The 282,993-nt window shown below is 43.1% G+C and overlaps 4 protein-coding genes across 11 annotated transcripts in view; 3 read left to right on the forward strand and 1 right to left on the reverse strand.

Moving 5' to 3' along the window:
* LOC117875371 (24-hydroxycholesterol 7-alpha-hydroxylase-like) overlaps positions 1-50,697 on the forward strand; it is a 54,816-nt gene extending 4,119 nt beyond the window's left edge. The window contains exons 2-12 of one of the 2 annotated variants that reach the window (XM_034766644.1): positions 22,307-22,442; positions 24,937-25,111; positions 28,158-28,307; positions 29,157-29,250; positions 30,669-30,767; positions 36,576-36,666; positions 38,999-39,132; positions 39,963-40,058; positions 42,399-42,487; positions 49,004-49,091; positions 50,426-50,697. In XM_034766644.1, coding sequence (XP_034622535.1) covers positions 22,307-22,442; positions 24,937-25,111; positions 28,158-28,307; positions 29,157-29,250; positions 30,669-30,767; positions 36,576-36,666; positions 38,999-39,132; positions 39,963-40,058; positions 42,399-42,487; positions 49,004-49,091; positions 50,426-50,497 — 1,224 coding nt within the window. In that variant the 3' untranslated portion in view covers positions 50,498-50,697. The remainder of the gene's footprint in view (positions 1-22,306; positions 22,443-24,936; positions 25,112-28,157; positions 28,308-29,156; positions 29,251-30,668; positions 30,768-36,575; positions 36,667-38,998; positions 39,133-39,962; positions 40,059-42,398; positions 42,488-49,003; positions 49,092-50,425) is intronic. The other variant, XM_034766645.1, reaches the window with a different exon arrangement.
* A 26,158-nt stretch (positions 50,698-76,855) lies between these two features.
* On the forward strand, positions 76,856-238,398 carry RCAN2 (regulator of calcineurin 2). 4 transcript variants are annotated; one of them, XM_034766648.1, is made up of 6 exons: positions 76,865-76,949; positions 86,576-86,861; positions 90,618-90,844; positions 214,094-214,267; positions 215,621-215,792; positions 236,848-238,398. In XM_034766648.1, exons 3-6 carry the CDS (start codon positions 90,620-90,622, stop codon positions 237,006-237,008), a joined length of 732 nt encoding a protein of 243 aa, XP_034622539.1. In that variant the 5' UTR covers positions 76,865-76,949; positions 86,576-86,861; positions 90,618-90,619; the 3' UTR covers positions 237,009-238,398. The 4 variants fall into 4 exon arrangements, with proteins under 4 accessions (XP_034622538.1, XP_034622540.1, XP_034622539.1 ...); XM_034766647.1 differs by lacking the exon at positions 86,576-86,861 and having other exon boundaries at positions 76,856-76,949; XM_034766649.1 differs by lacking the exons at positions 86,576-86,861; positions 236,848-238,398 and adding an exon at positions 234,381-236,406 and having other exon boundaries at positions 76,856-76,949.
* Positions 238,399-249,412: 11,014 nt separating this feature from the next.
* Positions 249,413-268,833, forward strand: ENPP5 (ectonucleotide pyrophosphatase/phosphodiesterase family member 5). Of its 3 annotated transcripts, none has more exons than XM_034766652.1 (4): positions 249,413-249,438; positions 253,510-254,378; positions 261,376-261,552; positions 266,281-268,833. In XM_034766652.1, the coding sequence occupies exons 2-4, from the start codon at positions 253,550-253,552 to the stop codon at positions 266,664-266,666; spliced, it is 1,392 nt and encodes a 463-aa protein (XP_034622543.1). In that variant the 5' UTR covers positions 249,413-249,438; positions 253,510-253,549; the 3' UTR covers positions 266,667-268,833. The 3 variants fall into 3 exon arrangements, with proteins under 3 accessions (XP_034622543.1, XP_034622542.1, XP_034622544.1); XM_034766651.1 differs by lacking the exon at positions 249,413-249,438 and adding an exon at positions 249,444-249,524; XM_034766653.1 differs by lacking the exon at positions 249,413-249,438 and adding an exon at positions 250,250-250,341.
* Positions 268,834-271,089: 2,256 nt separating this feature from the next.
* ENPP4 (ectonucleotide pyrophosphatase/phosphodiesterase 4) lies at positions 271,090-282,621 on the reverse strand. Of its 2 annotated transcripts, XM_034766654.1 has the most exons (5): positions 282,475-282,620; positions 280,778-280,956; positions 277,014-277,875; positions 275,679-275,849; positions 271,090-273,005 (listed from the first exon to the last, which is right to left on the reverse strand). In XM_034766654.1, exons 2-5 carry the CDS (start codon positions 280,835-280,837, stop codon positions 272,644-272,646), a joined length of 1,455 nt encoding a protein of 484 aa, XP_034622545.1. In that variant the 5' UTR covers positions 280,838-280,956; positions 282,475-282,620; the 3' UTR covers positions 271,090-272,643. The 2 variants fall into 2 exon arrangements, with proteins under 2 accessions (XP_034622545.1, XP_034622546.1); XM_034766655.1 differs by lacking the exon at positions 280,778-280,956 and having other exon boundaries at positions 282,475-282,621.
* Between the last annotated feature and the right edge of the window lie 372 nt (positions 282,622-282,993).

Consider the following 282,993-nt stretch of genomic DNA (forward strand, 5'->3'; position numbering starts at 1 on the left):
ACGGCTGCTACTCTGAAATCTGCCTGGATACCTGAACAGAGAGAGGAACAGAAACAGGCCCCACAGTCTCAGAGAACTCCTTTGGCTAACATCCTCTCCCTGCCAGGGGAAGGTACTAATAGCATCACAGCTAAACACAAGATCAAACAGATAGTTTAGCACAAGTAGTTAGCACATGTTCTAATCTAAGGGACCATTCAAGGTGGAGTGGCCCATTAACACCCTGTAGTCATAGGACAAAAAGGAAGGTCAATTGGCTACTGATTGTGGTAATAAGCCATAAATCCAGTGCCTTTATGAAGACCATGATTTTTAGGGCTAATCTACACTGGCAGCGCTAAAGCGCTGCTGCGGCTTGTGTGATCGCAGTGCAACCACCTCCACGAGGGGAGTAGCTCCCAGCACTGCAGCACTGTTTACACTGGTGCTTTATAGCACTGAAACTTACAGCGCTCAGGGAGGTGTTTTTTCACACCCCTGAGCGAGAAAGTTGCAGCGCTGTAAAGTGCCAGTGTAGACAAGCCCTTAGTGTCTCACAAAGTTATGAATTTAAGCCACAGACGCATCTTTTGAAAGTGTTTTGTACCTTCTGGCTCACCTCCCTCTCTGGGTTTGCCAGCTGCACAACTCCTTCCTCCCAGAGAGTAAACTGTAGGCTACCTGCCTCTATAATACCAAACAGACCTCCCTTCTTACTGAGAATGACTACAGTCTACTTCCCTACAGTTGCTTTCTGCTCTCAGCTCCTGGGCTTTATACAGGCCCTCTCTGTTCCTGTCTACCTGAGTCACATATGATTAATCCCTGCTCCCTGGCTTCTCTTCCAGGTGCAGCCTGGGCAATTAATTGGCCTACCTAGCCACCTTAACCCCTTCAGATCTTGTGTGGGGTGGACACCCCATCACACCATTAAAAGATATTACCTCACACAGACCTTGTCTCGCTGATATCCTGGGACCAACATGGCTACAACAACACTGCATACAGTTCTGCAGCTAAGCCAGGAGAGCTTGTATCCTGTGCAAGGTGAAACCAGTGGCTGGAGAGGAAGCTGCACATGTTCTACTTTTCAGAGTAGCAGCCGTGTTAGTCTGTATCCGCAAAAAGAACAGGAGTACTTGTGGCACCTTAGAGACTAACAAATTTATTAGAGCATAAGCTTTCGTGGACTACAGCCCACTTCTTCGGATGCATACAGAGTGGAATAAATATTGAGGAGATATTAATCTCTAAGGTGCCACAAGTACTCCTGTTCTTTTTGCATGTTCTACTTGGGGTCATCCTAGCAATCATGGTGTTAACTTTTGTGTGCTTGATCTTACAACCTTAATGTTGTCTAAATGCTCATCTTTCTGCACTGATTTGTAGCACAAGTCAAATTAACAAGCACTTCCTATCTTCAAAGTGTCTGAGCAAGCTCTGTAATTAAGCCTTTCTAAGGCCTGGTCTACACTACGAGTTTAGGTTGACTTTAGCAGCGTTAAATCGAATTAAGCCTGGACACGTTCACACGACGAAGCCCTTTCTTTCGACTTAAGGGGCCCTTTAAACCGGTTTCTTTACTCCACCTCCGACGAGGGGATTAGCGATAAAATCAGCCTTAGCGGGTCGGAATTGGGGTAGTGTGGACGGAATTCGACGTTATTGGCCTCCGGGAGCTATCCCACAGTGCTTCATTGTGACCGCTCTGGACAGCACTCTCAACTCAGATGCACTGACCAGGTAGACAGGAAAAGCCCCGCAAACGTTTGAATTTCATTTCCTGTTTGCCCAGCGTGGAGAGCACAGGTGACCACGCAGAGCTCATCAGCACAGGTAACCGCGATGGAGTCCCAGGATCGCAAAAGAGCTCCAGCATGGACCGAACGGGAGGTACGGGATCTGCTCGCCATATGGGGAGATGAATCAGTGCTAGCTGAACTCCATAGCAGTAAAAGAAATGGCAAAATATTAGAAAAGATCTCCAAGGCCATGAAGGACAGAGGCCATAACAGGGACGCACAGCAGTGCCGCATGAAAATTAAGGAGCTAAGGCAAGCCTACCACAAAGCCAGAGAGGCAAACGGAAGGTCCGGGGCACAGCCGCAAACATGCCGCTTCTACGCGGAGCTGCATGCGATGCTAGGGGGTGCAGCCACCACTACCCCAACTGTGTACTATGACTCCTTCACTGGAGAAACACACAGGGAAGAGGGTTCGGGGTACGAGGAAGAGGAGGATGAAGATAATGTGGATAGCTCACAGCAGCAAGGAAGCGGAGAAACCGGTTTCCCCAACAGCCAGGATATGTTTATCACCCTGGACCTGGAGCCAGTAACCCCCGAACTCACCCAAGGCGTGCTCCCAGACCCTGAGGGCACACTGGAGACCTCTGGTGAGTGTACCTTTGTAAATATTACACATGGTTTAAAAGCAAGCATGTTTAATGATTAATGATTAATTTGCCCTGGCAATTGCAGCCAGTACAGCTACTGGAAAAGTCTGTTAACATGTATGGGGATGGAGCAGAAATCCTCCAGGGACATCTCCAGAAAGCTCTCCTTCATGTACTCCCAGAGCCTTTGCAAAAGGTTTCTGGGGAGGGCTGCCTTTTCCCGTCTGCCATGGTAGGACACTTTACCACGCCAGGCCAGTAGCACGTAGTCTGGAATCATTGCATAACAAAGCATGGCAGCGTATGGTCCTGGTGTTTGCTGGCATGCAGACAACATCCATTCCTTATCGCTCTTTGTTATCCTCAGGAGAGTGATATCATTCACAGTCACCTGGTTGAAATGGGGTGATTTTATTAAGGGGACATTCAGAGATGCCCGTTCCTGCTCGGCTGACCAGAAATGTTCCCCGCTGTTAGCCACACGGTGGGGGGGATGGGTGAAGTGATCATCCCAGAGAATTGGGTGTGTGGGGGGGAGGGGGGTTAGTTGGGTTTGTGCTGCATGTTAACCCGGGAACCGCAGCCCCTCCTTTTACATTGCAAACCCATTTTAAATGGCCAACCCAACGGGTGCTTGGTATGGGAAATGAGGGCGCTACTGTTTGAAACTATTCCCACATGTTAAGAAGGTGAAAAAAGCCAAAAGACTGTGGCTTACCATGGCTGCTTGCAAGCCAAAATCTGTTGCCTGGCATTGCGTGAGTGATCTCTCATACCAAACCGGCAGGCCCTCAATATAAGAGGAAAAATGCGACCTTGTAACGAAAGCACATGTGCTGTGTAATGTGAATAGCAAAAATTAACGTGAAAGAGTGTACCCATTGTTCTCTAAAATGTGTCTTTTTTAACCACCTCTCCCTTCTCCTCCACCAGCTGCAAATGTTTCTCCTTCACAGAGGCTAGTGAAGATTAGAAGGAGAAAACGGCGGACTCGGGATGACATGTTCACGGAGCTCCAGATGTCCTCCCACGCTTAAAGAGCACAGCAGAATGTGTGGAGGCAGTCAATGTCAGACTACAGAAAAGCACAGTATGAACGAGAGGAGAGGTGGCGGGCTGAATCGCGGGATGAACAGAGCAAGTGGCGGGCTGAAGATGATAGGTGGTGTCAGCTTGCAGACAGAAGGCAAGAGTCGATGCTCCGGCTGCTGGAGCATCAAACTGATATGCTCCAGCGTATGGTTGAGCTGCAGGAAAGGCAGCAGGAGCAGAGACCGCCGCTACAGCCCCTGTGTAACCAACAGCCCTCCTCCCCAAGTTCCATAGCCTCCTCACCCAGACGCCCAAGAACACAGTGGGGGGGCCTCCGGCCACCCAGTCACTCCACCCCAGATGATTTCCCAAGCATCAGAAGGCTGGCCTTCAATAAGAGTTAAAGTTTTAAACTGCAGTGTGTCCTTTTCCTTCCCTCCTCCCCCACCCATCCCGGGCTACCTTGGCAACTATCCCTCTAGTTGTGTGATGAATTAATAAAGAATGCATGAATGTGAAGTAACAATGACTTTATTGCCTCTGCAAGTGGTGCTCGAAGGGGGAGGGGAGGGTGGGTTGGTTGGTTTACAGGGAAGTAGAGTGAACCGGGTGGGGGGGTGGGGCGGAGGGTTCATCAAGGAGAAACAAACAGAAGTTTCACACCGTAGCCTGGCCAGTCACAAAACTTGTTTTCAAAGCTTCTCTGATGTGCACTGCGCCTGCTGTGCTCTTCTAACTGCCCTGGTGTCTGGCTGCGCGTAATCAGCGGCCAGGCGATGTGCCTCAACCTCCCACCCTGCCATAAATGTCTCCCCCTCACTCTCACAGATATTGTGGAGCGCACAGCAAGTAGCAATAACAATGGGGATATTCTTTTCGCTGAAGTCTGAGCGAGTCAATAAGCTGGGCCAGCGCGCTTTTATCTCCAAATGCACATTCCACCACCATTCGGCACTTGCTCAGCCTGTAGTTGAACAGGTCCTGACTACTGTCCAGGCTGCCTGTGTACGGCTTCATGAGCCATGGCATTAAGGGGTAGGCTGGGTCCCCAAGGATGTTGTAGGCATTTCAACATCCCCAACGGTTATTTTCTGGTCCGGAAAGAAAGTCTCTTCCTCCAGCTTTCGAAACAGACCAGAGTGCCTGAAGACACGAGCATCATGTACCTTTCCTGGCCATCCCATGTTGATGTGGGTGAAACGTCCCTTGTGATCCACCAGGACTTGCAGCAGCATTGAAAAGTACCCCTTGCGGTTTATGTACTCGGTGGCTTGGTGCTCCGGTGCCAACATAGGGATATGGGTTCCGTCTATCGCCCCACCACAGTTTGGGAATCCCATTGCAGCAAAGCCATCCACTATGGCCTGCACATTTCCCAGAGTCACTACCCTTGATATCACCAGGTCTTTCATTGTCCTGGCAACTTGGATCACAGCAGCACCCACAGTAGATTTGCCCATTCCAAATTGATTCCCGACTGACCGGTAGCTGTCTGGCGTTGCAAGCTTCCACAGGGCTATCGCCACTCGCTTCTCAACTGTGAGGGCTGCTCTCATCCTGGTATTCTGGCGCTTCAGGGCAGGGAAAAGCAAGTCACAAAGTTCCATTAAAGTGCCCTTACGCATGCGAAAGTTTCGCAGCCACTGGGAATCGTCCCACACCTACAGCACGATGAGGTCCCACCAGTCTGTGCTTGTTTCCCGGGCCCAGAATCGGCGTTCCACGGCATGAACCTGCCCCAGTAACACCATGATTTGCACATTGCTGGAGCCTGTACTTTGTGAGAGGTCTATGTCCATATCAATTTCCTCATCACCCTCATCACCGCGCTGCAATCAATTCCTCGGCTGGTCCTGGTTTTGCTTTGGCATGTCCTGGCTCTGCATATACTCCAGGACAATGCGCGTGGTGTTCATAATGCTCATAATTGCCGCGGTGATCTGAGCGGGCTCCATGATCCCAGTGCTATGGCGTCTGTTCTGAAAAAAGGTGCAAAACTAGTATCTGACGGATGGAGGGAGGAAGGGAGGGGCGAGTGACGACATGGCGTACAGGTACAGGGAATTAAAATCAACAAAAGTGGCTGTGCATCAGGGAGAAATACAAACAACTGTCACACAGAATGCCCCCCCCCCCCCAAGATTGAACTCAAAACCCTGGGTTTAGCAGGCCGTTGATTTCACGGAGGGAGGGGGAAGCAAATGAATACAGAGCAAATCTATTTTTTACATCTTAAGCTGGCAGACGATAGTGCAGCATGACTGATAGCCCTCGGCATCTTCTGGGTGCTTGGCAGAAAGTACTGGGCACTTGGCAGAAAATAGCATACTACGACTGATAGCCATCATCGTTGAGACTACCCAGGTGCCCATGATTGACAGCCACTGCAGTACGATGATGACGGATACCAGTCGTAATATACCATCTTCTACCAAAAGGCAAGGGGCTGCTGTTGTGTGCAATGCAGCCCCACGTTTGCCAGCCCCACGTCTGCCAGCACCCAGATCGCCGATGAAGGCTACCAGTCAAACTGCACCGTCTACTGCCAAAAGGCAATTAGCTGCTGCTGTGTAGCAATGCAGTACCACGTCTGCCGGCACCAAGAGGACATATGGTGACGGTGAGCTGAGCGGGCTCCATGCTTGGCGTGGTATGTTGTCTGCACAGGTAACCCAGGTAAAAAGGCGCGAATCGATTGTCTGCCGTTGCTCTGACGGAGGGGAGGTGCCTGACGACATGTACCCAGAACCCCCCACAACACTGTTTTGCATCATTCAGGCATTGGGATCTCAACCCAGAATTCCAATGGGCGGCGGAGACTGCGGGAACTGTGGGATAGCTACCCATAGTGCATCGCTCCGGAAGTCAACACTAGCCTCGGTACTGTGGACGCGGTCCGCCGACTTCATGCACTTAGAGCATTTTATGTGGGGACACACACAATCGGCTGTATACAACCGATTTCTATAAAACCGGCTTCTATAAATTTGACCTAATTTCGTAGTGTAGACATACCCTAATATAGTGAAGGAAGGTCACACCTTTGAGGATGTTTAAGGGGTTGTTGAAATAAGCTGTCACATCTCAATGCTATTATTAACAAGTATTTAAATACAATATCCGCAGTGACTGACACAAGAGCTCGGACTCAGCCATGTAACAATAAGACACATATAATCAGTTCATAGAAAAATGGTATGTTATTGTGAGGGATAGCATGGGATTAGGTAATTAAAGACTGTGTTGCAGTTAGGACTTGTGGGAATTTTTTTTTTCCTTGCAGGAAATTTTGATTTTTTGTCAAACAGTAGGAAACCCCAGACTGAAAACTGTTCTGTTTTCAGCTACCAACAATTGAAGATTTTCACCCCAAACCAAAATATTTTCATCTAAAAACTGAAAATGTTTCAGCTGAAAATTTTTGGCTTCTGGGTTTCTGGGGTTGTTGCTGGTGGAGGTCTTTGGTTTTTTTAAATAGGAAAACAGACATGTCTGAAAAACTTTGTTTAGTCAAAATCCAATTTTCCATGAAAAAAAAGTTGTTGATGGAATTTTTTTGTACTAGTTCTAATTGCAGAGCAGATGTCCAGGATAACACAGCTATGGTTGCACATGCAATCTTAACTTTAGCACTACATGACTCAAGTGCTTAACCATAGAAACGTAACATCTTCTAAATATATGGGGTGGGGAGAGGCAGTTAAAGGGAATTTTGTAGTTTTTAAAGAGAAAAGAAATTACATATGCAAAATGGTTTGGCTAGGCTGCACTGGAATACCTACCCTCATTCATGGTGCATCACCCAGACCAGCACAAGCAGGGCTGGCTCCAGGCACCAGCTTCTCAAGCAGGTGCTTGGGGCGGCCGCTCCGGAGAGGGGCAGCACGTCCAGGTATTCGGCGGCAATTCGTCGGACGGTCCCTCACTCCGCCTGGGAGTGAAGGACCTCCCGCCGAATTGCCGCCGCAGATCATGATCGCGATCGCGGCTTTTACTCATAGACTCATAGACTTTAAGGTCAGAAGGGACCATTATGATCATCTGGTCTGACCCCCTGCATGCTGCAGGCCACAAAACCGTCCCTATCCTTTCCTTGACTCTGCTGATGAAGTCCTCAAATCCTGTGTCTTAGTGACTTCAATTGGCAGAGAACCCTCCTGCTAGAGATCCCTGCCCCATGCTGCGGAGGAAGGCGAAAAACCTCCAGGCCTCAGCCAATCTACCCTGGAGGAAAATTCCTTCCCGACCCCAAATATGGCGATCAGTAAGACCCCGAGCATGTAGGCAAGAGTCTCCAGCCTGACCCTTGTTAGCCATTATACTGTTTGCCTAGCATTGCTTGGTATTCCTCAGCTAATATGTTTTACCATTAAACCATTCCCTCCATAAACTTGTCTAACTTTTGTTTGTTTGTTTGTTTGTTTGTTTTTTGTTTTGGCTGCTTGGGGAGGCCAAAACCCTGGAGCCGGCTAGGGTGACCAGGTAGCAAGTGTGAAAAATCGGGACAGGGGGTGGGGGGTAATAGATGCCTATATAAGAAAAAGCACCAACAATCGGGACTGTCCCTATAAAATCAGGACATATGGTCACCCTAGAGCTGGCCCTGAGAGCTCATAAATTGCACTTAAGCCCACAGAGGCCCTGTCTCATTCCAGGCAGCTCAGGTAATCAGTCTGTTCATTACCCAGCTGAGTCAGCCAATCATCTTTGCATAACACAAGCCTTCTTTTGGCAGCTCAGACGCAGGTACCACCAGCGCTCCAGTTTGTTTAGGATTGTCCCTAGCAACGTCTGGTGGCTATGGATCTCATTTGTAAAGGACATAGCTATGGGAAATGGGAGAGCAAATCACAGCTTTTATCTAGTGGTTTCTTATTCACTGGTCATTCTCTTACAACCGTACCCATGGAAATCTGTGTCAGAGGAAGGGCAAGGGAGCCAAAGTTAACCCCTTGTCCACTAGGGCCCCTGAACTCTATCACAGAGGGATTCTGGGTAACCCCTGGCTTCATTGAAGTCAATGGGAGTTTTACCATTGACCTAAATGGGACCCGGGGAAGTCACCCTTTGTGCCTTTTCTGAAATTTTAAAAGAACGATTGGCTACCTCAGCCTCCCTCCCCCTATGGTTCACATTTACCAAAAGGTCTAGAGCAGAGGTATTATGATCAGGAAGGAGGGTGATCCAATGTAACTATTCCTGCTCATGCCCAGCACGTGTTGCAATTGTAATACATAAAATTGCAATCTTGGCAAGTCACGGCTGATTATAACAAGTGTCAGCAACATGCTCTGGATGCCATAAAAGGCATGCAGATTAAACACTGCCCCTCTCTTTAATAATTTACAATCTAAGGGCCTGATCCAAAACCCATGGAAGTCAATGGGCCGGGGAAGTCAACAGGAGTCTTTCCCATTGACTCTAATGGATGGATCAAGACCCAAAAATGCAGAGACAAATGAGAAAATCCAGGCTGGGAGACCCAGAGGCAGGCGTTTTACCATTGACCTCAATGGGACCAGGATGTCACCCTTAGATTAGATAAGCAGCATAAGGGTAAAGGGTAAAAGCACCAGTATGGTATTTGATGAAACAAAGTTTGTTTGGCAGCATGCTAACGATATAGTCCAACTAATTCAACTATCAAGGTCAACACCATCATTTTAATCATAAAAATGATCTTTTCCCCACCCTAATCAGCGAGGTATTCTGAAATGGAAAATTCTGTAAAATCTAGTTACAGACTGTACATCCGCCAAACCCTTTTATACAATAATCCTGAAACTTTAAAACTGGACATGCTGCCAAGAGATCATGGTGTATGTACAGATGTAACTGTTATGCCTTTGCTTTCTAAGACTTTTGCTTGTGTTCAGTGACAGGAACCATTTTGTCCTCAGAGTTTCTGAATTTCTGAACCAGGTTATAAAGGAGACATACACACTGTGCTCTTGTAACTTATTGTTCAGTGTGAAGTACATGCTCCATCCTTCACCCAATCAATAGAGGATGTGAGTCTATTATGGGCCCAACCTACAAGGCATGTTTTGTTTGCTCAAACTGTAGTAGGTCCAAGTTTTAGCTGTGGAGGTCCCTCCGTTCAATTGCCAGCCACAACCCAGACTCATGGAGACTTTATTTTTGTTCCTTCTTGGTTTCTTGTTTTCCTTACATTAAAATAAAAGACGTTCAGATGGAAAGCATATGGTTTACTGAAAAAGAACCAGTGGCAGCTCTTGTGGAGACGGGGTTGGGGCACTGCCCCACCAAAGTAGCAAGCCCACATATTTTTATATATTTGTGTGTGTGTCACTCACGAGTATGATGTGAACAGAGACAATCTATAGCAGCCATGGCGCATTCTTCTTCACTGCCCCCGTGGCACATGCATAGTGATGATTTACAACATCTGAGTCTGGAGTGTGTTGCGGTGATTTCAATGGGGTTTGGGGAGCACTGGTTCATCACCAGAAGTGGTCAAGCTCCCATTTCAATGTTAGGACTCTCCTGCAGCACCCAGTGGGCTCCCCCATTTTGCTGCTGCTACTGTCATTGCTTGAAACAGGCTCTTGTTTCAGGCAGCAGCTGCAGGAAAAGGGGGGAGACCACTGGACACCACAGGAGAGAAAGAATCGGTGCAAAAATGTTTTCATCATCAATATGGTGTCATGATTTTTTTCTGCTACACTCCTCCTGCCCAAAGTTCACCTTGAGGGAGTAGCCCTGATCTGCTCTGTCCCCTGCCAAGACGCCCCCCACACCGCTTGTCTCACGTTGTGCCCACTGCCGTTAGGTGACGTTTGCAGCATGCACAGAATCCTTGAATTTTTTTTTCTGCAGAAAATGGCCTGCAGTTCTGCCTTTTGCCTACCAGAGGCCGCTGTGGCACCAGAACAGCCTGACCTGGCTGAGGCTGACTGGTCTGGTGGGTGGCGGCGAACAGCCAGCAGGCAGGTGGTGGGTGGATTTTTCCTCAAGTGAAAAGTCACAGCAGCCTTCTTGGAGGCCAAGTGGGCCACACAGGGCTGCTGGAGTCACAGGGTCACATGGGAACGTGGGGGCTCCAGGCATGGCCACCTGGAGAGGCAAGGGGGGGACTGAAGATGCTGTGACCTAGGGGCGCGTAAGATGTAAATCCGTCCCTGCCAGTACATGGCTGTTTGGTTGCTTATCTGAAGTGGGTTGGTGACCCTATCTCATCCATAGGGTGGCCTGGAGGTAGCTTGTCCTGCTGCTAATTTCTTATAGATATTAGAGCTGGTCAGAAAATGGGGAGTAACTTTGCTCTTTCTCCCTTTTGTGGGAGACAAGGTATAATTTTTAATTGTGGTGGGCACCAAGTAATTTTATCCCCCAAATTACCAAAAATATTTAGTCTAGAGAAACAAGAAATGGTTGGCCAGTCTTACTAATTCTCTCTCTCACTGACAATTCAGGGATGTGACTCCACTCTTAGTTACAGGGGTTCTTTTACATACTTTAGGGGACAATAAAAACCAAGCAAAATAGCCATCGTTCATAAGTGTGATTATTTTATTATTAAAGAAAGGAAAAGAAAACATTAAACGAAACACAAATGACAGAACACAAATGATAAACTGGCTACTTCCGTTGCAATCTCTTCTTTAGGCCTCTGTGGAGAGTTTTTAACAGAGATTACACTTTTCAGGGTGAGCCCACCTCTGGTGGGTTTTTTGCTCTTGGTAAATTGAGGCCCAGGTTGTCTTATTGTGAGTCTGGTCTTAGTATCTCATAGGAAACTACAAGCTGTTTATGGATGGACAAAATTTTAAGGCAGATGGATCCTGTCAGGTTGTCGAAGACATAGGCACTGACTTCTGCTGGCCGCTTGATCACCCCTCTGCACCCAGCCCTGCCCTGACTCCACCCTGCCCCGCCCCTATTCCAACCCCTTCCCCAAATCCGAGCCCCGCCTCTTCCCTGTCCCCTCCCCTGAGCGTGCCGCATTCACACTCCTCCCCCCTCCCTCCCAGAGCTTGTTATGCCGCGAAACAGCTGTTTTGTGGCTACACGCACTGGGAGGTAGGCGGAGAAGCAGGGATGCGGTGCACTCAGGGGAGGAGGTGAGGTGAGCTGGGGCGGGGGGCAAGGAGGGGAACTTAGCTGCCAATGGGTGCAGAGCACCCACCAATTTTTCCCTGTGGGTGCTCCAGCCCTGGAGTGCTCCAGCCCTGGGTGCTCCAGCCCTGGAGCACCCATGGAGTCGGCGCCTATGATGAAAGATAACCTAAACTAGTTTATAAAAAGGCAGAGTAAGCACTCTTAACTAACTCCTATCAAAGTTGTTTAAATCAGTTGCTAAGAAGAAGACATTTAAGGAGTTCTCTTAAGACAGGCCATTTAGCAAATATCTTAAATCCAATTAAACCCACTGTTTCTCTGTTTACAGGTGTTTAGCCTCTGTCTCCTCTCCAGGAATACATGGTCTAACCATTTGGTGATTAACAGGAGAAGCTGTCAATATTTTAGATTACAATATCATTTCAATATCCAAATAAAATCATTACAAGAGTTTTCTAATCCCTTGGCAGTGTTTTTGGCTGCTTTCACCTCATCTGTGATGATTGTCTTTGAGTTGGAAGGTAGCCTTTCTTTGCTATATACTGTGTGATATAGTTTTCTGCTTTTTCTTAGTTGTCTGTGGCCTCTTGCTTGTGGAGGGACTGGATGAGTTGAGAAATGCTTCAGCATAGTAGCAGAGAGTGAGTGAACAGTGCTGACTTCAGAATTTTATACTCTTCTCCTTCTTTCAGACTTGTTTAGATTTAAATTTGGCTGCTGTCATCCTTTCCTTGACTCCACGCTTTTTTGGTGGTATCTTCAGCTCCTGAAATTGCGTCTGATTAATGAACGTGCAACACACTTCTAAATGTTTTTGTTCTGTGGCAGGAAAGTATCAGAAAACTTTTAAAGTTTTTGAATTCTTTTTATTCCTTCTATTTTCTGAGGTATTTTTTCAGTTTTATTAGAGTTAAACAGGAAATGAAATTCTGTTTTCAAAAAGTCCAAACACCCCTGCGCTTTACATAAATGCTTTAATTCTCAAAGCAATCTTTTTAGAAGGCAATAATTTTTAAAGAGAGTTTTTTTGTTTAAAATTTTATTAAATAATTGTTTGATTCTTCATAACAATTTTGTAGAGATTATTCTTGTCTTCCTGAGTTGGGTGAGTAGCTGCATAAGTTTGCTAAATAGCTAAATAATTAATTCCCCAATAATATAAGTACACTCTATTTAAATGGCCTCTTACATTAGTAATTAATTTATCAAGGACATTAGATTCCATGATGGTCCATCAAGCATTTTACCATTTACAATGGTAGCAATTATATTAGGAAATTACATTAGAAGATTGCATTTAGTAAGTGTTTCACAAGGGCATTCCATCTCCACATTTAAGAAATAAACAAAGGTTTTCTATAATATATTTCTCAACTATAAATGTTTTTCTTAAGGTTTCCAGGAGGAAGATTTTATAGTGATTTCAAAAGAATCTATTTTACTGCCTATTTTATGGTTCTGTTAACACACCCTTATGTATCACTCCTTTTTGCTCTTAACATCCTCTTGAAGTCTGGACCTAACTTCTGTGCAGGATCTGTTATTTGAGATAAATCTATCTCTTTGCCAACTGATGTTTTAGGTAGGAGATGTGTCCTTGTGAGGGAGTGCCCATCCCACGCAAAACTTGAATGAGTTATTGTGGGCCAGGAGGGCCAATTAACCTTAGATGCCGAACCTAGAGGGGAACCAGGGATTGATAGAGCCTAATGGCAGATGAAGCCCTGGTGGCTGAACATTGAAACTGACGGCAGGGTTGGAGGGTGGGAGTTGCCTTGAGCAATAAAGGAGAAGCGGCAGGGAATGAGGAATGGTTTCAGATCAGGAACAAGAAAAAAGACTAGATATATCAGGATCTGAAGATGAAGGAATCCATAGAAATGAAAAACAAAAACAGGAAAAAAGTCAACATTTCTTAATTGTCCAATGAGTGTAGGTCTGCTGACGGGGGTGGGGGTGGGGCAGAAGAGGGCAATTGCCCAGGGGCCTGGCGATTTAAAAGGGCCTGGGGGCCCCCAGCTGCCACCGCTGCTGTGGCCCAGAACTGCTGTCTGCAGGCCTGAATGAGTGTCAGGAGATGTGAACACAGGAGACGTTGACACTCTGAAAATGGCGGCAAGGATAAAGCAAATGTTCGTGACGTACAAAGAGCTAAAAGCATGCAGGTTGGAGATCTATTGAAAAGAATGCAGACATATGGAGCAAGATGAAAAACTTTAAACAGTAACCTTAAAGAAACTGAAAGTTATTTGTCAACTGCCTAGATTCATGACAGAAGCATCAGGGGTTATGTATGAAGTGCTGCTAGAATTGTCTGAGGCTGATATCAAAAAGAGTATAAGTGAAGATAAAGTATTGTTTTTAAAATGGCTACTTTAGTACAAGAGAGGGAGAAAACTGGCCATTTATGGCTGGACGTATAACACTTATAGGTGAGACACTTCTGAATAGGATCCAAATTGGGTGTCAGTCTTGTTGGGTTAAATCATAGGTGTCCCCCTCTCCCCCTATCCCATGATGTGCTATAGGCTACATCTACACTACGGGGGGGGGTCGATTTAAGATACGCAAATTCAGCTACGTGAATAGCGTAGCTGAATTCGACGTATCGCAGCCGACTTACCCCGCTGTAGGGACGGTGGCAAAATCGACCTCTGCGGCTTCCCGTCGACGGCGCTTACTCCCACCTCCGCTGGTGGAGTTAGAGCGTCGATTCGGGGATCGATTGTCGCGTCCCAACGGGATGCGATAAATCGATCCCCGAGAGGTCGATTTCTACCCGCCGATTCAGGCGGGTAGTGTAGACCCAGCCTTAATTGTCCAAGGTTTGGATGTGTGGTAGCGAATTGTAAGGGAACAATGAGGTGCAGTAAATGTGGAGGAAATCACTCCTATGACGACTGTGTAGAGAGCACAGAACCTAAACTCAGCAAAAGGTACCCACTGCAGCAAATGGAAAAAGAAAAATATTCAAGTAAGAGAAGAGATGTACAGGGGCAGCAGAACATGAGTGGAATGGGAGATCATGTATTGCTTATAGGTATAGAGAAGTTTATAGCATTCATTACAGAAGTATTTAACTGCACCTTGCAGATCGGGGTAGGGGGGGAACTGAAAAAATTAAAATCATAGCAAAAGCAGCAGAAAAATGTCTGAAGATAGAGAACCTCTCAATAGACCACATTCATGTGATTTTAAATGAAGGCAATAATACAGCTTAAATAACATGGTCTTAAGAATCCTTAGCTGAGGTGCAAATACACTTCTACCCTGATATAATGCGACCCGATATAACACAAATTCGGATATAACACGGTAAAGCAGTGCTCTGGGGGGGCGGGGCTGCGCACTCCGCGGATCGAAGCAAGTTCAATAAAAAGTTTCACCTATAACATGGTAAGATTTTTTGGCTCCTGAGGACAGCGTTATATTGGGGTAGAGGTGTAGTTTAATAATGCATGGACAGGAATTTAAGAAAGCTATCTTTGAAATGGGAAAAAAGCCTGATATAATATATGTGCAAGAACCATGGCTAACAAGTAAACTTGTTTTCAGTCTATGGGGATATGATATACTCCAGAGGGATCAAGAGGCTGCCAGAGTAGGAGTGGTCTGTATATTTATAAAAGAGGGTCTTAGATATGTCAATATGGATGTGCAGAAACTAAGTTTTGAATATAATGCTATTGAGATTCCCATACAGAACAAAAAGTCTGATATATGTATTTATAATGTTTATAATCCATATAAAATTAGTTTATTTTAGAGTTAGAAAAGCTAGCTAATGTAAAAAAATTCATAATTTGCAGAGACTTTAATATTCATAATGATCTATGGGAAAGAAAACTGACCTAAGTTGTAAATGCTAGAACAATTTGTTGATATGCATAACCTGGTAATATAGAATGCAGGAGCATCTACTAGATTTAATTCAGTGGATGGATCCTTTTCTGTTTTGGATTTGGGAAATTCAAAAAGAAGATGGAATGGGAAGTAAAAGTAAAAGTACCAAGGCCAAGGAAATGTCAAAAACACAAAATAGATTTCCGACCTGGAATTTTTGAAAAGTTAATCGGGGCCTTTTCAAGATTAATCTGATGAATACTTATGTAAAAAGCAACAAACACTTATGTAGTGACTGTACAAGTGACAACAAATGGCTAGCATTGCTAGGTGTCTGATTTTAGACTGGAATGCCCGGTCGAAAAAGGACCCTGGCAGCTCCAGTCAGCTCCACCAACTGGGCCGTTAAAAGTCCGGTCAGTGGTGCAGCGAGTCCCTACCTGTCCCGGCACCGTGCTGCACCCCGGAAGCAGCCAGCAGGTCTGGCTCCTAGGCAGGGGATGCGGGGGACACCATGGGGCTCCGCGCACTGCCCCAAGCACTGGCTCCGCACTACCATTGGCCAAGAACTGTGGCCAATGGGAGCTGGGGAGCCGGACCTTGTGCTGCTGGCCACTTCTGGGGCACACTGTGGAGCCAGGACAGGCAGGGAGCCTGCCTTAGCCCCGCTGCAACACTGACTGGGAGTCGCCTGAGGTAAGCCTGCGTCCCAACCCCCTGCCCCAGCCCTGAGCCCCCCCCAAACCCAGAGCCCCCTCCTGCACCCCAAACCCCTCATTCCTGGCCCCAGCCCAGAACCAATACCCCCTCCGATATCCCAACTCCCTGCCTCAATCCACAGCCCCCTCCCACATTCTGAATCCCTTAGCCCTTCCCCCCAGACTGGAGCCCCATACTGCATCCCAAACCCCTCATCCCTGGCCCCACCCCAGATCCTGCACCCCCAGCCATAGCCCTCACCCTCATCCCCTCCCCCACCCCAACTCCCTGCCCCAGCCCAGAGCCTCCTCCCGCACCCTGAACCCCTCATTTCTGGCCCCACCCAGAGCCCACACCCCCAGTTAGAGCCCTCACCCCCTCCCACACCCCAACCCCCTGCCCCAGCCCAATGAAAGTGAGTGAGGGTGGGAGAGAGCGAGCCACCAAGGGAGGGGAAATGTAGTGAGCAGGGGGCGGGGCCTTGGGGAAGGGGCGGGGCTAGGGTGTTCGATTTTGTGCAGTTAGAAAGCTGGCAACCCTACAAATGGCGTGCAGATAGGAAGGTATTGATGATGATGTATAGAGCATTGATAAGACCAGTTTTAAATATGGATGCCAAGCTTTTGGTTCAGACTCAGAAACAACTCTTATGATATGCTGGCCCATGTCAGCTAGCTCAGACTACAGGACTTTTATTGCCATGTAGACATTTGGGCTTGGGTTGGGGACTGGGCTCTGAGACCCACCCCCGGATAGGGACGAGAGCTCAGGCACCAGCCTGAGGCTGAACATCTACATGGCCACTGTACAGTCCTGTAGCCTGAGACCCACGACACTGAGTCAGCTGACACAGGCCAGCAGCGGGTGTTTCATTTGCAGTGTAGATCTAAGTTCCCTCTAAGCTGTGTGGCTGCACAGCAGCCTAGGAAGCGCTTCTCAGGCACTCACGGCTGCAGCAGGGAGAGAAGTCTCTCCCCCATCCCCGGACCTGCCGCAGCGCCCCTTCCCCGGCCCCAACTCAGCCCAGCCCGGACAGTACTGGGTTTATAATGGCAGCAGGCCGCGCTCAGCAGGGTCCCCGCTGGCCCAGCCTGGCGCGCCACTTCACTAGCGTTGGCTCCTCTCCTCTCTGGCCCCTCCCCTGCACTCTTCTAGGCCTGCCGGCCCAGGACCCCCCCTCCACCCACTCGCTCCTCTCAGTCGGCCGTCTGAGGGCTCCTCTCTCCACCCCCGCCCTCAATCACTGGCAGGCAGTAGCCAATGGTTGCCTGCCAGTGACTGGGGTGTGTACAGAAAGGAGTCCACAGCTGTGTTCCTCTGGGCCGGCAGTGACGGACACTATGCTGCTTCGGGCTCCCCTGGGAGTCCGAAGCTGCAGACCATCACCAGTGGCTCAGACCACGGATGGACCTGCCATGGATGGGGGAAAAGCGCCCCTCCCAGGCCCCAGCCTGGCCCGGATCTGCCATGGCGGGGAGAGGTGCCTCTCCCCTCCCCCCCAGCCCAGGTGCTGCTGCGGGGAGAGAGAGCTGGGGGAGTCCTCTCTCCCCACTGTAGCCCTATGGCAGCCTGCACCCAAAACGCCTCCTCCCCAGCCCACATTCAAAGCCAGCACCCCCAACTGGAGCCCTCACCTCCTTCTGCACCCCAAACCTCTGCCCCAGCTCTGAGCACCTCATCCTCGGCCCCACCCCAGAGCCGGCACCCCCAGCCAGAGCCCTCACCCCCCTGCACTCCAACCCTCTGCCCCAGCCCTGAGCCCACTCCTACACTCCAAACCCCTCGGCCCCACCACACCAATTTTGTTACGTGCACCAATATGGAGGTGATGTGTCACACAGAAGAGTCTGTAAGAAGAGAAGAATGAGGGGGGATTTGATAGCTGCTTTCAACTACCTGAAGGAGAGTTCCAAAGAGGATGGATCTAGACTGTTCTCAGTGGTACCAGATGAGAAAACAAGGAGCAATGGTCTCAAGTTGCAGTGGGGGAGGTTTAGGTTGGATATTAGGAAAAACTTTTTCACTAGAAGGGTGGTGAAGCACTGGAATGGGTTACCTAGGAAGGTGGTGGAATCTCCTTCCTTAGAGGTTTTTAAGGTCAGGCTTGACAAAGCCCTGGCTGGGATGATTTAGTTGGGGATTGGTCCTGCTTTGAGCAGGGGGTTGGACTAGATGACCCCCCTGAGGTCCCTTCCAGCCCAGATATTCTACATCACTTCTGTATTGGTGCACATAACAAAATTCATTCCGCACATGCATGGGAAAAATTAGAGGGAACACTGGTAGAACACTGGGAACATGTAGACTTGGGAATTGCTACAAGCCCAAGCTCTGTGATTGGCATGTGGCACAATGCTACCAGTATTAGTGTGTGTGCTGCAAATAGTCACTGGAGAAGCACTATATAAATCTAAGGATGAAACTATTAGATCTAACCTTTTGGGCAATAGTAAAAGGGAATCTTGGAAATAGAAGTACACAGAAGATTTATGAGGATTGCTGGGAGCTTGGTAGACAAAATTATATGGATTGAAACAGACTTCCTTATACTACTGGGGTAAAAAAAATAGGTAAATGAGATATGTAAAAAATAAAAATTGAGAAAACTAAAAAAATTTGTAGTCATGGGAATTCAAATTACATCTGGACAGTTATTCCCCGATTTGTGGATTTGAATTGTATGAAGAAACTGAGGGAAGCCAAATACCACATATTCTGACCAATGACATTTCTGAATATATCAACAGCTTTGCCAAGTCTTTATGGAAGGATCTAAAGGTAACAGCGTCAGTTGAGTGGGAACAGGCTTTTGTGTACCTAGTCTTGGAATCCAGAAATCTAAAAGGCTGTTGAATTATGCGACTGTTCTGACAGCTTAACTAATGAGGATGTTGTTGGCACTAACCTTCATAATTTTATCTGATTCCCCATTAGGCATTATGACAATCAGAACAGGGGTTTGGGAAGCAGAAATGACATAGTAAGTGAAATAATGTTTCTAACCATGGAAATAATGTACGTAGGTATCTGTGTAAAAATAGCATGGATTACATTGCATTTCGGAATGTCTGGAAATGAAACGGCTGATGAAGCATCAAAGCAAACTCTAAAAAACAAGGAGATGGATATTAAGATTTCCTTAAGCAGATAAGAATTTAAAAGCATGGTCACGAAGGAGCTTGCAAAGGAATGGCAAGAACTATGGATTAAGGAAACATAAGGACAAAGGATTTATGGTGTATGCTCAAAAATCAGATAATACTATACTCCACAGTCATGATAGAGAAAGTGAAGTAGTCGTTTTTAGAGTGTTAATAGGTCATTGTGTCTTAAATGATAAGTTAAACTTATTTAAAAGACATAAAGATGGGCCGTGTAATGTGTGCAAAACCAAAGAACCCGTTGGTCATTGTGGGCAATATTCTTTGGAAAGAAAGTTTCTTTTTGAAAAACTGACTTGGCTTGGAATCAAAGATTGCTCCCTAACAGGACTAGTGAGAATGGAATAATGCAAAAAAGCCTTGGTGCATTTCCTTAAGGATACTGGGCTGAGCGAAAGGACATAAAGAGAAAAGGCTAAACATGAATGAAGAAAGTGTCGGTCATTGCCTTGTATGATGAGGCTGCTGTGCCAAAAAAGAAACAAAGACAACAACTAAGGAATGGGCTTCAGCGAAGGGGCCTGAAGTCCCCTCCAGGGAAAGGGGATTGGCCAAGGAGGAAATCCAAGGGGAAGGTAATCCCTGGGTCCTGCCCTTGACTAGGGAATTCAACAAGGGGGGTGAAGTAGCCACAGGGGAACGGAGGATGCTTCAATGGAACCCAGAGATAGGAAAGGAGATAGAGAAGTGAGGTAGGAAAGAGCTCAGGGAAACAGCAACGGGGTCTGGGATTGAGCAGGTTGCTAGTCCTAGAGTCCCTGGGCTGGAACCCACAGTAGTGAGTGGGTCCAGTGAGTGTGAGTGAGTGTGCCAAAGTGGCACAAGACCTGGAGATGAAACAGAAAAGTGCTGGAAATGGTATATAGACAGCTTGTCCAATGGGACTTTGTTACTCTGGAAGAGGGCGCTTATGTAGTCACCTGGCCAGAGGGCTGAGTCTCAAAGAGAGAGACTCTCGAGTCACTGAGGTGGGGCTATAGCATGAGCAACTGACAGAAAGGGGTGCCAGGTGGGACAAAAAGCTAATTCGCAGCTCCATCCCCAAGGAAGTGCACTTGCCATGAGTGGACCTCTTCGCAGTCCTGTTCTGTGATAAGATGCTCTGGTTGGTTGGTTAGTCTTTTGACCCAGCACTTCTTACAGTGTTCACAATTTGCAATGAAATATTTTATACAAAACACAAATTGCAGTAAACATTGACTATAATATTGTAAAACAGAGCATCAAAGCAAATAATACAGCATTAAAGTAAAATAGGAATGATAAAAGCTGCAATTTAGGGTTTGTATAAATATAGTGTTATCTTCCTTGACTCATATTGACAGACAACAAAATTCCTAGGAATTTCCTTAGCTTGGATGTTTCATATAATTAAATAAACAAAAATATATGCAGGTGAGGTACTTTTCTCCAAGCACCATATGTATGAAAGTAATTATATGTATCTCCTAAGACTCAGTAAAGGTGCAGACATGTTTGTAATGACCTAACATTATAAAAATAAGTTATAATAATTTTACTAATATCATTTTTGCATCAATATTGAGGTCTCTTCCCTACACTTTCCACCAACTCTTTGTCAAAAAAATGTTATGACCAACTCCAATGGATAGTGAAGACTTCTTTAATCTCTGTCTGGTATCTCACAAGCACTGAATTCATGTTGCTACTGCTCTCTTGTGAAATCTATTTTAGGTGCTTCTATAGTCCCCATTACCATAGTAATCTGGGCACCACACATCCTTTAATGCAGTGATTCTCAAACGTTTGTACTGGTGACCCCTTTCACATAGCAAGCCTCTGAGTGCAACCCCCTTATAAATTAAACACACTTTTAAATATATTTAACTCCATTATAAATGCTGGAGGCAAAGCGGGGTTTGGCGTAGAGGCTGACAGCTTGTGACCTTCCATGTAATAACCTCACAATCCCCTGAGGGGTCCCAACCCCCAGTTTGAGAACCCCTGCTTTAATGTGTTTATCCTCACAACATCCCAGCAGAGGAGAACTATTATTCCCATTTTACAGATTGGGAACTGAGGCACAGAGACTGTGTTTTAACAAGGTTCACACAGGACATCTGTGATACAATGAGGGATTGAACTCAGTCCTCCCAAGTTTAGACTAGGGCCCTAACCACAGGACAATCTTTTCTCTCTAGAATTCAGTGTGTTGTTATAAGTCTACTTGAAAATATTTTACCTGTCTCCCTAACATAAACTTAGGCTCCCAAAGACAGCTCTGCTGAACAGACCACACAATAATTACAGCCCAAATGAAGTTCAAAGACAAAAAAACTGGTGAAAAGTAATGCTCTAGCTTCCAAACAGTTGGGAGAGTTTGGATTGTGAGTGTAGTGGGTTCTCTCATTGCTGGATGTTTTGGGAAAGAATTGCGTTGGATAGATATGAGATGTTAGAGAAGCTAAGTTCAGAGAAAAGCTACAGCAATGATTTGTGGGATGGAAAACACATATTACAATGAAAGGCTTAAGGACCTCAATCTATTTAACTTAACCTTGTTTTGATAAGACGTAGTCTTTAAATACTTACACAAGAAAAACATATTTGATATTAGGGGGCTCTTTAATCTAGCACAAATGCATAACAAGATCCAATGTCTGGAAGTTTGTTATAAAAATTCAAATTGGAAATAAGATGCAACTCTTTAACCGTGAGGGTAATAACTATTGGATCAGATTACCAAGGGATGCAGTCGTTTTTCTGTCATTTGGAATCTTTAAATCGAGACGGGATGTCTTTCTAGAAGTTACGTGATAGCTGAACCATAATTGTGCTCTGTGTAGGAATCACTGTGTGAAATTCTGTGGCTTGTGCCATGGAGCTGGTCAGAGGAGATGATCACAAGAGTCCCTTCTCACCTTAAAATCTATGAATTCAAATCTAATTTATTTACGTCTGTTTGCTCTTGAACAAGGATTTTAGATAGTGAAGCTGCACCCCTCTACCCCTGCTTTGGTTTTATTTTCTTTCTCTCTTACCATCTCAACATTTCTAGTGTACTGGTGCAATTCCTGTTGCAGGATCAGAGCTGTGGTCTCCCATAAAATGTCTTTGCAAAAGTCATTAATTTTTTAACTCCTTGTTTTTGCAGTATGGGCCAGTATTCACAGTGTTTGCTCTGGGAAACCGATTCACCTTTGTGACTGAGGAAGAGGGGATTGAAGCATTTTTTACATCTAAGGACATAGATTTTGAGCAGGCGGTGCAGCAAACGGTCCAGCGCACAAGTAAGGGATATCTCACTTTCAAAGGAAAGCTAATCTAGCCACCCATCAAGGTTAAAGACGTGATCCATAGCCCATGGGTCTTTGGATCAGATCTTAAATGCATATCTTAATCCACAATCAAATCACAAAGTTAAGGGGCAAATGCAATACACAATGTCGTTGCCTGGGCCAGTCCTGCTCTCTGGATAGACACCAGTCTATCGTGAGAGTATCCAACTGCAGGGGCCACTAAACTCCCTGGATCTGGGTAGTGACAGATCATTGTTCCCAGTTCTGGGACACTCAGGGGCACTCTCAAGGTGCAGACCCCATGTCTGACATCCCTCATGGCAGTGGGACACTGCACTCCAGCCACCTAGACCCTGGAACCTGTGCCCCAGTCCTCCTGAGCCCCCCAGCAGCAGTAGATAAGAGTCACTAGCAAGCTCATATTCCCTTGGAGCTGGCTGGATGACGCTTCTTGTGTTAGCTCTCCCCAGCTTGAGAAATGTCACTACCAGTCCTGTCACTACCCAACCCCGTCCTCTCTGGCTTTGTTATACATCTGGAGCAAGCTACACATATGCCAGTTCAAAATGATGCTCAGCGCCAGACACAAAAATGGGTCATATAGAAAATGGAGATTCTAACCCACAATACAGGTTACAATCATAAATGATCCTCACAAAACTAAATGAAATTTATAAATTGACACCAACATATTCCCCAGACTGTCACACACAGATGTAACTATTTGTTGTCCAAGGCCCTGAACATGTCTAATGACCCCAGAACATGTCATCAGTAGATTTTTGAACCAACAACCCGTATTGTTGTTTGTATTGTAGTAAAACTTAACAGCCCCAACCAGGTATCAGGGCCTCTTTGTGGTAAGCACATGTAAGAGCTTCAGAGCCATAGGACAGACTTCTACCACTTGAACAAAAGGAGAAACTGTTAGCTGGTAGCAATAGTAAGCTGTTCTCCTCTAGCAGAAGAGGCAGTAGAAGAGAACGCAGGACACACTTTGCTGGTGTGTTATGCCAAACTTGAATCCCATTCACACATCCTTTAAGCAATGGTAAGTGGAATGAGTTGATAGAAGATTAGATGTTTTGCATGTTTGCAGTGATGAGAACCAAAATAGGGCAGTTCTGATCACCCTAAAAATGGGCTTGGATGGTGCAGCCAGCAGCTGTCTACTGCAGGCTGCATTTTCCACCTCCAAATACATATGGTGCAATCTGACTTTGCTAGCCATAAAACAACAATGTGCCAATGGACGGCAAGAGTTTCCCCTGCACCGGTGTTTAATCACCTATCCCAGTATTGCTGATCTCAAGATTTCAAAATCATGAGTCAGGTCCCTCAAAATCATGAGATTATTTTCAAAATAATACATTTCAGGGTTGCTGCCTTTTGGGCCACTCAGGTCACATTTTCAAACTTTTATTCACAGCCAGGAGGGCCAGAAACTTATTTTGTTCTCAAATGAAAGCTGAAATTCTTATGCAGTCATTTGACTCCAACACCTGGGGCATCAAGATATTGTGAGAGTTGGCAGCACTGTTAGACACCATGAAATGTATTCCCACATATTGGCCCTGCGTCTTCCCTCACGAACACCACACAGGGGAGAGGAGTGAAAACTGTTGGAGAATGGAATCACGCCCATTTACTATTTCAAATATTTAAAAGCACGTACATTGCTTAAACTCCCCACAGAAATGGTGCTCCTCATAGGGTCCTGGGACCTGCTGTGATGACACCTACTATTTAATACAAGGCTTGAATAAAGTGACCAGATTATCAAAATGAAGAAATGACACCTGTTAATGTCCTCAGCTGGGCCCCGGTGATGGTGGTGTCACCCCCGTACCTCCACCAGGCTTCATCTCAATGCACTGCTGTCCGACTGTCCCCAAGGGCTGAGACCGAGGGGAATGGCTTCCCAGAGTGCACAGCGGCACCCGCTGCAGAGGAGAAAGTGCGGGGAACTGTTGAGCAATAAACACTTAGATCCCAAACCATTTACAGCTTTTTAGATTAACAGTAACTCCTTGAACTCCCCCCGTACAGCCCCATCCCCCCAAGCCTAGCAGGTGCTCAGTGCAGGTAATGGAGCAGCGATTCTGTATGCTTTCGACATGAAGCTCCAAAACATGCTTTTGGAACTGCCTGGCACGTAAATCAGGGGAAGTGTCTGGCATATTTATTTACAAGACTGAAGCTTTATAAGGCAGAAGGAGGAAGTTCCCTACTGAGCAGGAGAAGTAAAACTTAGTGGGGTCTGGGTGTTAACCACTGCTGATCCCTTTACAAGGTCAGAAATGCAGGCTGTGGGAATGTGGGAATAAAATCTTCATGGGTCTGAATTTCACCCATAGAGAGTAAGATTACAGTAAACTGAAACCAGTATCACAAGTAATATACAAAATAGACACTTTTGACATTTAAAATTTACCTGGGCTAGTTTCCAAAACCTTTACACTTCCTCCCTTTTTTGTATTTAAAGCTTCAGTTCCTGCAGAAATCTTTTATCGGAACCATAGTAGACTCTCTAGCATGATGAAAGGAAAAATGGGTACCTCTAGCCTGTACCTTTTTGCTGGGACTCTGTGTCAAGAATTACACGAGCACATGGACTGCTTGGGCACAGCAGGAACTGAGAATCTCAGTGATCTAATAAGGTATGTGACTTTTATAATCATGCTCTATTGAACAGATGTCCATGTTCTTTGCTAAATAAATAGTAGCGGCAGCAGTGACCGTATTATAAAGTCTGCAGGTGGAGATTGGGCTGTGGGATCCCAGAAGAAACTCCTCCAGGAATGCAGAGCAAGCCATTCATTGCCTCGCTGTGCCTGATGGCTTAGAGCTGGCTGGTGCAGCTCATAAAGTGATTGGGTCTGGAGAGGGTGGAGGCTGGGACTGGCTGCCACGGAGAAAAATCTGTTAAAAGTTTTGAAAAAAAGTAAGCACGGCCTCCTCTACTTAGCAAGGTATTTGCAAAGGGGACCTCTGGTCAAGGCTTCACATGTCTAGGAAGCTTCTCAAGTTATATTGACAAGCCCTGGCTCAGGTACCCCTTGGCAGAACTAAACAATTCCCATAAAGATCCGGGGTGAAACCCTGTCCCCAGTGAAGTCAATGAGAGTTCTGCCATTGATTTAAGTGGAGCCAGGATTTCGTGCCAGTTGCGCAAGAAGTACCTGATAGTCTAATATTCTGTACAGATTTTTATATCACACTCATGACCACAGTATCTAAGCACCTTCTTATAGTTGCATTAAGCAATGTGACTAACATCTGTCGTGTGCATTTGTTCTCTCATCCTCTCCCTAAGGGAGAAGCGTGTGCAGTGGAGTGTCTTTTTGGTAGGGAGTGGGCTTTTTTTTTAAATATATATATATATATATATATATATGGCGATATACCTCTCTCAGAGAGCTGGAAGGGACCTTGAAAGGTCATCAAGTCCAGCCCCCTGTCTTCACTAGCAGGCCAAAGTACTGATTTTTGTTTCAGATTCCTAAGTGGCTCCCTCAAGGATTGAACTCATAATCCTGTGTTTAGTAGGCCAATGCTCAAACTACTGAGCTATCCCTCCCCGTATAAATATACCTGTTGCTATATTAGAGAAGGCAAGTTCAAAGAACTACACCTTGCACTCGGAGTGGAAAGTGATGAGGTTTATGATGGATCTCAATTCTTGGGGAAGTTTATTCCATATTTGCCTGGGCAGAGCCGTACACGTCTCACCTGTTGATAACGCAGTGCTTTTTCTCCAGTTGTGCGGCTCATATACACTTTGGCAGGCCTGAGATTATGTGGAAATGAAGCTGATCCATATTTGTAAAGTGAGGCATTCAGATGTTGTAGACCCAATGCCATTTGTCACAAGGTACGTCTGCTCTGCACAAAACTTAAAGTGGCGAGTAGACAGGGGCGGCTCTATGTATTTTGCCGCCCCAAGCACGGCAGTCAAGCGGCCTTCGGCGGCACGCCTGCAGGAGGTCCGCCGGTCCTGCGGCTTTGGCGTAGCCGCCGCCGAATTGCCACCAAAGCCACGGGACCCGGCGGACCTCCTGCAGGCATGCCGCCGAAGGCAGCCTGACTGCCGCCCTCACAGCGACCGGCAGGCCGCCCCCCACGGCTTGCCGCCCCAGGCACGCGCTTGGTGCGCTGGTGCCTGGAGCCGCCCCTGCGTGTAGAGTACAGCTGCTCTTCCCCCAACCCCAGCCTGGGTGTAAATAGCAGTGTGGATGGTGAAGCACTGCTTAGATGCGTAAAGACATGCCTGAGCCCTGTGGATTTGTACCCTATTTTTAGCAGTGTACTGTCCCACTGCTGGAGCCTTTCTCCAGCACCAGGGAAAGGCTCCAGCAGTGGGGAAAGACTCTGGCATGGGGGGAGGCAGCCAGGAAAGACTGGCAGTGGGGAAAAGCTCTGGCATCTCCCCACCTTTGCCTCCTTTTCCCCACCACAGGCAGCTACCAGGGCCTTTCCCTGTTTCAGGGAAAGACTCTGGCAGAAAGAAGGCAGTGTGGAAAGGCATTTCCCACTGCCTCCCCTCTGCCAGAGCCTTTCACTGATGTGTGTAGCTTACTCACTGCAGTATGGAAATGGCTTGTTTTTCACTAAGGCTCATAACTACACATATTCTAGCCACCTCTGCCAGTGGTGTGCAGTGCAGACATATCCTAAAACTTAACAAGCCAATTAGGTCATAACTAAGATAATCAACTGCAGAAACACATAAGGGGAATATAATAAATCTTGTGCTGTACACCTTTATTACGCGCCTTTTGTTTGTTTGCTTGGTTATAAAATGGGGGCTGAAAGAATTGAAATACACATCGGTTGAAAAATCTTTATATAGCTGACCTGGAGCTGAAATGCATTCAGCCAGCAGATGGCTCTAGAGAGACAGCAGGAGAAATGCAACAGAGAGTCCTGTGGCACCTTTGAGACTAACAGAAGTATTGGGAGCATAAGCTTTAGTGGGTAAGAACCTCACTTCTTCAGATGCAAGCAGCAGAAATGTTGCTTATGATATTTAGAAAGGCAAACAAAGTGAAACCATCTCTGTCTCTAATAGTCATTAAACAGTAGCTGGAGTTCAGGGGAAGATGTGTGAGGAATTCATAGATCTAATGACCCCCAATGAAATCCGCTGGGGGTGTGTGCAGAGGGAAGGAACAGACATAAGCAGGCTGGAAGGGAGGTGGAGAGGGGGGCAAAAGCATCCCCTAACCCAGCAGGACTCAGGATGGGAATGTAATGCAGCCAGGTGTGGGGTTACCTTTCTAAGCCCCTGCTGTGGGCATCACCCAGGAGAAGAGGTTCTGCTGCAGCTACTGACTGGGGAAGTCCTAGCAAGGACGTTCATTTGGAATCCGACTGATGGATAATGGGGATGGGGAGAGGGTACTCCAATGCACAGGGCCATCCTGCGGCTACTCAGGAGAGTAAGTGCTCACTAACTGGTAAAATTTGACCACAAGCTGAGGGCTAGTGCAGGGGTTATTGATCACATAGGTCCCATTTAAACTCTGTGTTGAGGGCTTAAGTCCTGCTGGCCCCTCTACACAGGGGAGAATTTCATCCCAGCATGAGGTAAGGTTCCACAGTTAGGCCCAAAGAGTTTCTTTTCTGTTGGTAATCAAACATACCTGACAAGATGCTAGAACAGCTTCCCATTGGCCTAATGCTGCAGTGCTTCTGTTGTTACAGATCTGTCATGTATCCGGCAACCGTAAATATCTTATTTGGAAAAGGTGTCTGTCCAACAAACAAGAGTGACATCAAGGAGTTTGAAGAGCATTTTCAGAAGTATGATGAGGATTTTGAATATGGGTCCCAGATGCCTGAGTATTTTATGAGGTAACGGAGCAGGTGGGGGAATGGGGCAAGTCTTGCAAACCTATTAGAAGTGTCTTATCCTGGTAACCTAGCAGCATTTCTCCGGAAAACAATGTTCTGCCTTTGACTCCATTTCAGTCAAATGCAGTGTTAGTTGGGCTTTAAATTTTGTCCATTAAAAATTAGACTTCTGAATCTCCTCTAACGTATACTGGTGTAAAACAGGGATAACTCCACTGAAGTCATTGGAATTACACCGCTGCATGAGGGTGCTGGTTTTGTAAAAGACGTCCCATCCTGTCATTTTATTCTCTTGGGCCAGCACTTCAGTATTCAGTGCCCAACCGGAGACATCTTGGGCCTTATTTTTAGTTGTAAGCACCCACAGACCTCATTGCCTTCAGATGGGAGCTGTGGGTACTCAGCAGCTCCAAAAATCAGACCTTGTTTTCTCAGATTGGACAGCCAAAGACTGAGGCACCCAAAGTTAATGGTCAGTTTTGGAAAAAATTTGGCCTAAGTAACTTGTCCAAGGTCACCCAGGAAACCGGTAGTAGAGCTGGCAGGAAAATCCAGGAATGCTGAGTGTCAGGTCCCGGTTCTGGCCATCGGACCATGTGTTTAGCTATTATGGGTTTCAGAGTTGCTGAGCATCCGCTGCTGGTGTTGACTCCAGTTGACTCAACAGTACTGAAAATCAGCTTGGTACATCTCTCCATCCCTGGAATAGCACCGAGGTGCTCTGAGAAGGCTTGGAGAGAAAGTGAGGAGTCCTCCTCCGTGAAAGTGAGGTTGTGCTGTGCTGCCTGAATTGTTTTCCCAAATGCATTTCAAATAATTCCTCTTTTATTGTTGTTTTTTTCTTCACAGAAACTGGTCTAAATCCAAAAAATGGCTTCTAAAAGTGTTTGAAAAAGTGGTATCAGACGCTGAGAGAGCCAACCCGCCAGAAAGCAATTCCAAGGTAAAGCTATCAGAGGATTTTAAATAAAGTGCCAGATCAGCATTGCTGTAGTTATATTTTGTATGCAGGGAGAAAGGACATAAGGCATTTCAGAGCAGGAAGAGACCATTAGATCTACCAAGCCCATCTCGCATAGATACACTTTAAAAATGTGATAGTGACTTCAAAGGCAGCAGGTTCAGGCCCATCATTTTTAACCTCACCAATCAGCTTAGTTTATTTTACTAGACTCTTGACTTGTCTATATGGCGATTTAACATGTTGGAAGCTGGGGTGTAAATATCCACCACACCAACCTGCTGTGCACAAACTGGCCATGTGGCCCCTGCTACTGCACACTAAAAGTTTTGTAGTGCACTTGCAGTCGATCAAAACACACTATGGAACTTTTAGTGCAAAGTAGCAGGGTCCACACAGTCAGTTAGTGCATGGCAAATGCAGCTCCGTAGAGTCACATCCCAGTTTAGTGCACACTAAATTGCTGTTTAGACAAGTCCTTAGCTGTCACATGCTGCTCTTGAGAGCTCTGAGCTGAGTTTGGCCATCAAATTTGCCTCCCCACTTTCAGAGGTCACCAGCGGAAGGAGTCAAGAGAAGGGCTTCTTCAGTGTTTCCTGCTGGGGGCTCTGGTTTGTGAGCCATGTAAAATCTTTTACAAGGTATTTTGTAAGTGCTGGTGTAGAGTGGGTAGATCCTCAAACAGGTATTTAGGTTAATAGATAGAAGAAGGCGCTGGTGACTAAGTAGATCTGAAGCCAGGTACACTAAGTTACAGCTACAATAGAGGGTTTGTTCCTCTACTTATTCTGCTTAGGTAATGGTGAAAATTCTGGTCAATGAATATTGTTACATACAAGGGCTGCCTGGGTCAGAGTACTTGAGATGATGGAACCTGCGTGGTAATTGGCCTTTTGTTTTTGAGGAAACAGTAACAATTTCAAGATGTGGATCTCCATTAACAGTAACAAATACTCATGTGCCAGTGGACATCTGGGCATCCCAGGTTATCATTGATATATACCAGTGGTTGCTAGCTTTCATGTCTCATAATATATCAGACCAAGAATTGTGAATTTAAACTTGACTCCCTTGCATGTCCACTATCTGCTGTGCTTGTAGGATCTTGGCCTCTGAGCCAGGCTGATGACTTGTGGATATATACATTCTCTCAGCACGAAATTCACCCCATACACATACCAGCACAAGGCCTCTACACCACATAAGTCACCTAGAGTCCTCACAAGACCCTTGAGTCCTCACAAGACCTCATGTTGGCCCTCTGCACAGGAGTGAATTTCACTTCTTTGGGAAGCTCTTGTCTATCTAATTTGGTATTGAAGATTGTTAACTAGCTTTATTTTTAATTGATAAACTGGTGGAAGGATGTACCCAATTATTTATGCTTTTACTTATAACAGACACTGCTGCAGCATCTCCTGGATAACTTGCATGGAAAACATTTAGCTCCCAATTATGCTCTCTTATTGCTCTGGGCTTCCCAAGCGAATGCTATGCCTGTAAGTATGATGGCTGCAGGAACACTTTCTTTCTCTTTGATTGGACCAGATCACTCCATATCTGATTTTATTTTTCAATACTCGTCCTCAAAGAAAACCTGCCCAACACCTTGTTGGTGGGGGGGGCTCCTGGCAGCACTGTCTGGTGGCAGAACTCTGGGTTAAGTTGCTCAGTGGCGAGCATCAATAGCCGGGGGTAGGGGAACCCAGGCCACCCCTGGTCCACCAGGTTCCAATCCAGGGCCCAATGAAACAATAATTCAAAATGTGCGGCCTAGGCGGTAGAGTGCCCCTACGCCTGCTCCCTGGGCCACTTGATACCCTGGCTTCTGTTTCTCTGTTGGTGTCACTGGGAGCCTCTGGAGCCCTCTCTGTCCGTGGTTCAGTGGGTCTTCCTCTCGCAATTGCATCTCTTCATCATCAACCTCTTCAATTGAAAGCTCTGGGGTGGCCTGTTGATGAGGCCTGGCCCCACTGCGTGAGGCCTCGGCAGGTTTTCAGTAGGAGCCTGAAACACACAACTGCTCCATCCACCCTGACTGAGCTAAGCTGCTCCCTTTTGAGCTCATTCTTTCCTGTGAGGCTTTCTGGGCCCAGAGCTGCTCCTTAACCCTTTTGTCACCAGTGTGGGGTTTGTACACCCCACCACACACCTTCAAAAGGTGAGCCTGGGAACTTAAATTCATAACTCTGCAAGACACCAAAAACTATGGACTCAAAAGGGGTGCTGCTTTTATGGCTCATTAAAACAATTTGTAACACACATACCACCTGCTACCCTTAATTGCCCAATTCAAACCCCTTATGCATAACATCTATCCCTCAATTTCCCACTTCATTTCAAGTGATCACCTCCAACATGCATTACCCTTTATGCTTAACAATCTGTCCCACCTTATATTTAGCTCAGACACTGTGATTTCCTTCCCCATACCTGAAGAAGAGCTCTGTGTCGCTTGAAAGTTTGTATCTTCCACCAACAGAAGTTGGTCCAATAAAAAATATTACCTCACCCAACTTGTCTCTCTAATATCCTGGGACCAACATCCTATAAACTTATTAAAAACTGCTTTATTGCGAGTAACCTCTTCAGGTGGGATTTTCAGGCTTTGTCCCCACTAGAGAGTTTTACCGCTTTAACTGGACTGGTATAGTTATACTGGTACTCCCCACCCTGGCATAGATGCAATTATATCCATATAAAAGTGCTTTATACTAATATAGCTTTTCCTGTAAGGGAAGAGGAATAAACTATACTATTATAAGGCACTTTTTTTACCAGTATAACTGCCTCCACACTAGGGGGCTATTCTAGTTTAACTATATCAATAAATAAATCTCACCCCCAGCTGAGACAGATACCTGTACAAAATCTGTATGTAGACCAGACTTTCTGCTTAATCAGCAAGGGAAGAGATGCTTCTAGGTTTGAAGGAGCGCTGCTTTTGATTTCATACTAAAGGGGATTTTCTCCTCATAAAGTATAAACTACTTTATTTTTAACTCCATGCATAATCAGTTAAAACTTCATATCCACAAATTCACTTTGTTTTGCAGGTAATTAAAACTTTTCTTTGATGACACTGCCATACAGATATGACTTACTAGAATAATGCTCTGCAGATTATTATATCCAGGGTTATTTTAGCCATGTCGGTCCCAGGATATTAGAGCAGAGGTCCCCGAAGTGTGGGACGCTCCCCCCAAGGGGGGCATGGAGGAATGTCTGGGGGGGCGCACGATGGGGCCCAGGCCTGCCCCCATGGGGCGCGGGCAGGAAGTGCCACCCAGCCCCTCCCCGCCTCCAGCTCTGCTCCGGTCCCGCCCCCAGCCACGTCCCCGGCTGCCGGCCCAGCGCCTGGCCCGGGTCCCAGCCTCAGCACGGCTCCACTCCCAGCCCTGCACCAGCCCCCAGCCTGTCCGCATCCCCCTGCCCCTCCCCGCCCAGAGCCACGGCCCTGCTCCCATATTAGAGAGACAAGGTGGGTGAGGTAGTATCTTTTATGGGAACAACTTCTGTTGGTGAGAAAGACAAGCTTTTGTGCTATACAGAGCTTTTCCTTATTAGGTTATTACGCTTACCTATCTTATAGGCATTAGTAGGAGTTTGGTACCTAATTGCATGCAAAGCATATGGCATACTAATTCATTTTAATGCCTGGGTATCTGAAATTAAAGAGTGAATGTAGGCACTGTGTATTTCACAGACTCTTTTATAGTTTAAAGTAGAAACAGGAAAAGGCTCATTTAAGAGGAATGTGTAAGTATTCAGCAGAGGAGGAGACAGAATTTTACCAGGACTGTGAGCTCTCTTATTCCCACTTTTAGGGTTACTCACCCAACCAAGTAGACCCATGGAAATCATTGGAATTACTCCGGTTAGTAACTGGTCAACAATAGCAACAAGAGTTCACAGTCTGGCCCTTAATCTTTTGTCAGCTTCTCATCTGAACTTTTATTAGAGGCAGATTTTCACAGCTGGGTACAAGCATTGTTCCCACAAAATGCATTTACACCCTGTGATGGGGTAGTCTGCCCCTTAAAGGCAGTGGTGCCTAGTGGTCAATCCAGTCCACCCTGTGGCATTGCCTTTTAAGGGTTTGAAAAGTTCTACCTCTTCTATCTTCTTCTAGCGTTGGTTCCATCTCTATGGGGTCGGCTCTTTGAGTCCTTCTCTATTCCAGTCTGTACTGAAGCAGTTCCTTGGAAATGCCACAGCTAATATATATAAAATATGGACCTAGGGGGGACACGGAGAGACCTAAGGGGGACAGTCTGTTGTGATAATTGGACCTACAAATTTACCAGAAGTATAGGCTCAATTGTAAATGTGTATGAAAGTTCATAAGCTGTTACAATAACCTATAATAAATGTTGGTGGAAAGTAGCTCTAGTTCTTTCAATAAGAAATATTATAAACAGGTGCAAAGGAACCAGACAGACTAAATTAGTCCAGATGAAAAAAGGCCACGCTGATATGATTCAAGGATTATGTTGAAGTCCACCTTGGTGAAAACAGAAGGTGTGGAACTGGAAATTAATGAACCAAAACTTGTATGTTGGATATTGGGCCTAACTGGCAGACAAAATAATGAGGGGATGGGTTATTCCAGCCACTGCCTTTTGGTCCTTAAAGAAAGGCTTTGGCGGGAGAAAGAAGATGTAAGAACAGATGCAGACTATTGGAGTTAGCTTCATCCCCACTGTTTCCTGGGACCCCAGGCCCTTCTGATCCTGAGAGGTGTCCTGACCCGACCAGGGCAGAGAGAGGGATCCAGATGACATTGCCAGCCCTGCCAGCTCCGACTGAATCCTAAACACCAGCTGAGATGAAACGGGATCGGACTCAACAGCAGCTCCAGCCCATCCCAACTAACTTCTTTGCTTTTACCCAAAAGGACAATTATTATCATCTAAGAGATTGACAAACAAGTGCACTTTTCCTCCTAAAACTCTCTCCAGCTAAAGGGAACGAGAAATGTTGTTAAAATGACAGTCTTACTGCATATTTTACATTTCAAGTGCTTGAACTGTTTTTGCTTTTCTCCGTATCTCTAATCAAACATTAAAAAGATTTTTAATGGCATGTTTGCCATGGTGTTAAGCAGGCTTAGGTCTCTATATACCAAACCCTGGACCTTATTTAGCACTGTTTAATGTTGTACAGTGACTGAGTTATGTTTATACCTTTGGCCAATATATTCCATCTAAATTAATAGAACAGCTCCCAGGAAGGATTGGTGCCTGGGAGGAAATTCCATCACTGTACCTTTAAGTACCCTGGGCCAGGAGTTTTGCAGAGAGGGTGAGCCAAGATTCCTCTCTCAGCCAACCCAATGGGGAATGAGCTGGGAGAGGGGGAGTAGCGTATATACTGCCTATTCCCTCCAGGGCAAAGGCCGGGGATATCAGCAGAGAAACGCTGGCCTGCTGAGTGTCCTGAAGGCTAATTAAGGAGAAGGGGGCAGCTGAGGGAACAGCTGGCAAAGGCCTTACAACAGACTAGCCCACAACTCAGTTGCAGGGAGGAGAGCTGTGTACAAGACAATTTAATTAACAGGACCCAACTCCAGAGAAGAAACCTGTTTAAGGGGACAGAGTGAGAGGCTAAATTAATGCAGCCACACTCCAAGGAGGAGAGCTTAGGGAAAGACTGAAAAGGAATAATCTAGGCCTAGTCTACTCTACAGAGTTAGATTGATATAAAACATCTTATATGTTGACCTAACTCTGTAAGCATCTACACTACAATGCAGCATCCACCGATGCAACTCACCCACTCTACCGACTTAATACCTCCACCTCCCCGAGAGGCATAGCACGCAGGTCAATATGGTTAGGTCAACACAGTGTCAGCGTAGACACTGCGTTGCTTACATCAACTGTTGCTGCCTTTCAGAAGCCAGCCCACAATGCCCCACACTGACAGTTAAGCCGGTGCAAGCGCTCTTGGTGAGGACACACATCGGCGACCCAAATAGCATAGTGTGGACATGCAAAAGGGATTTAATTACTGCAGTGGCTGTACGTTAACATAAATTAGGTCGACTTAATTTTGCCCCTAGAGAAGGAACTGGGAAGGGTTCCACAAACAGGCTGGTTACAGATGCAGGAAAGAAGAGTCTCATGAAGGAAGGAAACAGAGATCACTAGTTGGACTAAGCCTGAGATGATGAACGTCCCCAGGTGTATTTGTGGCTATGGCTACACTAGAGAGCTTACAGTGGAGCAGCTACACCGATGCAGCTGCACCTCTGTAAGCTCCCTAGTGTAGCTGCTCTAAGCTGTTGGGATAGAGCTCTCCCGTCGGCTTAATTAATCCATCCCCAGCGATCGTAGCTATGTCAGTGGAAGACGCTCTCCTGCCGACATAGCGCTGTCCACACTGGCGCTTAGGTCGGAGTAACTTACGTCACTCAGAGGGGTGGCTTATTCACACCCCTGATCGACGTAAGTTATACCAACATAAGTGGTAGTGCAATCATAGCCTGAGTGAGCTCCTACTTAGGGTGATGGCTCTTGTTAATATAATAAATGTAACCCTTGAAAAGGGTGTGCTCTTTGATAAAAAGATTTGTATGGGCTTGTTTATAAGCTAGGTGAAGGGAAGTGTGGTGCCACTCCTAACTGAAAGGGGGTACACCGCAGTAACCCCAGGTCATCACACACCCACAAAAGGAATTAGGTAACTGTGCACAAACATTCATTTTGTAAAAGGAAAGCTTTTTAATATGAGACAGGTGCTCCTGTGCTTTCAATGCCCAACAGTTTTGCCGTTCCCTGCATTTAAAACTTGAATTGCAACTCATTGGTTTGCAAATGCATTTCAGCATTATATTCTTGCTAATCACCTGACTCTCTCTTGCACTGGCTTTCCACTGACTTTAATAGCCACTTCCATCTGACAACGGTGTAAGTGGGATGAGACTCAGGCTCATTATCCCAGGGCCTTTGGCAATCTCTCAGACCACTTAGCAGTTTTTGAAACTCCTTCGCATACTCTCCATGTCCATCGTGAATCAGTAGAAGTCACACATTGTTTTACAGTGTCATCCTCATCTGCTTTCCATGAGGAAGGGGCCCACTCCAAATACCCCTTAAAACTTAGGGTGGTTTGGATCTGGACTTGAGCTTCGGGACAGATGTGGGACTGGATGAGACCTTGAGAGGTCGGGTCCCAGCCCCCTAAGTATATTTAGATCACCCCAGACAGGTGTGTCTCTAGCCTGTTCTTATAACCTGAAACTTTTACAAGTTTTAATACAGCTCTATATTTCTGAGGTAACTTCTTTCAGTCTCTTTCTTTAGGTGGCATTTTGGACCCTGGCATTTATACTATCCCACACTTCTATTTACAAGAAGATCATGGAGGACATCGTTTCTGTTTTTGGCAAAGCAGGTAATAAACTAGAAATAAATGACTGTAGTATTCTAGAACATACATTTAAAAAATAACAATTTGTTCTGAATTTGTACAGTGCCAAGCCCATTGGGGTCCGGCTCCATGACTGGGGTTACTAGGCATAACTGCAATACAAATAATAACTGACCAAACCCTGAGATCTTTACTCAGGATTTGCTCATTCCTTACTCAAGCAAAACTACCTGTTGATGTCAATGCAATAAATAAATAAAAATTATGGAAGAACTCAGCAAGGATCTACGGACTTGCTCTTCAGGCTCAGGCCTAGCATTTGGGTCAAATCTCTCATATCTTCTAAGGGTTTTCTTGTCAAAGGAACAAGGCTTGATTCTGACTTCAAAGCTGTTTCAAACTGTTATACTCCATTCACTTCAGTGGAGTTACTTCTGGAAATAATGTTTAAAACATTATTAAGGCCAGTGCCAGAGAAAGGGAGAGAATTCAGGACTTCCTGGCTCCAAGCTCCATGTTTAATATATGATCATATGTCTTTTAGGAAGCACTACTCACTCCTTCTTCTCAAGTCAATGGAAGGGTGGACAGATCTGCCTGTAATGGCTGTGCTCATTCTTGAAGGCAAATTCCTTGTGTCCCTATTGTATTTGGGCTGAGACTGCTTTGATCTTGCTTCCATTGACTCACTTAGGACTGGAAAGCAGGACTTTCTTAGTGAAGGAAATTTTCTTGGGGACTCCCTTGTATTGGAGGTCTACCCGTGTTCTTTGTTGGCTGCAATCAGGGCATGCTGCAAGTCCTACTTGTTTTGGTCTGTTTACTGTGAACCATTTATGCCCCCTATCATGTTTGATTTATTTAGCATTTGCCAAAGTCTCTCCCCATTTTTTGTGTGTGCCCAATGGGAACCTTTGTGGATGGCTGGTTTTCCTGAAGGTTATTGTATGCCATTGGGACACGGAGTATTTCAGTGATGTTGCCTTGCTCTGCATTTGGTCTGGCTGCCGGCTGCCTTTCCTTTTTAGATGTTTTATCATCTCATGTTGTCATTCCTGCAGAGTGCTTCATAGCCTTCAATAGACACCTTATAAACTGCTTACATTTTTAAAACTGTCCTGAGAATCAGTGAGCCTAACATAGTACCTAAAAGTAAGATGTATAAACTTACTCAAGTATCTATTGTCTTACAATGGACTCTGTGAACATACAACAAACCTAATGAAATCAAATAAAGAACAGGGTGAGGACTGAAGTGCCAGTGGAGGAGGTTTAGGTTGGATATTAGGAAAAACTTTTTCACTAGGAGGGTGGTGAAGCACTGGAATAGGTTACCTAGGGAGGTGGTGGAATCTCCTTCCTTAGAGGTTTTCAAGGTCAGGCTTGACAAAGCCCTGGCTGGGATGATTTAGCTGGGGATTGGTCCTGCTTTGAGCAGGGAGTTGAAATAGATGACCTCCTGAGGTCCCTTCCAACCCTGATATTCTATGATTCTATGATTCTAATTATTATTACTATTTTAGTGCCCAAAATTGTGCTTGGATGCCCCAAAGAACAAGTCAAAGCTGCTGCCCCAAAGAGCATGCCATCTAAATTCAGTGTGACACAGCAAGTCACGGTCATAACACAGATACAATAAAAGAGTAGGGGAGCAGAATCACACAGATAACAGGGTCATGTGATTAGGCAGTAAGGAATGTAACAAATTAAAAGTTCTGTGAATGTAATGGGTTTTAAAAATAGGTTCAGTGAGATTCTGCACAGCAATAATACCTTCTATAACACTTTTTATCAGCAGATCTCAAAGCACTTTACAAAGGAGGTCAGTGTCATTCTCCCTATTTTGCAGATAGGGAAACTGAGGCAGATGTGGTGATGTGACTTGCCAAATATCACCCAGCGGGGCAATTGCAGAGCCAGGAATAGAACCAAGGTCTCCTGAGGCCCAGTTCAGTGCTTTATCCACTAGGTCACAGTAGCCATCTACACACACTGTTTAACATGGTTTAAAACTAGAACTGGTCAAAATTCTACATACACTTCAAAAATTACCATTTTTTCATCAACATTTTATCAAGTTTTTGTTGCACTATCACAAGTCTGAAACTTATTGACCAGATATATTTAAAACCCTTACATGCTAAAACAATATCAAAGTGGCTTAGCCAACCAGAATATAAAATCATGTTAAACTGTTTGAGGAATGCATTCTAGACAACACTGGAAATTCTAGAGGCACTCTACCAGAAGTGCTCTAGCAAAACGTTTCAGTGCATGATGAAATCTCATAACCCATGTGAAATCTTGTACTTCTTACTGTCTTATCCATACGATATTATTTCTTATAATGCAACAGGTAAAGAGAATATTGAAATATCTGAAGATGACCTTAAGAAGCTTCTCTTAATTAAATGGTGCACTTTGGAAGCCATCCGACTAAGGTCTCCAGGTGCAATCACTAAGAAAGTGGTGAATCCAATAAAAATTCAGGTGAGGTTTGTTTTTACGTGGCTGTCATAGTACATTGTAATCCTTCTAGAAGTCACCATCCCAAATGTATCTGGACATAATAAATTAGGCATATGGAACCCCAAACCTTATTTAAATCGGCTGTTTAAGACTGATTTTGCTCCCCACCCCCATTTTCACTTTCTGATTGAAGGAGCTGGGGAATGCTGTGCTGATGGTATACAGGACAGGCACCACCAGGGCAGGGTCCAGCAAACAGATCGGCAAAGTCCCATCAGCTGTTGGAGGACTGAACCATGCTTTACTTCCTCTAGCTCTTCTTTCTCAGTGCATTTTTGAGGGAAGGAGTGAGGATACTCAGGAATCTCCTAAATAAACATTTGGGAGAAAAGCTATCTTGGTTAAAGAACTGGCATTACCATCCAATTAGGATATAATCCAAAGGTATTTGACTTCAACAGGAGTGTTTCTATGGATTTCACTAGGTTTCGGATCAAGCTCTTAATGAGAGGATTCCCTAGAGTTTACAATCCACTTCTGAATACAGTCCTTCAACAAGAGCCAGGGAAGACCAGATTTAACATTTCTGTTACCTCTAACGTTAAAAAACCACTTCAGGCCTTTCTTATATGTAACAAAGAAGCAGCAAAAACAATAAAAGGTGCAGACCCATTTTTCCCTTGCATCACCCCCTTAATACACGAGTGCTTTACCAGCTGCACTTCCTCTCTAGCAAGGTCTTTCATTCTGTTCTTGGTGAACCAGTAGCATTCATAATAGTATGTTTTGGGAGCAGACCAAACTTGTAATTTTCTATTTCTTTGCTTCAGAATTGTTTTTCTTGCTTTTAGACTTTCACCATCCCTGCAGGTGACATGCTGATGTTGTCTCCATATTGGGTGCATAGGAATCCAAAATACTTTCCTGATCCTGAAACATTCAAACCTGTAAGTTGCCTCTTTTGATGTATTTATTTTGCTCTCTTTTCTCCTTTTTGCATGTAATTAAATCCAAAACGTATTGTTGAGTGCATCTTCCTTTAAGATTTTTTTCAGGAAGATAGTTATCCTATCCCTAGAATACTCACGATAAGGATTAATGCCCTAGTATTTATAGGGGAAGAAAGCATGCACAAAGAAGAGGGACCTGCTGAAATGAGCAAGGTCCTCCAGTTCAAGAACATATTTATGTTTAAAATATTTTTGTGTAATCACCGCCACTCTGAAGTAGCAAATTGTATCTTGCTGGTAAATTGCAAATACATATAGGACTTGATCCAAAGCCCATTGAAGTCAGTCAATTAAAAGACTCCCATTGGCTTCACTGGACTTTAGACCAGGCTCAGTGCATTCCTCCACCTGACGTCTGTTTTATATCTCATCTCTATGTATTTTACCCATCTGCATTGGCTTCAAGTCCCTCCTCAATACTCTCCTTTGCCATGATACCTACAAAGTACTTGCATCAATTAGGCTGCTGGTGTGCTATGACCACTGCTCATCACCAATATGAGAGAGACAAGGTGGGTGAGGTAGTATTTTTCATTGGACCAACTTCTGTTAGTGAGAGAGACAAGCTTTTGAACTTACAGAGAGCTCTGTTCCATGACTCTTAGAAGAGTCATCTTCTGTGGCAGAACAATTTCACCTCTTTTTGAAGACATGTGAAAGATTTACTTAACCACAAGCTTCCCCTCTAGCAAAACTTTTCTACGTGAAGGCCCTCTTAACAAGCCACGAGTCAGGTTTGAACCATTACCCTCTCTGATTACATGGAAACTATCAAATCCAAGCACTTTCCTTTCCTCACAGAAGGCATTCCTATGTGCCTTGAATCCAAAAGTCTTCACACATCAGTTGGTTGTGACTACTGGCCTCCTCTCTTCTCCTGTGTTTGTCACTAGAAGGATCCCCAGGAAGATCACCAGCCTTCATTTCTCTGCCAGGCGCTGTTCTTGATTCCACTGAGTCTGCTTTCACTGGTGTAACTTCCCACATGGAATATTAGTGGGAACTCTCCGGCTTTCTTCTCAGCAGCCCTCACCATTATTAGCATAACGCTTGTACTAGCATTCCTGGAGGCAGCCTCGCACCCTGTTCCCCTCACCTGCATCACAGATATCTTAGGCCAAGTTCTTCAATGTATAGTCACCAGCCAGGCCGATCTATTTCAGTGTCTCCCTTACAGTGATTACACCTGGAGGTATGGTCCACCTCAGTCTATTTTGCCCTTAACAAAGACAGACTTCTTGTTGAGGCTGACTAGATTGAGTGGATCTATAGATTTTTACCCTATTGTTCCATAACCATCCTATCTGTGGTCTCAGACCTCAGCGTCTATGGGAGTGCCTCTTAAGGTGCTATCCAGTTTAGCTTTCCTTATTTTGCCTGGTGACCTCAACTATTGTGTTAAGCCTCTCCACCTACTCCAGAAAAAGTCCAGTTTGTTGTTCATACATATGGAACCTAGCTGTCTTCACCAGAGACTCTTGACAGTACACAGCTTCCACATTGGATTGCCTTGGTCTGTTACTTCAGAGACATCTCATCACTTGTTAGGATTTCTTGATGCTACCAAGTTTCACCTTAAGAACACCCCCACCCTTGAATGCTAAGCTATATGGCTGTTTGGGTTTTTTTTCAACTCCTGTCTCTGTCAGTCAGTACCTTGATTTACCTAGTGAGCACCTAACTCTCACTCACTGAAACACTACTTTTATTTGGACTCATTATCCTTGCCCTCCTCTCAGCTGGCCTCTGTTAAGTGTGTTGTTCAGTAAGTGTGTTATTTTTCTCTGCAAAACTTTTTGGGACACAGCTTGTACGAAAGATGCTATGCATAATTAAATTTGCATTGCCTGGTAGTACCTTGCAATTCAGGGAGAACTAAGGACAGAGTGTGAGCCTTCACTCTGAATCAGCTTGCTTCTGTAGGGTAAGGGCCAGACTTTTAAAGGCAGTTAGGTGCCTAAACATGCAGGTAAGGTGCCTAGTTGGATTGTCAAAAGCACCTAGGTGTCTAAATCCTACTAGGCACCTACCTGCTCCTTTAGGGGCCTAAATATCTTTGGAAATCTGGGCCTAAATTCCTGTCTTTAAATGGGCTTGACTAAATTACCTTGTCTACAAATCCATATGCTAGCAACACAGTGGCCAAGTAATCTTAACAGGTTGAAGGGAGCTTTATATGCCAGGATTAGCTGTCCCAGGTCATTTTTAGCCTGGAAAAATAATGTTAAGCTTATTTATACAAGGCTGATTTGGGAAAAAAATGTTTTCTTCCCACAGGATCGTTGGAAAGAGGCAAATTTAGAGAAGAATGCTTTCTTGGACGGCTTCGTGGCATTTGGAGGAGGGAAGCATCAATGTCCAGGAAGGTCAGTGAAACAGCTGGGGTTTATTTATTCCTAAACCCTGCAGAGAACTGCTTCCTCACTGTGGGGCTCTTCTTACTTTGTTTCCAGATATATTGACATTGGTCAGTGATCAGTAGTTCAATACTCTTTGGGCCTTGCCAGAGTTGGTCTGATAAGAAGTTGCACACATAGGAAAGGTAGAGTTAGCTGTGAGATAAAAGTCGAATCTGAGACCAACATTTTCAGGGCTCTGCATCTTGGGAGACAGAAGTCAGCCCAGTTCTACTGCTCTCCCAGCATCTTTTCATCAATGGAAGGTTATTTCAATTACAGGGCGTGTTAGTCTATGTACGTGAGATTTTGGTGGTCATAAATTCTGTCAGTGATCTAAGGAATGTTTCTCCAGGCTAAACCTCTTCTCTCATTCCTCATGATAAACTAGGCTCCTTGCCCATCAGTCCAATCATATCACAACCCTCTTTGAATCTTGTGACTGGCTTCCCTAAGTTTAAATTTCTTGTACTTGCCTTCAAGGCCCTGTAAAACTATGCCTTGTTCCATGGCACAGATGTCATTTTCATCACATCCCCTTTCACGCCTTCAGCAAGCCTTGATGCCTCCTTCATACCCACTTCTTGGTTCCATGCTGTCCCCCGCCCTCCATTCATGGAACAACCTCCCCGTCCCAGTGAGCCAGGTGCCCACCATTTGATGATGATGTTCTTCAAATAGGTAAAAGGTTGTTATAAAGAGGATGATGATCAAATGTTCTTCAGGGTAGGACAAGAAGTGATCGGCTTAATTTGCAAGAAGGGCGATTTAGGTTAGTATGTTTGGATGTGTACCCCACACTGGTATAGACAGGGATAATTGGAGCCAGAGCAAATCAGTGCACCTGGAGGATGGGCCAGCTCCAATTACTGATGAAACCCAGCTGGGGTTTACTATAAAGGGAAGAAGCCAGATGAGAGGGCAGTAGATGGGAGATAATTCTGAATTCCCTCCCTGGGCAATAGAGAGGCCTGCAGGAAGCCTCCTGCTAGGCCAGCGAAGGACTTCATGGCAAGAGTGGGAGAAAGAAGCAGAAGCCCAGGGGCAGAGCTGGTCTTGGTACCCTCTTCTGAGTAGAAACCTGTAGCAAGAGGCTGGGAGAGACACAGAGAAGTTCCTGGGGTAGAGCAAACTCTGGTGGTTAGTCTTGATAGAAGGGCAGGATCTGGACCTCCAGTCAGAGAGCCCCTGGAAAGGGTTCAACTGAGGAAGAGAGCATAGCGGAGACTTGAGCGAGTTGAAAATTGAAGCCCAAGGAGGACAGAAGTGGTTTAAGTTTATATTTTTATTTGAGACTTATGGGGAACTGCATGGGGGAGCCATGCAAGCCCCCGCCCTCTAAGGAGAGTGAGCCTTAGAGATCATGGAACCTGGGAAGAGTACAGAAACACAGTGAGACCAAAAGAAGGCTATGGAGAAGGCCTACAACCAGGCTGAGATACGAAGAAGCCCAGGAAGGCAGAAGAGAGTCCAAGGGAATAGACCTTGCCTGCTTGCTTCAGTGTCGCTGGGCTGGAACCAAAAGGAAAGAGGGGAACTCAGGGTCCACCCCCTGTCCACTGCAAAAGAGAACATTACAGGTGACATAGATCTTTAAGGAAAAGGGAGGAGTTGGAGAAAGAAGATGAGATAATGCAGGGCGAAGGTGAATGTGTGTGTCACATTTTGCGGTGCAATCCAGACCAGTGAGGGGTTGTCACCACCTGCCCTGCAAGTTTGGCCTCCCAATGCTTTGCTGTAGTAGCTCCCAACTGGGGCCACTCACAAACAGCCAGACTGCATGCAGATCACACCCTGAATGGCTGTGTATAGCTGCAGCCCTAGTCCAACAGCTCTGACCCCAGCAGCCAGTCAGCAACACTCCAACCACACCCTGACTTTCACCAGCCTTGGTTACTACTTGAAGGGTGACCTCAACACACTCGAAATCCTGATTTTTTCCCCAAAATGTGTGTTCTGCATTGTCCAGCCCTCTCCTGGGCAGTTCAGATATTACAGGTCTGTTGCCCCTGTAAAGGGCCAATATGCAACAGTTTGCTACTTCACCTGGAGTTACCCAAATAGCTCAGTTTAAACTCAATGTTGGATTAGTTTTTGATTAAAAAATAAAACAAGTTTAACTACAAAGAGAGAGATTTGAAGTGAGTACACATATCAAATATTAAAGCCAGAAATGGTTAGAAGAGAAATAAAGATAAGACTCTTTCTAGTAGCTAATCTTATCTAGAACCAAATCCAGTTTGTTTAAAATCCTTATCACAGGAGCCCAGCAACATGGTTGACCAAATTCTCAGGTCAGGACCGCCCCCAAAGTCAAAGGGCTGGTTCCTTGTTGTCTGAGGTGAAAGAGAGAGAGAGAGAAATCCTGGGGTGTTTTTACCCCTGAGTTTTATAGTCCAGTCCCCCTTTGAAATGCATTTTCCTCTGGGTTACCACTAGATAAAGTTCCTTCCTGCTGTATGGACGGAGACATGGAGTCTCATGGTGAAAGAGGTTCCATGCTAAAATTGCTTGCTAAAATGCAGATTGATCTGTTCCTGCCCCCACCTTTACTGTCAATAAAAGGCCAATGGACAGTGATTGCCTATTAACCTTGATGACACCTGGCCAAAGGCATCAGCTTGTCCTTTATCTTCGAGAAACCGGTTTAGCCCCCTACAGTCTCGAGGACCTTGTTTACTACTTGTATGTAAATTGAGCTAAACAAACATTTATTTGTTTAGGACAGATCTGTTTAACAACTTCTGCCTAGTCAGGGCTGTGTGGGTTTGAACACATGCTACCAACCTCATACAGAGGGAATGCATAACCTTACATACAATGTTACTACAGTAGAACCTCAGAGTTACAAACACCTACGGAATGGAGTCAAGTATCAGAGGGGTAGCCGTGTTAGTCTGAATCTGTAAAAAGCATTGCTTTTTAGGGAATGGAGGTTGTTCGTAACTCTGAAATGTTCATAACTCTGAACAAAACGTTAAATGATTCTTTCAAAAGTTTACAACTGAACATTGACTTAATACAGCTTTGAAACTTTACTATGCAGAAGAAAAATGCTGATTTCCCTTTATTTTTTTTGTAATTTACATTTAGCACTGTACTGTACTTGCTTTTTTTTTTAGTCTCTGCTGCTGCTTGATTGTGTACTTCCAGTTCCAAATGAGGTGTGTGGTTGACTGGTCGGTTTTTAGCTCTGGTATTTGTAACCCTGAGGTTCTACTGTACATACATTTCATCATGATATTATTGACCAGTGAGTTATTAGTTTTCAAATAATACCTGACAAGGCTTATTTTTTACAGAGATTATTACAGTAATGTGTAGGGTGTGAATACAGGGTGCATTTGGTCACAATGTAATAATGGCTGTGCTTGCTGTGAAATAACAGGTAATATTTACATTTTTATCCTCATATCTGAAAGCACATTCCAAGGTGTGTAACATTATCCCCATTTTGCAGATGGGCAAAAGGGTCCTGAAAGGCTGTCCCATGTCACAGTCAGTAGGTGGTAGAGGCAGGAAAATAACTCAAGCTAAAGTGAATCTTCATTTAATTTGACACTGGCATTTTATAGTTTAATGATGTGTTTATAATTTTTCTGTCTTCCCACATTATAGAAGACCAACCTCAAATGAAATTCCAGTATCAACATAAATGAAAATAGCCCACTTGTTACAGTATCAAACGAGCACCATTGTGCTTTCTCCCAGGCTGTTCACATGTGAGAAGAGCTCTTCATAAACATCCACACAGCCACCTCACTGTTCTCCTAACTCCTTTGCTGTGATGTCTATTAAAAAAACACAACAACAACTGAGTCAGTGTGTCTCAGCACACTAGCTGCCTACCAGTAATGGTCAGCATTTCTCATTGTTTCTTTGTACTCTCTATATTTATCTGTTGTGTCTTGTCTTCTACTTAAATTGCAAGCTCTTTGGGGGAGGCACCACTGTTTTGCTCTGGGTTTGTACAGCGCCTAGCGCAATGGGGTCCTGGCCCATGACTGGGGCTCTGAGGCATTACCAGGTTACAAATAGTTAATAATAGCCCAAGTGTTACCCAGGGTTTTGAGAACCCACAGCACTTGTAACTTAACTGTTTCACTCCAGGCGGTGCCAGGAATAAATCAATGGGAACATAGTGCTCCGGCTGATGAAAGATTAACACAATTAAGCGTGCTCTTATCTAAAACTACAATTTATTATATTTAAGTGCCACAGACACAAGCAATAGGTTTAGAACATCCCAAATATTTACCTAAAATATGGGACAGTATTGAGTAATTACAGCAGTTCCGTGATGGCCAGTTGTTTCCCCGCTAGGGAGTAAGGTGTCAGGAAGAATGTCACTCAGAATGGCTTCAGAGGACTGCTCCAAAATACACTCTATTATCTAGTCCTTTTTATAACTAACTTTTACAAAACACACAGATCATCGTGACCCCTACTAAGTCATCACTTCTCCTAATATCAATAAATTACTTATCAACAAACATTCCTTACAGTCTTAGTTATAATAAGCTTCTATGTCAGAGGCACCCAAACTCCAAGGTTCTTGTCCACTTACTCCCTTTCAATCTCAAATTGTTGATTCTTTCTCTCCCCTCCTCCCATTCTGATTAGCGGAGTCTGCAAGCTTGCAGCTTGTTCTGACCTTGCCTTCAGAAGCCCTGCTTTATTCAAATTAACCCTTAACTATGCGGTGTTCTATCTTATTAGTTCATTAGTGGCTGAATGCACATAATATGGTTGCAATTGGCTTAATCGCATTCTGAGGTACATGCACCCTTTAAATTCAGGGTAACACAAGAGAAACAGAACATCTGATCGTCTTTACTAAGCACATATTGTCACTATGAAAAACAGGAAGGAGTGAACTCTGTGCAGAATTCTGAGAGGAAAATAGCTCTGAGGCCCTATCTTGTGAGGTGCTGAGTACAACCTGGAAGAAGTCAGTGGGAGCTGAGGGGGTGCTCAACCCTTTGCAGGATCTGGCCCATGCAGTTACAGAACTACTTTGGTTTCTCTTCTCAGCAGTGTGGCCTACTGGAGAAGGCACTGGACTGGGACTCAAGGGATTTGGATACTATTCCTGTCTCTGACACTGGCCTGCTAGGTGACATTAGGCAAGTCACTTCACCACTCTGTGCCTCAGTTGCCCCATCTGTAAGATGGGGATAATGATACTGACCTTCTCTGTAAAATGCTTTGAGATCTATTGATAAGTGTGCTATAAGAGCAAAATATTATTACATGAGACCCTGATTCAGCAAGGTACTTACGCATGTGCCTAACATGTGAATTGTCCCATTGACTTGGCTTAAATGTGAACTGGGCCTGAGCAGTAGAGAAAATTCTTGTACAGATCCATGGAGGGGAAAACACAACAGCCAAGACTGAGACTGTTTGAAGTCCTCTCCAGACTGACTAATGGAATGCTCAGTGATTGTTAGGGCACATGGGAACGGATCTAAGTGTTCATACCTCTCACCAGGTTTTGATGTTGACATGCTAACTAATAAGCCGCATTCTCGTGGTTACTCTGTTGTCAGGCTCCCAGCTGTACTGTACAACCTTCTATGTCACAGTACCCATGTAGTATTTTTCTAGGTCATTCCCCTCTCACTATCGTGTGGTTCCTCCTAGCTCACAACAATGTGAGAGGAAAATAAAGGCAAATGCTGCCAAATGAGTAGGGCCCTAACAAATTCACAGCCATGAAAAAAGCATCACGGACCGTGAAATCAGACCTCCCCCAGGAAATCTAGCTATTGGAGGGGAGAGGGAGAGGGAGAGAGAGAGAGAGGGGCAGAGGCAGGCTGGGGGCTCCTACTGCACTGGGCTCCAGCTGCTAGTCCCAGCCGGGCTGGGAAGGGACGGGACTTCCTCTTCCCCTGCACGGGGAGAGATCAGACCCACCTCCGGGTACCTCCCCTGGCTGCAGAAAGCTCCGTGGCTGTGCTGCCTTCAGAGTCCAGCTCTTAAGGCAGTGCAGAAGTGAAGGTGCCAATCCTGTGCCCCCCCCTTCAATAGCTTTGCAACACCCCCTCCACTCCATGATCCCCTTTTGGATCAGGACCCCCCACGGTTACATCATTGTGAAATTTCAGATGTAAACATCTGAAAACATGACATGGACTCATTTAAAAACCCTATGACCGTGAAATGGACTAAAATGGACTGTGAATTTGGTAGGGCCCTACAAATGAGCATACAGACCCTATTTTAAAACAAACTCTCATAGCAGAGAAGTTGAGGACCACCATGAGCAGTTGTTTTAGAGTTTCACAGACAGGAAGGGGAAGCTACAACAGCCATACCCTTTACCTGCTAAAAGATCATCAGCATCTTTTTCTGCTGGAGGTAAACTTGTGTGCAGAGACAGGCGATGGACTCTAAAGTGTACAAAAGGGATTCTGTGTTTTTTCTGCTAATATGGGGTGGTCAAGCCAGAAAAACCACTGTTTTCTCCTTTGCCTTTTTTAGGTGGCTTGCTATAATGGAGGTTCACATGCTAGTCGTTTTGTTCCTTTACAAATACGAATTTATTCTTTTGGACCCAGTACCAAAGGAGGTAAATACTTGTATGTTTAATCCAAATCTTTAAACACTGTTTCTTTCCTCTCAATTGTAATGTTGTTTGTAAAATATGTAAGGGGCAAATTCTTCCCTCACTTCTAGCTGTGTAAATCCAGAGTAACGCCATTGAAGCCAATGGAGCTACGCTGGATTTACAGCAGTGCAGCTGAGAGGAGCACATTTTGGCCCCTAGATAGATGGCTAAACCTCATCATAGGTTCTTATTTAATGACTTTGTGCTGTTTGCCTATGTCCTGGTACTTAGCACAAGGTAGAGGATGTAGAAATGTCTTCTGACTGTCCTCATACATAATCTTATCCATGCCTGATGGGCTGGACCCTTGCTACGTTACGTGCTCAAAGATTATTTCCAGGTAGGGTACTGCAAACTACAAGGGACTGTTTCTCCATTGCCTTTGCACTCATGTGGCAGAGGGATAAGGACCAGATGCACGTGCCGGGGGCATCTGATGGCACAGCAGGACCACTAATTATTGAGCCTGAAATATCCCTTGCTAGTGAGTGACTGGCTAAGAGCAGCACTGGCTGCAGCTGTTCCTTGTCTGTGTCTGCATTCCTCCCCACCTGGCTTGCTGGCTAGCATTCTCCTTCGCAAACACGGTTCTCTGCATAACAAACACATATGCCTGCTACGACCCAAATGTGCCATTTGCCTTTATATCTAAGCCGCCGTAAGGGAGGTATCGAACACCAGGAGAAGAGATGGAAGCTTGCAATGACCCAGGATTTATAGGAGTTGCCCGTTAGGCTGGCATATCAGAGGAACGGCGCTCCTTGATTCTGGTGAAAGAACCTGGGCTGTTGCTCCCCAGTGGTGGACAGTCCACCCAGGATGGGGGTTGCGGTGGAGCCCTCAAAATGGGTAGGGCAGCCAGGGAAAGGGGCATGGCCCCAGTATCTCAGCCAGCAGCTCCCTCTTCATGACTGGAGCAGCGCTGGTGTCTGTACTCCCACTGGAGAGAATTGCACCCTCTGTTGGCCACCACAGGCCATCATGCCACTGAAAGTAAATTGAGTCCCTTAGAGTTCATGCTTCATACTGTATTAGAGCCAATACTGACCTAAAATGAAACATGGGAGCCAAAATCTGGTCCCGCTGAAGACAACGACAACTCCAATTGGCTTCAGTGGGAGTAAGAATTGGCCTTAATATTGGTTCTCAAGTCCGGGTAACAAGGCAAAGCAAATCTCTATAAACGATGCTTATAACCTTAATGCCAAAGCAAACTGAGACCAGGGCTGTGTTCACTAAACCAACCCAGGTGCATATTTACCATGTCTTCCTACTGCTTTTCTATCTTTTTGCAGAGCCTTCTCCATTTAGTGGGGACACAGCAGCCCGTGGGAGCATGCCGGGTTCAGTATAAACTCCGGCAATGAAAGCTGACTTGACTAACTCTGGTTCCTTTGCCAGCCGCTGTCTGTGACGGACCATTGCTCTGTTTCACTTTGGCATGTCCTATGTGCCCAATGTAGTCAGTGCCATAAGCAGATTTTTAAATAGTTTCAAATGCTGTATGTACTCTGCGTAGTTTTTATATCATGCCCATCACTGTGGTATCTAAGCACCTGGGCCTGATTATCTAGGACACTATTTAAAACGCAGCCTTCCTTTCTGTATCTCCAATTTGTGGGTGCAATCACTGGCAGTGTGTAGCTATCTAACTTGCTGACTGCACCCACAAGTCAGGCATTTAGGGGCCAGATTCATTATGCTCACTATTACTTTGGGGCACCAAGTGGGAGGCTGTGCTGGGAGCTCTTTGCAAATCGGGTCCTGTTGGCTCAATTCACAGTTGTGCTGCATGTTCACTTAGACCAGTGCAAAGTGGCTGGTAAGCGTTAGCGGGTCAGAACAGTAATACTTTGCACTGGTGTAAATGAATGCACAAAGTGCAGGACAGTAGTGAATTGGGCCCTCTGGATCAAATCCTCAGCTGGTTTAAAACAGCATAACTCCTCTGTCTTTGCTGGAACATTCCTGATTTACACCAGAGGAGGAGCTGACTTGTGTCTAAACTAAGGCTAAATGATTGTAAATGAAATATATGAAAAGTGAAAGTGATCCTGCACTCTTGGTGCAGCCAAAACTCCCACTGACTTTTGTTGGGCTTTGGTTGCTCCAGGGATGCAGAATTGCCCCCTATCTTATAGTCCAATGAAAGCCTTGCCATGATGTTTGTTTTCCATTTTATACTTTGCAAGAATTTGCAAGAAAACTTTGTCTAAGGTCTAGAAGACTTCTGCTTTCTTTTAAGATTTACAGCATGTGAGATGCCAACCTTTTTTGGCTGTGGCACAAATCTAAAAATATCTAACCCTAAAAAGAAAATCTGGAATAAAGCACTGTTAGAGGAAGCAGTTCAACAAATTAAAAATGTCTTTTAGAATATACAAAATTTTAACTGCTGTCAGATTTGATACACTATAATAGCCTTGTTTGTATATCTTTAGTTTTAAGTAAAGACTACTGATCACTTTTACAAATATTTGCCCCCAAAAAGGGCATTTTAAAACACTAAGAACTACAGAATAAAGTTCCATAGGGAAAAAAGTATATAACAGTTAAATTGATGCACTAAATTGATGACCGGATCCTATCTCGCTTGGTTTATGGATCTGACAGTATTGCAAGCTAGCCACATGGTTGGCTAGTGATTTTGGTAGTGGTACATTATAGTGGTCTCTAGTTGTGCTCATTATAGTTACATCTGCAAGAGAGTTTCCACTCTCACCTCCTGTTTTTAGTTGCTTAAGTGGTTCTGAAACACTTACCTTTAGAGCTGATATTTTCATGCGTGATCACTGCCTAATAGTATGTGTCTTTATATATTTTTAATTTTTGAAAGTTTGAGCAAAATCTGTTTTGGTATTTTGCAATCACGAGCATGGAAAATGTCTTTCCCGTTGCTTTAAAATAAACACTCTCCTGTTATTTTTCCCCAAAAGGGCAACATCACACTTGATACACCAGTAATCCCTCATGAGCAGTAATGACACTATGTGCTATGAACATTTTTTTTTTTTTGCACCAGCAGAGTTATGTGTTACCAGATTTGCCTGTTACTTTGGGGTATACTCATTTATTAGGGTTACTTTTCTGCGGGGAAGGGGGTTTCTGTAATTCTATCAATGTACTGCTTGTGTCACTTGTGTTCTCATACGGATCTCTACTTCTCCCTGCTGCAAGTCCCCGCCCAATGGAGCTATCCTGCAGGGCCTAGGTTACCCAGGGCTGGGTTCCTCCAGCCCCAGAATCGGATGAACACACACACACAGATTAACAGAGTGCATCTGAGTGGACCAGGTCAATCAGCACTCCCAAGCTGACCCTTTATATGCCCCTGGACCTGGAAGGCTGGATCGAGCAGCACTTTCAAGCTGCCACCCTCCTATGCCACAGGTTCAGCATGTCCCTATCCCCACATTGATGTTACCATTGTTCTGGTAGTAACCCACTTGATGAGAAAACCCCACAGGATTTTTGGGCGCTACCGGGATGTTTAGCTTAGGTAAGAGGAGCATTGCTGCAGAGCAAACAGGGAAGCCAAAAACACAAAACAGAGAGAGAGGGAGGGAGGAAAGCAACCAGCTTAACCATAAAAGTTATTGATTGCCAGGTAATAACCATACAAGGGGAGCCAAACAAACAAAACAGTTACAGTATTAAATCTAGCTTAAATCTGATTACAAATGTCAGGTTTAGAAAACTAGATCTGATCACACAAGTCAGGGTTAGAAAGCTATACCTAGAGTAGAAAAAAATACAAAAGAGAGAGAGAGAGAGTTGGGTTCTCACCACTCCGTGAAGCTTGAACCGGTCGGGGTTCCCAGGTGGTGGTGGTAGCTGAAGGTCCAGAGTGCTGGAGACAGGCAAAGCCCCCAGCACGATCACTCATGAGAAGATGAGGTCCCAATGGAACTGATGCAGATTTTGGATCCAGGCATCAGAACACTTACTTGAGCGTGGGTAGGGGTTTTTGTAGGGAAAGAACAATGGTTCAAGGGAGAACACTAGATTTGTTTATGGGTAAACTGATGACTCAAGGAAGTGAACTAAAGCGGTTTTGTTCAGGCTAGACAATAGGAACGGATCATTCCTGGCTATGGGAGGTGTTCCTTCGAGGGAGCTCACAAGGTAATTAGGCAGCTTCAGTATTTTGGATACCAATAAAGGATTCATTACTAGAATTGGTCTGATAACTGCTGAGCTGGGCGTGTGCAGCTGTGGGTTCATTAACATCTGGCGCAGAGATCCCCCAGGATGCAGTGCTTCCCTGCTTTTCTGGTCCCAGAGTTCAGTGGGGTTCTTGCCTTGGAATCTCTGTTCTCCATCCTGTATGCTAACGGAGAAGCCTCCCTGTCCCATCTTCAATGCAAATGAGGTTAGGGGAATTGCCTTAATCCTGTCACCTTTGTCCAGAGGGGTTTAGATGTGTCTCTCCCTGCCTTTTCATTGCTTTTTGTGAGTCTTCTGATCGGTTTTGGTTCAAGCAGAGGCTGGGAAGGGGGGTCTTTCCTGAGTCAGACAGGCTGGATACTGTGCCCTGGTTCCCTAAGAACGCAGAGCTGACAGATAACATATGAACATTTGAAAATATATGCACATGAGTTCCGATCTGCCTCGAGAGCTGGGATAGCTTCGGGTGTCAACTTCAAACCTGCATAACACTCGCCCGGATCGTTTAGTTTTTAAACTTCACTTGATGTCTAGGCCTCTGAGAACTACAAATGCTTTTCTTCAAACCCTCTAAAAACAACCTCTGCACTAAGATCAGATAGGAGAGGGTTTGTCCTATGAGAGTTTCTATTTGTTCTAGAAAGTTTGAGTGATTGCAAATAGGGGTTAAGGATAAAAGTACTAGCTCAGCCTTAATTGTACTATCAGTATTGTAACTAACCTGAGAATCGCTAAATATTCTGATTTATAAAGCAGTGTGCAATAACTGTATCACATTAGTGGGATTTTGTCAGGCACATTGTGCTAATTTAATCTGTCTTCGTTGTATAATTTAGGCCCTTAAATTGCCAAGGGAACTGTATGGGCACATTCCTACATTTATATGGAGTCCAACTGTCTGCAATGGGGCATAAGGTTAGATTGTAAGCCCTCTGGGCAGGGACCATATCTGTGTTCAGTACAAAACGAGACACACTGTTTGCACTTAACAAGCAATATAAATGGTTTTTAACTCTTTCCCTTTTAGTCATTCTAACAATAAATGTTCTCTCCCTGTTGATTTTTGGCCTCCCTTTTGCCTAATATTTTCTGTTGCTGTTTTTCCCAATGGCACTGGCACCAAAGCTGTAGCACTTTTACTTTATTGCCTGTACCAGTCATGTGGTACTTGAGAAGGAACATACAGAGAGCTGGGACACTAGTTGCATCTATGCACTTGTGCTCATTGTTTCTTTTTTAGCATGAAAGTAACTTGCTAGGTCCTGATCTTAGAAGGCATTGGGCCCTACAACTTCTAATGACTTCAACGGCAGTTGCAAGTGCTCATCATCCCTTGGAATTAGGCCCTTACTGAGGATACAAAGCCTGTATGGGGCCTTGAAAAGACTCTTATTGACTTCAGTGGGCTTTGAGTCTGCCTCTTAGTTTCTTGCTGTAGCGGTAAATATTGTGTGGGGTGTTCAGGTAGCCAGAATGCACACTGAGCCAAATTCTACTCTGCTACTGTGACTAATGGACCTGTGCACCTGTAATGGACAGCAGAAGGTGGGACTGTATTTTGTTTAACACCCTCAGACTGGTGTGCTTGGAGATTTTTAAAATTCAGTGATAAGTAAGAATAAGGTCATATCTTTTGCATGTATGTAAAAGAGAACTATTAAGTAATATCCTGTGGGCCATGTCCCACCAGACACCTTAGAACTCTAGGTTCTGATCCCTTCTATTGTGACACAAGCTGGATCTATCTCCTTACAAAGTGACCAAAGCCCTCACTCTGGCTTGGCAAGAACTCTAGGAGCTTGGTGCTCATTTGTTTAGGTGTAAGTATCCTTCCTTGCTGACAGCAGGAAACCAGTGGTACAGGTTGTCTTCCTGGCAAGGAATAAAATACAGGAAACCAAACCTGATTTGTCACAGGGTGACTGGACCCTGCTCTCTCTGATTTTAGATGGGTGATGGGAGACTCACTGTGAATGAGACAATACTCAATTTACTAAATCGTACAGATGACCATTTCCTAACTCAAAAAACATTACAGCCAACACTGGGGAATTCTATAGTAGACCTCATCTTGACAGAGGAAGAGGAACTGATCACAGAACTAAAAATTAACGGTAATATAGTGTGATGGTTCTTGGAGTATGCAGGACTGTGAGTCACTTTGTTACCTCTCCCTCGCCTCCAGTGTGAGGGAGACTTGCTTGTCCTTAAGTTGGGGGTCAGCTCCCTGCCACCAGCAGCCTGTTAGCCACACAAGCACTCTACTCTGGGTCGTGCTAGCCCTTCCTTTACTTTGCAGGCTAACAATTGGTGCATCCCGGTCCTAGGGGCCCTTTGGAGCATTCCCCTGGAGTGTCCAGCCCCGAACACGTACAGAAATACCAGGTCTGCTGTTCCCAAGGGACGAGAGGACACAACAGCTTGTATGATTTAACTCAGGATCAGCACCTTGCTTAATAGCACAACACTTATATGTGTTACAGTGAAAACAAGAATAAGTTTATTATCAAAGATCCAAGATTAAAATAATAGTGAGAGAGGATAATGGAAACAACAGATTACAAAATCATATCCCACTTTCATGAATGTAAATGCACCTCCTGTTTACTTCCTGGTTGTTGTCTTTGTTCTCCAAATATAGTCCAGCAAACCTTAGAAGTGTAGCTCAGGAAAAAGTTCTTTTCTGCCACAGTGTTTCTCTACCTGCTAGTTCTTTTCTGAAATTCTTAGTCTGTTGTCTGCATTCAGTTTAGATGGGTGGTGGGAGACCCATTGTGAATGAGACAATACTCAATTTACATTTCAATAGTAAGACAGCTGTCTTGTCTGACAGAAAAACCTGTTTGTCAATGCTGCTTTGATACAGACTTTAAAACATATTGTGTGTGTGTGTGTCCTTACATAGTAGCCGTACATACATTTCATACTGATATTAATGACCAGTGTGACCCTACATTTCATTAAAGACCTCACATGACATTTTTTGGTGAACCAGAATGTACATACCATAATTAGCACATTCCTGCCAGTTGGCAGGAAGGGGTTCTTGGGTCATGCTTGGGACTTAACTATGCACTTCAGTTTAAGTATGTGCTTAAGTACTTTGAATCAGGGCCAATTGCCTTAGACAGCTAATGAGCTGATCACATATATAATGTGCAAACAGAATAAAGTCGAGAACAATAATACACTTGGTGCCTTCATGATGCTGAAAACAATTATGAGCAAAATCAATTGAGAGGAAGAATTTAATCAGAAATATGTGAATGAGACATGGGAATTGTTTAAGCACACTTTACTAGATGACTAAAACGCCATCTAGGAAAAAGGTTTATTGGTTTAAAAAATGACTTGGTTTAGAAGGGAAATGAACAAATGGAAGGAAAGGAAAGTTGACAGTAATGACTATAAATCAGAAGCTAGGAATTGTAGAAAATTGATAAGGGAAGCAAAGGCACACAAGGCGAAATCTATGGCCCGCAGAGTTAAGGACAATAAGAAGGAGTTTTTAAAGTATATTAGGAACAAAAATAATTCTAACTATGGTATTGGTCCATTACTAGATGGAAATGGTAGAATTATCCATAATAAAACAAAGGCAAAAGTGTTCCATAAATATTTCTGTTTTTTATTTGGGAAAAAAATCAGATGATGTAGTCATGTCATGTGACAACACTCTTCCCACTCCACTAGTCCCTTAGGAAGATGTTAAACAGAAGCTACTAAAGTTAGACATTTTAAAATCAGCAGGTGCAGAAAATTTGCATCCAAGAGCTGGCTGAGGAGCTCACTGGACTGTTAATGTTGATTTTCAAAAAGTCTTGGAACACTGGGCAAGTTCTAGAAGACAGGAAGAAAGCTGATGTTTTGTCAATATTTTTAAAAAGGTAAGTAGGACAACCTTGTTAATTATGTCTGTCTTTCTGACATCTATCTTCGGTAAGATAATGGAGTGGTTGATACAGGACTCAATTAACAAAGAATTAAAGGAGATTAATATAATTCATGCCAATCAATATGGGTTTATGGAAAATTGATCCTGTCAAACTAACTTGATATCTTTTTAAATGAAATTACAAGTTTTATTTATAACAGTAATAGTGTTGATGTAATATACTTAAACTTCTGTAAGACATTTGATTTGGTACCATAGGACGTTTTGATTAAAAAACTAGAAAGATATAAAATTACCCTGGCACACATTAAATGGATTAAAAGCTGGCTAACTGATAGGTTTCAAAATGTAATTGTAAGTGGGGAATCATCATCAATTGAGTGGTGTATTTCTAGTGGGATCCTGCAGAGATCAGTTGTTAGCCCTATGCCAGTGTTTCCCAAACTTGGGACGCCGCTTGTGTAGGGAAAGCCCCTAGCGGGCCGGGCCGGTTTGTTTACCTGCCACGTCCGCAGGTCAGGCCGATCGCGGCTCCCACTGGCCATGGTTCACCGCTCCAGGCCAATGGGAACTGCTGGAAGCGGCGCGGGCCGAGGAACGTACTGGCCGCTGCTTCCAGCAGCTCCCATTGGCCTGGAGCAGCGAACCACGGCCAGTGGGAGCCGCGATCGGCTGGACCTGCGGACGTGGCAGGTAAACAAACCGGCCCGGCCCGCCAGGGGCTTTTCCTACATAAGCGGCGTCCCAAGTTTGGGAAACACTGCCCTATGCTATTTAACGTTTTTATCAATGACCTGGAAGAAAACAAAGTCATCACTGATCAAATTTGCACATGACCCAGCAATTGGGGGAGTGGTAAATAAGGAAGAGGAGAGGTCACTGATACACAGTGATCTGGATCATCTGCTAAACTGGGAGCAAGTAAACAATATGCATTTTAATACTGCTATATGTAAATGCATACATCTTGGAACAAAGAACATAGGCCATACTTACATGATGGAGGACTCTCTCCTGGGAAGTAGAGACTCTGAAAACGATTTGGTGGTCATGGTAGATAATCAGCTGACTGTGAATTCCCAGTGTGACACTGTGGCTAAAAGGGTTAATTTGATCCTTGGATGCATAAACATGAATCTCTCGTAAGAGTAGAGAGGTGATTTTACCTCTACATTTGGCACTCGTACAACCACTGCTGGAATACTATGTCTAGGTCTGGTGTCCACAATTCAAGAAGGATGTTGATAAATTGGAGAGGGTTCAGCATAGAGCCACAAGAATGTTTAAAGGATTAGAAAACCTGCCTTATCATGAGAGACTCTAGGAGGTCAATCTATTTCACTTAAGAAAGAGAAGTATAGGGGGTGACTTGATTACAGTCTGTAAGCACCTACATGGGTAACAAATATTTAACAATGGGCTCTTCAATACAGCAGAGAAAGGTATAACACCCCCCCAATGGCTGGAAGTTGAAGCTAGACAAATTCAGACTGGAACTACAGCATAAATTTTTAACTGTGAGAGTAATTAAACATAGAATCATAGGACTGGAAGGGACCTCGAGAGGTCATCTAGTCCAGTCCCCCGCACTTATGGCAGAACTAAGTATTATTTAGACCTAACAGGTGTTTGTCTAACTTACTCGTAAAAATCTACAATGATGGAGATTACCCAACCGCCCTAGGCAATTTATTCCAGTACTTAATGACCCTCACAGTTAGGATGTTTTTCCTAATGTCCAACCTAAACTTCCCTTGCTGCAATTTAAGCCCATTGCTTCTTATCCTATCCTCAGAGGTTAAGAAGAACAATTCTTGTGCCTTCTCCTTGTAACAACCACCTTTTATGTACTTGAAAACTGTTATCATGTTCCCTCTCAGTCTTTTCTTCTCCAGACTAAACAAACCCAGTTTTTTCAATCTTCCCTCACAGGTCAAGTTTTTTAGACCTTTAATCATTTTTGTTGATCTTCTATGGACTTTCTCCAATTTGTCCATATCATTCCTGAAATGTGGCGCCCAGAACTGGACACAATACTCCAGTTGAGGCCTAATCAGCGCAGAGTAGAGTGGAAGAATTACTTCTCGTGTCTTGCTTACAACACTCCTGCTAATACTGCCCAGAATGATGTTCACCTTTTTTTGCAACAGTGTTATACTATTGACTCATATTTAGTTTGTGGGCCACTATGACCCCCAGATCCCTTTCTGCAGTACTCCTTCCTAGGAAGTCATTTCCTATTTTGTATGTGTGCGACTGATTGTTCCTTCCTAAGTGGAGCACTTTGCATTTGTCCTTATTAAATTTCATCCTATTTACTTCAGACCATTTCTCCAGTTTGTCTGGATCATTTTGAATTATAATCCTATCCTCCAAAGCACTCAATAGTCCCTTCTGGCCTTGGAATTCATGAAAACTAAGGGGCCAATACACATGGACTGATTATCTATTGCCCAATAAGCCTTAAGGAAAGGCACCTGGGCTTATAAGAGGGGAAAGAAGGGGGCTCCTAAAGGGACCTGAGTTAGGAGTGGGAAGCAGAAGAAAGTTAGAATGCTGAAGAGAAAACTGCTTCTTAGGGAGGCGGGACTGGGCCCAGCTGAAACTGGGATGAAGACTTTGTAAGTCTGCATTTTCTTTTGAAAGACTTTGTGAAAAACTTAAGAAATTGGACCCCAGAAGATGGAATGTTTTTAATATCTAGGCTGTGTGGACTTTGTAAGGAAACTGAGGCAGGCCTCTTCAGACCCACACTTGGCCAGAAAGGGGGGTGCTTTGGGGCAGGCCTCTGCCAGGTTGCTAATTACTATGAAACCTGGCTTCCCCATAGTCATTGTCCCATTTCTCAAAGTTTGAGGCTTTTTTTTTTCCCCAGGGCAATGCCTTCCTGTGTGTCCCATTTCCCCACAACTTACCAGAAGCCTTGCTTTTCCTTCATCCACCCCAGAGACAGAAAGGGAAAGAGGTATGGGGTCTGCCCAACTGTATGCCTGGATTGTGGGAAACAGGGAGACATAAGATTACTATTCCATGCTTGTCAGGTCTGCTACATTGCACAGGGCCCTTGGCTAAACTGAGGAAAGCCCAGGCTCTTAAAGATGCTGTGTTATAGAGGGATACTACCCCGGACTACTAGGGGATTGAAACAAAGGAGTGTGGGAATCCACTTTGGATGAAGGCAAAGTGAGTCCCCAGAGGTAATATGATTTGCGGGACACACAAAGGAATTGCCCTGAAAAAAATCTCAAACTTTAGGAAGTAGGATTATCCGTGTGGGGAAGCCAGGCTTCATAGGATCTAGCAACCTTATCTATGCCTTATGGCAAAGAGCATACCTGCCCTATAGTGCCCCCTTCTGCCCAAGTGCCCCCCCTCTGCTGAGGCCTGCCTTAGTTTCCTCTTAAATCAGGCTCCCTTAAAAAGTCCACAAGCCAGATATTCATAACCTTTCCCTTTGCTGGACTCCAATTTATTAAATCCTGAACCAAATCCTTCAAAAGAAAACTCAAACTTACAAAGTCTTCACCCCACTTGCAGCTTGGCCCAGTCCCTTTTGCAGGGAATTTGGCCATCTCTACAGGCCTTCCCCGTGCTGACTTAGGAGCCTTCATACCCCCTGCAGGCATCTGCCAACAACCTGCAACTGTCTTTCCTCTTTTAAGGCCCAGCTGCTTTCCCTCACAGTCTAGGAAGCAGCAGGTAATCAGTCCAGGTACAGTGGGATTCTGCTCGTGAACCTAAAGCTGGCAGGAAAACAATTCTTGTTCCTGTGGAAAAAAAATTGTGAAAAAGGTTCTGCTTTCATTGAAGTTTTGGGACTTTGTTGAAAAAGTAAAAGTGTTTCAGCTGAAAACTCAGCCACTGCTGATGAACCCAAAAAAATAATAAAAAAAAAATCATGGAAAACAGACATTTCCTCTAGAAATCTAACTTTTAATTAAAAAGGTCCCTCTCACCCATGCTTTCCAGCCATGCATTCCCAGGGGGCAGGGATGGGGCTCTGTCTTTACTTCAGTGATGTTACTTAATCCCTTTTCTGCCCTTGGGTGGGGCATATACACATAGTCAGAGAAACCAGAAGATTAGGTTTACCAGGTGGCTCCTGAAAACAGGCTGCATTTGGGGACAAAAAGAGATGACACCAGTTTTTGAAATGAACTATGTTAAGCTAACAATGGCTGCCTAGAAAAAAAAATATTGCCAAGGTCAGTGGTGTTGAGCACTGAGCCAAAGCGCAATGGACTTAAGCACCTATTTTACTTTAAGCAGATGCGTTAAGTATCTTGGTTCAGGGCCCAATTGCCTTAGATAGCTAAATACAGTTAGACTTAGTATTTGCAGTATTCAACATATTTGTTATAGCAGTTTTATGGAAATACAAGGGATTACTTAAAATACTGAAGTAGCTTTGTTGATCTTTGATGCAGCTGCCCATAAATTACGTAACAGATTAGGGGGTATGTGAGTCCTTAATTCCGCTTGCTTGTTTCGGAGTTACAAACATTATAAGTGGTGGGTGCAGAGGTGATCCGTGCCTGCCGATAGTGGGGTTGGGGAAGAGATGGGGCAGCCGGCTTCAGCCGTGTTACTGAGCATGCTCAGTACAAGCCCAGCAGCAACCCCACATGCCCCCCTCCCGACCTGTCATCTCCGGGAGGATGCATCTTGAAAATTACCAAAAAATGTGTTACATAGTTTATGGGCAGCCCCAATGAAACTGCCAAAGGTTAAGAGCCATCACTGTTTTAGCAAAGTAAAGTTTTAAACCATCACATTATATATATATATATATATATATATATATATATATAAAAACATTAGGCTTTCTTGGCAGCAAGCATCTTTCCCAATTATTTGGTGCATTCTAAACATGTGGCTCATCACATGGCCAAAAATATTTCCTCTCCACTGGTATGCAGTGGAAAGGGAATTAGGCACAAGAAAGGCATTCAGGAGACAGCAAGAGTTTAATTGAAACAACCAAGGAGAAGCTTTCATCATGTATCTATGCTGAACAACGTTGGACGTGCCACTGATTGGCAGATCATGCTTTATTTCTTCACTTTGATCATAAAATTACCAGGAAAGGCTTAGTGGAGTTATAAATATCTTGTTTCCATGAGAGTCGTGGGAAGATAATTATAGTACTGAAGTCTTTACAAAGATAATATCATTCTGTACATACACTGTTGGAGAAGGCACAGTCCCATGGATTACGTATGGAACTAAGAGTCTGGAATTCTGGGTTCTGTTCCCAGTTCTGTGGCTGACTTCCTGTGTGCCTTTGGGCAAGTCACTTCATCTTTCCGTGACTCAGTTTCTCCTCTGGAAAATGGGGATAATGATACCCACTATTGTGAAGCACCTTGCAGGCTATAGGTTAGAAATGCTAAGTATTATCCTTATTTAGCAAGGCACTCAAGCATGTGCTTAAGCTCTATTGAAATCTATAAGACTTCAGTATGTCCACATAGCTCGCAGCACTGAGTCTCCCAGCCCGGGTGGACAGACTCGGGCTTGTGGGCAGAGCTGTCCCTCTGGTACAGCGAATCGGGACGACCACCCTGGGCCCCCGCGCTTTGGGGGGTCCTGCGCTTCGTGTGGAGATGGGTGGGGAGGTGAGGTGGAAGGCAGGGCATGCGGGTGGGGAGGTGAGAAGGAGGAGCCCCCCCCAACTAACCTCCTCCTCCCCACCAGCATCTCCTGCCTGCCAGCAGGCCCCACTAATCAGTGCCTCTCCTTCCCTCCCAGTGCCTACTGCTGATCAACTGTTTTGTCTGGAGGCGCTCAGGGAGGGAGAAGGAGTGAGGGTGCAGTGTGCTCGGGGAAGGGGGCAGAACTGGGTGGGGAAGAAGCGGGACAGGGCAGGGGCGGGAAGAGACAGGGTGGGGCCCTGGGGGAAGGGGTGGAGTCGGGGCGGAGCCTGGGCAGAGCCGGGGGGAGCATCCCCCAGCAGATAGAAACTCAGTGCCTATGTCCTGGGCCCCGCACTCCGCTAGGGACGGCCCTGCTTGCAGAGCTCACACTAGTGCTCTAAAAATAGCAGTACAGACAACATTTGAAGTTGCAGGTTGGGCCGGAGTTCGGGCTCTGAAGCCTAAGGAGGGCTGGGCGTCAGAGCCCGAGGTGCAACTTCAAAGCATTGTCTACGGAGGTATTTTTAGAGCGCTAGCAGGAGCCCTGCACACCGAAGTCTGTCAGCCGAAACTGGGAGGTTCTTTGCCGCACAACAGGGGCCTATAGTATTTGTGTTACTCATATATTGCGTATAAAGCACCACAAATAGAGCTACAAACCTAAAATATTCACAAGAAAGATTTTAAAACTTTTGGGGTCACACTTAAAGGAATGACACTGGTGGAATACACATTTTGCTATTTACATCCTCTTCAAAATACTTTGTGTGTAATTTATGAGTTGCACTGAAAAATGTATAAACAAGTTTAGTTTAGGACAAAACTACAATCCCCTTTTCAAACCAAACATTAGTAAAGAATGTTAGCTTGAAATTGTGCAACATTTGTCTCTGCGTGTTAATTTTGCAAAACAATTTTGGACCATGTATTAGGCCAGTGTATTATTTCTATTTCACTACAGATTTGGTACAGCACCATTCCCAATTACCAAACAGTGGCACATAACACAGTAACAAACAACCACAGAGCATAATGTGTTAGTATAATACAATTGTTATTACTAGTTCCTGGGAAGCAGTGACTCTGAAAAGGACTTGGGGGTTATACTGAATAATTAGTTGAACATGAGCTCTCAATGTGATGCTGTGGTAAAAAGGGCTAATGCGATCCTTGGATATATGGATGGGCATATCGAGTAGGAATAGGGAGGTTTGTATTTGACACTGGTGTGACTGTTAATGGAATCCTGTGTTCAGTTCTGATGTCCACAATTCAAGAAGGATGTTGATAAATTGGAGAGAGTTCAGGGAATAGCCACAAGACTAAGTAAAGGATTGGAAAGAATGCCTAAGAGTGAAAGACTGAATCTACTAATCTTACCAAAGAGAAGGCTAAGGGGTGATTTGATCACAGTTTATAAGCACCTACATGGTGAACAGAAATTTGATAATGGACTTCTCTGTCTAGCAGATAAAGGTATAACAAGATCTAATGGCTGGAAATAAGGCACAATTTTTCAATAGTGAGGCAACTAACCATTGGGACAACTTACAGAGATTTGTGGTGGATTCTCCATCACTGGAAATTTATAAATCAAGATGGGATGTTTTCCTAAAAGACAAACTCTAGTTCAAACAGGAATTAATTCAGGGAAGTCCTATGGCCTGCGTTATGCAGGAGGGCAGACTAGATGAACACAATGCTCCCTTCTGGCCTTATAACTTATTAATACTGTAAATCTTTTCTCAGGCCTAGATTCTTACACCCCTACTCACACTGACTTGTATCTTACTTTGTCCTACTGAAATCAATGTAATTAAGGGTGGCAGAATCTGTCCTTCAGTTTGTACTGTGCTCTTATACAGGCAAAACTCTCGTTGACTTCAATGAACATTTGGCCCAAGTAAATGCTGAGTAAAGACCTTAGGATGTGGTTTATTGTCTCTTGGCACTTCTGTCTGATATGCATGTGGGCTCTTGACCTGGTGCAGTGTGCTCTAAACTGAAGAGATGCTTTCTGTCGTCACTTCTCATGTGTTAAAACCACACTTGAGCCTATTGTATCTTAAATTAATTAAGCACAAAAGCTTAGTTTGAGCCTTTGTTCCCTTGATCATCTTTGATCATCTTTGATCAGCCTCAATCAGCCTTGTGATCACCCTCCCCCTGTGTGATTAACGAGGGAGTAGGGCTGACCTAGGAGAGAAGGCCTTAAAAGCCAGAGGCTAAACCACCATGGGGACCGTAAACAGGGGAGTTTGAGATGAAGTTTGTGAGAGGGAGTCATAATATAATCGCTATGGTTAGGAAGGGGGCCGCATCACCACTGCCAACACTGCTCCTGTCTCCTCCACCTACGCCTGTATCCAGACAGACAACCTAACTGTGGATGCCTCTACCCAGATCCTGGTGTGGATTTGAGCCAGGCTGGGCGGACCATCCAGTGTGAAAAGTGCCTGCTGGTGGAATCTCTCAGGAAGCAGGTGGGAGAGCTACAGGAGGAGGTGGCTAGGCTGAGGAGCATCTGTGCCCATGAGGAATTCCTTGAGTTTTCATATGGAGACATCTAAGGCTGAGGAAGCTATCCAGCTCCAGAGGATTGCTGTCACACCACTGGGGGAGGAGGATATGGCTCTGTCCCAGGGAAGACACTGGCAGATAGTTACTTCTGGCAGCAGGCAGTGCTCCACCCCTACTCCCAACCCACCCACCATGGTGATGGAAAACAGATATGGTTCCCTGGCAACGAGTGATGAGGAATCACCCACAAAGGTGGAGGAGGAGAAGATGTACCCCCAAGGCTGGGAGGATTGCAGCCACCACTCCCAGAAGGAAATGTAGGGTAGTGGTGGTTGGTGACTCTGTTCTGAGGGGGACAGAGGCACCCATCTGTTGCCTGACATGGCATCCCAGGAGGTATGCTGCCTGCCAGGGGCCTGCATCCAAGACGTTACAGAGGGATTGCCAAGGGGCATCTGGCCCTCTGACTACTATCCCATGCTACTCATCCATGTGGGCACTAATGATACTGTGAGGTATGACCCTCAGCAGATCAGAAGTGACTACAGGGCTCTGGGAGTAAGGGTGAAGGAGCTGGCGGTGCAGGTGATGTTCTCTTCAATCCTTTCAGTCAAGGGTAGAGGCCCAGGCAGAGACAGATGCATCCTGATGGTGAATGCCTGGCTGCGAGGATGGTGTCACCAGGAGGGCTTCAGCTTCCTTGACCATGGGATGCTGTTCCAGGAAGAAGGACTGCTAAACAGAGATGGGGTCTGTGGCGGGTTCCCCCCCTTCTTCAAGGTGCCACCTGGGACTGGGGTATCACCGAGCTAGCCTAACCCACCAGCCTTGGCTCCCTTTACACTGTATTGCTGAGGCAAGCCAGCCAAGCCCTCCGTCAGGCTTCAGACTGCACTTTACCTGCACACATACTGGTAGGCACACACCCAGCTGCAGCTTGACACACAAATGCTGAGATCAGCTCTGCATGGGAAGGCTCAGCTAAGGAACTGCCCAATATTCAAGTGCACACCCCCTCAAGAGGGTAGACCCAAAATTGTACTGTCTTGCACTGCACAGAAACTTGTACAGCGTAAGCTCATGAAATTCCCCTCTCCCTCAATGTGGAGAGAGATATGCAACAGCTTTTTGCCCCCCAGTTATGAATTCCACACACTGGGTTTTAGACAAAACACAAACAAGTTTATTAACTACAAAAGATAGATTATACGTGATTACAAGGCATAGCAAACAGATCAAAGCAGATAAAACAAAATGGAATCTAAGGGTATGTCTATACCCAGCCGCTAGTTCGGCGGCTGGCAATCGAACTTCTGGGTTCGACTTATCGCATCTTGTCTGGACGCGATAAGTCGAACCCGGAAGTGCTCGCAGTCAACTGCGGTACTCCAGCTAGACGAGAGGAGTACCGCGGAGTCGACGGGGGAGCCTGCCTGCCGCGTGTGGACCAAGGTAAGATCGAACTAAGGTACTTCGAACTTCAGCTACGTTATTCACGTAGCTGAAGTTGCGTACCTTAGTTCAATTTGGGGGGTTAGTGTAGACCAAGCCTAAGATTAATATTCTAAAGAAATTGGTTACAAGTAATAAATTCTCACTCTAAATGATGTTGTAGGCAGATTGCAGAGACTTGCTGGCAGCTTACAACTCACTTCAGATATTCCTTTCGCAGGCCAGACACCCTGTAACCTGGGCTCAGCCCTCTCCCCCTCGCCCCCACCCCCGGCCTCAGTCTCTTTGTTTCTCAGGTGTTTCCAGCAGCCTTCTTTTTTGGGTGGGGAGTTGGTGAAGAATGAACCATGATGATGTCACTCCACTGCTTTAAATATTTTTTGCATATGGTGCGAATCCTTTGTCTCCCAGTGTGGTTTTCACCCCTGGTTAGTGGGAAAATACTAGTATTATCATGGAATCCAGTACCAGGTGACTTGGTCACATGACCATGCAGCCATAACTCAGAGGCTGTTTGTAGCATCTCCAGGAAGACTTCTCAGTGCATGCTTAGCATCTTCAAAGACCTATTGTTCTCCCTAATGACTCTTCCCAGCTAGACATCTAGACTGACTGCATTCTGCCTAGTGGGCATTCCCCAGGTGTAAACTCCTTTGTAATAGATGCATAGACAATATTCCTAACTTCAGATGCAAAAATGATGCATACAAATAGGACAATCATATCCAATAAATTATAACCTTTTAAATGATACCTCACATGACCTATCTGGTAAAAAATACATCATAGTTATGCCATAATCATATCATTACAATATCTCTATGAAGCATATGGGGGCTTAGTTTCACATGGTCCACCTATTGAGGAAGGGAAAGAGCATATTTGGATACAGAATGATTAACCTAGTGAAGAGGGCTTTAAACTAGGTTCGAAGAGAGCAGGTGACCAAAGCCCACAGGTAAGTCAAAAACATGGAGACCTGGGAGAAGGGTTGGAATTGGGGGGCGGGGGCAGGGCATGTGCTGTTATAGCAGGGATAAGGGAGAGACAAGACAGAACTGTGGAGTGGAAATCAAATCAGAATCATAGATGTCTGTATACTAATGTGAGAAGTATGGGGAATAAGCAGGAAGAATTCAAAATGCTAGTAAATAAACACAACTATGACATAGTTGGCATCACAGAGATTTGGTGGGATAATACACATGACTGGAATATTGGTATAGAAGTGTACAGCTTGCTCAGAAAGGACAGGCAGGGGAAAAGGGAGGAGGTGTTGGCTTATATATTAAACTGTATAAGATAATAAGGTGATAAGTAACAGTCAGCATGGATTTGTCGAGAACAAATCATGTCAAACCTCCTGGTCGCATTCTTTGACAGGGTAACAAGCCTTGTGGATAGGAGGGAACCAGTAGACGTGGTATATCTTGACTTTAGTAAAGCTTTTGATACTGTCTTGCCCAACCTTCTCATAAACAAATTAGGGAAATGCTACCTACGTGGCGCTACTATAAGGTGGGTGCATAACTGGTTGGAAAATCGTTCCCATAGAGTAGCTATCAGTGGTTCACAGTCATGCTGGAAGGGAAAACGAGTGGGGTCCTGCAGGGATCAGTTCTGGGTCCGTTCTATTCAATATCTTCATCAATGATTTAGATCATGGTATAGAGAGTACACTTATAAAGTTTGCGGATGAAACCAAGCGGGTTTGACTTCTGCAAGTGATTTGGAGGATAGGATTAAAATTCAAAATGATCTGGACAAACTGGAGAAATGGTCTGAAATAAATCGGATGAAATTCAATAGTAAATGCAAATGCAAAGTAATCCACTTAGGAAGGAACAATCAATTGCATGCATACAAAATGGGAAATTACTACCTAGGAAGAAGTACTCCGGAAAGGGATCTGGGGTCATAGTGGATCACAAGCTAAATATGAGTTAACAGTGTAACACTGTTGCAAAAAAAGTGAACATAATTCTGGGCTGTATGAGCAGGAGTGTTGTAAGCAAGCCACGAGAAGTAATTCTTCCACTCTACTCTGCGCTGATTAGGCCTCAACTGCAGTATTGTGTCTAGTTCTGGGAGACACATTTCAGGAAAGATATGGACAAATTGGAGAAAGTCCATAGAAGAGCAACAAAAATGAGTAAAGGTCTAGAAACCATGACCTATGAGGGAAGATTGAAAAAATTGGGTTTGTTTAGTCTGGAGAAGAGAAGACTCAGAGGAGACATGATAACCATTTTCAAGTACATAAAAGGTTGTTACAAGGAGGAGGGAGAAGAATTGTTCTTCTTAACCTCTGAGGATAGGACAAGAAGCAATGGGCTTAAATTGCAGCAAGGGGAATTTAGGTTGGACATTAGGAAAAAATTCCTAACTGTCAAGGTGGTCAAGCACTGGAATAAATTGCCTCGGGAGGTTGTGGAATCTCCATCCTTGGAAATTTTTAAGAGCTGGTGAGACGAATACCTGTCAGGGATGGTCTAGATAATACTTAGTCCTGCCATGGGTGCAGGGGGCTGGACTAGATGACCTCTCGAGGTCCCTTCCAGTCCTATGATTCTATGATTCTAAAAAACAAAAGAAGATTCATCATCAGTTACCAAGTGTGAGGCACATGGGATCTGGGGGTAACATGTCTTAAATTTTCTGTGTTGTAAATATGGGTAGCAGGCCGCTGGCTGGTAACTCAAAAATTTTGTATCCCCCAGCCAACTGACTACTGATGTACTCAGTAGGGTTTGCAGCCCTAGACTTTGTTGCTGCTAATTCAGATCTGGGGTGAATTTAATGTATCTGGCCCAAGTTCAGGAAAGCATCCCAATTCAGCAAAGCACTAAGCATGTGCTCAGTGGACCATTGACTGCTTTCCTTAATTTATTTCTATACAGTAGATATATGCGCTTTTCTGAATTGGGACCTATATAGATAATATGACCTCTGCCCAAATGTCACATCCAGCTTAAATTTAATAGCTAGGTAATGCATGATAAAATGTAAAGTCCCGTTGAGGCCACTGACCTTTATTAAATAATGTCCTGTGGCTTGATGTATTGCTATGTGACCCTCTTCCGCTGTCCAAATCTTGATATTATCATCTACTATTTTAAGCTTGCTTACAGAACTGGAATAAAACATGGATATAAAAAGGTGATTACAGCAGTGCAAGTCTGAGCTTTTAAGTTCCTTTTCCATGAAAAGAAACCAAAGAATGTTTTATCCAAAAGACAGACAACTGGCTGTTGCTTGCCATGAATTTGAATCATGTACCACTTATTTAAGAGTCGAGTCTGATGTTCCTCTAAAAACAAAATACCTCCCCCCCCCCCCCCCCAAAAAAACAACAACTGGTCATCCTTTTCCTTCAGGTGTAAGTCCATATATTTAGATAGTCTGTGGGCCAAATTTTCAAAAGGGTCCCAACCTGGCCACTAAATTTGCAGTCACGGTTTTGTGGATGTGCACATTTTTGCATATTCAAAAATTTGGATTTGTGTGACTGGATCAAGTAGCAATTAACTTATTTGCCAGCACAAATTCAAGTGCCAGGACATGCAAAAATTTGCAATCACTGAAGCCTCTACATCTCACCTCTTTGGGACATGGACCCTGACCCTGAAAGGCATTTGGGTGCCTAGCTCCCACTGAAATCAAATACCTTTGAGGATCTGGCGCATAGTGTATGGACGGGCTCACCATCTCTTCTGAAGTTCTCTTGTACATGGTTGGGAGATTCTGTCCTGTAGTTTATGCAAAAAAGCAGAAGCTCCCCTTTTTCTTTTTTCACTTCACACTGGCACATCAGTGCAAGAGAGGCCAGGTTTGACCCCATACTGCTTAACAACAATTGTGCAACTGTGTCGGGTCCTGCTCCCTCACTTACACTGTTCACATTTCACTAGGGACTGCAGTCTATGTGTTATGGCACCACCTCAGGGCAAACTTCAAGTTGATTCATTTATTTATAGGCATTTCTAGCAGGGTAGGCATTGTAGTAATTAGCTTTAATACATTTTTTAAAATCTGAGAGTTAGCAGCATGGGCTTTGCTAGTAAATTTGTAGCAATAAACCCAGTTTGAAGCAGACTGTGCATGAGTCCCCATGTCTGTGTTAACTTCAGGATACTGGTATAAAATGTGATTTTTGTTACTTGTCTGCTCATGCTGCTTATTTTCTATTGGCTGTACATATTTGCAGTGTCATATAAATGACTAATAAGTTAATCATAATAACTTATCATCCACACTGCTCTGCTTCTGAAAGCATAATTATTTCTATAGGAATCTGTTGGAAACAAAGGCATATTTAGGCCTGACAGAATCCTGCTGTGGATTTTAAGAGTTTCTTTGGATAACATTTAACAGCGTAAGCATAAGTAGAACTGCGCATGTGCAAGAAATTGTAGAGTAGTCATGTTTGTGAGAAAAAGAAACGATAAAGTAGTTAAAAGGCTAGAAAAGACTGGTTTGAACTAACAATAAACCTGTACTGATGGGGAAAAGGAATTAATGGGGAAATGGGAGCCTAATACATAGATATAAGAAAAGATACCAAAAAATTATAAATAAGTTTGGGTAACAAAGGATGGCTGAAGTTGTATTGTCCAGTGATGGAGGTGACTGTGATGAGATCGTCCCAATGAGCTTCCCACTTGTCAGTAATTGATCCCTGACTTTTGGATATCTACATAAAATTTAAACATTCCTAAAAATAAATCCCCAAAAATAAAATTCATGGACCTCCCAAAACAGAAACCCTGTTCACATTGTGTCTTTTGCTGCAGTTTGGGACATACTGGGCTAGTCACTCCTAATAAATCTCATCATGAATATAAGAACCGGGAGTGGGCCTGGTTATGTATTAAGGGCTTACAATGTACACAGCACTGTACAAGAGATGAAATAAATATAGTTCCTCCCCAGAGGATCTCCAGCCTAAAAGGAGCTGGAAATATGTGTACCAGCAAGGCAGGCAGGATGTTTAGAAACCACGTGCTGGACAGGCGGTGTTCTTAGTTTGGGTTTGATTCAGCTGGAATCTTTGATACGCCTCCACAAACTGTATGTGCTGTAGGCAGATATCAGATGGTTTCTTTGACTATCTGGCTGCTATTATATCCCATTCACCAATTTAGGGAGGAGGCAATCTATCAACCTGGGAGATCATTTTGACAAGCCAGTTGCTGCAGCTTCACAACCAAACATTTGGTTGAGTACAGCTGAGAACTCAAATGCTGCTGTTTGTAAAGACGCAGCAGCAAGCCCGGGCCATTCACGAGCAACCTGCTCTAATGCCATCAGTGACGCTAGTGAGTGGTGCCTTCTGTTCTCATGAGGATGTGTATGCCATGGGGTGTCTCCACCCCTCCAAGAACACTTTCAGTATATAATATAGCTCACACCAGACAGGAAGGGGTTAATTAACAGACACAGGCTCAAATTGCCCTGCCCTGTAATACCTGTTGGTGGGAGGGGGGATTTAAAGGAGGGGAGTCAGGTAATGGCCCGATAGGGAGGGCACGTAGGTTGCTCCTATGTGGGATAAGAAGCCTGTTTGGGGCTAGGAGCTGTCAGGACACTGCATTATGCCTGAACCCACTGGTAGAAGGGTGGGCCTGAACCATATTGTTGGTGTGATTGAAACCCAGGAACCTGATAATAGACCAAGACATTGCAGCTGGGGGCCTGCCTGCCAGGAAGGGGGCTGACAGCTGAGCTGGCTGGGCTGAGGATGGTTTTTGTTTGGTGTCTCTAGTGGATTTTGAGTGAAGGACTCAATTACCCTGGAAGGGGTGGAGCTCAAAGTTGGAGGACTAAGCCACATCTATAGTGGAAGTGGTCTGAATAGCATGTGGGGAAACTGAGGCAAAGCTGCTATACCATGGGAAGGAGGTGCTGGCATGGCACCTCTGGTATAAGAACTCAGTTAACCAGTCAAGATGAAAGCAATAAGAATTGCTGTTATGCTTCAAGATGAACTTCGTTGCAGAACAAAGATTCTTTCTTTGCTAGCAATAGAGATTATTTTAAAAGCTAGTGGAATTCTTTGTTCCTCTTACTTTACCAAGCATCAAGGCTAACAAATATTTCTCTTAGTTAAAAACATTCCTTAGCTAGATATGCAGGCACAGTAGTTCAGTTTTCTTCAAAACTGTGGGTTAACTGTAACACAACAAATCTTTATTGGGGGATGGGGGAGGGCTCTAAACTGGGTCAGGAATTCTACAATGTTGAAGAGAAAAGGATTTTTAGGGTGACTCATGGACAGAACATGTTAACGATGGGCTTCTGCTGTGAGTTGCCTTAGAACTTATTGTCACTTCTAATTAGTGGCTTGTGCAGTGATAATCCTAGTGGCTATGGTACAATATCTATTTACTGACACATTTTTGGTAAAGGATTGGAATTATACAGCTAATCCAGAGAGAAAGACCTTCTATAGCAATGTTTCATTTACATTTCATTAATTATTCCCACACTACCCATAGCTGGGCAGGGTGCTTTGCAGACTAATAAAAGACACAGATAGCCCTTGCCCCCCAGTTTTATTTTGCTGTCTTTATTGCATTCTGCAGAAGCCCTTGGTGGATACTAAACACATAAAGAAGGGTCAGACTAAGAGCTGTGGAGACAATGATGTCCCTCTAACCAGCTACAGGGAACGTTCGTGGGTAAGTTAATGTTGATCCAGTCAGCATTAACTTTACCCAGGTTTCCCATTCTGATTGCTGGACTCTTCCTTTAAGGAGGATTCCTAATCCAGCAGCCGGTGAAGGAACCTGGGGACATTCAGAGGGGGCAGCAATAGATAAGAGCAGGAGTGCCACCAGCTTTTCTGCCGCCCTAGGCAGCAGAAGTTCCCCCCTGAAATGCCGCCCCCCACAGAGGCGGCAGAAGGTCCCGCCACCGAAATACCGCCTCGGTCGCTGCCCCCCAAATTGCAGTGCCCTAGGCGACTGCCTAGCAGGGCCGGCTCCAGGCACCAGCCCAGGAAGCAGGTGTTTGAGGTGGCCAAGGGGAAGGGGTGGCACATTGGGCTGTTTGGCGGCAATTTGGCGACGGATACCTCTCAGAGGGAAGCACCTGCCACTGAATTCCCGCTGAAGAAGAAAGCAGTGCGGTGGAGCTGCCGCTGGAGTGCCACCGATCGCGGCTTTTTTTTTTCTGCTGCTTGGGGCGGCAAAAACCCTGGAGCCAGTTCTGCCGCCTAGGTCACCTAATGGGTTGCGCCGGCCCTGGATAAGAGCCAGTATGTAGGACAGGAACTTTGATCTGCTTCATTGGGGGGGGGGGTGGCAGAGGGACAGACTCCTTTCTTCTGAAAGGAGAAAACTCTGACCCTGAAGTATGTGCTAAGATTGCAGGACTGGGTCCTTGGTTGTATTTTGCTGATGGTCACATATCAACATGATGAGCCAAATTCTTCTCTTAGTTTTATTGATTCAGCTCTGTTGAAGTCACTGGTGCAACCTGAGTGTAACTTGGAGAACAGTTTGGCCCAGCAAATCAAATCCCAAGAGATGATTTGTACTTGCCACTCCCCTTATCTCAGTGGGTACTGAGCAATTTAGGATTTGGTTCATTGGGTCTAATCCTGCATCCACTGAAGTCAATAGCAAAACTTTCATTGAATTTAGGGTGATCAGCACTGGGTCACTGTTTACAAATCTTATAAGAAGCTGCTGTTCTGTGGTTGGTTAAGGGATTCCTTCTCAACCCTGAGATTCCCTGATATGCTACAGATACTTGGGTTATGGGAGGATCCCTGCAGCACTCTGGTATGCACAGCCTGGCTACTCAGACCAGACATAGTGTTTGAGTCCAAATTAGTAAATGGCAACATTATCTCTGAAAGGCAGGTTTCATTAGCTACCAGGGAGCTCTCTTTTCTCAGAGTTGCTTTTAAATATTTAAAAACATAATTGCCCCTTATTATGGAATTTTCCTAATGTGAATGTTTAAATACTTACAGAGGGGGATATTCAGAACCTGTCATTGTTTCCACTCTCATTAGTGCTTACTTTGAAAGACATTTGATACTTTAAACACTGGAATCCTGTGTTGGTCTCCCCAATTGTCCCAATAATAATGTTGAAATGCTTGCAAGAGCATTTCCAAAGCTCAGGCTTAGATGTTCTCAGTTTTCCTAATTATGGGCTAGCTCAGCCCCCTCAGTGGAGATACCCAGGGGGTGAAAGAAAAACTCTGCCTGGTGAACCTTGACTTTCTTCCAAGCATGAACTTCAACTGGAAGTGGCAGTGAAGAATGAATGGGGAAAATCAGGATTGTTGACTTCAAAGAGGAGAGAAGTAAGAGGGGATGTGATACAGGGATATGGTATGTGAATGGTGCAGAGAAAGTAAATCAGGTACACCCATCCTCAGAATACAAAAAACAAGGGGACATTCAATGAAACTGAAATGCTACAGGTTTAAAACTGAGAGACCTTAGCAGAATTCAAAGAATATTGAACATGTCTATTTAGATTGTAAACTCTTTAGGACCGGGACTGTCTTCTTCTGTGGTTGTACAGCACCTAGCCCAAAGGGGTCCTGGTTCGTGACTTGGGCTCTGACGTGCTATTGCAATACAAACGATCATAATAATTAATCTATAGATTACAAGGGTATCCACTCACGATAGTAAGAATTAAAAAATAGAAACACAGAACCAAGACTTTGGAAGGGATCTAAAACCTCATGCTTCAGGACATAAGGACAGCTTCTAAGTAATGGAGTGCGGAAGAAACTTTCCCTGTGTGACGGTTATCCTATAACTATCCACTGCAGGATTTCTTGCACCATCTTCTGGCACTATCTGAGATGGGACTCTAGTCTCATTCACCACAGCAAGTCATTAGGGCCGTTAATGGAAAGAGCTTGAGTGAATTGTAATCTTTCTATTGGATTTTCTATAGGATTCTATGGGAATGATCTCATTCTCGGTTACATTTTATAGATTTTCACAGCCATTTCTGTAGACCCCTACTGATTTCATCCCCATAACATTTTATAGGAGTGAGGAGATACCACAGAAAACTTTAAGGTTTAGCAGCCTCTGATATGCAAATTGGGAGAGAAAGGAGGAAGAGGAACAGTTTTTTTTCCAAGAAAGCAGAGGATCAAAACTCTTAAATGACTTTCTTTTTAAAATAAGACCCAGATTGGTCTTTTTCCGCTATAATAGATAGATATTTTCATCAGTTTGTGTGTGCGCAGTGACATTCAGATAAGTCTAATATTTCCAAGCCTAGTTATTACGACACTAAACTAGGGGAACCCAACAGAGGAGAATGAGAGTTCTGACATAGCAGAGATCTACATGCAATGCTTAATTTGTGCCAGGGCTTGCCACGGCTTAGCCCTGGCACCTCTAGACTGGGCAGGTCATATCCCGGCACCTCTGGGCTTGCCAGGTCAATTATGAAAGTAAAATAATCTGTTTGCGCCCTGGCACCTCTTTCATTACAAATTAAGCTCTGTCTACACTCCAGTGCCCAGACCCAGATGATGCCACAGAAACCTGAACTTGCCTCCACCTGGTGGGCAGAGTTTTCCCTTTGCGCCCCCCAGTACCCCGCCTGTATGGACGTGATTGCGGCGGGGGAAGAACAGAAATTTCCATCCTTGTGCAGAGAGGGGTTGGGGGGGCAGACAGAAATAGGGTGACCAGCCAGCAAGTGTGGAAAATCAGGACAGGGGGTGGGGGGTAATAGGAGCCTATATAAGAAAAAGCCCCCAAAATTGGGACTGTCCCTATAAAATCGGGCCACCTGGTCACCCTAGACAGAAACCTCCTCCACCCACTTGTGGCGAGGCAGTGACTGATTCCCACCCCGCACCCCTCTCGCCCAGCCTACAGCAGCAGCTGGCGCTGACAGGAGCTCGGAGCGCGGGCGTGCTGGGGGGGTCGGGGCGTGTAGACGGGATTGGTTCTCACACGCTGGTTGGCGTGTGTGGCTGAGCCGCCGGGCTGGCTGATTGGGCCGGCTGCAGCCCGCCCTCTTTGCCCAGCCCGCCCGGAGCCGCTTTGTCCGGGTGACAGCGGCTCCCCAGAGCAGAGAGCGGAGCAGCAAGCGGCGGCTCGCCGGCTCAGTGGCTGCGGCGGTGCACAGGGGCTGGAAAAACGAGCCCCAGCAGGTAAGTTCAGGCGCAGGCTGCCGCTTACTGACTTTCAGTCTGTCCGGTGCCCTTGCAGCGTGGGGCCCCCCCGGGGGTAGCCAGTGCCTGGAATAACCCCCCTGGAAGGGTATTTCCTCCCCCCGCCCGTTATATAACATCCCCGAGGGATGCTGTCACGGGGGGCTAGGGAGGGACAGTTTCCTGCTCTTCCCTGGGGTGGGAGGAGAATGAAATCCCGCTTTGCCCCAGGCGGAGGCGGTGTCGCTGACGGGGGGGGGGCAAGAAATGAATCGTGCCCGGCGCTTGGTGTCGCGGGTTGGGGGAAGATCAGTAATTTTCATGTCACTGCTCCGATGGGGGCCCCCTCGGTGCCCACTGACACCAGCCCCTTGCAGAGGCGTTCTGAACCTCCACTGCTTAAAGGGGGCTGGAAAAAACTTGTATTTGAGTGTGTGTGTGTGTGTGGGGGGTTCCTATCATCATCTGGGAGCAGCGACTTCAGCAAGCCAGGAGGGAGCCCCTTGGGGACCCAGCTCAATTTTTTTTTCATTTTGTTTTGGCTGTGTCTGCGACACCCCCCTCCTGTGATTTCCCCCCCCCCCTCCCTCTGCACACACATCAAGCACTGCAGACCTCACAGGACAAAGCCACCCTGTGCGGTCGAAAACGTTTTGGGGTAGATTGTGAGGTCTTTGGGGCAGGAACCAGGTATTCTGGGGGCTTGTGGAGTATTGAGTACAGCCTTGGCATGTGGCAAATATGGGGAGGGGTGTTTGGATAATTCAAGGGGAGGGGGGCTTGCTGTGGAGTTTGGAGATAAGTTACTTATTTGGGGATTAAAGGGGGAATTGTTAAATGAGGGAGTGTCTCATGTTGGGGTGTAGGGATGTAAATAGGATTTGGATAAAAGACCAAATATGGGAGACGCTCAATGAGGTTCTGCTGTTTTGGATTGAACATCTCCGCTCACCTAAAAACCAGTGGAAGTTAAGTGACAACAAACCTGGTCTGACGGCTTTGTGTTGCTTCAAAGTGTGGAAGTACAAAGAAACCTGCATCACAGGCCTCTCACAGAGGGACTCCCCTGTTTTAAGAGACCACTATAAAGACAGCCCTAGGATTCCACTACGGTTTTATCTGATCTCTAGTTAACAGCCATCTCTCCTCAGCAACCAATTTTCTCCTGGATCCATGAGTAGTCGTTTAAGAAAGGTTTCACTCCCCATCACCTTCTAAGTTTGTGTCCATAAACTCCTCATGCATTTATTGTTTTTAGTAACTAGATTAAAAATAAAAGTGACAGATTCTATAATGTTTCTATGGATTTGTTAGCAGGGCTTATATTTCACATTTTAGATTTTCATAGTCTTCTATAGCTATATATAGAAGCATAACTTGCTCCAGTTTTGTTTGTTCATAGAGGTTGCTCTGTGGAATAACTAAGCATTGTTCTTTTAAAATTATAGCATTAGTCCCAAGCAACTCTGTTGCTTCAGTAAACATACAAAACCAGTAAGAATAAACAGTATGCTTTCACAGTGCATCTGAGGTCTAAGACCATTGTGCTGATGGGAAATTGTCACAGAAACTACAAACTAACCTTCTGTTTTGCTCAGTGGATGGTTACTAAGTGGGAAAGATGTCCATATGTATTGTAAACTTGGCTTTGTGGTTTCTTCAATGCAGTAAGAACTGAGGACAGGTGACCCCTCCCTTACCTCAGTTTGAGGAGGCTGGGGCCCATCTGACTAATGTATTTTATTCTGTCTTCTGCCAAACAATGTGCTTGGCTGGCTGGTTCTTGCTCATATGCTCCTGGTCTAACTAATTGCCATGTGTGGGGTCAGGAAGGAATTTTCTCCCAGGTCAGATTGGCAGTGAGCTTTTTTTTTTTTTTCCTTCTTCTGCAGTATGGAGTGCAGGTCACTCGCCAGGATTACTTGTGTATATCTCATGTAATCATTTCCCTGCTATTGCAGGGACATTGGTGTGCTCAGTACCTCCTATTCTCTGCCTATGGCACTCAATAGTCTAGTCTCCTGTGGGCTGTAATACCATGGCCTAATTTTGGTTGTTGGGTTTAGTGTATAGGCGCTAGGTAGTGATGATGGCTTGTGATATACGGGAATCAGAGTAGATGAGTACCTTCTGGTCCTAAAATGTATGGCTCTAATGTGGGCTCTATTTGTATCCTGGGTTTTGGTTTGTCCCCATCTGTATTAAGAACACTGATGGTAGCACTTTTAACACTGATATGATGGTGCCTGGTTTGTAAACTTCTTCTATGCACCAGCCATGACATCTATAAAGAAAGTTTCTCCAAACTCTTTATATTTCCAATGGCTTCAGTTTTTAATTTCCAAATTGTAAGGAAAGTACGATAGAAACAAGACTGCCTGGATGGTTATCGTTCAATAAGATTGTCTTGAATTTCTTTTCTTAAAAATAAGATTTATTAGCTTTACCTTTTCACCACGTGTGCCCGTATCAATATTTTAAAAAAGCAGAGCAAAACTACAGTCCTGATCCCACAATGTGATGTGCAGACTGTGCACCCAAGCAGATCCCATTGGCTTAAAAGTTCTGTTCTATTAGTTGTCATGCCATGTCCATCACCATGGAGTCTGAATATCTTCTAGAGGTTCATTAAGCAAGGGGGATATCATGTGTGGTTCTCTCTTTCTCTTTGTGGTGGCAGTTGGGAAGAAATGTGTGAGGACTGGAGCCACTCATAGGCCCCAATTCTGCAGTACAAAACTTACCGGTATTACTTTACAGGTGTTCTGCGTGAGGTCACTTGCACTCCAGTGCGAAGTGCCATATGGGCAGTGTGTCTTGTATGTGGGTGTTTTATTAAATGTAGCCAACGGAAAGAGAAGCGTAAGGGCTCATTGAAACTAATTAGAAGCCAGGTCTTAATGAAAAATTACTACAAATGAATAAAAGTGAATGGCCCCTCTGGACGTTAAAAACTCCCCAAAATTGTCCCAAAGGCTCAGCTAAACTTAACAGAGCCAGAATTTCCCTGGAAAAGATTAGAGAAAAAAGGGATTTGCATCACTTAAAAAAAAAAAAAAAAAAAAAGAAAGAAAGTCCCTCTGCCTTATCCTATAACTTCACTACTTTGTCAGAGGGAGAGAGAGGGGCGTTGCTTTCTCCTCTCCAAGGAATGATTTGAGTGCTCTCTACGTTTTAGACATTTTTATTGCCACTAGAGGGAGCCGTGATAAATCTGAGGGTGATACAGGCTATATTGCTTCATTGTCTGCAGCAGTCCATTCCTTTTGTCACTTGGCATCCAATTTGGCTGTCTCTGCTTAGGTAAAAGTTCCATTGGAATCAACAGAAGTGTTGCCATGGTAGGGATTATGGGATTGGGATTTTGGTATAATAAAGATATACAAAGGCAAGTTCTCCAGTGTTGGTCTAACTCTGCTCCTATTGCAGCCAATGGGAATTTGATTTAGGCCTGCGCTCACGTGTCTGGTAAAATTCCGATTGACTTTAATGAGAGCAGAGTTAGGCCAACGTTGAGTGCATTTGAAATTCCCAGAGAGATTGCTAATGTGTCTCTAGTGTCCTGGGACCAACCTGGCTACAGCACTGCAAACAACGCTTTGAAAATCTCACACACAGGGCCTGAAGACAAAACTGCCATTGACCTCAAGGGGAGCAGAAATGGGCCCCTTGCTCTTTGCTCATTCCTTTTAGATATAAGACTGCAACTTCTGGTTTATTTTTGGTTTGTTTTCCTATTTTTCTTATTTTCTGTGGAATTAGTTTTCCCAGAAGATTTGCATCTATTTAGTATTATTTAGTCACTTGCAATTTTGGTTATATTTAAACCATCTTTATTAGTAGCATTTTGTTCTGTTATTCTATTTTTAGTTATGTAGTTTGTCATGGCTGGCAGCATTAGTCCAAAAAAAAAAAAAAAAGAAATGCTTCCTAGCAGTTTCAAGAGATCCGTAGTTGTATCTTGAAGATGTACCCAAGGGACCTTTTAAAAACTCTTCTAAGATAGAAAAACAGTTTCTAAGGAAATACATTATTAGTTTCCATAAACATAGTGTAGAAATGGATATATAAATGGTGGTAATTGAGTCCCCAATTCAGCAAAACATATGCTTAAGTCCATCCCTATTCAGCAAAGCATATAAGCATGTGCTTAACTTTAAGCGTGTGCTTAACTGCTTTACTTCAGGGTCTAATTTCATAATAATATATTCTTAAATGTATTTTCAGTCTTTGACTATCAAGTCATTCTCTGCTGTCCTGATGTCGGAATGCCCCTAGTGGCAATTCCAGTAGAATTAATCAACTGATGTTTATTGGTTCCTGCTGGCCTCTACTGATTTTGCTGGAGAGCCATTAGTTCCAGGAACCAGTATACCTATCTAAATGCTTAAATAGATCTACAACCTAGTTGCCAGAAAGAATCAGCAGAGAATTTTCAACTAGAATTTCAATTAGGGCTCAGGAAAGTGAGAATTTTGGGTGATATAATCCATCTCGATGCTGAGGGCCTTCCAGGGCCGGATTAAGACCTTTAGAGGTTCTAAGCACTGAAAAGATTATGGTGCCCCCCCCCCATATGTAATTCAAAATAAAAACAATACTATACCGTAAAATAAAATTTTATTTTTTGAAATGACACAACTTACATGTATGCTGAAATTAAAATAGCTTCTTTCTAGATTTTTCTGACTGCAAAATTCTGGATAAGTTCATAGAAGCTGACTTGATGAAGCATTCCATGCACAATAAGAAAAGTAAACCAAGTCTGTCCTGACACATTGTTGTTCTCTGAGGGCTTTTTATTATTTTCAGCTGAGAAAAAGAGCATTCTGTGGAGCAGTTAGTAATCATCAATGTTAGAAAAATACATAGTGCGATCTCTGCATTTGGAAATACATATTGTATTCCGTCTTTCAATATTGTGCCATGAAGATCAATGTGACTGAATTTCATTTTTCCTGTTTCATTAAATTTTGCGCACATATAAGAGTGGAACTGCTGTACTTCTCCAGAGAGATTCATGTTCAAGTCAACAGGGTATGAGTCATCTAGCTTTTGGGAACCTTCTGAATATTGTCTGTCAGATAAGTCCATATCGTTTAGAAAAGAAAATCTACTTGATACTTCTTTGTACACTTCACCTCTCCTCTTCATATGAACTTCAAGTGTATCAGTTATAGCATAGTAAGTAGATATGCGAAATTTGTGTCTAGGATTCAATGCTGTTTCTGTTGCACTACTATCATTTGCTTGTTTTTTCCTGATTCGCTTGCGGGACTGGGCTTCTTTGTAGTTAGTATCTGGCAAGATACTTTTGATACGTCTTCAAATCTTTCGAAATCATTCCTCAAAGTGTGTAAGTGGTCTGCTAATGATTGACAGAAGTCTGCACATGTTTTCAAATCCAATTCGTTTTCTTGGAGAACTTGACTTGTGTGGTAAAAATTTCATTCTACATGGTCAACATGAATAGAAACTCTAGTTCTTGCATCTTGCTTGCAATGTTTTCTGCCTCTCATATAGTTTCTTCCTTTTTGATTGGTCTTCAGCTATACTTTCTAATGCATTCACAATCTTTGAGTAGGACTCCAGAATTGCACTTGTTGCCACTGCATGTGCCACCCAGTGAGTATTAGAAAGAGATTTCAACACACAATCATTGCCCAAATATGTCTTTAAAACTGTCTATCGGTGTGTTGAGGCAGAGAAAAATGTATAAAGTAACTGGACTGTTGAGAAAAACCTTACTGCCATCGGACAACAATCAACAGCACTGCGGCCAACAAGATTGAGAGAGTGTGCAGCACATGGTATGAATATGGCATATTTGTTCTGTTCTAAAAGCTTCTTCTGCATTCCTTGATAACACCCTGACATGTTGGCAGCGTTGTCATAAGATTGACCTCTGCACTTTGAGAAATCTATTTTGCAAACTTGATACAGACAATGCAGTACTTGATTTGCCATTTCTTCACCCGTGTGGCTTTTCAAATTGAGGAATGTTATAAATCGTTCAACTGGTTTTCCATCTGTGGGAGATGCATATCTTAGTACAATACGCAATTGATCAATATGTGAAAGATCAGGTGTAGAGTTGACAGAAACTGAAGTGCCCAGCAATACTTATTTCATCCACAAAAGCTGAACGAACTTTGTCACTCATTTGACCAATGAGTTCATCACATATTGTCTTGGATAAGTATGATGGGTTACCTTTGCCAGCATTCCCATTTTTTTGAGATATGGCCTGCTAAAAATGGGTCAAACGGAGCCACAAGCTCCAACAATCCCAAGAAATTTCCATTCTGCAATGATCCAAATATGTCATTTGATCCCCGGAAAGGCAGACCACATTCAGTTAATGTTTGAATAACAGCTATAACATGCTGCAAGACATGTTGCCAGTATTCACGCTCCCCTTTAATTTGTTCTTCCAACTTTTGTGTGAATCCAAAACCCTGTCTTCGATTTAAATATGTCAACATTGAATCTCTGTGAGTAGTGCTATTTTTTATGTTGTTCAATTAAAACAGTATTCTGCCAGTCATTAAATTCAACATCCCGGTTTGCTGCAGATGAAGTTTTATATGCAAAATTTTGCAAACAAAACAGTACACAGACCCTGTTGATGGTGAATACAGTAGCCATTCTCGAGTGTATTTCTCACCATTCGCTTTCATGCCAAAATTTTTTGTGTGTGGACAATATCTTGTTTGTTTGCCATTGGTAAAAGTCCGATGTGATTTTTCAAATGGCCCAGTGTGGTGTTGACAGTCATTTGGTCCATGATCTATCCAGTAAGCTACATCATCGGTACTGAAATCAACCCACATACTAGGATCTTTTCTCCTATTATTTACATCATGAGCAGGTTCAGTCTCTGACCACACCTTCTAGAACAATGTCTGTTTTACCACCAGGAGTAGGATGATCAGTTACAGTCTCTGATTTCCTCGCATTATTTTGATCTACGTTAGTAGGACGCCCCACTGGTTTAGGTGGGGATAAGTAATAAAAAGAGAACAGAAAAATGGGGGAAGAGTGTGTAGTGGTGTAAGGAAGTCTAACAAAGTTCTGATTTTTCCCATGATGACTACTTCGAGACTTTTTTTGAAATATCAAATTTTACCCCCCCCCCCCTTTGTGTGGTGCCCCTGCTTTGCTGGTGCCCTAAGCATGTGCTTAGTCTGCCTATTGGGTAATCAATCCCTGGGGCCTTCACAAAGTCTCTGAACCCCTTCAGCTATGAGGAATTATTGAGCTGAGAGGGTGATAGGGGCTTTTGCACCACTTGAGCACCCAGATGGTGGGATCTGGGCTGGCTTAGAATAGTTCAGAATGGAGCAGAGCATTAGGGTGCATGCAAACATAGTGGCCAGGAAACTCCCTGTAAGGGATGTGGAAGGGCAGTGGCCACTTGTGTGGGCCATAGGCTGGAGGAGTGGTGGCAAGGGGCCTGTACTACCATTCTGTGGGTTAGGAATGGGTTTAACATGCACATATGGGTTTAATATACACACACACACTCCACATACATGCTCTGGCTTTATGCAGGTTTGCAGTGTTGACCCTGTGGGAATTGTAATTTAATACCCAGAATTAAAACCAAAGGCCAAACTCAGCAATGATGTTTTAGGGGGATGCAAATTGCATATTGGTAAGATGATTTAAAGGAGACTCACTTACATGTCAAGGAGCCAGAAGAAGGTGGAACTTACATGAACTTGGACTCAGACTTGCCTCTGAATTTGACCTAACATTTCAGACTCAGATAGGCAGGGGTCCTGCAGTGGGATTTGCTAACATGAGCCCTAATGCCCAAGCAAAGGCTCATTGACTTCAGCAAGACTCCAGGCAATAAGATTCAGTAGATCCCATGATAAGATCACAGCGTGCTTGGATCATTAAATCTGAGGCTGTTTTTCAGTAAACGAACTCCTATTTGAATTCTGAATAATTAATCAAGTATCATTTTTTTTATCTTGGTGTTTGTAAAAGCTTGTTTATACAAAAGCTAAATTTGGGGCCAAATTTGAATTCAGTGATCTATAATGGGTCTGATTCCCACTTACATGAAGGCCCTATAATAGGGTGGTCTGCCCCTTTAAGGGTCAGGGGTTCTGGGGTCACACAGCCTCGTTGGATGATCAGAGGGCTGGGAAAGGGTCAGGTGTTTTCTATAAAGGGCTGAGAGAGTTCAGGTGGAAGGTAGCTGCGGGAACAAGCTGGGCTCCAAGCAGGGCAATTGAAAGGAAGAAACCTCTTCTCTTTGACACCAAGAGCGGCAAGGGGAAAAACCCCTGGGAGCTGTGGCAGGCTGAAGAACAGCTTTGTTTTGGTGTTTTGCCTAAGTCTTGTGTTTGAAGAATAAAAGGCTGACCCAGAGGAATAGCCTGAAAGATTCTAGGTGAGTCCTTCATGGGCTTGGGGAGACAGGCCAGCAGTCTTACAGGTCTCCTTTACGTTTTCAGAGCTGTGTGAAGCGGTAGTAAATAAGTTTTGCCAGAAGCAGTAGAATGGGGCTTTAGTGTAACACAGAATGTGGCCCAGTTACTATATTATACCAATATACCTGCTTAAAAATAACCAGTGAGATGGACTGCAGTGATTTATAAGGAATTGATTATCTTTTTTTTGAGGGAGGGAGGGACGTTTCTGATGACACCATGAGCTGGTATTATTATTAAATGCTTTGACAGAATTATTGGCAAGCAAATGTTTCTGGCACAGGTTTGTCTTCAGGTGATAAATGGATTTACTGGGTGAGTAAATACTAAAACAAAACACAAAATAACCACAAAATCTTTTTATGAACATAGTCCAGCATCATGACACTATTCCTAGGGTTACATAGATGAGAAATCTCAATTTGTGAATGGCTGAGAAGTCATTGGAAGAGTTAGTAAAATCTTCTATTGTTTATACCAAGGCCAAGAAAACTTAAATTTGGAACAAGAGTTGACAAATCAAATTACATATGTGTATCCTAATTGGCTACAGCTGAGTCCATATGTATCTATTAGCCAATCAGATGACATGCAAATCCCGGATTCCTAAGGACTTTTATTTAGCCCTGATAATGTTTCAGAGACTTCCTAGTCGATATCCCAGAGGAGCCCCCACTTCTAATGCCGACAGACCCCGGTTGGCGGTGGCTGGGATCAAACCTGGGACCTCTGGAGCTTAATGCATGAGCTAAAATATATTGGTTTGTTAGCCAGGGTTGTAGCAGCCTCGTCAATCTCTAGCTGGCCTAGGTATCGCTAGAGTGGGACAGAGCGCCACACCCAGCAGGCCTGGGTTACAGTCATCAAAGATATTAGATAGACAAGGTGGGTGAGGTAATATCTTTTATTGGACCAACTTCCGGTGTTGAGAGAGACAAGCTTTTGAGCAGACACAGAGCTTTACAGCAACATTACATACAATCGTTAAGGATGTCCATGTGTTTGTGGGAAGACTATTGTGTGTAGGTGCGCTTCCCACCCTGTCGTGGACGAGGATACTGTTATCCCTCTGCCTAAGGGCAGCTGATATCAGAGGCTTGCTGGCTGGCTTCTTAGTGGAGAAGAAATCAATGGCGTGGAATCTGGATCTATTTTAAGTGTACCTTGTTTTATCTATAGCACCAGTCCTGGAACGGAGGTGGTTACAGAACATGCAGGACAATCCCTTCTCAGGAAGCTCAACCCAACACTGACCCCCAGTTCCCAGAAACCAGCTCTGCCTTAAGAATTTACTCCAATCGTAGGCCAAGGCAGAGCGCAATCTCTCCTGCAGCTCATACAGCTCATACAGCAACCTCTGCATAGAACCTTGCATAACAGAACTAATAGCAGCACACATCTTCCTAAGACTGAACATTGTCTCACAAACAGAGAAAAAGAACTTGGAAGACACCACCACCTGGAGGTACCTGATATAACAATAATCCCCTTCAGAGGGTTTGCTTTTATTGCTAACTTTAATTAGCACAAAAAACAAACACCAGCTTTCTCCCCGAGCTTGGCTGCCCTTTAGATTTCCTTGCAGGACCTCTATCTCTGCCTGTTGTTCCTTCTGCTTGAGAGACCCACCGAACTTGGAGCTAATTGGACACACCTGCTCTACCCTTAGAGTGACTCAGAAAAAATATCTCTGCACCTCCCTATGCATGGTTCAAATAACTGACATCAGGATGACTCAGTAGAAGAGGGGCTTAGGATCTGACACCCTGCTATAATTACATTTGATTTCTTTGCTCCCTTGCAGGGCCACCTCCCCTCACATAACATCCCTGGGGAAACCATAGCAATTGCTTGCATGGAACAGTAATACTAGGAAAGTATTTAATCTATTTTTAGCTGCCTTTTAATGTAATTTAGCACCTGTAAACAAAGGGGAGCCAAGACCTTGTGACCAGCTAGCTCTCCACAGACCATTGGCAAAGGTTATGTTGACCACTGGTGGTCAATATACCAGGTTTTGGTACCCCTGGGTACCGCTCAGTAGAAACGTCACAAAATATGACTGTCTGACCCCAGCGTTCCAGAGCTGCCTGTGTCAATATCCAGTGGCCTGGTACAGTAATTAGCTTGGGCCCCTAGAGTTTTACACTGAAGATACATCTACATTGCATGCTCCTTCTGTGCATAGAGAACATATAATATACACCCCTCCCCAGTAGCACAGGTACAAATAGCAGCAGAGATGGTTTGGTAAGTAAAGACACTCATGAACCCTGTGGGTATGTACCCTACACGCCTCTCTACTTACCCAAGCAGCACCTCCCTTTCCACAGTGCTATTTTTAGCAGTCTAATGTCCTGTTGCTTCCCCACTCCTGGAGCCTCTTTCTGCTGCAGAGAAAAGGGCCAGCAGCTCCCTGTGGCAAGAGTCTTTCTTTGCAGCAGGGAAAATGATAGACTTTTGGGGGCGACTTTAGATTCTTCTACATGAAGGCTTTCTTTTTGTCATATGCTCCCACCGATAATCTCTTTTGCTATCTCTTTGATGTAAGATAGCTGTCTGCTGTGCAAGCCTATGAAGCCAGCGGGGTTATACTGGGGTATAGTTATGGCAGATTGGGCCTGAAGGGTTCATGTTACTCATTGAGATTTGTTTCTAAATATCCCAGTGGAGTTGCACACAGTATAAGCCTGGGCAGAATTTAGCCCTAAGAGTTTTAGTTGTATCAGTATTTACAAATGTTAACAAGGAACAGCAAGTAGTATGCAAGAGAACAAGGCAAATCAAAAACATCTGAACAAACTATGTACATGTAGCCCTCTAACCACTTCTTTTCAGAAAAGATAATTTCTCCTACAACACATGCATATAGTTAATTGTCTTCAGTCATCTGGAGCTTCTAATCATTATTCATCTGCATGTTTCCTCTTGGGGACTGATCCAAAGCCCTGTTCTCAAGTCTATTTCCCCCCCCACCCCGTGTTCATTAAAACTCCTTTAAAGAAAGTGTTAATGAGCTTAGAACAACAGGACATATATTCTACAGCAAACCTTAAATTCGGCTGCAGTTTATTCTGTATGGAAATAGTAGAATAACAGGGCGTTGTCTTAGGCCTTGGCTACACTTACCAGCTAGTTCGACGGCTGGAAATCGAAGTTCTGGGTTCGACTTATCGCGTCTAGTCTGGACGCGATAAGTCGAACCCGGAAGTGCTTGCCGTCGACTGCGGTACTCCAGCTCGGCGAGAGGAGTACCGCGGAGTCGACGGGGGAGCCTGCCTGCCGCGTGTGGACCAAGGTAAGTTCGAACTAAGGTACTTCGACTTCAGCTACGTTATTCACGTAGCTGAAGTTGCGTACCTTAGTTCGAATTGGGGGGGGTAGTGTAGACCAAGCCTTAGCTATATGCACTGCTCTTCTCAATCTTTCTATAATATCAATTTTTTTTGAGGAGCTTTATCTTTTTTACTTTGATCTGAAATTTGGAACCATCCTTAAAGAATTTTCATTTTTAAATCAATTTTGAAAAATGTTGGTTTGCAAACCTCTCTTGAAGGTGTGAGAGTGAGCAAGAGAGACACGTTGTAATGGACTAATGCACTAAAGTGTTGCCTCTGTCTAGCTGGAGTCCAGACTACAATGCACCATCATTGGGTTCCCACTTACAGCAAAGTTATCCCTTGACCCAGTGACAAGATCATTTGTTTTTTGTAGAGGGGAGGGGACCTTAACCATGTCTTTACTTTCAAGGCCCTTTGTGGCGTATTCTCATGCTGATGACTAGCCTCTGTCTCCCACTGGTTAAATTTTCAAACAAGCACCTTTGTGCTTTCTCCCTTGTTGCTCCTCATGCTTTGAAGGAGTTCCTTGTAAACATCCAGAAAGCTACTTCACTATTCTCCTTCAAATCCTTCCTCCAAAATCCCTTTTGCCATGATGCCTACAAAAAATTTGACAGTAGTTAGACTGCTGTGTGCGGAGATCACAGCTTATAGAATCTCAGGGTTGGAAGGGACCTCAGGAGGTTATCTAGTCCAACCCCCTGCTCAAAGCAGGACCAATCCCCAACTAAATCATCTCAGCCAGAGCTTTGTCAAGCCGGGCCTTATCATGATGCTTATTGCTTCCTTGTACTCTATCAATCTCTCTGTATCCATCTATTGTCTCTTTTGTTGTACTGAGATTGTAAGCTCCTTGGGGCACGGACCATCATTTTGTTCTGGGTTTGTACGGTACCCAGCACAGTGGGGTCCTGGTCCATGACCAGGGCTGCCAGGTGCTATGATAATATTGTAAATAATATGCCAAACTTATGGACATGTCCTAGAATTGTATCATGTTTTGACACATAGTTAGGCCTCTTTTAGGCTGCTGGTCAATATTTTCATTAATGACTTGGATAATAGAGTGCAGAGTGTGTCTATAAAATTTGCAGATGACACCAAGCTGGGTGGGATTTCAAGCTCTTTGGAGGACAGGGTTAGAATTGAAAATGATCTTGCTAAATTGGAGAAGTGGACATCGCACTCCAGGAAAGATTTGGACAAATTAGAGAGAATCCAGAGGAAAGCAACAAAAATAATAGGTTTAGAAAACCTGACCTTTGAGTAAAGGTTAAAAAAACTAGGCATGTTTAGTCTTGAGAACAGAAGATTGAGAGGGGAACCTGGTAACATTTGGCATAGCTCACCTAAAGAGGACAGTGTTGGATTGTTCTCCATGTCCAGTGAAAGTAGGACAAGAAGTAATGGACTTAATCTGCAGCAAGGGAGATTTAGGTTAGATGTTAAAAAAATCTTTCTAACTACAGTACAATGATTGTTAACCAATTCCAGTACTTAACTAGGGAAGCTGTGGAATCCCCATCATTGGAGGTATTTAAGAACAGGTTAGACAAACACCTGTCAGGGATGGCCTAGGAATACTTGGTCCTGTCTCAGTGTGTGGGGATGGACTAGATGACCTCTTGAAGTCCCTTCTGAACCTGTACCTCTATGATTTTATAATGCAGACATGGTCCTAAAACTTTGATTTGAACCTCATTGAAGTTGATGGTAGTGTCCTGGGTTTCCAGCGCAAGTTATTGCATTGTTGTCTAGTGAAAGTGACTTTCAGATTGAGCTTGATTTCAAGTCTCTTCTAGGACTAAGAATTCCTGGAGAGACTTGTGTGTATGATTTAAAAGCTTTATAGACTAACCATCTTTTCTCCATGCCATTAGGAATGAGGGGAGAATCGTATTTCCTTGGAATGCGAGGCCCTGGTCACTATGGCTGTATTCTGGAGGATGGGGGACTTTTCCTACTCTACTCTATAGACCGAGACAAGGATATAAAGAGATGTTTTGCAGAGGAAGATTTTCATGAAATAACTGATTTCAATGATCTCCCAAACGCTCTCTTCGCTTGTAACGTCCACCAATCTGTGTTTGAAGGCGAGGACAGCAAGGTATGGTGTGACTTTTCCACTTGCATGTGAAGTATGGAAAGTATTTGTTAACATTTAAATGGTGCAATGCTTGTTCTTACTTATATGAAAACTATTTTTTTAAATGTTCATCATGTATAAGGGTACTGGAGCACAGACTTCAGGAGTCCTTTTTTTGGGACAGGCAACTACAGTCAGCCCCAATATTTGACTCTTTAAATAAGACTTGCCTGCCAACTATAGTGCATAAAAAGGTTTTGGGTTTTGTTGACGTTGTGCAAATCTCACCAAACGTGTGGGCACACGTATCATAGCAACCATCACTGCAGACATGGTGGAGGTGGCAAAGTTAAACACAGGAAAGAATGTTTCTCCTGCTCACTGGTAACACGTTACTGTGATGTTACTGCCTTTCCTGTATTGCTCACAAATGTTTTAAAATCTGATCTGAAGTAACTTCTCACCTGGGAAAGTGGAAAAAGGTGGGTTCTTCTCCCCCCCGCCCTTCCCTCTTGGTTTCATTTTTGCTGATCTTCAACTATGCTACTTACGTGGAAATTTGAAAATATTTATAGTGCTATAATTAGGCTTGAAAAACTGAACTGGAACCCTTTAAAATCCTCTAGAATCCTGATGGCTGAACAGCAGGGTTTGTGGCTGGAAAAGGGTTGTGCAGGAGGTGTGGGATTCTTGTTTCTTAGGAAACACCGATTGGGGTATTGTTAGAGGGAGGCTAGTTTTAAAACAAAACTGATATAGTTCTATAATTAGCTGGGATTAGGCTTGGCTGGCTGTTGCAGGGATGCCCAGCCTGGTAGTTAAGGTTACTTGGGTGGCTACACATAAGCTTTTTTTTTTTTTTTTCTGGATGGAGAATCTCAGATAAGTTGACTCCAGTGAACGTAGGTTTTCATTGGAATTGTCTGAAGGCCAGGAATAAAGTTTATTTAGGATGGAGAACTGAGAGCCTGTGTGGTGGGGGGAAGGTATGGCTTTTGGCTGAAGGGTTCCCAGGCCACAGCACCAACAAGTTAGCTGGAAGCCTGTAACCCTTCGTGCTATTAAAGGCACTGGCCAGTGTTCTTGGTTGAGGTTCTGCAAGTTGAATTACCGTGTGTATAGCTTTACTCTTTTGTTTGGGGGGTGTTCACATTTTTCTTCAAGGTGAAGATATCTTATGTACCTACTGTAAATAACATGGATTAGGAGGGAATATTCCGAATCTCTGCATCATAAAGAAAATGATCTGCTGTGGGGTCCCAAACTCTGCTTACTGATGGCAGCCAGGTTGGCACGAAGGTTATTATGCTTATAAAAAGCACACAAGATCTTTTTATAGGGGAAAAAGGCAACACGCCACATTTATTGAGAATACAGCAGTTAGCATAAGCTTTTCTCACACACACACACACTCTCTCTCTCTCTCTCTCTCTCTCTCCTGCCAGTTGATGTTTATAGTTACCAGTCCAGAGTCTGCATCAATCTAGTGGCCAGCCAGATTGATCGCAGAGGGGAGCTGGGCTCTGTCAGTTGCGATCTGATGCTCCTGGAGTGTGGCAAGTCGAACTCAAAGTTCCATGGCAAAGCACCTTGTTCTTATAGTCCTTTTTCTCCGTTGAAGTCTATGGATTTTGCTGTGTCATTTATGACTGGTTACTCCTTAATTGGTGCCATCTTTTGATGTTAATACTCCAAAGCACCTCCGAGAGCGTCATCCTGTCCTGGTTTCAATTTAATCAATTATCTTGTCTTTTAGGGGTGCCAGCCTCCACCACAGGGTTGTCAATCTCCCCTTCCTTAATTATGGACGCATGTTGATGGTTCTCTGGTGTCGTTAAGTCTCTTCACTCCTCCTTCCTTGACCATCTGTCTTTAACAATGTCCTTCACACCTTATCTTTTCCTGATGCATACACTCCTCATTCACACAAACAGTCTTTTAGAGAGACCTTCAAAGGTATACAAACAGCAGTGTTTATATATGTTGAGCAAAAAAGACATTTGTAAATTAAACCTTACTAAATCTTGTGACCAAAACAGTTCACAATGGAGCCTGGGCCTTCAACATACCTCTAATCTCATTAACATAGACACAAGACAAGATCCTGTCTCTTACTTACTAAACCTTAAAACAAAGAAATGTATATTTAACTAAAGGGCCTAATTTGTAATGCATATAGGAAACAAGACCCCATAGTAAACATAACTTATCCTAAAACAGAGGGCGACCATAATCAGCCATAAGGACTGTTCTGGTCTGTTCCTGCCTTAACATTAGTACAGACATTAGGAGTCTGTCAGATGTGTTTCTATCAATGCCCCTGAGGGTCACTCCTTTTTTCTGTTCAAAAAGGGTGGCTGACAGGATGATCAGATCATACATTAATACATACTACATTATTATAACGGTCAATCATTATAACCTCTAATACAAATATCAAATCCTACTTCTACAAGGTGATCAGCAAACTTCTACAAACTCTTAATAATAACCTTAGAGAATTGTGCAATCATAGGGTAGCTGGTGGTGCAGCTACCTCTATCTCCTCCTAGAGCTGGAAGGGATCTTGAAAGGTCATTGAGTCCAGCCCCCTTCCCTCACTAGCAGGACCAAGTACTGATTTTGTCCCAGATCCCTAAGTGATCCCCTCAAGGATTGAACTCCCAACCCTGGGTTTAGCAGGCCAATGCTCAAACCACTGAGCTATCCCTCCCCCCTTAAGATTAAGGAACTCTGCTTACAGGTAAGTAGTGACTCTCCTTTTATTTCAGTCTCTATGTTAGACTAGATAGAATTACAATACAGCTTCCAAGTAACACAAATGTGCACCAAGGGACCTGATTTCCCTAGAACAAATACTTGTGTTCCCAGCTGATTTGGTTTCATAATCCTTTCTATTATTAACTACTACTGCAGGATAAGAACACATGTGATTTTAATATAAAATCTTGTACGTTTACTAGGCTAAAGTAACTGTTGGTTGGTTTTGGTATCTTAAGTGCCACTAATGGACTCATATCCTGCAATATCGCTTTTTAAATCCAGTTTATAGCAATGGCACAGTGGCCTGTTATGAAAACCACATTGATGTAACTTATACCTACAGTATATGCATTAAATTTTATGTGTATTACAGACCAAGTAAGAACTCTTGCAGTATGCTTGTGTTTGTTGGCTTTGTTACTCTTTGAAGCACATTTTTTGGGGGGGGGGTCTGGTACAGATGGGTTTTTATAAAAGATAAACCCAGAGGAGGTTGCTAATGTAAATTTATTGTTTTGATCTGGTGTGTGAGCTTGAATCCTAGGTGTACATTGCATATAACAATTTTAGCCTATTAAGGGGTCACAGTGACAATTTTTAAAAAACTTCATTTTTGACAACTGATGTTTTTATCCTGGAACTGAAAGCACTTGAGACAAACTATACTTATAAGCACATGGTAGTTTGGAAGGTTCTTTGTTTAAAGTAAAACAAGCCAAGTAGAAGGATTAATGTACTTTCCTTTTGTCTGGGGATCTCTTTCCTGCAGCCTGTCACATGGTGGTTGTGGGTGTCTACATTTGAGAAGAGTTTCATATCTAAGTTGTAGCAAATACCTTTTCCCTACCTCAAAATTAAATTTAATAATTTCTTCTCTTTTTGCTTTCTCATATCTACCCCCTTAGATTTCATATGATTCTTTCCTGTCTTCTGCATTTCTCCTTCCCTCTCTTTCTAAGGGCTGGGTCAATCGGAGAGAAATCCCTTCTGGTTTAATTAAATGCGACCTACATTTTTGGGCTATATCCTCCTGAGGACTACAAACAAATGCTGCCTGGGTGGGAGAAGGATGGCTAAAGATGAAGCCATGCTGGAGTCATTGGACTTGATCCCAATATCTGGTTATAGCCCTTGCATAGCAGTGTCTTTTTCTGAATGCAGAATCCCTACTGCTTCTCCTGCTCTTGGTCCTCTTCATGTTATGAGGAAACCTAGTGGATGCCAGATTAGAAAAGATCTTTCTGATCTGGAGGATCCACTTAAAGAAGTGACTGCTTGCTCAGTGGTGGCAGAGGAGAGGAAGATCGAGACTATAAAAGGACAAAGCTCTCCTCCATGAATGGCTGTACCACAGGAACTAAGACGCCTTTGGCACAAAACTAATTCCTTAGCCCAGAAAATAGACAGTGCAGAAAGCAAAGAAACCGTCCTACTGGGCAAAAAACATTAAGAACATAAGAGAGGCCGTACCGGGTCAGACCAAAGGTCCATCTAGCCCAGTATCCTGTCTACTGACAGTGGCCAATGCCAGGTGCCCCAGAGGGAGTGAACCTAACAGGCAATGATCAAGTGATCTCTCTCCTGCCATCCATCTCCATCCTCTGACAGACAGGCTAGGGACACCATTCCTTACCCGTCCTGGCTAATAGCCATTAATGGACTTAACCACCATGAATTTATCCAGTTCTCTTTTAAACTCTGTTATAGTCCTAGCCTTCACAACCTTTTCAGGTAAGGAGTTCCACAAGTTGACTGTGCGCTGCGTGAAGAAGAACTTCCTTTTATTTGTTTTAAACCTGCTGCCTATTAATTTCATTTGGTGACCCCTAGTTCTTGTATTATGGGAATAAGTAAATAACTTTTCCTTATCCATTTTCTCCACATCACTCATGATTTTATATACCTTTATCATATCCCCTCTTAGTCTCCTCTTTTCCAAGCTGAAGAGTCCTAGCCTCTTTAATCTCTCCTCATATGGGACCTGTTCAAAACCCTTAATCATTTTAGTTGCCCTTTTCTGAACCTTTTCTAGTGCCAGTACATCTTTTTTGAGATGAGGAGACCACATCTGTACGCAGTATTCGAGGTGAGGGCGTACCATTGATTTATATAAGGGCAATAATATATTCTCAGTCTTATTCTCTATCCCATCTTTAATGATTCCTAACACCCTGTTTGCTTTTTTGACCACCTCTGCACACTGCGTGGACATCTTCAGAGAACTATCCATGATGACTCCAAGATCTTTTTCCTGACTTGTAGCTAAATTAGCCCCCATCATATTGTATGTATAGTTGGGGTTATTTTTTCCAATGTGCATTACTTTACATTAAATTTCATTTGCCATTTTGTTGCCCAATTACTTAATTTTGTGAGATCTTTTTGAAGTTCTTCACAGTTAAGTCCAAAGCAGACTATCTTTAGCAGTTTAGTATCATCTGCAAACTTTGCCACCTCACTGTTTACCCCTTTCTCCAGATCATTTATGAATAAGTTGAATAGGATCGATCTGAGGACTGACCCTTGGGGAACACCACTAGTTACGCCCCTCCATTCTGAGAATTTACCATTTATTCCTACCCTTTGTTCCCTCTCTTTTAAACAGTTCTCAGTCCATGAAAGGACCTTCCCTTTTATCCCATGGCAGCTTAATTTACATAAGAGCCTTTGGTGAGGGACCTTGTCAAAGGCTTTCTGGAAATCTAAGTACACTATGTCCACTGGATCCCCCTTGTCCACATGTTTGTTGACCCCTTCAAAGAATTCAAATAGATTGTCTGAGGACCACTTCCTGGTGGATGGATAGGTGGAAAAGAAGAGCACGCAACATGCACAATCTGAGAACTTCCATGGACGACGTACCTGGGTTAATGTCCAGGCTTTTTCATATGAAATAGAGACTAATTAGTACTCCGTTTGCAATCTGATTAGAAAAGACAGAGTTTCGGAGGAGGAACAAAAGCACAGAGAGGTGAAGTGAGTTGCCCCAAGGTCACTCAGCAGATCAATTGCAAAACTAAGAACAGAACCTAGGTCTTCTGACTCCCAGTCTATGCCCTACCCATTTGCCCTTTTTATTTTTAGATTACAGGCTCTTTGTAGCAGAGACTCTATTTTATTCTGTGATTGTGTGCAGTGACCAGCACAAAGAAGCCTTGATTTTTTGGTAGGGGCATAGGGCATTTTGCTACTGGAAAATGAATTAAAACCCTGGGAAACGGCACATGACCCAAGTAATTGGTTTAAGTCACTACTCACTTGTGAGAAACTGATGGGATTACTTGTGAGTAAGATTTGGCAGAAGTGGGCCTGTTATTTTTGGCTTCTAGAGTAGCTGAATGAGAGGATCTGCTCCTTTCCTGTCCCTGATAAGGAAGCTGTGTTGTGAAGCCAAAGGGCATGACTTTGATAACAGCTTAAGGGTTTGTGTGTATTGCTTTTAACTTGGCTAATTGCTCTGTGTAACCATAGATTTTTTTTTTTTTTTTTTTTTTCCACTCCGTGATCTTTCTATTTAGTACAACGGCATTTCTCTGTACTGTGTGTATTAGTGTTTTCCTTGTAAACCCCTCCTTTGTGGGAGTTCTGTAACTTGACTCTACAATTCCCTTCAGGCTGGAATTGGTAAATATACTGTAACCGAAGCACACATTTATTTTCTTTTGTTAAGATGCTTTAGAGTTGTAGTTTAACAAGCTTCAGAATGTATTGATACTTAAATACCAACCTCAGAGGTGCCTTAAAAATGTAAGATGGGCAGACAAGGGACAGACACTTGTCTCTTTGGTCAAGTCAATGAAAGACTATACAGCTACTTCTTCTCTCGCTTACTTCTGTGTAAATCAGGAGTAATGCTTCCAAAAGAGATGGAGTTACTGATGGAAAAGCTAGTGTGAGAAGAGGATCAGGTCCTGTAGGTTTAGGTCTTTATGGTGTAGCTGGCTGCAACACTATAACTAAGGTCACATTACAGATTTGCCTTTTCCAGTAATAGTAGTGAGAGAGAACGTATTCATCCCTGAATCAGTACTGAGATCCATGTAGGAACTAACAGGAGGTGATTTGTATCCTCCTCATCTTGGTGATTCTGGTGTGTGATTGCAGAGTATTTTCTGGGGAGGTAATCAACAATTTAAATTTAAAATAAATCTCTAGAACTGTAATGTGTGTGGGAAGGGTTGGGGTAGAGAGAAGAGTGCAGCTGAACTGATGAAGCAGGACTGTAGCTTTCAATGGAATGGCTATAACAGGAGTGCAGTACAGGGAATAGCTAGTGTTTTCATGTTACTTTTCCAGTTTAAGATTCTTCAGCTTTACTAATATGTTGGGCATGATCCTGCTTTCGTTAAAGACAATGGAAGCTTGTTGCTGACTTCTATAGCAGCAGGATTGGGGTCATTATCATCACAGCCTTCAGAATATAGGCTATTGTATGTAGTCTGAGTGTCTCAATCTATAGAATTGGCTCTAAGATCCATGCCTTAAGCAAACTCTGTAGCCTGGGCTACATTCGGGGACATATGTGATACTTCAAAGATTTAAACACATGCTTTATGCATTGTAAGTAAGTCCTATTGACTTCAGTGGTGGCTAAAGTTAAGCTTGTGCTTGTTTAGTAATAAATATTTTTCCTTGTGTACCTGAATTAATTTTGTTAGCAAAATAAATCTCTGCGGCTGCTGGCAATACTTAAGGTGTATTGCAACTCAATGAACTTCTGCATTGCCTCTGTTTTGTATAAAAATCATTACGTTCATTCAGGAACTGAAATAGGCTGCTGTTTTACTTTTCAGATGAAGATCATGCAGAAATGAATTGAGAGTCGCTTTGGCAGAGCTCCTTCCTAAACAAGGAATGGAGGCAATGTGACTGGGCATCATGAGTGGAATGTGTCCTAGCTTCCATGTTCCAAATGGCTGGTTCAGGAGGCATGTGCTGGGATGCAGTTTTTGTTTGTTTGCATGGAGATCTGCACTTTTTTAACTTCATTTTTAAAACAGTCTGTGAAAACCCAGAACCTCTCTGGCCATATGACATCACTGGAGCCTCTAGGTGTTGAGTCATCATTATTTTTAGGAAGTGGCACACTTGTTTTGTTCTAATAATAGTATTCAGGCCTGGACTCTGTGGAAAGTCACCCCAGCAAAGATGAAGTCACCACTCCAAGCTGGAATGGAATGCAGGCTCCATTCCTGACTTCCTGGTACACTTATTGTAGCTTTATTTTACTTTCATTTTTTCTACCTTTTAAGGTTGCCTGTTTGTTGGTGTGATAACACTATCTGAAACTGCCACTTGAAATGGCAGGATGTTTTGTGCTGTGAGATTTTTACCCTAGTCTGTATATAGCAGAACATAACATGGTATGAATGTGTTAATCCATTGCTTGGTAAAAACAGAACCTTCTCCACAGGATATGTACTATATAGGCAGCTATCTATACAGAGCCTGCACAAAGGGATCATTGTGAAGCAGAATGGGGTCCTGCACCATGTTATGGCTCATAGCTTCATTATGAAATCTTAGGCTAGCGTCATCCCACCTTCTCCATCTAGGCAAGAGTCTATAGACAACAGTGTATTATCATCCGCTGTTCAGAACACAGTAGCACTTGTGTGCTAGGCACTTAGAAAATACAGAAGACATTTCTGTTCTGAAGATCATACAGTCCAACAAGAACCTTTATTTCCTATGGCTTTGCAATCCCACCATCTCCACAGACTCAAGTCCTTTTCTCTGCAATCTATGTCAATGCAATATTTGAAGCGCACAGCGGGAGAGTGGCCACAATTTTATTCAGTCCCCAGGAATTTTACCCTCTAGGAGTCTGAGTCTCACTTGCAGGTGGGATTTTTAGTTCTTGGATCCTCTCATTCCTTCATTTCTATGGATGTCTGCCTTGTGCTTCATAAGTGTCCCATTGGGCCCTGTCTATCCTAGAGTGCTAGTCCTTGCTAAAGAATCCACTCAGTACCCACTTTTGGAACTAGGGAATCAGTTGGGATGGGTCCTTGGGTCAGAAGCTTGCAAGACCATTGTGTCCTTGTTTTCCGCAACAGCAGGGCAGCAGTCATGTACGTGCAGGGGCTTGCCATTTATTTGAACCCAGACATACCATAGTTCTGGGACTATCAAACTCGGACCGGTACTGCTCTCCCCAGTGTGTACAACTGTCTCGACAGCCCTACAACATGTGAGTTTTGGGTCTTCCCTGGTACATCATACATTGAGTGCTACTACATGCTTCACCCTAGAACCAACAGCAGGGGACAGAGAGAGGTTGGAAAGGTCACTGTGAATATGTTAGTGGTGGAAAGATGCCAAACCCAAAAACGCTCCCTTTCTGGTTGAGAGATAGATACATGTTTCGTTCGGTGTCTTCATATCTTTGTAGACCCAGTCTGCCCCTTCACAATTCTAATGCATATGCCCAAGGAGGGATGTGAAATATGAGGTAGGAAATCTCTCTGAGAAGTTCCTGACTTTACATTCTCTCCATTAACAAAGCCATTTGCAGAGGGTATTAACGGTGGATCAGGCCACTGGTCCCAAAGAGAACTAGGTTTTTATAGACCTAGAGCCTGATTCTGCTCTTATCTGAATCAACTCTAAAATTCCCAGTGAATTAAAGTATGTTGTTGCAACCGGCATCCTGTTTGCTAGATGGCCCACAACCTGCTCTGTGTCCTGTCATTCCTGTTCATAGCCAAGACCATCCAGAAAATGAGATGGGAGAAGGCCACGCTAATTCTACTCTCGCTTTCTGGCCAAGTCAACTGACCAGCTTTCTGATCTGATAACCTTGTCAGAAGGCTCTCCCACAGAAAAGACTTGCTATCTTGGGGCCCACTGTTTTCCACAATCTAGGCAAGTTGAATCTAGCTGCCTGTTAGTAGCTACCCTCCGGGCATCCAAAAACTAATAAACAAATTTCAAATACTCCTCAATTTGGCCAACATTGTAAAAAAACATTCTTACTTTTAGAAATATTTTCAGAATTAAGTTTTAATTCTGCATTTAGCACCTGGCTAGTACAGTGATAGGTGCTTGGTATATGCCTGAGACAATGTCTGAGTTTCAAACTCTGCCGCAGAGATTTATAGTATTTGTGGTTTATTTTCCTATATGCCTACAGGGCATTTAGGGGCATGAGTGCCTTCACATTGATCGGAGAATATCTCTGGGTCCAGATCAAGTGGGTTAAAGGTAGACTTCTGATTTTTGCAGCTGAAATTAGGAATGTTGCTTCAAAGCATGCAGTTATAAGACCGCCAGTGCTAATTTTATAAAGATGAACTGATGAACATTCTTCCCAGAACACACACAACAGCCCTCTTTTCATTTGGAAACTTACTTTTTCTCTTATAAGCTGCTGTGGAAACATTTCTTCCTAGCATTGCTTTCGGTGGTCATGCCCTGCTCAGCTGCATGCAGAAAGTGCTCACTGTGCCATGAACAAAGGGTGGAGGGGGAAGTTTGCTTGAGAAAGAACCAACCAATCAATATAAATAACCATAATGACAACTCTGGCCTTGGCTACATTGGTGCTGTACAGCGCTGCTACTTGCTGTGCTCAGGGGTGTGAAAACGCCTCCCCCCCCCCCCAACCGAAGCGAGTGCAGCGCTGTAAAGTGCCAGTGTAATCAGAGCCTGCCGCGCTGCACGCTCGCTCGCAGCGCTGCAAGCTACTCCCCTCGGAGAGGTGGAGTACATACAGTGCTGCGAGAGAGCTCTCGCAGCGCTGGCGACGCGACTACACTTGCGCTTCACAGCGCTGCCGCGGCAGCACTGTGAATTCCCAAGTGTAGCCAAGGCCTCTGAGACTCCTATGCATTTGGGTTTGTATAAAGAGTGTGCACTATTCTAAATAGCGAGGTGTGTTAGTGTAGTTGTTGGTGAGTCCATGCCAAGATTTAGGAAGACTCTATGTGGTGACATTAGGATGCAAAGGTTGTGCTAATCTATGAGCTAGAGTAGGGGTTCTCAGGACCAATTTTTTGGTGGCCTCAGAGTGCGGCCACCAACTCTTGCTGGTGGCTGCTCTCACTTTTTCTTAAAATACTTAATCACTTTAGGAAAAACAAATAAATCTGCACATATACACAAGTCCAAATCATTGTAATTTATTTATTGTTGGCTAGTAAGTCTGTTGTGAAAAGTGATATGAACAAGCATACAAGTGTCGCTTTTCACAGCAGACTTTCTCAGCCCTGTCAAGCCTGGGGATAAATTAAGCCCTGGATGCAGTTGCAGGCTGGAGCCCGAAGCCCTGTGGCCAGAGCCTGCTGCCCCGTCACCCCAAGGCTGAAGCCGAAAGCCTGAACCCCACTGCCCCTGGGAAGGTGGGGAACTCACCGCCCCCCGGTCCTCACGTATTGTGCCCCAGGTGTCTCCAGAGGGGCAGCAGGACTCAACCACTGCTGGCTGCCCCAGCAATCAACACCAATGCCGTGCATCCTGGAGCAACAGGGTGGGGCCACTACTTTGCTGCCCTTCCCTCTCTTTCTCCCCCCCCCACCCCCACAGTAACAGTCCAGGAGGCTATGGCCGCAAGAAAAGCCCCTGGTGGCTGCATGTGGCCACATTTGAGAAACACTGAGCTAGATAGTTCTAAGATCTTCTCTGTGGCCTCAGTAAAGAATCCCCTTTATATTCGTTACAGCCCAGTCCTGTCTCTTCTCTAGCATAAGGGACACTACAAGATAAACAGTAGAGATGGGTCTGATCCAAATACTCCTGAACTTTATGGAAATTTGTACTAATGTCCCAATTCTGCAACTGGCTCCCTTCTATAGTAGGCTGATCCAAATCCCTGAATCTGAACATCCCTGGTCTTTGAGGAAGTTGGGATCTGGATTGGAACTTTGAGGCTGGAGCACCCTTTCCAATTAACAGTATTGGAGAGCAAGCATGTAGGTGTAGTTCAGCCAAGAACTTGCTCTGAAAAGGAACATATTTTGCTGGCTGTTTTGGTCTTCCTAGATAATTCTCCATGAACTTTTTGAGACGTTAGATGCACTTACAATGTCTTCACTGTGCTAGAACACAGCTGAGCCTGTCACAGGACAGTTGTAGAAGATATACCCTTCTGGGAGGATAAAAAGCAAAACACACCAAAAATACTGCTGTAATCTACCCGTATAATTTTATGCCATTTTATTCCTAACCAGCTCGGAGAGTTTTGGATTAGAGTGCTTCGTGTCAATATTCAACGGGGAAATAGTTTGGTCAAGTTTACTAGCAACTGGTACTGTTTACACCTCATGCCCTGCATTGTTTCTGCATTGTTGTCTCTCTAGTCAGGGCATCTGTGGAGTGGCAGAGCTTTGCCTGACTTCAGTCAAACCCGGGGGGAGGCTTGACCACAGACAGAATAAATAACCGCAATAAACTCAGACTTTCACACAATTATATATTTTTGCATCTAATTTAAATGCTAAAAATGTTGGCCCAGTGCAGTGTTAAACTTAGAAGTAAACTCCTCCGAGTTCTGATGAAGGTAACAAAAGGACTTCATCTTCTAAATGGAAAGAGGTTGCATATGTGTCACTTATAGCAAGGGCCTTGGTTCATTCCATCAAACGATTTTAATCTCCACTGATAGCAACCATTTTTTCTCATTCCTTTTTGTGCTTCCTCTTTGGTAAACAAGACTCCAAGGAGTCCTCATTCCTAAACAGAAAGTCAACAAATATCAGTTTTTCTGGTTGATAATAATCAAAAGTGCAGTAAAGCCATCCTAATGCAGTTAATGCAGCAGCTGTTCCCAATCTTAATACCATCATTGATATCAGGACTTGTGGCTGGATTAGGATCTGTTTTCTGGTCCAAGGAAAAGGTTTCCATATGAAGGTCAGCCTTTACTACAAGTAGATGTGCACCATCTTTATGTAAAGGCTACATTCTGGTTGAATAATGTACAGTGCAATAGGCTTGCAATTATTTCTGAAGTAAATTGCAATTATAATGGAGTTTTTAAATTAGTACAATACATCTTTTATTTTGCCTAGCACCTGTCAGTCAAATGATATATCCATGCAGAATTAAATAGCATAGTTACTAAGTGAAATGATGAATAATAGGAGAGGGGAGAGAGAAATTAAGCAAGGGGGCAAAATTATTTTCAAAAGCTGAAAAGAAAGGAAGACTCTATAAAGCAGAGAGATAGGAAGCTGTTCCTTGTAGCAGCGGATGCAGAGGAAAGAAGGCCAACAATATCAAGACTGGCAGTGACCGAGAAGAAGATGGTGCTAGACAGGCAAAGGAAGATAAGGTGCCTAATTCAGAGATGAATCTAGGGAAAGAGTTATCTGTTGGTGAAGTTAGATCATTGTGCTGTTAAAACAACTGACTCACCCTCTAAACTTCGGGTGAAACCCTGCCCCATTGAAGTCTGTGGGAGTTTTGCCATTGGCTTCAGCGGGGCAAGGATTTCTCCCATGGTTAGACTCCAGGGGACAGATCTCCAGCTGTAACGAATTGCGATAGCTCCAGTGAAGTTAAACTATGCCAGTTCATACCTGCTGAAGATCTGGCTCTATCTCTGCATTTGGCCCAATATCTTTGCTTATGAGCTTTAGCAAATCTATGGAAGGTTTAAAAAATGAAGAGCCTGATTCTGTACTGCCCTGCAACTAGTGTAGTCATTTATACACATGTTAAGTTCATTAGTGTTTTACATCCAGTTTATCCTCGCTTTACACAAGGAGGGCATGTTGGAACTGAATCTTGAAATGTGGAATCATTGGAGTTGTATGAGAATATAGATATACCTCTTTACATGTTTGAGAAAGAAGAATCCTTCAACCTGTGGTGTACTGGATGGAGTCTAGAGAGCTGGAATTTAGGGAGATGTAGGGAAGAGTTATAGTATTCGAGGTGAGAGATTATCAAGGCATATGTGAGGATAGGCAGTGTCATACATATTTTGATTATTTTAATATTCATTGCAAGTCAGCAGACTATAAAATGCATTATGAGAGTTTGTTCAATGCTCACATTCTTAGCCGTGTTAAAATTCAGCCTTTGATGTTATTGGAACTGGTATTGCCAAGATGTCTGATATCCTTTCATCCTTGGCACTTAGTATGTTGGGTTGCTTTTTCTTCTAAACCACAGTCATATTGGCTGAAATTTTCAAAGAGCCCTACGGAAGTAAGGCACCCAACTCCTATTGCAATTCAGTGGCAGTTGGGAGCTTAGTTCATTGAGGCCTCTTTGAAAATCCCAGCTATTTTTCCTTGTTGACTCTGAGGCTAGTGTTTTGAATTCCATTGACCTTTCCTTTTTCTTTCTTTCTTTTTTCCTTTAGCACTCAATCGTAGTCCAAAAGAACTAGCTGTTTATCAAAATGCCTCAAAGTTGAGAAGCTTTTATTTATTTATTTATTTATTTATTTATAAATCTCTCTTAAGCTAGAGAGATCCTTGGAATACAGTTGTGTTTAGCTAAGCCCAATGCAAAAGCAAGAACTAATTCCCACTGAAGTCAAGGGGGCTCTTTTTATTGGATAGATTGTATAGCATCAAGCTACAGTCCTGACTGAAGTGATGTGGAGCTGCTCCACAGCTGGGGAGATCAATGAGGCATGTGCCTTAGTAGGCACAATACCATTCCCTAGCTCCCTGGCATGACGAGAGAGTGGATAAGCTGCAGTACCCCTTGGCATGATGCGGACTGCTCCCTTGGGTGAACCCAGCCAGCTCCACTTATGGGGAAAGTACTACAGAATTAAGTAAAAAGTGGTGACCTCTGTACCATCCTATAGAATGTAATAATATCCCTTGTGACGTTGTGCAGTCTATATGGTTTTATAAAAACTTGATAATAAGTCAATATAATGTAACTGAGATAGTTTTAGAGAAAATACGGTAATAAGTGAATGTGACGTAACTGGGATATGCCTCATGCAAAAGGTCTCTTGTAAGGTATCATTACCAAAGCTTATAATCTACTGAGTATGATCATCTGATTTGTATAAATGTACCACTCTTGTATCTAAAACTAGAAATATAAAATGTAACTCTGAGGGCCTATTGTAATTGTGTAAAGTGTGGACCATTAATGATGGTTTGGAATCTTGATGACTCCCATTGTCTGCAGATGGCTGTATTTACCTGTGAGTCTTCCTGTATATGTGTGTGCTGGCAAGTGAGTAATGAAGTCTTGCAGTGACATGTGATCATGTCACCTGAACTGGAATCCATCTTTAACCTGGTGCTTTTCCAGTGAGGGGGGGTGGAAAACCAGAGAGACAAAGAGTTCCCGCCTTATGCAAAAGATATATAAAGGGGGGAAGAGAACAGAGAGAGGGAGGAGCCATCATGAAGAATCCCCTAGCTACCACCTGAGCTGCAACAAGAGCTGTACCAGGGGAAAGAATTGTGCCCAGGCCTGGAAGATGTCCAGTCTGAGAAAAACTTACTGAAGCATCTCTGAGTGTGAGATTATCTGTATTCAGTTTGATTAGGCATAGATTTGCGCATTTTATTTTATTTTGCTTGGTGACTTACTTTGTTCTGTCTGTTACTACTTTGAACCACTTAAATCCTACTGTCTGTATTTAATAAAATCACTTTTTATTTAGTAATTTACTCAGAGTATGTATTAATACCTGGGGGAGCAAACAACTGTGCATATCTCTCTATCAGTGTTATAGAGGGCGAACAATTTATGAGTTTGCCCTGCATAAACTTTATGCAGGGTAAAACGGATTTATCTGGGTTTAGACCCCATTGGGAGTTGGGCATCTGAGTGCTAAAGACAAGCACACTACTGTGAGCTGTTTTCAGGTAAACTTGCAGCTTTGGGACAGGAGATTCAGACCCTGGATCTGTGTCTGGAGCCAGACGGGAGTGTCTGGCTCAGCAAGACAGGGTGCTGGAGTCCTGAGCTGGCAGGGAAAGCAGAAGCAGGGGTAGTCTTTGCACATCGGGTGGCAGCTCCCAAGGGGGTTTCTGTGATCCAACCCGTCACATCCCTGCTGTAGAATTCTATAGGACCGTACAAAACAACTATAGAATGGAGCTCATCCCTTGTTAAACGCTAGAGGGTTTTAGAGTAGTTCTACCAAGCCCTATTATATCACCATAGACTATTACTGGTTCCATACCTATTAAATTCTTTCAGGCTGGTCCATAAAGTTTTGCAGGCTGATGTAGCGGAAGGGGGGGGGGGCATGAACCTTCTCCTCTTCACCCTCTGGGGCAGCCATCTCTGGGTAAACCAGGGAATGCAGAGGGAGCAGTACCTGGTGATAGCTCTTGGCTCTTCTGGGTAGGGTTGCAAGGATCCTTGTACCTTTCTATTCACCACACACCCATCCTGAGCTCCCACCACTCTTCTGGCCCATTGATTTGAATGGGAGTTTAATCAGGTTACAATTCCTAACCTTGCTGTCTGAAGAACTAACTCAGCTACATGCTAGCACTGTAATTACAAAGCACGCTAGGTATTCTAATTATTCATCATGCATCCTGGCTGGAGCACTCACCAGCCTAGGGAGCTGACCTTTCCAGATCAGCGCTCTGTCAGGATGGTGGATACGATCTAAGTTAAGTTCTATGGTTCCTTATTTAACATAATTTTGTTTTTAATTATTTTCTGAGTCCTTTGGGTTGGCCACCTACAAATTAACGTGGATTATTATTGTAAACCCACCTCTGTCTCTGGATTTGAAGGGTGGCTCTCATGTTATCTCAACTCTATTTGGGAAATTCAAAAACATACATTGTAATATACTAAGAATTGCTTTCCACTGCTGGTGTTCCTGCCATATGCTCCCTCTTACAGGTTTTTCAGACCAATGCCACCAAGAGCCATTCTCTCTTTTGTAATCTGATCTTGTCCTGATTCGTTAATAATTTACACCTCCTGTTAATTATTTACCCTAGCCAGATTTTTGTCTGCTAGAGCTTATCTTCCTGCTGGATGGTGAGTGGATGCTGCATAGCAGCTCCTGGCTGTCCCTGATTCCAAGGGCTTGATCCTTCATGGTGCTGAGCTCCCTCAATTCTCATTGACTTTGGTGAGAAAGAATTGAAGGAATTCAGCACCTTGCAGGATGGTGCCTTTAGGGTCATTTTTTCCTTTCATAAAATCATAGGCTTGGAAGAGACCTCAGGAGGTCATCTAGTCCAACCCCCTGCTCAAAGCAGGACCAACCCCAACTAAATCATCCCAGCCAGGGCTTTTCCGGACCTTAAAACCCCCTAAGGATGGAGATTCCACCACTTCCCTAGGTAACCCAGTCCAGTGCTTTACCACCCTCCTAGTGAGAATAGATTTTCTAATATCCAATCTTGACCTCCCCCACTGCAACTTGAGACCATTGCTCCTTGTTGTCTTTCCTCCCTCCTATAAATCGAATTCTCAGCGTCTCTTTGCATCCACAGCTCACAAATAGCTTTCCTTGTTGCTGCTGACAGCTGTTTCAAGCAGAAGTGCTGACTTTGTGATTTCCCTGGGGGTGCAGGACCCCCGTTCCGCCCCAGGCCCTGCCCCTACTCCACCCCTTCCCACCCCGCCTCTTCCTGCCCTGTTACTCCCCCCAGGGTGGGAAGAGTTGATCCTCAGGGCTGCCGGTGGGTGCTAAGCACCCACTATTTTTTTTTTCCGTGGGCGCTCCAGCCCTGGAGCACCCACGGAAAAAAAAAAATGGGTGCTCAGCACCCACCGACATGCTACCGTATTGAGTGTGCGTTCTTGTAGCCCTATTAAAGTGAACACACCACCTTTTATCACACTTTCAGAGCAATTAGAGATGGAGAAATCCATCCCCCTGAAGGTGCAGGATTGTTTCTAAAAACGATCTCCAGTGCTTTGTCCATTCCAGTTTCAAATGTCTTAAATAACAAGGCTTATGCTACTTCTCTTGGGAGACTCAGCCAGAGATTTACAGCTCTTGCCCTGAGGAGTTTTTTTTTTTCAAGCGCCTAACTCTTACTTTCTTAATTTCATCCTCTGAACACACCCATCTGTATTAATTTGTGCAATCCCTCTCACACCTTGGTGTTTATGCCCTTCAAATAACTCATCTGTCCAGTGGTTCTGATGGTGATCATATGTGTATTGCACATTTATTTAAATTTCTAGGAGCCTGCTGGTTTGCAGAGGCAGCTGCCACTTAGCGAGTCAGAGCTAAGGTAGCATGTTCCTGAGGAGGTACAAGCAGTGCGCTGTCATGGAGAGTTTACTTTTATTCTCCCCCCTGCCTTTATTTTTTTTAATGAAAGTTGAGATTCTTTCATAATCACTTGTCTCCAGGAGTGAGGCTATAAGCAAAACTTCAAATATGGTGAGACTCATGATATCGTTGTGACAAGTGGCAACTCTGTGTTGCCAACTCTGACTGAAGCTATTCCAGGAGATTTTTTTCCCCCTCTCCCAACATGACGTAATGTTGTTTTCTTAAAATATCCTATTAAAATCTTCCAGATTGCAAGTTTAGATTGATCTCGATTCTGGGAGACTCCAGGCTGATTCTGGGAGACTCCAGGCCAATCCTGGAGAGTTGGCAACCCTAGCCTCTAACCAGAGAAATACTCTCTCTCATATCCCAGTGGAGTTAACATCATATGCCACAGAAGAACATACTCAGAAACTTTATACAGGGTCCTAACTCCTGCTGGCAGAGTAGGTTAACAAGAGAGCCCTGTACCACTGTGCGGGCTTACAGATCTTTGTGGCAGTGACTGTTAGGAGACTAGTCAAATGTTTTCAGGTAAGTAGGCTTTATAAGCCTCCAATAAGAGATACCTATGGAATTCATCTACCAGGAATCAACTACCAATACTAGGATTGCTGCTACTAAGCAGATCTTGAGGCTCAGAATCAGTGAAAAATTAGGTCTAGCAGCATCTGTCCTCTTAGATGGCAGTGATTAATAATACCTGTCTCTTAGACAAGTACTATTGTCCCTCTTTTACAGATGGGGAACTGAGGCAGGAGGCTAAGTTACTTGTCCAAGCTCACAACAGGAAATCTGTGGTGACAGAGGAAATGGAACCTGGGTTTTCCATGTCCTAGGCGAGTGCCTTAAGCACTGAACCATCCTTCCTTTCACAGATGGAGAAAGATCTATCTTCATTATTCAAGGCCCTGTGTGAAAGATTATCAGATTCAAGAGAGAGCATTAAGAAAAAGCAACCAGCACCTAAGGGTATGTCTACACGGCAATTAAAAACCCGCAGCTGGCCCATGCCAGCTCACTCAGCCCAAGCCCTGCGAGCCCAAGGGGCTGTTTAATTGTGGTATAGACATTCAGACATGGGCTCTGGGACCCTGTGAAGTGGGAGGGTCCCAGACACCTCTACACCGCTATTGAACATCCCCTTAGTTCAAGTCCCACAAGCCCAAGTCAGTGGACACGGCCAGCTGTGGGTGTCTGACTGTAAGGTAGACATACCCTAAAAGGTCTGACAGGAAATCCTAGGAACAGCTGGTTTTCGGGGAGAAATTTTAAGATGAGGATTATTGTTGATCAATAAGGCCAAACCCGAGGCAGGAGGGGAATTCTGACTCTGGCTCAATCACCCAAATAGGTTCACTATACCGTAAGTACAGCAAGCACTACATCCCCCCCCCCCCCCGCCCCTCACCCCTGTGATTGTAATTTTAAGCCTCCTGATGACATGATCTGATCATGCTCCTCACCATACCAGGCCTCAGTGATATTCACCAGGTCTGGCTCCCCATAAGCAGACATGGACTGTGACTCCCCCATTCTGATTGCTAACTTGCCACCTGTAGCACTGAAATAAGAAAAAATGAAGTCCTTTCTTTTTCAGTCTGAATGACACGGTCACTCTCTCTGGACAATAGCTGACCGGATGGACGCCAGACTCATCTTGTCAGTTACTGAAGCCTTACGTTAGTCCTTTGTCTCTAATACTAATTTACCCTAGTAAAGCCTTCTGGTCTATGCATGTTTGATCCTTGTTTAAATAGTTCCCTCTATATCTTTTTGCTAGCACAAAGGGACTTGCTTTGCTCAAGTGGAGCTATTCTATAGTGAATACAGTAGAACCTCAGAGATAAACACCTCGGGAATGGAGGTGGTTCGTAACTTTGAAATGTTTGAAAATTTGTTAGTCTCTAAGGTGCCACAAGTACTCCTGTTCTTTTTGCGGATACAGACCAACACGGCTGCTACTCTGAAATTTGAAATGTTCGTAACGCTGAACAAAACGTTATGGTTCTTTCAAAAGTTTACAACTGAACATTGACTTAATAGAGCTTTGAAACTTTACTATGAAGAAGAATTGGTTTTAACCATCTTAATTTAAATGAAATAAGCACAGGAAGCGTTTTTCCTTACTTTGTCAAATCTTTTTTTAAACTTTCCTTTTATTTAGTAGTTTCACACAGTGCTGTACTGTATGGTATTTGCTTCTTTATTTTATTTTATTTATTTATTTATTTTGTCTCTGTTGTCTGATTGTGAACTTCCAGCTCTAAATAAGGTGTGTAGTTGATGGGTCAGTTTGTAATTCGGGTGTTTGTAACTGAGGTTCTACTGTAGTTTTCTCTTAATTCAGTAGAGGTCCTTGTTCCCTAAGAAACTAAAATGCTTCTGCCTCATTTGTGCATTGAGACCTCTGACTGAAGCCTCTGTCCAGAACCAGCTAGCTAACTTCCTCTCTAATGCTAATGGAAAGCAAAAGATATCAGGCCAGATTCTACAGGAGCATAGACAACTTTTTTTATTTGGGGGGCGGGAGCAAAGAGTTATAACAACAATACTAATAGCCGTTGACTATCACTTTAATGAGTAGCTTCGTACCGTTAACTATATTTATCCATTTTACTAAAAGTCAGCTAAAAGGGCTTCTGTTCCAAACTCCGTGTTCTCTTTAGTTATTAATCTAATCCCAATTTTTTATAGAAGGGGTATAAAGCCCCCCTCTCCAACCCCCAGTTGTGTACACACATGCACAAAGCCCACTCCCAACCACTTTGGCAGTGTTTTAAAGGAGCCTTAGAGTGCATGTAAATTACATTTACACCCACTTAAGGCCCTTTCTGACGCCAGAGTGTATTACTGTAGCTCCTTCGTGCACATAAGAATCAGGCTCATGGTTAAAAGGGGTCCCTAGAATACACGTGCTTTGAAAAGTCGTCCGTCAGTGAGCAAATGGTAGCAATGGCATACAAAACCTCCTGAAATCTTGTCTCCGTTTCAAGATCTCTCCAAATGACAGTGGTGCCATCTGCTGTCCCTCTCTTGTACAACAATACCATTTCCTTTCTTTGGAAGGAAGGATGAATGGTGACACCCACATCTCTATTGAAGACTAAATGAAGAATGTAGGTTTTAAAAATTACATTCTATGTCACTGGGACTATTACATGTCTCTCACTCACACACATATTGAATTCTTAGTTGATTAGTTTTTATGCAGTTAGAATAACACACAGTTTGCGCTCCTAAGTATTTGTGTTACGAGAGAATATCTGCCTTAAAGTTTGACGGTTAAGAGTGTTCATGCCTTGCATTGTTCTGGTTGTAATATTTCAGTTGTGATGTCCCCAAGCTACAACATTCAGATCCAGATTTTGAATACCCTGACATTTCTGGATGTTTGGATCTGCAATGTGGAGCTGGCCGAATGTCTAACTTGCAAATGTTTTAATGCTAGGCTGCCCTTCCTCATCCCATTTCCCACAATCTAGTCTCATTAGTTTCCTGTATTTGGCCTGGGCATGCAACATCAAATAATCCATAGTTGTGTGGAACACCCTAGAACTGTCTGCCCCAGTGTGGAATACCAGCAGCACTACTAAGTTTGAACACTAGACACTATGGGTATCTCTATACTACCCGCCGGATTGGCGGGCAACGATCGATCCAGCGGGGGTCGATTTATTGCGTCTAGTCGAGATGCGATAAATCGACCCCTGAGCGCATTCCCGTCAACTTCTGTACTCCACCGGCGAGAGAGGTGAAGACGGGAGTCGACGGGGGAGCAGCAGCAGTCGACTCACCGCAGTGAAGACACCTCGGTGAGTAGATCTTAGTATGTCGACTTCAGTTACGTTATTTACGTAGCTGAAGTTGCGTAACTTAGATCGATTTCCTCCCTCGCCCCCCCAGTGTAGACCAGGGCTATGATTATAGTATTATCAGTATACTGATACCAGAGCACAGACTGCAGGTAGTTATTGACTGAAGTTTGATCACACGGTCAGCATGTAGTGGGTAGTTGGTGCAGTAGGGAAAAATCTCTCTGCAGACATCTTCCCAATGGACAGCACTGTTCTTACAGAAAGGGGGCAAAATCCAAGCAAGCCTGGGTATGGATTCTGCACTGAGTGACACTAGTATAGCTGCAGAATAACTCTAAAAAGACCAGTGAGCTGCAAGCAGAATTTGTCCCTAGCGCAAGGGGCACCAACCCACAGCCAAATTCTGTGGGGTTATAAATGACAGTGTAAGCTACATGATGGGTGTAAGTGAAATAGTGCAACTTGTACCAGTTAGGAATTTAGTGGGTGCCAAAGATGATAGTGAGGGTGCTCTGTCGGCCTCCAAATCTGCATGTCAGGAGGCAGCAGACAGTGGGTTGGGTCAGCAGAGGTGAGGGCGAGTCTGCGTCGATGTCTACCATTGACCCTCTCCACCAGCCCTTCCAAACTCAGGATGGAAAACAGTATCACCCTGGAAGTCCAAGGGGCAGTGTTTAACTGCTGGAGCTTTATCAGGGATGTTCCACCAGGGCTGTGCTCTTGGTGGGTGCAGGAAGGCACAAGTATGTTGCTATGAAATCAAAAAGCTGGTCTTGGCCTTCAACTGATACTTGGGAGCCATGTCTCCCAACTCTGTCAGACAGACAGATGAGAAGAACTCTCTGAAAAGAGATCCACCCCCTCTGCCCATAGATTTTTAAGGCTAAAAGGGATCACTGTGATCACCTAGTCCAGAGGTGGGCAAACTACGGCCCGTGGGACTGTCCTGCCCTGCCCCCGAGCTCCTGGCCTGGGAGGCTAGCCCCCGGCCCCTCCCCTACTGTCCCCCCTCCCCTGCAGCTCGCTCGCTTCACCACCGGCGCAATGCTCTGGGCGGCGGGGCTGTGAGCTTCTGGAGCAGCACAGCTGCAGAGCCCGGCCTGACCCGGTGCTCTGAGCTGCGCGGTGGCGGCGTGGCCCAGCTCCAGCAGGGCGGTGTGGCTGTAGCTTCGCCAGCCACCAGTGCTCCAAGCAGCGCGGTAAGGGAGCACAGAGCAGGGAGGGGTTGAATAGAGGGCAGGGGAGTTTGGGGTGGTGGTCAGGGGGTGGGGGTGTGGATAGGGGTCAGGGCGGTTGGGGGGGTAACGGGGTTGAATGGGGGCAGGGGTCCCGGGGGGCAGTCAGGAAAGAGGGGGAGTTGGATGGAGTGGCAGGGGGCGGTCAGGGGACAAGGAGAAGGGGTGGTTGGATGGGGCAGGGGTCCCGGGGGGGGGGCCGGCAGGAATGAGGGGGGGGGTTGGATGGGGCGGCGGAGGTCCAGGGGTGGTCAGGGAGCAGGGTGTGTGGATGGGGCGGGGGTCCCATGGGGGCTGTCAGGGAACGGGGGGTTGGATGGGGCAGGAGTCCCAGGAGGGAGGGGGGCAGATAGGAGGTGGGAGGCCAGGCCACGACCCCCTCCCCTAACCGACCCTCCATACAATTTATGAAACCCGATGCAGCCCTCAGGCCAAAAAGTTTTCCCGCCCCGACCTAGTCTGACCTCCTGCATAACACAGGCCATAGGACTTCCAGGAATTAATTCCTGTTTGAACTAGGCCATATCTCTCAGAAAAAAATCCCGTCTTGACTGACAAATTTCCAGTGATGGCACCAGTGCTAAATCCCCATGATGATGAACACCAGAAATAGAAAAGAGTCAGAGCTGCAACATCTTCAGACAGTTTGCAAACCCCTCCCAAAAAGTCTGAGTGAACCACTGCTGGTTTTGTAAGTATCGGTTGAACTTGAACCACAGCTGATCCGTGATTTGTATTAAGTTTGAATAGAACATTTTGTGCAGCTCCAGTTTGTGTTCCGCCGTGCTGAAGGCTATTGTCCAAAAAGCATTGATTTAAACACCAAAGGAAATCTGTCACGTATTGGTCATTTTTTCTATGAATTAATCAATTACTTTTAATACCTCCCAATTGCCTACTATGGATGGAAACCGTATCCTTTAATAAAAATAAAAAAAATATGCAGGGCCATCATCTGTTCGCCTATACTTCATTTTATGTAAATGCCTATAAAATTTTCTCAAGATTTCATAGAACTTCTACAGTACTAATTAACTTTTGATGAAATTGCGTCTCTGCTTTTCTGACGTCAGTAAATTGAGCTTTTTCTATAGAATCAGAAAGATTCTAAAATGCATTTAACGTTGGTTCTAATAGTGGAGTTTTGCTGTTTGATTTTGCTTGATACAGATTCAAGTGTTTTCTTAATTTCTTTTGATTGCATCGAATGAGTCCATTAGGGTGCACATTTTGTTTGTGGTGATGAGCGCCTCATTAATGCATTGTGAATTATCTCGGAAGTCAGACATCCTGAGTACTGTAGTACTCCGCTTTAAAATTCACAACAAAGATGTGATTTATGCTAACAAAAGACACCAGATTTTAGTAGGAAATTCAAGCTACCTAATACATTGACAGAATAACATGGAACTTGGTTTTAATGCCATATTGGTAACAAACACATTTAGGGCCAGATTCTGATATACTTTATTCACAATGAGAAGCACTTTACTTTGAAACTAATTCTATTGAAGACAGTGGGATGGTTCCTGGAGTAAGGTGCTATTAAGCATGTATCGGGATCAGTGAATCTGCCCCATAGAGGAGACAGAAAACTAAAGCTAATGAAGTATTTGTGGGTTTTTTTTTCTTTTTTAAAGTGGCTCATTTTGAGGGATGGAAAGAGAAACTCCTACATCAAAAAATTCTGCAAATCTAACTACCATGCGCATTGCCTAGATCAGGGGTCCAGCAACAAATTTTTTTTGTGTTCTCAGATTGCAGCCACCAACACTTTTTTTCCTAAAATTATTTTTTTTTCTAAAGTTCATAAAGTAATATGCACATATACATCCAAATATTGTAATTTATTTATGTAAGGTTTTGGGTTTTTTTTTTTGCCAAAGGGGGGCTCCACCCACTGTCCATGCGCCCTCTTCTTGCCTCCTCACCCCCACCCCGCTCGCTAATGCCTCCTCTATCCCTCCTTACTCCTCCACCCGCTGCTGGCCTCCTCACTCCCCTGCCACAGACACCCCGCTGCCCTCCATGTGAACCCCTGCTTGCTGGTGGTTCACTGTTTCCTGCTGCTTCCCTGAACCCACTTGAGGAGAACAGGCAGTCAACTGAAGTAGTAGGAGCCAGTTAGGCCCTTAAGACGCTGATATCTTCCTTCACTCAGGCCCTGCTACCAGCCTGCTTATTTGTCCCCTTCAATTGAGTGTTGAGAGCCACTATAACTGACACAGAACAGCAGTCATGAGTGAAAGAAGAAAACGCCCCTCTGGGGCAGCATTCAGAAAAAGAAAGAAAAGCTTCCTTTGATTTCTATCTAAGCAGGAAGGAGCTCTCCTGAGATACATAGACACACATGTTCCTGGTGAGCCTTCCAGCCCCAGTGAGGATGTGAGTGGTGAGGAGATGCCTGATCTTCCAGTTAGTCAGAGTGCAGGTGACGTGGCAGCTACTGCAGCATCCATATCTCCATCTCAAATGGCTGTAACCATGCACATTCCTGAAGAAAAGTGTAGATCAGAGAAGAGTGTGGTGGAGGCACAAGAAACAGCTGCTGCTGAATTTAGTTCCTTAAGTATAGATGATCCAGGACTGTGGACCCACTTGAGCAGTAGCCTGAGGGACTTCCTTGTACTGCGTGGGCCACAGCAAGTGAAAAATTTCATGTTCCCCAAAGACAATGAAAATAGAAGTTTCCATCCAACACATTACTGGCGTGAAATCCCCAATGGTGACAAAGTGGAGAGGTCATCGCTTATGTTCTAAAAAATCCAGAATGCTGCATACTGGTTTTGTTGCAAACTCTTCCAGTCTAATGTTCCAGCCACATTGGGTTCTACAGGAACAAAGGACTGGAAAAATCTGGCTAGAAATCTGGCATGCCATGAGAAGGCAGTAAATCACCAGAGAGCATTCCATAGGTGGAAAGAGCTTGAGATGAGACTAAGGTTAAAGGTCACCATAGATGATCAGCATCAAGAGAAGATTGCATCAGAGTCTCTTTACTGGCAAAATGTTCTGAAAAGGCTCATTGCCATTGTGAGAATGCTTGCTACCCGAAACCTAGCACTGCATGGCACTTCCGATCAGCTGTATGTGCCAAACAATGGAAACTTCCTTAAAATTGTGGAGCTGATGGCTGAGTTTGATGCTGTACTCCAGGAGCATCTTAGAAGAGTCACACCCACGAAATGTACACACACCACTATCTTGGAAAAACAATTCAAAACGAGATCATACAGTTACTGACAACAAAAGTCAAACAGAAGATTGTGGCAGATCTGAAGTCAGCAAGATATTACTCTGTTATTCTGGACTGCACACCTGACATCAGCCATACGGAACAAATTACTTTAATGGTGCATTTTGTAACAACAGAACCTAGTGAAAATGTCCCTGCAATGGTGACTGTCAGAGAGCATTTTCGAGAATGTATTGACATTGATGATACTACAGGAGCTGGTATGACAAAGTGCTTCTTAAAAAGCTGGAAGATACAGGAATTGCAATAGCTGACATGAGAGGTCAGGGCTACGATAATGTTGCCAACATGAGAGGAAAGAACAGAGGAGTGCAGACACGGATCCGAGAGTTAAACCTTCGAGCTTTTTTTGGCCCATGCAGTTCTCATTCATTGAACTTGGTGGTCAGTGTTGCGGCTTCAGCTTCTAGTGAGGCTGCTGAATTTTTTAATGTAATTCAAAGCATCTATGTATTTTTCTCTGCATCAACTCATGGATGACAAATTTTGAAGCAACATCTGGGAACATCCTCTCTGACACTGAAACCACTTAGTGCCACACGATGGGAAAGTCGAGTGGAGGTGATAGACTATCGAACACCAAATTCGGAAGATAGAAGATGCCATAGTTGCCGTTATGGAGGATAATGCTATGACAGGAACTGTTCGTGGGAGAACAGTGGCAGCGGGAAATGGAATAACCAGAAACATACATAACTACAAATTTCTGTGTGGCTTAGTGTTGTGGCATGATATACTGTTTGAAATAAACGTTGTAAGCAAGAGACTCCAAGGTGTTTGATCTTTGATATATCTGGAGCAATGGAACAACTGGACAAAGCAAAGTCATATTGGTCAGATGAGGGATTTCAAAACATTCTGAAGAGTGCACAGAAGTTGGCAGAGGAACTTCACCTTGAAGCTAATTTCCCACCCATTCAAGAGTCACCGAAGAAGAAGACCTTTTGATTACGAGGCACGGGATAATCCCATAGGAGACCCAAACAACAATTCAAAGTTGAATTTTTTAACCAGATGCTAGAGGGTGCAATACGGTCAGTTGAACGTTTCATGCAGCTCAAGGAACACAGCAGTATATTTGGGATATTGTATGATATTTCAAAACTCCTCACTATACCTGAAGAAGACCTACACCAGCAATGCAGGGCAATAGAGACAGCGTTGACACATAACACGCGCGATTTTGATGCGAGTGATTTAGGTGATGAACTGAAAGCCCTTTCAAGATACATTTCAGGATCAACTCCAAAGGTCGTTCTGGAATATATGTGCACAAATAAGATGATCAGCCTCTTTCCAAATGCTTTTGTTGCTCTGCACATACTTCTAACACTTCCTGTAACACTTGCCAGTGGAGAACGCAGCTTCTCCAAGCTGAAGCTAATAAAAACACATCTACTCTCCACAATGACACAGGAGAGGCTGGTCAGCCTTGCAACCATCTCAATAGAGCATGAGCTGGTCCAGACTGTGGACCTTCAGGAAGCAGTTCAAATCTTTGCAACCAAGAAGGCACGGAAAGCACTACTTTGATTATTCAAACAGATAAAAATGCCAGTGTTTACTCTGCAGACAAGAAAAGTTACATTTGCTGTTCAGGCATTTGAAAGTTAAGTGTTACTTAACATTTTTGAACAAGGCATTTTAAGTTGTTAGTTCTCCTTTATTGGGTTAGGTAGCAGAGCAGTATCATGAGAGGAGTAGAACAGGAAGAAGGCAGAATTGAGACCTTTCAAAGTTTTTGGCCCAAGCGAGGGGGCATAGGGGCATCATTTGAGCTCCCCTCCTCAGGTGCCAAAATATTGTGTGCCGGCCCTGCCCCAGCTTGTATTGTATGGGATTCTTCCGTCCTAATTGCAGGACTCTGCACTTGTCCTTGTTGAACCTCATCAGATTTCTTTTGGCCCAATCCTCCAATTTGTCTAGGTCACTCTGGATCCTATCCCTCCCTCCAGCGTATCTACCTCTCCCCCCATCTTAGAGTCCTCTGCAAACTTGTTGAGGGTGCAATTAATCCCATCATCCAGATCATTATTAATTTGTGCAAAGTGGATGTAAGACACTACTATAAGGGTTTTTTTTGTCCAAGCCACACAGGTGTAAATGACTACATAAAGTGCAAGGCAGTCTCTGGCCCTAGAAAAACTATGGAAGCAAATTTTTACAATATGCTTAATTTTGCTAATATTGTATGAAGTGAATATTTTTCAGTTCTGAATAGCAGTTATTACAAAATAAGAAAGGAGGGTAAAACATAAAGTATTCTCCAATATTGATATTTCTCTGCGATCAGGCTAAATAGATTCATCTGCCTAACAGAAGGTGGAGACATGCAATTTTTAAAAAGCTTTTGAAATAATTCCGTGTTTCCTGGTTGTGCTTGGAGTTTTGTGTTTTGCTGAGCTGTATCATTCTAGTGGCAGTATTTTTCTTACTCTGTTCCATGACAGCTCCATCTATTTGGATCAAGATTTCTGTTTATGACTGATATTTTCTTTGTGTGAGGAAAGATACCACAGCAAATCATCCTGGTGACAATTACACACCAGTCAACTGGGAAACCTCCTCCAATGAGGACCAAATTTTCCATCTACTCTGATAGTGCTACTAAACTCTGACACGGAAAAGGAGAAAGGCACAAGTTTTTAATGACCTAAGATGTTGGCCATACTCCTCTTTTTGATATAAGTCTCAGTGAAGTTATACCAGAGATGCATTTGGGCCAAAATGCTTGAAGTTAAGTGAGTAGACCTCATTGTGCACAATCTTGCACCTTGTGTGTAATCAGTTACTCCTGATTACATATTTCTAAAGCATCTAGTTACAGAATAAATTAAACAGTTGAATCAAAGGGCCAGATTCTCAGCTACTATAAATCAGTGTAGTTCAATAAATATTTCTGTTCTGTATTGGGGAAGGGGGGGAAACAGATAATGTAGTCATATCATATAATAACTCTTCCCCGTCCACCTGTGTCTCAGGAGGATGTTGAATAGCAGCTACAAAAGTCTGAATCAGCATGTCCAGTTAACTTGCATCCAAGAGTTTTAAAAGCTGTCTGAGGTGCTCACTGGACAGTTAATGTTGACTTTCAATAAGTCTTGGAACACTAGGGAAGTTCCAGAAGATTGGAAGATAGCTGTGCCAATAAGTGTAAATGGAATTACCGGGTAAGCCTCAGTGTGACCTCGATCCCTGGGCAAGATAATGATGGCATGGCGGATATATGCAAGTCAATATGGAATTTTTTTTTTTTTTTGATGAGATGACAGATTTGTTTGGTTGAAAAAGGTAATAGTGTTGATGTAATATACTTAGATTTCTGTAAGACATTTGACTTAGTACTGAAGGACATTTTGATTTAAAAAAACTAGAAAGATATAAAATTTAACATGGCACATGGATTAAAAGATGGGCAACTGACTGTCAAAATGTAAAAATAATCATGAAACTGAGTTTCTGGTGGGCTCCCACAGGATTGGTTCTTGAATCCATGCTATTTAACGTTTTTTATTAATGACTTGGAAGAAAATGTAATGTCACTGATAGCTTGCAGATTACCACTCCCCCAGTAAACTGGGCACAAGCAAACAATGTGTGTTTTAATATGGCTAAATGTGTACATCTTGAGTCAAAGAATGTAGGCCATACTTACAAGATGGGGGACTCTATCCTGGGAAGAAGTGACTGAAAAAGATGTGGGGGTCATGGCGGTGGATAATCAGATGACCATGAACTCCCACTGTGATGCTGTGTTGAAAAGGGCTAATGCAATCTTTGGATGTATAAACGGGTTTTTACCTCTATATTTGGCATTAGCACGATCACTGCTGTAATACTGTTTCCAGTTCCAGGGGTGCTGGAACAACTTGGATAGTGGGGGTGCCGAGAGTCTTTGAAACAAACTGTAAGCCCTACATATGATGGAAACCACTTCAAGCCAGGGGGTGCGGCAGCACTTCCAGTTCCACCATCTGTGTCCAGTTCTGATTCCAGATGTTGATAAATTGGAGAGGGTTCAGAGAAGAGCCATGAGAATGATTAAAGGATTAGAAAACATGCCTTTGAGTGATTAGACTCAAAAAGCTCAGTCTATTTAGCTTGACAAAGAGAAGATCTGTGATTCTAAGATTAAGGGGTGGCTCGATTAGGCTATAAGGGTAGACCGCGGGAACAAATATTTAATGATGCACTCTTCGTTCTTGTAGAGATAGCTTTAACGTGCTCCAATGTCTGGAAGTTGAAGCTGGACAAATTTATACTGGAAATAAGGCATACCTTTTTAATAGTGAGAGTAATTAACCATTAGAACAACTTATCAAGTCTTGAATTCTCTCTCCTCGACCGTTTTTAAGATTGGATGTTTTTGTAAAAGGTAAGTTCCATGGGCTGGGTTGTGCAGGTCTTGGGATCAATGACATCAGTGGAGATATGCTGACTTACACCAGCTGCGGATCTGGCCCAGAGTACATATTAGGATGCATGGGGGCAAAGAACTGAGCAGTCATCACAGTCATATTCTTGGTGTGCATGTGTATGAATACATATAAAATCGTATGTTCTACAGTAAAATATTCTACAATTATGATCCAACGTATGTAGTTTACAATATGATACTGCAGAATACAGTGGGTTTTTTATTTTAAATGAGTGATAGGACAGCAGTTATTTTCTAGTATGTAACGTTTGATGCAATGATGTCCATCACTTCAGCACATTGGGACATAATTCATCCAGACAGTTCAAATTAGTGTTTTGTCAAAATTGAATCACACTTTTTGCTGCTATCTCTGCACTTCCAGGGACAAATTCTAAATCTGTCCCTTGGCAGAGGGAATGAAACAATACCGCAGACAGGTAAAGCGTGAAGAAGGCTTACTTCCCCTTCACCTGCGAAAGCCCTGCTAAAACTTTCATAGCATACACCTTTTGTTCCATTTATTTTGCCCACTAACATTGAAACATGTAAACCAACTTCAGCAACTGTACAGAGAGGCTGTATCCTTGCAGTCAGTGATGTAGTAGCAGATATTTTAGCTCTCCACTCTTACTACTTTAGTTGGTTCAGTGAGCACTTCTTTAGAAGTTTTCAGTTCTAACTCAGAAATCAGGTGAAACTCTTTGCTCAGTTGAGCAACTTGGCATACAAGTCCAGGAGTAGTTTTCTTTTAATTTCTTAAAGGGGGAAAAAAAAAGAGAGAGATGTTAAAACAGGGGTACGTTATTCTGTTCTCATGTACATAGGTGTAAATCAGGAGTGACTCGACTGGAGTTGCAGTGGCATAAAAGTGGATGATCAGGTACTGTGAGCATTGCTCGTTTCCCTTTGTGCTGCTCCAAAAACCATCTGTGTTTGCCCAACTGGATGGAGAGTTCGCTGGCATGGCAGAGCCATCAGAAGCATAGAGCCGGCATGGCTGACTTCTGCACTGTCCTCCTCACTGCTGCAGCTTTGGCATATGGGGCATGTTGTAGGCAGTGAGGGGCCACGGACCATTGCACTCCAGCTATTCCCACTTGGTAGACAGCCCCTCGGGGATTGCTGGCAGTTGAGTCTTTCCTTCCTCACATCTCTGTAGGGAGTGGATCCTAATAGTTCTGAATGAACCTCCCTGCTTTATTTGCCCTTTCAGTGAGGGACAGAGTCTGCTGCCCTCTCTCGCATTAGTTCATGAGCAGCCCCATTTTCCCCACTCTGGAATAAGATGCTGTTCAGCATAAATGAGGGCAGAAACTGTCCCTTATTGAGTATTTATACAGTCGCTTGCCTTCAGCTGACTCGTTGCTGCAGTAGGAGCAAAGTAAGAGCTATCTCTATTGTCCTATTTTAACCTTGTTAGTGACTTTCTTAGTAATGTGGAATCTTTGTATGCGAGACCCGGAGTCCTCCGTGCCAAATCTCTGGTGCAGCTTCACTGACTCTGTATATCCCTCCTGTGGTGAAAGCCAATGACCCAGCAGCTCCAGATGGTTGTATCTGAGATTCAGAAATACTTCATAGGCAGAAATGTGCATCTTCCTCCTTTCCCTCTGATGCTGTTGTATTTTATTTCACCAGGTCACAAGCAGTGGTGCTACATGGGCATAAATGAGGGCAGAATTTTTACCTTTCATTATTTTATTTAAGGGCCACTGAGGAAGTATTAAGCAGTCACCATCAGTGGCTGTTCTGAGTGCTAGTGCCTGCTAACAGGTGTCGACACAAAGGGGTGCCCTCTGGTAGCAGTTACAAATGTCTGCCGGGTTAATTGGATGGGAAGTAAATTGTAGGTGGCTGTAGCGGCTCTGAGTGTTTAGGGGAGACCAGTATGATTAGTTAGCATCTGGGGGGGCAGCCACAGAGAAGTTGGAAAAAGTGAAACCACTGTCATTACCTGTAGGTGGTAGCACCGCTAGGAGCAAGTTCTGACAGGTGATGGAAATGGTGGTAAAAATTGTAAAAGGTAAATGATCCAGGAAAGAATACAATCAGAAAACCCTCCAGGGACGCTTTGGAATCCCTCTCATTGAGAGGAAGGATAGCTGACTGGTTAGCCTGGGGGGAGACCCATTTTCAATTCCCTGCTTGACTTTGGGCACAGTACTCTGGCTGTGTGTACACTATCTGGGGTTCTGATACTTCCTCACAAAGATGTTATGAGGATAAATATATTAAAAATTGTATAGTGCTCAGATACCAGGGAAAGGAGGGCCATGTAAGTTCCTTAGCTGTCTCCATGGGGACATCTTCCTAACTTTCAAAACATTGATTTTTATTTGATGGACTTTGCAAATAGATTTGCTCACTGGGACCAGGATTCTTCCACCATCTTTTTAGGCCTAGGTAAAAATGGACAATATTGATAATGCTATATTAATAAGGGTCAGATTCTGATACCCTTACTCATATTGGATAGTTCCTTACTCCACAGGCAGTCCCTCTGAATTCTATGGAACTACTTTGTAGAGCACGGTAATCCCTACTTTGAGTAGGAGATCAGAATCTGGCCCAGATGTAGTAGCCAGGATGACCTTTAATGTTTTCCATCACTAGCTTTTAGGCATGTTAGTCAAAGGGGGAGGTGGTTTGCCTGAGACTACACTAGGCTTTAAGCAAAATAGACAGGCCGGGCAGTTCTGCTGTCGGGTACACTGATGTAAGATCACGTCTTCAGTCCCTTGTGTTAGAGGTATTGTACAAGCAGCCCCATATAGATCTCTTAACCACAGGACAAAGTGCCTCTGTTGGCAGTAAACCTCAGGACCCGCTACATGGCTCTCTGATCCTTGAGCAGGGACAGATTCTTGGCACATGCTTTTCCACTGATATAACTTGGGTACCAGGGGGCAAGAAAAATCACACCCCAAAAGTTGCTTTTCATTAAAAAGGTTTTTATCTATATACTAAAATTCCAGGATTGCCACTCTGTCTGAATGTCTGTTAAGAGCTAAGAATGGCCATACTGGCTCAGATCAGTGGGGTCCACCTAGCCCAGTATCCTGTCTCAGACAGTGGACAATGCCAGATGCTTCAGAGGGAATGAACAGAACAGGGCAATTTTGAGTGATCCACCCCCTGTTGTCCAGTCCTAGCTTCTGGCTGTTGGAGATTTAGGGGCACCGAGAGCATGGCGTTGCATCCCTGCCAATAGCCATTAATAGATCTATCCTCTAAGAACTTGTCTAATTCTTTTTTGAACTCCGTTATATGTTGTCGCTGTTTCTATTACTTCACAATGACCCAGGCATAGATGGGAGCTCATTTTGTTGGGACTTTCATCCGGGTCAATCATCTCTGGGTTTCGGGGTCTGTCACTGTCCAGTTTTTAAGTTCTCAGCAGTTTGAGGCTTGTTTACACTTTACAAATGACCTCTGAAGCACAGCATGGGCTTTCACTGAGGGTTTTTTTATTTACTGGTACCTCATACCCACTGGTCAAGGATGTATTGGATGCTTCTTCCCTCCATTTGGTTGAGTATTTGGAGTTGTACAGCCAGACTTTCAGGGTTTATTTCCTCTCCAGACAAATATATTACAACAACATGGACTTCTTCCATAGCACCTTTTATCTGAGGATCTCTGTGTGTCTTATAAAGCATCAATAAAATCTTAGTGTCCGTGTGAGGTAGATAAAGTGTTACAGCCATTTTACTGATGGGGACACGGGCATTGACAGACTAAGTGGTTACATAGCAAGTCAGTGGGACTAGAACTGCCATCTCCTGTTTCCCAATCCCTGCTCTAACCGCTGTAACCTACTTTCCCTCAAACTACTTCCCTTTTGCAAGTGAAACTCAGTTAACTTTCTGTGGGCAAGATACTCAGCAGGTGTATATTGGCATAGCTTCAATAGGGCTATATAGATTTGTGCCAGTTGAGTATGGCTGTACAACTTTAACAACTGTCATGCTGATGCTAATTCTGACTAATAAACTCTTTTGAGAATATTACGGGAGAGTTGTTCAGGATCAGGGATCAGCAGGGGGATAGACAAGGTTTTAAAAAAAAAAAACAACCCAAAACATTTCTGTGTATAAATGATGCCAGGTCCCCACTCCATTCTAGTTAGAAAAAAAATTTAGTAAACAAAGCCCTGATATGCTTTTCTTTTTACCTTGTTTGAAAAGTGAATAGAACACAAATGTACTTGTAAGGGGAAAAGGTTGCATACTGCCCTCTCCTCCAAATGTGTGTGCACACACAAAAATCAGATAAAATACGATTGTTTATGCTAAAAGTTTTGCTGCTCTTTGTAGAAAAAGCCATTTAGGTAAATTAATGCAATGAGGGATACATTTCCTTTGAATTGTTTTGACACATTTATCCAGCCCTCTTATTTTAAAAGTAGAGTAATGATACCTGTTTCTTTTTGTGAGTGGATCTGCATGTGCAGTAAAGTAAAAGCTGACAGAAATATTTGCTCTAAATTGCCCAGAATTCAGACAGTTATAAGCATCCTGGGTCTCTGCTCAAAACCATTAACGTCATAATAATGAGGACAGAGTGAAATGTCTTTTTGCTTTAGTAAATACACTTGAAGGCTAGTAAAAATGTCTTTTAGTTTTATTACTTCATTTACAGGTCTAAGTCTGATGGAATTTTCCTCTTTATCACACGCCAATAAACTCAATTGGGGGAAAAAATTTAAATGTAGGGCCTGTTTACTCATATTATTATTTTAAACCAGTTTCCAATTTTCTGCCTGCATTTAATTGCATTGCAGGCACAAAGGATAACATTTAGATTCCTGCCTGATTGTGTCTAGAAATCTGGTAGACAGACAATTGAAGGCCTGGTCTACACTCACAGTTGTACCACTTTAACTAAAGGTGTGACGTGTGTGTAAAAAAACTCTCTCTCTAAAAATAAATACAATACTGTTGCCTGATCCTTTTTAAAGGTTAATACTATTTGTATTGATTGCCAGTTGATCAGGAGGAGATTAGGTTTTTTCCCCCAGAATCAGGCCACTCAGAACTAAAACCAATGAGTTCAGTATTTTGTAGGAACCTTTGGGGTGTGTGGCAAGGACATTCACATTAAGGGCAAAGCAAAGCCTTAGGGACTTTTATTAAAATCAGTGGGGGAAAAAAACAGAGAAGCTCCAAGACGCATGCACAAATAATAATACAGTATTGGGGACAGCTGTGTAACATTCTTTGCATAAGCTCATAGATTTGCATACTTACACCTTTGCTTGATGAGCTGGTGGTAAGAGACAAAGGACCAGCCCTGTCTCTGGCATGCCAAATGAGTCCTATGGTCCAGGTTCTTGTAACTAATATGACCTGTTCAACAATAATCCATAAAAGCATTAGCAGAAACTTTGAACTGAAATTAGACAAGTTTAAAAAAATCAAGCTATTGAATGTAGTTCAGCCACCCACTACAAACATTATCAAAATGTCATTTATGACTTAAATAATTTTCTTGTAATTGGAGTAACATGAAAGACATTATTATTAATGGCTGCTTCATTGTGTTTCTTTTTAATACACTGTCTAGAAACATAACATCTTGAATATTTTAGGCTTCCACATGCATTTATTTTTCTATAGAGTCTGGAAATACTTAAACCTATTGATACCTACAATAAAGGTGCACTAAAAAGAGACATTTGCATGTGGTATTTCAAACCCTTTTTTAAGAAGATGTTATGAGAACCAATAAAGTTTAGTAGGGGGATCTCAAAACTTATGGCTAATGGCTCTCCCCTCAACCTCCCCCCCCCCCTTTTGTGTCTTAGTGCAGAAAAGGTGAAGAGTAGGTTATAAGCCTAAAAAAGCAGTATTTACTGTACTTTAGAATCCAGCATCTTAATACACAAGGGCATCCACTTGTAATGAACTCTGATGTAGTGGAACTGTATTCACAGGGCGAAATACAGGACTAGCACAAGATCTAAATCCTGTAAATAAGACTGCAGTGAGGGCTTGTGCTGGCCTTCTCCCCGGGGGTGAATTTCACCCATACTGAAGTAGGTTGGAAATCCCTATGTATGTCCCTACATTGCACTGAGCAAATTACAGTTCCAGAGATGGCGATCCCTATTATTTGAAAGGAAAAAGATCTGTGTGTGTGTCTGTCTCTCTCTCTCATCTATCTATCTATCTATCTATCTATCTGTGTGTGTGTGTATTTTTTTTTTAAACTGATCTCTGACTAGATTTTGATCCCCATATTCATCAAGCTGAGTAGTGTTTTACGCCACAAATAGTCCCACTGGATAAAATTCTAGATCCAATTAAATCCACTGGAGTTTTGCCATTGATTTCAATGGATTGAGGGTTTCACCCATTGACTTAGTATACTAATTCAGGAATTGCTCAACATGAACAAAGGTCTCTGAATCCATTGCTAAGTAAACTAGGTTATAACTTAATATAGGTGAAATGAGTGGGTTGGTTAGAGTGATCTCTTTCCCTGCAAAATTAATATAGGGCAACTAGACTTGAAAATAAACCTCCACTAATTGAACCCCAAAGTCTGGGTTTAGTGACTTTTTTTTTTCCTCCTCCAATTTATCATCATTTAAACATCTAGCAGACACTAGCAAGTGAGAAATTAACTTGGCATCCTTCAAACTACACATGGTTTTTATTGCTGTATTTGGGGATACATTCAGCTCTCCAAAGGGTCTAGTGGGGCAGTAGGGATTGTAATCAAATGCCTTGGTAAACAAAGGAGCCATAATTTTGAATTCTAGGTTCTAGCCCATGGACTAGGGGCTCTGCAAGGCTCCTTGATTTTGAAATTCACTTTCCCATGTTCTGTTAGACTTATGGGCATGCTGCAAAGTGGGAGTGTGGTAGATAGTTGACAAAGGTGGATTATTGTGTTTCTTGCTGTGATGAAGATTTTTTGTTCTTTATTTTTTTGGTGTTAGTTTATGAGAGCTAAGGGCCTGATCTAAATTCCATCGACTGGAAAGACTCCCGTTAAAGCTTGAAGCAGAAAAAATGGGGCGTGTGTGCGTGTGTGTGTTTATCACAATCTGGGAGTATCAGCTTTAGTAAGATACTGATTAAAGGGTGCCCCTCAGCAAGCCAGGTGATTTTTACTATGTTTAACTCCCAAGAAACCTCCCTTTCCCTCTTCAGGTCTTAAGCATTGAATCCCATTAACTTCAGTGGGCTTTGGATTAGATCAGGGGTTGGCAACGTTCGGCACGCGGCTCGCCAGGGTAAGCACCCTGGCGGGCCGGGCCAGTTTATTTACCTGCTGACGCGGCAGGTTCGGCCGATTGCGGCCCCCACTCACCGCGGTTCGCCGTCCCGGGCCAATGGGGGCGGCGGGAAGCGGCGCGGGCCGAGGAATGTGCTGGCCACTGCTTCCCACTGCCCCCATTGGCCCAGGACGGCGAACCGCAGCGAATGGGGGCCGCAATCGGCCGAACCTGCCGCGTCAGCAGGTAAATAAACTGGCCCGGCCTGCCAGGGTGCTTACCCTGGCGAGCCGTGTGCCAAACATTGCCAACCCCTGGATTAGATCTTAATTGAACAGTTCATCAAGTGATAGTTGAATATTTTGAAATAATTTAGATAATGGCATAGAAAGTACACTTATAAAGTTTGTGGACGATACCAAGCTGGGAGGTGTTGCAAGTGCTTTGGAGGATGGGATTAAAATTCAAAATGATCTGGAGAAATGGTCTGAAGTAAATAGGATGAAATTCAATAAGAACAAATGCAAAATATTCCACTCTAGGAAGGAACAGGCAATTCAACACATACGAAATGGGAAATGATTGCCTAGGAAGGAATACTGTGGAAAGGGATCTGGGGGTCATAGTGGATTACATGCTAAATATGAGTCAATAGTGTAACACTTTTTCAAAAAAAGCAAACATCATTCTGGGATGTATTGGCAGTATGTTGTAAGCAAGACAGGAGAAGTAGTTCTTCCACTCTATTCCCCACTGATAAGGTCTCAGCTGGAGTATTGTGTCCAGTTCTGGATGCCACATTTCAGGAAAGATGTGGACAAATTGGAGAAAATTCAGAGGAGAACAACAAAAATGATTAGCAAAGTAAGCTGTCATGGGATAAGAGGGAAGGTCCTCTCATGGATTGGTAACTGGTTAAAAGATAGGAAACAAAGGGTTGGATTAAATGGTCAGTTTTCAGAATGGAGAGAGGTAAATAGTGGTGTCCCCCAGGGGTCTGTACTGGGACCAGTCATATTCAACATATTCATAAATGATCTGGAAAAAGGGGTAAACAGTGCAGTGGCAAAATTTGCAGATGATACAAAACTACTAAAGATAGTTAAGTCCCAGGCAGACTGTGAAGAGCTAGAAAAGGATCTCGCAAAACTGGGTGACTTGGGCAACAAAATGGCAGATGAAATTCAATGTTGATAAATACAAAGTAAAGCACATTGGAAAACATAATCCCAACTATATATATATATATATATATAATAAAATGATGGGGTCCAAATTAACTGTTACCACTCAAGAAAGAGATCTTGGAGTCATTGTGGATAGTTCTCTGAAAACATCCACTCAATGTGCAGCAGCAGTCAAAAAGGTGAACAGAATGCTGGGAATCATTAAGAAAGGGATAGATAAGATTACAGAAAATATCATACTGTCTTTTTATATAAAGCCACGGTACACCAACATCTTGAATACTGTGTGCAGATGTGGTCACTCCATCTCAAAAAAGATATATTGGAAAGGGTTCAAAAAAGGGCAAAAGGGCAACCCAAATGATTAGGGGTATGGAACGGCTTCTATATGAGGAGAGATTAATAAAACTGGGACTCTCAAGTTTGGAAAAGAGACAACTAAGGGGGGCTATGATAGAGGTCTATAAAATCATGACTGGTGTGGAGAAAGTAAATAAGGAAGTGTTATATACTCCTTCTCATAACACAAGAACTAGGGGTCACCAAGCGAAATTAATAGGCAGCAGGTTTAAAACAAACAAAAGGAAGTATTTTTTTCACACAACACACAGTCAAACTGTGGAACTCTTTGCTAGAGGATGTTGTGAAGGCCAAGACTATAACAGGGTTCAAAAAAGAACTAGATAAGTTCATGGAGGATAGATCCATCAATGGCTATTAGCTAGGATGGACAGGGATGGTGTCTTTAGCCTCTGTTTGCCAGAAGTTGGGAATGGGCAATAGGGAATGGATCACTTGATGATTACCTGTTCTGTTCATTCCCTCTGGGGCACCTGGCATAGGCCACTGTTGGAAGACAGGATACTGGGCTAGATGGACCTTTGGTCTGACCCTGTATGGCCATTTTTATGTTCTTATTAAAGGTCTTGAAAACATGACCTATGAGAGACGATTGAAAAAATTGGGTTTTAGTCTGGAGGAGAGAAGACTGAAGGGAGCAATAACAGTTTTCAAGTACACAAAAGGTTGTTATAAGGAAGAGGGGAGAAAAATTATTCTCATTAACCTCCGAGGAGAGGACAAGAAGCAATAGGCTTAAATTGTAGCAAGGGAGGTTTAGGTTGGAAATTGGGGGACGGGGGGAAATTCCTAACTATCACGGTGGTTAAGCACTGGAACAAATTGCCAAGCGAGGTTGTGGAATCTTCATCATTGGAGGTTTTTAAGAACAGATTAGATAAACACCTGTCAGGAATGTTCTAGTTATTATGTAGTCCTGCCTTGAGTACAGGGGACTTTGACTAGATGAGCTATTGTGTAGGACTGTAAGAGACCTCATCTATAATTAAATTCCACAATTTCATTGAAAAATTCCTGTAAAACTGACCAGACCCTGGGATGATCACTCATATGTTTATAAATTAAAATAAAGACACGGGATGGATGCATTAAAATGCTGCTGTACAGTTGAGGTATCAGATTTTCAAATGCTAATAACTTCATAATTTGAAGCAGTTTTAAAATGAGGAAATGTCTTTTAGAAGGTGCTTGAGGGAGGGCAAAAGAAGCAAAAAGAGGTGGGGGAAGCACAGGATTTGAGGGTGCCTTGTTGTTTTGTTAATGACACCTATTTATTGTAACCGCCTATTGTCTGGCACATTATACTTGGATTGTAAGATCTTCAGGCAGTGACTTTTTTTGTTAGACCTTTGTACAGCACCTGTCACAGTGGAGATGGGCCCCATAAGTACAACACAAATTTGTAATAAAACTCACTGATCCCATGAAGCTTAATTTCTTGTAGATTTGATTTGTCTTTTGGGATATGTTCTGCTCTCACTTAGATTGGTATAAATCTGAATTAACTTCATTGAGAACCATTTTTAACCATGCGTAAGTGAGAAAGGAATCAGGCCTTTAATTGTTAAAACTCTTCTGCTCCAGATGATATCTGGAACAGCAGGAATAGTTGTACCAAGCATGTACAAGGAATTGCCTTGATATATTGAAATTAACTGAACGGGTGTTTAGAATGTGAGGATGCTTGTTCATAATCTGAGTGTAGGCAAGGAGAGATTTACCCTTTCGATTTTGGTCTGCTTCTCTTTTCAGTGCATGTTGTATCTATTCACATACTTGCAAACATTAAATATATTTTAAAGAAGGAAGCAAACTTTCACCTGCTAGAAAAGCCAGCTGACTTTTTGTTGGTTCACTGCAAATGTGTTAGCTGTTAGAGAAAACAGCTTCTAGAGCTGGCCACGGTGACAGTTGCCCTGCACTAATATCTCCATCTAGTGATACTGATTGACAACAGTCGTTACAATAAAAGTGATCTGTCCTCAAACTGTGCTTTTGTTCTCATTTAGGACCTGCTCCTATATTCCTTCCCTGTCCTCCTAATACTTCTGTTGACTGCATTGCAGGACTCCTGGACTGGGATGTATATGAAACTGGGAAAAATTCAGTATGCTAATGCAAGACTGGCCATGGTGAAATAGCATGGAGTTCAAAGTTTGTCTAAATGTAATGAATATTGTTTACAACAATATTTAAACCATAGTCTATTGATCATCCAAACAGAGGAGCAGGAGACCAGAGCCATGGGTTCTCTTCTTAGCTCTCGCAGCGCACTTTGCTTTAGTATGACTGGGTTACTCTGCAGCCTTTTTCTGTATCTTGGCATTTAAGTGGATGCTTGAATCTAAAAGCATATAAGCTTTACTATTCTAATTTATGTTGGATGCTTAGGCAAGTCAAAACAATAACCGGGTAAACGAACCACTGAATAAAGGGGATCAGCTAATAAACCTCCATGCACCTGACCGAAAAGATAGGGTACTAGCTGTAATAGCACTGGGTATATACTAAGTAGAGCTTCATTACATCAGTTTCTCCACTGAAGATTTTTTTTCAGTAATGCTTAATTTTCCTGAATTGCGGGCTTCCTGAATTGGCATAATTGTGGTCCCAAGTTGCATTTGGTTTCCCTGATTTGGGGAATTCTTAAGGGCATCCTCAGTTGGGGGCAGACTTCCACTGGGCTCCTGAACTGAGGGCACCCTTGTGTGATCATGCTATATCTGGTTCAAACACATCTCTAAAGCATTTCCTATGTGAAAACTTTACTGATGCTAGAATTTTTGGCATAAGTGTCACCTTGCCAGGAACAATTCCAGAGCTGTCTCCTAGCTATAGTGTTAGAATAATAATCTAGCTGAAAAGAAATGTACAACATCAATGTGTTTGACATAAAAAGTACGGCTAGAAATATTTTACATACAGATACCAAAGATTTGTCTTTGGATGAGTCTTCAAAGTCATTACACCTTAAAAAGCATGGGGACAGAGATGAAGTTTGTGTGGCTGCATGTGGTGCTTCAAAACTTCTTCTTAGCAAGGTGAGAAAGAGGATCTTTTACGGGAAGCTGAGCTGATGATTGACTGGATCCCATGATTGCCTCCATATCAGTAGGGCATAGAAATTGGATTTTTCGAAGGAGTTTGTTACTCAAATTCTATTGAATGTCATTAGACTCCTAACTCCTTCAGGCTTCTTTGAATAGCCAAAACCTGTTGTGAGCTTTACTGCACATTCTATCCCAAAGAAAAGAAATTAGTATTTAAGCCAAAATGTCATATCCTTTTTCACATTGAGAGCTGGGTGGTGGGGGGATAGGAATGGAAATTCGTGCCTTAAAAAGCAGTATGGGAGACTAAACAAAAACCTAATACCAAAATGCTGTGTGGGCATTGGAAGTAATACATGTTGACCTGATTATTCTCACCAGTTATAGATCAATGTAACTTCACTCACTTCATTGGATTTACTCCTGATGTACATCAGTTTTAAGTGAGAGAGGAACAAAACCCTGTATCGCTGTTTAAATGTTGTTACAAAACGAAGGCATTTGATGAATGTGTGAAACTTTTATTTCAAACTTTAGCCTTTGCCTGGCATTGTGTATAGGTTGGTAAACAAATAGTGATTCATGATAACTGATGCACTGTGTCTTTTGGGATGAAAGATTTTCACCAACTTAGCTGTCAGGTCACCATGCAGAAAGAGAGAACAGTTTTATTGTTAAATAACCTTGCTTTCCTTGAAATTTCATTGCTGGGCCGCAGGTGATAGAGATTTTTTGATTCATTCCTGGAGCATCAGTGAATGAAAACTTAACTTTGGATCCAACTTTCCATCTTTTCTGCGCAGATGAGTGGGAAGGGCTGCTAAAGTGGGCATTTGAGGTGTAACAATAAATACATAGCACTTATATACCATGTTCCATCCGCAGAGCTTAAATGCTTTGCAAAAAGAGATTCAATATCGTTACTCCAGCTGGTGCCTGGAGCCAGCCCTGTATTTGCCCATATCTTGAATACTATATGTAGTCTGGTCACCCGATCTCAAAAAAGATATACTAGAAGTGGAAAAAGTATACAGAAGGGCAACACAAATGATTAAGGGTATGGAACAGCTTATGTATGAAGAGAGCTTAAAAACTGGGACTTTTCAGCTTGGAAAAAATGATTAATAGGGGATATGATAGAGGTCTATAAAATCATGATTGGTATGGAAAAAGTGAACTAGGAAGTGTTTGCTCCTTCACGTAATACATTGGTCACCCAATGAAATAGGTAGCAGGTTTAAAACAAACGAAAGGAAGTACTTCTTCACACAGTCAACCTGTGGAATTCATTGCTAGGGGATGTTGTGAAGTCAGTTGATTGATATCTGAAACTTTCATTTGAAAATATGAGGTTCAAATAAGAACTAGATAAATTCATAGAGGTTAGGCTCACCAATCAATGGCTATTAGCCAAGGTGGTCAGGGATGCAAGCTGGGAGTGGATGACCAGGGATGGATCACTTGATTGCCTGTTTTGTTCATTCTCTCTGAAGCACCTGGCATTGGCCACTGTCAGAAGACAGGAAACTGGGCTGGATAAGTGGTTTTCAACCTTTTTTCACTTGTAGATCCCCTACAAATTTCAAAAGGAGGTGCGAACACCTTTGGAAACCTTAGACATAGTCTGTGGACCCCTAGGTGTCTGCACACTTCAGGTTGAAAATTACTGGGCTAGATGAATGATTGGTCTGACCTAGTATGACCATTTTAATGTTGTTATGTTTAAGCTTTTGAGCCACACAGAGCTCTATCTTGCATGGTCCCTTAGAATATGTGCGAACCACTAATGCTAAACAATCTGTTCCACCATGCATTTAGCTGTGACACTCGGAGTACCTTCCCCAGACTGGAAGAAGAGTTCTGTGTGGTTCAGAAGCTTGGTGGGAGTCTGCTATAGACCGCCAGACCAGGGGCATGAAGTGGACGAGGCTTTCTTCTGGCAACTAGCAGAAGTTGCTAGATCGCAGGCCCTGGTTCTCATGGGAGACTTTAATCACCCTGATATCTGCTGGGAGAGCAATACAGCGGTGCACAGACAATCCAGGAAGTTTTTGGAAAGTGTAGGGAACAATTTCCTGGTGCAAGTGCTGGAGGAACCAACTAGGGGCAGAGCTTTTTTTGACCTGCTGCTCACAAACAGGGAAGAATTAGTAGGGGAAGCAAAAGTGGATGGGAACCTGGGAGGCAGTGACCATGAGATGGTCAAGTTCAGGATCCTGACACAACGAAGAAAGGAAAGCAGCAGAATACGGACCCTGGACTTCAGAAAAGCAGACTTTGACTCCCTCAGGGAACAGATGGGCAGGATCCCCTGGGAGAATAACATGAAGGGCAAAGGGGTCCAGGAGAGCTGGCTGTATTTTAAAGAATCCTTATTGCGGTTGCAGGAACAAACCATCCCGATGTGTAGAAAGAATAGTAAATATGGCAGGCGACCGGCTTGGCTAAACAGTAAAATCCTTGCTGATCTTAAATGCAAAAAAGAAGCTTACAAGAAGTGGAAGACTGGACAAATGACAAGGGAGGAGTATAAAAATATTGCTCAGGCATGCAGGAGTGAAATCAGGAAGGGCAAAGCATAATTGGAGTTGCAGCTAGCAAGAGATGTTAAGAGTAACAAGAAGGGTTTTTTCAGGTATGTTAGCAACAAGAAGAAAGTCAAGGAAAGTGTGGGCCCCTTACTGAATGAGGGAGGCAACCTAGTGACAGAGGATGTGGAAAAAGCTAATGTATTCAATGCTTTTTTTGCCTCTGTCTTCACAAACAAGGTCAGCTCCCAGACTGCTGGACTGGGCAGCACAGTATGGGGAGGAGGTGACCAGCCCTCTGTGGAGAAAGAAGTGGTTCGGGACTATTTAGAAAAACTGGATGAGCACAAATCCATGGGGCCGGATGCACTGCATCCGAGGGTGCTAAAGGAGTTGGCAGATGTGATTGCGGAGCCATTGGCCATCATCTTTGAAAACTCATGGCGATCGGGGGAGGTCCCGGATGACTGGAAAAAGGCTAATGTAGTGCCCATCTTTAAAAAAGGGAAGGAGGAGGATCCGGGGAACTACAGGCCAATCAGCCTCACCTCAGTCCCTGGAAAAATCATGGAGCAGGTCCTCCAGGAATCAATTATGAAGCACTTAGAGGAGAGGAACAGTCAGCATGGATTCACCAAGGGGAAGTCATGCCTGACTAACCTAATTGCCTTCTATGATGAGATAACTGGCTCTGTGGATGAGGGGAAAGCAGTGGATGTGTTTATTCCTTGACTTTAGCAAAGCTTTTGATACGGTCTCCTACAGTATTCTTGCCGCCAAGTTAAAGAAGTATGGGCTGGATGAATGGACTGTAAGGTGGATAGAAAGCTGGTTAGATCGTCGGGCTCAACGGGTAGTGATCAATGGCTCCATGTCTAGATGGCAGCCGGTTTCAAGCGGAGTGCCCCAAGGGTTGGTCCTGGGGCCAGTTTTGTTTAATATCTTTATTAATGATCTGGAGGATGGTGTGGACTGCACTCTCAGCAAGTTTGCCGATGACACTAAACTGGGAGGTGTGGTAGATACGCTGGAGGGTAGGGATCGGATACAGAGGGACCTAGACAAATTAGAGGATTGGGCCAAAAAAAACCTGATGAGGTTCAACAAGGACAAGTGCCGAGTCCTGCACTTAGGACGGAAGAATCCTATGCACTGCTACAGACTAGGGACCAAATGGCTAGGTAGCAGTTCTGCAGAAAAGGAGCTAGGGGTCATAGTGGACGAGAAGCTGGATATGAGTCAACAGTGTGCTGTTGTTGCCAAGAAGGCTAATGGCATTTTGGGCTGTATAAGTAGGGGCATTACCAGCAGATCGAGGAACGTGATCGTTCCCCTTTATTCGACATTGGTGAGGCCTCATCTGGAGTACTGTGTCCAGTTTTGGGCCCCACACTACAAGAAGGATGTGGAAATATTGGAAAGAGTCCAGCGGAGAGCAACAAAAATGATTAGGGGTCTGGAGCACATGACTTATGAGGAAAGGCTGAGGGAACTGGGATTGTTTAGTCTCCAGAAGAGAAGAATGAGGCAGGATTTGATAGCTGCTTTCAACTACCTGAAGGGGGGTTCCAAAGAGGATGGAGCTCGGCTGTTCTCAGTGGTGGCAGATGACAGAACAAGGAGCAATGGTCTCAAGTTGCAGTGGGGGAGGTCCAGGTTGGATATTAGGAAACACTATTTCACTAGGAGGGTGGTGAAGCACTGGAATGCTTTACCTAGGAAGGTGGTGGAATCTCCTTCCTTGGAGCTTTTTAAGGCTTGGCTTTACAAAGCCCTGGCTGGGATGATTTAGTTGGGAATTGGTCCTGCTTTGAGCAGGGGGTTGGACTAGATGACCTCCTGAAGTCCCTTCCAACCCTGTTATTCTATGATTCTATGATTGTCTCTCTCACCAACAGATGTTGGTTGAATACAATATATTCCCTCACCCATGTTGTCTCTCTAAATGTGCTGAAATCCAGATCTGCTCTTCTGCCTTGGGGAGCCGCAAAACAGGTTAGGTGCAACTAAGACAGCTACAGAGAGACTGCCCAAGAGCAACATAATGCCTTAGTTATGCAAATTCTACTATCCAAACACTGTTTAAGTGAAGTCTATTTTAGGTATGCAAATTAGTCCGCCCTAGATAACTCACTCAGCAACCTCCTCAGATGTGAAGCCAATAAGCATCTGACTGCCAACATGTTTGTGTAAAGGATGGACACGCTTAGCCTAATTTCAAACTCACTCCAATATGGTGAGTTTGGAAGTTCAACTCAAAGTTATTGGATCCACTTCCCACTAGGGAAAGACTGAAAAAAGCAGAGGGGAGGAGGAGGAAGAAAATCTTGAATGGAAAGCCCAAAGTTAACCCCCCCCTTTTTGTGGGATTCTTCCACCGCCTAACACAAAGGCAAAACTTGAATTGAACTTTTCTAAGTGCTCAAGTCTGCAAACTCTTATTCATGTGAGGAGTTCTTTTGTCAGTGAGTAAAAGTTCTCAAGATCTGGTCCTAGCTTCTGAATAAAGGATTGCAGGATTCGTCTTATCACCACCCAGTGAACAATCCTATGGCAGGTGTTCTGTGTATCATGACAGGTGTGAAGATTCATGCCATTCACATAAGTCCAGTGATGCTGGCAAACCAGGTGCCAGCTCATGACAAAGCCCCAGGCCAATTTATTTGTGTATTAGTATAGATCAAAGTGATTGTTAAATGTATAAGAATGTATTTGGTGTTTAAACTTCATGAAAACTAGTGGGATGTTACATGCATTGTTTTCACTTATCTGTATCTTGTTATGCAAACATTTACATTGTGTATATACCCCTGTAACTAGATATACTTCTTTCTCTTTGATGGGTTAATGCATATGAAGAACTTTATCAGGAAAGTGATAATTCTTGTGCATTTGAAGGCAAGTGGTCATTGTGTGTGATGATCAGAGATCAAAGGCTCTAAATGCACTCCGCGCGCGCGCGCTCTCTCTCTCTCTCTCTCTCTCTACTAATCAAAGAAAAAGCCCATGTGAGTGGTGACCTTGCCAGCTTGTTTTCTGTGAGGAAAAAGATATAAATATGGATTCAGGGGCGAATCCTGCATCTTTGGACTGTTTGGACTTTTGCAGGGAAGGGTACTTGATGCAAAATGGAGATTCCAAGACACATTCTAGATACCCTGAAAAGTTTTTGAGATACTGGTAGATTACTACATCTCAGCTGTCATTTGGAATTATAGATTGTAACTCACCTGTACATATCTTTTACCTGCTTTAACCTCTCAAAAACTCTCATTTCTTTTCTTAGCTAATAAATCTTTAGTTAGTTTGCTGGTAACTAATTCTATAGTATTGTCTGTCTTGTGAGATCTAGGATGCAACTCGACCTGGGTGAGTGACTGGTATTCCTGTGACTGGGAGTAACCTGGAATATTTGTGATTTTTTTTTTTTTTTTTTTTTGGGAGTGTAAATCACCATTTATCACATAGTCCAGCTTGTCTGATTGGCAAGATAGTCCCCTTAAAACACTCCAGTCTATCTGTGACTCCCTTATAAAACTGTCGTAGTACTTTGGAAGTTCACATTTGGTACTGGGTTGGTGAGATCTAATTCTAGAACATTCTGTCAGTTTGTGGTGTCTGCCCTGCTTTTGACAGTCTGCTTTGATGTAGGCACTGGTGGTTGTGAGCCACTCCAGACAGCACAACAAGCCCATTGAATTACAGTGATAGTTACATTTCCCAAACCAGCATTGGGTCCACTACTGGGATTTCCTAGTGGGTTCAGTAACTATATAGGAATGCTGATGTTCTTAATGCAAGACTCCGCATGCATGCTCTCCTGTGGCCACTGTTGCATTGTGATTGTGTTATTGAGGAGGCTTCCATATTGAGAGCAGCTCAGAGAACAAAGAGTAGTAAAAAGGCCAGTTTTTACAATCACAGGCTATTGAGTCACACTTAATTGAATTAATCATTGTAACCTAATCAGCTTGTGTAATTAATTGAAGTAATCATTTTAATTAAAGATTCATTAGAATCATTAGTTGATCATGCTGCTCAGACCTGGGTACCTCTTCAATGCCAGTTCTCACAGACAGCACCCAGATTGAATTCATGGGTTTTCATACCGGATACAGTGTAGCCATTCATCCCAAGGTCGTGATGGGCTCCTGGCAGAACTGGATATGATTTTTGTCTCCCTCAATTTGTTCATGAGGAGATCGGGACTATTATTGCTCCTCAGTTAAATAGCTGTCAGGGGGCTGCCTCTTCCACTCTGCTTGGCCACTCCTCTTCTCCCTCTGTACTGTCATCCACTCATATGGCTTCAGCTACTACCTGTGTGATCATCACCAATCCATCTCGCCCCACCTCACCTGACTCCCTCTATCTCGCTGACATCTCATCCTGTATGCATTGCTGACTATGGTTAACTGAGCTCCTGACCCGTTCCTCTGAAACCTTCTCCATTCTGTCACTGATAAATACTTCACCATCTGCCGTTTTTATCAATGCCTGTAACCTGCGTGTCACCTTTGACTCTGCCCTCACCACGCACATCTGGGCCTTGAGCCAGGTATGTGGTTCTGGCCTTCTGTATCGATGGAGAAAACTGGAGTGGGTCTTGTTTGTTTTTGGGATCAGGTGTTGGATTCTGCAGTGACAGAAATTCCCTGAAAGCATCTCCTAAATCCATCTTTCCCCCTGAGCTGTAGTCCATGCTGTGATCATCTACCACTCTGACTGCTGCTATTACTTCTTTTCTGGCTACCTGCTTCTGTCTGAGCTCCCTTCCACTCCTCCAAACTGATCCTGCTAAAATCACCTTCCTCTCCTGCTGCTCTGATCATACCATTCCCCTCTTCTAACCCTTTCTCTGGCTTCTTCTCACCGTCAACACCAAATTCAAACTTCTTATCCTCAACCAAAAGCTCTGGATAGCTCATTACTTCCTACACCCTTATCTGCCCTCACTTTGCTTCTCTTTGTACAGTATCTTCTTTACACTCACCATCTTATTGATCATTGATTTCATTAGATTTAAATAATTTAAAAGATGCTATGGGCACCCTGACATTTAATGTTATAATAACATAATACCTACAATAGCATTAAAACAAACATTCAGAGAGGAACAAATAAGTTAGCCAGCCAGCTACCCATAAAAAGGGCTCCTTTCTGAACTCTGGCATTCTGGGAACACAACTTCAACCCTATCCAAAACCCCTTCCACATAGAAGCCTTTTGCAGCATGCCCGGAGAGTCACATAATTTAGGTTATTTTCGACAAAGTATGGGGAAGTGAGTTCTTTCATGTTTTCTTCCCAGTTATCCCTTCTGAGGCTTAGAAGTGTCTCTTCTCATGTGCCAAACTCCCTCCCTTCAGATCACACAAGAAGTAATTCTTCCACTCCGTGCAATAAGGCCTCAGCTGGAGTATTGTGTCCACTTCAGGGTGCCACATTTCAGGAAAAATGTTAACAGACTGGAGAAAGTCCAGAGAGCAACAAAAATAATTAAAGGTTTAGAAAACATGACCTTTGAGGAAAGATTGAAAAAATTGGGTTTGCTTAGTTTGGAGAAGAAAAGCCTGATGGGGGACATAACAGTTTTCAAGTCCATAAAAGACAGTTACAAAGAGGAGTGTGAAAAATTGTTCTTAACCTCTGAGGATAGGACAAGAAGCAATGGGCTTACATTAAAGCAAGGAAGGTTATGTTGGACATTAGGAAAAACTTCCTAACTGTCAGGGGGGTTATGCACTGGAACAAATTGTCTAGGGAGGTAGTGGAATCATCATCATTGGAGGTTTTTAAGAACAGGTTAGACAAACACCTGTCAGGGATGGTCTAGTTATTACATAGTCCTGCCTTGAGTGCAGGAAACTGGACTAGATGATCTATTGAGGTCCCTTCCGGTCCTACACTTCTATGATTTTTCTGCACAGCCTCCCAGACAGATTCTTAAATCACTTCAAGCTCATACTGTTCTTGGTATATTGTGTGTATGAACTGTATTGTCTGTGTCTGTACTAGGTCGTAAGCTCCTTGGGGCAGGGACTTTGTACAGCATCAAGCACGATATCTGAGCTCAACATGTAGTAATACTTTTTCATTTAGGTATGACATTTAAGTCTCTGCTTTAAATCACGAAACAGTTGTCCTTTCTCCAAAGCAATATTTTACTTTAACTACAGGCAAGACAAGGAATCAAATACAGATGTATCCTTTTAAATTCTCCATCCATGTTATGTGCCCAAGTACTTCAAAATACAGTGTAATTGCAGGCATAAGTGGAAAAAAATAGTTAATGCTTCCCATGGTTATTCTGTTTGTTTGCTTCAAGCAAATTTTTTCTTTTAGGTTACAAACACAGTACTTCAAGACATCTGTTTCTGTGCAACTAGAAGCAACTTTTCCTTGCTCTTTATTTGCATTTTTAGCTTTTTAAGATGATTTAATTTCTTTTCCTCCCCAATCAGCTCTGGATCTTGGTGCATGCTGATAAAATGCAGCATGTTATCCATGTGAGCTGTCACCTTAAAAAAAAAAAAATTACAAAATAAAAAGCTGCTTTCATCTTTCCTACTCAGCTTGAATAAAAGGCTTAATTCCCATTTTAGAAGTTTGTTTAGTAATAAAAAAGAAAATTAGCGAAAACAAATTATTCATGCTTACTTTAAGGGAAGGAGGAATTATTTAGTAAGGGATATAAAATTTATCACAGTTGAGGAGCGCTTCAAAGGGATTAAAGAAAAAAGTTAAAGGATGGTTTTCATTCTTTGGGGGGATTAATGGGTCGTTGTAATTAAACAATCTGTCTAGATCTTGAACTGACATTTAATTCCTCCTAACCAGTCAAGCCTTCGAAGATTCACCATGACATTATTTTACACTGTGCCTTGTAGAGAAGGCTTTATAAATAGTTTAAGATCTAAAAATATTTTCAAAATGCCAAGAGGGGTATTGAGTAGTTTTAGGGGCCAGATTCTGCCTAGACTTTAGGGTAGGGTCAGTGCAAAGAGCTTCCTATCACTTCTTGTACCTCCCGGCTCTTTTGTAGCCTATGTGAGGGCCAATCAGAATTCCCATCCCTGTGCCCGGGAGAATTCGACAACTGCTCCCTTTACTCCCTTGGTGCTGCATGGCACAAAAAGGGAAGGGGTCAGTGCATGACTCTACCGTCTTACCCCCCCCATGCACTGGCCATTACAGCTGGCTGGCCGCTTAGGGATTTAGTACAATGCACCCTGTAAATCTGTTCTTTTGAGGGTTTTTTATGTCACCCATCGCCAGGGTTGGGGGAGAACCCTGCAATGGTACCTGGCTATACATTTCAGGTCCAGGTTGGATGGGAAAACATCGGGACCCCTCTTGGGTTCAGCTCTCCTCCTCCTTCCCCACTCCTACTGTCCGCTGCCCCCGCCTGCACAGTGTGTCGTTGTGATGTTCCCCTGGTGTTATCTGGATTGGTTATCTGCTAAGTCACTCCAATCCTTGACTCTGGGAAGTAGCCTTACCTTGCTCTGCTGTGAGAACCCCCGCTCGTGGGCTGTTCACACACAGCCTCTAACATGTAAGCTACTCCTTGGATTGCGCAACCGAATGACACTAGCCAATATCTCCGGTCCCAGACACAAGCCTAGGAACCTCCATCTTGCAGTGTCCAGTTATGCCTGCTGGATGCTGCAAGCTTATATAAGTTCATCAATTTAACAAAGAAATTGATATGTACCAGGCTTGTTATCCCAAGGGGAGTCTATGACATGCTTCAAACAAAACGCACTGCTTCAGGTAGAATAAACAAACACATTTATTAATTACAAAGATAGATTTTAAGTGATTATAGGTCAGAGCACAAGAAGTCAGATTTGGTCAAATGAAATAAAAGCAGCTTAGAATGCGTTTTGCTTTTAACACTTTTTCAATGCCCTTACAAACTTAGATGCTTCTCACCACAGGCTGGTTGGTTGTCCTTCAGCCAGGCTCTCCCCTTTGATCAGCGCTTTAGTCGCTTGGTGGTGATGTCTGTAGATGGAGGTGGAAGAGAGAGGAAGAGCGTGGCAAATGTCTCTCCCTTTTATCATATTCTTTCTTCCCTCTTGGCTTTGCCCCCCCACCCCCTTTAGAGTCAGGTGAGCTTTACCTCATCGTAGTCCCAAACTGACCAAAGGAAGGCGGTGACTCACTCGAGAATCCAGCAGATCCTTTGTTGCTGCCTAGGCCAGTGTCCTTTGTTCCTGTGAGGCTGGGCTGGGTTTGTCCCATACATGCCCTGATGAGGCATGACCTGCCCCTCTGCTCTTGGAGAGCTTTGCCTGAGCTTGTTTTAAGCCATCAGGACACATTTTCAGCCTCATAACTATATACATGAAATTGCAACCTATAACATTACTATAACAGCAATGCTCAGTGTGTCATGAGCCTTCCGAAGACACCCAACATGACAAACTTTGCATTGGATCCCACACAATCATAAGGATGAACTTGGGGGTGTAGGGTGTTCCCCCGAGGTACAGAGTGTCACAGTGGTGCAGGGTGAGAGTGCTGAGCAGTCAGTGCCTCTCAGTCTGCAGCATGCACACAGCACAGCTGGAATGGCGCAGGAGCAGGCCATGTTGCTGTGCTAACACCACAGGCAGGAGGTGGTGGTAGTACTGACTCAGATTCGGGGGGGGGAGGGTCAGAAAAGGACTTGACCGGGTCAGGTTGAGTAGGCTTAGATGGTGTTCAGGTCTGGGTCGGATTTAATTAGGCCCAAGCAAACTTCTGGTTGTGGGCATGTTGGGAAGTCTCCTAATGCTTCCCGTGGGGCAGTGCAAATCTGCATTGCCCCTTACTCTGGGTGTAGCTTGGTACAAAAACAATAGGCACAATATACCATTTAAGGGCAGATGTTCTCATTCCCTTTCTTTTTCCTCTATGTGATCCCATATGTGCCATTTGGAACGTTGGAACTTTATCCCTCCACTCATGTAAAATACCAGCTAAATGACACCCATCTGCAGCAATGAAAGCTCTCTGTGTAAAAGATAAGTGCATTAGTATTTACCAAAAATTATCTCTCTGAAATAGTTGTTGGCTCAAAGTCCTCAATTAAATTCTGTATGTCAGATAAATATAAAAGTGTTTTGATCAGTGTTTGCACTAACTGATTTATGGAATGGGAATAAATCCTTTGTAGAGTTCAGGGTATAGGCCATTTGGTGCCTTCCGAAGCCAGAAATGCTTTTTAGCAGTATCCTTATGAACTGGGGGAAGTCCTCTCCGACCTTTTTGTTTATCTTGTCTGCTTAGGGCTTGATCTTGCTCCCATTCAGGTTAATGGAAAAAGTCCCATTACACTCTTAGAGTGTGATGTCTTGGAGGCAGGAATGGTCTCTCACTGGGCATGCATACTGTGCTTAGCAGAACAGGGCTTTGTGGTCATTTGTGACCAGCGAATGCTCTTATAATGTGAAGTATAATATCTGGAGAGGAGGAACTCCAGGGGAAGCAAGAAAATCTTCCTTCATTAATCTTCATTTGGTACTCCTGTGGGAATTCTGCACAATGCAGAATTAGTGTAGAATTAATGTTCTGTGCAGAATTTCATTTTTCCCAGTAGAATTGATGCTGCAGCAATGCTGACCACCAGTAGGGGCTGCTGGACCCAGCAGAGTCTGCCTCTCCAGCTCACAAATACATGATACTGCCGAGGGGTAGGGGGAACTGGAGGGTTCTGGCAACTACAGTTCCCAGCATGTCCTGAAAGAAGAAAGCAGCATGCAGGAAAATGTGTATAGACCCAGGACCCAGCATCAGGCTCTTTCTCTCTCTGGATCCCTGGGCTGTGGGTGGTAGAGGATGTGGGTTTCTGAGCTGTGGGGAGCACTCCATGGCTGGGCTCTGGGGATGTAGGGGATGCAGGTGGGTGCCATGGAGGGTTGGGGGGGGGTGCAGGCATCTGGGTTGGGGAATACCATGAGGCTGAGCTCTGGAAGGAGGAGGTGTGGGTGTCTGGGCTTGGGGGGTGCCCCATGGCTGTGCTCTGGGGGCCAGGGAGTGCGGGTATCTGGACTGGGGGGTGTCCTGTGGCTGGGCTCTGGGGAGGAGGGGCTGCAGGTTTCTGGGCCAGGGGATGCCCTGTGGCTGAGCTCTGGGGAGGAGGGAGTGCAGGTGTCTACATCGGGGGTGTTCTGTAGCTGAGCTCTGGGTCTGTGGGGATCTGAGACCGGAGTGGCAGTGTTTTCCTCCAAGTTGTGCCCAGCTGGCACATGTGACACACCCAGACTCAGGCACGTAATAAAAGCATAAAAGAGAAACAGGAACTGGGTTGTCATAGGGGTTTCTTTAACTCGCTACTCCTGGGGAAAACTTTGTCTGTATTGTTTCAGACCTATTTTCTGACCTGTATTTTGAAATAAATAATTTAAACTGGTGTGATTATACTGTATTATTTTGACAAAATATGCAGAATTTTAAAAGATTGTGTGCAGAATTTTTAATTTTTTTTGGCACAGAATTTCCCTCAGGAGTACAAAATTTGGAACACTGTGATTGAGAATATCCTGATTTAAAAATGCAGTTTGTCATTACTGAAATTATTTTCAGAACTGATAAATTATATAGAAAACAGACACACATTTTGATTCTTCGTTCAAGAATGATGAAACTGCTGATAGGAAGGAAATTCACTCAGTCCTGTTCACATTACAGTCACGCACACAGTAACATTGTAACACAAACAATAGCACCCTCTGCTCTAATAAGGTCTCATCTCATTAGCTGTTCATGGAGTATAATTGACGAGAGTAATAAACATCAGCACTGGAACACTACTATGCAATTGCACGCAGTGGAGAGAGGAATGATTGTTTGAATAAGGCTCTCAGTTGGCTCCACCTCCGCTTGGAGGCTGTGCATTGTGCTCAAATTAGTGCAGTGGGATTATGGAATTTCTTGACTTTTGAGCATTTTTGAGTGCTGCAGTAACCTAGTTTCTGGCACTATTTATATTTTTGCATTCAATTAACCTGTTTGTTTGTTTTTTTTTATTTAAAAAAAGAGAGAAATGCAGAGCTACTTGGCCCTTGGGTTGCTAATGGTAAAGTAAACATCTGAACTTCTTCATTCAGTCTTATTTGACTTGTAAGCTCGCAGGACCAGTTTCCTTCCTGTCCTGCACCGTGTGCATCCGTTTACATCTGCACAAAATGGGAGTCAAGTGTTACCACACTTTTCTGAGAGCATTCTACGCTCAGTGCAAGGCAGGGGAGAATCGGGTCCCCAATCTTTGTCCACTTTGCCAACAGAGCTTTGATCATAGGTCTAGGCTTAAATCTCTCTTGTCAATGACAAAAGAGCCTCCCCTATAGCACTTATGATGATCAACTTGGTCCCCTGCCCTGGCTGCTCTACCACAGAGATGCCCTTAACCTGTGCTATATAAATCTCCAATATTAATGTCTGGATTAAAATTAAATAAAAAGTTCTCTGAGGCAGGGACCCTGTTTTCTTATCTGTACTGAGAGATGCCTAGCATGCTCGTGTGTGCCACAAGATAATAATTGCCTTGTTATTGTAAGTTCTTCATTTACCTCAAGGGTAAAATTCTAGACACGTCGCAGAGAAGACAATAAATTGTAGATACTGCTTAATCCTCTAGGCATTGTACAGACTTGCTCACCTCTTGAGTGTTTGTTCCCTTCTCCTCATTCTCAGTTTCCTGAACTTTTAGTCACTTTCTTCCCTTAGATAGAATTTTCAAAGCACAAATGACTGAAGATCAGACTAACTGTATTTCTTTTTGAAGTTTAGAAGAGATTGCATTCATAAGCATATCTATTCCCTAATCACATCAAATGACCATATGATCAATTGCTACTGCATTTCAGAAATTTGTGCAGCAAAACCACAGTGCAAATTTTGTGATAAAACGCACAAAGGTAAATACTGGAGCTGGTTGAAAATTCATGAAATTTTTTGCTGTTTTCACCAAAATTTGAAACAGGGACAGGGGCCTTTGAAATTTAAAGTTCACATTTTTTTTTAGTGAACCATAGAGCTGGTTAAAAATTGGATGAAATTTGCATGAAAATTGAGCCATTTTTCTTTTGAAATTTGCATGAAAGCATTTGTCTAACTTTAAGACTTTTTTCATTCAGCTCTAGAACATAAGAATGGCCGTACTGGGTCAGACCGGTGGTCCACCTAACCCAGTATCCTGTCTTTTGACAGTGGCCAGTAACAAATGCTTCAGAGAGAATGAACAGAACAAGGCAATTTATCAAGTGATCCATGAACTTATCTACTTCTTTTTTTAACCCAATTGTACTTTTGGCCTTCACAACATCCCCTGGCAATGAGTTCCACAGGTCGAATGTACATTGTGTGAAGAGGTGGTACTTATATTTGTTTTAAAATACTGCCTATTAAGTGTATTGGGTGACCTGTGGTTCTTGTGTCATGGAGTAAATAACACTTACTTTCTCCACCCCAGTCATGATTTTATAGACCTCTATCATATCTGCGCCCTTAGGCATCTATTTTCTAAGATGAACAGTCTCCGGCTTTCCTCATATGGAAGCCTCAGTCCCAGGGTCTCCTCACATGGGAGCTATTCCACACACTTTGGTTGCCCTGGACTGTACTTTTTCCAGTTCTAATATAGCTTTTTTGAGATGAGGCAACCAGAATTGCATGCAGTATTCAAGGTGTGGACATACCATAGGTTTATATAGTGACATTATGATATTTTCTGTGTCATTATCTATCCCTTTTCTAATGGTTACTAACATTGTTGGATTTTTTTTGACTGCCACTGCACAATGAGCAGATATTTTCAGAGAACTATCCATAATGACTTCAATATCTCTTTCTTGAGTGATGACCGCTAATTTAGATCCAATCATGTTGTATAGCTGGGATTATGTTTTCCAGTGTGCATTACTTTGCGTTTATCAACATTGAATTTAATCGGCCAATTGTTGCCCAACCACACAGTTTTGTGAGACCCCTTTTTAACTCTTAACAGTCAACTTTGGACTTAACGATCTTGAGTCATTTTGTATTGTCTGCAAACTTTGCCACCTCACTGTTTACTCATTTTCCCAGATCGTTTATGAATATTTTGAACAGCACTGATTTTGGTGTCTTTTGGTAGTTGCTCTTTTTTAGCCTGCCTAATTTTGTTTCTTCCTTTTTATTTTCCTCACTAGGATTTGATTTACAATTTTTAAGATGTCTTTTTGACTATAGCTGCTTCTTCTACTCGGATGTTCAGCCATGGAGGCATTTTTTGGTCCTCTTACTGTTTTGTTTATGCATATAGTTTGAGTCTTTATTATAGTTAATACTGTTATAAACACTACTCGGTGCACAGCATTCAAAACTGTTTTTCTAAGAAGCCTACATGTGAACCAGCAGTGTTGTTATCCACTGAATAGAAGTCTTAATTTCCAGAGCAGTTGAGAGAGACATAGTGCGTCTTGAGAATCAAAAACTCATCAGTTCTAATTCAACACTTAATCTCTCTGTACTTCAATTTCCCCATCTGTAAAGTGCGGATTGTAGCTACTTCACAGGGATGTTGTGAGGATGAATTAGCTAATGTTAGAAAATGAGAAGTGTTCTATATTATTACAGGGCTAATTTAAAGCTCACAGTGTCTGTGCTAGCTCAGGGTTGATCTCAGAAAAGTCCCATGCTCTTTGATGCATAGGTTGCAAAGGTGTCTATTTCATGGGAAACCTATGCACCCTCTTTCGTGCCATGAACTAAGCTTATAAACAAATGTTGTTATAAGAGATGCTAAACACCTCATTGTGCCTGTTCAGGACACTCCTTTTCAAGAGTGGACCTGTTTGTTTCAGCATGATGATGATTTGTATTATAGTAGAGTGTAGAGCCTCCAGGTGAGATTGGTGGGCCCTGTACATGCACATAATAAGAGACAATCCCTGCTTACACTTTAAACAGATGTGGGACAAAGGAAGGTGGTATCCTTATTGCACAGATGGAAACCTGAAGGCAAGAGAGAAAGTGACTTGCCCAAGGTCACCCAGAAAGTCTGTGGCAGAGCCAGGGGATTGAACCTAGATCTCCAAAGTCACATAAAAACATCAGGGAGTCTTAAAGACTAACAGATTTATTTGGGCATAAGCTTTCGTGGGTAAAAACCCACTTCTTCAGATGCAAAGTCACATAAGACCACTCTTCCTTTCTAATGCTGATTATATCAATACATCATCAAAAAGCTTTAAAATTCTATCTGTCCACCATGTGAGTCCTACCCCACAAAGAGAAATCTGCAATAATACAGAATTCCTGGATTCTTTTTTTTAAAGGGGTGGGAAGAGATACTGCCATCCTACAGGACAGTTATAATTTTAAGGCTCCAGAATTGTAGTATATAGACTTATATGTTCCTATGCAAATCCCTTCATTGGATATATTCTGTGTTTCCTGATTGCCAAAATAAATGGAATGGCCATGTGGCTCCATAACCCAAGCCAAGTATCTTAAGTCTGTGTGGGCCAGACTCTGCCCTTGGATAAAATGCATGCAATTTATGACTTCAGTGGGAGATGTACTTTCCTTGCTGAGGACAATATTTAGTGCCCAGATGCGACAATGATGGGTGCAGTATATTAGTGCATTATCCAGTCCTGCAATAACATGAATGTACTCTGACATCCAATACACACCTTTAAAAAGTAGAAAGTTACAGCATTCAATATATGATGGGTAAAGCAAAGAGAGACGTGACAAAGTTTCATAGCAAATTACAGCAGAGTTTCTTTGAAAATAGAAATAGTAATACTTTGAGAAAACTAAGACCTCATTATTCAACAGTGATTGTTCACATGCATGTGCTTAAGAAGTGGGATCCACTCCAGGCATGCAAGATCAGATTCTTTTGCAGGAAGTGTCAGTTGGGACTGTGTCTATGCCCTGTGTGTCCTCACACCCCAGCCACCTGAATGGATAAAGGGCGAAATGGGCCCAACCATCCCTTAGTTCCTTCTTCTTGCCCATGGCAGCTAAATGGAATCTTTGCAGTGTCAGCTTACTCTACACACTTTGCGATTACTTAGTTATTATGCTAGTTAGTAGAGTTCATTAATAAGTGGAGTTAAGGAATAATTATTTTTGTTAAGCCCATTGGCCAAAAATAAATAAATAAATGTGGATGTCTATTAGCAATGTCTTGGTTCCCGGCAAAAAGGTGCCATTATTGGAAAGTTGCCAATAAATGATAGGCCCCCGTTTTTAAGTGCATGTTATATGTGTACCAGTATGGAACAAGAATAGAGTGTAGTTATAGAAGCATGGCATTGAAATGCATTTGTATATTCATTTTTGTTTAATACAATGTTAAAAAATTAATATCCAAACATACAATAGTTTCTTTGAATACTGTACATTTACACTGCATAGCTGCGGAAATAAAATGGTGTTTTGTTCATAGTCAGATGCTAACATCACTCTCTGCCAGCCGTTTACATGACGTGTATGTAGAACAAAAAAAGTAGGGGTGTGTGTGTGTGTACACTATAGTACTACAATTATACAACATCATACTACAATTGTCCTTATAAGAAGTAAATGTAGGTAAAAGATATTGGTATACTTACAAGCAGTGCTCCAGATGTGTCACACAAAGTAAATGAGCACATAATTTAAAAAAACAATTTGTCCAATGTTGTCTGCTTTTTATTATTTACCATCTCCAAATCCCTCTCAATTTTGTGCTCAGCTTCATATCCAATTTCAAAGCCACGATTCTGGCATATCCTTTGGAAAATATCCACAGCATGTAATCGTTCTTGAAGTGAAAATTCTTGGGGTTCCTTGTCTGATGCATTATCTTCTTGTAGCTCTTCAATCTATGGGTGCTTAGAAGTTGTGACTGTCTCAAGAAGTTCCTCATTACTGAGCTCACCTGCCATCTACACATGACTGGCAAACTTGACAATGACCTCAAGTTCCTTTGCTGTCAGATTATCAGGAACAGTAACATTGTCCATCAGTATCCACCAGCCCAATGTTTTCTGTGATGTATACAAACCCTATCTTTCTTTCTGAGAACAGTGGCCTAAGGGTCCTTAGTGAGATTGAAGTGCATCAATTAATGACTCTCTCACATTCAGATGAGCACAGTAGTGGCCTTTGAAGTTTTTAATGACACCCATGTCCATCAGCTGCGAGCCTGAGGTTGAGTTGGAAGGCAAAAATTTCAACACAATGTACAACAGACCTACACTGACTGAATGAGCTGGACAATTGTCAATCAACAGGCACGCATGAAAGCTTTGTAGGTACAGCTCCCTGTTCCAATTCTTCAGCTGCTTTTGAAACAATGAAATAGACATCCAAGCATTAGCAGAGTTCCTGTAGGTATCAGATAGCCTTGAATGATCTTTAGGGATCTTTAGAGAGGACTTTTGCTCTTTCCAATCACCGTAAGCGGCCATTTTTCCTTCCTGTCCATGTTTGTCCACCGCAACAATGTAATGCAATCCATAGCTTTTTGCCTCCTGCAGTCTCTTTCCTCAGCATACCAAGGCCTCTTGTCCAGAAAGCCCCAGTAGAAGCGAGCAGTCTCATCACTGCTGAAGATGTCGCGTGGTTGGAACTCATCTAGAATGCTGGCTGGGGTGCTCACCTTCCATTCAGCAGCTGCCAGGAGGCAACATCTTGTTTCTGAGCCATGTGGTGTCGGGCTTCCAAAAAATAAACCTGCCCTTTGAAAGGTTGAACCCCTTCCCCTGCTCCGCTGCCAGCCGACTCATTTTCTGTTTCAGCATCAGCCCAGAGAGTTGAGCACCCTGGTCAAGCCTATGCAGAAACAGAGCCATCAAGTTTCACCACTGTCTGCCTTCCAGCCACACTGGTGGCCTCGGTTTGTGCTGATCTCAGGCTCCTTCAGAATATCATCGCTATACTTAAGAATGTGCAAAACCGATTTTGAGAACCAAACTTCTCAGCTACTTGCAGTTGCTTTGTGCTGGGCTCACGTAGAATCTGGTGAGAAGCCATGGCACACAACAGGAAGGCACAGCTGCGCTGCGCAGTCTTCAGTGTGCTACGAATACTGCATAAAGCATGTGTATAAAGCATGCACAGCTGTAGTTTGTGTGCACTGTAGTCCTGGAGACATGCATTTGCTTCCTGCCTCAGATATGAAGCCAGCAAATTCATTACTAAGTGGAAACTCTGTTCTAATAAAGTTGCCCTTAAGTGACATGACCATTGCCAATATCTGAATTCCGTTAATGTTAAAGTCAATGGGACGGGACTGGTTCTCAGAAAAACGTTGCTAATAACTGAACATTGCCTTTATCAGGATTGCTAATAAGTGGCATCCACTGTATATATAAAAATATAGATTAGGTTAATACTGAGTACTGGTATTGAGCCGCAATGGCTGAGACTAAATCCCTGGAATTTAAAACTTGTCCCTCTTGTGAGGCTGCTGTATCACTTAATGATGGGCACTCCAGGTGCCTTTAATGCCTGGGTGAGCAACATAAGCTTGATAAGTGTTTAGTCTGCTGCTTCTTTCCCAAGAGGGTGCAGAAAGCTGGGGAATCCTGTCTCAAATTCTTCCTTCTAGAGTGCTCCATGAGGGCCTCTTCAGTGCCTGAGGCTAAAAATCCTGCTAAGCCGCCTCAGTCTCTTTTGACAAGGGGCTTGATGAGCCGTGGCTCCACTTTGAGTTCCTGGGCATAGTCTTCATCTAAGAGATCTGGCAGAGCAGACGAGCTCCTCCATTTAGCTGTCATATGAAAGAGGCAGGAAGGAGACATTAATTACTGCAGGGATGAACACAGGCAGGACTTGCTCTACTCAATAAGATGCTATGGCCTGCAGACTCGTATCATTACAACATGTAATGTTGCCTCCCTGAGATATGCAGCCTTCTAGGAATCCTCTTTCTCCTGCCTCTCCCTCCCCTACAAGCACCTTAGATCTGCTGTATAGGACAGTTCATGCAGTCCCACAGTCTGCAACAGCCAGAATGTGACTGTGAGGAAGAACAGTTTTTCTCAACAGCAGTTTTTTTCCTTCAGATGTGGCAGTTGCTCCTGCTACGCTTAGCCAGCCGGATGACTTCATGTCCTTGCAAGAACTTGTAAAGTGTATGTGGTGTGATGCTGGCTGACCAGGTCATGTTAGAGTTTATTCAGGTAAATTCACATGTATATTACATCAAAGTAATGGTAAATGTACAAGTGTTTTGGGGTGTTTAAATTTCATAAAATGAATGGGATGTTACTTGTATTGTTTTCACTTATCTATTCCTGTCATAATGCAATAGTGAACATTTACATGGTAAATACCCTTGCAACTAAGTTACCCTCAAAGAAATCTTGTGAAATGCTAATGAAGATTTAAGAACTTTAACAGAAAATGCTAATTTCAAGCAAGTGACCATTATGTATATAGTTGGAGGTCAAAAGTTTAAGTGCATTCCTCACCCAACATGATTAAAGGAAAGGCCTACCTGGGTAGAGAGACTGCCAGTGTGTCTTCTGTAAGAAGATATAAATATGGATACAAAGAAAGAGCTTTAATCTCTAGACTGTTTGGATTCTAACAGGGCAGAATAACTGAACAAGAAGATATTCTGGGTAACCCTGGAAAAGATTTTTGGGAAACTGGCAGTCTGTTACATCGCTGCTGCTATTTGGAGTTATAAGCTGTGATGTATCTGTTGCTATATTTTACCAACTTTAAACTCTCAATAACTCTCATTCTTTTTTCTTAGCTAATAAACGTATAGTTAATTTGCTATAGAATTGGCTGCCAGTGTTGTCTTTGCTGTGAGATCTGGACTATCAGTTGATCTGGGATAAGTGACTGGTCTCTTGGGACTGGGAGAAACCTGATGTGGTGTGATTTTTGGTTTTAATAACCTTTTATTACAAAGTTCAGTTTGTCTGGGAGACAAGATGGACTGGAGAGGCTAAGAGGGGGACTGTTTGTGACTCCATGGTAAGACTGGTGTAGTGATCCAGGAATTCACATTTGTTACTGGCTTGGTGAAATCTAATTCTAGAACATACCACCAGCATGGAATGTCTGCCCTTGTTTTCTGACAGTCTGACCCAAGATTGGCACTCATAGTTGTGAGCCACTTCAAACGGTGTGACACATGGTAGATACTCTAGAAATTCCAGTGGAGGTGGTACAAAAAAAGTCATACAGATTACAAGACACCCTCCACTTTTCCATGCCTGTAGGCTTCCCATGTCCATTAATGAAGGCTTGTTAGAACTAGCTAAGGACTTGTGGTTAGACCTTAGCATTAGTATTACCTCTACCTCGATATAATGCTGTCCTCGGGAGTCCAAAAATCTTACCGTGTTATAGGTGAAACCGCGTTATATTGAACTTGCTTTGATCCACCAGAGTGCTCAACCCCCCCCCCCCCCCCCCCCCGCCCCGGTGCACTGCTTTACCGCGTTATATCCAAATTTGTGTTATATCGGGTAGTGTTATATCGGGATAGGGATGTATTTACACCCACCCCGTCCCTAGGTCACTAGTGGTTGCAGTTGTACATGAAAGATCTAAGCAACAGGGATATCCAAAGCTGACTCATTGGAGTAAGGATCTAAGAATAAGAAGTTTGATTTAGTCAGCAGTAAGATCTACTCCTTAACTAATCTCCAGATGCATATTTCCAAGTAATAGCCACTGCTCTTCCATTATGACTATTTGAATTGGGACAAGATGTCCCAATTCATTGAGAAGCTTCAACAAGATCAGAAGGAGGAGCTAAGATCTCTAGAGTCTGAGGGGCAGTTAGTGGCCCAAACATCCCTGCAGGTTATTCTATATGCATCTGATATGGCAGTATGTTCAGTGTCCACTTCAATTGCGATGCACAGCGCTTCATGGCTCCAGTCTTCAGGAATACACTGGTCCAAACTATGGTCAAGGACCTCCTGTTTGAAAGTTGTGAGCTATTTAATGCTTGGACAGATGAAGTTCTCCATTTATTCTTTAAAGGATTCAGAATCATGCTCTGCTGTCTGCGCACTTATACACCAGCCACAAGGAGAAAGCAAGCCAGATCCCAGAGCTTCTGCACAGAAGAGGCCTTAGTAACCTGTTCTTTATATACCCAGTCTATGAAGAGCACACTTTTAGGAGCCATATTATCCACTCAGAGAGTTGTGGAAATTCAACAACAGCCTCATGGCTGTTCCACCTTCCATTGTGTTCCATAAAAACTGATTCACCTGCCAGTTTTCTTCCCCAAGCCCCACTCAAACCAGGGGAAAGCCAAACTTCACATCCTAGAGGGGGGTCAGGGCTCTTTCATACTTCTTGGAAGGACAAGGCCCTTCAGGCTCTCCCCCAGAGTATTTGTAACATTTGCACATAGGACTAAGGGTCAGACGGTATCCACTCACTGTCTAATTGGGTATCTAATTAGATTATCTCCACCTATACAGGTTAGAGCTTATTCTAAGTAGTATCCCTATTTCAGAAATTTGAAAGGTGACTACATGGAGGGAGGTCTAGGTTGGACATTAGGAAAAAGTTCCTAACTGTCAGGGTGGTTAAACACTGGAATAAATTGCCTAGGGAGGTTGTGGAATCTCCATCTCTGGAGATATTTGAGAAGGTTAGATAAATGTCTAGCAGGGATGGTCTAGACAGTATTTGGTCCTGCCATGGGGGCAGGGGACTGGACTTGATGACCTCTCGAGGTCCCTTCCAGTCCTAGAATCTATGAATGTATGGGAATCAGCCAGCATTTTTACCCAGCACTATTCCAAGTTGAGGGCACAAGATCTGGCATCTGTTTTGGCAGAGCTGTCCTGCAATCCTTTTTAAATAGGACTCGGAACACCCACCTCCTGAGTATGAGGTCCCTGCTTGCTAGTCACAAGAAGTGGAATCCATGTGATGATCACTCAAAGAAGAACAGTTGCCTTATAGTAACTGGGATTCCTTGAGATGTGTTGTCCCTGTGGATTAATTGACCCACCTTCCTTCTCTGCTTCTGCAGTTATATTGATGAAAGAACTGAGAGATGGTTGGGCCCACTCTGACCTTTATGCCCTTAGGGGTAGTCAGGGGAGGGAGGGAGGGAGGAAGGGGGCGTGAAAACACCTGAGGGCACAGGGAAGGCCAAAAAAAATCGAATTTCTCATGTATGGGGCATATGCGCACCATAAGTGGAATCTATATGGACAGCTCATCCCAAAGAACCACAGTTATGACAAGGTAAGTAATTTCTTTCTGCTGGGGCTGAAACATCATTGTTCATAGTAGTAATTCTTTTCCCTGAGCTTGCTTTCCCTTCTGGGAGCAGGGTTCTGGGTTTTGGCAAAGCCATGTCAAGTTACAATAGCGACACAGCACTATAAAAAGCTAGCATTACATCACTGAACAGAAGCATCACGTTACAACTGCATACGCCAAAGGCAGTGAAGGATGACTAATATTCTGCAAACTGGATTTTCAGCAATGTGAAATTCTTTACCTACTGTGGTGTCCTCGTAGACCTGCCTCTGAGCTCAGTGGAATAACTTATCTGAGATTAATGTACCAGCCACAAATCAGATCAGAGGAAAACATTGTTATTTTCTGGTATGCAGTAAGAAATGGTCCTCTGTTCTTGGATTTTTCCACACAACTCTGAATGCTGGTAGTGAATGTTCTATTTCTTGACCTGCATTTTGCAGTGGTGTTAAGCAGAATACAAAGAATCTATATAATAAAGCTGTATTTTTTCACTTCATTGTACAGTACAAAGGACAATATCTTTTCTAATCGTAATATCACTCAGGATGGCAGCATCCTGGTCTATTTTGCCAGAATGTCATGGATTCAAATTTAAGACTTGCGTTCGTACTCAAAATGCTAATAAAACATTAAGATTGCAGACTTAAAGTACTCGGAATCACGAAATGCAGAAGTTAATTTCAGCAGCAACATTACCATTTCAATACAAATGTGAAGTACGTGTCATATTTTCTGTTCTTGCTTTGGCTTTGATTAGATGTGGTGTTTAGGGTATGGGGCACACTAAAGGCTGTCGATAAAAGGTAAATGACAGGGATGACATCATGGATCAAGAGGGGCTAATAGAGCCCCTTTATACAGCTCTGTTGGAACTATCAGGAATATTGCATTGAATTGTGGGCACCATATTACCAGACAGAAATTGACAAATTGGAGTTCATTCAGAAAAGATCAACAAAAATGCTCAGAGTGCTGGAGTAATTGACTTGTGAGGAAAGCTGAAAAAAGCTAAATATGCATAGCTTGAGTAAGAGATGACTAATGTGAGATAAATTTGTAACACTGAGGATAGAAAATAGTTGTTTAGGGGTGGTACAAGGGAGTATAACAAGGAAATGTTTAAGTGAATACTACAAAAATGCTTTTCCTGTTAAGATCTATTAGGGTGTGGAATAATCTCCAGAAAGAAGTGGCAGAAGCCCCATCATTTGGGCATTTAAAATTAGTTTGGGCAAAACACCAGAAAAGGTACTATACATATAAAGAACAATTCTGCACTGACATATTAGTCCTTTCTCATCTCTGACTTGCAGAAGTTTTTGATATGTGATGGACAATGGGACTGTATTAATGACCTTAAGGAATTTTAACTTTGCATTGTCTAACTTGAGTGATTTTTTTTTTTCCAGTGCAGTCTTAATGTTGCATTAAAACAGGTTCTTTTTACGTTTAATATAACAAGTCTACTAGCTCTTCATACGATCTCCATCTTGACTGCAACAATGTGGCTAGCGATCTGAACAAACGCTCCCCAGGGATGTCAATCTATCATAGGCTCATCTTCAGGCAGTGGCACCATTTATGAGGCTTAGAGCTCTTCAACAATCACAACTTTTAATAGCTGGCGCTCTCCAGAAAACAAACTCCGCAGGACAGATCCTGCCAAAAATATAAAGTAACCAAAAGACCAGCATTACCAGATTCATCATTCCCCAAGGCAGAACATATGCCAGCAGCTTAGTAAAGCATGTTGTGAACAAGTTGCAAATAAACTTTAAAGACTAAAAACACCTGCAGCTATAATTAAAGAGGCCTCTTACTAAGCTAAAAATAGACTTGTCCATTTAAACTTAACAAAGTTAAGTCAAGTTAAAGCAGCTAAATTAAGACCCGCTGCAGGCCAGCCAGAGCCACAATCATGGCATTTCAGCTATTGCCTTGAAGAAGGTGCTGCCACTCAGCCTTCTTTATGTGATTAATACGCTGTACAGAGTAAGACAGCAGGGAATAGTGTGGATGATAGCTAAGGTCTTGTCCACACTGGTGATTTCCTTCAGTTGCAGCCTGGGTTGTACTGCACTGCTGTGAACTTCTAAAGTAGACTGGTAAAGCCCCAGTTTCAAGCAGGGATAAGCTATACTCCCATAAACAGTGTTTTTTTTTCTCTCTAAGGGTACGTCCAGACTACCCGCCGGATCGGCGGGTAGCGATTGATCTATCGGGGATCGATATCACGTCTTGTCTAGACGCGATATATCAATCCCCGAACGCGCTCCCGTCGACTCCGGAACTCCACCAGGGCGAGCGGTGGTAGCAGAGTTGACGGGGGAGCTGCGGCCATCGATCTCGCGCCATGAGGACAGGAGGTAAGTCGAAATAAGATGCGTCAACTTCAGCTATGCTATTCCCGTAGCTGAAGTTGCGTATCTTATATCGACCCCCCAGTGTAGACCAGGCCTAGGATTACACTGGTGAAGCTATACTGATGCCTGTAATTGGGGCAGATAAGGTCTAAAATGGGTGGGGATTGGAAACCTATGGCCCGCAGGCCGGATTCGGCCCGTTGCTTAATTTCAGCTGGCCTGCTACAAGTCTCGGCACCCCACCGCGTGGGGGGGAAGCCCCGAGCCTTTGCACCCCTGCGGGTGGGTGAGTTGAACATTTTATATTTCTCTCTCTCTCTCTGAAAAAACCCCCCTAAATTAAGTTCCTTTTTACTTGTGTGTGGCCCGCGGTTGATTTTTTTTTTTTTCTTCTGTGGGTCAATGGCCCGTGATTAAAAAAAAAAGTTCCCCACCCCTGGTCTAAAACCTTGAAGTTTCTGGGGATCTTGATGACCAAACGCAACAATCTTTAGATTTTCTAAAGAACTTCAAAACCAAAACTGATGCAGTCCTTTCTCAAACTTCTCCCAACCCTGTACAGTACTTAGATAACAACAACAACAAAAAACTAGGCCAGTTTAACCAAGGTTAACTGTAGTGCTCTAAGCATAAGGAGCTAATTGATATAGCAGGAAACTCTATATGCCTATATGCAATGATTTTTTTTTTAAATACTTAGTCATTTTACCATGAGACATACGTGGCATCAAAAATGAATGTGTTTCCTGTGCTGGTAAATATAGACTTCCTTTTTATTTTTTTCAGTGTTTTTAAATCAATTTGTTTAAACTGTCAGCAAGGGGATTCCAGTATCAGAAGTTAAGACACTACTTAACATACCAACATGTTCTGGGGGTCTGCGAAAGTGCTCATCACTGGATTAATGCAATTCTGGGATAGATTTATCTGCAATCTTTTTTTTTTTTTTTTTTTTTTTAAGTGTCCAGTGACTGGAATTTAATGATCTTAATCCAATTTTCTTTTTACTTCCTAGAAGTTTACAGCAAACTGCCTGGTAGATGTGCCCCATCTACATTTCTGACTGGTTTGTACTTGTAAAAAATATAACCAAGTTTAAGTAGCCACAGATATGTTGCCTTAGCATGAAGAAACACATTTGTTAGCTATTTTTGGACACCCCTAAAATGTTTGACACAAATTTTCTCAATTGCACTTTAGGAATTGTCGAGATTAATACCCTAAATTCCTTTGCAGCTGTTAAGTCTGAAAACAGCCCTATGAGGTGGATGGGTAAGTATCAATGTTCCCATTTTACAGATGGTGAAACTGAGACAAATAAGTCAGTTGACTTGCCTGAGGCAATAGAGATGGTGTGTGGCAAAGCTGGGCTTTGAACTCAGAAGCTCCAGATTTCCAGACCACTTTCCCCCCCTTGATCAGGCATTCAGTGCTTCTGTACAATAAGTAGTATTCTTTTCTTGAAGGGGACATTGCTTTTATCAGTAAGAGTCTAAGGCCCACATTCACAAAGGGACGTGAGTGTTGTGATGTTGAGTGCCACAATGCCTAACTTTTAGGTGCTGTCACATTTAAGGGACCAGGAAGGGGCTCTGTCACTGCCTGCCTTCTACCTTTGCTGCTATGGTTCAGTGCTTTGACATCAGTAGCCAGCCTACAAGCATAAGGTCCCACTCTGGCTCCTACCAGCCTAGTTGCTACTTGCAGGATGACCTCAACAATCCCTTCTGGTCCTGAGTCGGCCCAAATCTGTCTCCCTGAGTTTTAACTACCAGACACTCAAACTTTTCCCTTCTGGTTCATCAACCTTGAAGGGATGAAACCTGCTTCCAATTATCAGTTCACTCTGGCACGCACACTCCACGCAGTTTGGACCATAGAGACCTGCCTGAGGTAAAAATAAACAAAGTTTATTTAATAAAAAAATCACAGATTCAAAGATGAAATCATAAGGAAAAGCAAACACATACGAGTTACACAGAAATTAACCATAGAGACGCAATCTCAGGCTTTGCATTTTGATATTCGCTAAATCCCCTTCTCTAACACAAGTTACCTATTGTCGCTGAGCAGTTTCCCAGCATGTCCTTTGACCTAGCGGGGATCCAGTGCTTCACGGACAGCACCCCGCTTAGATGCTGGCCCTCAGTTTCTGAATAGCCTGCACTTCAAACTTCTTCCCTTTTAACAGGGTTTGCAGGATTTTTTCCTCCATTTTCTCAGACTATGGTAATGCATGATTACACAGAGCAGGGTTTTTTCCCCAGATTGAGATTTTCTTTTCAGTTTCAGGGGTTGTCTACACTTGAACCACTGCAGCATCTACAGCTTCAGTGTAGACATTCCCTACCCCAAGGGGAAGGGCTCTCCTGTCAGCTTAGGTGATTGACTTCCACAAGAGGCAGTACATAGGTTGATGGAAGAATTCTTCCATCGACAGCACTCTACACAGGGAGTTAGGTCAGCTTTACTACGTTGATCAGGGGTGTGGATTTTTCACATCCCTGAGCGAGATAGTTATGCTGACCTAATTTTCTAATGTAGACTAGACCTCAAGTTGTTTCAGTGTTTTCCCATTAACTTTAATGGTCCATCATTGTCTCTTCCTTGCTGGACAATGCTAGGTGCTTGGAGCCAGTTTCGTGTAAACACCTAGCCTTGGAGTACCCTCCCTGCCCGGTTGCCTCACCACGCTACTGGGAGATGATACTGTAGTTGCACTATAGTTACACTTGCAATTTTTTACATATATACACATGCATCATCCATAACCATAATCTGTATACATAGCTCAGAATGACCATCAAGATCAGGAAATTCTAAGTTTTCATAAAAGACCTTTACTTGACATATTTTTATACGCAATAATATTGTCTACAACCAGTTGATTAAATTGCTTGTTCATTGGAGTTCAGACCCTCTGTCCTTCCTTTGGGGTGTCTGGACCCTGATTGTCACAGATGCCTAGAAAAATCATTGGAACAACAGTGCAATCCATAAAGCCTGAGTTAGGTGTCTAGGCTCCCTGTACAATGAATGGGGAGAGAGATGCTTCTTAAGGTCGGTCTACACTGCAATTAAAAAATCACAGCTGGCCCAGGCTAAGAGGCTGTTTTAATTGTTGTCTAGATGTTTGGGCTCAGGCTGAAGCCGAGCTCTGGGACCCTCCCAGCTCGCAGGGTTCTAGAGCCTGGGCTCCAGCTTAAGTCTGAATGTCTACACTGCAAATAAGCAGCCCCATAGCCTGAGCCCTGTGAGCCTGAGTCAGCTGGCACAGACCAGCCGCTGGTTTTTAATTGCAGTACAGACATGCCCTTCAACTGAGACCCACAAAAGCCAGCACAGTAGGCACGGAGTTGCCTGTGCTAGCCAGTGGCAGATGCCGGTGTGAGGCATGTGTCCTATGCCCTACCCCTCTCAGCAAAGTTCGGGGAATGTGTCTAGGATGCAGCAAGGCACCTCTCTCTGCCTGTGATCCACAGCTGGGAACCACTCTCCTGGAGTCGGGTGGCTTAGGCACCTAAGTCATTTCCGGCAAGAATGCATTAGGCATCTGCCTCTCTCCAGACAAAATGGTTGGGAGGAGGACAACAACCTCCTTCATAACCTTTAAGTGTTTGTCTCTGTCTGAGGGATTGGAGCAAATGCGGTTGTATCTTAGAGCTTGGCTGTAGACAATGGATCGTGTGATGGGGTCTGGATGAAAGTTGGAGGCATGTAAGTAAGTATGGCGGTCAGTAGGTTGGTGTTTATGTGACCGTAGCTTGTTTTCACTCTAGTGTCTAGGAAGTGGACTGGTCCCGGCTGATGTTGATGATGGGGTAGAAATTGTTGAAATCCTGGTGGAATTCCTCAAGGGCCTCCTTAGTATCTGAGTGTTTCATAGATGTTAATCGGTTTATCTTTGCAACACCCCAGTCATGTAGAGAAGTATGGTGTTTGCTATAGGATTGCAAGGGGATAATTTCACCCAGAGTGTAACGATGCTGGTTCTGGCGGGACCCAACTGAGAGTTCCAGTTCAGGACAAATTGCTTAAAACAGGGCAGTCACAGCCCAAGGCTGGGTTTTTTCCACCTCCTAAGGCAAACCAAACCAGCCAGCCAAAGAGGGCTTTGGTCTCACCCCACTGGCTAACCACAAGTCACACAAGCAATTCCCTCAGACACTCCAGTTTCCCAGTATCACCACCAGTGCCACTCGTTATGGGGATGAATGGTTATGAAAATGCCCCAGTAAAAGAAAAAAGGTTCTCTCGATCTCAAAGGACCAAGTCCCAGACCCAGGTCAATCTACAAATCAGATCTTACCCACAAATCACGCTGTTGCCAGCCCTTTAGAATCTAAAATCTAAAGGTTTATTCATAAAAGGAAAAAGATACAGATGAGAGCTAGAATTGGTTAAATGGAATCAATTACATACAGTAATGGCAAAGTTCTTGGTTCAGGCTTGTAGCAGTGATAGAATAAACTGCAGGTTCAGATCAAGTCTCTGGAGTACATCCGCCACTGGGATGGGTCCTCAGTCCTTTGTGTAGAGCTTCCGTTTGTAGCAAAGTCCCTCCAGAGGTAAGAAGCAGGATTGAAGACAAGATGGAGATGAGGCATCAGCCTTTTACAGTCTTTTCCAGGTGTAAGAACACCTCTTTGTCCTTACTGTGGAAAATTACAGCAAAAAGGAATCTGGAGTCACATGGGCAAGTCCCTGCATACTTGGCTGAGTTACAAGGCATATCTGCCTTCTCTCAATGGGTCAATTGTATAGCTGATGGTCCTTAATGGGCCATTAAGCAGGCTAGGCAGAGCTGACATCAACTTGTCTGGGGCGTCACCCAGAAGCATAGCAGAAGTTTGAAATACAGACAGTATAGAGCCAATATTCATAACTGCAACTACAAAAATGATATACATATACAGATAGCATAACCATAACCAGCAAACCATAACCTTGTCTTAGACACCCTATTTGACCCCCTTTACACAAGATTTGGTGCCACCACAGGACTTTGGTTGCAACGATGATCTATACGGTTCCAGTTCATGTCAATAACATCACACAGGGGTTACTGGCACGTATTCAGAAAAAGGGACCATCACTTCAGATAGCCCAATTACCATTACTTAAAGGACACTGCAGGTGTCGATTGCCTTGAACTTTTACCTCTGACCAGGCTGAGTTCTTCAGCAGGGCTTGGCACAGGGAGTGGGGAGTCCAGGCAGGAAACTAGAACAAAAACTTTCTTGGGTTGGATGAAGACCAGGGAAGAGAGAAGCAGAGACTGCTGGGGAGTAGAATGAGGCCAAGTCTACAATACGGACCTATATTGGTATCCACATCACTCAGGGGTGTGAAAAATCCTCACCCCTGAGCTACACAGTAATACCGACCTAACCCTTGGTGTTGACAGCACTGTGTTGATGAGAGAGCGTCTCCTGTTGGTGTAGTGACCGCCTCCTGGGGAGGTGGATTAACTACACCATCGGTGTAGGAGCATCTTCACTTAAGCGCGATAGTGGCACAGCTGCACCGGTGCAGTGTTTTAAGTGTTGACCTGCCTTGACTCCAAGTCTGCAGAGACTAGGGTGACCAAATGAGTTGAAGAAAATATTAGGACACTAGGGGAGTGGCAAAAAAAAAAAAAAAAGCAGAGTGCTGCTGTCCGAGATCGGTCGGGACGCAGGACAAACAGTTAAAAACCGGGACGGTCCGTCTGGTCACCCTAGCAGAGACTGGCGTGTCTGAGATAAAACAGATAAGCGTGCAGATTAAAAGCCCTTTTCTTTTGTTTTCTTTTGTTTTCTTTCTGTTGAGAATAAACAACACTTTGTTCGGATAAGGCTGTTTTGGGTCACTGTATTCACCACCGGTCACTGCTCCTGAAGGGAAGATTTGCAGCTGAGCAATCATGTTTGGCACACAGGGTGTGGTAGCCCCAGCCTCGGCCCTAAGAGTGGGAGAATTGCTGGATTCCATCCCAGAGCAAGTGGAGCTAAGAGGTCTAAAACCTGGAGGGTGTGCACTCGGCGAGATCAGAACAGGAGACACTGGTGCAGTTAGCCCTGAACCTGTTTAGTCCTTGGCCTCACCTATTAGATTTGTACTTTAGGCTTCTGTAAGGCATTTGATTTGGTACCTAACAAAACTTCATTTAAAAAAAAATATATATATAATCAACGTGGCATACCTTAAATGGATTAAAAGTGCCTAACTGCTAGGTCTCAAAATGTAATTGTAAATGGGGAACTGTCACTGAGAGGGTGTGTTTCCAGGGGTCCCACAGGGATTGGTTCTTGGCCCTACGCTATTTAACATTCTTATCAATGAACTGGAAGAAAAGATAAAATCATCACGGATAAAGTTTGCAGATGACAAAAATTGGGGGAGTGGTAAATAATGAAAACAATCAGAGCAATCTGATCACTTGGCAAGCTGGGTGAAAGCAAATTTAATATGGCAAAATGTATTCATCTAGGAACAAAGAATGTAGGCCATACTTACAGGATGGGGGACTCTGTCCTGGGAAGCAGTGGCACTCAAAACAGATTTGGTGGTTGTGATGGATAATTAGCTGAACATGAGCTCCCAATGTGATGCTGTGGCTAAAAGAGCTAATGTGATCCTAAGATTCATTAATAGGGGAATCTTGAGTAGGAGAAGAGAGGTTATTTTACCTCTATATTTGGCTGTGGTGCAACTGCTGCTGGAATATTGTGTCCAGTTGTGGTAACAACAATTCAAGAAGGATGCTGATAAATTGGAGAGGGTTCAGAGAAGAGCCACAAGAATGAATAAAGATTTAGAGAACATGCCTTAGAGAGAGAGATTCAAAGAGCACAGTCTATTTATTTAAAAAAAGAGAAGGTTAAGGGGTGACTTGATTACAGTCTGTAAGTATCTACAGGGGGAACAAATATTTTAAAAATGGGCTCTTCAATCTAGCAGAGAAAGGTATAACACTATCCAATCGCTAGAAGTTGAAGTGAGACAAATTCAGACTGGAAATAAGGCATAAGATTTGAATGGTGAGTAATTTAACCATTAGAACAATTTCCCAAGGTCATGGTAAAAGAACTAAAAAAGAGCCACCGTGGCTTAACAACCATGTGAAAGAAGCAGTGAGAGATAAAAAGGCATCTTTTAAAAAGTGGAAGTCAAATCCTAGGTAAATAGAGGTAAATAGAAAGGAGCATAAACACTGCCAAATTAAGTGTAAAAAATGAATAAGAAAAGCCAAAAAGGAGTTTGAAGAACAGCTAGCCCAAAACTCAAAAGGTACTTAAAAACATTTTGTTATTACATCAGAAGCAGGAAGCCTGCTAAACAGCCAGTGGGGCCCCTGGATGATTGAGATAAAAAAGGAGCACTTAAAGACAATGAAGTCATTTCCGAGAAACTAAATGAATTCTTTGAGGATGTTGGGGAGATTCCCAAACCTGAGCCGGCTTTTGTAGGTGACAAATCTGAGGATTTGTCACAGATTGAGGTGTCACTAGAGGAGGTTTTGGAATTAATTGATAAACTTAACAGTAACAAGTCACCGGGACCCGATGGCATTCACCCAAGAGTTCTGAAAGAACTCAAATGTGAAATTGCGGAATTACTAACTATGGTTTGTAACCTGTCCTTAAATTGGCTTCTGTACCCAGTGACTGGAAGATAGCTAATGTAACGCCAACATTTAAAAAGGGCTCTAGAGGTGATCCCGGCAATTACAGACGGGTAAGTCTAATGTCAGTACCGTGCAAATTAGTCGAAACAGTCGTAAAGAATAAAATTGTTAGACATATGGAAGAACATAAATTGTTGGACAAAAGTCAACATGGTTTCTGTAAAGGCAAATCATGTCTTACTAATCTATTAGAGTTCTTTGAAGGGGTCAACAAACATGTGGACAAGGGGGATCCAGTGCACATAGTGTACTTAGATTTCCAGAAAGCCTTTGACGAGTTTCCTCACCAAAGGCTCTTACGTAAATTAAGTTGTCATGGGATAAGAGGGAAGATCCTTTCATGGATTGAGAACTAGTTAAAAGACAGGGACCAAAAGGTAGGAATAAATGGTAAATTTTCAGAATGGAGAGGGGTAACTAGTGGTGTTCCCCCAAGGGTCAGTCCTAGGACCAATCCTATTCAACTTATTCATAAATGATCTGGAGAAAGGGGTAAAAAGTGAGGTGACACAGTTTGCAGATGATACTAAACTGCTCACAATAGTTAAGACCAAAGCAGACTGTGAAGAACTTTAAAAAGATCTCACAAAACTAAGTGATTGGGCAACAAAATGGCAAATGAAATTTAATGTGGATAAATGTAAAGTAATGCACATTGGGGAAAAAAATAACCCCAACTAATACATACAATATGATGGGGGCTAATTTAGCTACAACTAATCAGGAAGAAGATTGTGGATAGTTCTCTGAAGACGTCCACACAGTGTGCAGCGGCAGTCAAAAAAGCAAGCAGGACGTTAGGAATCATTAAAAAGGGGATAGAGAATAAGATAGAGAATATCTTATTGCCCTTATATAAATCCAGGGTACGCTCACATCTTGAATACTGTGTACAGAGGTGGTCCCCTCATCTCAAAAAAGATATACTGGCATTAGAAAAGCCGGGCCGGCTTTAGGCACCGCGGGGCCCGATTCGAAGGAGCTGCCGCCGAAGTCCCGCCGCTGTCTTCAGCAGCAGCTCAATCACTGCCGCAGAGGAATGACCCTCCGCCGAAATGCTGCCGAAGACAGCAGCAGCGATGCTGAAGACAGTGGCAGGACTTCGACAGCAGTTCCTTCGGGACATTGCGGGGCCATCTTAGGTGCGCGGAGCCTGATTCCGGGGAATCGGTTGAATCGCCCTAAAGCCGGCCCTGAGAAAAGGTTCAGAGAAGGGCAACTAAAATGATTAAGGGTTTGGAACGGGTCCCATATGAGAAGAGATTAAAGAGGCTAGGACTTTGAAAAGAGGAGACTAAGGGGGGATATGATAGAGGTATATAAAATCATGAGTGATGTGGAGAAAGTGGATAAGGAAAAGTTATTTACTTGTTCCCATAATATAAAAACTAGGGGCCATCAAATGAAATTAATGCAGGGGCAGTGCAAGGAAGTTTCACGCCCTAGGCGAAACTTCCACCTTGAGCCCTCCCCCTCTTCCCTGAGGCGCCCCCCCCCCCCCCCCGCCCCCCCCCCCCCCCCCGGGACCCCTGCGGCAGCTCCCCACCCCAGCTCACCTCTGCTCCGCCTCCTCCCCGAGCACGCCGCCCCCGCTCTAATTCTCCTCCCCTCCCAGGCTTGTGGCGCCAAACAGCTGGGAGGGAGAAGTGGAGTGGTGACCGCGTGCTCAGGGAGGGGTCGTAGAAACGCTGTAAAAAAAAATTGGGGGCACCGCTTTTTGGTGCCCCCAAATCTTGGTGCCCTAGGCAACCGCCTAGTTTGCCTTAATGGTAGCACCGGCCCTGAATTGTGAGCATGTTTAAAACAAATAAAAGCAAGTTTTTCTTCACACAGTGCACAGTCAACTTGTGGAACTCCTTGCCTGATGAGGTTGTGAAAGCTAGGACTATAACAGGGTTTAAAAGAGAACTGGATAAATTCATGGAGGTTAAGTCCGTTAATGGCTATTAGCCAGGATGGGTAAGGAATGGTGTCCCTAGCCTCTGTTTGTCAGAGGGTGGAGATGGATGGCAGGAGAGAGATCACTTGATCATTACCTGTTAGGCCCACTCCCTCTGGGGCACCTGGCATTGGCAACTGTCAGTAGACAGGATACTGGGCTGGATGGACCTTTGGTCTGACTCAGTATGGCCATTCTTATGTTCTTATGGTGGATTCTCCATCACTGACCATTTTAAAACCAAGATTGGATGTTTTTCTAAAAGATCTGCTCTGGAAAAGCAATTTGGGGAAGTTCTGTGGCCTGCGTTATACAGGAGGTCAGACTAAATAACCACAATGGTCCCTTCTGGCCTTGGAATCTTTGAGACTGCCAATAACACTGTTATTTAGTGTCATTCAGGTAGCAGTTTGTGTTATGTGAATGCTCCTCCACTTAGAACTGGGCTGAAACCTCAAACCTCATTTCGAAGCCATTGGGAAAGCTTTATATTCCATTACACGTTCCGAAGTCATCTCATATCCCTTTGTGCTCTGAACACTAATCTAGAACCTCTCCTGTTATATCTGTAATTCTCTAAGTGGGCAGATATTTCCCTGTGCTTTGAATGGAGGTGAGGGTGGATAGCTGATGGTGCTAAATGTAAAGTGGGAACAATTTGTTTTTCATGAATGCAGTGGGAGAAGTGAATATCTCCATTTAAGAATGCCTGAAACTAAATAAATCCCTCATCTCCCCCTTCCCCTTTAAAATATTCGGGCAATGAACAATGACTGCATGAAGCATTGTATTTAATGTTTAACCGATTCATTCGGTGTTATTTGCTGTCTGACTGCGTCCTGTGTGATAGTTTATCTTTTTCCCTTGAGCTGGCTTGATTTTGCTGGCTTGTCAGTAAGCACTGTTTTCTCTCAGAAGGGCCATTAAATCTCTCACCTGCATATCCTGTGCAGAGCTGCAGTTATAAGATAAGGTCTCTTGCAGCTGAGAGCATTGGTATTCCAACCTCTGTCAAGGGCATTCTGCCTTGGGAAAACATCTCAGATGACAATGAAAATAAAAAGATCTGTTAAATAAATATCCTTAATGGGTAGGGCTGACTCAAAGCCACAAGAAGGCAAAAGTAAATGGAAGTGATTTTAAATAAATATTTAAACAAAATTAGATCCCCAGTCATTAACAGGATTCATCAATAAATTTGAATTTGTCAAATATATAAATACATTAATTATTGTTAGTTAGGAGTATTACAGCGGTGTCCGTAGCCCCGAACCAATATCAGGCACCGAACAAATATACAATAAGAGAGAGATCCTGCTCCGAAGAGCTTATAATCGAAACAGACAAGACAAAGGATTCAGGAAAGGTGTGATGACTTCTTGTTGAATACCTTGGCCTGCATAATTTGCCCAAAGGTCACGTAGGATGTCTATGGCACAGCCAAGATTTGAACCTAGGCCTCTTGAGTCCCAGTCCTGTGCCTTAACCAAAAGACTAATCATCCCTCCTGAAGTGAACTGAAATCCTTTTTTACCTACCATGACTCCTAGTTTATATCCTTAGGGTTTTGGACTGCTCCTGCAGCAATTAATGGTCCTAGTGACATCTCGAGTGCAGTTAAGAACTGCCCATCCTGTGCTGTTTCAGTCATTATTAACTGAATTGGGGTAAACAAGAACCCTGAACTGGGGCACTGGAAGGTAAGAGATGGTGGGGCTGTTTGTATGTAGAGATGAGCCTGAGCTGTAACATTCACATCTGGATTTTGAGCACTCAAGGTTCTAGGCATTCAGACCCATGGTTTGTAGTAACTGTATTTTTTAGGAACGTAACCAGATACATTTCTTTTCATGATTTCAGTAAGGGCTGGCTCTAGCCGTGGAGACCATATGTGTTTTCACACAGTGCTCCATGTTTTGGGAGACCTTGCTTTTAAACAACCTCTCCCACCATCAACCCAGAACCTTTCCCATCTGCTGGCCTGCTGCAGACTCCTAGCTCTCCAGCCTTACGAGATTCATTGAAAAGGCTAATTTCCCCCACTGTCCCCAGTTCCTGAAGCCCATTTGACCTCCCTTCCGTACAAAATCCTTCTAACTCTTTTGCTGTTACAAGCACCTTTATACCCCTCCCTCGATTTGTAAACCACTCTCACAGCCCCCCGATGGTGAGAGCGTCTGCCTGAGGTGCTACGTATCGTATATGGCACAGTTTCCCATAAAACCAAGGTCCGGCCTTGATTTCACTTCACTTTTAGGCAGCCCCTCAGTTTTATGTGCTTTTGGTATTGCGGAGTGAACTTGTATATAGCGCATGCTCAGCAGGTTGAGTTACTAACTGTGCTTTGATTTCCTTTCTTTTGAATAGTTGTGTAAAGATGAAAAGAAACAGAAAAGCCAGTAGATTAGAAGGCTAATATGTACATCTGGGAGGTAGGGAAGTATTATCATCTCTGTGTTCCAGATGGGAAAACAGAGACACAGAGCAGCAAAATGACTTGCCCGTGGTCCAGAAGTCAGTGGGATTACTCGTGTGTAAAGTTAAATAGGCATGTAATCTGCAGGATTGGGGCCTTGCAGTATAAGCCATTTTGGATAAAGACTGTGTGTTCGGTAGTTGCAGTCCCTAACAAAATGTTGCGCATCTGTTTTATGGAGGACCTCTTCTCCTTCTGTGTGTGTGTGTGTGTGTGTGTGTGTGTTTAATCTTGGACTACCAGATTCCTTTTCCCCTATTCTTGCTCCTCACCCCCATCAGTTTAAAAGTAGGTTTGGAGAGCTATAAATGCTCTCATAACAGAAATTTCCTGAGCTGTAAAAGCTAAACATTTCTTACCGTAAATAAAGGTTCCAAAATTCAAGGACAGCCAAGGCACTGTGTAGCTAAGGATTTTGCAAGCTCTAATGTTCCTGCAGTCAAAAGCTTATCAATTTCAGGAGATCATTTTAGCATTGACTAAGCTTTTTTTTCCCCCTGGTCAAAATTCTATAATCTGTTTATAAATCTCAAAACCTAATGATTAGAAATACCAAGCATTTCTAGCTGGGACACTCAAAAAGCCTTATGATTATTTGTTTCAAATAGAAGCAGAGCGGAGAGACACTTTTTTCAGTGTTCTTGTCAAGCCACAATTCAATGGAACTTTGGATGGAGGGACAGTCGCAGCTAGCAAAGATTGATGGTATTGTAGGTACTGGATACACAGCTGTTGCTTGCTTATCATGAAATTCCAGTTAATATATTTTGGCCTGAGAAGATTTGGATTTGACGTACAATTTATCTAGTTAGCATCACTGAAAAAATTCAGAGATGCTTTATTTGATGTCTTCTTTATTGATGGTCTTCCTGTAAAAGTATCTCGCCTCTGGAAATTCGTGCAAGCTTGATAATACTTCAAAACTTAGGTCAAAAGTAGTCCCATACAGATGGTTTCTTCCAGGGCCTAATTTATTATGGTTTTAGCCATTTACAACATTCCTGGAAAATTGACTAATGGGCTTGGATCTGAAACTTTTTGGCCTAGGAAAAGGTCATATCCAAGCAGAGTTAGAATCCACATGTAGCAACCTAAAAAGAGACTTAATTGAATAACCCAGTGTGGAACATTCACTGGCCATTGTGCTTGGCAATATGGGTGGGGCAGGGTCTCTGGGGTGATGTTCTAGCCAACAGTGAACCCATCCTTTTAGTATGGGGAAAGCTCAAGAGTGGTTCAGAGGTGTGTTTATGGATGCCAAGAACATGCTGTCCCCACATCCTGATCCTAAAGAATGCAGCCAACTTCTAAGAAGAATCAGTTAAATGTCCTTGCCCACAACGAGGAAAGAATTGCACGAAAAAGAAAAGTAATGAAATTGAGAGCAAAATTCACCATTGCCTACCAATAAATAGTACATCTGTCAAGGCTGATTCCCCACTCTGGTACTTAGAGTGCAGAAGGTCGGGGCTCGCAAGAACTTTAAAAATTAATACTTGCCGCTCCAGGTTTGTATTAAACTCCCAAGGTTACAGCTTTTCTCTGACCTTGGATTGGTAGATGCTGCCACCACCCAAGTGCAAAACCCCTTTGAGAACCCAGGAAGGTGCACTTGGGAATTCCTTCCTGTGGGGTACCCTCAAGCCTTTTCACACACCCCCACCCTCCGGGGAAGAGCTGAGAAGAAAAACAAAGGAAATCAGCTGTTGCCACCAGCTAATTAAACAACATGTGCACAAACCTCTTAGGACACAAAAATCCAATTCTGTTCTTAAAAAAACAAAAGGTAAATTTTATTAAAAAAACAAAAGGAAGAAAATACATCTGGGAACTTAGGCTATTGCTAGATTTAAAAAGAGCAACTACAAGAATTAAGCATCAAGAATAGTTTTTTGAGGTCCATCTTAAAGAATACAAGCAAAAAAAAAAAAAAAAAAAAGGCACCTGGAATTAGCACACAGAGGAATCCACTAGCCATAAGAAATAAAAGGGATAAACCCACTCACGTCTTCCTAGACATTTCCTGATCTACTGACATATCTGGGGTTTTAGAGGAGTAGTTTCTAGGTAAGATACTGATGATTTTTCATACCTGGCCCAAGCTTCTCACAGCATAACTGCTCCCTGTCTGTCTCCCCGAGAACAACAGACAGACAAAAAGGGAGTTTTGTTTCAATTTTAAAAAGTTCTAGATTTCCCATTGGCTCTTTTGGCCAGGTGCCCACTCACTTCCTTTTACCTATGCATCGCAGTGAGACTTTTAACCCTTTACAGGTAATGCAAGTAGAGAACAGCTACTTAAGAGGGATTTTGTAGCTACTGGCTGGCTGGGTGTCCATAAAAGGGAGCTTCCCCTCCTTCATTTATCACAACATCAGTATACGAGTTATTACAAGATGGGGCCAGTTCAGTGTTTTGATATTTATAACACACACAGTGACCTTTTATATCTACTATCTATTTCATCTAGATAAAGCTGGAGTATTTTTAATATTTATAATGATTGGGCTTCTGGGGGGGAAAGCAACAGACATTTATAAAAGTCTGTTCCTGTGGGCAAGAAAGCCAGGGAACTTGATGAACTTCTGCTCTCCCCTCATGTCCCTTGCAGTGAGTGAGTGGGAGGTGAAAAAATCCTTAACTGTGTGCTCTGCCACACACCTGAAAGACTCCATGATCCATTTGTGGGATTCCGTTCAAAAACTCAGATGGACAGCTGGGGCATGGACTATTTTATTGTTTCGTGTTTGTAGAGTGCCTAGCAAATGGGATCCTGGTCCAGGACTGCGGGCTTCTAGGCATTACCATAGTATTACCGCCATTCGTAATAATCTGCACTATTCGCAGATCCTGAGAGAGACACCATTGCACCTGTTCATGAATGATCAACAGCAGATATTTCCAGTTCCCATGTATTGTGTTTCTGATACTGGTACTGAGACCCAGATATGATAAGATACAGATACCTCCTCAGAGATGCTGAGTGCCTTCCATCCCAAATCAGGGACAGTTTGTTTGAGGACCTCAGGATTTGGCCCATTTACTTCAATAAGAGTTGAGGGCACTAAACACTCTTCTGTCTCAGGTCTTAAGCCCTCTAGGCACTGCTTATGTTTATCAACTTATGGTTTAATTGCAACTGTGATCATTTTTTCATATTATTTATCTGTATAGCAATTGTGCCTAAGAGCCCCAGTCATGGAGCAAGGCCTGAAAGATGGTCTCTGTCCCAAAGAGCTGATCTTCCATTGTTTCTTGTTGTCTAAGCTCTTCTGTTTGAAGGCTTGGCCATGATTCTTCTCTCACTCTGGTGTAAATCAAGAATGGCTCTGTTAGTGTCAGTGGAGTCTCACTGGTGTATGTGTGTGTGGGGGGGGGATCGGACCCTAGAGTTTTGGTGTTCAGCAATACTGCAAGTTTTAAAGCCCATTTGATGATTTCATAAGGGCATTCATAAAAACATCAATCTTTTGACTGCCCTTACCCAGACTAGTTTCATAGGAGGTCTCATTTTCTTTTAATTTCTACCCCTGAAGCATCCACACATGGTGCCCATCTACATCAATACACAATTTTTATGATGGGCAAAGCAAGAAATATTTATGGGAAACTTTAAGTGACTAATCAAAACATGTTGGGAAGGAACTAGGAGAAATGACAGAGGGACTCATTCAGCATCTGGTAAGAGGGTGCAACTCCATTGACTTCATTACATTGGCTGCCTCGTGGTTTCCAGATGGAGTTTAAGATGTTGCACTATAAAGCCTTTAGTGGCTTTGGACAAGCCAACTTGAGAGCTGCCTTTGTCCCCTGGTGTTACTATCAACATTCTGAATAGCAGAAGTGTGAGATCTGGAAAGTTTTTGTGTGTTAAATGAGTAGGGGCTGAAATCTTATGATGTCTGTTACCTGGCCATAGTTTGTTGTGGGAGTTTGGTGGTGGAAGTCTAAATATTGTTAAGCCATCGATAAGTATTTTTTTTTCTTATACAAACTGAAGTAACTATCTGGAATTCATTATGTTAATTAAGACTAGACAAGACTGTAAGGAGAATTTCAGAGAGGCCTAACAAAGCTTGGATAAATGCGGAGCATGATGGAAGATGAAACTTAGTTTTAACAGATGCAAGGTGATGCACATTGGAAGAAGTAAGTTGAATTACTCATAAACCCTGCTGGGTTTTATATTAACGTAACCACTTGGCCAAAAAAAAAAACCTGGGTGATGCTGTAGACAGCTCAGTAAAAACATTTCAATATGCAGTGGTATTCAAAAAGCATACAAGATGTTTGGTTGTGTTAGGAATAGGCAAGAAGAGACAGGAAACTAAAATAATTAAAGGCACAGAAAGCTGCCCTTATGAGGATGGAGTGAAATACTGGGACTGTTCAGTTTAGAGACAAAATGTATAATAGGGGTATGATAGAAGTACAGAAATAAATAACAGGATAGAGAAGGTCAGTTGGAACTCCTATTTACTGATTTTCATAATAGAAGGACAAGGGGACATTCTATGGAATTGAAAGGGAACAAATTTAAAACTTTTAAGAGAAAATAATTTATTACACAACATATAACCTGTGGAACTTATTTCCATAAGATCTTGCCCCCTCACCTTTCTTGATCACTGTGGCCAATACACTCTCCTTCCTGTCACTTAGGTCCATAACCTGGGCATCATCTTCGTCTTGGCCCTCTCTCTAGATCCTCACATCCAGGCTAAATCTTGCCTATTTTTTCTGCATAATATCCCTAGAGATCTCTCTCGTATGTTTTCTATCCATCCACACATCTAAAACGCTTGTCCAGGTTGTCATCATTTCATGTCTCAGTTACTGCAACATCCTTTTTCTCTAGCCTTGACAAATCCAATTGTGCCCTGCTCATATCCATTCAATATACTGCTGTAAAGATCTTATTTATAGCCTGTCGCTTTGACTATATCACCACTCTCTTTGCCTGTCTCCAGTAGCTCTCCTTTTTCAACCACATCAAACATAAGGTAGTTTTGCTCACTTACAAGGCCCTCCATGGCTTATCCCTATTCTACCTATCATCTCTCATTTGCTATCAAAATGCCAGCTCCCTCCTGGGATCAGCCAATAATACCAGTCTTCAATGAGCATCTTCATGCTTTCTGCCATGCTGCCCCTCATGCCTGGGAGGAGCTCCCTGTAAAGATCCATAAAGCCACCCTATTGTCCTCCATTCTTAAAAGCCTCTGTTGTCATGATTCCTACAAAAAAACTCAACAACGGTTAAACTGCTGGTGTGCTGAGACTGCTGCCAATCATACTGTCTAACATTGTCCTTCTGCTCCCCAGTCTCTGTCTGTCTATATCCACCCATTTTCTCTCGCCTTATACGTGGATTGCAAGTTCTTTGTCGTAGGGACCGTCTTTTTGTTCTGTGTTTGTTTGGCACCTAACTCCATGGGGTCCTGTTCCAGGACTAGGGCTCCCAAGTGCTATCACAGTACAAATAAGAAAGGATAATAATGATGAGGACAAGAACTTAGAATAATTCAGAAAAGGAGTAGATAACTGTCGTAGTGAGGACATCCTCCTTATATTAGATAGGGTACATTTTTAGAAGGTTATATTAATTATACATCAGGGCATAAACTAACCACGAACTATGGAGGTCCGGAAGAAACTTAATCTATGAGCAGGTTACTCTATAATTAACTACTGTGGGATTTCTTGCACAGTATCTGGTGCTGGCTGTGTAAGGGACAGGATACGGGACTGGATGGATTTGGAGAGACAATTTGTTGCCGGTATTCAAATCCAGCATTTTGGTACAGAACTATTTATTTCCCCCAAAATGTGTTTTAATTTGGAATTTCATTGTCTTTCTGCCTGTGAACCTGATTTATCCTGGAATCTTGCCTTTAGGCTTAAAACAAAAACTGTTTCAATTGAGCAGACATGCCAGCAGTGGACGTTCTTTATGGATCAGCACAGATACGAAACATTACCCACCCTTTAATATAAAAACCTCAGGAACAGAAAAAACCAACTTGAACTATTGCCACAAACGATGGGATTAGTTATCATTTATATTTTACATCAACAAAGTGATAGTCTATTTATTTGTGTTACTGCATTGACTAGGAGCTCTAATCATAGACCCCGTTGGGCTAGATATTCTGCCGGTGTGTGATGGGGTGTACGCTGAGAGTTAAACAGCTCTGGGCCCCGACGGCCCTACCCAGCCGCACCTGCTGGCCAGGCTCACATTGGAGGCAGGGCTCAACGGGGAGCAGCTCAGCTCAGTCTGGGGCTCTACAAAGCTGAGACCAGTCCCCACTGCCAAGCCACCATAGGCCCTTCATCCCACAGACACGGTTGATAGAGGAAGTTTCTCTGGAGTGCAATCAGAGAGAACTCTAGGGGGAATCCCGAAACAGACCAGTGTCACTGACTGAGGAACCAAAGCCAGGGTAGGAAGCGGCCCAGGGAACCGGCGTAAGGGCACCCGTACCTAGGTCACATCATTGGGCTACTATTCACATGGTTCTAGGCTGGAACCTGGAGGAGCAGGGGCCTGGGTTCCCCTCTCCCTGGCTGTTGACGCTTGTCACTGGGTGTTACAGCCCAGACCACCACCGCTAGGCTGTGCCGCCAGGTTCGGACTTCAACACCCTGACAAGTTGAAAATCAGCTTTCCTTCACTGAAGTCAAAGGGGTTAAACTGACTTACACCAGGTGAAGATCTGCCCCTGTAAGTTCATTAAGGAACAACTGTAAGGATGGGTAAGATAAGGTGATCCAGTGAAGAGTCCTAGTTTGAAGAGAGTGTTTCTTCTTCTGGTTGTTTTTTGAGAAGGGTGCCAAATTCCTGTTCGCACACAGCCAGCCCTTACAACTATCTGGTTTTAGTTATTGCTACCTGTGTGTACAGATACAGGATCCAGTTTTGCAATGTGCAAATCACCTCTTGCAAGGTGGCTGGACCACCTTCCACTCCGATGGGTTGTATTCTGTAGCTTTTCCAATACAAATATGCGGCTGTTAGGGGAAAAAAGAAATCGACATCAGAATATTAGCATAAGCAGTACAGTAACAAACAAAAACCTCGGCTTCCTCATTTCCCTCCCCCTCCCCCTTTTTATTTTTAATGGAGAGTAAATAAAATCTTCCGTGCCCATGTTCAATGCTGAATTAATTTACACACAGAGTGGAGCGTTCAGTGTCAGAAGATCTTTTTTTTCCAGCATAAACACCCAGCTGAAACAACAGCTATGACTCAGTTGCCAGCGAATTCTGCCTGAATTGATTCAGTCCGAGTTCAGACTTAGCACATAATCATGTTCAATTTGATCCACTGCTGCCTGGAGATAAAAGGGTTGGAAAAAAAAATAGATTTAGCTGATGTCAGTCTTTGTGATGATGTCATTGCCAGGAGAGATGGAATAGCACTGTTACTAGGCTGTGCCTGCTCAGTTGGTGGGTGCAGAAGGAAGGAGCGACTCAGTTCAGTGCCAAGAGTCTGCTTCAGAGGCTTACGGCTGCCGTCAGCCTTGAAAGCAGAATTTTGGACTGTTCAATAGCCATACTGAATCAGGCTTTCTAATCATTCATAACTCTGAGGCTGCCTAACTCTTTGTGTACAAGAGGGGGGGGATGCCAGCCCGTAGCATGGACTGTGATGTCTCCACTCTGGTTGCCTGTGTGGTGGATGTGGAGATTTTTACCAATCAAGAGGTTAAGGTATGCACCTGCAATCCGTTTGTTACAGATCCTTCTTGTGAGAGCCTTGAGAGTAATAGGAATTGGTGTAGAGCAGTTTAAAAGAAGTAGGCAGATGAAATTCTAGTAAAAACACATGCCAGGCATGGATATCTTAATTACAGCAAATGAGAGAGACTGATGATTGCTTTTCATCAGGTTTTGATACGCTAACAAAACCGCCTTCTGTTTACCTTTTAATGATACAGGAAATATGTTGCATAACTGAAGTCTGCATGTTTCATCTTGGTAAAAAAAAATGACTCATTTTTAATTTCTCAAAGGTATTTTTAATCCAATGTTGCTTTCATAGCTGTAAGCTGTCATCAATACCAATTTCTGCTTGACAATTCAGAGATGAAAATAGTGCATTGGTTTGTGTCTTAGCTTTAAGTGGCTCAGTTTTTTCACACAATTGAGTAGCAGCAATTTATTGTGGTCTTTGTGATTCATTTTTTAGAGTCAAATCAAGTATTACATTTTATTAAAGGGTTAAAATGTGTAGCGAGTATTTTTGGTGCATCAGCAATGTAGCTGTATGTAAAAAGCTGGACAACTTATGTATAATATGAATGACTTGAAACCAATGCTTGATTCTAAGGCTTAATATGCTACACTCGTCATCCTTGATTTTCTGCAGTAGTTGTCAAATAGTCATGGGTAATTGCTCCCTGATGAAACTAATTATCTTTTTCATTTATTCTTGTATTACCAAAAGAGAACCCCAACAAATTAAGTTTTGAAAGAGGAATTGTAAGTGTGACTCTCACAAATCATCTCAAAGAGCTCAGAGGTAAAATGCAGTGAGATGTAGCATCTTATTTAGAGGACACAAATACAAACAACTGAATACAGTGCACTATCCCTCTGGTTTTGGAAGGTAGAGGAGGACAAAGGGAGGGTCTGTGCTAATTTAGGGCAAGAATTTGAACCCATTCCTCTAATTACCCACATGAATAGTCCCATGGAAGTAAATGGGACATATTTGTGTGAGTAACTGCTAACCAGCGTGAGTAAAGGATTGAGAATTTGGCCATTAGTCATTTTCCAGCAGACTGTGCTCTTTATTTAACATTGTATTGCTCTGTTGATATGCGGTCAGGTGGTACTATGTGCATTTTGCACAGGTGCTCATGTGTTACCAGCATGAGGCTGTTTAATTCAAGAGGCTGTCTTTTTTTTTTTTTTTTTTTTTAAATGCAATAGCTTTCTTTACTACAGTTTGCAAACAGATTCAGAAAGTCCAGTTGCTGGTGCATATTTCAGGTGTGCTTGACAACACTCATGCCAGCGCTGACATGTTTCCTGTAGTTGAAGTGGTGCAGTGCATACAGATATGTTTGATTGTGCTTATGCTTGTTCATCTAAAAACATCATAGATCTGAAGTTTGGAATTTCCAGAAGTATTCACAAGAGAGTGAACTGTGCCATTTAACACCTTATAGAATTTTATGCTGAATACAGCTTATGCAGTAAAATTATGGTGCTATTTTTAGAGCCTGTTTGTACTACAATAATGACAGCACCCAATCCAGCTCCTATAAAAGTCAACAGTCAGACTCCTATTGACTTCAATAGCAGTTGGATTAGACTCTGCATGAGTAGTATCATGCAGGAAGAAAGGCTGAGGATTGTGGGGTGAAAGAGAGCAAACTGGTTAAGGAGATGTTGAAGGAATTGGCACATGGATCCACAATTGAGAGGGGAAGGGATTATGTATCAGACTATTTAGATGTACTTTTTTTGTTTGCTTTTGTTAAAAACTTCTTTAACTCAAACATCTGAACAAAGAGCAGGGAAAAAAGACTCTTCGTTAAAAAAAAAATTATATTCCTGACACTTAAAAGGTGGAGAAAACTACTACTGCTGCTGTTTGGTCCTCCAAGGAAACTTCCAGCAAAAACAGGGGAGACTGGTCTCTGAGTTTTGCTAGGGACTTCGCTATTGCCTTTGATTTTTACATAGAAGGATCTAATATGCTATGGGGATAGGCATCAGCATAAAACTCGATAGATAGATAGGACTTGACATTCCAGTACTTATGTGGTTAAAAAAATCACTTTGGGGGCAGATGGGCATAGTGATTCGGAAGGAGAGGGGGGAAAGCAAACACGGGCACACCACCTTTTTTCCAATGCCATTAATGCCTTAAAGTTGACTTGCAAAGGGGGAAACTGAAATTCTGTGTTCCTGTGGTTTAAGCTATTGCATTGCAAGATGACCTGCTATTGTATTGCTGTTTACTTGAACCCTGGACTATAGGGAACTGTCTCGCTCAGTATCCGTACGGCACGTTATTTCAATAATAACTTGTACATACTAGTGGATGATACCTTTCTTATAAGGTATGTGGTAGTTTATTAGGTTTTGCAGTATGGGCTAGCAGTCATTTAGGAGTCAGTCTTCCACAGCAGTGAGGAAAGTTTTAGCAATAAGACTCCTGTTACATTCAATGGACATTGGGTGGTGTCAACTTAGCCCCCATCTCATTTAATTTAAACCCCCCAGTTATAGAGTTGAATTGAAGCCCAGAGAGCAATGGTGAATAGACTAAGCTGTCCAATCACAGGTTTAAATTACCTGTCCACTTTGTTTCGTATAAATTGGTCCTCTGAATAATAAATATGACATTTCAGAGAGCAGATTAGGCTAATGCAGATGTTACCGTTTCCCTGATGCAAAATTTATGGTGCTTAGATATCAAGACTGATAAAATAGGTAAATACAAATACTAGTCATGGAAACGTCAAACTCATTTTTGCTCCTAAAGTTACACAGCTCACTTGTATAATGAGAATTCGACTTCATTTTAATGCCTTCAGGTTGTCATTTTATTGTAGAGACATTTTTACAAAAGCAAAAAATACATTTATTAATGAAAATCTTGTTTATTTCTGGAAGAGAGATTTCAGACATCAGTGAAAAAGGAAAAGAGAGAGTAGTATAAAAATGAAAGGTCTTTTTAAAGTTACAAATGAGAGATTCTTAGACTGTGATCTCTTAAGGGCTGGGAATCTCTTCATTCCATCTATGTACAGCACGTAGCATAATGGGGCCCAATCCCTGATCGAAGTCTCTAGGCACCACACAATCCAAATAATAAAAAATATTAATGATAAAGGATCATGAGCCTACTGTGTGCACTACAGATACGGTACAGTGTGGCATAGAGAAGGTATCTCGATGATAGGAAAAAGCTCAGCCATATCTGCAAAACGAGCATTGTTTTGTATTTAACCCATACTGTGCACTAGGAAGAAGCAAAGAGGGGCCATGCAGTAATGGGAGAACTATTCTGACCTGCTCTGGGGACTTTGGGCTAATGCACATTGGAGCCAGGTGTGCTGTCTGCATTTAGACAGGGTACCGTGTGCATACCCCTATCCCGGCTCATTATTGGATGTAAGCAGAGAGAGGTTCAGTCCATAGTTCTGCCCTTCCCTTGCTGCTCTCCCTTTGGAAAGTCCAGCAGTCTGACACCACTTCGAGACTTGTGACATTCACAGAGTGCAGGGACAGTGATAGCGGTTCTCCCCCGAGACTGATCTGTTTGGCAGCCTTGAGCAGGTCACTTACTTTCTCTGTGCCTTACTTTCTCCAGTCGTGAAACTGGCTAACTCATAGGGATGCTGGGAGGCTTAATGTTTTTAAAGAGCTTTGAGATAGCCAAGGGAAAGGCATTCTAGAAGGGCAGAGTATTACTGCTCATTTTCATGTTGTCAACCCCAAGCACTGGAAAAATCAAGAGTCAGGCTCCCAAACGCTGTGAGGTGGTCTTAAAAATTGTGAGATTATTATATAATAATACATTTTGAGTCTTTATTTGTCTTCTGGTTCTTGAGTCTTTAGAGGTCATGTTTTCAGATTTTGCTCCCACAATCGTGGGGACTGTGTTTTTGTAAGCATATCTGAGATGTTCACATAATCTCATGTCTCCAGGAGATGGCGTTTTAAGAAAAATACCAGATAACATGAGAATTGCAGTACCGTTTTATAATTTCTCTTTAGAGTGCTTTTATGTCTGATAGCTGTTTTCTCGTTGGAAGAATTGTTAGAAATGAAGCAGAAATATAATTACTACATTGAAATCATCTGTGAATTGAACACAAGTCCAATAACTCAGCTTGAGGGAATGTGTATATGCCTGTTATCTATTCTTATATAAGACTTGATTAAGTAGAATAAATAACAAAGGTGGGGGGTGGAAGCCTCTTTCTGTTGACCTGGAAAGTAATCTGTGTCAGTATCAGTTCATGTTTTAAAAGCAGGGTCACTTTGGCTTTGGGGAGACAGGATGTGGAGAAGATTACATTTGAACATACAAGCAAGATGCTAGAGTTCAACTTAAAATAAGAGAGTTGTAAAGATAAATGTTTTACATATGTTTATAGGCTGGGTAATCTGGGATCTGGTTCTCTGTATAAAATCCCAGTTGCCAGCTGATTATAGGTTGTAAATATGAAGAGGTACAAAATCAACACAGATGTTCAACCTCTAAATAATCAGTTGTTTTCTGTGTGTGGGAAAGATTGTGTAAATGGAAAGTGACTGATAGCCCAGAACTTTGTGCATGTTTCTCAGGAACCCTGGAAACAGCAGGGCTACTACTGGTCCTTCAGGCTCTGCCCTGTTATTTCAGTTCCTGTGGTAAGCCAGACTCTTAGCCAGTGACGTGGCAGTATGGTTTGGGTTGCCTGCTGTTAGCACAGGATGAAGCACTGTGAGGCACCTGTGATGTAGCTCTTTTGGATGCTGCATGTTTCCCTTTCCAGCATTGTCCTTCCCCAGATGACCATCGTGTAGAGGCTACAGAACTCCATGGTAAAGAACCTCCAAAGAAGCAACGGGTTCAGTCACAATGTTAAGCTATTTGGAATAGTGATGTGACCAGACTCTCTCTAAGTTTACTTTCAGTATGTTTTAAGACATACAGAATCACTTGCATGCGTTCCCACTGTGCCTGGCTTAGAGGAAATGGGCATTCACTGTTGTGGTTGAAGTCAATGAGAGCTGCAGGTGATGAAGCATCTGTGAACATCAGGTGCATTATGCTTAGCACTGTTAAGCCATTCTATTAGTGTTTCTCAGTTGTGTTATAGAAACTATGGAACAAATGTGAAGTTAAGAACAAGATTGAGTGTTTTATATTTTCTCCCTTTCCATTAAAGGTCACACAGGAGTATTCTCTTTTCAGAGTGATAATTAGACAATGGGCAATTTATAGTCAGAGTAAAAGAGATCAATAGGATGCTAGAATGTATTGCTAGAAAATACAGTATTAGTCGAAGGAAGTGTGGTATTTATGTAACCCAAACACCTTCTGGGTGTGGTGTTTTGTCCCATCTAGTGGCACCGAGACTACTTAGAGAGAGAGTTAAATGAGTCTGCTCTGCAGCCGTAGCTAAGAGCCAGTTGGCTTTTAGCTCATGTGATAGAGGCTCATGCTCTAAGCTCCAGAGGTCCCCGGTTCAATCCCGACCGCCAACGACCGGGGTCTGTCTGTGTTACATTTATACAATAAGGTCACATATATCATGCAATTATGCTATTAAATGACACACCTTGATTATGTAAAAAGCAACAAAGAGTCCTGTGACACCTTATAGACTAACAGATGTGTTGGAGCATAAGCTTCCGTGGATGAATACCCACTTCGTCAGACTCGTGCATGATGCGTCTGATGAAGTGGGTATTCACCCACGAAAGCTTATGCTCCAATACATCTGTTAGTCTATAACAGTGGTACCCAACCTTTTTCATCTGGCGGGTGCCAGATGACGAGCCACGGAGGACCATGGCAGCGGACGAGCATTTTGGTGGCGACACCTCTGGATGACGCTGCTTCTCTGCGGCATTTTGGCGGATGCTTGGCTGCCGCCCAGTACGTGGGCACACTTAGATGCCTGGACGGGCGCCGTGGCGCTCACGGGCACCGTGTTGGGAACCCCTGGTCTATATAAGGTGCCATAGGACTCTTTGTTGCTTTTTACAGATCCAGACTAACATGGCTACCCCTCTGATCTTGATTATGTAGTGAACCACAAGGAGATGACACATTTTCAGTACATTGAAGAATTAATCATTATGACCACAGAGTCTGAGCCACCTCAGTATAGGTACTAATGCGGCACTTATATTTCATGAATATAATTATGTGGCTAGAATTTTCAAAGGACTCTAAGGGAGTTAGGCACCAAACCCCACCAAATTTCAATGGGCACCTAATTCCCTTAGGCTCCTTGGTAACGTCTGGGATTTTCCAATACATTTGTACACTTTGTAGATGCTCCCCTAATTAATTCAACTATGGATTGTCCAACATGCATTACTGTGCTGGCACAATTCTACTCCAGGTCGTAACAAAATCTGCTAATGAGGAACCAGTTAATGACTCTGTGACTGAACTTAGGGGGAAAAAAATCTATGCGGACACCTAGTGCATGTGCTGAGCAGGTGTTCAGTGCTGGGGTTTGTTTTGGAAATTGTTACCCAGTTGTAGGTTAGAACCATCATTACTTGCAAGTGGTGAGGATGATTTGGTCCCAAGCAATGAATGTTTTCTTTTTGGGAGAGAAATAGATGGACATAGAGTACTTTTATCCTTGTCTGTTTGCAGTATTCATACATAAGAACAGAGATATAATTAGATAGTAAAATCCTAGCACAGCTTCTAACTCAGCCAGCACACAACTCATGGAGCTCCAAGAACCAACCCCATTTAAGCCTTCAGTCACTTTCTCTGTGCCCAGCTGTTGTCAGGCATTGTGTGTTTTCCCTCAGCAAAAAACCTTGTCATGACCATGTGCTTGGACTGTTACTCAAAATTACCCTCACTCATTTGGTTGACGTGTTTGTCAAAACAACCTTTCAGCCAGTGGAATTTTCCAAAGGGAGACTTTTGAGACTTTTATAGGGTGTCCATTCTAATTCCTCTGTAAAAATGCAATACTGACTGGATTCCCACTCTTGGGTCTCAGCTCCCTAATATGAGACACCCTGGACACCCCCCCCCCCCTTGGCCCTTTGATGCACAGGCAACTCAGCTGCCTTCTGAGACCAGAAGATTCTATATTTCATTTTTTCCCTCTGGCTCAGCTAATGAACTTCTCTTCCCTTCCCTTCCATCCCTGCTTCCTTCCATTAATGATGCAGTGTGAGAGTGATTTCCCGCTTCTGCTGCCCCTTCAGACTTCAGATTGAATTTGGTCAGCATTTCTATGTCCTCTGACCCTGCTCCCCTTGGTTTCCTTGGGCCACAGAGCAACTTCTCACAGCACCAGTGTCATCTTGATGCGTGTAACTGCATATCTGCTTTGTCTTTGAGTTGTTGGTGACTCTTGGAAGCACGGAAGGTTTTTCAGCTGCAGCAGTTTGGGTTGATGATTCTGGTTTGCTGAAGATAATTCTCTCTATGTAGGTATATGTCCCCTTCTCTGTAGTAGCTAAGCGCTTGCCAAATATTTATGGATTTATATTCACAACATCTCTGTGAGGTAGGGAGATATCATTAGTCTCATCGTAGAGATGGGGAACTGAGGCATGGAGAAATTGATTGTCTTGCTCCAGGCCACAGAGCAAGTCTGTGGAAGAGACATTAGACACCAGATCTTCTGCATCCCAGTCTAGTGTCTTAACCACAAGACGATCCTTCCTTGTTTCCTTCTCATTATCCCAGAGACATTATCCCAAGCTCTGTAAGAGAGAGAAGAGTGTCTCAGAACTTAATGAGTTTTAATGAGAATTTTGTGAGTCAAAACCATTGTAGGCCTGGAGTACTTCAAAGAAGCACTGCCGAGCCCAGCTTTTGAAATAAATGTGGCCTTTCAACTCTGCCACCAGAGAGACACTTCAATGCAGGAAAGTCCCAAGGTTCTGGATATCAGGGCAGAACTGTCCCTTGAAACTGTAGTTCCCAGTCTGTTACAAAGCAGCTCTTTGATGTGAACATGTTGAGACCCTGGAGCTTAAGGTAAATGGTGTTAGCACCAAGTCACACCACAAAACTGAAGTGCCAATGAGTTCCAGTTGGCAGGTTATTGCATCAATGCATTTCATACGTCAGAGCTGTGATACTTCAGAGGTCAAAAATGGAGGCCTCAGAACACAGCCACCTGGTTCAGAGGAAGCATTGATGTGCTATGTCCTCTTCGTAGGAATCTGTGCAGAGCTTATCCTTCAAGGCAGCAAATGTTCTGTCATAAGTCTCATTCCACCTAACTTCTCCATTTTTTCTTTCCCCCCAAATCAGATGTATGAGGGGTGTAGCAAGTTTGGAGTAGGTATGGCTGAAGAACCAATAATACCCCATTTATCTCCCAAATTATTAATCTCCCTTCTGGGAAAGAATGGGCACTTCATTAATTGTCTCTGCCTTAGCCACTTCTGGCTTTACCTTATCACTTTCTATATAGTCAAGGTACTTAGTTTCTCGTTGGGCTATATCACACTTACCTGCTGTGATGGTTAATTCAGACTGGGCTATTTTTGTCTCCACTCTTTTTAGATGAACTAGGTGGCTAGACTAATCAAGGCTGTAAATACTCTCATCCTCCAATTAAGCAGCTCTGTGCTGTATTTGGATACTCAGTGGACATGTTTCACTACTGCATTGTTCCTCTTATTTTGCTAGTGTAACTCAATTGAACCTACCACCTGCGTGCCAGCTCTCTTAGCTAGTGCTGGTCAAAAAATGGGAAAACAGTTTTGCAATCAGAATTGAAATTTTGACATTTCCACTTTGCAGGGTCTGGAACAGAACTTTAAAAAAAATTAAAAATTTCAAATTCTTGAATGTTCAGGCCCCTTCCCTTTTTTTCACCTTTTTTCCCTTTTGCTGCTCTAAATTTTCACAACTATGGCACTGGCTCCATTTCAAAGGAATATAGATACGATATAGGGCCTGATTCACCACTCTGCTACTCTAGCTTTATGCTGGGTGCAGTTACATTGCTTGCAACTTTGTTGGGTACAAGAGAAGTTGGGTACAATCTACAGCTGAAAGGAGGTGGACACTTTTTGTTTGAAATTTTATTTGATGAAAAATAGCCTCATTTCAACACTGAAATATTTCACAAAAGTCTGTAAATCATGATTTGAGGACTTCAGCAACTCAGCCAGAGGTTATGGGTCTATTACAGGAGTGGGTGGGTGAGGTTCTGTGACCTGCAATGTACAGGAGGTCAGACTAGATGATCATGATTAAGGATATGATTCTGTCATGGAGGTCTCAGATTCTGTGACTTTCCAGGACCTCCATGACTTCTTCAGCTTCAGCCAGACACAGTGGCGGGGCTGGAGCAGCTATAAGTCCCTGCCGAGGAACAGCAGTGGGACCGGAGCTGTGGGGCCACCAGAGCAATGGACCGGTGGTCAGCCACCACCGCTGGAACAGCAGCCCTGGGCTGCATCAGCCTCCGGGGCTTGAGCAGCGACTTTCAGCCCCTGCCACGGAGCAATGGCGGGGCAGGATCAGCTGCCAGGGGTCAGCCCCCAGCAAGACTCTGACTGTTCATCCTCCCACAGGGTATTTTTAGTAAAAGTCATGGATGGGTCTGGGCTTCCATGAATTTTTGTTTATTGCCTGTGACCTGTCCATGACTTTTACTTAAAACACCCGTGACAAAATCTTAACCCTCATCATGATGGTCCCTTTTGGCCTTAAAGTCTAGGAGTCTGAGTTTGTGTATTTTTCTCACTTTCAATTTCATTTTCTTTTTTTAAGTTTTCCATTTGTTACTCTGTAACTTTTCAAAACATCCTCCGCTTTGGAATAGTTATATAATGGCACAAGGAACAATGAAACTCTGTAACTCTGACACTCTGGAATCCAGTCCTCTTAGCAGGCACAATTGCAGTATGTTCAGCTGAGTGTCTGCTATTTCAGCTGCACACTGTCTCCTGTACCCAACAAGGTCCTTTCATGAGACAGGGAGTCAGCTGTTTTCCTCAAATAGCAGTGTCTCAAGAGACATTGCAATCTGCGATGAGCAGCACATCATCCTGAAAAATGCTTGAAGTAGCAGAGAACCATTAAGGGGTTTAGTTGGGAGCAGTCAAAACAAGCAATTTTTAGAATCCTACTGCACTATAAGGGTCAGGGGGAGACTTGACTCCACAGCTTTCTAATTGACTTGGAATCTGCCTCCTTCTATGTGACTGCAGGGTTAAGTGTAACTTCACACCAAAGCTCTTCCACGTATATATATATATTTTTATCTGGCTGCACAATGATCCTGCCAGACCTCGTTTGGCCACAGCATCGCACTAGGAGCTCATATTCGGCTGATTATCCACCCTGACCCCCTAATCTTTGTCAGAGTCACTGCTTTCCAGGATAGAGTTCTCCATCCTGTAAGTATGGCCTACATTCTTCCTAGGTGTATACATTTAGCCATATTAAAATATTCTAGATTGTAAACTCTTAAGGACAGGAACTTCCCAGATGTATGAACAGTGCTTACTACATTTGGAGGCACTACTTTCACACTAATAATAACTTAATCTAGCTATGTCAGTACACTTACTTCTAAATGGGACTGATAATGTTTCCCTACCATACATTGATGCTGTGAGGCCAGTTCAGTTAATATTTGTTTAGTATGCAGAGTTCCTCTAAGGTGTGCTATTCAAGTGCAAATAATTATTATTATTTACAAATATTAATTGATAAAATTTCACAACACGCATGACATAAGTCAATATTACCCCCCTTTTATTGATGTGGAAATTGTAGCACAGAAAAGTTTAGGCCCTGTTTTTTAAAGTGGCCACTGATTTGGGTGACCAACTTGATTTTAGAACTGTTGAGTACTTGCAATTCCCAGGTGAAGACAATGAATTTCTGAACTTGCAACATCTCTGAAAAGCAAGTGAGAGGTATCTCAAATTGAATACCAAAAATGGGGGCACTTCTGAAAATTTGGACCTCAGTGATTTTTCCAGAGTAGCATAACAAGTGTTTGGCTATACTGGGAATAAAATCCAGATCTGATGCCTCATCCTAATTTTTAACCACTAACCAGGAAACCACAAACTTTTTCATAGTATAGACTGCATCTTAAAAGAATGACTTGCCTGGACCTTCCTATCCTCCACTGCAAGGGCCACTTCCCTTCTCATATGGTATCACATAGCAACTCTGTGACAACTACAACGCTTGCTTCCTTTGAAAAGTGATATCAGACAAGTATTTAGTGTATTTTCGTTGTCTTTGTAAAGCAATTTAAGAGCTGAAAACAAGGAGGAAAGCCAGGATAATGTGACCAGCCAGTTTTCTGCAGACCACCACTGGTCATGAATCATAATAAGCACAGGAAATCAGGCCAAATGCTGGTTATTCACAACAACATTATATCTGCTATTTATAGTAGCGAGACAGAAAAAAGTTACTGATCTCTTTATACAACTTCTGGAGAGAGAACATGTTTTCTTAACCTGCATATTTTAAGTAAAGAATTAAAAGTTCAGGTGCGTTAAACAATCTCTCTTGCGTTAGCAATAAATAACTAGACTGATACATTTAGTCAACAGCAATGATTTAAGCTGCATGCACATATTCTGCTGGTTCCCAAATTACATGTGTGTCTCAGGAGAAAGATTGTGGCATCACTGAGCACATTTGAATGAAGATTTCTGCTCAATGTTCAGCATCAGTCATAAAAACAAATAAGAGGCTTGGTTGCATTAGTCATAGGATAGGAAATAATATGGAAAATATTATAATGCCATTATGGACATTCATAATACATTCTCTGCTTAAATGGTGTGTGCGCTTTTGGTTCATTCAGTTTCAAAGGCAGAGTAGAAGGGCACAAATGATTATCACAGATAGAAGGAGAATTTCATACAGAGAAGCTTCCAAAAGACTAAGAGTATTTACTTTGGGAACGGGAAGAGTGTTGACTGGTATAGGCATGGAGAAGCTAAAGAGGTAGGGGTGTGTGTTTGTATTTTATTTACACACACACACATACACACAGATTGTACATGCACATATACAGTATGTAGCTACTAATGGTTACAGACTGGTACTCATCTGTTGCTTTGAAATCCTGGGAACTACAGATATTCTATCTTGAGCTCAAGAATGAGGTCTTCCTTGTCTGTAAGAAGCATAGCATATGGTGGTCTGGCTTACTTTTAGCTGGAATCTATCATACCTAGTTATGAGGTAGTTGTATATATCAGTTTCCTCTTTTGGCTACGCTAAACAAGTTGCACCCAAAAATCTGCAATCTGCCCAAATTGTTATTTTTGGCTTGACAGACCATAGGTTACTATATCTTTTACAAATCATTATTGAATACCAAAATGGCACCTGTCTTCTGTTTTTCTGCTAAAATGTGTTAGTTTTACCGTTGCCCCATCATCCCACCCTATTTGTCTGTTTTGTTCACCTCTTATGTCCTGTGTGACCTGTAGATTGTGAATAATCTGGGGCAGAGACTACCATTTTTTGGTACTTGTTTATACAGTGCTTTGATCAGGGCCGGCTCCAGGGTTTTGGCCGCCCCAAGCAGCCAAAACAAAAAAACCAAACCAAAACAAAAAAAGCCGCGATCGCGATCTGCGGCGGCAATTCGGCGGGAGGTCCTTCACTCCCAGGCGGAGTGAGGGACCGTCTGCCGAATTGCCGCCGAATACCTGGACGTGTACCCCTCTCCGGAGCGGCCGCCCCAAGCACCTGCTTGACAAGCTGGTGCCTGGAGCTGGCCCTGGCTTTGATGCTGATCCTTGATTGGGGTTCCTACGTACTACCATAATATAAATAATACATAGATGCCATTAATGTTAATACCACTGTTCAGATTATAAAATGTTATATGAGCTGACTATCAACATTTAGCAGCAGGCATTTAATTGTTTAAAATTACATTATAACCAAAAAGACCAAGATCATTTAGTTGTTATTTCTGCCACCTGAACTGTGATTACAGTTTCTATGAAAGAGCAAAGAACTTTACAAGCAATAATTCCAGATGAGTAGGTAAGTATTATCCCCATTTTACAGATGGGGAAAAAGCTGAAGCACAGAGAACAAATGGCCTGTTTCCGCAAACCCTTAATTTCGTGAATGATCGTTAGCATGGTCTGATACAAAGCCCACTGAAGTCAAAGGAAGTGGTCCCATTCACTTTCATGTCACTCTAGTTCTGCAAAATTGTACTCACATGAGTAGTACCACTGATTTCAGTGGGATTACTCACATAGAGTAAAATGTTACAGAATTGGACTTTTAAGAGATGAATTTACAAAGGTACATAGCCAGCTAAAGATGCAAATAAGCACCTACTGGCATTATACAAAAGCACCTATGTGGATTAGGCAACTAGCTTTCACCATTGGGGAAACACTGACTTTCACTGGTAGGTGCCTAACTCACTTAGGCACCTTTGTAAATCCCACCAGACACCTATCTGCATCTTTGGATGCCTAAATATCTTTGTAAATGTGGCCGTAAGTGACATGAAAGGTCACCCAGTGAGTAATTCATGAACAGGAACAAAGCCCAACTTTGTGGTCACCCAATCCCCTCTCCAACCACAAACATCCCTGCCCTCCCTATCAGTGATTACTGTAGTAGCATTAGATGCAAGCTTCTACTAAGGGTGCATTGTACTAAATAGGTCCAATCCAATAACATCATTTTCATTGTGATTTGCTGATGATTGATACTTTTTCCCCTCATTAGTAAATGAAAAAGATGTTGCGAAAAACTGCAAGGTTTTTAGTTATAAAACAGAATTATTGTTCTTTCCCATTCTTGTGTTTCAAAAACAAAATCTCTGCCAAATGGAAATTAGCCATTTGTCTTGGAAATGGCACATGTGGTGTTCATGAACTTGAGCTTTCTTCAGAGATGAGTACCACTGCTTGCCAAATAGAAGAAGAAGAAAAGTTTGGGGATTTTCTTCCCCACCCCCATCTATCTAACCTAGAAAGTTTGGAATTTCCAAGCTGGCTCAGACCCATGGTTCATCTAGTCCAGTGTCCTGTTACGAGGAAGGTGCCAGAATTGCCTTTTATAGGCAATTATGGGGTAACCTGGCCATAGGAAAAGTTTCTTCTTAATCTCTGTTGGTTAGAGGTTGGCTTATGCACTGAAGCATGAGTGTTTGTAACTTTTCTAGAACTGCTGGGTTTTTTAAATGTTCACTATAATTCTGGATGTTCTTTTTATCCATATAAATATCCAATCCTCCTTCTTTTTATGTTGATTCACACCAAAATAGAAGTACAGTTGTGTGTGGATCTTTATGTAGGAGTCAAAGGGCCATTGGGGACTCCATCCTTCATTTTGTACCTTTTTTAGTGACAGCCTTTGACCATAGGGTTACCTTTCGACACTCTTTATGAATGGAGACAAGATTGTTCTGAAGAGCAAAGTAAGATTCATTTATTGAAGGCCCAGATCCAGCCTTTGGAAGCACACACACATGAATTTCAGCACCCTACGTATCTAATGGTGGAATTTGAACCATAATGTATGCGACCTTTCTTCCCAACACTGGAGCAGAGTCAGCTTGACTCCCTCTCTTGTGAAGGCAGGTTCTACTACTGCTCATATCAAGAGCAGTTTTGCCCAGTGAATAACCTGTTTTCACACCCTTGTGACAGTCCATTAGTGGAGCAGAGCAGAGAATGGGCAATGAATAACTCACCTAACGTTTTATTTTTCTGGCTGCAGTTTTGGCCAGACCACACTAGAACGATTAATCTAATTTTCTCCTAGTTTTTCTTTCTGTGTTTCCACTAGGAATGGGTCAAGGGCTTCAGTGTCGGAAAGGGAACTCGTGTAGAATGCACTTTAGTATTGCAAATCTGTTTACTTTTCAGAAACATCTTGCCCCCCCACACACACCTGCTAGAAGTGTCAGCTGATTACCTGCAGCCCAGACTGAGGTAAGAAATTGGAGAGAGAAAAATGGGCCAATGAATTCATAGTCCACGTATTTCTAGAGCAGTGCAAGGACTGGTTTCACTCTTCAGTGTCTGAAATGGATGCAAAGCTTCACAAAGGTGCATGGCAGTTGCAGTTTTGGACCAGAGCTTGCAGTTTTTACTCATTCAATAAGTCAGATTAAACTCCCATCAAAGTGCAGCATTTAACCCTCTGCTCTTTATTTAGCCTTCTGTTCTTTATTTAGCAGCATAAATAAAATGGTGGCAAAAAAGACCCTGAGCCAGATTCAGAGAAGAGTCTAAATAAGTCTAGACAGAGCCTCATGTTGATGTAACTTCCGCCTTTTTTCAGCTCCCTCAGTTTATATGTTATTCCAACTTAGGCTCCTGCTGCACTTCTCTATATGTACTTTCTCACTTAGGCTCATGCCCATGCTATCGGTCTGCAGCTTGTATACACTTAGCTGCCTTACATGTTGTGACGCTTCCTGGGGGTATCCCAGGTTGTGAGGTTGTGTGCCCTTGACATGAGGGAGCCTTGTCTGTGCCTGCTGGGGGTCAGCTCGCCAATTCTATTGGCCACTGGCAACACAAGCCCCTCTCCTTTCAGCCTACACAGGCACCTATTACTCATACAGCAACCCCCTAGCCCTCTGAGTGTCCCCTGAAATATGTAACCCAGGTCCACTGGACATTTGCAGTATTCACTGATCCACTGCTTCCAAAGAAGCAGGACACCCAGTTTACTAGTTCTATCTCAGCTCACTGCTCCGCTTACCTCACAGCCCTAAGATTTGTTTATAGCGAAATCAAGTATAAGTTTATTTAACAACACACAGTGTGTTGGAAACAAATGGTTACATATAAAATAAAATAACACACAGTGTAGACTTAATTAATGAGATACTCTCGTATCTAATAAAGTACTGTGCACCCAAAATCCTTGCAGCGCTTTATAGCCAAGCAGGCCATGACCCTTCTTTCATGAGACGGGCACGCTGTCAATTTGCCTCCCAGGTGAAAGATTCAGTGTCTCTCTTTGCTATGCTAGACCAGTCCTTTGCCTTTATTCATAAACTGGACACCCGCTGCTGTTTGTTTCTTCCTCTTGTTGATTTCACAATCTCTCCGTTCACCCCAGCTCAGTATGCAAACAGGCCTGCAGTGTGAGGCAGACAATATGTAAAGGCCTGACCGGGAAATAGGTATCTGTTACCTCAGAGTTGTTCCCTTCAGGCATGAGGTGTGTCACCTCCTAATGACCTACCTTAACTCCAAGACCTCAAAAGCATAATTTTCAGTATAGACACAGAAACTCCTTAAATATTCTCTATAAAGACATTTTACAATGATTATGATGACGAGTGGGCTACTGGCTCTCAATAGAAACCTCACACGCTGCCCTTCGGTGAACTTAGAGTGACCAGATGTCCCAATTTTATAGGGACAGTCCTGAGATTTGGGGCTTTTTCTTATATAGGCTCCTATTACCGCCCCACCCCATCCTGATTTTTCACACTTGCTGTCACTCTAGGTGAACTATTAGGCAAATATCTGACCCAGAGCATCCCTGTGTAATTCTGTGCACCCCCTGTCCCCTCTGCCAGTTGGCACCAAGGAATCCCTGAGACATACATGTCACTTCTGAATTTGACCCACTGAGTATTGGTTTGTTTTGATAGGGAAAGAGGCTGAGGTAAATTAATCCCACCTTAATCTCAACTTCTTTTCCTGTTCTAAACAAACCCTATAAAGGAGTCTGTGTTAGCGTAACTCACACATTGAGAGAGCGGAAGAGGAAATATAGCAAGAAAAGCAACCAACAAGAGGTTCAGTAATATGTAAGTTAAACTAGGCCACCCCAAACTTTAACTGACATCTGCCTTGCATCTTCTAGCTAGTTTCTTGACATGTAACGTATATCAGTTTACACTAGCATATCAATAACCAGCAGTCAGGAGGTCTAAGGGAGACGTCAGTATAAGGGAGTCTGTTATTTCGCTTCATGCATCACTTCAGGTTTTTGCCCTTTTAGCTATATTTCAAACCCACTTTCAAGGTGTTCACTGAACCTTGCTCTCCTTTTCCATATTCCATTTTCCCCATTTGTATCACTCTTTTAACGTAGAAAAAAAGGTAGTCTAGAAAAAGCCTAAAACGTTTAATAAAACAATGGAAAATTATGCTAGCTGAATGCATCATGTATAATTTGCCTCTGAACTCTATCAAATCACAGACATATAAGTTATGTTGCCATGGGTCTAGCTCTCACAAATGGATCCCAATATCTTTATTAAATCCCTACTTAGGCAAAACTTCTATTGAATTCAATATGGCACCCATTCATCAAAGTACTTAACATGTGCTTAACTTTAAGCATGAGCAGTTCCATTGACTTCAAATCTTCAACCACTTCCCATATGCTTAAATACTTTGTTGGATTAGGGTCTGAATGTAAATTCCGCCAAGGAGGAGAAAGATAGGGGAGTGTCACAGGGTACACTCACCTCTAAGGTGCCTCCTCCTGGTTGCTCTGGCAATTAACTTTTTCTAGGTCCAATGTCCCCTCCTGCTGGTCGCTGCACACCATGTCGCCCCCTCTCTCGCTCTCTGCAATTCTGGGAGCTCTCCCTTTGTGGCCTGGTCCTCCAGCCAGGTCACTATATGCTTTCCCCGTTCCGGGGTACTAAAGTCTTTCTGTACAAATTGTCTCTCCAGCAGTCTTCCCATTCACTGCCCAGTCGGTGCCACTTCCTTAGTGGCTGGCAGGGGAACCTGGGCCCGCCGTCTACTCCAGATTCCAGCTGAGGGACCCTCTAATCAGCAGCCATGGTCTGCACACTCCTAAACCTTACTGCCGTTCCCTTGAGACTTTCTCTACAACCTCACCCCTATGTTTCCTTCTTTCCCTCTGTAATGTTCAGAGGCTCCCTCACTGCAGCCCCTTTCTGCTGACAGCTTCCTGGCTTCATCCTAGTCCTTCCTATTCCTTCTCAGCTGGGCTCCATCATTCAGGGGATTACTTGAACCACCTAATTCCTCTTAGCTTTGGCCTATCCAGTTAATTGGTTCCTTCTCAGGCTTATTAACCCCTTTTAAACTAGTGTGGGATAAACACTCCATCACAGGGAGCTAATTCTAATCTTGCAGTTGTGTTGCATTGATGTAATCCAATTGATTTGCATGGAGTTATCCCGGATCTACACCTAATTGATTGAGAGGAGAAACAGGCCCAAGGACTTCAGGAATGGGTCCTAAAAAGAGCTCTGTATCTCATAAGAGGTACCAGCAGAGCAAGATCTATTGTGCTTAAGGAACAGGAGAGACTACTGTCTTGTTCCATATCTTATTTCTTTTCCGTCTTTTGGAAAAGGGTGGAATTCTTTTCCACCTGTCCCTTGTCCCTTCCCAATATGTATTTTTTTGTTCAGGGAACTGCAGTTAGCCTAACCATATGTGAAATTAATTTATCCTGTTTCCAGTCGTGTTTAGAATATACTTGCAATGTTTGTCCTTCCTAGGTACGTTATAATAAATCACACTCACCTTCTCTGGAGAGTTCCACATTATTATTATTATTTATTAATAATTATTTTATTTATTTATGTATTTGTTATTTGATTATGATTATTTATATTGCATCTAGGGCCCTGAATCATAGAACACATTGTGCTAGGTGTTGTACAAACAGAACAAAAGACAGTTTCTGCCCTGAAGTGCTTGCAGTCTAAATATAAGAGGAGTTAACAAGTGGATACAGAGTTGGGAGCATAAGGAAACCATGAGAGAATACTGGTCAGCATGATAGGCAGTGGTCACAGCACACCAAGTGCCTAACCATTATCTAGCCTTTTGTAGGTGATATGACAAAGGAGAGTTTTAAAGAGGGAACTGACAGAGGACAACGAGGTGACTTTGTGTCAGTTTATGAGAAGCTCTTCTGTGATTGAACTGTAAGTGCTGGGGCAAAGGAAGTGACACTCTTAGCCTGGGCAGTATTATTATTACCTCCGCTAACCCGACTGTGACTCCCAAAGAGTCTGAAACCTTGCTTCTAGTCAGCCACAGCTCTCTCAGTATTTGAGGCTAGACTTCAGCAGTGTCTGTCTCTCATCCTGGCATGTCTTGAGAACAAGAATGACAGGTGAGGTGTTCTCTTCTACCTACCTCAGTGGAGCATTTGTGAGGATTAATTAATGTTTGGAAAGTATTGTGGGATCCAGCTAGTAAAAGAGCTATAGTAGTAAATGGTATCAGTATAACACAGAAGACCAATTGCCTCCACTGTCTGACTTTGCAGAGGGTAACTTTCAGTGTGTTTTGGTTTGGCCTTTCAAAATTCAGGCAGGTAGGCAGTATCTTTTTTTAACTCTGCTGGTGCAGTTATTTGCAGTTGTACCGTTAAGCTTCCCCCATGACTGTGATGGGAAAAACTGCTGAACTGCTACAAATGTTGATCACATCAGGTAGAACAGTAAATCGGGAATGAGTAAGCCAAGCTTTTCTTTTTAAATTGTTCCATGTTTTTTCCACAGTTTATCTTTCTTGTCTAAATGGAATGACACAGTCTCAAAACGAATAGCATATATTTATGGTGGTTTTATAACATTACAGCTCCTAGTGAGGTTATAAAATAGCGGTGCAGCCACAAAGCAACATTCTTCTGCTTGTAGTTTCCTTTTGATCGTGTTTCCTTCTAGTATTTATCATTTCATTCGCATAGGCCTAATCCTGCATTACTGACATCAATAGGGACCCTGCGAGGGGGGAAGGACCCAGAGCTAGGGCTCCAGCCCAAGCCCAAACATCCATACCACAGTTAAACAGCCCTGTAGCTCAAGCCCAGCGAGCCCAAGTCAGCTGGCACTGGCCAGCCACGGGTGTTTAACTGCAGTGTAGACGCATCCTTATTGTTAAAAGAAGAACAGAAGTACTTGTGGCACCTTAGAGACTAACAAATTTATTAGAACATAAGCTTTCGTGGACTACAGCCCACCGAAGAAGTGGGCTGTAGTCCACGAAAGCTTATGCTCTAATAAATTTGTTAGTCTCTAAGGTGCCACAAGTACTCCTGTTCTTCTTTTTGCGGATACAGACTAACACGGCTGCTACTCTGAAACCTATCCTTATTGTTGAGAGTTCTATTTTGCCAGAGGAGCGTAATTGTCGATCATGGTTGTTGTCCCAGAGCTTTAGGTGACCTTTTAGGTATCCTGGGCCCAGGTGATGGAGTGCTTTAAAGATAAGGACCAAGACCTTGAACTTGGTTTACCAGGGAGCTGTGAAGCTAAATTTAAGCTTTGAGAAGCTCACTGACACGAACAGCACAACAGAAGTACAAAATATTGTTGTTATACTAGTTCTTCTCCCAGGCTTTAGCTTTATGACTCTGAAGATCTTTTATATAGTTTCTTATAATAGATAAGATTGTGTTCAATAACTCTGGTTTCTTAACTAAGGTTGTCTCAGGATTCTTCATCCATCTATTTCTTTTCCTAGCCTTATTTTTCCAGAAGAAACCAACTGTTGCTGTTTTGATCAAGTGAGATCCTGTTTGCTAAGAAGCCAGTTTCTTTCTTCCGTAACTGTTTGTTGATTAGAATAATAGCAGTCCTTCGATTTCTCATCTCAGAACAGGCTGTGTAAGTGAAGAGCAATACTTCCCTGTGTTACAAGTTGTTTGACAAGCCTTTATTAGTTGGATTCACATTCTTCCAGTAGCAGAGCTGGATCCACAGCCAGCGCTATAGTAGGTATGTTGTTGGATGAGGATAGGGAGATATGTTGAAATGCCACTTGGCGTTTACTGCACACGTTATCTAGCCATTATGGTTTGGACTTGCACCAGAACGGATGCTCCTTCCACAAGGGCAGCCCTCGAGCACTTTTTCTCCTGCCTTGACGCTCAGCTTAATTTTTCAAGGTGCTACTTTACAATTGCAATCTATGGAGGACTCCCCAAGGCAAAAAACAAGGTTATTAACCTTGAATTCTGGGGGTGCATTAGCTCCACCACAGACCCACACTCACCTTTCCCCTGGTCAGCATAAGGGATCTTACAGTAGAACCAAGCAATGCAATGCAACACAGTATTCAGGCACAGAGTCTGATGCAGCTTCCTGGAGAGCCACGAATGCCAGTTACACAGAACACTTCATGTTTCCTAGCGCTAGCAGCAGGACTAACAAGCCTGTTCCAGGTACTATGCACTTGGCCAAGTAGTTTGCCACTCTTGAAATAATGTTATGACGGTTACAGTATTCTGTACAGTGTCTGGAATCTCAGAATGCTTCAGACATGAAAGTTCTTCTGCTTTTCTACTGTATCAGCTCGTACTCTTGTAAAGAAGAAAACTAAGCCACAGTGGGTTTGTTAGGTGGGGGGAGGGGGGTTAGTACAATCACAGGGGTGTGAAATTGAATTGAGAACTCTCCAAACTGTATTAAATCACCCCCTTGGCACTGCCACAGGAACAATTTATTTTATCTTGAAGGAGCCTTTGGTTTCCAGATGAGCGGAGCTGAGCAGAACGTGCGTCATTTTGTGAGGTAAACAGGGATGTGAGCTGGTTAAAAAGAGAAAAGGCAATGCAGCAGCATTCTCTGCCCCTGACACTTGTCAGCCTCTCCTGAAACGCAAATATGAGTTTCATTACGCACTTGGGTAGATAGTATCTTGGGCCCTTTTGTTGGACTGCTATATTAGAAGCTGAACACAAAGGCATGCTGGAGCCTAGGCAGTCTGGAGTTCTTTTCAGCAGGCTGATTTCAGAGCTATCCTGAAATCATTCCGGGGCTAGCTGCCCTGTGCAATCGATTGGGGGTTCTTTTGCTTCACCAGGGCACTTCACCCTAATCTCTCACTGATACCTCATTCATATGTGGCTTTGTCACAACCAAAACCATGTATGTGAGTAGCCACTGCCACAGCCCATGGGCTTCAGAAGCTTCCAAGGAGCAGCTGTCCTGCACCCACCCCCAGGTGGGAGGGGAGAAGGATTCCATCCTATATCCCATTGCAAATTCCCTTTTACAAAGGGTCCACAGAGTCTTTACTCCGGCAAAACGTCTGGTTATGAGATTGTGACATGACAATGTGTGCGTTCACCCTAAAGGAATAAGTGGATGGTTGCCTAACACGTTATTAATTATTTATATGCATTATCGTAGAGCCTAAGATTAGGAGCCCCAGTCATGGGCCAGAACACAAACACAAAATGCAGGTTTGGCACAAACACAAAATGCAAAGACCCCAAGGAGCTTTACAATCTAGCTAATGCAACATGAAGATACCCAGAAGCACCCAAAAACTATAAAGTATTAGGACATGAAATAAAACATTAAAATAAAACGAAAAAATTAAATAAAGGATTATTTTCAACTGCCTACCTTGCTCATGCTAGTGTGCGCCCTGCTATCCCAAATCAGTTGACCTGGGCTTGGAGACTCACTCCAAAATGCTGTTTAGACATGCCCACTGCCTCCCTTGATGTGACATCCAGAATTTCTCACACACAAAGGTGAACTTAGGCTAAAGTGTACATGTCACTGGTGCAGGAAACATGCTGATGGCCATATTTCTCCATTCCAACGCACACGGCGGGTCTCGACTTGGATATTGACATATGTCTGTAATGTACTGTATGAGGGCTCTGCTTTTAAGTTAGTGGGAATACTATGTGCAGAGACCCAGTCTAAGGTCCCAGAGTTGAGTGCTAGTGACCAGTCGGCTTGCTACCCTTCACTATGGATAGGGTGGGGATGGAGCAGATGTGGAGCCACTCCACAACTGTAGCTGTTAGGCAGGAAGCTTTTGATACAGAGAAAGATCAAACGTAAATTCAGAACACTCGAAGACTCACGCTTAGACCTGATCTTTCTCTGTAGTTCATAGACTCACTATCCAGGATGTGTCAGTGACTGCAAGGGACTGTGTACCTCCTTTATATTCCTTTTAACTTCACAGCCACCATCCTCCCCCTGCCCCCACCTCACATCTTGAAGAGCTGAGAGTAAGGTCCTGTGAACCTCTTAACTACCATCTTAATAAGCTGGTTTAAAATACTTTTAGCACACCTAGGGCTTCATGAGGGAGTCAGTAATGGCTCTCCCTCTGTGTATTGTGAAATTCCAGGATAGCTCAGTGGTTTGAGCATTGGCTTGCTAAACTCAGGGTTGTGAGTTCAATCATTTAGGGATCGGATGCAAAAATCTGTCTGGGGATTGGTCCTGCTTTGAGCAGGGGGTTGGACTAGATGACCTCCTGAGGTCCCTTCCAACCTTGAGATTCTATGATCTAGGACTTCCTTCTTAGAACCAGGAAGGCTAATGATAGTCCGTTAGACCTTTGTCTGTCGTGGCTATTCTCAGAAGCTGCAGTCATTTAAGGCATTTCCACCCTTTACTTGAATATATCCTGACTCAGTGCTCATCTCCCTGTTTGAAGCTCTTGACATATGCTTAACTTTTGAAACCAGTGTCTGGACTGATGATTAAAAAAATCCACCTTTTCTTAGGAACTGTTTTGTTGTCATAGGAAAATTTTATACTGAAAGTAAGAGAATATTTCAGGGGAAAACGTATCATCTGACAATAATCATAAATTGTACGTCTTGACTCAGAACGCTCCCTTCTGCATGCGTTATTAAAACTCCAAATAACTAATTACATACAAAAATGAAAAATCAAAGCAGACAATAGATGCTTTGAACATTCACTTTGATCATATACAAAAGTCTAGGAAAAGGAATAGATTAAAGTTTTAAACGACAGCTGTTCCATAAGTCACAATGTGAAACAAGGGTGGTAATGGGCATAAATGTGCCAAATAATAAGCTCACTGAAGTCAGCGGATTGATTCCATAGATTTCAATAGGCTTTGGCTCTGGTTCTAAATGAATAAAATACCAGTAAAGCTGTCCATGAAAGAAACCGGTATATTGGGTAGAAATGAATAATATTTTAGCATGTAGTGTGCTCTTTGGGACAGGGACTATCATCTTCTATATATTGTACAATGCCTAGCCATGGTGCTAACAAATGTATCGTATAATTTTTGTAAGACCTTTCTTTCTTCCTTCTCTAATATTGCTCTTATTGTCCTCCACTATCACCCTTATCTATGCTGGTGTAGCTACTTATGCATACAATTATTTGTTCACTATTGTTTGGCTCCCATTGTTACCTGTTGGTTTGGACTAATCTCTGTGTGGTAACGCTTTACTTTGTGGATAATTTAACTGTTGTCAAATTACAATGGAACATTGATAAACCTATGAAATATGCACCCTAAATTGAAATAATTATGGGTGGCCCGAAGCCACAAATTTGCTAAAACTGTCACTCTCCCTCTGAGCAGTAGTAGTTTTCTGGGCCTTGCAGTCAGATCAGTTTCCAACTGAAGAAGAAATCAATGTGATGAAGCCGACCAACCTCACGCCAGAATGGAAAGAGTTAGAGTGTCTATGGGCTCAGATAGCTCGCTATATCTGCAGCCAGTGCTAGGCCTGGAAGAGGGAGAAGAAAAGGAGAGAACCTAGCTCAGTTCAGGGCTGACTGGCAAAGAGGCAGGAACTAGCTGCCTCCTTGCCAGAGTGAAGCATCAGTAGAAGCCTGACAGCTGGGACAGCCACTGGGTAAGAGGCACTGTGTCCCTGACCGAGGGAGGCTGTTGAGGAGACCAAGGACCACCCTGCATCTGAGTGAATTGGGTTACTGAACTGTAGAGATACTGTGGGGTTAGACCCTGCCAAACTTACAGCTGCCCCATCTGAAGAAACCTGAGGCTGCAGCAGGACACTGCTCAAGGCCCACAAGGGGGCGCTACTTGAGTTAAGCCACTATGACTGTTTGGGCTATGGGAGCCATGCCCCAAACTTAAAGGACAGCAGTAGGAAGTAGCCCAGGGCAGTGAACTTAGACTGTCTGCTGGGAGGTCCCTGTTTGGTGGTTGCTTCACACAGGGCTCTGGGTTGTGACCTGGTGGAGCGGGAGGGCCCGGATCCTTCTACCACATTGCCTTAAGGACTGAGGCACCTTGGCCAGGGAAGCAAGGGGCTGGAAGTCAGGTGTGCCAGCCACTAGGCCGCCCGGCCCTTCGAGCAGCCTGTTACAGGATATTTTCTTATAATCACTTGTTTATTTACATTGTGTATACCAGTCCTTGAACAGAGGTGATAACAAACAGCACACAATCACCCATTTTTAGGGATTTCAGCCCAAACACCAATGCTGAGTTCCCAGGAAGCAACACTGAACCAAGAATTGACTCTAGTTAGAGAGATTGAGGCAGAGAGCAAAACTGTTGCTGTTCATCACAGCTCCCTCCAAAGAAACTGCATCACAAAAAAGCTAACTACAATACAGTATTTCTTCCAATACTGTACGCAGTTTGCGTGCTCAGAAAAAGAACCTGTAAGACTGAGTTACAATGCCATCTGGGACTCCCACCATACCAATACTCTTTTCCTGCCATTTTGAGGGAGAAAGGTACAAATGTGGGAATTAGGGAATGGATCTCACAGTTGCAAGTGTTACTAATCTGATGATTTCTTTGCGAGTCGCACAATTTGGGCTAGTGTCATGATGACATAAGAAGTTTCAGCCCTCTCTTGAATTTCAGCCCTGCCTGGGGGAAAACTGCCTTTGACTGGCTGCCTTCCTCACCTGTCCATCTCCTGGGGAAGATCAGCCAATCAGAGCTGCTGCAGGCAGCCAGCTGAGCTCTGCTCCCCACTCCACTAAGGAGCCAAACTCATTCTCCCAGCAGGGCCGGCTCCAGCTTTTTTGCCACCCCAAGCAGCGAAAGAAAAAAAAGAAAACCCGATTGAAGGACCCGCCGCCGAAGTGCCGCCGAAGACAGAAGAGAAGCGATTGAACTGCCGCCGAAGTGCCGATGAAGGACCCGCCACTGAATTGCCACGGCAGACCCGGACGTGCCGCCCCAACAACGGACGGACTGCTGCCCCTTTCTATTGGCTGCCCCAGGCACCTGCTTGCTTCGCTGGTGCCTGGAGCCGGCCCTGCTCCTAGGAGGAGAGGAGGGAACAGAAAGAGCCCGGTTGCTCAAGGTTGTTCTGCTCTCTCCTTCCTTCCTCTGAACAATGAGTCAACTCCTCTCTGCTCTTACACCACTCCCCTCTCCATTGCTGCAACACCAGGCCTGAGAAGGAGGACACCACGGCAGTTGTCCCCCAGGCCTGGGAGATGGGTGTGAAGAACCCCAGGATCTGCAGGCAGGGTGGGGGTGAGGAGGTGGAGGCAGATCTGATGAGGGAGCTGGGGGATAGAATTAATTGCTGGGCAGGGGATGAATGGACAGATGTGAGGTTGAGGGGACACAGAATTAATTAGAATTTTGGTGATGGGGAGAAGCTGGAAGCTTCGTACCATCTGGCAGCTCATGAGCATTCCTGCAATAGGCGCCAAAATCACTTTACTTAGCAAATCTGGGAGAGTTGGCAACACTAATTAACTCTCTCTCTCTCTCTTTAGGGATGTGCAGGGGAGGGGAGATTTAATAAATCAAGACAGACAAAAACACACAATATAATCTTTTTAAAAAAAAAAACACCCTCAATCTCATAATTTATTGGGGTCTGACTCATGATTCTCAACTTGTGGGATTGGCAATACTGTTAAAATATAAAGTGTCTTCACTGTTGCATATCTTGCAATCCAAAATTTTAAAAATATTGTATAAAAAAATTAAAAAGGCAAACTGAGTTGGTTATAAATCTTGTCTTATTTACCCAAGCAACTTGAAGGGGAACTTGCATCAAAGGGAGGGAGGAAAATTTGTATATCTCTTCACAATGCATACAATGTACTTTATATAGATTAGAATGGCCCTAAAGGAGTTTTAAAATTCTATTAGTGAAATATGTACATTTGGCATATATTAAAAGTCAGAGGCAATAACGATCGAGGCATACGGCATTTCCTGCAGATTAATGACTATCTGGGAGGAGTTTGATGGGTCATGATGCAGCTGAGGGCCATTAACTTGCAGCTGATGACTAATGCGCTCTGCTGAGGTCATGGTTGTTCTCAGCTGAAAAGGAAGAAAACCCTACATGTATAGATTTTTTTTTTTTAATAGGTGCTGCAGTTTCAGTTGGTACAGTACATACATGGCACTTTTGCAGAATGAATGCCCTGTATAGTACTCAAATAGGGGGTCTGATTCTGGTCTGACTTACACAAGTGTAAATCAGAACTGGCTCCATAAAGCTGACAAGTGTAAAACTGCTAAATATTCAGAATAAGGCCCAAAGTGTTTTCATGATCTCTCAATATTACATTCAACTTCCAGTATTAATCAATCAGTCTTTTTGTAGTCATTCCAGTGTGTGTCTTTCAATGCCTGATGAGAACGTGTACCACTAGTACACAGAATATCTTTACGTTTACTGTCCATGTAATCACTGTAATATTTTTATCTTCTCCATTATTTATTTATATTACTGCACCAACCAGTGGCCCAAATCAGGATCAGGATTCCATTATGGTCTGTGCTGTCTAAACTAGGGTTACCATACGTCTGGATTTTCCCGGACATGTCTGGCTTTTTGGTCCTCAAATCCCCATCCGGGGGGAATTGCCAAAAAGCTGAACATGTCCGGGAAAATGCTTTGCCGGCATCCCTGTCCCCTGCTTACTTTAGAGCGGCTCCGGCAGCGGCTGCTGTTGCTCCCCCCAGACACCTCAGCTCTGTATAGCTGAAGAGCCGAGCTGCCCGAGCGCTACTGGCTTCACGGTTTGCCAGGCAGCCCCCAGACCTCCAGACCCTGCGCCCCACGGCAAACCGTGAAGCTGGTAGCGCTGCTCATGCCATCTGTTGATGTATTGCTCCAGTCCAGTATAATTGTTCATGGGTCTTCATTATCTCAGTAGGTCTTCTTGGCAATCTTTACAGTTGCTTCTGCTTTGACGTGGAGAAGATGTCTGCTCAAATTCTGATAATGCTGCAACCTATGCAAATTCCCAACAGGCAAACTGAGGTCCATTATCTCTGGAATTCTGTCGGGCAAGGTGAGCTTGCAGCATTAAATAAAAGAAGCAACTGTTGTATGTAAGGGATTGATTTCCCAATAATCCACATAGTAATAAACTATCATGAGTTTGATTTCCACTATACATAAGTCTATGCCTAATTTGCTCCCTGGTTGATCAGTTATTTCTTGCACCATGGGTGGTTCCCATTGTTGATTCACGAGAAATTTGTTGCAGACATTGCACTGGTTTATGAGATCTTTTACGGCCCTGCTCTTGTTTGTTCATTACAGAACTTCTCTCATAATGTTGTGATCCGGGTGTATGTAAGGGAGTTTGTTTACTTAAATGTGTATTTTTAAAGCTGTTGATGAGGGAGCCCAGAGACTGGGATGGATGCCTTTTTTGTTGTATAAGTCAATATGAAGAGCTGGACTCAAGAAGCCATTTGCAGGGCATAACAACAATCTTATTAAACCTACTAACTTGGGAGTTGTAAATAATGCTCCATATTCTTAGGCCAGTAGATTACACTCTTTATATTATCCCTCTCTTTTTGTATATGTGTATGACACACACACACACACACACACACACACACACACACACACACACACACACTTACGATAACACTATTAAGGTTGCAAAATCAGAATTTAGGCAATGCCAGAATTAAGGTTGCCTGTGTATCTCTTGTTATGCAGTATGATACCGTCTTTAATTTTATCATTGCATACTGTTTTTTCCACAGGACACCAGCTTCATTCAGTGCACATGTGCAAGAGGGTTGCACAAACAACCTTAATTCTGGCATTTCTTAACTTTCGAGTGTTTGCCTTTGCAGCCTTAATAATGTTTTTAGCATAGTTTGTGTGTCCATGTACCATCTCTAGGGGGAGATGAGACACTTACAGGGCATTTCACAGAGGTATGCTGACAGCAGAGGATTGGTTAGACTCTGTAATCTTGGGTTCCATTCCAGCTTTTGGAGTGGAGTGTGCTCTGATGGGCACAGACTTTTCTCTCTCCCCCAACTTCCAGTCCCTGTTTCCCTCTCTGCATCTCCCTGACACCCTCCAGTCCAGTCCCAGTTATGTGTCTACCCACTGCAGGCTCCTTGTGCCAGCCTACTCCCTTCCCCATATCCTGCTCTTGTCCCCTAGTCATTCAAATCAGGCAGCTTCCTCCTTCATGGGTGCCAGCAGCAGGATCAATGAGAGCACAGAAAAAAGAGGCTCCCTACTCTCAGTTTCTGTGCAAGGTCTGCAGCCATCCAGAGCTGCAATTGCCGAGAAAGTCCTGCTCTCAGCCCCTGGCAACCGTGGGCTATAGCAATGGTCTTCAAAGTGTGGTACACGCACCCCAGGGGGTACGCAAGAGGATCCTTGGGGGTGCGCGGCAGGAGAAGCGCCGCCAGAGCAGCGCCGCTTCGGCAGTTTGGGCAGGAGTCTGAGCGCCTTTTTTGTTTGTTTTATTTTTTGTTTGCTTGGAGCGGCAAAAATGGTAGAGTTGGCCCTGTGGCACGGCAGGGGGTGCGTGCTCAAAAATTTTTACTGATAGGGGTGCGCGATCAAAAAAGTTTGGAGACCAATGGGCTATAGTATGCTCAGTGCAAACAGAATCTTTGGGGAATTTAGCTGCAAAGCTCTAGCAAGTCTGCTGAGTATATGCAAACTGTGAATTTGTATAGGCTTATAACTTGCACAAATCTGGCCAGTTTTTCACAGGGATGGCAAAAGGCACATCCATGACACAAAGGCCACCCCTTGCCAAATTTCAAGTCCCTGCTCCAAAGCATGGGGTTGTGAGAACTTCCCAAAGGAAAAGTTGCCAGTGTTTTGTTGAACAATGTGTGTTTCACTAGCTTCGCTCTTGGAAATGGCTGAATTGCTAGAAGTTTTAAAAAAAAATCAGCCTGAGGCAGACACCTGGTATTGATAATTTCAGCGCAAACAGTTTAAAGTTTTGAGATGTTTATAAGCAACTTAAAACACTTGAAAACTTAAGAGGAAGTGTCGGGCAACCTTAATAATAGGTGGGGCGACCAGCTCCACCTATAATACACACTCAGCATCTTTTATACAATATTCCCATAAGCCAGCAAGTCTTAGGTCTGTCTTAAACCACACACCCATCTCCTTCCTTCCCACACACCCTGGAGTATCTCCTATGGGTAAGGGTAGGAACTGGCATTTAGGCAGTGAGGACATATTAGCAGCTGAGCAGGATGGAGCAAAGAAGCCAATAGTGGAATATAAACTAGGGAGAAAAGGGCCACTGAGGTGGAAACGGAGGAAGGAGGGAGGCAGGTGATTCTAACGCACGTGTGCCAGGAAGGCCTCATAACTCTCACCAGGACATTCGTTTTGGGTTTAATAATTAACCATTTAAGAGGCATATTGTATTGACAGCGGGGACTCTAGCAATGCTAACGTCTCCTTCTGATGCTTATGTGCTATATCTGTTGTGAAAAGGGTTGTTGTGAAAAGTGCTCCACTCCCCACTCTGCCTGTATTACGAACAGATCAGGACTGGAGTATTGATTAGATTTAGATTACAATCAGTTGAATTTTTCATATCTTCTTCTGCAGCCTTTCCCAGTTATCTTCTCTAAGGGGTCAGAAATTGTTTTGCCCCTTTAGAGCTAAAGAAGATGAATCTCAGGACATGAAGTAAAATTCTAATTTACACTGGAGATAATTCAGATGTATCAAGGCCAAAATTGGACTATAGCAATAATAATAAATTTTCCAGATGACATGAGTAGCCCTGGGTTTAAATCAGATATACAGAAATAGAGTGGAAGAATCCAAATGGGCCTGTTTTCTTCTTGGCGCCATGCCTTTTAGGAGACATAGTAGTCTGCACAGTTAACTTCAGCAACCAACCCTCCAGATGCAAATGCTCCTGAACTTCAGGGACAATAGGATCCAGATGTGAACTTCACAGCTGGTGTCTGATATCTATGAGCTAAACCAGGGATCGGCAACCTTTGGCACACGGCTCGCCAGGGTAAGTCCCCTGGCAGGCCGGGCCGGTTTGTTTCCCTGCCGCGTCTGCGGGTTCGACTGATCGCAGCTCCCACTGGCTGCGGTTCGCCACTCCAGGCCAATCGGGGCGGCAGGAAGCAGCGCGGGCCGAGAGATGTGCTGGCCGCTGCTTCCCGCCACCCCCATTGGCCTGGAGCGGCGAACTGCGGCCAGTGGGAGCTGTGATCGGCCAAACCTGCCAACGCGGCAGGTAAGCAAACCGGCCCAGCCCGCCAGGGTGCTTACCCTGGCGAGCCGCGTGCCAAAGGTTGCCGATCCCTGAGCTAAACCAAAATCCTGATCCAAAAAACCCCCTCAATCTTACTTGGGAGAACCAGATATCCAGATCCAAACTTTACAGCACTGGACCAGCTCTTAACAAAACTGCCTTTATGCAGCATCAATGTGCTTTCCCTCTGCACAATGCAATACAATCAATCTGCTCTTACCCCTTTGAGAAGGAGTCACCTTTTTAATAAGTAGCTCTTGGCCAAGTTACATTCTGCTTCTAAGAAAGAGTGGGAAGTTCCATCTCTCTTCAATGCCTAACGAGAGAGGGTCTTTTGTATTGTTTTGTTTAAATGACATCCTAAATGATTCACTTTTTGCAAACATGAACTACTTTGTAACACCATGGAGTTTGCTCTTCTTGTGCAAACTAAACTTGTAGGGTCGGCTTGCCCTCTGCCTACCAAACCAGAACAGTTGTGTTTTTCACTCACTTTGGACAAGTGTAAAAGACTGTACAAGGTGCAAAGCAAAGGAGGAAGGAGGCATCTTATTAGAACCAACTTCTTGTGGGGCTGAAGGATATGTGAGAAGCCTGCATTTGCAAGAGAACCCAGACAGTTCTGGTGTTTCGCCGAGCCTGAGAGCTTGGCCTTGAATAGTCTTGTGATGTTGAATAATATCTATTTAGCTCTTTGTTTTGGCTAAGACAAAAGGCATGAGGAGTGGTGGTTAGTCTCATGTTATGCCCAATGTCTTGTAAATCCACACCTGGCTACAGTTTCTCTTCACGTATCAGGCCAGATCCTCAGCTGGTGTATATTGGAGCCAGTGGAGCTATGCCAGGTTACACCAGCTGAAGATCTGCCCCATAGAATCTAGCTATAGAAGAAACCTGTTAGGTCACCCAATCCAGCTCCCAACCAATACACCACTATTCCTCATGGTACAATTTTAGTGTTTCCACTTGCATCTGGAATCCTGTAGAAATGTATTTAGGATTCCATTAAACCATAGTGTTTTGTGAATTGCACTAAATTTCGTGTATGCAGTATAGTTGTAGCTGTGTTGGTCCCAGGATATTAGAGAGACAAGGTGGGTGACATATCTTATATTGGACCAATTTCTGTTGATGAGAGAGACCAGCCTTCGAGCCACACAATGCTCTTCTTCAGGTCTGGGAAAGGTACTTTAAGCCTCACCGCTAAATGCAAAGTGGATAGATGGTTTAGCATAAGTAGCTAGCATATATTCCAAGGGACCATTCAAGGAAGAGAGTGGCCTGTTAACACCTTTGCAGTCATAGGTCAAAAATGGGGAGGGGACGGGGGAGAGTTAAGTGGGTTACAGATTGTTGTAATAAGCCATAAATCCAGTGTCTCTGTTCAGTCCATGATTTTTAGCGTCTAGCAGTTATGAATGTAAGCTCCCAGCCTCATCTTTTGAAAGTGTTGTGCAGGTTTCCCTTGAGAAGGAGGACGGATAGGTCAGATATAGCGATCGCTCTGTGAAAAGTTTTCACCCACAGGTGACAGGGTGTTTTTGTCTTTTATCATTTTCCTGTGCGAGTTCATTCGAGAGCCTAGTGATTGTCTCATTTCACCCACATAGTTGTTGTTGGGGCATTTAGTGCACTGGAGGAGATACACCACATGTTGTGATAGGCATGTGTAGGGTCCATGGAAGCTGAACTGAGTGTTGTGGGGGGTGTTGATCATTGCAGCATGTTCCTGCTGTGGAAGAAACGAACTCCACTCTCAGGCTGGAAGTAACAAAATCAGAGACAGCTTTATTCAAGCAATTGCAAGGGAAAAATACAGCTGGCAGAGGACATCTCTGCCTCAGTTTCTCCAAAATACAAGCAAAATCACACAAGCATTTATACCTCTTTGTGACGTGCATTAATTAAAAACATCTGCATTTTATTTAGGCTATTTGCTATCTATTTTAGTATTTTCTCACTTTCTTTTCTTAAAACATCGCTATTTCAAGACTTGGTCAATTGACTATTCTGCTGTTTTCCATTCGCGTTTGACATGAGCCCTGCTTTTACAGGTCTCGTGATATCAGGCTAAAACTTAGCTCAACACTTAAATGGCTGCACTTAAACCCTCTCTTTCTTTCCCTGCTTCCACACTGCCATTGCCTCCATTAATCTCTCTCTTTCAGTTTCATACCAACTTGTTTTGGGCAATATGGATTGTACTAGCAATAAAATATTAGAGGTGACAAAATTTGCTCTGATCTGGGCAAAATAAAGGCCCAGCAGAATTACAGATGTGATAGCAGAAGTCAGTAAATTACTTCCATGTCCAAGACGCTGTCAATGCATCCAATTTTTTTAAAAGTCTAAGTAGCAGGCTAACTTCACCCCGGCATAACTCTGTTGATTTCACTTTGCTACACAACATTTTGTGTTATGTTAAAGTGGACTATACAAAAACCAACTTATATAGAGTTACAGAGAATACATTTCTTTTCTGTTAAATTGGTGATTAATTTAAAGCAGTACCATGAAATTGACGGCTACTGTTCTGATAATCAGTTTGGATGGCTCACTAAGGCTCTTTTTTGTGTGTCTGATTTTTTTTAATTGATTTTATATGAAAAAGCAAGTAATAAAAAATACAAAAAGGCTAATAACTTACAGCGTGTGTGTTTCCCAATACCACATGCTTCTCGGGATCTCCAACAAAGTTAGGCAATTATGCAATTTTTACAATTCATCAAAGCTGCAAGACCAGACAATTAAAAAAACAAAACAGGCAATACTACATAGACATAACACATTTACAGTAGGATAGGAAGATAAGACATACATAAATAGGAAAAGAAGGGAATGAAAATCAATGGACTCTATTCACTTCAGTGAGCTTTGGCTAGACCGTAAATGCCAATAATAGATACCATGATTTGCATATATGTGGAATAGTTCATAGTTTTTAACCCAGTACCCATGGTTTATCGTTTTGGGATTGATGCACGTGAGTGGCTGAGTGGATGTAATGGGTAACAGCTGAACAAATAAAGAGATAGCAAGTGGCAAAGTTATGCTTCAACACAGAGCTGCAAGGGAAATTAATCGTGGCGCTCAGTAACTGCTCTGGACACACAAAGAACCAGACCACTGGAGTCTGGATCAGAGCTTAGTTTCTTAAGAGCTTGTGAATTTTTCCTTCCCCCCTTTCCTTCCCATGACCTGCCATGAAAAGGACTTAAAAAATAACAGACCCTGGGGAGATGTGGTCAGTTGGCAAGAGGAGGCATTTTGCATGTTCCAAATGTCAAAATATGCCCTGTTCTTGTTAATTGTACTAAACCTGGAGAAACAAAGATAATTTTGGATACAAAATGATACCTAAGTCTTTTCAATAAAGTTACTGTGGGCCCGATTTACCTCTCACTTACACTAGTGTGAGTCCATTGGAATTACTACTGATTTACACTCATGTAAATGAGGTCACAGTCATGCCCTATATTTGCATGTCATTTGTTGTTTACACCCTGACTTCTAAGAACGACCACGACCGTCACAGTGGTGCTCGATGATCATCCATGTAAACAGTTAATCGCATCAGTTTGGGTTTTTGTCATTCACTTTCATAGCAGGTTTCAGCTTTGGCAGGACAGAACGCAAACAAAGTTGCCCCTTAACATGACCAAGGTCTTGTCATTTACAGGAGAAGTTTGAGGGCTTGTTCCGTGCCTATGATGACTGTGTGACGTTCCAGTTGTTTAAAAGCTTCAGACGTGTGCGGATAAATTTCAGCAGTCCTAAATCAGCTGCTCGGGCCAGGATAGAGCTGCATGAAACACAGTTCAGAGGGAAGAAGTTAAAACTATACTTCGCACAGGTGAGAACCTTTTGACATGAAAGCCTTTCTCTCCTTACATCTTAATGGGTAGCTGCTGTATGATCTTGTGTTACCAAAGAAACACTTCAATAAAATCAGATGAAAATAATAGCTATGTTTGAGTATTTTGAAGTGAATGGGCCAAATGTTGCTCTTAGTTACGACTGTGTAAATCTGGATCAACTCCTCTAGAGTCATTAGCATTACCTTGGATTTACACTGGTACACATGAGAGCAGAATTTGACCCTGTGTTTTTAGCGCTCATAAAAGGCTCCAGTAACGTGGTTGAGTTTCCTCGGCTCCAGACTAAAGCTGTGCACTGTTTGTAGAGTCCAAAGGTCATTCCCTGGCATTCTGATTTATTAACAAAAAGATAGTTCCAAAATAATACTTCATGTGCCCTTCCCCCTTCTCCTCAGGACCCGCCTGTCCCAAGCCCTCACTCTCTCTTCTAGAAGGCTACCCCCACCTTCCTTGTATTCAATAGTGAGTCTAAGCCACGCCTGCCCCAGTGAATACATAGTAAACCTGAAGTTCCCTGCAGGGTTCTGAAACTTGCTAACAGGATGGGTCCACAGGAGAACCCCTCCATTCTATTACAGTACCTTCGGGGGGAGAAGATTTCTGATTGAACAAAGCTGTGTAATCTAGCAGACAAAGGCATAAAGAGATTCGTCTTCCACTCACTAGAACTAGATGAATTCAGACTAGAAATAAGATACAGATTTGTTTACAATGAGGATAATTAGCCATTGGAACAATTTGCCTAGGAACATAGTGGATTCTTCGTCACTTGAAGCCATTCAATCACGATTAGATGTCTTTCTAAAAGATAAACTCTGGCTTAACCCAAAGTTATGAGTCTGATGCAGGAATTACTGGGTTAAATTCTGTGGCCTGTGTGATGCAAAAAGTCAGACTAGATGGTCACAATAGTTCTTTTCTGGGCTTAAAATCTATTCATGAACAGCTCTGCAGGTGGAAGCCCTGCATTTATCTGCAGAGTAGGAACATTATGGGCAGAGGCACTCCAGACTTGCTCACACAGTCACACCCAATGTACCTGCCTTGGAGGAACCACCTCTAGCAGGGATGACATGATGATTCTATTTCCAGGCCCATGCAGTCCTTGGCAGAGAGGCTAAGACTGCCAACAAGAGTGCTGGTTGTGGCAGTGGCCTTTGTGATTTGACAGCTGTGCACAGGAAAGTTGACTGAGACTCACCAACTCATTTCACAGATGCTACTAAACAAACAGCTATATCTGCTCTTTAAAGTTTGTGACTATCTAATCGTTGTTCCCTTTGCCTGCCTTACACTAAAATAATCTGTGTTTCTAATACATTCGAAAGGTTCAGACCTCCGAGACAGATGGGGACAAGCTTCATTTGGCTCCACCACAGCCCGCAAAACAGTTTCTCATCTCGCCTCCAGCCTCCCCTCCCGTAGGGTGGCAGCCAATAGATGATGGAACACCAGTCATCAACTATGACCTCCTTTATGCAGTTTCTAAACTAGGACCAGGTAAGCTTTGCGGACCTCCTGTATGGGAATGTGTCGGCTTAAGCAGATTGGAAACAGAGTGAAGATAAATAACTAAGAATGCAATTCACCCCTGTGCAGAGAGCAGCACAAGGTTTATATACTGCTTAAACTCAAGGATCCATGTGGGGTTTAAGTAATGCATAGGCCTGGCACCGGCTCTCTGCTCAGGATGAATTTTACCTATATGCATAATTATTCTTTCTTAACTTCAGTCAGTGTGCTTGGTGCTGAACAAGACACAGAGATACGGGTCCTGCTCCCAGGAGTTTACAGTCTAAAATGCAGACTGGCACCAGAGGAGAATGCACGGATAGACCCAGAGGCTGATCACACAGAATGTTTCCATTGCACTGGTTTGCTTTTAATCTAGGTGGGAGCGTTGGGGGGGTTATACACTGGATTATAGAAGGGGAGGAATAAATGCTGTTGAGCAAGTTCTAAGAGTTTCTCACAACAAATACAATCGGGCCCAGTCCTGCAAGATGATGTATTTCTTCTGGGAGGTGTGAGCACAGTGGGGACCCCAGGGACCTAGCCCCACCCAGGATCGGGTCTATTTTGAGATAGCAAAACACACCAGAATTCTGAGTGTGACTCTGTGAGTTTGTTCATTAAGAGAATTAACCAATGAACAGCCCCCTTCGGTAACGGTGGGGGGACTTGAAAGAAGTGTGAAGAAGCTATTAGGTGAGGGGAGTCAGTTGTGGTCCCCAGGGAAGTGGAAGGCAGACTGACAATGTATAACCTGGTATAATGCGGGTTTAGAGCTGGTTGGGAATTTTTTCACACATTTTTCATTGGAAAATATCTGTTTCTTTACAAGCTGTTCATGGAAAGAGTCCGTTCAGACAAATTTCCCATTTTGGGGAGTGGGGGGGATCAAAATTGTCAAAACAGCCCATTTCAACATTTTAGAAATGAAAAAGTTCTGTTTTTTCAGGTCCAAATGACTTTTCGTTTAGAAATACAAATTAATTGACAGTAAAACAATGTATGAAAAAATATAAAAAAGAAGCCAAACCAAACATTTAAATCAAACCAAATAAAAAAAAACTTTTTTTTTTTTTTCAGATTTTTGGTTTGGGAAAATTTTCAAGATTTCGATGTTTCATCCTCTTTGGAATGGGAACATTTAAAAAAAATCTTAAAAATTAGCACAGGAGAGGAAAACCATTTCCTGCCCAGCTCTAATGTGGATGCCCCTTTATTATTCTGGGAACAGCTACCATTTACAGAAGCCCTGTCAGTGGGACTCCATTGAAACTGCCCTGCCAAACAGGAGTCCATGGCGGTACGGGGCTGTCTCCACCTCTCCCATGCCCCACAGGGACCACGAGGGTTGGGGGACTACCCCACATCTTTTACCGGTGGCGACCCATACACCCACCCTCCCTTGATGGAACAGAGGGAAGAAATCTGCAGGAGGGGAATCTCCAAGACATTTCCTCCCTCTTAGTCCTCTCATATGGGTTTTTCCTGCAGATGGGGATTATCAATCCATATATTACAGTCCATTATTCCTAGCATCGATGCTTTACGCTTCTAAACTGCTGAATAAAAGGAAAACAAAGAATCCTGCTTTCCCCTTGCTGCAGCGACATTATAAATGGAAACATGTAAATGAATCATCTAGCTAGCTGGGTAATAAATCAATTCCTGTTCTGGAGCAGTGAAATGTGAAATATCGCTCATTATTCTGCACTCTGGGACAGTGCTGCACGAAGGTCATATTCACTCTCATTTAAGGAGCCTGCAGGGAGCAATATGAAAAGTCATTGTCTGCTCTTCTCCCTCCCCGCCCGCTTTTCTATTTTTAGCACTTGTTAGGGAGATCAATTTTAGTTAACTGCAGAGGCGATCTTAAAACAGCACTGCAGTCCTCAGTTGTGCTCTTGCTATATTTAGTATTTCATTAAAAAAACAACACAATCCTCTGCAGCCCATCTCCTTTGAAACATGCTGCCCTGCCATTGCTAGCATCTTATGCTCATTGTATCCAACAGGTCTCAACCCTTTTTAAAAATTTTAATCATGGTTTATTTATTCCCCAAAAGGAAAGGGTATTTTACAGTATGGTTTCAAATAGGTAACAAGGAAAGGGCCTGGATTCCACAACCCTTCCTCACCTGAGGGTTCTGATTGGGTGACGTTCAACCCATGCAGAAATTCAGGACGAAGCCCACTTAAGTCCCACTTACAGTTTCCTGCCAAGAGTGGAAGTACAAAAGCTTACATGGGAGTTTAGGGGGCTTGGCAGAATTGGATTTTTATTTTTATATTTGCATACTATAATGTTGAGCGATAACATCCATGTTTCTTTTAAAGCATTTTTTAGATTTTTCTCTCTAAATTTTCACAGTTTACAGGAAATGATGGAGAGTTCAGACAATTATTTAGTGACACATGCTGAGATTCAAAAAGTTAAAGCTTTACAAACCATTAAAACACAAATTGTCAACATCACAGGTCAAAATATACCAAGTAAATATCCTTAAACCAGCAAATCAGACCTGTTTTTACTTTCATTCACTAATTTGTAACTAAACCATTTACTTTTATTCACTAATCATTTGTAACCATTTGTAATTCAAAAGTCTAAATCACTGGATTTTGACTCTTAAGTTCTCAAGCAGCATTTTGCTTGCTTTGCCGATTGTAAATTTTGATTATCGATGGAAATATTTGCTATCAGTTTGTGTGTGCACAGTGAAATTGACGTTTATGGACATTTACAGATAAAAATCTAATCCTTCCAAACCTAGATTTGAATGGTGCATAGTGCTTATTATAATAATATATGGAGACGTACCTATCTCATAGACCTGGAAGGGACCTCAAAAGGTCATTGAGTCCAGCCCCCGTTATAACTTATCCTAAAACAGAGGGTGACCATAATCAGCCATAAGGACTGTTCTGGTCTGTTCCTGCCTTAACATTAGTACAGACACTAGGAGTCTGTCAGATGTGTTTCTACCAATGTCCCTGAGGGTCATTCCTTTTTTCTATTCAAAAAGGGTAGCTGACAGGATGATCAGATCATACATTAATACATACTATATTATTATAATGGTCAATCATTATAACCTCTAATACAAATATCAAATCCTACTTGTACAAGGTGATCAGCAAACTTCTACAAACTCTTAATAATAACCTTAGAGAATTGTGCAATCATAGAGATAGCTGCACCACCAGCTACTCTATCTCCTCCTAGAGCTGGAAGGGACCTTGAAAGGTCATTGAGTCCAGCTCCCTGCCCTCACTAGTAGGACCAAGTACTGATTTTTGTCCCAGATCCCTAAGTGGCCCCCTCAAGGATTGAACTCAGAACCCTGGGTTTAGCAGGCTAATGCTCAAACCATTGAGCTATCCCTCCCCCCAAACAATGCTTGTGCTGGCCCTCTGCAAAAGGGTGAGTTTCACCCACTGATTTCACTGTCAGTCAAGTCCCAACACTGGACCTAGACAATTTTTAATCCAAATAAAATGAATAAGCTGGAGAATATTAGTAGTAATTATAGGTACTTAAGGGCCAATTTTGCCCCTGCCTTCACAGAAGCTCCCTTGCAGCAGAACCAGTGAAGTTCCTCTTTGCAATGGGAGGGGCTGGATTCAAAACTTTGTGGAGTCTCCCTGCCCAGCAGGAGGCATGGGGTAGAGGTGAATCCAAGGATCTGCTACTGAGTGGATGCTCCTATCTTTTTTCCCCTGCCCAGGGATGGAAACAGCTAGGATTACAGATGAACGGGATTCAGGCATTAGAACTTAAAGGGTTTAAGCAAGGCCCCCTGCAGTTGGGTGAATTTCATCCTTATCTAGTACCTTCCAACTGGAGATCTCTGAGCGCTTTACAACCATTAATTAGTTCACCCTCACACAGCCTGCAATGATAGGTGAGCAGTATCACTGTATTACAGATGTCAAGACTGAGCTGCAGTCACTTGAGTAAAGCCTTGCAGTAAACGAGTGACAGAGCCAGGAACAGAACCCAGGAATCCCGATTCCCTGTCCCTTCTAACCACTAGACAACAATCTCTCCTATCTGAATGACATTCCCATGTCTGTAACATTTATCTGTATACCGACACTCATTACTCCGTGAAAAACAGACTTTGCTGTAGTTAAAAGTGCCAGAGAAAATATGAAATCCGTGTCCTGAAGTATTATAAAAGGAATGCATTATAACTTGAACACAGTCATTAACATGGGGGTCTATTTCCTTCATTGGATGCACATGCATATTCCCCACTAATGCCCCATTCACTTAGGGTGAAAGTTATCCCTGTGCAAAAGGTCAGCACAAAGGCCTATGTGCTCACTTAAGACCTACTTCAGCCCTGTTTTGAGGATGTGAGTGGGGCCCATAAACATTGTGCTAGTCTTGTCACCTTAGGAGTAAAAGCTGCTGGCATTAAAAACTATGTCAAAACTCCTACTGCCATCAGTGGTACACCATCAGCACCTTAGATTAGAAGGCTATTGTTTGCGTGGTTTTTTGGTGTTTTTTTTTTTTTAAATCCTGACACTGTTAGAAGGGAAAAAAAGCCTGTGTGTAACGTGGCTGTCCATGAAAATCTCTGCATTTGGTCCGACCCTCTTTGGGCTGTCTGTATTTGGTGCTTTCCTAATCCTGTTTAAACACTGTATCACAAAGGGAAAAGCATCACATTTCCGTGGCGTATTGCTGTTGCCCGACATGTTGATTGATTTAGTCTTTGTTTGACAGTCTCGTAAGACAGGACTAATGTATGAACCCAGGTACAAACACTATATAGCCAGCCCAGCAATGATCGTAACAGAGGGAAAGACCAAAAAGAAATGGTGATTCGAAAAAATAAGTTGAATTTTGCTAGGCTGATATAATCCCAGTGACCTTCTGTTGCCTTCTATTTCTGGACGGTTGGGGAGCATTCTGTAGGGAAATCCACAGAAAATAACACACACTTTCTCAGAGCTCCCCTCATTCAAAGAAAGCAAAACTTCTTTGACAGTAAATTCCATTCCCCGTTTTTGTTTCCCAAAATGTTGCTACCCTCACTTCCTGCACAGTTCTTCCCACAAATCTGTGATGTGCCTTCATTTGGCCCCAGTATCAGAACCCACATTCAGTCCGGCTTTGTCCATACTCCGCTAACCAGGGTCTACTTTATATCCTGACTAGGGAGATACAGGAATGATCCTGCAAACAGTTACTCGCTTCCATATTGTTATTCATGTGCAGATACCTTATTGTGTGTGGGACACTTATTTCATAGAATGAAGATCTGTCAAAGGCCAATTTTTAGGACCTGTTCCTGCAGCCTTTATTCCTGTTGAAGTTGGGAGCTACTCATGTGGGTAAGGTCTACTCACCCGAGGACTAGATTGTGACTAGCCTTAATGCAGTCTTGCAAGAAAGTAAGAAACTTCCACTTTCCTTGCACAGCGTATGTTAGGAGATACCTAGATCTTAGTTCCAGGTATTGGGGAGGGGAGCACGTGGATTGTGCACCCAATACCACTCCCCCTGCCCCCGAGCAGGCAAAGGGCAGCAGGGACAGGGAATAGGTGGAGCCATGCTTTATCCCCAACACTGCTGGTGCTGACCTGTGGAATTGGCTGGTCACAAGGTGGGAGTAAAATTCACCCTGAACCAGATTGTAGCAAATTACAGTGTCCTGCCATGTGTAATTGGGGTGCCCCAGGATATCTTGTGCCGCTGAGTCACAATTTCTTCCATGGTTCCTCCAAGCATGATTCAGCTACGGTTAAAAGTACATAATCTAACCCTGAGTAAGGGCTGCAGGATCGGGCCCTAAAACTGATACATGTTTCATATCATGTGCATTATATATAAACAAACCGATTTTTAACTCTTTAATGAAACTGCAGTTGTGATTTTTAAGTAAGTACAAAATGAGTGATTTAGTAAACATGAAAAGAACTAGAAATGCCAGTGCTTTTCAAACCACAAAACAGTGCAGGAAACTCAGGAGGCATCAGTGGAAAACTTCTGAGCAATGGGCAGTTGTTAAAGTCAGCAGAATTCTGCAAGAGTAGATGTTAGCAGGATTTAGTCTCTAAGCCCCTATGCTTCCCTTAACTGGACAACGTGGCCATAGTTTCCAACCTTCTGGGCTGGTCTTCAAGTCCTCCTCTAGTCTCCACATCATTTAAACTATCCGATGGAAAGTTTAATACCTCTCCCTTGTGCACCTTCAAAGCTCTTATTAGAACAATTTCCCCGACCCTAAACCCTAAAAAAAAAATCTTTCCTGATAAGTCAGGAGAAGGCTTTGTAGGAAATCCCAGGAAATAGGAGATGATGGGTCATGCTATGGCACTGAAAGACAAGATCAGTCTGCACCGCTCAATGCAATATGGCACGGTAGTGTTCGATGTATCGGGGATCGATTTATCGCGTCTCGGTCTAGATGCAATAAATCGATCCCCGAATCGACGCCTGTACTCCACCTCGGCAGGAGGAGTAAGCGAATAGCGTAGCTGAAGTTACGTATCTTAGTTCGAACACCCGCTCCCCCAGTGTAGCCCAGGCCTGTGAGAAGATCCTTGAATAATCAGCTGATTATATTCATATTACCCTGGATTATGTAGGCCAGGGTTACCTACAAAAATAAAGATCTCAGATCTTCAGCTGAGGTAAATCTGCCCAGCTACACTGACTTCAGTAGTGCTATGCCAGTTCCCTGTGACTGAGGATCTGGCTTGTTGCCTTTGAAAGGGAATGCCTTTTGACACACCTTGAGAAAGGAAGTTGTGGGTTATGTTGGATTCTTATGTATCTTTCAAATGACTATGACTTCACAATAGGCCCCAGTCATGGTGACTAATTTCAGGACAAATCAATAGCCCTGTGGCTAAGAGATATTTTTGGTCATCTACCACCTTCACTTGAGGATAATGGATACATTGGGTTCCTGCCACATCTAAACCAGCTGCTGAGGCGGGAATCTGACAGCAGAAACAACATTTTCGTACATCTAAATATATCCACAAAGCCTTTTTTAAAAGGCAAATGGTAATTCTACTTGGTCAACTGATCTCACCGGCATGTTTCTGAAATGGTATCTTACATGGCGAGAGAGACGAGGTATCTATAACAACAACAAGAGAGTCCAAAGCTGCGATTAGAAGCTCGGTGGTTCAGATTGCCTCTTGCAGCAGTGTAAATCAGGACTACTCCACAGAAGTCCAAAGAGTGTCAGAGCAGTGTTGGTGAGAGGGACTCAGACCAGTGGTCTTACAGACAACTCTTCACATCTTCACTTGCTGTCGTGGCAGGAAACGAGACTTTGCCACAGGGTGAGCTGGCCCTTCCAGGGCACGTCGATGGTGCAGCTGGGCGTGAGTCTGCCAGCCCGGGTAGACAGACGTGTGCTATCAGAGCTTGAACTAGTGTGCTAAAAATAGCAGCGTGGACACTGTGGCTCCAGCAGCGCCTCTGGCTGGCCACCAGCGCTCAGAACCACCCAGCGCGCTAGGTTTGTGCTTGGGTGGCTAGCTGAAGTCTCGGCCAGAGCTGCAATGCTCACTCTGCTGTGTTTAACATGCTAGCTCAAGTTGCACTAGCACGACTCCGTCTACCCAAGCGGAGAGGCTTACTCCCAGCTGCAGTGTAGACGGACCCTAAGAGGGCTGGAGCTCAGCTCACCTGTGCCAGGTGTAGCCCACCTCCTCAGATGAAGGGAATGAATCCATTGGTGACATAATGGGAGCATGTTGCTCAGAACCAGGCCTGCTGGGAGGTATAAAGGGTAGCCTGAGGCCAGTGAGGTACAGTTCAGAGACCTTCAAAGGAGCAGGGGGGCTGCTCTATGCAGGAAGACTCTTCTAAGCGCCCAGGCAGAAGGCCTGGGCAGTGCAAGCCTGCCGGGAAAAGGCTAGATCCTGCTACACTTTCCCTCTTCAGATCTGTTGTATTGTTGCTTGCACAGAATGACCCAAAGGTGGCTGCATTTCAGGGGGGGTGGGGGGCTGAAGTGGTTCCTGCATATATAGGGACAGATCCTACTATTAAGGTACAGGCTTAGGTGGAAGTGATGCAAGTAGCCCTGCTCTGAGAGGCATTGTGCCTTCTTCACCCTCCATTGGAGGGATGCTCCCTGCTCTGGAAGTGTCTAGCTCTGCTGGCCAACGTGGGCGGTGGAGGCTGTGGCCCTGCCTCTTTTGTGCTAGCAGGGAGCAATTCCTGTCTCTCACCTGTGGAAGGCCCTTGTGTTGGAGGTGCAGTACGACATTAGCTCCATATGCCTCTTCTCCTACCTTCTGCACCCACACACAGGCCAGACCCAATCTGACCTGTATTGTTGTTTGTAAAGGCTGTAAATGTAAGATGTTGTTATGATACTAATGACACATTTAACATGGAGTCGACTGCTCTGGACCTATTAACATTTGATTATGATTCAGAACAGAGGACAAGGGAGCTGCAAAATACCACTACTCTGCCTTGATAACTAATTAATCAACCACACATATTACATCCATTGCCAGATAATAAAAGCCTCATAGTTCAAGAGGAGCCCATCCGTGAAAGGCCATGATACTGCCTCATAAAGCAATATAAAACCTCATGCTATTAATTTTTTTATGATTTTTTTAAAATTCTCAAACATTACCAGACTGTTCTTGTGCTATTATTGCTGTGTATACAATCATCAGAGGTCACCAATCCTTTCGTGGTTAATGTTGCTGAAGCAAACAGTCCCTATTCCCATCTGAGTAGTTAGGTTCATTGTGTAACGGTTGAGATTTAAGTCCCCTTGTACTGTTTTTCTTTTCTGCCAACTAAATACAGTAAAGAAAAATGTAAGGCATTTCAAGAGGGCTAGGAGTACATTAGAAGCATTTTCTGGTGTTTCAAGGAGACATCACAACTTAATTCTTTTGTGCATCCTTCCCGCCAGGCAGATTAGAGTTCATAGAATTTATTTGGTGAACCGGGATACTTTTCTGAATAAGATGACATATATTTCCTTGATTCATTCTTTTTAGATAACTTGCTAGATAATCTCTAATGTAGATAAATGATTGCACAATTTGCAAATCACCTAACACAAAGAAATAAAGAATAAGAGGTGGGGGCCAAGGACATTTAAGGGGGGAGAGAGGAGGAGGACCAACCAAAGGAGATGCTGAAGGAATCACCCAAGAGGCAGGAGGAGAATAAGGACAGGGTGCAGTCATGGAAGCCAAAGCAAGACACGATATTGAAAAAGAAGTTATGATCGACAGTGTCACAAGCAACTGAGAAGTCCAAGGGGATGAAGATGGAGGAAAGACCCTGATATTGGCCAGGAAAAGACTGTTGGACACCTCAGTGATTATGATTCAGTGGAGTGGAGAAGGCAGATCCTGACTGGAAAGAATCCTGAGTACAGCTGGACGAAAAGAATTTGAGGTAGCTTTTGTGAACAGCAGGATCAGGGAGTTTGAGAGTGAAAAGAAGAGAGGAAAAGGGGCAGTGATTGAAGAGGAAGGTGGAGTTAAGGGTTGGCTTTCTCAGGTTGGTGGTGATCAGATCATGCTTGAATTGTGAGGGGAAGGAGCCAGAAGAGAGGTTGAAGAGAAAAGAAAGGGAGATTGAGGGTGGGGATTAGGAGGCAGGAGAGAATGGGATCACTAGGGCAAGAAGATGGGTTTCAGGAGGAAAGTGGATAGGAAACCTGGATATCAGTGATGGGGTGAGGGAGACAGCGATGGGGAGTGGGGAGATTGTAGCATACCTTGTCTGTCTGTGCTTAAAAGAGGACAGCAAGATCTTGTGCTGGGAGGGAGAAGGGTTTATCAGGGAGTCAAATGTAAGTGACAGCTTTAATGTGGGCACCTGATACAATGACACTGTTTCACTGCGCAACTGTTTAACAAACACCAGAGCTGTGCAAATAACCGACTTTTTGGTTCCCTGACCATACTGAAAAATTGGGAAGGGGGACTGTTTTTGGTCATACAAAATATTTCATTCAATCCAAAATGAAACATTTAAAGAAAAGTTGTTTCAAATTGAAAAATCAAAACACTTTTTGTTAAGGCTGTTGATTAATCGCAGTTAACTCATGCAGTTAACTAAAAAAAAATTAATTGTGATTAAAAAAATTTATGGCAATTAATTGCAGTTTTAATCGCACTGTTAAACAATAGAATACCAATTGAAATGTATTAAATATTTTGTGTTTTTCTACATTTTCATATATAATGTATTCTGTGTTCTAATTGAAATTAAAGTGTGTATATTTTTTATTACAAATATTTGCACTGTAAAAATGATAAACTAAAGAAATGGTATTTTTCAATTCACATCATACAAGTACTGTTATGCAATCTCTTTGTCGTGAAATCGCAACTTACAAATGTAGATTTTTTTTTTGTTACATGACTGTACTCAAAAACAAAACAATTTAAAACTTCAGAGCCTACAGTCCTACTTCTTGTTCAGCCAATCGATAAGACAAACAAATTTGTTTAAATTTATGGGAGATAATTCTGCCCTCCTCTTATTTACAATGTCCCCAAAAAGTGAGAACAGGTATCTGCATGGCACTTTTATAGAAGGCATTGCAAGGTATTATGACAGACCCAGACCAGTGGGGTACAGGAGTCTGGTAGAGGGCAAATATACTGGTCACTGGATGAGTAGTTTTCTGTTCCCTGAGTGACCAGAGCAGGGGCTTCACTAGAGTAATCAGGAACCTGCTAGAACCAGTTAAGGCAGGCAAGCTAATTAGGACACCTGGAGCCAATTAAGAAGAAGCTGCTAGAATCAATTAAGGCAGGCTAATCAGGGCACCTGGATTTTAAAAAAGGAGCTCACTTCAGTTTGTGGTGTGAGTGTGAGGAGCTGGGAGCAAGAGGCGCAAGGAACTGAGAGTGAGAGGGTGAGGGTGTGCTACTGGAGGACTGAGGAGCACAAGCGGTATCAGAAACCAGGAGGAAGGTCCTGTGGTGAGAATAAGGAAGATGTTTGGAGGAGGCCCTGGAAAGTAGCCCAGGGAGTTGTAGCTGTCATGCAGCTGTTACAGGAGGCACTATAGACAGCTGCAATCCACAGGGCCCTGGACTGGAACCCGGAGTAGAGGGTGGGCCCGGGTTCCCCCCAAACCTCCCAATTGACCTGGACTGTGGGTTCTTCCAGAGGGGAAGGTCTCTGAGCTGTTCCCCAACCCACATGGTGAATCTCTGAGGCAAGAAAATCCGCCAATAAGCGCAGGACCCACCAAGATAGAGGAGGAACTTTGTCACAGTATTTACATGCCAGATATGCTAAACATTCATATGCCCCTTCATGCTTTGGCCACCATTCCAGAGGACATGCTTCCATGCTGATGATGCTCTTTAAAAAAATAATGCATTAATTAAATTTGTGACTGAACTCCTTGGGGGAGAATTATATGTCCCCTGCTCTGTTTTACCCGCATTCTGCCATATATTTCATGTTATAGCAGTCTCGGATGAAGACCCAGCACATGTTCATTTTAAGAACACTTTCACTGCAGATTTGACAAAATGCAAAGAAGGTACCAATGTGAGATTTCTAAAGTTAGCTACAGCACTCGACCCAAGGTTTAAGAATCTGAAGTGCCTTCCAAAATTTGAGAGGGACGAGGTGTGGAGCATGCTTTCAGAAGTCGTAAAAGGGCAACACTCTGATGCCGAAACCACAGACCCTGAACCACCAAAAAAGAAAATCAACCTTCTGCTGGTGGCATCTGACTCAGATGATGATGAAAATGAAAATGAACATGCGTCGGTCTGAACTGATTTGGATTGTTATCAAGCAGAACCCATCATCAGCATGGATGCATGTCCTCTGGAATGGTGGTTGAAGCACGAAAAGACGTGAATCTTTAGCGCACGTGGCACGTAAATATCTTGCAATTCTGGTTACAACTAGGGTAACCAGACAGTAAGTGTGAAAAAGCGGGACGGGAGGTAGGGGTAATGAGAGCTATATAAGAAAAAGACCCAAAAATTGGGACTGTCTCTATAAAATTGGGACATCTGGTGACCCTAGTTACAACAGTACCATGCGAATGCCTGTTCTCACTTTCAGGTGACATTGTAAACAATAAGCAGGCAGAATTATCTCCTGCAAATGTAACCAAACTTGTTTGTCTGAGGGACTGGGTGAACAAGAAGTAGGGCTGAGTGGACTTGCAGGCTCTAAAATTTTACATTGTTTTATTTTTGAATGCAGGTTTTTTGGTACATAATTCTACATTTGTAAGTTCAACTTTCATGATAAAGAGATTGCACTACAGTACTTGTCTGAGGTGAATTGAAAAATACTATTTCTTTTGTTTTTTACAGTGCAAATACTTGTAATCAAAAGTAAATATAAAGTGGGCAATGTACACTCTGTATTCTGTGTTGTAACTGAAATCAATGTATTTGAAAATGCAGAAAACATCCAAAAATATTTAAATAAATGGTATTCTATTGTTTAACAGTGCGATTAATCACAATTAATTTTTTAAGCGTGCGATTAATTGCGGGGTTTTTTAATCACTTGACAGCCCTACTTTTTGTTTTTAAAATGTCAAAATGAATTTTTTTAAATTTTGTGACTGAAACAAATCAGTGAATTTGATACAAATCACGAAATGTTTTGGTCGACCCAAATATACATAATTTGGATAAAAAATAGTTTTTGCAGAATTTTTTCCCACTTTAATAGATATATCAGTTAAACTCATCTTTTCACAAAACAACATAAAATTCTATTTAGAAAAGAACTTGCTGTCTGCTCTTACCTTTACTTTGGGTGTGTATGAAGTGTGTGAAAATTCACAGGTTTGGCTGGTAGAATTAGTATGTAAATGGATGGCCCTTCCAAAAACACAGTATCTACAAGCATAGAGATCTCATTAACTCTTCTAGTGCCTAAGGCTGATTAGACTGCCCTGCCTCCTGTACTATATTTAAAGTATTTGGGCCAGTCTAATTCTTGCCTTCTAAAAATAAATAACTCAGATTAAAGTTGAAACAACAACTCTAATCCAGCCCTGGGGTAAACGGGTGCAGATCTGTTGCAATCCATGGAGTTGCTCCCACTTGCACTGGAGCTGAATTTGGTCCAGTATGTTTTAATAAAGATTTAAAGCATAATCCCCACTTTGAGGATTTAGAAGAGGGTTTTTGAAACTAAAAACACATTTCTTCCAAATGAGTCCTGGTTGCAGGCCGTGGTGTTGTCAGATTCCCCTCACACCTGAGTACTAAGTAATGTACTAAATGGGGCAGATTTATAATAGTCAGCTTTCTTAGTGATTGTTTCAGTCTTTCACTCCAAACGGTATATACCTGTTAACTGAATCTCCTTGGTGAACAAGAGGTTAACCTTCAGGTCCTCCTCAGTCCTCTTGAACAGATGCATAGGAAGACAGGAGGAGGAGGAGGAAAATGCCTTTGGGAAGTTAGACTTCAGCACCCAGAATGAGTGGGTGAACATCAACCTGGGGAGATTCCTATTTCTCATTCTGAGCAGATTAATTAATTTTGTTAAATATTGAGGTAGAGACCTTGCTGACTGCCATTGTGTTTTTCTGTTGAGTCATCACACTATCTGACAGTACCTTTTATATTTCTAATTTTAAATCCTAACTAGCTTATCCTCTGTGTTTGGAGAGAGCCTCGCATATTTTGGCACTACCACAATCTAAATAATCAGCAAGTGTAAATTGACATAGCTCCCATTTCATTAGGCCTGTAAACCTAACTTGGACTAAGAAATTATCACCAAAACACCAATCACATCAATGGAGACACATCAGTTTATATCAGCTGGGGATTTGGCCCATGGTTGGCCTGACGGGGTTCCTTTCAAAAGTGGGAAGATCTATCCTTTTCATCCTTTATTTATTACCTTGGTATCTGAGCTATTAATAGTACTTTAGTAATAGTCTTTTTAAAGACCTAAGTAACAATTAAATGTAGCACCAGATTCTATTTTTATAAAAATCCTGTTGATTGTACATGACTGGGTTCCAATAACTTAGTTATATTGGCCTCATTTTCAGTCCAGCCTTAACAAGGCTTCCATATTTTGGTCCACGATTTTGTAGGCATTAAAAATTGTGAATACAAAATTGTATCCACAATTATTTGTGAGCATAACTGAGTTTGTGTCAGTGTGGGTCCCACTCTGGGTATGCGGGAACCACATGCATGCAGCACTGGATTTTTCTTGGCTAGCAGTGTCCATTAGGGCTGTGCGTGCACTCTGTGCTTCATTTCCCTCTTACCGCCCATGGCCAGGTGTCCAACCCCCTAGTTCTCAGCTCAGGCTAAACTCTAAAAAATTATGAATATCTTCAGACCCACTTGTGAGCTTTGATTTTTGACTTCAATGAACTGAGTAATCATTGGACAATACAGTTCAGAGGTGCTCTGATTGACTCCAGGTCAGCAAGAGCTTACCTACCAGAGGACAGTTTCTTATCCCTTCACTCAGTGGTGCTTAACCTACAAGTGAAACCAACAATGACAGTGTGTCTATGTCCGGGGCTATTAGGCCATACATCAGTGTGCATATGTGAGATGCCACTTGCCAGACTTCTCCTGTAACCTTTATACTTGTGGCTGAGATCCGTGTATGCCCCATCCAGACATCATATGAGCAAATGCGATGAAGACTCATCACAAGCATTGCAACTGCTGGCTTGGTGGCTAGACGTGAACATGAGGCGAAAGGTGACATTTTTGGTCCCCCTTCCTCCGGACAATGTTTATCATGGACACACCAGGGACAGGCTGAGGGGCCCACCTGAAACACCTCCAAATGCAAGGTACATGGACTCGGAACAAATTGAAGCTATACATGAATGTCCTGGAACTAAGGATCATCAGGCTAGCCCTGTATAACATTCTTGCCCATTCTGCAGAATTCCAAGGTACAAATTCTGACAGACAACATGTTGGCAATTCACTATGTAAACAAGCAAGGAGGTGTGTGATTATCCCTTCTGCTTGGAAGCCATTGAGTTTCAGGTCATCAGCATGAGGTGATCCCACAAGCTCTATATCTTCCAGAGATCATCAATTACCTAGCAGACTTTCTGAGCAGAATCGTGCTAACCAAACAGTAGTGGTTACTACAGAAATCCATCCTAGACCTGATATTCCATCAGTGGTGGTGGACTCCCATCAAATTTGTTCATCACAGAGGATACCACCAAGTGCTGGAACTTTTATTCCATAGGAGGCATGAGCTCAGGCCCTCTACTGGATGCCTTCCTCCTTTGATTGTCTTGAACTCCTGTATGCATTCCCACCAATTCCTCTGATTCCTAGATAATATCCAAGGTCATATAGGATAAGGCCTCAGTCATCATGATAGTCCCATACTGGCCAAGACAGTTTTGATTATTAGCAGAGTCTCAGCAGCATCCTATACACCTTCCAACTTGCCTGACATAGTACCTCAGAACCATCGTCCGATATCTCACCCAGGCCCACAGTCGCTGCATCTGATGGCCGGATGTTGGCTGGCTGAGCAACACTGACAGAGACTGCTCCCTACCAGGTCAGAAAATTCTTATGCAGAGCAGGAAACGTTCCTCCAGGACAACCTAATCCTCCAAATGGATAAGATTATCCATGTGCGCAACTCAAGAATAATATTGAGTCAGTGGAGTCCCCGATACCAAAGATCTTAGACCACATCCTGCTCCGGAAACACCTGGGGCTAGTGTTTAACTCTCTTAAAGTCTTACCTTTCTACAGTATTGGCATGTTACGCTCCAGTACAGTCGCACTCAGTCTTCTCACAGCCTTTGGTATTCAGGGACTTTCTTCATGCTTGCTCTCCAGTCAGAGACCCAACTTCATTACGGGCTGCCGTGTCATCCTTCTAAAGCTTACGAAGACTTCTATTGAACTGCTATGGGACTACTCAATATGCCTGTCAAGCTGCCAAAGCATGAGTACCAACCTCAGGGCAGATTGTTAAGAAGCAGGGCACACCCACCAAACTGGTTGTGAGTTCTATACTTCGATTTCACCAACCTAGCATCAAGTGTGAACTCCTCAGCACTGTAACAGCCCAACCATGGAGTCCCATATAGTCACCTTGGGTAACCCAGTTTGTCTTGCATAACCTAAAAGCTTAACTTTGTGATAGATGGTCTCTTACACCAAAAATCACCATAATATTGCAGTTACTCCCAGTCCCAAAGGACCAGTCACTTTCCCAGGTCAATTATACTTTAGATCTTACAAAGACAATGCTTGTAGCCATTCCTATAATAAACTAACTAAAGAAAATAAGAGTTATTTACAAAGTTAAAGGGGGTAAACATATACACACAAGTCTTAGGTTCCAAAAGCTGAAAGAAGCTTCTCTAATAAGTAAGCTTTATATGTCCTTTAGGGCTACCCTGGCCAAGCACTGGGGATCTTTTGCTTATGCTTCGTAATCCTTGCCCCTCAGAGTCCAAGCAGCATAAAGATAGTTTCTTCTTGTCAGGGATTTTTATTCCCTTCCCCCAGAGTTCAAGCTGATGGGATGAGTCCACCTGCACATCTCCTCTTCATTGGTGTGGAGGGGTGCAATCAACAAAGTCTTTTCTCCTCTGATGTTCTACAATGGTTTGTCTGGGGTCTATGGGTCTTCTTTTGTTGGGCAGGAGGATACACCTGTGGCAAACCAGTATTTCATATTTGTTAACGCTTCTCTCCTGTGGTTTATAGTTTGAGTGAACACTTAAATATTACCCTATAATGTGATACAGATACGATAAGTGAGATTAATGCACGCAGCAACTCATAAAGCATTTCATAAAGGCCAAAACACTAAATACATTTTTATAAACCCAATACCTAGTTTAACAATACTAACACACAGGTGAGCCAGACTGGTTTCCAGCTATGCATTTGTCAGTGGTCAGTTGAGGCCTAGGGGCCTTGGCATGAGCTGGCACCTGGTCTGCCAGCATCACAATATCACAAGACAGATATTCTCATGGCCATTACATCAGCATGGACAGTCAGCAAGTTCCAAGTTTTTATGTCCGGATTGTTTTACACATCCTTCCAAAGGGACAAGATGGTGGTGAAATTGTACCCCAAAGTCATCCCTAAGGTGGAGTTGGAATTTCACCTGAACCAATCCATTACCTTATCAGTCATCTTCTTGAAACTGCACTCAATGCCAGGAGAAAAGAAGCTCCATATTCTATATGTCTCCAGAGCCTTTCTATATTACCTCAGCAGGACTAAATGTTTTGGGTTCTCTCCCCACCTCTTCTTGTCTATATCTGGTGCCTTGAAAGGTTGTCTTGTCACAGAGAATCCTTGAAGTGGCTCATGCAGTGTATTTCCACCTGCTATCCGCTGGCTAGCGAGCCTCTCCCTCCGAATGTCAAGGCACTTTCCACCAGGGCACAGGCACCATCTTCCACCCACTTCAGAAACATGCTGATCTCGCAGATCTACAAGGCAGCAATGCAGCATCACCTGCTAACTTTTGTTAAGCATATGTTGTGACAAACTGGGACTGTTCTTAATGTGGTCTTTGAATGCTGAGTGGGGAGTGTTGGCTGGGAAGGCGGGGGAGTGTGGCTAGGATGGTCTGCATTGGGGGATGGGAGACTGGACTTGAGGGAGAATATCTGAGCATGTAACATGAGAACCCAGGAAGGGGTTAGAGGTCAGGTGACACCTTTGCCCGGGAAACTGAACAAAGGCTGGGGGAGGAGATGCTGGGGAGAGAGAGAGAGTTTCAGGAATTGGCTGGTAATGGAGGGAGCCCAGACGGGCTCTGCCCCCCCAATGGGGCTGTGGTGCCCCTGGGACCCCAGGATGGACCTAACTGGGGGCGGGGTCCTATTGTCTGTGCCTGCAAGACCTGTCTTGGACTGTGTTCCTGTTGTCTGAATAAACCTTCTGCTTTACTGGCTGGCTGAGAGTCATGGTGAATTGCAGGAAGCCGGGGGTGCAGGGCCTTGTGTCCCCCCACACTCCGTGACATATGTATTTGACCTGGCAGCCAAATCAGAGACCACGTTCAGGACAGCAGTACTTTAATCTCTGTTTGACTGATGCAGCTGAACTTCAGGGGGGGTACTGCTTGCCTGTCACCTGCAGTGGGATCCACACTGACGAATACATGAAGAAGAAAAACACTTTTCACTAACTGTTCTTTGAGATGGTGTAGTCCGTTTGCATCCCACAACCAGCCCTCCATTCCTGCTTTTCAGAGTCCTCCGCCACACAGGCGTTGAACTGTGGGAGGAGTGCAGCAGCCCCCTGCCCTTTATGGCAAGAGCACAGGGAGGCCCGGGCACCATGGATGGCCCTGATGGATACTGCTAATCAAGAAAAACCTGGTGTCGTGTGCATGAGGTGCTTGTGTTCCTACAGTAGGATCCACACTGCCTACAGCATCTCAAAGAATCTCAGTTATTGTAGGGCAATTAACTGTTCTTCACTTGGACACCTTCAGAATCCATTTTTGGGAGCACTGAATCCTGATTCGTTCAAGTGACGTTAATTGCTGCTGCAGTTACTTGTGCCAGAGGCCTCTGAATGTTTGTCCCAATGTCTATAGTTATTTCCACTTCTCTTTTTCAGTGGAAAGAAACCTTTGGGGAAGAATTTGAGCATAAAAGAATGTGGCATCTGAGCTGGGATTATTACCTTTTAAGAGGACAGTGAATGTGAGTTACTGTACGTGGTGTGATAAGAAATGGCCCAGCTTTGTGTGTGCACTGCACCACAGAGCTCTTTGCAGCTGACAGTGACCAATGTGCCCCTCAGTGCTGGTTGGCAGCATTGACGTCAGCCCATAGCTGAGAAATTAGCTGCAGCCTGCAGGGAAAATAGGCAAAGCAAAACCATATAATTTCTCCATACAGCATGACCAAGCTGTTTCTCTTTTTACATTTTAGCGTCTCAACAAGCCCCATAGTGCTTTACTCAATCTGGATCCAGGAAAAAGGTTTCCAAAAATAGAGACGTTTAATGTCAGCATTAATGGGATCACAGCAATAAAATATCTCTTCCAGCAAGAAGGCTAATTTACAGGAGCTATTCACTGTCTTGATTGTAAAGTTGCCTCCCATCTCCAGATAAAAATGCACCCTGTCCTCTAATCCCAGGCCTATAAACCTCACTGGGATGAACAGCAAACCAGCACGAACACCATGCTTTCCTTGTAGCAGGTGCAGAGTTACCTGGAGTGATAGGGGCCCTGCAACCTTTTATTCAAAAAGGTGTGTGTAATAAAGAATCCTGTGAATGAAGATTTTTGGGATCAGGCTCAGTAATTTATAAAACCTGGCAAGGGACCATCTTTTGGTTCTGTTTATATAGCCCCTAGTACAATGACGTCTTGGTTCATGACTAGGACTACTAGGCACAATACAAACAAGTAGTAATAATCATTTAGTCTATAGCAAATAGGATTTGGGGGTTCCATCTTACCTAGCTATATGGTGCCTTGCTCTGCTCCTAGAGGATTTACAATAAATTTGCATTGGCCGCTCTTAACTCAAAGCAGTCATATAAAGCATAGTTTGTCAAAGACACAGTAGTGTTTGCCAGTAGCTGATCATGGTGTTCGTCAGAGTCTTAATAAGCCAATTTGTCAAACTTAAATAAAGTGCACTGGTGCTTGCAGGCATAAAAGATGGAAATGACCTATTCCAATAGGTCATCTAGTCTGCCCCTGTGAGGCCAGGATTGTTCCCTACAACACATTTTCTAGTGCTTTCTCCAGTTGAGTTTCAACTGCCAAGCCATGAGACTAACCCCAGCTTCCTAGGGGAGACCTGGCCAGTGTCTCTCAGATCTCACCGTTGGAAATGTTTCCTCTTCTTCTTCTTAAATTTACTTTTTCTTAATTCCATCCCATTATTCTTAGCTACAGCCCCATGTACCACACTGAACAGAGGCAGCGTTGTTCAGGAGATGGTGCACAGGACTTGGAGCTAGGAATTACTGAGTTCTGACCCTAGCTCTTATTCTGGGGCTGTGGGCAAGTCATTTCATTTCCTTTCCCCATTTCCACCTCCACAACACTGACCTCCTTCACCGGGGAACTTGGAGGGTTAAGTAATGAATGTGCACAGAGCACTTAGAAAATCCAGAGTGCTGCATAAGTGTCTAACCCATTGCTGAGTGTGGGACAGGTCCCGCTCCATGCCCGATCTGCAGAGGATATGTGTGTGTTACAGCAACTGCTAAAGAGCACTGGCTCAGGCTAGAGCTGCTCATGCTTTTAGCTCTACAGGGCTCTGGTTCAATCCCCTACGTGTCCGCCAAAATGACAACTGTCATAAGTGCTAAGTAGATGCTGTGCCTACATTCAATGGTGAAGGGTATTTAGAGATGTTTATAGCTGGAACTGTTATCAGTGATAAACAAATCCTCTCCCGCACAGCCTACCGCTACAGTAGCTAGAGAAATTAGAGATGGGACCAAGCTGCAGTGTGAGTACCTGGATCTGAATGATCCCAGAGTCGAAGGAAGTTTGGGCCTGGGGTGCTGAGGTTTGGCCCATTTTAGATACAAGGGGCAGCCATGAAGTTTGAGTCCAGCACGGAACTCCCTGTTGATAGAGGGTTTAGGAGGTGTGGTTCTGAGCTGGGCCCATCTCCATGACTTCTCTCTCCCCTTACACATACATTTAAGCCTTGTCTACTCTGTGACTTCAGCCACGAGTGTGGCTGCACTAGTGGGAAATGCTAGCATAGACACCAGTGCAGTTTATTTTTAACTAGTCCAGATTATCCTGGATTCCACCCTTAGGCCTCGTCTACACTTGGGACTAGCCTGGCGTAGTAATCAGTCGCCAGCTTTCGGTGTAGTTGCAGGGGTGCTGACCCCTATGTGTAGAAAGGAGCATGCAGGAATAAACCTCCCTTAGCTCAGTCCAGGCAAACTCCTGTGTGTTTTTGTCTATGCGTAAAGCTCAGCGATGGTGCAGCTACCCGGATTGCTGAATCAGGGCTATTCCTGGAGACAGACCAGGCCAGAGTCAATGTCTGGCTCTCCTATACTGGTGACCTTTGACCTAACCACTTATGTCTGCTTCCAGGGGAGAAGTACGAGCTGCATGCAGGGACAGAGTCCACCCCGAGCGTGGTGGTGCATGTCTGCGACAGCGACACAGAGGAAGAAGAGGACCCAAAGAATTCTCCAAAGCCAAAAATTATTCAAACCCGGCGCCCTGGCCTGCCTCCTCCTGTGTCTAACTGAGCCTCTCCAGCGGAAGCCGCACTTCTCTCCTCCAGCATGGCTCTTTGTTTTTCTGTTTGCTATGTTTTGTTGAAGGGCAGTCATTGCCTCTTGGGTAATGGGACATCTAGCTCATTGAAATCCCGTCTCTGTACTCAAGCCTGTCTAACACAAGGGCTAGGAAAAAGTTCTTTGTACATGTAACCATATCACCTGCCATCAAGTGTAATAGATCTTGGGAAAGGGGCTCAGTCTGATGGTTTTTCATAGCTTTGCACCTTGTAATGATAGCAAAACCAGAAGCATCACTTAGTAAACTAGTGATGAGCAAATAGGCTGATGTTGGGATTAACATTCAGACTAGCAGAACAACATTCTCTGCTCCACTTCCCGTAGGATCCCACTCCCCACTCTCCCACTCCTCCCCAGCAGACCTGGGTCTCCCACTTGTCCCTCCTTCTTACCTGGTGTCATCGTGTGAGGTAGCAGCTCGGTGGCCTTTAACCCCTTCACCTCCACTTACTGAGCATTTATCTTGTGGGGGGCAACCCAGTGGCCTTTCACTCCCCCGGGGAACTTCTGCAGGGGACAAGAAGTTCTCTGCATGTTTCAGTTACAGCCAGAGGAGTGAAACACTCCTGTCCCTTGAGTGCTGCTGAATACACTGGCCCTTTAAATCTGAGGCTAACACACCCTGGAGTGCATTGGGCTGAAGGGGGAGGCAGGATTTTGTGAAGGGGGAGGTGTCCTTCATTCCTTCGCCCTCCAATGAGAGGGAGCCAGGCTGCTAGCAGTGGGGGAAATCCTCACATTCCCTCCCAGCAGGAGAGCAAGGATGTTACTTCTCTTTTCCTGCACCCCTGAGCGTAGGGTGGAGAAGCTAACTTCCCATTACATGGGATTCATTGCTGTCTCGTGGTAGCAGCAAAAGGCAGTGATGGGCCGAGGTTTCCAGTGGAATGCTGGATAGCCCTGATACTCCAGCTGTTTGCAAATATTTGCCTCTCCCTAATAATCAGCACTCCCCCTCCCCCTTTGCTCGATGTGTTTTAAGGTCCATATTAGCTGTATGCAGTATTCTCTCCCTGCCCCTCCCCCAGGCCAAATAAAACAGGACCACACTTAAACTTGAACTTAGACTGCATGGAATTTACTCTCCTGTCTCACTCACTCCTACATGTCCCTGTCACCCATAAAATGCACAGGATTACTGACATTTTTGTGCTTTCATTGTGGCTGGTAGCAGAGAGTACTTAGATATTTGGATTTTCTACCTGGGCAGATCATCTCTGTTAATTATTCTCATGCACGCTCACCGTTTCGAGAAAGTGCTTTCTAGAGATCTAAGCCTCGCTCTTACAAAGGCACATGAGCTTAACTTGACACACGTGAGTAATTCCATTAAATGAAAGTGAAGCATATGCATACGGCTTTGCAGGATTGGGGCATAAGCAAATGAGCAGCAGTTCTATCCCACCCCCTTGAAAAAGACTCTGTAGAGATGGCACTGAGGGGTTCCATGTTTAAACTCTGTGCCTTTCGATCAAATTTGCTCCATTTACAAGTAAAAAAAGTTTTTCTACTTCTCAACCCTGCAAGGTCAACCTGGGATCTGAAAGTCAAGCTAGGTTCTGTAATAAAACCTTGTTAGGAAGTTTCTGAAAATTACAGTGGCAGAATCTTAATTAACGATGAGGATACGCACACTTCAGTGGACTCTAGCTCATTCTCCAATTGCTGTATTGACTCAGCAATACTGACAGAAAGAAAAACATGTAATTTTGTCACTAAAATCAGCAGAGAATTCTCAATGCCCCTTGGGAGAACAGAACTGTGGGTGTAAGAATGAGCCATTTTTACAGAGTTCCTTTTCTGACCATCACCACAGAGAACTAGAGCCTTGCTTATGCATAACCCTTATGGTGATGATTCTCAGTGCAGTGTGGACACCACTTAGCAGATGTTCACATTTAGGTTCAAGAAGCATGTTCAATGCAGCAGAAACCTAACCTAAATGAGACTTGACTTTATTAGCTTTATGGGATCTAGACAGAGGACCTTCTTTAAAAAAAAAAAAAAAAAGCTTTTCAGCTATTTCACATTATTACTTTTTGGCAATGCTTTCAGAACTGATTTAAAGAATAATATTCTTCTTATTTTAAATCACCTTCCACCCTGGGACTATAATGTGACCAATCCTGCTGAAAATGGTACATCAGGCAAGCTATAGGATTTAAGGAGAACGAATCCCCTCCTATTTCATGTGTCACTACATAGATAAAAAGCTATTTTGATGTCAAGATCCTTTGGCTTCAGACAGTTAATTATGAATAGTATTTTTATGTGAGGTTTAAATGTAACATTTCCCGAATAAAACGATCACTTTGAGATGGCAGAGATTTGGGGGCCAGATCCTCAGCTGCTGTAAATCTGTGTAGCTCCATTTACCTCCATTTACACCAGCTGAGGATCTGGTCTTTTATGTACAAAAATCAAACAGTGAATAAGGAACCCAAACCTAGTCCCCACATCAAAGCAAAATCAGACGTTTGGGGGTTTGGATCCGGGTCCAAACTATGCAACTTGGGCCCAACTCAGATTAAAAATCCTATTGTGACTGAAGCATCCGTTTTAGTTTAATGTTCACTTCGTCTTATTGTCTCAAAGTGCATTATGGGGCATGCACACCAGGGATGCTTAAAGACAGGCATAGTTAATTGACTATGTTAGGTCCTAAAGGAGTGGAACTATAGGTACTGTGCAGGAGGGTGTGGGAAATAGCTTCACTGTCCAAACCACAGAAAGAAAAACACAGCTGAAAGATTGAGACAACCCAAGGGAATCCTGGTATGGCTGCAATCAGGGTTTATAAATCACTATGTAAAAGAACAATACTTCTGATATTATAGATTAACCTCTCTAGTATGAAAATAACATTTGAGAACCTGGTAAGCCAGCTTTGTATCTCACTAGCAGCCTAAGCCTGACTAGTAGTGGAAAACAGGCTTCCTCAAAAAGGGCTGACCACTTTGAAAAGTAAATTTTCTACATAAATTCAGTAGTCCAGATCCTGTGGCCCTACTGACTTCAATGGGAGTTTTGTCTATGTAAAGTCTGCAAGCTCCGCTACTATGACTTTCACTCGCTGTATGAGGATTTGCAACACCAAAAGCAGAGCACTTTATAAGAGCACTATAAATCAGGACTAACTCCAGTGGCTTCACTGGAGTTACTCCTGATTCACACCAGTGTAAGAGACAGCAGAATTTGGCCCTGATTCTTTAAACTTGCTTTTCAAATGGGTTCTGAGATACTACTGAAATGGTTTTCTAGAGGTGAAATGGCACCCTCTAGTGGAGGTACGTTGCTCACTCCTCTGGTTAGAAATGGAGTAGAGAAAATGAAGTTTACAATTGCTACTACTGGTGCACCCTCTACCCCGCTTGTCCTCCCCCTTCTTCTCTGAACTTAGACTGTCTCTTTCATACTCTGCATACGGTGACTTCTTTTGTAAACGTATTTGTGCATTTAATTTCCTTAAACTCAAAGCAGGGCTCTCAAACATTTCAAAATAAATAGTAGTCATTGTCAAAAGTCTCAGTGTTGCAACAGGACCCCCATGCCCTTGTGGGGACCCACTGTCATCACTAGAACAGCATACTAGCTGATCCCATAGCTGGATTGTCTCCCTCTAAAAAAACCTTGCTATAATATCTGAGCTAAATGGATCCGTACTTTAAAAAAAAAAAAAAAAAAAAACAACCTTGAATAGGGTTAAAAATGTGTCCTGTGGGTAAACGACAATCCTGCTCTTTCACATTTATTTGCTCCCAAATTGGCTAGTTCTCTTTTCATGCAGTGACAGTGAAAAGGGCCTTTCTTGAGACAAAGGGAACGTCTTTTGTATAGAATGATAATCAGCTAAATAGTCTTGCAAGACTTTACAGTGGTATGTCCTAGCACTGTGAGAGTTAGTTTTGTGTCAGCATTTCCATTATACTGTACACACCTTTTACAAATATTCTATTTAGTCATATTTTATAGGAGTATTAAAAAAGGTTATTGGCTAATGAATCACTTTTGCACTTGTATAACTCAGAGCTTAGTTTTAAAAAATAAATATGGCAAATGATGATTTGTCCATGTGTTCTGCTTGCTTTTGGCATTTTGAAAAGCAATCCTCAAGAAAGGTTAAAATAGTCTAGTGAACTGGCTAGTGTGAATGTGCACTACTGCTCGCTACTGGATGAAACCAGGACTGCTTAAAATGTGCGTCACAGGCCACATGCTGCTGACTGGAGATTATCCTGTAGTTCAAGTGGGCCTGTGTTTCTGGAGCAGGAGGATAAAGGAAATATAAGTGTGATATATGCAAGCTTTCACTTCAGTCACTATTGTTTTCTGTACAAATTATGACAATTCCTGGCAAGATATGAAGCTAAAATTCAAATCTAATTTAAGTAGTTGCAATTCCATTGACTTTCATAAACTTACACTGCTTATACCATATCTGAATTTGCCTGGGATTATGTAAAAATAGCACACTGCATTAGTTCAGAAAAGCAAGTATGTGTCTCTACCAACTGAAATCACTCCACGGTGGCTGTTAAAAATGGGTAAACATGATACATATGCATGTTTAAATAGGTAACTTGGCATTGAGAAAATGCCTAATCATAAAAAGAAAAGAACAATACTAATCCTGATTCCCACAAAATATCAGAGTGATGGTTTATGGTCTACCATGTCGATTCATATAGGGTATTTTTCCTCTTCCTCTAGGATAGTCCTGAAGGATTGTTTTGTTGTTTAAGGCAAAGAACTGGAGCCAGAAGATATGGATTCTCTATCAAGCTCCACCAGAGATTTCTTGTGTGTGACCTTCTGCAAGTCGTTTAGATCTAATTTTCATAAGTGACTAATGATTTTGGTGCTCAATATGAGGCATCTTAAAGGGGCCTGATTTTCAGAGAGATGGTGCTCAGAACTTGGTGAAAATCAGGACCCTTTAATGTCTCAGATTGCCATCCAAAAATTGAAGCACACAAAAATCATTGGTCTCTTTACAATGTAGACCTTATTCTTTGTGTCTGGTATAAAAAGGTGGCAGTGATGGGATCCAGGGGTAAAATGGTCTGTATAACTCCTAATTATTCTCTACTGCTAGGCAGCATGTGAGCTTGCCCAAGCAACAATGAGAAAAGATTCTTTAGCTGATTTGTATTGAAACGTGACAATTGTCTAAATGCCATTTGTGTTTGAATAGTGCATAAAAGGGAAAAACCACATTGCCTGGAAATAAGCCCAATGGTTGCCAAAGTGAACATTGGAGCCCACGTTTCCAGACAGGCCTCACCTGGACTCTGTATGGGCAAATGTAATCACAGAAGTTATATGCACAAAATTCCATTAAGCACTTAATCTGAACACACAAATGGGCTGTTACACTTCTATAGTAGGGCATTTGCACACACAAGTGATAGTGTGCAATCAGGGCCTGATCCTGCAAGATGCCGAGCAACTCTTGGGAGTCAGAATTGAAGGCATGTCTTACCTCCAATTGTTATTAGCACCTTACAGGTTCATGCCCTGATTACTTGCACAACTGACTGCACACCCAAAGTTGTGCATGTATTTTGTTACCGGTAGTGTGCTTGGGGCTGTGCAAGACACAAATCAAGATAATCACCACCCCAAAGAGTTTACAACCTAGACAGGACAGATATTAGAGCGCACAGGATGCACTGGGAAGCCCAAAGCAGGCAACAACTAGAATGATTATTGCTGACTCACTTTTTGCACAGAGGCCCTGTTTTCAAAGGGGACTCAACACCTCACAGAATTGGGCTTGTAGTTACTTACTGCCTGATAATGGAGAGTCTGCAAATTATTTGTTAGAATTACTCCCAGACTCATCAGAATGATTTATCTGAGGTGATAACAGCCCAGCAGTACTTTGTCATAGATCGGGGTGGGGACAGGAACTGTTTTTTCCTGGAAGAGGGATGTTGGGCCGGTTGTTATGAATAATCCTGATTAGTGCAACTGCTATTCGTTTTGGTTTTGGTTCAGCAATTTCCTGCTAGCCATTGAAACTCAAAATCACAGAACACTGTTTGTAGGTTTCCTCCTCCCCCTCCATTCAAGATTCTTTAATTAAAAAAAAAAAAACCTTGCAAATTCAGTTTAAGTACTGCAATTACTTATCCACTGTGTTAATGTATAAGAAAATAAAGCAATGTCTCATCTTGAAGCTTTTGGCGTTTTCCTCAAGGAAGCCACTTTACAATAATAGTTACCAAAATATACAAGGTTTGCTGGCTCAAAAAAATAAGGTACAGATTAAGGTACTGGACAGATCCTGGCCAAGATTAATCCCTAATGTAACAACACTAAAATTAATAGTTATGTTGGTGAGGAACACGGCACCTTTTATTCAAGAAGTTCATACAGGGCGAAGTTCAGCAACCCACACTGTACCGTGTTCACCTGGCTTTGCAGTTGGAGTTACGGAGGCTTTTAGCAACACCATAGGGGGGAGATTGTGCTGTGCCCCGTGCAGATGTGTAAGGAGGGGGGTAGCCCAAGAGATCTGTTACCTCACATGCCTAGGTGAGGGTTGGCCATGGTTCCACTGTTTGTGCTCAGAAAAGTGCAAGGACAGTGAGGAGTGAGTGCCACTATTACCCCAAAGAGGTTGAGGCATCTGCAAACTGGCCAGTGCAGATGCTTTGGCTTGGAGAGGAGTATAGGCAGCACAGCACTTGCACTCCCTAAAACACAATGCTACCCTGCATTCTTACCAGGGCATGAGAAACCGTGCTGCCTCTAGGTCAGGGATGTTCGGAAGGCATAATAAGGTTTATCAACCCATTTAACAGATACTCACTCCAAGATGGGTAAAGGTCACCCAGGGACTCTTTGAATACCAGTATTCCAACAATGCAGTATCTGCAGGCCCTAGTGTCCAGGATTTCTTTGTCTGGGGAATCTTGTTCAAGTAAGCACTAGGAACCTGATGCTGCACCTGAGGTGCTGTTCATCCTCTGAGTCAATGGGAATTAAAAGCATTCAGCACCTAGATAAAGACTCTAGGATTTAATCCCCTGTAATTCATATCCAGGATATAGAGGGCTCAATCTTGCTCTTGCTGAAGTCAACAGAGGTTTTCCCATTGATTTCCTAAGAATAGGATCAGGCCAGCAGGAGTAAACTGGTCTATCTTCTGTGCATCAGAAAATCAGCCTTGTTTAATAAACCACTGAAAGTGATCGATCATTAATCAAGTACAGGACCGTCGTGTCTACATTAGTGTCCTGAAGACATGTTCTCTTCACTATCAATTTAGAAAAAAAAAGTATAAATGTTTTGAATCCATTTTAGAGCAGACTGCTTCTCGTTCAGAGATTTCTGAAAGGAATATGTCATCCGTATTGATTGCTTCATCCTTACTGTTGATTTGGCAAGTTGTCCTATTGTGATTAGCTGCAGAAGCCTTTCATGTATGTTATTGTGGATCTGAGACCATTAACCATGTTCTCCTCATTCAAGTGTCTGGATTGCTGACAAAGATGTGACATATCTGTACATATTATAAATCAATACTATTTTTAACCATATATTTTGTACAAATACATTAGCTCTGTACTTCAGTGGAAATCTAATATGGTATTAAACATTTTGGTGGAATTACTGAACTTCTTGCCTATGCTTAATTTCCTTTGATTATCATTAATCCCCACAGTATATTAATTTCAAGCAGGCAAAGCATTTCCCACAAACACTGAAGAAAACACTACCTCCGTTCTAGCTATTTGTAACAATAGATAAATGCAGCATGCTGGCTTAATGCGTGCCAATGGCTCCCTCTAGTGGATAGCCGTGACAACTATAAATTTGCTAGATACCACTTTAGTCCAGAAGAGGGAGGCCTCATTTTGTTGCGGAAGGATGAAGATTCACTCACCACCACCAAGGTGTGTTTATCAACCTATCATGGTTTAATAGCTATGTATCTGTGGTACCACCATAGGCTTAAGAGTCACAATATATAACAATACAGAAAAACACAGTCACCTAAAGGCACCTAACTAGGTTTTGTTAACCCTGTGCTTGTGTACAATTTTATCCCACATCTGTGCATTGCAAGCTTTCTTGCACCTTCCTCTGACACATCTGTTGCTGGCCACTGTCAGAGACAGTATACTGGACTAGACGGACCTTGGGTAGGGTGACCAGATGTCCCGATTTTATAGGGACTGTCCTGATATTTGGGTTTTTTTCTTATATAGGCTACTATTACCGCCCATCCCCGTCCCGATTTTTCACACTTGCTGTCTGGTCACCCTAACCTTGGGTCTGAACCAGTCTGTCAATTTCTATGTACTGATGTCACATTTTACACAAATCAGACCAATAAAACACATTTCCAAGATACATTCAAATTGTGTACTAATCTTGGACCCCTAATTTGAAGAAATGAAGAAAAAAAATAGGCTTGCCTGTCTAAAATTGATGAATGTTGATCTTACACAGGTTTAAATCAAGAACAACTCCATTCCCTTCTGTTCTGCCTGGGGTTTTATACTGCATCTGTATGGCACTGAGCATCTGTGGCCATCAATAGAGTTACTAAGCCCTTGAAATCTGAAGACCACCTGTACTGTTAGAGGTGTTTGATGACTTGGAGGTATATAACAACCCAGCCCTTCGTGCAGTAATGAAACGTATGCCTAAATACTTACCATATAGAAATCCCCTCCCTCGCCAAATGAAAACATAACTGAAGAATGAATTAAGATTGCTGGCACACCATACTGGGTCCTCTGCTTTCTATCTCACAGAAATGTACGGTTAAAAAAACAAAAGTTGGAAAACAGGGAAATGTAGCATTAAGGTGATGCTTCTCAAACTACGCAAAAACTCACAATCAATAGGAAAAAGGGAAACCAAGAGTTAAGGTTACACTTGTCATACCTTAACCCTGTGCCCTAATATCAGAATAAATTACCCCTGCATGAAATACAGTGCTGATTGTAAATGGGAGGAGACGTGCTGCACCAATCAATCAACCTTTGTATTATGATGTGACTAGAAAAACCCTGGTTTACCTGTAGCTGGCATACCACAGAGGGGCAGTCACTTATAGGGAAATCAAGGCAGAACAGCTATCTGTAAACTGGGAACAATGACACTTTGCTTCCTCAAAGGGAGTCATGTTTGTGTAAAAGGCTTTGAGCTCTTCAGGGAAACTCTCCCTCCCCCGTGAAATTCTGAAGACTTTATAAGAATTTGTAATTGTCAGATTTCATCCAAATGAAAACATTTCTACTCAATTTATAATAATAATAATAATAATAAAAATAAATAATAAAAAAAATAATTTTTTCCATTTTAGGGTTTGTCCTGCTACCCAACACAGCAATATCTGCAGTCCAGATCCTCAAAGGGATTTCTATGGGAAACAGGTGCCTATATATCTTTGAGGTCTGGACCTGAGCACCTTCCACATAAAATAGACTGACAAAAGCAAACTCCCTAGTGGAGTCCATGGATCCTCTGGTTCTCATCCCATGCCAAGTTATAGACAGCTCTGCTTGGGTTTGGGGAAGAGGGAAGTGCAGGAGCAAAAGTGTGTGGAGGAAAGGGGGACAAGTTCCTGTTTTAAATGCCATTGGCAGCTTTATTTGGCAGCATTTTCTACAGGAGGTCACAGTACATTCACCAGTGCTCCTCTGGAAGTCTAGACCTCTTAATTGAGAAAATCTTAGTCCTGCCTCTGCTGCCTTCACAAGACCATATGGCACAGTTCAGGACAACAGCACATGTAGTAGTTCCCTTCAGTGGTCCAGCAAGGGCACTCACCCTCAGGTTTCCGACTCCTTTGGCCGTTACTTCTCTTGGGTGGAGACCCATCCTCTGGTCTTTCCCGTCTGACTAGGGTATCTCCAGGGTGAACAGTTCCCTGCCTGTTCAGGTATTGTGACAATTCTCTGAAAAGCTGCCATATTTTTGGAGTTCAATGTGCCTACCCTACACACACCCACATCTTATATCATTTGAACGCTTATTTTATATATGTTCGGATGAGGTCTGATGTGGAGCTGTCCAATGGTGCCGTAAGCCTGTAGGTGAGGTGAAAATATGGTACCCAAAATGAGAACATCATTTTTAGCACAGTTCCAGAAACACTGCAACATGACTATGACTAGAAGTTTGTACTGTTTAAGTTCATTTCAACTTCTTAATGCCTTACACAAACAGTGTTCCATACTGCAGGCAGGTCCGACTATCCCATATGGATATCAGTCTACATTCTTGGCATGTTAAATCTCCCTGAGGAAGTACATGATGTATGTCAGACACCTGGTTCTTTCAATGGCATTTGGAGTGATGCGGGAACAGAGAAACTGTCTTCAAAGACTCAAAGGGCAGAAGTGGGACTGTAGGAACAGTCAAAAAAGAATCCAGCCCTTGTTATATGGACCCCCACAAGACATATCCTGAGTGAAGCTCAAAAGCTGTGAGAAAGAAGTCACCTAACAAGAAGTATTGAAGACACAGTCCACAAACAAGTCTTTGCCAACCATGTCATCAACAATATGATAAACCCATTTGACCCTGAATCACATCCAGAGGTGCTTATCAACATATCTACTGGACTGTGTGTAACATCAGTCTCTGCTGAAAATATTAGATGTTGGTGAAGAACAAATGGAGAGATTTGTGAGAGGTGCACTTGATTCTTATGGGGCATGTAGCTTCTTCAGGCCAGTCAAGAAATCTGGCACCCCTGCCATGGCCAAGACGACCATATTTAAGACTGGTAAGGGAGGAACAATCATGGCACCTATTGTACCTGTGCGTGCAATTTGTGACACACTCAATTCTGACATCTGCAAGATACTATCTGCTGTACATGCCTTAACTGGATGTGATTCTGCATCATCCCTATCTGCTATTGGGAAAAAAATCTGTATTTAGACTCTGCAAATCAAATGGAGTCTACCACTTGAGAGATCTTGCTAATTTGGCAGAGAGTAAGGACAAGCTGCAATTTCTGCAGCAAGGAAGTCCACAGCACTGCTGTGTGAGCAGAGAGAGAAAGAAAAGGAGACCACTTCATACCTATGGTGCTAAAGAGTTCTTTGATGTTCCTACCATTGCCCCAAGGTTTACATTAGTGAGTCTCCTGGAAATGTTACCTACAGCCCTACAATAACAGATAAACAATTGTATTTTCACTACAATTAGGGTGACCAGATAGCAAATGTGAAAAATCGGGACGGGGGTGGGGGGTAATAGGAGCCTATATAAGTAAAAGACCCCAAAATCAGGTCTGTCCCTATAAAATTGGGACATCTGGTCACCCTAACTACAATGGACCCCAAAGGTATTAAATTTAACCCAATCAGGTTTATCAAGGATCCCAGCCGGAAACTGCCCTGTCAGACATAACACTGTATGGCACTCCCAGGGAACTGAGTCCAAGCTCCTGCTAGCGCAGGCAACCCCACCATACCCTAAGCAAGCTGTCTGTTAAAAGGAGTTAGGTGTGTGGCCCTGCCTTGGGGCAGTGGAGTTGGCTGGCCCATGCTGCTGGAGGGGAGGCTCTGGGCATGGCTTAGAGGAGCTGGTTAGGCCAATGGCGAATTAGCCAATGGGCCCTCAGGGCCTGTGCCCAGGGGCCCTGGCCAATTGGGCGCCCTGACCTGCTCCGCCTGGTGCTCCTGCTGGGGAGCGGGGGAAGCCCCCGCAGCTCGACCCCACTCCCCAGCAGGCGCGTCGGGCGGATGAAGTGGGGGAAGGGCCCCCCCATTTCTCCAGCAGGAGCACCGGGCGGGCGGAGCAGGGGGAGCCCCAGCGCCCTGACCCCATTTCCCCGGCAGGAGCGCGAGGAGAGGGGACACGGGGGACTGCAGACGGAAAGGGGGGGGAGGGGCCCCCACTGGCTCTGGCCCAGGACCCCACAACACTGTAATTCGCCTCCGGGTTCGGCTGGAAACGGCCCAGCCGCATGGCCAGGGCAGCGCCCAGGGTTTAACGAAGTCCCGCCTGGCCTCCAGCCCCGGGCCAGGCTCACTGAGCCCCGCGCTGCCCCCCGACGGGCTCACAGGCCGCTAGCGCCCTGGGAAGCCCAGGCTGGGCAGGGAGAGCGGGCACACGTCGGCTCCGGCCTAGACTAGGAGCAGGAAGGGCTCAGCCGGTGCGGGCGGGCCCGAGCCTGAGGAGCTCAGCTACCTCGGGCACCATGGCAACACCCAGCCCGGGCCCGTCACCTGCTCTCCCAACTGCGCACGCGTCCCTTTCCGCCCCGCCCGTGACCACCCCGCCGCAACACGTGACTGACAGCGTCGCTGGCCATTGGGGGCTGGGAGCGGGGCACAGGAAGCGCCCAAACAATAGGCGGGATGGAGGCGGGGCTTATCTGCGGAGGGGCGGGGCCCGGGAGGTGAGTGGTGGCTGAGGGAGTAACCCAGACTCGGGGTGGTGGGGCGCGTGAGCCTGCCGCCGGGAGCGTGTGACTGAGGCGCTGAGGTAGGCACCTCCTCTGCCCCTTGCCGGGCCGGGGCCCCCGCTCGCCCCCCGGGGATACCGATATATCGCGGGGTCGGCTTATCCCCCTGGCCCCCGGGGATACCGATCTAGGGAGGGGGGCGGGGCCGGTTCCCCTGGGGATACCGACGTATGGGGGGGGGTGTCAGCTCCCCCTTCTAAACCCATCTATCGGGTGTGTCCAGACAAGGACATGGAGGATGGGATGGCTGCCTCTGAGCCTCGCTTCTCTTGATTGAGAGCAGGTTGCATGGGTGCCTGGCTCCTGATCCCTAACTGGGGGCGGGGGGAGGCCACCTGGAGGATGAGGCTGGGTGGGGTTTGCTCAGCTGTTTTACAGTACTAATGATTTCTCAGACTAATTTTAGATATGCAGGTCAGTGGGAAGCAGAAAATACTCCAAACCCCTCCCTCCCCCCCCCAAACACACACACGAACACATCTCCCTCTGTCCTGCTTGATCCAAATGCTCCATGCTGATCCCCTCTGCATTTCTACACTGGTCTGTGCTTTTTGAGACACTTTGCTTGGATTGCAGTTTACATTATTGTCTGTGGTATCTAAGCCCATCACCCTAGTGTATCTGAATACCCAGGGCTCCTCTCAGTAATGTCATCAAGGCAAGGTGCATGTGGCAGGTCTAAAACCAAACTTCCTGCTGTCATCTTAGGGAAACAAGACCTACGCAACAGCTCTGATCAGCTTGAAGTGACAGGAGTAAACGCTGACAGTGGTGACTGAGAAAGGGCTGCTGGGTGGAAGATCCATGTAATGTCTTGATCCCTATTGATCTCCTCCAGTAGGTCATCCTTTTTATCTCAAACTTTGATGAATGTGTTTCATAGATTCTTAAGGCAAAGAGATGATTATATCATTTTCACGGATCCAGCATCTGTGCTGCACCCCAGTTTTTAAACAGTTCCTTGGAGGAACCTCTTCAGTGTACCAGATCCCCAATGGGTCCCACTCATAAACCTTGTGGATGTGGTCTACTTGATAGGCACTGTAAAACTAGTACTGATTTCAGTGGAAGGCTGTATATTGTTGATTTCAAAAGAGTCATTAAAATAATGAATGTATTGGATAAAGAGTGAAAGGCAAATCTGTATTATGTGCCTCACTATTGTTGATATGTGGGAATGGACCCATCAGTCGACTAGAACTGGTTAAAATAACAATAGAACAAGGAAACAACCATACACAGTAATCCTGAAACAAATAGAGGAATAATCCTCTTGGCAGAACAAACAGGCATTTTTAATGAGCTTTTCAGAAATGAGCTGTTGCATGTAAACCTGTTTTCAAGGCTTTACAGGGGATATATGCCTGCCTTGAATTTGAATAATTAATGAGCCTTGATTAGAAGTGTATGGGAAGCCTTCAGTGAATAAGTAGCATCACAAGAGAGGATGACTTCATTTTGTATGAGTGCTGCACCTGCTGCTATATATAGGTAACTCTTTTCAGGGTTTCTGCAGGGCAGCTGATTTCTTGATGAATCAGCTGATCAGACACAGAGCTAATTATTTTCATGGCTATCCAGGAAGAAAACATTTTCTGCCTGCAACCCATAACAATCACTGATTTTAGTTTGCAATGGTCAGATTAGATATGAGAATATTCTCATTTTAGCAAAGAATTTCTCATTTCATGCTTTCTGTACTAAGTATATTCAGAAGTCAGTGACTGTTGATTTAAAAGGACAAAAGAATTTTTATGCTTAGCACTGGTCTGATTAGGAAGTGCAGTTGTGAATCATCTGAGATGCCAGTTAATCTTTCTCCTTTTCTGCCTTTTTCCTTTATGAATCAAGAGACTTTTGGTAGCAGACAGAGTTAAAATCTTTATATGTTAGGGGAAATTAGATGGCTGAGAGTTCTGTGGAGTATTTCACCTCTAAATCTGTAGTTTCAATATGAGCCAGGTTAATAGTAGCTTAAAATTGATATTGCCTTTATGATCGAAGTAGCACGGCATAAGAAGTAATTCTTCCACTCTACTCAGCACTGTTCAGCTCTCAACAGGAGTAATGTTTCCAGTTCTGAGCATGACATTTTGGGAAAGATATGGACAAACTGGAGAAAGTCCAGAGGAGAGCAGCAAAAATGATTAAGGTCTAGAAAACATGACATACAAGGAAGGATTGGAAAAAAATGGGTTTGTTTAGGCTGGAAAAGAGAACACTGAGGGGGGACATGAGAACAGTCTTCGGGTACATAAAAGGTTCTTATAAAGAGGAGGGTGATAAATTGTTCTGATTCACTGAGGACGGGACAAGAAGTAACTGGCTTAAATTACAGCAAGGAAGGTTTAGGTTAGACACTAGGAAAAACTTCCTAACTGTAATGGTAGTAAAGCATTGGAACAAATTACCTAGGGAGGTTGTGGAATCTCCATCATTGGAGGTTTTTAAAACCAGATTAGACAAACACCTGCCAGGGATAGTTTAGATAATACTTAGTCCTGCTTCAGTGGAGTGGACTAGATGACCTATTGAGGTCCCTTCCAGTCCTACATTTCTATGATACCTGGATTTTTTTTAAAGATGTGCCATAGTTGGAACAGGAAATTATAATAACTTAGTATGTCATTAATCTAAAATTTGCTTTACATTTAATTTACCGCTTTTCCCATTATAAATGCTCTGAACATATGATATTCCAGTATCACAATACACTTAGGGAGTGTTAGTGAAATTTTAACTGTAGCCCCCCTGTGATGACTTGTTTCCCCTCTGCTGAACAGCTGACATATATTTGGTGACTCATTATTTGGTACCTTTGCTGCCACAATCTGGTATTACCTCGTTGTCTCTTTTAGACTTTAGAGTTAAAAGATTTTAGTCTTTTCCCCCCAGGAACTTGAAACCCAGAGTTGCTCTTAGCACATGATAATTACTGTGTAGCATCACTTCAGGAAGATGATGTCTAAATAATTAGGATCAGGCTTAGTTTTAAAGTTAGTGAAAATAGAGTATCTTATTTATTACTTGAAGAACAAATACTACCTAACAAGGAACTGGAAGCTTTAAAGAAATAGTTTTATACACAGAAACCTCTCTCTTTTTTTTACCTCATGTAAATCTATCGTGTGTGTGTGTGTGTGTGTGTGTATGTATATATTTATTTATATATATATATATATATATAAGTCACCTCCCCGCATCAACTCTTGCTGCTAAGCTACTGGGATGGCTTTGGGAGTTACTCACTTTCTCTGAGGAATTTCTCACCTTCAAAGCCCACCACAGTCTACCTTATGTGGGAAGCTTCTGGGGCTAGGGACACCAAGCTGAGCTTTTTTCAGTCTCCTTCCTCAGAGCTCTACTAACCCTTCTTAAGTTAGCCCACCTCTCCAGGCAAGTCCAGCCAAACCTTCTGTCTGACCTCTTACTCCCAGTGGTTTCCTGTGACTGCCCTGTCACAATTCCAGCTCTCCCTTTCTTGAGATCCACTCTGCAACTGTCACCTTGACCAACCTCCCTACAGGCTCCATCCTCTCTGGAGCCTCAGTAGTTCCTTCACACACCCCTTTTCCATCACTTTAGTTTGATGATAACAGTCTGAATAGAGAAGAGAAAGCATTCCATTATGAAAGGAGAGCGGAAGCCTTTTTAGTCTCAAATGTTGGCAAATTTGTCAGGGTGGAAGAGGAAGAATTTTTTTTTGTTCAAAGCACTGGCTGTATAACACACTCTTGTTTAACGTTGGTAAATCATTAAATCTTTCTGTGCCTCAGTTCCTCATCTGTAAAATGGGGATAATACTATTCCCTTACCTAGCAGGGCTGTTGAGGGAAAATCCACCAATGTTTGTGAGGTATTCCATAGTGATGGGAGCCACTTGAGTACCTGTAGACAGGGATTAGTCACAAACTTGCTTCAGATTCACTTATACTGTAGTAAAGATAAGTGTTCAAGATAATTAACTTGCAGAAGTGGTAACTGAATTTTGCCTTTGTATTCTAGAGATACCAACTTTGTGCCTGAGTGAAAAAGCTTTTCCAGGATGGCTTTGAATTGCTACTGGGGAGTCTTGGCAGTCTGTATGATGACTTTTCCAAGCACACTTTGTTTCCAGCAGGACCAGTCCAGAGTGTTACTATTATCTTTTGATGGATTTCGATGGGATTACATTTATAAATTCCCAACGCCTAACTTTCATTATATCATGAAGAATGGTGCTCATGTTAAACAGGTTACTAATGTGTTTATTACGAAAACGTATCCTAATCATTATACAATGGTGACAGGTCTCTATGCAGAGAGCCATGGCATAGTTGCTAATGAAATGTATGATCCTGTCCTGAACAAAATTTTCTCCCTGAACAACATGAACATCTATAATTCAAAGTTCTGGGAAGAGGCCTGTCCGATATGGGTCACCAACCAAATGGAAGGACATAGAACCGGAGCTGCTATGTGGCCTGGAACAGATGTAAAAATACATGGAGTCTTTCCTACACACTATATGTTTTACAATGAGTCTGTTTCATTCGAAGATCGAGTTGACAAACTTATTGATTGGTTTACCTCAGAAGAACCCATAAATTTTGGTCTTCTGTACTGGGAGCAGCCTGATGCGATGGGGCATGTTTTGGGTCCAGAAAATCCACGTATGGGCGCAGTCATTAGTGAGATTGATGACAAGCTGGGATATCTTGTGTCAGAACTGAAGAAAGCAAAGTTGTGGGACACACTGAATATCATAATCACAAGTGACCATGGAATGGCACAATCTTCTTCAGAAAGGCTCATAGAGCTTGATCAATACGTGGCTAGAGAGCTGTATACAATGGTTGATCATTCTCCAGTGGTAGCGATTTTGCCAAAAGAAGGTAGGAACTATGGCATTAAAATGACAGCGTAACAAGCCTTATGGATGGGGGGGAAGTGATAGATGTGGTATATCTTGGCTTTAGTAAGGCTTTTGATACTGTCTCGCATGATCTTCTCATAAACAAACTATGGAAATACAAGCTAGATGAAGCTACTATAAGGTGGTTGAATAACTGGCTGGAAAACCGTTCCCAGAGAGTAGTTATCAGTGGTTCACAGTCAAGCTGGAGGGACATAACAAGTGGGGTCCCGCAGGGATCAGTTCTGGGTCCGGTTCTATTCAATATCTTCATCAATCATTTAGATATGGCATAGAGAGTGCACTTCTAAAGTTTGCAGATAATACCAAGCTGGGAGGGGTTGCAAGTGCTTTGGGGGATAGGATTAACATTTAAAATGGTCTGGAGAAATGGTTTGAAGTAAATAGGATGAAATTCAGTAAGGACAACTGCTAAGTACTCCACTTAGGAAGGAACAATCAGTTGCACACATACAAAATGGGAAATGACAGCCTAGGACGGAGCACTGCAGAAAGTGTTCTGGGGGTCATAGTGGATCACAAGCTAAATATGAGTCAACAGTGCAACACTGTTCCAAAAAAAAGCAAACATTCTGGGCTATATTAGCAGAAGTATTGCAAGCAAGACATGAGAAGTAATTCTTCTGCTCTACTCCGTGCTGATTAGGCCTCAGTTGGAGTATTGAGTCACATTCTGGGGGCAACATTTCAGGAAAGATGTGGACAAATTGGAGAAAGTCCAGAGAACAGCAACAAAAATTATTAAAGGTCTAGAAAACATAACCTATGAGAGAAGATTTGAAAAAAACTGGGTTTGTTTAGTCGGGAGAAGAGCAGACTGAGAGGGAACATAACAGTTTTCAAGTATAATAAAGGTTGATACAAGGAGGAGAGAGAAAAAATGTTCTCCTTAACCACTGAGGATAGGACAAGAAGCAATGGGCTTAAATTGCAGCAAGGGTGGTTTAGGTTGGACATTAGGAAAAACTTCCTAACTCTCAAGCTGGTTAAGCATTGGAAGAAATTGCCTAGCGGGATTGTGGAATCTCCATCATTGGAGATTTTTAAGAGTAGGTTAGACAAACACCTGTCAGGGATACTTAGTCCTGCCATGAGTGCAGGGGGATGGACTAGATGACGTCTTGAGATCCCTTCCAGTTCTGAGTCTATGAAAATTGCAATATGGGCTTGCCCTTACAGGCTTGGGTCCTTATTCATGTCAGCAATCACCTTAAAGCCAATGGGACTTTTGTCATGAACTCACTTGCATGGGTTAAAGTTTGCAGGCGCATGCCCTTGATTAGTATTGATAGCTCTGTCTAGCATAGCTTTCTAAAATGGACTTACTCATTTTTAAATTACTGTAATACTTGCCAACCCAAAATCCTGACCAACCCTATGTTGTGTTTATATGGAAACCAGATATAATCATTAGGCACCTATCACGTTGATATCTCATTGCCAAATATGATGTAGATGAGTATACAATATGGTTTTCTCCATATTCGTACTTGACTTGAATCACCAAGGGCCTCATGCTGGTTTTATTATCTACCTTCATTGGAAACAAAATTAGACCACAACTCTCCAGCAGTGACAACTAGTGCTGTCACTATGACCATTTCTTTTGGTTCTGTGGTGATTATGTAACAGGCAAGAAAATAGTGGCACAGAATTTTAAAATTGAATGCAGAGGGCCTTCTCCCTTGAAAATATTTGCAATATATTTATCATAAACTTGTAATTCCCATCCATGAAATATAAACATGTATTGATAAGTGATCGAGGTCCCAAATCTAGGTTGAATTTAAAATAAAAAAATTGTACGGGAGCTGATTTTAATAAAAGTGTATTCAGGCTTGAAAAAGATTTATATTTTGGCTTTAAACACTTCTCTGCAGCTTTGTACTAGTGCATGAAAACAAAGTGAAGCTCACCAGGGTACTTGCTGTCCAAGCTGAGTAAACTGTGAAATGGAAGCAATTGTTGAAAATAAACATAGATTTTTGCAACCCCTTTAATTTAATTTCTAAAACATTACTAATTGACAGGATTTTTTAAATGATTTGCAACGGGTCTCTTTAATAGGAGTGGCATCTTACTTTTGTCATCTCATTGATGCATAATGTGCTTTTCTTTCTATCCATCCGGAGGTCATTGCTTTAAATATCATCTTTTGCTTGAAGATGCTGATCTTCATGTTTTGTTGTTTCAGTTCTTTAGTTTGCTGGTAATATAAAACTAATCTTTCATAGGCATAGCTAAAATTACTTTCTTTTTCCCAATAGGCTTTTAACTTTTTTTTTTTTTTTTTTTTTTTTTTTTTTTTGAATTGTCCAACAATTAACTACTACTTACTCAGTCACTAGTCACAGCTAGAGGTTTTATTTTCAATTTTTCTGTGGAATTATATTCTAAGAAATTAAATAAGAGTAAATTCTTATAGCTAATTCTACAGCTCAAAATTTAGCCACCATTCTCATGTTTAACCTGTTCAGGCCCCAGGGGTCAGTAAAGCTGTGAAAAACAAAGTGGTAGTGCCTGTCTTCAGCAAGGAGAGGAAAAACCTGTTCTAAAAAGATTGGAGTGCAGATTATTACTGATAAGGCACACCCATGCTTCATTGTATCTTCTTACTTATAGTTGACAGGTTGAAGCCAATGACATCTATCAAAGGTAGAAGCGGAGATGTTTTTAGTGTTTGCTATGAGGGATCTGATATACCAACCTCTCATCAGAATATGCTCTTCTTTTTTCCTCTTCCTCCGTGTGTCCCCCACCCTCCCCCCAAAAAATCAGACTCGGCCTTTCTCAGCTTGGGCAACCCCAATTTTGTGATGTACTTAAGGGGTATTTGAACCTTTCTGAGAGAAGTATGTCATCCTACATGCTGTACGCTGCAGACCAAATTCTGCCCTTAATTTACAGTAACTCCTCACTTAACGTTGTAGTTATGTTCCTGACAAATGCGACATTAAGCGAAATGATGTTAAGCAAATCCAATTTCCCCGTAAGAATGAATGTAAATAGAGGGGTTTGGTTCCAGGGAAATCTTTTTTGCCAGACAAAAGGCATTATAAACCATTTTAAACAAGCAATTTAATACAGGTATTAAACAGGCTGGCAGCCCCCCCCATCAGGTCTCCTCCCCCCTGCCCTCCTCCTTGTGCTTCCCACCCCCTGGCGGACCCCACGGATCAACGCCTTCCACCTGCTCCCCCTGTCCGCGTCAATCAGCTGCCTTGCGGCGTTCAGGAGGCTGGGGGAAGGAGCGAGGACACGGCACGTGTCCTCCCCCCTGCCTCCTGAATGCCGCAGACCAGCTGATTGCCGCGGGCAGGGGACAGAGGGGGGAGACTGCGTGCGCATCCTTGCTCCTCCCCCCAGCCCCCTGAATGCCCCAAGACAGCTGATTGCGGTGGGCAGGAGGCGGGGGGAGCAGGGGGAAGGCGCTGACCCATGGGGTTTGCTGGCAGGCGGGAGGTGCTGGGGTGGGGCACGTAGGGGAGCTGTGGACAAAGCAGGCAGCCAAACAACGTTGTAGGGGAGCATTGCGCAACTTTAAACGAGCATGTTCTGTAATGGAACAAGGACGTAACATCGAAACAACGTTAAGTAAGAGGACGTTAAGTGGGGAGTTATTGTACATACAAATGTGACTAACTTTAATTTGAGGCTAAGGTTGTATGTCCAGGAAGAGGTTACTATCTTCTCTCAATCTAGGGGTGAGAAAAGAGACTTTAGTGCTTTGTAGAGGGGAGCAGGGTTACAGGAAGTGGGTGGACATGTACAACCACATTGCCTTCAGTCAGAATGGATTGGTGTAACTGAAGACAGAACTTGGTCTAGCAAACAGAGAGAGAGAGGATCCACTTATAAGAAGCATGCTGTGACCTTTTTACTAAATAAGGTCATAGTTTTAGCCCCAAAGACCAATAAGAAACATTAAACCGTTAAAACCACACTTCCTACCCTTCAGTTCTTTCTAGGCTGCAAAGAGACCACTTGTCAGGGTCTGGCTTGCTGCCTGTTTTGAAATGTGGATGCATGAAACACAAAAAGAAGATAGCTAGTGCTGCAGAAACGTCCTGCTCAGCTAGTGACAAAATTATGATTTGAATAGCACATGTGTCACAGTCCTAAATTATATTGTAAATAGATTCAGTATGTGTAGGCTTCTTAGTATTAAAACGGGGAAGGCCTGATAGCAAGGGAAAGCAAACTGCAAAGCTTTAACATTGAAAACCTAGCTCATATATGAGCAAATTTAGGAACCAAAACTACATCTGTTTTCAAACTCCCTTCCTCGTCTACTTAATCTGTCAAGTCTTGGATTCAGAGTTTCTTCTCTGAAACTTCATGGCAACACCACCATCTAAACAAGAGCAGGAAGGCTGTTTTAGGTGATTGCTCTGCAGTGGCAGATGCCATCAGTCGTCCTGCTCGGAGCGAAGGACCTCCCGCTGAATTGCTGCCGCAGATTGCGATCGCGGCTTTTTTTTGTTTTTGTTTGACTGCTTGGGGTGGCCAAAACCCTGGAGCCGGCCCTGCCTCTGGTGTTAGGGATGTGCCTTTTCCGGTCCCTGAAACAAGGCCACAGGATGTGGGGAAGCAAAGTGGTACCAGAGCAGTGAGGGAGGCGTATGACTAGGAGCAGAATGGGATGGAGAGGTAGATAGTTGCAGAAGGGGATGGGGACAGGGGCCATTGGGGTAGATAGGAGCAGAGGGGAACAGACTGGCTGGGGGTACAGGAGCAGAAAGATATATAACCACACTCCCCATCCGAACCGGTAATTGATTGCACAGGCAGTTTTAATTCTGGCATTTCCTGACTTTTGAATGGTAACCTTAACATACTTCTAGTGTGGTTATGTAACATAAATCCGATTTAGTTATTGATTTTTTTTGTTAACGATTTAACAATATCGTTGCAGAAAATACAGGTCCGTTTGCTTGTACACAGGAAGTCTATTAGTTTGCTGTGTCCTTAACCACCTTTGTGAATGTTCATAATTGTTCAGAGATGTCTGAAAAGACCCAGATTTTTATTGTAACTATAGTAAGAGCATGGGTGGGGTTTTTTTGTTTGTTTTTATGTGGCTTTAAGCTGTTTATATTGGGACAAATACAAAAATGTGATCTTCGAGGTTGTGAGCAGAGATTAGCACTTACTTAAATCTTAAAAAACAATCTATCTCCAAGCCTTCAGCTCTTGCTGAATCACAGGAGAACAGTGTTAAAAGCCAGGGATGAAGACAAGGGCAAGATTCCTGGCATCAGACAATATTTCTTCAAAGCAGCACCTTTGACTCCTCCGGTTTCCATTAGTGGAGTCTCTGACATTCTACTGATACGTTTTTTTCCCCTTCGCCATGCTTCCTGGGCCCTACTATTTACTGCTTCTTAGCTCTACTTTGCACTGCTCCTCCCCTATTACTCTCCCCTCATCTTCCTCCACTTCCCATTCCATAGCTGCTTTTACTACAAACTTTACAGAAAACAGAAATAGGTAAATGATAAAAGTAGCACAGAAATAGATCTCTAGAAGAGAGAAATAGATGCAGATTGTAAACTTTTTGAGACAGAGAATCTCTTTGCTCCGTGTTTGTACAGTGCCTAGCACAATGGGGTCCTAGTTCATGACTGGGGCTCTGAGGCGCTACAGTACAAATAATAGACAATGATGAACAGAAACTTGGAGACTAAAATATATTTGAACCTCTGTCTGTTTCTACTGTTCTTTTACACCTCCATCTATTTCTATAGTTTCCCTACATTTTTAATCTAGTGTGAATATTCAAGTTGTGCATGCTGTTAGACTATGTAACTGTCTAATTTTATTATGAATGACTTTCATCTTCCTTCCCATTCCACCTTATTGCTTGTTTCTTGCTTGATGCATTTTGCCTTGAAGTAAGTTGTAAACTCCTTGGCCAGGGACCAGTTTTTGTACTGTACCTAGCGCAGTAATGCCCTAATCTGGATTTGGGCTTCTGAGCATTACAGGAACACTAACAATAAGAAGTAAATAATTTCCAAAGACAGAATATATCACTAGGATCATATAATACAGATTTGGACTTTTCCCCCCCATAAACCATGAACTGATTGGTTAGCTGCACAGTTGGAACCTAACCAACATTTGAAGAAAATTGCCCCACCTATAATTTGAAATGGTGAGATAAAGAGGAGGCAAAGTTAATTAGGCTCAGGTACCAAAGTGGGGACTGAAATTCTTTTAAAGTAAATACTATGGGCTTAAACTGAAGATTGTTGGCTTCCTGTTAAGTAAAAGTTATGCTTTCGAGGCTGCCATGGAGAAACTCCCAATGCAGTTTTTTAAAGGAAGATGAACTCTAAAGCAACCCAACTACACCATAGATGGTTTCTGGGGAAATGTGGCAATTCCCCTTTGAAGCTCTGCTCCCTGAGAAATCTGTGTGCACTGAATAGAACATCAGAGTGTCACTTCCTTCCTCTCAAGCTTTATATGCAACACGGAAGAATCCGTTTATCCACAAAGGGGCTTGCCTAATTCCTTCTAACTGAAGTGAATACATGAAACTCCTATTGCTGTGCACAGTGATGATAAAACAAAAAGTAGCTCATTGTACTCGTGTTTAAACAAAAAGAAAAACACAACATAAGAGAACTGTTGTAATTCTATATTGAGGGACATGACAATTTATTGGAACGTGCTCTTACGGTCATGTGACTTCACCAGACCTTTCTGGCGAATAATGTGACCATCCAAAACTCTTTAACAATAAGGTTACACAGCATCACATACTGTCTGCCTAGAACTTCCTTTATGGCTAAATTCTGCTCTTCAGTGTAACATTTTTTTTTTTTTTTTATCCTTCATACCTAGTGCTGAAATAGATCATTTAAGCTATTGCTAGCATGTATACTAAGTGACTCATCATTGCTATTTGTGTTTTGTCACTATTAAGTTCTTGTTTTATTTGGTCTAAGGCAAACTTGATGAAGTGTATGAAGCCTTGGTCAATGCTCATCCCAACATGACTGTTTATAAAAAGGAGGAGATCCCAAATAGATTACACTACAAACACAACAGTAAAATTCAACCAATCTTAGCACTGGCTGATAAAGGATGGGAAATCTTACAAAACAAGTCTGATCAACTTCTCTGTAAGTATATTTTTCTCCATTCTGTTTCAGATCTATAAATTATTTTCTATTCAAACTAGCACAATAAAGTTATTAAATGCTGCGACCTCCTCTCCAGCCCTCAAATCCCCGTACCTGGCTTAAAAAGGGGTAAGAAGTCTTTAAACCATATGGGTGGAATTTTCAAAAACCCCAAAAGGAATTTTCAAAAACACCCAAAGGTGTACCATCACATTGAAAGTCAGTGGGACTTGTGCTCCCATCTTCTTGTAGGAGCTTTTGAAAATCCAGTCCTAAAGTGGCTTCAGAGACTTTAGCTGATCACAAATATAACTTTAAAAAATAAGCAGTTTCCTCTTGCAAGAGCTGGATCTTGGAACTTCTTAAGAACCTAGAGCCCAGTTCTGTAAAGTATGGTATTGTGGTATGAAGCCCTGCCACCTCAGCCTGTTGATCTGAGGGGGATTAGTCTGTAGTGCAGAATACATGGACATCGCTTTGGAAGGGACTTCTGAGATGGATTAGAGAAACTGGTCTGCTGATTCAGAAATTGGAGAACACTTTTGTTAAACAGGCAACGAATATCCTAGCCCAGGGGTGGGCAAACATTTTGGAATGAGGGCCACATCTGGGAAATTGCATGGAGGGCCATGAATGCTCACCAAATGAACAATTCATGTTCAAACACAAGTTTGTTTCAAAATCAACACTATTAAAATAATTGTCGAACAATGCGCTGTTAGAAAATTACATTACTGAGCTGTTTGTTGATTTTTACCACACAATTTTGCTCCTGTCTGAACACACATTGTATGTTAGCTAAAACTTCTCAGTGTAATGCACTGCGTAAAAGGTTGGTAGTTTAACGTTTATTGCTGACTTCTTTATGATCTGTAATTGGCTTTGTTGACTCATCAGTGTTTCTGCATTTGATCGTGCCAATAGCCAAAATATATTCAAACTGTTTTAGCTTCAGAGTAAACCACAATTAAGCAATGTTGTTGTTAATCAGTTTAACTCTGAAGAAGAGATATTCAAATAAACTTTATTGAATAAAGATTATATTTTAGTGGAAATAAACATAAAACCTTACTTACTGTTATAAATATACCATCATAACAACATATTACAGTAATTAAATCAAACTTGCCCCCTTTCCATGCCCTCTTTGATTAATGTGAACAATGCAGCTGGTCACCCTTCTTTACAATGGCATCAAAGTCCGGTGTCACTCTTGTTGTAGAAATCCGCAATACCAAGCTGAGATGTTGGTCAGTTAACTGGTATCTGTAGCGAGATTTGTTGTAATTCAGCAGAGAAAATGTTTGTTCGCAAACATAGGTGGAGCCGAACAAAACAAGGATTTTCTGTGCCACCTTACGGATATTTGGGAACTTTGTTTCACTCAAGGAGGCATAAAAATCATCCAGTTTTTCTGAATTCTACTTTTCCTTTAAGGTGAACCGCACTGGAGATCAATGAGCTCCAGTTGTAATTCTTGCAGGGCTTTCTGTAGTGTCTTCTCTATCTTCTCAAAGTCAGAGAATAGACGAGAAAATTCTCCATGCACATCACTCAACATTTTGCTGTACTTTTCTGTCTGCAATGGCAACACTTCCAAGTATTTCAGTGCTGGAAAGTGAGTGAACACTCAGTCTTGTTTTCAAAACAAATTAAGGACAAACTGGACTTCGAAGGCTGTCACACTAGAATACAATTTGTGTACAAACACATTCTTTCCTTGCAGCTTCACATTAAGTTCATTTAAATGTGCCAAGATATCCACACCAAAAGCGAGGTTGCACACCCAATTTGAATTCTTTAATTCAGGGAAATAATTTTCTTTTCCCTGCATCTCCAGAAAAATGCGAACTTCATCTCTGAGCTCCCACACTTGCTACAATACCTTTCCTAGGCTGAGCCAGCGGACATTTGTATTATAAAGTAAGTCCTGGTGTTCAGCGTCAGTGTCTTCAAGAAGGGAAATGAACTGCCGATGATTAAGTCCCCTCGCTCTTACGTAGTTCACTGTTTTCAGTACTATGCGAACAATATGATCGATGTCCAGGACATTTTTGCAAAGGGCCTCCTGATGCATAATACAATGCAGAAAAATAACCTCTTTATCAGGGTCTTTCTTTGTCCTGAATTCTTTTTAAAAGTCCTACATTTTCCCCAGTTTACTCCGGGGAGCTTCAGATGTTCAAAGCAGCCAGACACCCTCTCCTATAAATCTGATCCCTTAGTTGTGCCTTTCATTGATTCCATCGATAAAAATTCCTCTGATTTCAAATTTGTCATCAATTCCTCTGAAAAAAATCAATAACTGTGCTGCGTCTTTAATGTCAGTGCTGTCAGCGAGGGCTAACAAAAACAACATAAAGCCCTGTGCTTTCTTGTTCAACTCAGAAGCCAAGTGTTCATCAATCACTTCTCCACAGCAAGTAACAGTTCTTTGTAACAAACTACTGATTTCAAATTTGTTTTGGTATTCCGATCACGGCGTGCCAGCAACATCAACCATGCATTCTTTCAAAAGCTCCCCTTCAGCAAAAGGCTTATTTTGTTTAGCGATTTTAAACGCCAGAACATAAGTTGCCTTTGTAATGGCTTCCTGAACTGTAGCTTGTCGCACATAAATATTTTGCTGAGCTTTTAAGTTGGTGGCAAGTTTCTCAGCTTTTCTTGCCCTTTCCTCAGTTGTAAAATTGCTGCCATAATTAGGATGTTTTCTTTCTTGTACTCTCTGAACACCGCGATGCTTTCCTGACCAATCAGGAATACAGCCTTTGAGTTCATGTTTGTGAAAAAATATTTCGCATTCCATTCTTTGTTGAAAACCCGACACTCACTGTCCAATTTTTTTTTTTTTTTCTTTGCAGCCCTCCATTTTTGAAAGGGAAAAGAAAATTTTAACTGCTGCCCTTATTTCAAACTGCAGTTTACAAGATTGCATGCACTTTGTGCAGGGCCTCATTTCCAAAAGAGCTGCAACGGCAATGTGTTTTAAAAATAAAAAAAAAATAAAAATCAGAAAAGACATGGGTGGGCCTGGGTTGGCCATGGCCCACCCATTTATGCAGGTCCACCCCATCACTTGTCCCACTCTGCCATGTGGTGCTCCAGCCAGGGAGTGGGGTTGGGGGCTTGCCCCACTCCCCCCACCCGCCTGAGCTCCTGCAAGCCCCCAGACCCTCCTCCCTGGTGGGAGCACCGGAGTAGGGCAAGCCCCTGATGGACCTCAAGGGCCGGATTCAAAGCTGACAGGCCGGACATGGCTCGTGGGCCGTAGTTTGCCCACCCGTCCTAGCCACACGTTGTTCCTCTCACCCAAATGCCTGATGTAAGAGTTACTGCATTTGTAAGTATATCAGGATATTCTAATTTGGATATCCATGTGGCTTTGTCTAGTTATTATCTTTGCTTTAATAAAAACCATTTTTTAGGGCATGATCCTTGAGAGTTTTAGGTGTAAATTTTCAAAAGTGACTCTAGTCATTTTTGTGTGCCTAGCTTGAGCCACTTTAAAGGGGCCTGATAGTCAGCAGATGTCAGTGCATCCTGTTCCGAGATGTGCACTGTTTCCATTCCATCACCTACTTACTTTCTGTTTGTTGGGAGGAATGATGTGCTAACAAAGTATGTTCACGGTGGTCTTTGAAAGATGGTATAAAGTGGTATGACCCCTGCCACTTTAATTGAAAAACTAGAAAGCAGTGCTGTCTACAAATTTAAACAAAATAGTGAGGATGAGATATCCATGGAGGAGAGCCAGGTTTGGGATTTCATCTGAGGCTTTTCATTACTGGGTTAATATGGGATACTCATCTTAGAGGTGATACTCTCAGGAAGTTTAAATGCTGATTCTGTCTTATGCTTCTAATCTTGTCAGTTCTAGGATCACTTAAAAGCAAACTTTCCAACTGGTGAAAAGCTGATGTCAAAGTACTCTTCATAGCTTAACAAATATTTTCACTGTTCATATTAATCCAACTATTTCCTCACTTTTTTCCTCCATGATGCATGTATTCATGTGCATACGTTTCTCCTGTTCTAGAGCTGCCTGTGAGTTGTGAGACAATGGTTCTTTTCAAGAAAACTGCATTGAAGCACTAGTTATGAGACTGCTCCATGCTTCTGTCTCCATATCATTGACTGGGTAGAGGATGAGTCGGGGTCTCACTAACAGAGTTCCAGAAGGCTGGAGATTGGCCAATAGTCACATAGAGGTTGAGAAAAAAGCCTGCATTCAGTATGGAGCAGCCAGCCCAGTTGCAGATTAGAATTCTCTCCTTTAAGCATGCTTCAGTGCATGATGCCTGTGACTGCACACCGAACTCTAACACCTTGTGAGCTTTCCTTTCATAGGCCTCTCCTGTCTCTGATGGCTCTTGAATCCTCTCCTCTAGCCTCCTTGCCAATACAGAAGCCTCCTGCAGTAAATTCTTGAATGCTTTAAGTGACTCCCTTGATTGATTTATGTGAAATGAATGCTAACCTTCTAGGCATTATGATTCACGTCTAATATTACAACTGCTAATTACTACTTAACGTTTGTGCGCTTGTTCAGAAATGCAATTAAATCTTTGTTACAATAAATTAGGTTGGTTTCTTTTCCTTTTGCATTGTGGATTCTCTGGGAAAAGGTCCAAAGTTTCAATATTTCCTACTTTTAGTGAGCAATGGAAGTGTTTTAACAACTTGAGGGTGTCAAAGTTTTTGATAACTCACTTTCTCTTCTCTTTCCAGTGGGTAATCATGGATACGACAACATCCTACCAGAAATGCACCCAATCTTCTTGGCCTATGGTCCTGCCTTTAGAAAGAATACCACCAAAGAAGCCATGAGTCTCACAGATCTGTATCCCTTGTTGTGCCATCTGCTTGGTATCAGTTCATTGCCAAACAATGGGTCATTCAGCAATGTGGAAGATTTGCTTCTTACGGAAGTTCCAAGAGACCTGAATCCTAGATATTATGCACAGGAGTCCTATGCCTATTTTATAGGAGTTTTTCTTGGTAGCATTCTTGTTGTTGTTTTTCTTCTAGTTTTTATTAAACACATAACCTACAGCCACCTACCCAGCATGCAGGTACAACACACTGAAATTTCCCAGCCGTTACTACAAGGGTAATATTACTTGCCAATGAAGGCACTTTAATAAAAACAATGAAAAGTTATTCTAGGTATTTTGAGCTTAAACAAAGTTTTCCTAGAAATTAGGTGAGTAGATCTGCAAAAATAAATACATGGGGTGCACTGGAGTAAATGTGTAACAGATGCATACAGGGAGAGCATGTTTCTGTTGCACCATATAACCACTTAATTTTTCAGGGGTTGAAAACCCCTCTCGATAACACTGGAAGGATATGTATGTAAATATTTAGTAACTTTAAACCCTTGGATACCTCATTTTAAGCTAATATTGGAAATAGAAATCATTTTAGATTCACTAAGCTCTTGGTCTTTATCTTTTGAATTAAAACAAATAATGGATTTTAACAAAAATCTATTTAGGTTAAGAAAAGAGTGTAAGGGATTCACAATGGAAGGATGGGCAGATTAAATCTATACTATCCAACATGCTCTGATTTTGTGCATTCCGTATAAATATCACTAGAATAGTGTTTGTACAAGTTGCAAAGCCATGTATGTCTCTAAATTCTCTCTCTAAATTATTGCAACTAAAACACATACCTTGATATATTCCAATGTTATTACTATAATAATCAGGCAGCATTAAATTTATTTGAACTACTATTTGGTTATAATGTTTAAGGCTTCAATAAACTAAAATATTCAATAGGGAAGTGAAGTAGGAAAAAAGATAACTAACAAGAACCTACATAGACCTGTATTATACCAGGAAAACTGAGCTAAATTAGCATCCTTTTGATATCTCGTGGAAGTAATAGACAACAAAATAGACAGCAGGCCAAATCCCCCCCTAGCTTAAGCAGCTGTGATTCTACTGATGCAAGTGGAGTTGAGCCCCTAATGGGCAGCCGTGAGTTTGACTGTCCTTTTTAAATTCTATCCTTGCAAGGTGGGGGATATGTAGGACTTTCTTTGCAGCCATAGGGCAATCTGCATCATAGTGTTGTTTGTTGCAGACAGGAATCTGGAAAGTTTTCCACAGAAACTATATTGATGCAGTGGATACTGCTCAGGAGTAATGTGGCAACGAGACCCTCTCTCATTCAAGATCTATTCTAATTCTAAGTTTGTAAAGAATTATACTAGTTCCTATGTAAAAACAAATCTGTCTGAATTGTAAAGGGTGGCTTTTGCTTGAAAGTGGATCAGACAGGATAGTCTGAAATAATGAAGCAAGAAAATTGATATAACTAGCAGGAATTCTTCCTTGATGCAACTTGTGTAGCAACAAAATTTGCTTGTGAGCTGTAACCATAACTAATTCCACTGCTGTAGCAGACATATTTATAGCTGAAATGGGCCATTGTGCATTTTGGTCTTTAATTGTAGCAGGCAGTGTTGTGCATTTCTAAATTGAGTTATGTGACCCACAGAAGGCTGGTGTTTCCTGGGCTGTAGCTTATTGTCAAATTGGGGTGGGCAAGAATACTGAAACTGAGTTGGTAGTCACAGAACTCAGTTTCAAAACTCAGCATTGTGTATAACTTAATCTGACTCATGTCTGTGAAATTCTGTTGTAATTGTCCTGGGGATCATGTGCTATTGCTCCACCTCCATCTTTGCTTAGGTTGTCAAGGAAAATCACCCTGTGGCCACAGTGCCTGTAATGTAAAGCTGCCTGTTGCTGGAGAAGCTCACATGCTGTTTTTGTTATCACCTGACTCACTAAAAGTAGACCAGACTTTGTCTTAATTCATCTGACAAATAATTCTTTTAAAACAGATGAAAATGGTGTTCACAGTAGTAGTTAAGACCTTGAAGCTCAGAGCAGATGAACCTAGCTTAAAATCAGGCTACCAGTAAACTTTACTAAGAGGAAGGTCAGGATCCACTGCAATCTTTACTTTGGCAATCTTGTCCTCAGGAATTGGTGGAAGGTATTTTGGTTGGATGGTAAGGGGAGATGTTTTGATATATAAAATCTCTACCTTTTCTGATCTTAGTATCCTATGTGCAATAATTCTTTCAGATCAATTGAATAAATGTATTCACATACAGAACTGAGAGCTACAGTCTGACAGCACTTCCTGCAGTGGGGAAGCCTAGATAATCTTCCCTTACTCTGTCCATTTCCAGTAGCTTCTTCACTCAAGCTCTATCCCCTCTTCCCAATGACCTTGGTATTAAAATTTTCATGCAGGATAGACAATGTGATCTTTCTTTGCACAATTGAATAGTTATTCTTTCTCTCAACACGGTAGGGGTGTTAATGTGGCTTTTTAGCAAATGCCATAGTGAGCAAGTAAATTATATCCTCAAGTGTGTAGTAGGCACTTACAATTTTTAACCTGATTTTAAAAAAAATTGCATAATTCAATCTGTTAGGCAACTTACTAATTTAGGGGGGAAAGTTCAGTACATCTGTCAACAATAACATTTGTGCCCAGAATTCCCATACCTAAAACAGTTTAGTGAAGAGCAATGTGTTCTAAGAGAGAACTTTGTACTTGTGAGCCAGCACCCCCAGGAAAAAGGGATTTTGCTAGTCACAAAACCTGTTTAAGTTGAAACATGCACTGTACTGTGAAAATAACTGACAGGTATTGAAGGGGGGAAGCTGTGTGTTCAGCTATTAGTTTGATTTTTATATCCCTACAAACTAAAAGCTGTCTTTGTTTTCATGTTTTGTTTTAGTGGAAATAAAATAAACTTTAATGTCTATAGTTTAGGAATAGTTGCAGGTGACCTATCTAATACTGGTAAGTTTACAAATGCACAAGCCTAAACCTGTAAGCACAAGAAATGGTAACACCAGAGAAATGTGATAGATGCTCCAGACCATGCTCTTTGAAAGGGCACAGGGTGTGATGTGTGTGCCTTTCAAGTACTTTAAGATTGCATGTGACTGAGTTAGTGGAAGCTGGGGTTAAAATACTGCAACTGCGAGTTCAGGGAATGGGAAAGCTTGCACTGTTCAAAAAACACACCAAACCACTTACTAAAATGTGGCATACTTTGACTCTAGTCAAGAATGTTCTTTCCTATTTGTGCTTGTAAACTCATAATTTTATCACGGCTGGTAGTATAAGTCATAACTAAGATTTTTTTAAACAACCTCTGAAACTTGTAACAGTTTTATGAAAAGATTTAATAGGCATGTGTTTTAATTACTGTTGTAATTATTTCTAGTAAATAGTAAAACATGGGAGAGTTCTGGTTTCATAAATTGAATGTGAGCTAACCAAGGGTCTGTGATATCATGAAATTGTGAGGCCTCACAAGTATTCATCTTTTTATTTTGATATATGCAACTTAACTGTCTTCATAAAGGTATTTTCTGGGCTGAGTTAATTACTCCTATTCCTGTCTTTACTAGCTTAAGTATTAAACTACTTTGGAGAGAAGGTGGATGAGGTAATATCCCTTATTAGACCAACTTCTGCAAGTTAAAAGTTTCACATATGCCAAGGAAATCATTCTCAGTTGAAGCACCAGAAGCCACCACTAGAATGACTGATTTAATTCTTCCTTTATTCTGCTTCATATAGGGTATCCCTAACTCTACTCCTTCCCCTAATTCAAGTTTTTAGCATAGTTCAGGTGCATCAGATTTCCAATTCATACTCAAGTTTAGAGGTCATGATCATCTCAAATCCCATTGTGAAATATACTCTTCAATGCATATTACAAAATATGTGGCTTTATAGCATCTAGTGCTGGAAGAGAAAAATTCCAGAAACAGGATGCCTGATGGAGAAGGTGCTACCACAGCTGCCCCACCCCGCACTCGTGGCAAGGTAGCTCTACTGGTCTCATCTAAGCCATAGGGGCTGGGGCAAAACTATTCTCTAGATAACCAGATCCCATAGCACCCAAGGGCAACGCTATCCAATCCTACTGTCCTCATACTGTGCCAAAAGAAGCTGACATTTTTAAAAATAGCATGGAGAACTTAGTTTGTCTAATGCTAGATCTGCCAGTGCATTTAATGCAGTTTTTACCTGAAACCCATCTCTAAAACCAATTGAGGATTTAAGCAGTCTGAGGACTCAAATAGCCAGTTTATATCTGCTGCAACCTTCTCAAATATGGGCTATTCTACACAGCTTACTGGCTAAAAAAGAAGCAGCTGCTTCTTTAAGGACAGTGGGGATGCTGCCTTCTCCAGCAGTAGGGATGCATTGATGGCTACTCAGTATCTGAGATCTTCAAGCTCACACCAACCCTCACCAGCCTGAGCCCTTCCTGCTCCTGGCCCAGGCCAGTAGCTAATCTGTGCCTCCTCTCCCTGTACAGCCATTTGCTGTTCAGATGTTTTTGGATGCATTAGCCTCTTTTGGAGATAAAGATCATAGTCTGCACTAACTGGAAAATGCTATCATGTGCCATAACAGCAAAAGCTGTATCAGTTCCAAAGGGATGAACAACATGCTGTGTTTTTTGCTTAGGAAAAAAAATAGTTTGACACTTTCTAAAATTTATTTTACATATGCAAAATGTTTTCACAGAAACCAAAAACATACAATCAAAATATAAATATTTCACCAAGTTAAGGCACTAGCCATTTAAAAAATAGTCTGATCTTAAGCACATTATATACACACACATATACACAAAGGTGACTAATTCTAGATTCCCTTTATTTTCCATTCTTTCTACCCCTGGAAAACTGGATGCAGCTCGCTTTGGAGCTACCACTGCCACTCTGAGTATCAGCAAGGCACCATTCAAGAGCAACGCTCAGCACTTTTGAGCTCTTTCTTCAAGCCCTGATCAGCAGGCTGGGAGTGAAGTAGCATATAGCAAATCATACTGCATCACTAAAAGGTTCAGTGGTTTTCAGAAAATACCATTAGTTTACAATAGAACTTTAAAATTGTGTTGTTAATAGGTTTAGATCCAAAAAGGTACCCTTCCTCATAGGATAAAGTCCATTGGTTTTTCATATCCTTACCTAAGCCCTAAACCAAGTTTTTCTTCATGTGTTATTACAGTCATGTTTTAACCAAAGAAAGCTTTGAACCCTGAAGTAAGGGGTCCCCATTAAAAAAAAATAATTAATAATAATCCCAAACTTGGGTCTTTAAGTGTATATGAAAGACTGCCTGTAGGTAAGTAGGGGTATATCTGAGAAATGTTTTCATATTCTTCTTTTTAATAGTACTTTGTACTTCAAGACCTCCACCTGAGAATCTCAAAACCTTTCACAAACAAACTCACTATTAAAGTCATCTCTGCGAGGTAACGAAGCGTCAACCCAGTTCTATAGATGAGGAAACTGCGGTAGAGAAAAGTCAACTGACTTGCACAAGGCCATGCAGAAAGTCAGAAGTGGTTACAAGAACCTCAATATCCATAAACCCATTCCTGTATTTTAGATTATACCACATCCTAGTTAAACAATGAACATTGTACAACTTGACTTATATAAGTTGCAGGGGAGAACTGCCACTAGTGCTGAATTTTCTATTGCTGGTTTATTTAGATACAAGAAATTGGAATCTCTGTTTCCAAGAACAAATATACACCAGCCAGAAAACCAGTGGTCTTAAAGTCTAAGACCCAGGCCAGATTTTTCCAACTGATACAGGAGTGCAAGAATTGTAAAGAGATCACTGCTATTAAATTTAATACAAAATGCAGCCAGTTTCATTTACAAATGTTAAAATTCAGACTCCTAGCCTAGTTAGTTTATAGTTGACATTTTATTTTACAAGTGTGTAAATATCCGAATGCAAAACTAACATCTTTGTCTTGTTAAATGCCTTTTCCAGTAGGAAACACAGGATCCTTTCAGTGTAGATTCTTTTTGTGAATCTTGTGCTATTGAATTGTTAGTCAAGATGCAGAGGCAAACAGTTCAACAGGTTTTTGTCTGTACATCTTAGGCAATTTTAAATGAGTACTGTTTAAAGTGCATCATAGAATGATCAGCAAACTTGCAGATTAAACATACTACTTATTTCCAGACCCTAATATTTATGTAGTAGTGAGGTTAGGACTTCCTACATCTGCTATCCAATTAAGGGATCGTCATCCTCTTGTAGCTGAAGTCGGGAGAACGGACGTGGAGAGGACACTTTATTCTTCATTATTATTATAAGGCAGGTCAGAGTAGTTAACACTAGGAGGACACCAACAACTATTCCAATTGCTTCAGGGAGATTTATGCACCACTGGTCAACTAACAAGCACTTGGTGTTGCTGAAGGTTCCATTATTGGGCTGAGGTTTTAATCGGAGGATGTGACACATCATTGGGTAGATATCAACATTATTAATTGTGTTCTGCTTGTAGCCTTTGCGAAAAGCAGGACCGTGAGCAGCCAGGAACGGATGCATGCTTGGGAGAGCATTGTCATAGCCATGGTCACCTACTAAAAAAGGAGAAATGCAAAGTTAATAAATATAAAATTAATGTTGTAAACTAACAGAAACTAAGTTGCTTACAAACTGTGTCAGCTATGATATTAACTGTTGTCCATTTCTAAAAAAAGGAACAATAAAGTAATGCAACATTTATACCAATGCCTGAAAGCCCCAAGAATATTTTAATAGCAAAAAGTTTCCTACTTAAAAATTAACATGGCACTTTGCTGAAGTTTCTTTGGATTAGAGCACAATCTCTATATTCCCCCCAGAAATGTGAATCCAGGCAAAAGATTTGGATTATGAAAGTGACTGTCATCACTGTCTATGATATGATAGGTTTGTAGCCAGATTTGTTCTTTAAAAAAAAAAAAAAAAAAAAACACGTGGTCAAGGTAGGTAATGTACTAATTCACAGTGATTCAGCAGAAGTTTTAACAGGCACTTGAACCTCTAGTTCACATACAGGACATGCAGCAATTTGTGGTTTTTTTTTTTTTTTTTTTTTTTTAAAAAAACAGTCATTGCAGTAAAAAGCTATTTAAGACCAATTATATTGTAGATTAAGTTTTAGGATTCTAGCAGTAGGGTATGGTTGTTGTTTTTTTGGTTAAGAGTAAACAATCTTGTTTGTTTCTCTAGGGTAAACAAACCCCAGAGTATGACATTATTTAGAATGCAAACAAACAGCAACAAGCAACAACTAATCAACATAGAAACCAAACATCTTCCATGTCCTGCTATGACAGCTGTACTTTACTGGGTCACTCATGTTGTTGGTTCATGGACTGAACTCTTCAGGACCAACAGCTGGCCTCTTTTGTGCACCTGGAACCCATCTCTAGTAGTCTGCCAGGCTCAGAATTTGAAGAGTTTCAGGATGCAGAGTAGAAGCACTCTTCAATTTGACCTTTATCTGCTGATCACTCTAGCAGCAGGGAATAGTGGGTTTTTATAGCAACTATTCTAGAGACACTTTTGTATTTGGCATCTTATACAAGTTTAAAGCAAACACAATGGTTACCGTTTGCATATTAAATACATTGTTTCTTTCCATGGTCAACAATTCAACAATCAACCTGTGGGACTGCGGACTAGGTGTCTGTGAAAGACTGACTGAAAACTGAACAGAATTCAGCTAGAGATACACAGATTTCCAAAGAGGTCCACGCCTCCATTTGAAATTTCCAAAAGGGGTCCACAAATGAAAAAAAGATTGAGAACCGCTGACTTAGGAAAAAAGTCTTTTTTGTAATATTCTTTTATGACCGACCAGTCAAAAGATTGGATATATAGAAAGAGTCAGAAATAGCACTAACACTGAAAGCTATGGGATAGGTCAGCAAAAGAGATCACAAAATATATGGGGTTTCCTTCTATTATACTGTATACGTATGAATATAAAAATCTTAGCTACTTATTGTGACTGGTCAGTTCTAAAAGTTTGCAGCACATTACCTTGGATAGATTCAGTCTCTGTACACAATAGAGTCCTCATCCAAGGTTTCTTCATGATCTGAGTTACTCAACAAATTACCCATCAGACAGGGCCTTTGCAAATATCCTCTATATATCCAGTTCTTGGTGGCAGTTCATCCAAAGTGCATTTTTGACAGAATCAATGAATTCAGGATTTTGATATGGGATTTTGTAATTTACATGATCTCATGATCCAGTGACAGTCTCTCCAGTAAGATTATTTTGTTTAGCCGTTTTGTAATGTCAGTGTTGGACTAAATCATAAATTACTTTTACCAATTACTTGCTTTCATTTAAGCTAAACTTATATTTTGCTTCTATTGCTAGAAACTGGAATGGTGGCAGTGGTAGTTGGTGGTATTAGTAGAAAAACAAAGCAACATTAGAAAAATTTGGGATTCTCCATTCACTACTCCATTAAGCTGCCAATTGTGCACTCAAAAGGTATACATGGTAAAACATTCATATCTACTGTAGTTAAGTGCACAGTTTTTGGCTATCTGGTGAGCCAGACACCCTCTTTCCTACACTGAGTCAGCTCAGAGCTCTTGGGTTCCCCTTTAGAAGAGATTCATGCCTTCCACTGATAATATACTGTTACCTCCAGCATAAAAGGAACACAGGACAGCTTTATATCCTATGCAACAATATGGATAAAAGTGGGGCAGTGCCGAAGACCAATATTAAGTTAAAAGTTATTCTCCATAGACAACCACTTGTTACAGTCAGATTCATCAAGGAGATAGATGGCAGTGGCAAAGTTCCAGAGCACTAAGAATTATCATGAAATGTACTACTTATGACTTAAGGTAAGACAGAACTGTTTTTTTGCAGCAGCAAGCTTATATTTTCCCTTTTTTGGTTACCCAAATATACAGAACAAAGACACTATGCTTTCACTATATCGGACTTTACTGCTCAACATATTGGTCTAAATTCTCTATCATAACTTGTGGCTACTGTGACCACTGTCATTGCAGATGTATTCATACAAACTTGGTGGTGGTATAACTCTGTACTCCTAAACCCTTCCCATTTGTTTTATTTGCCTGTCATTTTGCGTAACGCAATGCTTATGGGTTTTTGTAATGTGCATGGGACTCTTTTTTTGGTCATTGATAGTAGTACCTTAGGATCCGAACAATAGAAATAAGAGTTCAACAATATAAGCCACCAGGAGCATGAAAGATGAAAATACTTACATTTTGTAAGTGACCCACTTTGTACAATTGTCCAGCCCTCATCTGCAACCAGAATTATGGGTTGAATGCGCTTATTGTGATGGTAATGGAATCTGTCTGGAATCTCTTCTTTAAGATACACCTTCATGGAAGTGCTGCAGTTTTTCAGTAAGTTATATACATAGGTTTTGTCTGCAAAGAAAATAGACAGCATATGAAACAGCAACTATTCAGTTATGTAGTTTGTCCATTTACTGTCATTATCCATAAGCACACTTAATGCAACTTTTAAATATTTTTTTAAGCCAAATGAGAGGGGGTGTCACCTAGGTACCCGACTGATTACTGAGGCAAACAGTGTTGATGTCATCATTTGTTTCTGCTGTAACTGTGTTCACCTTGAAAGCTCTAATGGCTTCTCAGATTTTGTTGTGGAGAAAATGAAAGTTGAGGTACAAATATAATTTCTCTCTAACATTCAATAATCACAGATAAGAAACTGGATGATTTTTTTTTTTTAAATATAAAGTGAACCCTGCATTAAGTCTGTCAGGTTTTTCTGTATTTTTCACCCACCACATCAATTCTGGCCCTATTTTGGTAGTCATCAATAACTGCTAATCTTCAGTCATGACCCTAAAATGGCATTAGGGAGGGATTCCAGCTTTCATATAGGATTGGATTTAGCTCTATCAGTTTAAGACTTGACCAATGAAATCAGGCTGTAATTGAAGGGGGATGAAAGAGCAAAATGATAATCAAAATGATTTGGTTTAAGATATATATAAAACAAGTTATAAAGACCTAAAGCTCAGATCAGTATAATTTTCAATCCCCAGTGAAGTTCAATATTTATACAGTGCTCATTATTGTGATAAAACAGGTACTGACAGGGTGAGCAAAAGGAGGAAAAGCATGAATAGATTCCAAGGCCAAAAGGGACCTTGGATCACCTAGTCTGATCTCCCCTATAAAACACAGGCCATACAACTTCCCCAAAATAATTCTGAGAGCATACTATGATTTAAAAGTTTTCAGTGATGGAGAATCCACCACAACTACTTTAGAATAAGCCACACCAGAGCCCTTATTAACATCCAAAGGCATATAGCATGCAGGGTAAATATTAGCTATTCAACGAGTGCTCTTCATTACCAGAGCCCAGTTATTTTTAAGTAACCAGATACCCCTAATTTAAATTATTCATTAATCCATTATTTTCTATCTAAATAGTGCAATGTGAACTGGATTGTCTTCCCAACTCCTGTGAGTAATACACCACAATGGGAAATTTCCAGCAAGAAAGGAGACAAAGTTTAAACACTTTCTCAGTATACAACTGAAAAATATACATACTATTTCTTGGCAGTATTGCAGCAACTGGTGTCGTGTCTACTAGAGTGTAGTTACCACGGCCAATGCAGTCATCCAGTTTAATCAGCTTGTGTGGGAAACACTGGGTCATTCCATGATCACTTGTAATTATGACATTAATGTTCTCCCACAATCCCAATGTCTTGAGTTTATAAATAAGTGAACCAATGTGATTATCTACTTGTTCTAACACTTTTCTCATGTTTTCTTTATCTCCTGGTCCATATTTATGCCCACTTGCATCTGGTTCTTCCCAATAGAGGGTAGCAAAAGTAACTGGTGGGTTAGAGTTGTTCAGCCACATACTAATGTTCTCCATTCTCTCTTCAAATGTCACTGAATAATTATACTTCATAAAAAAATGAGGTATTGTGTTATTAATTTTTACATCAGTACCAGGCCACATTGCAGCAGCACTTCTTCTATTTTCTTGCTGCTGATTTGTCACCCAAATAGGAGTTGCCTCGTTCCACCAGAAAGGATCTGTATCATTAAGCTCTGAAAACTTCTTCTTTGTATCTTCTTCATACATTGCGTTAGCCACAATGCCATGGCTTTCTTCATATAAGCCTGTCACTATGCTGTAATGGTTTGGGAAAGTTTTTGTGATAAAAGCATTTGTAACATGTTCTACCAACACACCATCCTCAATAAACTCCTGGAGATGAGGAAATCTATAGTTTTTTAGATAGTCAGCCCTGAAACCATCAAAGGACACCAGGAGTATTGAATTGTAATTAGCATTTCCACCATAACAGGCTAGAATTCCAGAAAGAAAGAGTGTGAACATTAATTTCATTGCGGACAACATTTCAAAGTGTTCCCAGCAGCCAATCTGATGTACCTGAAAAATTAAGAAGATTTTATTATACAGGCAATCTAAAATGTGTTACATTGTAGATGGCTTAGGTAGCTATGTTAAATATTTAAAATTTTTCACGTCTTTCCAGAGAGGATTTTAACTGTGAGATCACTATTGGTCCAATTTTGGATTCATTGAAGTCAATGGTAAAATTTCCATTGACATCAATAGCAGCAGAATTGGCTCCTAGTTGTTTAGGTAAACACATGAGCAATTTAACTTTTCACTTCATAAATTCTATTAATTATAGACTAGTCATCCTAACTTTGATACCTGTAAAGATAGTGGAACAAGTTATTAAACAATCATTTTGTAATCATCTAGAGGATAATACAGCAATAGGGAACAGCTAACATGGATTTGTCAAGAACAAAATCATGCCAAACCAACCTAATTCCCTTCTTTGCTGGCCTAGTGAATATGGATAAACAGTAGATGTGATATATCCTGATTTTAGTAAGGCTTTGACACAATCCCATATCACATTCTCATAACCAAACTACGGAAGCATGGTCTACTAATGAAGTTACTATATTGTGGGTGTACAACTCATTGAAAAACTACTCAAAGAGTCATTATCAATGACTCATTGTCAAAATGGGAGAATATCTCTAGTGGGGTTCTGCAGGCATCCATTCTGGGTCCATTACTATTCAATATTATCATTAGCGACCTGGATAATGGAATGGAGAGTGTGGTTTTAAAATATGCAGACACCACCACGCTGGGAGGGGTTGCTACCACTTTGAGGCGGACAGAATTAGAATCCAAAAGGACCTTGAAAAATTAGAGAGTTGGTCTCAAAAATCAAGAAGTACTACAATTAAACAAAAAAAAAAAAAAAAAAAAAATTAAAATGCACAAACACACAATCGGGAATAACAGGCTATGCAGTAGTACTGCAGGGATCTGGGGGTTGTAGTGCACTGGCTTGCAAACGTTTGTATTGGTGACCCCTTTCACAGAACAAGCCTCTGAGTGCGACCCCCCCTTAAATAGATAAAAAAAAGTATTTTTATAACACCATTATAAATGCTGGAGGCAAAGCGGGGCTTGGGGTGGAGGTTGACAGCTCGCGACCCCCCCCATGTAATAACCTCACGACCCCCTGAGGGGTCCCGACCCCCAGTTTGAGAAGCCCTGTTGTAGTGGATCACAAATTGAATATGAGCCAACAATGTGAGGCACTTGAGAAACAGGCTAATATTCTGGGGTGTATTAACAGGAGTATTGTACATAAAACATGAAGTAGTTGTCCCACTTTACTCGGCACTTGTGAGGCCTCTGCTGGAGTAGTACTGTATCCAGCTTTGGGCACTGCAAAAACTGCAGAGAGAGTCAAAAGAGCAATATAACTGATAAAAGGTTTAGAAAAGTCAGGCCTATGAGGAAAGGTAAAAAACTGGGAATATTTAGTTTTGAGAAAAGAAGACAGAGTGGGAAATTCCTGAGAAACAGACATTTAATTTGTGGCAAGATGGGGTGTCAATCTATGGACTAACTGTCTGTGTGAACCCCGCTGAAGTCCACTAACAGTTTACTAATGCACTTTGATCTAGTCCTCTTTGAAAACAGGACCAGATCAAAGCACATTAACGAATTGTTAATGCACATCAGTAGGGTTCACAGACAGTTAGTCTGCAACAGGCTAGCACTAGGTGAATTTGAATGTCAGCTTGCAGAAAACTAGTTGTTTATGGATAAGTCCTTGGCTGCTGCACAGGTAACACTGCCAAATTGACCAGGAGTTCTACCTTCATCAAAGCTAGCACTTGGACTGCTACACACTACTATACCAGACTGAAAGTATGTTCTTTACAAGTCAGTTTTTTCCAGTGAGAGAGAATTTAGAAGAACAGGAGTACTTGTGGCACCTTAGAGACTAACAAATTTATTAGTCTCTAAGGTGCCACAAGTACTCCTGTTCTTCTTTTTGCGGATACAGACTAACACGGCTGTTACTCTAAATTCTCTGATTTCAGAGTATGCTGTAGCATAATATCATCGTCAGACCATTCATTAATCTAAAAAACAGGAATGCAAGTTCTGAAGGCATGTTTTACAAAGGTTACCTAACAGACAGAGATTGGCCTGGAGCAGAGAGGATGTGCTGCAATTTAGCATGGGTGGCATGAGGACTGTGTAGGAAGGACTAGGATTGCCTAATGAATTGCTAAGAAACATGATGTGAAGTTCCAGGTTGCACAGTCATCCTACAATATCATCAGATGACATATTCCTGAAGCGCAGGCCAGTCGAGCAATATTGCTTGAAGATTAATTTTAACAGCATGCTTCTGACAAACTCTACTGTACGTGTGCAAGAGACAGTTTTCTGTGTTTTGTAGTTTAGCCAAATCAGGGGCAGCAAATGGTACCTCCTTCACAACTGAACTATTTCCCCTGCCAAGTTTCAAGTATCCATTTCAAACCCTGAGATACCGGTGCTCTTAAAATTCTAAGAGATGGCTTAGCTTTGTTAAAGCTGCCTATTTCCCCCTTAGTTTAAGGATTTTTGTTGAAGCTTTTTACAAAAAAAAGCAGCATGAGGCAGAGATCAAGCATGAAAAATTTCAGCCTAAACTGTTTGCCAAAAGGAATAAGCAGTTGAAGACAGGGGGTTATAATGGAAAGTGTTTAGCCACCTGTATAATAGGTGTTGCTACTATACAGACAGAAACATAAGCCTTGAAAACTGACATCCCCCCCCCCATTTAGTTTTTTAATATTCATGAATTTTGTGTAGTGTAATGAAAGGTGGGTGAAATAATATATCTATATATAGATATATAGACAGACATCTAAGGAGCCATAATTTCCATCCAAATCCTTGACCTAAAGTGGATTCTGTTTGAACAAGAAGTTTGACAAAACTATTCCCAAACCTTCAGGGTGTCAAAACTAAAGCTCTTGCAACCCCTGATTGATGCACCAGCTGTAGACATGTTTTTTTAAAGAGTAGAATTTCAGCCTGTCTTCATAAATTCTTTATGGCAACAGCCTTTGCTAGTAGATCAAGGCCAACAGCTTGTCTAGATGGAAGGTTTTGGACTGCTGTAGTTACCTTGGTGCAAAAATCCCAAATACAAACAAAACCTTAGATACCACAGTAAGAGTCACCTCAGAAATGCCGCAGGCAGATTTTTTAAACTCTTGGTCTACATTTGACCTTTTACTTCTAATTGCTGTAAGAGATATTTGATAAATATTTCTATTCACATTGTGAATATGTATTCCTGTTACATCCTGGTTTTCCATTCGAGAGTCATTTCACAGGAAGAGGCTACAAACTGTTGACTATTCTTTAAGTAAGAAGTTTAGAACTATAGTTAAATTGAGGGTCCGAATGTTTAGGTTTGCCTTTACAGATGATAAAGGTGTTATAACAATTCCCCTTACCTCTGTTAATAAGGTCAAGTAGCGGCATTAGTGACACTGGAATCCATTAAAGTCTAATTTACTTTTCACTATATTTTCATTGTATGTGCTACTCAATTTGGAAAAATGATGCTAGACTGGCCAGTTTAACTTCCTAGTTAACATCCATTAATACAATGTGTTGCATTTGAAGTCACAATACTACAGAGGAAGGTTTAAATCCAAAACACAAAAACACAGCACCATGCTCATTGAAACATCAAAAATAGTTTTGCATTAAAAAGGATCTAAAATTGGTATTTAAACTAGTATTTTTCCTCTGATCTATGAAGTTAAGGGAACCTACTTGTGATTCAACACTCCAAAAAACCACAGTACTCATTTCACTTTGTGAGAAAATATTATGAAATAAGACGGCACTCTAATTTCAGAATATGTAAATCCACAAATCTTGCACACTACTCAGCTGCCATAGGCAAAGAAACAAGAGACAGGGAAAGGCAGTATCCATTTCTGGTTTACACCACCATCTGACATCTGCTTACAAAAGCATCAGCAGGAATACATTTGCTTGCATACACCGATTCTCACTAAGGTGGCCGCGCTACGCTTCCATTTTCTATTCCCCACCTGTTTCCTTAGCTGAAAATAAATCCAGACTCCATCTTCTCCAGCCACTTTACCGAAGCCATGGCATTTATTTAACACCTTTCAGTCTAAAGGATGCCAGAGCCCCTCCACACACACATACACTACAGTGAACAGGGATCGCTTTATCTTCCCCCCAAACGCAGCCACCTCTGGGTTGAAACTGAACAACTGGCACATAAGCCATGCCCAGCCCAGCGACACTCAGGGACGCAGCGAAGGACGCTGCATGTAACTGGCACGGCAGGCAAGGAAGGGCGGGCACCCTGCCAGGCACCCAGCCACTGGGGGGAGGGGGAGGGGAACAAGGCAAGTGCACCACACCAGGTACTTGGGATGGGAGGCGGGCTTACCGGATAAGGGGATGCAGGGGACACTCCCCCACCAGGCACCCGCGAGGTGGGGCCTCAGTCGGGGCGAGCACAGTACATGGGATGGGGGGGGGGTCCAACCCTACTGTCAAAAGATGGGGAGGGGAGACCCCTCTGCATACACCTCCCCGGGGGGCGCAGCCTCCCCCAACTCGCCCCTACCACAGCCGGGAGCCCCAACTTACCGCTCCGAGTCCCCAGGCAGCGCCAGAAGGTCGCTCGCTCACTGCTGCGCGGTTTCCTCACAAAACGAGAAACGAACGGAGCATTCGCGCCTGCGCACCGAACCCACCTCTCTTCCTTCAACGGCAGCCCCAACTGCCAAAACGGAACCGCAATACCACAGGCTATAGTCGCGGAAGGGAGGGGGGCTATTGCCGGTGGCTCTCTGGTTGGTCAGAGCGCCCTCGGCCTGTGATCTGATTGGCCTGCTGGGTTCCAGAGCGGAAAGAACATTTAATGAGCTGTTTGGCTCCTAGAGGGCGCAGGTGTGAGAGAGGGAGCTGCGTTGCGGTTCGGGCGCGCGGGCATGTGCTGGGCACTGGTGGGGGGGGAGGGCAGCAGGCAGGGCAGCGCAGCAGACTACTGGGGGCGTGTGTCGGGTCGTGGGAAGGACAGGTGAGGGCTGAGATGCCGGGAGCTTCTGTGGAAAGCTATGGCGGGATACAGGTGAGGGCTGTGGTGTCGGGGGGGGGGGGGGGGGG

The sequence above is a fragment of the Trachemys scripta genome, chromosome 3, assembly GCF_013100865.1.
Source record: "Trachemys scripta elegans isolate TJP31775 chromosome 3, CAS_Tse_1.0, whole genome shotgun sequence".
Lineage (NCBI taxonomy): Eukaryota > Metazoa > Chordata > Testudines > Emydidae > Trachemys > Trachemys scripta.

Excerpts from the sequence above, each read along its gene's own strand:
- ENPP4 (XM_034766654.1), bottom strand. The coding sequence starts at position 280,837 with ATGTCTACAGCTGGTGCATCAATCAGGGGTTGCAAGAGCTTTAGTTTT. Across the intron at positions 277,876-280,777 it reads TTAGTTTTGACACCCTGAAG|GTACATCAGATTGGCTGCTG; the intron begins GTTTGGGAATAG and ends TTAATTTTTCAG. Across the intron at positions 273,006-275,678 it reads AAGTGGGTCACTTACAAAAT|TAGGTGACCATGGCTATGAC; the intron begins GTAAGTATTTTC and ends CTCCTTTTTTAG.
- ENPP5 (XM_034766652.1), top strand. The coding sequence starts at position 253,550 with ATGGCTTTGAATTGCTACTGGGGAGTCTTGGCAGTCTGTATGATGACT. Across the intron at positions 254,379-261,375 it reads AGCGATTTTGCCAAAAGAAG|GCAAACTTGATGAAGTGTAT; the intron begins GTAGGAACTATG and ends ATTTGGTCTAAG. Across the intron at positions 261,553-266,280 it reads CAAGTCTGATCAACTTCTCT|TGGGTAATCATGGATACGAC; the intron begins GTAAGTATATTT and ends TTCTCTTTCCAG.
- RCAN2 (XM_034766647.1), top strand. The coding sequence starts at position 90,620 with ATGAGGGGAGAATCGTATTTCCTTGGAATGCGAGGCCCTGGTCACTAT. Across the intron at positions 90,845-214,093 it reads TTGAAGGCGAGGACAGCAAG|GAGAAGTTTGAGGGCTTGTT; the intron begins GTATGGTGTGAC and ends TGTCATTTACAG. Across the intron at positions 215,793-236,847 it reads AGTTTCTAAACTAGGACCAG|GGGAGAAGTACGAGCTGCAT; the intron begins GTAAGCTTTGCG and ends GTCTGCTTCCAG.